Source organism: Sphaerodactylus townsendi, linkage group LG14 (genome assembly GCF_021028975.2).
Source record: "Sphaerodactylus townsendi isolate TG3544 linkage group LG14, MPM_Stown_v2.3, whole genome shotgun sequence".
In the NCBI taxonomy this organism is placed as follows: Eukaryota; Metazoa; Chordata; class Lepidosauria; order Squamata; family Sphaerodactylidae; genus Sphaerodactylus; species Sphaerodactylus townsendi.
The window spans coordinates 80,465-296,114 of NC_059438.1; the positions used below are offsets into that span (position 1 = coordinate 80,465).

The 215,650-nt window shown below is 43.6% G+C and overlaps 10 protein-coding genes, 1 long non-coding RNA gene and 1 other non-coding gene across 14 annotated transcripts; 6 read left to right on the top strand and 6 right to left on the bottom strand.

Moving 5' to 3' along the window:
* Nucleotides 1-12,744: 12,744 nt before the first annotated feature.
* On the top strand, nt 12,745-21,649 carry CKLF (chemokine like factor). The gene is made up of 4 exons (XM_048515880.1): nt 12,745-13,203; nt 16,767-16,942; nt 18,594-18,689; nt 21,053-21,649. The coding sequence occupies exons 1-4, from the start codon at nt 12,771-12,773 to the stop codon at nt 21,155-21,157; spliced, it is 810 nt and encodes a 269-aa protein (XP_048371837.1). The 5' UTR covers nt 12,745-12,770; the 3' UTR covers nt 21,158-21,649.
* LOC125443917 lies at nt 13,502-13,605 on the bottom strand. Its single transcript, XR_007246203.1, has one exon. It is a non-coding gene; the product is annotated as a U6 spliceosomal RNA (small nuclear RNA).
* A 1,876-nt stretch (nt 21,650-23,525) lies between the features above and the next one.
* Nucleotides 23,526-38,738, top strand: CMTM3 (CKLF like MARVEL transmembrane domain containing 3). The gene is made up of 5 exons (XM_048515566.1): nt 23,526-23,826; nt 29,833-29,988; nt 33,426-33,521; nt 34,643-34,763; nt 36,162-38,738. The coding sequence occupies exons 1-5, from the start codon at nt 23,539-23,541 to the stop codon at nt 36,188-36,190; spliced, it is 690 nt and encodes a 229-aa protein (XP_048371523.1). The 5' UTR covers nt 23,526-23,538; the 3' UTR covers nt 36,191-38,738.
* Nucleotides 38,739-48,300: 9,562 nt separating this feature from the next.
* On the bottom strand, nt 48,301-84,159 carry CMTM4 (CKLF like MARVEL transmembrane domain containing 4). 2 transcript variants are annotated; one of them, XM_048515197.1, is made up of 4 exons: nt 83,673-84,159; nt 65,508-65,684; nt 52,448-52,546; nt 48,301-50,593 (listed from the first exon to the last, which is right to left on the bottom strand). In XM_048515197.1, exons 1-4 carry the CDS (start codon nt 83,853-83,855, stop codon nt 50,420-50,422), a joined length of 633 nt encoding a protein of 210 aa, XP_048371154.1. In that variant the 5' UTR covers nt 83,856-84,159; the 3' UTR covers nt 48,301-50,419. The 2 variants fall into 2 exon arrangements, with proteins under 2 accessions (XP_048371154.1, XP_048371153.1); XM_048515196.1 differs by having other exon boundaries at nt 83,670-84,159.
* Nucleotides 84,160-89,195: 5,036 nt separating this feature from the next.
* Nucleotides 89,196-117,731, bottom strand: DYNC1LI2 (dynein cytoplasmic 1 light intermediate chain 2). Its single transcript, XM_048515679.1, has 13 exons — nt 117,593-117,731; nt 112,641-112,714; nt 111,824-111,940; nt 110,210-110,440; nt 102,200-102,363; nt 100,461-100,554; nt 99,408-99,543; nt 98,271-98,382; nt 97,277-97,336; nt 95,278-95,319; nt 94,417-94,534; nt 94,067-94,183; nt 89,196-92,583 (listed from the first exon to the last, which is right to left on the bottom strand). The coding sequence occupies exons 1-13, from the start codon at nt 117,721-117,723 to the stop codon at nt 92,477-92,479; spliced, it is 1,503 nt and encodes a 500-aa protein (XP_048371636.1). The 5' UTR covers nt 117,724-117,731; the 3' UTR covers nt 89,196-92,476.
* A 2,004-nt stretch (nt 117,732-119,735) lies between these two features.
* On the bottom strand, nt 119,736-136,281 carry TERB1 (telomere repeat binding bouquet formation protein 1). Its single transcript, XM_048516034.1, has 18 exons — nt 136,272-136,281; nt 133,810-133,920; nt 133,566-133,694; nt 132,563-132,694; nt 131,989-132,049; nt 131,785-131,900; nt 131,561-131,683; nt 130,357-130,509; nt 129,965-130,096; nt 129,400-129,525; nt 127,723-127,886; nt 126,854-127,230; nt 125,898-125,962; nt 125,353-125,448; nt 123,667-123,837; nt 122,920-123,032; nt 121,645-121,854; nt 119,736-119,791 (listed from the first exon to the last, which is right to left on the bottom strand). The coding sequence occupies exons 1-18, from the start codon at nt 136,279-136,281 to the stop codon at nt 119,765-119,767; spliced, it is 2,316 nt and encodes a 771-aa protein (XP_048371991.1). The 3' UTR covers nt 119,736-119,764.
* A 1,741-nt stretch (nt 136,282-138,022) lies between these two features.
* Nucleotides 138,023-151,481, bottom strand: NAE1 (NEDD8 activating enzyme E1 subunit 1). The gene is made up of 20 exons (XM_048516046.1): nt 151,381-151,481; nt 150,207-150,310; nt 150,058-150,118; nt 149,653-149,683; nt 149,059-149,130; nt 148,548-148,627; nt 146,957-147,066; nt 146,076-146,185; nt 145,494-145,556; nt 144,899-144,962; nt 144,564-144,655; nt 144,392-144,451; nt 144,162-144,295; nt 143,087-143,162; nt 142,212-142,251; nt 141,357-141,443; nt 140,609-140,701; nt 139,969-140,083; nt 139,693-139,742; nt 138,023-138,264 (listed from the first exon to the last, which is right to left on the bottom strand). The coding sequence occupies exons 1-20, from the start codon at nt 151,455-151,457 to the stop codon at nt 138,155-138,157; spliced, it is 1,629 nt and encodes a 542-aa protein (XP_048372003.1). The 5' UTR covers nt 151,458-151,481; the 3' UTR covers nt 138,023-138,154.
* Nucleotides 151,482-154,340: 2,859 nt separating this feature from the next.
* On the top strand, nt 154,341-166,075 carry CA7 (carbonic anhydrase 7). 2 transcript variants are annotated; one of them, XM_048515788.1, is made up of 7 exons: nt 154,341-154,401; nt 156,074-156,271; nt 158,668-158,786; nt 159,897-159,992; nt 161,294-161,356; nt 163,154-163,309; nt 164,198-166,075. In XM_048515788.1, exons 1-7 carry the CDS (start codon nt 154,362-154,364, stop codon nt 164,318-164,320), a joined length of 795 nt encoding a protein of 264 aa, XP_048371745.1. In that variant the 5' UTR covers nt 154,341-154,361; the 3' UTR covers nt 164,321-166,075. The 2 variants fall into 2 exon arrangements, with proteins under 2 accessions (XP_048371745.1, XP_048371746.1); XM_048515789.1 differs by lacking the exon at nt 161,294-161,356.
* A 9,834-nt stretch (nt 166,076-175,909) lies between these two features.
* PDP2 (pyruvate dehydrogenase phosphatase catalytic subunit 2) lies at nt 175,910-188,197 on the top strand. Its single transcript, XM_048516140.1, has 4 exons — nt 175,910-176,064; nt 178,946-179,004; nt 184,665-184,731; nt 185,702-188,197. Exon 4 carries the CDS (start codon nt 185,723-185,725, stop codon nt 187,328-187,330), a length of 1,608 nt encoding a protein of 535 aa, XP_048372097.1. The 5' UTR covers nt 175,910-176,064; nt 178,946-179,004; nt 184,665-184,731; nt 185,702-185,722; the 3' UTR covers nt 187,331-188,197.
* A 3,439-nt stretch (nt 188,198-191,636) lies between these two features.
* TK2 (thymidine kinase 2) lies at nt 191,637-205,282 on the top strand. The gene is made up of 10 exons (XM_048515817.1): nt 191,637-192,120; nt 194,406-194,443; nt 196,292-196,366; nt 197,662-197,715; nt 197,950-198,039; nt 198,813-198,886; nt 200,208-200,296; nt 200,905-200,984; nt 201,695-201,775; nt 202,987-205,282. The coding sequence occupies exons 1-10, from the start codon at nt 191,949-191,951 to the stop codon at nt 203,083-203,085; spliced, it is 852 nt and encodes a 283-aa protein (XP_048371774.1). The 5' UTR covers nt 191,637-191,948; the 3' UTR covers nt 203,086-205,282.
* LOC125443593 lies at nt 195,269-196,255 on the top strand. Its single transcript, XR_007246146.1, has 3 exons — nt 195,269-195,444; nt 195,479-196,024; nt 196,169-196,255. It is a non-coding gene; the product is annotated as an uncharacterized LOC125443593 (long non-coding RNA).
* Nucleotides 205,283-207,031: 1,749 nt separating the features above from the next.
* Nucleotides 207,032-212,089, bottom strand: LOC125443910. Its single transcript, XM_048516306.1, has 2 exons — nt 211,671-212,089; nt 207,032-209,812 (listed from the first exon to the last, which is right to left on the bottom strand). Exons 1-2 carry the CDS (start codon nt 211,989-211,991, stop codon nt 208,298-208,300), a joined length of 1,836 nt encoding a protein of 611 aa, XP_048372263.1. The 5' UTR covers nt 211,992-212,089; the 3' UTR covers nt 207,032-208,297.
* Between the last annotated feature and the right edge of the window lie 3,561 nt (nt 212,090-215,650).

Sequence of the window (215,650 nt, forward strand, 5' to 3'; positions counted from 1 at the left end):
AAACCAAATGCTGTTACAAAGCTGATTACCAGGAAATGTAGTCCTGGAAATATGTTGCTTCAAAGTGAACTCTAGCCCAGAAGCAAAACTTTTTTTGCCTTCAAGATGTCATAAGTCTCTTGTCTGTTTATGGTTCATTTAAAAACACTTTATGGTTATCAGATTTTCACCTCAATCTGGGAAGTGGGTCAGCCCACTGGGAAAGAGGACATTTTCCTGACCATTGACCAAGATGAGGTTGATCATTGTCACTGGTACCAAGAAAATGAGAGAAAATAATGTAGAAAAGGAGTTTGGATTTATACCCCACCTTTCTCTCCTGTAAGAAGACTCGAAGAGGGGCAGATCTGTGCCAAAAGGATTGAGAAGTAAAGATGTAGTTAGCTGTTTACAGAATGAGTAAGACCTGAATGCAATACTGTTGCCAAGGCAATTGATGGCAAATGTCTTTGGCTTTTCTGGAAGTGACTTTACTGTTGAATGAGATCAGCACAATCTTGTCCAGACAAACGGGCAGCACTTGGCATTTGAAGGCGGGGCTCAAAAGTAGCCACTGATTGGCATATGGAGGGCTTAACCAGTGGGGACAATGATGTATCAAACTGTTCTTGCTGCTGACGTGCTTGGGAGATGCGCAAAAAAAGGGGGATGGAATTGGAGATGGGTTTCTGTGCCCTAGAATGTGAATTTTAGTAGCACATTTGATGAGCACACTGTTTGTTCCCTGGACTTATTCCTCTGTTTATTCTTATTCCAAACAGTTCATCCATTTCAAAAGAAAACGTGGTTGGCTTTTCTACTCTGCTTTTGACTGTAACCTATTTAAAGTTTGAAAACCAGTTTGCATTCTTCTTGTTCTGATTGTAAAGCTTTCTGTGCATGGGACTAAATTGTTGCTTGAACACATTTATACTGCGTAGCAGGGATTGAAGGGTTCTAGTTATTGCCTATACTGTGCCATAACATACTGTGTCTCAGAACTTCTCAAGCTGTGGACATTTGCTGTAAAAAGAAAAGAAATACTTTAAATGCTTGCAAGGAACATTGGCAGATTGCTTTTTTTGTGGAAAATAACCATCTTGCTGGATTTGTTTTATTTTGCCCTGAATGTCCCAGACTAGCCCTGTGTCATCAGAACTTGGAAGTTAAATAGGGTTGGCCCTGGTTAGTACTTGGGACGCCATCAGGGTTGCTGTCCATGGTCGCTGTTCAGACTATAGCAAACTATCTCTGTTCATCTCTTACCTTGAAATCCATACAGAGTGACCATAAACTGGCTATGACTTAACTGCATTTTTCATCCCCGTGCTTGTTTGTCCTTGCCTTGATGGCTCAAGACCTCATGAGTAAAGCAGGATCAGCCTTCATTTCATTTCATTGGTTAGATTTATACCCCGCCCTCCCCCAAAGGGCTCAGGGCAGCTTAACAACAAGCAAGTCAAACATCAAACATCATCAATCATAACATATCAAGAGTAAACAATTCATGACATAAATCAGTGGCAGCTTAACAACAGAAACAACAAATTATAATATCACAGCGTAATATAACAATGATACACCAGGAAAGTCCAGGGTTGCTCAGAAAGGCAGATCATGGCAAACTACTTCTGTATCCTGAAAACCCTGTAGGGTTGCCATAAGTCGGCCATGACTTGATAGCACTTTACGTCATCAGTGAATTTGGGTATATATATTTGGGCCCATGTCAGTACTATTCACTGTTGGGGTTTTTAAAAATGGAAACATCATCCAATGGCAATTATCTATTCTGGCTCGTTGATTATTTTTTTTGTGATACTTTTTCCTGGGTTGGGAGATTGGTGTGATTTTTTGGATGACTGGAGGTTTGCTCGTGAACTGTTTGGAAATACAGCCTTGGATACACAGGTAGAGCTGTCGGCTAACCGGTAACGGCCCCTGCATTAATAGTGCTTTGTCATAACGGTTGCTAATAGTTTGGTTCCTTTGTTGAGTACTTAATAGCGCACTTTTGAGTGACTGTTTTGTCTAGATAAAAGTTGCAGCCCTATTTCAAAGCCATCGCTGACAACAGAAAGGCCCTTGTGACAACATTCCGCCCTGTTACAGGCAAAGTTCAGTTGCCTTGTAATGGAATATGTCCAGTAAAGCAACGGGAATTTTCCATTCACTCAAAGTTTGGGTCAGGTTTGAAGGCTGAATCTGATAATGTAGTTGCAAGAATAAAGCCTGGTGGGGTCAAAAACATTCCTGTAGTGGTCTAGAGAGATTGACCAAGGCATGAAGTGGTCTAGAGAGATCAGCCAAGGCATGAAGTTTTACTGAATGATTAGATTGAGGCCAATATGCAGTCTGTTTTGTCAACATCCATTCCTCCAGAGTGTTATATAGGCCTGACTGTGTTAGGGGAAGAAAGTGGATAGGAAAGTTGAGACAGGGAGGAAAACAAAAGGCCAGTGGGAGGTCAGGCAGGCAGGCAGGCAGTGAGTGACCTGAGAAGTTCAGAGGAACACCAGGTACATGGAGCTTACCAGAAAAGACATTTGCTGCACCCAGGCAGAGCCCAGCCCAGGCAGGGCTTAAGTAGGATGCCCCTGTTAACGTAGCCAGGCTCCTTCAGAAATGTAGTCCTCTTCAAAGGCCAATATGCCTAGCTTGCAGAGCCTTCTGCCATACCAAGCAGCAATATGGGCACTTCCCCTTTTAGGCTGAAGCAGCAACCTTTGCCTTTGTCTCCTTTGTGCAGGCAGCTCATCTAAAGTTCCTGGTGATTCTTCCAGCTGCACGGTATCAGGCTCTGCCTCAGCTGTCAAGGAAGAGCTCAGACCTGGGTCTGTTGCCTGCGTCTCCTCGCAAGGTGCCAGTTCTGGCCTCACGGTGTCTTCAGGCTCTTCTGAGTTCTCATCGCCCAGAGACTGGCTCATGACATAGCATGAATGGAGCATTTATTTAGTATTCATTATTAGATTTAACATCCTGCCCTCCCTGGCTCAAGGTGGCAACGCACAATTCAACGACAGTCATAGAAACAATTTACATACATAGTTAAGACGTTAAAACATTGAATATTGAAACATGAGAACTTTACAGACAGTGGCTAAAATCTAGCCTCCCCCTATGTCCCTACTCGACCTTTGCGTTAGGCGGAGGCAAACCTTCTGGTGGCCCCCGGCCCCTCAACGATGCAGAAAGCCTCCATTCGAGCCAGGGCTTGGCTCCTGCTGGTGGAACACTCTTCCTTCAGCCATCAGGGCCCTGCGGGACCTTGGACAGTTCCGCAGGGCCTGCAAAATGGAGTTGTTCCACTGAGCTTTTGGGGAAGCTAGCTGCTGATTTGCCTTCCCCCTTATACCATCTTAATTGGTTGCCATTATTGGTTTACCTACTCCCCTCCCAGGGGGGCAGGAGGCCTTTTCTCTGAGTTGGCATCTGCAGTTAGGTTTTTTGTTGTTATGACGTTACATTTAAATATTTTGGTTTTAATTATTGATTGCAATTATATGTCTTTTAATGGTATTTTACCTTTGTACACCGCCCAGAGCCCTTACGAGGTGGGTGGTATATTCAACAAATAAATAAATAAATAAAATCTCACAGGAATCTCAATGGCCTGTGGTAGGAATACCGCCCTGCCCCATTATCTTCCTTACTATCAGAACAGAGGAAAGGATGGGGAAGCAAGACTTGGGGAAGGCAGCACAATTTTTTTGTCTCTGCAGCATAGATGACATTCAGCATCTCGGAGACACTGCATCGCAGCATCTCAAAGCGTTGCACCGTTAGCGTTCATTATTGTTATGCTGTCCTTGTTAATTTGGTAATCACAGTTTTACAGATTTGTGCTTGGGTTTTTTCTCTTTAAAGCCAGCACTTAATTGTCCAGCACTCCGCCCCTGATTGAGTAGCAAGTCTGATAATTATTAGTGTTCTCTCAAAGGAGGGAACTTTGAAAGCAAGTGCTGAGTGCTTAACGAATATGTAAATGTTGGCTGTGTGTTCCACCCATTCTAAGCTAGTTCAAGTGTAAGACAGAAAGCAGACTGCTTCTGGGGCAGCGTCTGGACATCTCTTGTTCGCTGCTTGCAGAGACGTGTCAGGGGAAAATGGCACCTGGGGGCAACATTGTTCTGGGCGCCCCTCCGTGCCAACATTGTTCTGGGCGCCCCTCCGTGCCCCCCCTGCCCAATGGAGAGGGGACGGCCCAGCAGCTTCTGCCACAGGCCCGCTGGGTGCTCCTCAACTTGAGGGGCGCCTGGCAGGCCTGCAGCAGGCTTCAGTGTATGTGGGGCAATTTTGCGGGGGGGGGGGGATGTGACCACCATCCCCGTCCCTCTAGCACCGTGGTGGCGAACCTTTGGCACTCCAGATATTGTGGACTACAATTCCCATCAGCCCCTTCCAGCATGGCCAATTGGCCATGCTGGAAGGGGCTGGTGGGAATTGTAGTCCACAACATCTGGAGTGCCAAAGGTTCGCCACTACAGCTCTAGCATGTACACCCCTGGCTGCTTCTCTGGTGAACTTTGGATGAAGCAGGACACTGGTACATTTTGATGTAGTGTAAGAATTAGCTTTGAGAACCAGGACAAAAGACTGCATCATGAAATTTAGCCACAAGATGTCAGTGCTTCATTCTTTTCTGCAAGAAAGGTTTACAGCTAGATGAACCAGATGCCAAATGGTGCTGATTCACACTTTGCTTATTATTAGACATGGACATTATTTATTGATGTATAGACTTTAGATGCCTCTGTTCCAGATAGGGTTGCCAACTCCAGGTTGGGGGATTCCTGGAGATTCGGGAGTGGAGCCTGGGATGGGTATGGATTGGGGAGAGGAGAGGAGGGACTTCAGCAGCGTATGGATACTGTGGAGTCCACCTTCTAAGTCCATGGTGGCGAACCTTTGGCACTCCAGATATTATGGACTACAATTCCCATCAGCCCCTGCCAATTGGCCATGCTGGCAGGGGCTGATGGGAATTGTAGTTCATAACATCTGGAGTGCCAAAGGTTCGCCACCACGGCTCTAAGTCAACCGTTTTCTCCAGGGAAACTTAATCTCTGCAGTCTGGAGATAAGTTGTGGTTCTAGATTTCCTGGAGGCTGACAACAATAAGTCCAGAACCTGCCTTGAAGAGGCCCATAGTAAAAATGACACAATAAAGTTATTTTAAAAGGAATTATTCCAATTAAAAAGAGCTAGGCTTGCCAGCTTTGCGGTCGTAGCTGGAGATCCCCTGCAATTTCATCTGTTCTCCATGCTGCAGAGATCAGTTCGGCTGAAGAAAATGGTCAACTCTACAGCATTGAAGTTCCTCCTCTCACCAAACCTGTCCTCCTCAGGCTCAACCCTCTAAATCTCCAGGTATTTCTCAATCCGAAGCTGGCAACCCTAAAACAAGTCATATAAACAAGCCGGGGGCATAAAAATTGCATCAAACAACATCCAGCAGTCTATAGTAATGGTGCAGTGGTTAAGAGCAGGTGGACTCTAATCTGGAGAACTGGGTTTGATTCCCCACTCCTCCATATGAATGGCGGACTGTGAACTGGAGTTGTTTTCCCACTCCTCCACGTGAAGCCTGCCGGGTGACCTTGGGCTAGTCACAGTTCTTTGGAACTTTCTCAGCCCCACCTACCTCACAAAGTGTCTGTTGTGGGGAGAGGAAGGTGTTTGTAAGCCGCCTTAAGTCTCCTTCCATGAGAGAAAGGCAGGGTATAAATCCAAACTCTTCTTCTTCAATATGACATTTATAAAACAATACTTTGGCTAGAAGTAGCTCATTGAAACAGCTTTAAAAGATGGAACCCCTAGGTCAAAACTGGCTAGAAATAAATGTTTTACCCTGGCATCTAAAGGACAGTAAGGTAGACTTCTGGCGAACCTCAGGGAAGAGACCATTTCAAAGCTCCCTAAAGACTGGTAGCTAGGTGTCACCCAGTAATGCCCGATATGGGCTTTTAGGCCTTTCCCAGGGCTGAATTAGCCATTAGGCAAATTATTCTCCAGCAGACAGGCATAGGGCCCCGTCTAAGGAACGCAACAGTCTCTGCTGCCTGCTTAAAAATATTTTGCTTTATTTTAAGCTCACAGTCTTCATTACAGATTTTGTTTTAGGATTTTATATATGTGTCTTAACCCAGTGCAAAAAGCAGCTTTGTACTGTTTATTTCTGAACTGCAGCCTCCCACGTACCACGTTCCAAGAGGAAGCTTAAACTCAAGGGAGTCGGGAAAAATAGACAGCAAAACTGGGCGGAGCAGACTCTGCAGTTTGGGAATGAGATCAGTGGAAAGCTGCCCCCCCCCCCCCTCTGTACAGAGGTCCTTTCTGCACAGCGCAAAAAATCTGTGGGATGTCTAAAAAGAGGAGACTGCCTTTTTTCACTCCGCACACCCAAAATAAGACATCCAGGGGACATCTTAAAAAGAGACGGCTTCTTGTGTGTTTTCCAGGGGGGAAAGAGGTTATTTCCCACTGTCTGGTCAGTTTCACCCTTAGCTTGCAGCAACGTTTTGATGTCTGGTCAGTTTCACCCTCAGCTTGCGGCCAACATTTTGTGTGTAGCTGAAGGGATTCTACCTGCTGCCATTTGTTGAAGGTCGCTCCAGAACATTTGCTCTGCAGGCTCCGATCCAGGATGCTTTTTCAGCCCCAAAGTATCTAGTTGTACTCAGCTGGTCCTGCCAATTCGGGCAATATATAGTTTTCCTATTAAAAAAAATATTACACTGAACTATCTCTGTAGCTATGCAGACACAAATACAAGAATCTTAGCTGCTCAGAAGACCCGTCTACCTCCCACTGAGAAGCTTTGGTTCACCAAATAAGAGTCTGCTGCTCAAATGAAGGAGTGGGGAATCTAACCGGGTTTTCCAGATTAGAGTTCACATGCTCTTAACCATTACCCCATGCTGGCTCTCATGTGTTAGCAGTCACTGTGGCCCACGCGGCAACCATGTTGGGGACCCTTGTGATGAATGAATGAATGAATGAATGAGTGGTGCTTTCCGCACTACAGAAGGAAGCTAAGGTTGACTCGGTTCCCTTCAGTGGAGGGCGATTCCAGGCTGTCCGCACAGCTACATACTTGGCCCCATGGAACCGAGCTAAGTGGGCGGGATCATCTTGGTGCCTGTTTTGCTCCTCGATCGTGATTGGAGCTTGTGTTACCACGGGAAACGGGAGCGTTCTTTTTTTTTTTACAGTTTACAGTTACATGTACTTTTTGCCCGCCACGACTCTCCCGTTCTGCGCATGCCACAAAAGCGGCTCCTGATTGGTTGAACGGATGAGGTGTCGTTTCGATGCGTCAGCACTTCGAAGCTTTGAAGCGGTATCGACCTTGTTCTGGCAGAAAAGTGGAGTTCATAACTGCGACAAGGATGTTGCAGTTCCGAGGGAGGGGCGGGAACTGAGACAAAACAATGTTGAGCTTGGTTGCAGTGCAGATTCACTGAGGCGAACCTAGGTAGAAACCAGTACAATTCTGTCAGTGCGGAAAGCTTGAATGAGGGGGGATTGGTAGAAAGAAATCTTCATTCTTCTCTGCTGATTTGCTACTTCCAAACCATTCTTCAGATGTTTTGTCCTCATGGGGTGCAGAACAGCTTCTTTTCCCACATGGGGCCAAAAACAACTGTGAGGGGGCCAATCTGGAGGAAGCAAACCAGCAGAGAAAGTAAAAATACTTGTAGTTCCCATGGTGGTCTTTCCTTGGAGACTGCAGCCTGAGCGGCTGCATTAGGTTAAAAGAAGATGATATGTGAGGGAAAGTTAATTGTTACTAAAGTCACATGCAGACTGAGCCTAAAGCCACCATCTTATGCAGCCCCACCAAACAGAGTAGGACATACTTCCGAGTAGATGGGATTAGGACAGGGCTCAAAAACCTCTTGTTCTTTCCACATATGTCGGGTTGCAGAAATGGAGGGGGAAGGGCTTGTTAAGGCAGTTTCCTGCCTGCCACGCACAGTGGGTAGATCACAAGCTGTGTGTGGGCCACGCCTCAACAGGTGGACGCTTTGTTCTCCTGCCTCCACATATGACAGGAAGGTCCTGTCTTAAAATGACCTTAATGTTGCTTAAGGGTCGTATTCCAGGACAGGCCGGAAGGATGGCTTGCCTTCATTTCCTTTTTTTAGACCAGTTAGTGAACATAATAAAATTTTAAGTGGTTTCTCCACCAGAGACTTTTATACACATTCCCTTGCCATTTTCATCACCTGCCAGTAATAAATACTTCAGGCGTCTACAGACAGCTTTCTCATATTTTATTCATCCCGCCGATAGGAGGAGGGATTAAAAAAAACACTCAGAAGGAAAATCATGTCCGAAAGAGAGATCAGAAATAACATACCTTCAAAATTAGCAGCTTTCATTTCCATTCTGTCTAACCATTCCCCAGGGCATGTTGTGCAGTGATGAAGACAGGCAGGCAAGAGGCCTCTTCCCAGTGGTGGGATGCAAATAATTTAAAAACTGGTTGTTGACAAGCACCGTTTTAACAACTGGTTCTGCCGAAGTGGTGCGAACCTGCTGAACCCCATCGCTGCCTCTTCCCCTCGTTTGAGGAATGCCCTCCCCGCATTTAAAGCCAAAGTCAATATTGGGTTGTTGCATCACTGATTTGCTTATTAAGCTTCTACACCGCCCTCCCCCGGATGTTTGATGTGTGACTTCATGAATTAAACCTCTTGCATGTTCTGCTGCACTTGGCCTCTGCCCTCTCTACCGCCACGGTCTTGATGCCACAGAGTGCTCTGCAAACAGCAGGCGGTGAACGGGAGGGGAGGGGAAGAGCAGCTGGGTCCCAGGGCTTGCCAAGGCTAGAACTGAAGGCGAGAGAAAGAAGGCCTTTCTTTTGGACTCCCTCCTCAATACACTGGAGGGGCCCAGACCTTAGAGAGACCCAGCCTGGAGGAATCCATCCAGCACTGCCATTCAGTTACAACGGTCAGGGCCCAGGGCGGACCTGGACTTCTGCTGGAATTACGGCAACAGTCCTCCAAATGATGACCATCTGTTACCCCGGAGAACAGTAGGGCACCACATGCTTGATGAGGTCCCCCTCCCCGCCCCCTTGCTCCAAAAAAACCACCTACCCCCACCCCCAGAAAACTTTTTGTGTTCCCATCAGTATTATAGGCTTCCAGAGCTCGGTCCTCTGTGTCACCCCAATTTTGGCTCTGACTTGCAAACCTTATTTTTACCAAGTGGATAGCAGCAACGCCATCAGCACAGACATGGGCCAGGAGCTCCGTTTCCCTGAGCGTCCGTCTGTGGAACAGAGCTTTGTTTTCATGGTCTGTGCTTTTATACTGGGCTGGAGTTTTTTGTTTGGCTTTGGACATTCTGGATTTTAATTCATGTATTTAATTTTTTGACATGGTCAGCTGCCTTAGGCAGAGAGGCACCCTAACATTTTTCTAAATAAAAGAGACAACGCTCCCAAAGCAGTGCTTGTGTTAAAACGTGACGACACGCTTGTCCGGGGATGCCACGTCTGCAGAGCAAGGGCCCGGCTCATTAAGGTTCTCTCCACCAGCAGCTGCTTCAAAGATTCTGGCCAGTCCAACAACATCTGTGTTCTAATGAAAAAAGAAAGGGTGGTTAACATTGTACGGATGCACAGAATCCCACCAATGTAGCTGTAGGAAAACTGTCACTTTGGCAAGAAAGTGCAGAAAAACCCTTTTAACTCCTCTGAGTAAAGGCACGATGGTCCTTTTTGGACACCTTAAGGGGCGGCTTGTGGAAAATGTGGCAGATGCCTCCAGTTGTGTTGGATGGGACAATTCGGGCTAATGGGTATAAACTACTACTGCAAAGGAGGTTTTGGCTACACTTGAGGAAGAACTTCCTAACAGAGAGGTGTGCTCAACCCTGGGGAGGCGGTGGATTTTTCACGTATGGACAGGGATACTCAGGGGTGTAATGCCCATTGGGCAAGGTGGGCAGCTGCCCAGGGCATCACCTTGTGGGGGGCACAAAAATGGCAGGGTTCATTTTAGGGTATTTTTAGTGGTTTTCCGTTTTTGGCCTGCAGGGGGCGCAGTTTTTAGACTAGCAGCACTAAAAAGTCAGCATATCATCAGGAGACTGTCCTTATGCTATCTACCAAGTTTGGTGCAGTTTGGTTCAGGGAGTCCAAAGTTATGGACTCCTAAAGGGGGTGCCCCATCCCCCATTGTTTCCAATGGGAGCTAATAGGAGATGGGGGCTACACTTTGAGGGTCCATAACTTTGGCCTCCCTGAACCAAACTGGTTCGTGGTGGGGTGGCCGTGGTGGGGGTGGTCACCCACGGGGGCGGGGGGAATCCAACTCAGGAGCCCAGGGCTCCAGTTTGCCTCGTTACGCCCCTACTAAAGGATCAAGATGTCTCACAGATGCTCCAAAAAAGCTCTCACTGCAGTTTGAGATCCAGGAAATGGATCTAGCAAATGCTGCATGCAGAAGCAACCTAGGAGCCCTTCTATAACACATCCATTAACTTTTCTACCCATACGTCTCCCTTTCCCCAAAATAGAACCCACCTCTTCGCCGGCCATGTCAGTCTTCACCCATCCTGGATGGTTTCTAGGACTCTTTTCCCCTGTCACTTGTGACCAAATGAACAGAGGTCAGAGATGTTCTGCCATTCAGCTGGCCACAGCTGCTCTTTGCACAGATGCACTGTAGTCTGTACCTGTTCTGATCTCCTGTGTCCAACACAGTCATACCTGATTCACTAACAGCGGCCCAATCACATTGGTTAACTTGTAATGTGATTGATTCTCATGTCTTCAGCTTCATCCACCAAGATCCAACGTCACCACTTTATAAAATGCCAGCATTGTTGATTTAGCCGACTCAGCCCTGAGGAGCCTTTTCAGGTGGTTCTCCCCACATGCTGCGGCAGCCCTAATGCTTGCGGAACTCGTAGTATCTGCAAAGGCAGAGGTGGAAGAAATGGGAAGTATTTTGGAGCAAGAGGAGCAAAGGGCAGTTCTGGCTGGAGAGAAATTTTGGCTGGCTCGCTCAGTGACTGTGAGAATGACAGTCCCCAGGTGCCTTGGTCCATCTCCCCAACTTCCTTCTTTATGCTCACGCTATCAAACACCGCATGCTTGGGGAGGTTGACTTTGCCCTCAGTGCCCTCTGGGTTTGTAATGCCCAGGTGTTGATGATGCTCCCGAGAGATAACCAACAGGTCGTGGATGTTCGCTTTTAGGAAAGAATCCCACTGCAAAATGGCAAAGGCCCTGTCCTAACTGGGGCAGAAAAGGCTGAAGGCACAAGCGGGACAAATACTTGGGAAGCCAAAATAATCTAGTCAGCTTTCAGTCCAGTGTCTGGGGAGTGACAGACCGCAGCAGGAGGATTTCTGGTCAAAGGGGTAGAAGCAAAGGAGTCCTGGAATCCGTAGCATAAAGAATAAAGAGCTTAAGCAAGGATGCACTTAGCTTCACCATCACCAGGTTTGGGTATTTGGAAGCAACCAGGGTTCCCGAAAGAGCCTGAAAAGACGAGAGGCAACAGAAAAGTAGAACAGAATGATAAAGGAAGAAGGTAAAACTACACCTTCGCTTGGAACTTCTCTTGGCTTTGGCACTTCTAGGAATATGCAAGCTTTCATAAGTCACACAGAACTCTTCAACTGGAAGCATCTTGGTTCCCCAGCCCTATAAGATCAGTGAAACCAATACCATGCATACTTAGCATTTTATTTATTTAAATTTATATTCTGATGATTGGCCATCAGGGCCTAAAAGTGGTTTTGCAGCATTTCCAACTTTCAGGTGGAAAATGAGATACAAACATACTTTTTTAAAAGAAGCTTCTTATGAACTGTCAACTGAAGAGATTTTTTTAATGGATATTCATGTGGCAGACTGTTTAAGAACAACTAGCTCTTTGAATAATTGTGATTTCATAAATCTGTCTTTCATTATTTTGTCTTTAAGGTATTTACAACCTGCCACAGAATTGTCGTTCTCGTGCATATCTGCTTTGGTGCCAGGGTAGCTTTGATTTGTTATAACCCATGCTCAAAACAGAGATCAAGACCTGTGTGCTAGCGATCGTTATAACGGCAAAGGCCGGTAATGGACGTTCTAATGATGGCAGGCTCAGGGTGGCGTGGTCCGGGGGGGGGGGGGGGGGGGGGGGTCGAGGCACAAGGCCGCGCGTCCAGGTTGTGGAGTGTCCGCTCCTCTTCGGCCAGGGGAGCCGTTCCGGAAGCTGCTGCTGCCCTCCGGTGGCCAAAGGCATGAACTACAAGCGCGTCTCAGACGGGAAGAATGTTCATTTCAATCCGAAAGATTTTCCAGGCGACCAAAAATATAACAGTCCACTGATCGTTATAACGGCAATGGCCACCCATGGCAGGGGCCAGTATAACGATCGTTATAGCGATCGTTATAACGGCAATGTCTGCTAATGGCAGTGGCCCGTATAACGATCGTTATAGCGATCGCTATAACAGCAATGTCTGCTAATGGCAGTGGCCCGTATAACGATCGTTATAGCGATCGCTATAACGGCGATGTCTGCTAACGGCAGTGGCCCGTATAGCGATCGTTATAGCGATCGTTATAACGGCAGTGGCTGCTCATGGCAGTGGCCCGTGTAGCGATCGTTATAGCGATCGTTATAACGGCAATGGCTGCTCATGGCAGTGGCCAGTATAACGATCGTTATAGCGATCGTTATACGGGCCACTGCCATGAGCAGACATTGCCTTTATGAGGTAGTAGCCCAAGCAGGGACTGCACGAGATATGTCACGCCCATCTGACGAAAAATGCAGTTAGCCCTCAGGGAGCTATTGGACTGTTCCGTTTTGCTAAACAAACCAGGTGGCTTCCCCTTTTGCAACAGAACAGCCCAAGTAAGATCAGTCAGAGTGAAGGGGTCGAGTGAAAAAGTAACCGAGTGGATCACCCTGCAGCAGCCCGGCGGGAGCCAACGCCTGTCGTCCTGCGGCGGGTGGGACCCCCGGGGCTCCCCAAACCAGGCGTCGTCGTGTGCCCTCCGTGCCCAAAGACGTGCGCCCTCGGGGCACCGGAGCCGCGGGACGAAGCGGGATCCTTGCGGGCAGCTGAGGGCACCAACGGGCACCCTTTCCGGCGCCGCCCACTCGGCCTCCTTCCCCGCAGGAGCCCACCATGGCGAAGATGGAGGTGGACGCCAAGTTCGTGAGCTCCGTCCGGGGAGGCCTCAAGATCGGCCGCATGGTAGGGGCCCACGGAGGGACCCGGGGCTGGAGGCCGGAGGGAGGCGGCTGGCGAGGGCGGGGGGGGGGGGGGGGGAGATTCAGGACCAGCGTGGCCCCATCCTGCCCTTCTTCTTTCCCTATAAATCCCATTCGGATGCAGGATCGAAGTGCCTCTGAGCTGGTGCAGAGTGCAGTGCCTCTCATGCCGCAGAGGGTGATGTTTCTGGAGGGGTATCTCTTTAGATATTATTACAATGATATTACTGTAAAATTACTATTACAGTAATAGTAAAATATTTTACATAAAGGAATTTTTTAAAGATCTGGACCACTTGGTCAATTTGCACCTCATTCTTCTGCAGGGACAATGCTAAACTTCTCTGTATTTTCGTTTTAGTATGGGTGTTGTCAAAAGAAGCACATAAAATCAATGTTTTTTAAATGAATATTTACGATTTTGAGGTCTTAAATCCCCGATCTGGTGCAAAGTGTGTTTCTCCACACAGGATGTGAAGACAAGATTCATACACTGTACATGCAGAGAAGAGAGGCCAGTGTTTCTGGGCTGGTGTTTTATTTCTAGAAATTATTTATTTTTAAAAATAGGATATAAATGTTTTCAATTAATACAAAAGATGTCAAGAGTTTGCACCTCTGACTGGGCCTCGCACCAGCTGTACCGGTACATCAGAACATGTATATGCTCCTTTTTCAGAGAACTGCTCTTGCTCAGTAAGACTGCTCTTCTGCTACTCACAACTGTGAATGGTATGAAGTAAGTGCATTCTGCACATGCTCAGAGACTCTGTTGGCCCTTGTTTATTTTGATTGGAATGAGCCATCTTTCTAGTGCCTTTAAAGTTGCTTATTGTGGTATATTGTGTGTCTACCTTATCCTTTCTGGATGGAATAAGGAACAGGTAGCAACCCCAGTCTTAAGGCCTAATTTTAAATGTGATTCTGGTGCCCGGTTTAAATGAAAAGCTGTGCAAATGCAGAGTCCCACAGGTGAGCTTTTTGGCCTTGCCTGCAGCAGCAGCATCATGTTTAAATCATCTGCCAGATGAACACACTTCCTAACAGCATAAAGACTGTAGATGCTGCCACACACTTTACTAAATGTTTTGAACATTCCCCTTTGAGAGATAAAAGCCTGAGTCTCTGGTTTTCCCTGAGGGAGCCGCAGCTTACGGTAGCTGTTAATCGGCCCTGAAGCAACCCAGCAAAGTGCTAGAGAAAAATCAGGGCAAGCGTGTGGTTTTTTTAAACTCATGTGTCCCATGCCAGAAAGAATATTCCCTCTAGTCACCACCTAAATTCCTGCTGTTGTGTGACCCCTTTTTTCTTCTCATGTTTGTTAAATTATCCCTTTACTGGCTGTCATGAGTTTTCCTGTTTGTGTGGCCATGATCTGGTAGGTTTTGTTCCTAAAGTTTGCCTGCATCTCTTCAGAGTTATGTCACAACGTGAGGTGTTTCTCTGTATTTCCTCTTCCCAGTGTTGCAATATGTGCCACAGTCTTCATTACTTGAAAATTTCCCAATTCCATCAGACAGAAAGGAGAAGGACACACTTTGCACGCTTTACTTCTACATTAATGCTCAAAACTTGGTGGCTGCTTCTTCCACTTAGTTCTTTGCGTGACACTTTCCCCGTTGGAGTGTGCCCCCCCAAAAACCTTCCTTTGATCTCCCCTCACTTGGTAGGAAGGGGCTCCTCAGGTCAGGGCAATAAAATCCAAACACAACTGGAGGACAGGCCCACTGAAGTCCATTGTTTAGAAACTAAAGTTTTGATTCACTTACAGTAATTCAGAATAAGATATTGAGTGAACAAATATAAAGTTTTGAATTTAGACAGTTCTTGTAAGATTTTTTTTGTTTTTTATTTAGAAGGGGTTTTTTTATTTTTTCAAATTGTTATCCCACCATACCTCCAAGGAATAAAGAGCATACACTGGGTAAGAATTCCATTGCAGTCTCACACATTGAGGAGTGTATTAGGAAGTGTAAACAGCCTTGGAACAAGCTAAACTGAGTGTTTTCTGAGGAGTTACCCTGACCAATGTTGGGCCTGAGCCAGGTGGCCCATAAGACACTGATGGAGTTGCTGTGGCTTGGCTCTGTGTGCTTTTGGTCCCCAGCACCCACTGCGGCAATAACCCACTGGGAAATTTCCCTGTAAGTTAAGTGGCCAGTCTGCCCCTGTACACAGCCTTAATTTAAATAAAAAGAGTGGTATTTAACTAGCATATATTCTACTCGGAATGCCAACAAAGACTAGCGAGGGTACATCAATGCATAAAGGTTTAACTTCTAAGAAACAAAATCTAAAGAGAATAACTAGCTAATGGACCCCCTCCCTACTTTTCACCCATTTTTTTGGTGCCTTTCTTTGTCGCTGTGTCCTTTTTCCAAGCAAACTGACTTTTTAGCTCCTTTCCTTCCAAAGTGCATAGATCTCTATAGTGCCAATCCTAGTTTCGTGGGCTGTCTGTCTCTTCAAAGCCCACCAAAGCTCTATTGCCCAATCCTACAACGTTGTGCGTCGCTGATCTTTACATCATGCAACTGAGAATGTTAAAACTATCCACCTTCCCCTCCTGACAGTAGACCTCACGTATTCTTGTTTTCATTGACATTTGTCATAATGGAAATGTACGCTTCCTTCCTGAGTGCAACTTCAAGAGTTTATGACTATCGTTATATATTTGTTCATGTTTCCATTGGGCTGGGTACATCTAGTTTGCCACAGCAATTACTCAGTGAAGTAGGCTAAGATGAGAGACCAAGCGCACAGCGTCACCCAGGAAACACCAAGGTGAGTGAGAATTTGAACCCAGATCTCCCCACAGGTAGTCCAACACTCTCATTGTTGCGTCATGGTGGTGTTGAATGGCAGTACTAAATTTTCCCTGGCCGTTTCCGGCGCGGTTCCTCCCTGCGCTCTCAACATGCCCGGCAAGAATTCTGCCCGGGCGTGGAGGCGATTCGCATGCGAAGCATGTGGGCGGCCTTCCAGAGGAGCGCCGGCAGACGGCGAGGCTGGCGAAATCCATATGGAGCCACCTCTTCCCCTTCCACTCATTGCCGTGTCCCCGTCGTTGGCCTGCTTTGGCCCGTCGCCAGCCGCCCATGCCGCGCCCTCCGACCTCCGGGAGGGTGGGGGGAAGCGTCAGAGCAGGACTGCGACCCGATACCAGCAGGCCGAGAACAGTTCGGGACACGGTGAGTGGAACGAGAGAAACAGGAAACGGCATCTCCGAAGCGCGTGCTGTTAAGCGCAGCAGCTGTCGCCGGAACAACTGCGCTGTTGAAGGAAAACAAACCCTTTAAAGGGTTGTTTTCAGAAGCCAGGCACAAGCGCCTTAGATCGCCGCCCTGGGAAGAGGCCGAGCGAGTCGAGGTGCGGCGCTGCTGCTTCAGGGGCGTATCGGCTCCCACAAGGGGACGGCAAGCATCCCGGCCCCTGTGGCTATCGATAATGGGCCGAAACATCAGGAAAGCGGCCCTGTGATTTACTAATGATGATACGCGCCTTCATAGCCGGCCACCTGTTGTGTTTTATTCTGCCCTGGTGGTGGTTTTAGCCCTCCATGGCCGTTCATCCACTTTGCATGGCTTTGTAGCCGCATTGAGGAGGGTCATGAAGCATTTGTCACCCTTGTGATAATGGAATTTGTCATTACTGGATTGTTCTTTTGTCTGTATCTGCTGGGACTGCAAAAAAAGCTGCAGTTCTTCTTTTGGCCCTTAGCTGTAAGTATTGCGTTGCAAAAGTTGCTAATCTTTACACCCATTTTGTTACCGGTGCAGATTAGATGCTTTAGGCTAAATCCTAAATAATGTGTTTTCAGAAATATCCATTACAAGGAGAAGTAACCCCCATGGATGTGTGTCAGATTGAGTAATTGTCAAATTTTGACTACTTTGGCTTTCATTTTGCCTCTCCCAATAAGTGGAAATTTCATTATTTTCGACTTCTTGAGTCTACCAAAGTACATTTAGCTGCAATTATGAGATTCTGTTATCATTCTGGAAGGTAATGTATTCCTTTTTCCCCCTGAAAGTCTCTAAGGCAAAAATCAGATCCTTTACTTTATGGAGCTCCAATTTGCTCTTTCCTCTAAATCTGTACAATCAAAATTTCTATGCGCCATTTTTCAAGTGCCTAATTGATTTTCAAATTCCAACTCTCATTTAGAGGCTGGTCTTGGTTTCCTCTCCTTGTTAGCATGGAAAGCTATGGTGAAAATCAGATTTTTCAAATAGACCAGGATTTTCTTCCTGGTCTTTTAAAATGGTCTGAGCTTGACCCTGTTGTGTCTTCTTGGACAAAGACAGTAGATGAAATACTGTGAAGCTTATAGATTCCCTATCTAAGTTTTCCCTCCGACTTCTGTTTAGTTAGGATTAAGATTCTTATGGATTTAAAACAAATAAACCATCTTGAATTATGTAGAGATGCCAAAAGGCAATGTGCACCCTCATTTTGGGGACTGAGCACCCCATCTTTTCCAGTACTTCCAAATGATTTAATTTTTTTAAGTATTCTAGTGTTTCAAATACTTTTCTTTTTGGCCAGACATTGGCCTTACCCTTCAATGAATTATCTGGCAGATTCTCAAATGGTCCAGTTGAACAGAGAGTCTGCTCGTGTAGAAAGGCAAAGATGGAGTCACTTACCTTCTTTTATTCCACCATAGATCTCACACTTTCCAGTATGTTCACACAATTATGATTTAATAGACTTGCTGTCTGGTAAAGATAAAGTTGTTACTCTCTTTGCAGTTTATTATTTAAGTGCTGCCTTGAAGATACACCCAAAGCTAGAACAAATTATGCCTAAATGCTTATTTGCATACAGGTGCTCATTTTGCAGTGAAACTAGAAATAGTTTTTAATGATTGATCTGGACTTACAGGGGCCATTTGTTTAGTCTTAGCTTAGGCTAAGATGTTTTACGGATACATCTAAAACTAACAAGCGAATGGCTCAAGTTCGTGTTTGCCAATTCAGAGTGTTTCAGAGGACATCATGCGATAAAGAAATCAGTTTAAAATGTGATCTTTATTTTAAAATATATAACCAGTATTGTAGATTGGGTGAATGAGCGCAGGTGAGATCGCAATCTAAGCTTGAGCTATTTGCAAAGTAGGCCAGTCCTGTGATACTCAAGATCAATAGCTTGCCCTCTGTTCCTGACTGATGATGCCACAGACTCGCAAACATTACAGGATTGATTCTAGTAAACCCCTATATTTAAGTTTAGATGTTGGTCGGAATAAAGTCCATCAAAATACAAGCATGTTAATAAGGTGTACTTAATTTGGATCTGCATATAAATATTTTAGCACCTTGGCAGTTGCGGAGCGTGATATTAAAGAATGTTATTTGCTGTGTCTTCCAGGATGCTTTCAACAGCCTTGTGGCAGCACTGTTCTTCATCATTGTGGGTCTGTGCGCAACAGTAATCAAGACAAACACTGGGACTTTAGTCGGAGGAGTAAGTTAGAGACACTCCATTGGAAGAAACACCTATAAGTGAATTTTTCTTGGTGGTCTCAGGAGGATGGGAACAGACCATGCAGATTTTTACTTATCTGCAACTGCTGTGTTTCAGTTCTCCCCTACCAGAAGGGGAACCACAATTTCCTCCCTAAAATAGAGCTACACTCGTCTAAATCCATTGATTTAGTGGGTTCAAAAGGTGATGAGTCTGGTTAGAATTGGAGTGTTAGGAACAGGAGGGTAAGCATGTGCTCTGCCCTGGTTGATGCCAATAGCTGGGCCAAGGCATAGGTTGAAGCCCCTTTCAGTAGGGACACAGATCATCCATCTACTTTGCCCCATGTAAAGAAGCCGAAGTTGGTTCCTGATCTGCCTATTTTATTAGTGCCATTTATACCCTGTCTTTCTCCCCAGTGGGGACCCAAAGCAGCTTCCATCCTTTACTCCTCCATTTTGTTCTCACAACAACCTTGTGCATGACTGGCACAAGTCAGAGTGCATGACTGGCATAAGAACATAAGAACAAGCCAGCTGGATCAGACCAAAGTCCATCTAGTCCAGCTCTCTGCTACTCACAGTGGCCCACCAGGTGCCTTTGGGAGCTCACATGCAGGATGTGAACACAATGGCCTTCTGCGGCTGTTGCTCCCGATCACCTGGTCTGTTGAGGCATTTTGCAATCTCAGATCAAGGAGGTGATCAAGATTGGTGTTTGGCATAAATCGACTTCTCCTCCATAAATCTGTCCAAGCCCCTTTTAAAGCTATCCAGGTTAGTGGCCATCACCACCTCCTGTGGCAGCATATTCCAAACACCAATCACACGTTGCGTGAAGAAGTGTTTCCTTTTATTAGTCCTAAGATCACCCTGTGAGCTTCCATGCCTGATTAGGGATTTGAACCTGTGATTCTCAGATGCTAGTTCACCGCTGTACTGACTACCTGAGATGAGCAGCTTTTGTATCGTCTTGACTTCCAAGTAAGGATGGCATACAGCTTTGAAGGAATTTGAGAATCACATCCTAACACCCCCACACTTAAAATGTATACCCCTCCTTGAACAAATGCTAAGCACTTTCACAGATACATGAGTGGTGGATGCTTTCTTCTGGTGACAACACTTCACGCCTTCATGGTATGGAAGGCCACCTTGTAGACAGCACAGCAGGGGAGGTGGTGATAAAAGGGGAAAATGTGTACAAGCATTACATTGTAAATGGTGGATTGGACACCAGCTGTTAGGTGGACATAAGGAACAGAGACATCAATAGGATACTGTAAAAGTAAACGCTGTTCCATTTGTAGTTAATTAATGAATCCTATGTTATTGCAGCCAGAAATCACCTATTCAGCATCCAAACAGAGTAACAACTTACTAGTTCAAAACATTTTTAAAAATCTGTTTACATATGGGAGCATGTTTAGGCCACCTTTCTTCCCAGAGAGGCCCCAAGAGGTTTACAAAAAGAGAACAGTTCTAAAGCACAAAAAGTAGATAAATCTGGGTGGTATGAATCTGGACAGATGATCTGCACAGGGCCCAGGCTGCTGAGGGCCAGGAGCTCTTTCGAAAGAGAAGAATATTATTTACTTCCGGTATTGCTTAGTGAGCCAAGTGATGGAGTAGGCTCCTGGGAGACCCTGGCTCAAATGGAGGCCGGCTGGGTGACCCTGAGCCCATCACAAACTCTCGGCTTAGCCTACCTCACAGGGTTGTTGTAAAAAAATGGAGCAGGGGAGAACAATGTTCTAAGCTGCTTTAAGGCCCAACCGGAGAGAAAACCAGTATAAAATTAAATACATACATGTACTTCCAGGCTAACAATCTTTAAGTGTTCCATGTTTTGTCTAGGAAACAAAGAAGGTCAGTCTCAGAGACTATTGAGATATATTTCAGTCTATCATATTCTGATCCAACCCTCCTTCCAACGTGCTTAGAGAAGTATACAGGGTTTTCCCAGCCAGTGGTTAGGCTGAGACAAGAGACCTTTGGGCCAAGGTCACCCAATAAGCTTTATTGTGGAGTTCGGATTTGAACCCAGGTCTCCAGATCCTGGTTGAACACTTTAACCACTACATTATACTTGGTTTTGGAGACTGCAGATTATAGCTTATAACTGAGACAAGGCCCAAGTGTAAATGATAGCTAGGCTAAACCAGGAAAAATGACTTTATGGAAGGTGATACGGAAACAATTTGTTTTCTCATTTATATTTAAAAAAAAATTGAAATGGAAGATTCACACACTAGAACCGAATTGTCACGTGGCAACAGTAGCTAAAAAAATAACGAGATCAAAATCTAATGGTTAGGTGCGTCCCCCCCTATGGAGTCTAAACCACTTCCTTTTCATTTGCAGGTGTTTTGTCTGCTGCTGTTTGTTCTTTCGATAGCAGATGCCATTGTCCTCTTGAAAATGATTACCTTTAACAAGGATGCAAGAAGGAATCCTACTCGCACGTAGAATGACCAGCTAAAAACCGAGAAAGCCTGTGGAGCAGCAGACTTTTTGGGTTACAATCTGCTACGTATTTTTCTTTAAAAAAAATTAAAATCAGGGCAGGATCCGGCACGTCAAGTACTTTTTAAGTCCCACCAATTTGAACTGGAGGAATCTAAGTATGTTCTTATCTCTCTGACTGAAACCGAGGGGACATAAAGAGGCTCTTTGCTTTGCTTTGGCTGGATTGTGTCTTCACGTTTTGAATTTATTTCTCTGGGAATTTTTTTTGTGCACTTTTCAGATTTGTTCACTTTGTTGAGCCAGTATGGTCAATGTTTAAAGTAGAAAAGGGCCTGTAAATTTTATAAAGTATCTGTTCTTTGTAGATACCATTTAATATCTGTAAGTGTTTGTTAGCTGCAGTTCTAACCAATGTTAAATGTCAGATGACTGTAAGTTTCCGCAGTGGTTTAAATGCTAAACATTTTAATTAAAAGCCTTCAGCTAGAAAAATATGCAGAGTGTCATATGCGTATGCAGCCTGCTGTTTTGAATCCTGAAAAACACAATACAACCCCTGAAGGTTTCCAGCGCCATACTAAGCATCCTTAGAAACTTTTGAACCCTCAAAGTTCAATTGTGCTGCTCATTTCCTTTTCGGATGCTTTCATGAAAACTTGTTTTGAACACCTGTGTACAAACTAGCTACCTTTTAAAACAGGCATCTCGCATCAAATTCCCAGAAAGAAATAATGAGAGGCCCATGCAATACAGATTCATTGCTGTCCGAGCGGATGGGATCCTAATAGCTTTCACACTCGAGCTCCCGACCACCACCTAGAAGAGAAGAGTTTGGATTTATATCCCACCTTTCTCTCCTGTAAGGAGACTCAAGGTGGCCTACAAGCTCCTTTCCCTTCCTCTCCCCATAACAGACACCTTGTGAGGTAGGTGGGTCTGAGAGAGTTCAGAGAGAACTGTGACTAGCCCAAGGTCACCCACCAGATAAGCCTCTGCCACTCAGGAGGAGTGGGGAATCAAACCTGGTTCTCCAGATTAGAATCCACCTACTCTTAACCACTACACCACGCTAGCTCCCTGTGTAACATACCCTGCATAGCTTTTGTGGAAGCTCTGAGCCTTGGCACACAGCCTTTCCAGTGATCTAAAGGAGGCACTCGTATCCGTCCTTGTGGAAAAAACTTGTCCGACTTTACCCAGAACTGCCAACTGCTTGCTTTTTGTCACAAGCCTGGGGAACCAGTGTGGTTTAGTGGTGGTGAAGGCAGACTCTAATCTGGAGAACGGGGTTTGTTTCACCACTCCTCCTCATGAAACCTGCTGGGTGACCTTGAGCTAGCTACTCACAGCTCTCTCCAAACTCTCTCAGCTCTGCTTACCTCACAAGGTATTTGATATGGGAAGAGGAAGGGAATACGATTTTAAGCCGCTTTGAGACTCCTTACAGTAGGAAAAAAGCAGGGTATGAAAACTCACTTGTTGTCGTCTTCTAATCTCAGCCTGCCTTACAGATTAATTCTGGAGAAGGAAAAGTCTCCAAATCGTGTGCTTCTACCGAGTGTACTGCCGAATGAAGGTGTTCAAATGGTCTGCAAACCTGTCTGTCTACACACCATTGTAGAGCACAATCCAGAAGCCATGAAGACTTCAACTGGACTACCAGGAAATTCTTCACAGGGACGTCTCTGTTTTTTTTTAACCAAGCTTTTCATCCGTGGAAATAGAAAACACTGTTATTTTTGTCTGTGGTTATGGAGGGCTGCATGTAGGACAGCAGGGTGAACACCTAGGCCCCTTCCGCACATGCAGAATAATGCACTTCCAATCCACTTTCACAATTGTTTGCAAGCGGATTCTGCTATTCCACACAGTAAAATCCAGCCGCAAAGTGGATTGAAAGTGCATTATTCTGCATGTGTGGAAGGGGATACACGGTTTAAGGGCAGGGAAGGAGCAGCCGCTTATCCATCATGGCTAAATGGAGTCTCCATGTATTGAAGCCCTAATATGCCTTTTGACTATAGAAGATGAGGGGGGGGGGGGTGCCAGTTTCATGCCAACCTTGTTTGTAACCTCTCTCTGGACGGAGGCTGGTTTAAAGGGAATTGGAATGCTGGTGGATGGCCCACAGTGGGGCTCTCCTTAAGGGGAACAAAAACCTGTGCATCATGTCTGCTTTTCCAAACGCAACTGCACCTGCCCTAGATGGCTGTGCAGTTCTGGGGAGGGGGGGGGGGGTTCTCAAAACTTGCCTCCGTTTTTGCATTGCGTTCCGGGGTCCGACGTGGCCCGGCGGTTCCGCGCTCGGGAGGAGCAGCGAAAAGCCGCCCCCGTCCAGCTGCCCACTCGGGACTGCCTCCTAACCATCCCCAGATCTGCAGATGCAAAGCTGGCTCGTCCGTCCGCGCACACCCCCTTCCTCCCCGCTTCCGCAGGCTCGGGATTTCCGTTTCCCTCCTTTTGCAAGACCGTCGCTCTTCTTGCAAGCTCAGCAGGGCGCTCCCGGATCCAAGGCCGCCCTCCCCGCTTGCAAAGCTTGCAAACTAAGCATGCACCCGTCCGAAGCGGAGGAGCCGGACCAGCGGGCGCCGGAGCCGGGGATCCGCCAGCTGCTGCCCTCCAGGGAGTTCCTGCTATCCCGCCAAGGGCTGCCCCTGGTGGTCGAGGCGGTAAGGGGAGGGGGGCGTTGCTGGGCGAGGAAATGCGGGAGAGGGGCTGGGGAGGGGGGTGCTTAGGCACGAGCTCGTCCCTCTCGGCCGGCCCCCCACCGGATGGCGGAGATCTGCCGGGAACACGAAAGACCCTCCCATGGGACCCTCCATGGGCTCCAGACAGGTCGGGTAGCCAAAGCCCTGCAGCCGCCTGTACAGCATGGAACGACAGTCGGAGGCGAAGCCAGGAGGGGCTGGGAGAGAATTGCGGGTGGGGGGAGATCAGGCTGTGTTGGCACCCCTGGATGCCTGGAAGCAGCTCTTGGAAGCAGCGCCGGATTTCGGTGGTCATAGGGTGTGTCACTTGTAGGGTCCCTCCCGATCCCCCACCCTCACAACTAGAGGAAGAGGGGGTCTGCAAAATGGGGTCCCTTTAGATGAAGAGAGATCCTGTGCCATTCGTGGGGTCGCGCCTGATCCCCCATCCTCACGACTAGAGGTAAAGGGGGTCCACAAAATGGGGTCCGTTAGAGGTCCTAGGCTGTGCCCCTTGTGGGGTCCCTCCCGATACCCCACCCTCAAGAGTCGACTAGAGGAAGAGGGGGTCCGCAAAATGGGGTCCACTTAAGTGCTCCAGGTGGGGCATCTCAGACTTTACTGAAGTGGACTCCATTTTGTGGCCCCCCTCTAGGTTAGGGGATCTGGTGTCTAGTTCTGGTGCTCCAAGCAAGAGAGACAAGCTGTTGCCCTGCCCTTACATTAAGAGCAGAGACTTCTTTGATATGCTTTCGCAGTGGCATGTGTCAACTTGGAATAACCCTGCCTTTCTCCCAACCTGAAATCACCCACCAGAGTGACCCAGGCTGGCAGCACTGCCCCAAGCTCAGCCAGCTTGCAGGATCTAGATCAGTAGCAATCGACCTACAAGTGAGAATCCTCAGACGAGTTGCGAATCTGCACAGAGCAGCTGATCTTTGTTGCCTTTTGGAAGGACTTGCTGGTAGTGCGCATGCGCAAGAGCAAAACCACCACTTTTGCATTCATGCAGAGTAGAACATCAGAATGGCAAAACAAGGGCATTAAGTGATGGAGGGGATTCTCCCTATGGTGGATTGTCAGCTTCTGCTTCCTGTCATTCTCAGTCTATCTCACCATCTTCCTGTCATCTGACTTCCTGTCATGTGCTTGAAGCTCAGGGGGTCCTGGGTCTAGACCAGGGGTCTGCAACCTGCGGCTCTCCAGATGTTCATGAACTACAATTCCCATCAGCCTCTGCCAGCATGGCCAATTGTTCATGCTGGCAGGGGCTGATGGGAATTGTAGTTCATGAACATCTGGAGAGCCGCAGGTTGCAGACCCCTGGTCTAGACAGATTGAAGTCCACTTGTTGAGATGATCAGCTTCATCCAAGATTGTCACCTTACTCCAAAGAGTAAACTTGATGCTGATCTGTAATCATCTCAGATCAACTGGATTCAAAGGTGGTTTTTCCCAAGAGGGATTTGATTCTCGCTACTTTAAAAAGTGTAAAATATCTCCCAGATGCCCACACCAAAACAAGAATCAAGAGGTGCAGAATCACCTTGCTGGGAAAATGTGTTGATAAGAAATTGGAAGGAATGCTTAGATCTAGGAGACTCTTGCTTGGGCTGAGAAGTTGGCCTGCAAGAACGGTTGCCACTTGACTGGCTGGAAAAACCATGAATGATGTCACTGTCAAGAAATATCTATATTTTAAAATTCAGCTCAGTAGAGTAAGTTTTATGGGTGGCCCACAAACTCAGCCTATGTTGTTTTCAGATGACATGTTCTCTGCCAACAGTGAATATATTCTGAAGGCATTAGAACCAAGAATATCTATACTGGCCCCAGGAAATACAAGAAAATCCCATCTAAGTTTGATGCAAGTTGGAGTTACACACAATTCCTCACCAGTGTGCGAGAACTGGCATCGTTGCACAGACAAAGGAGTGGAAGATTTTAAATCATTTTGCATGCTCACAGTACTGTCGAGAGGAGAACTGGAATGAAGGCCATCTTTTGTATTCTGTCATTCCAATGATCTAGTTTGGATATCATGTGACAACGTGGCTGGACTTTAACTAGGGCCAGCATGTGAAACCGGGAGTCCGCTCACAGAGTCATTCAGCCCTGTGTTGCTTTGATGAAAGCTGATCTCCCCCTGCAGACACAGTTGATATCCTGAGATAGAATATCCACATTCATACCTCATGTGAAACAGTAGTTAAGGATTATTGTGGTGGCTTAAACCAACTTAAAACGAGCCCCATTTGACATCTTCTCAACTGAACATAATTATCGGAATGGCCTGTGTTAATGGTGACGGCAGTGCTCAAGGCTCTTGGGTAGGGGTCTTTACCACCTACTACCTTCTCCTCTGAAGTGGAGGCACCAGAGATTGAGCCTGGGACTTTTGGCATGCAAAGCAGACACTCTGCCCCTGAGCCAGAGCCCTTCCTCAGTTTTGCATGATTTCTGAACAAAACCAGAGGGATAATCCCGCTGCTACAGAATAGCAGTAACTTGGCATTTCAGTGTAGCGGACTTGGAAAGCAGGAAAGTTTCGCATTCTGCTCTTTCCTCTGCTGGTCCTTTCACTTCACCTGATTATTCCAATTAACCTTCCTCTCTTCCTTTGTTTGTTCTCTTGTCTGTCCTCTTTTCTTTTCAAATCATGACAGAAGATAACAAGCAATTCTAGAAATCCCCTCCCTTTCCCCCCAAATAAATAAAACTTCATATTTTTCTTCTGATCTCAAAAGTTTTTTCCTATGTTTCACATGGGATACCTTTGAAGGTAACCCAGAAGCTTCATAATATCTGAACCCACGAGTCTCAGTTTCCATTTGTCCTGCAAGCCCAAATTCCCAGTAGTTGTGTAGAATCCTGATTTGCAAGGCAAACACAAACCCTAGTTTGTAACAACAAATTAGGGCTTGTCATAAGCAGCCAGTTGTCTCTCTGTGAGACAGAACTAAATGTAATATATATTTACAACCATGGTAAATCACGGTTTGCAATTATATCTAAAGTAAGCATGACTATTTACCCTGACTGGAAGCAGTGCTCGAAGACTATGGCAGAGAACAGGGTTTTTTTCACGCAATACTGATAATCCTGAGATCCTTTAATAGGAAATATCAGGAACTGATCTCTTAGTGCTTCCAAAACAAAGGGGGAAATCACCATTCTGCTGCTATTTCCTTTCCAAAAATTCCAAACTCCTATTCAAAGTTACAGTAATAAAAGGGTTTTTTGGGGACGGGGGAATACTGCTACCTGCAGGAAACATGACTTTGCCTCTCTCTCTCTCTCTCTCTCTCTCTCTCTCTCTCTCTCTCTCTCTCTCTCCCTCCTTTCCGTATCAGAAGCTTCCGCCTGGGGGGGGAAATTGCATGAAGTCAGAAGACTGCTTGCCATGACGCACTGAAGGCTGACCAATCCCTTGAAAAGGAGAGCTCTTGAGTGTATTGATTGAGGAGGTCCAATTTTGTCCAAGGAGGGCAGTTATAGTTGATGCATGTGTGTATTTTGCTTTTTAAAGTTTATTTATTTATTTATTTTATTTATTTTCTTAAACTTTTATACCGCCCCATCCCCGAAGGGCTCTGGGCGGTGTACAACACAAGAAAAAACAATGTGAAATAGCTAAAACATTTAAAAGCAGCGATAATCGTAAAAAAACCCTTTCTAATAAATATATAAGAAATCTTCATTTGGTTTTGGTGAATCACTGCATAGAAAATAAAATAAAAAAGTAACAATGAATTAGTGCTAAATTAGTTATCTGCTTCTTCAAGCATCTCAAAAAGGGAACTGATTTTCCCCTCGCCCTTTTTAACCTATTTTACTTAAAATCAGAGAATTACTCAGCGTGGCTGGCAGCCCTCTGTAAAAGCAGTAACGGTTATGAAGTTACAGGAACTCATCGCTGGTACAAGACTGGCAACTTTGCATGTCTCCTGTACAGAATCCAACTTATAAATCCGTGTCTGCCACGACAGCCAGTGTGGTGTAGTGGTTAAAATTTCAGACTAGGATCTGGAAGACCCAGATTCAAATCTCCACTTGGCCACAGAAGCTTGCTGGATGACCTTGGGCCGGTGACACACTTTCATCCCAACCTACCTCGTAGGGTTGTTGTGAGGGTAAAACGGAGGAGAGGAAAATGATGTTGGCCATTTTGGGTTCCCACTGGTGGGCTGTAAATGAAGTAAATAGCACAAGTAAGCTCTGGCAAGGGTTTTTGACCTGTGGTCAGTCACAGGCCCTTTCCCCACTTACCTTAAGCCCCGCGCTACTCTCCTCAAGTAGCGCGGGGTCCAGCTGCCCTCCCCACTTCAGGGGCGGCGAGAATGCAGCCGCCCCGACGCTGCCTCTCTCCCGCCCCATTGACGCACGGAATTCCTGGCGCCTTTTGAAATGGCGCCTTTTGACGACCCTGCGCAGAGCGCGGGGTCGTGGGGAAGCCAGGGCGCGCGCCAGGAATAGCGCGCGCCAGGAATAGCGCGCGCCGGGAATTGCCCGCAGCAACCCTCGGGCAAAGGTGAGTGGGGAAAGGGCCACAATCTGTAAAAACCCAGTCACTCCCTTTTCTTTTCCAGACCATCGGTGTGGGCCTGTGAGCAAATAAGTTTGTTCTGTGAGCCAGTAAACTTCTGGTGTTGTTTTTAATTTGCTTTCAAAGCACTGACAACAGCAGAGGCCGTCCTGCTGCTGTTAGCAAAAGCTAGCAGGAAGTTGAAAAGCGAATGCCCTCTCCTGACTCCAGTCAACAGGGAGACGGAGATGTGCCATCTCTGCCAAGTCCATAATCATGGCTCTTGTTGGCAAGTCTGGCTTAGAGGCCGGTTTGATCTTGCTGCCTCCTCTTCTTCTCCAAATGTTGCTTCTAAGAGCCACTTGGACACGTTTGGGGTTTGTAAGCAGCAGATCAGCTGCAACATAAGCTCCCTTGATCTGTAAATACAAACCCTTCTCTTTCTTAACGTACGTGTTCACAGTCTTTTAGGGTGTCTTTTAGGAGCTGCGTGGGTTGTATTCATAGTTGGAAGCCATTGATGAAGCTTCAGGCATCATAGCTCAAATGCAAGAATGTCTTTTCATATAAATTTCCTGTCTGAGGAAGGACATCGTCAAATTTTTCGTTTGTGCGCGTGCATGAATAGAAATCAATTAACCTCCATCAAACTCTGTGCTGAGGATTTTAGAAGGGAGGGAATCAAAGCCATTGGGAGCTCTCCACATATCTGGGCTGTAAGGTCAGATGCACTGACTCAGCTGTTCCCGAGGACTCTGGCAACGAGCCTGCAGAAAAAAAAAACAATGAGGAAATAATCTTGTGATAACCAAAGTTATGGTAAAGGGTGTGACCAACACAATCACTGCCAAGTAGTGTTTCACCCTCTGCTACATGACTTTCTTTGGAAAATACTAACTGGGATCCAAAGAATCATGCTAGCACCATGGGCCCATGGAGGCTCTGGACATATTTCTCCAGCACTATCTCCAGCAGCTAACCAGTGGTCTTTTAGTGTATGTTTATTTAGTTAATTTACTTAGTTTATACGTTGCCTTTCTCTCTTCAGTAGCGACCCATACCATTCTCCATTTCATCCTCACAACGCCCCTGTGGGGTGAGTGAGACAGAGAGAGAAAGGCTGGGCCACGTTCACCTAGCAAGCTTCCGTAGCAGAACAGGGATTTGAATTTGGGTCTCCCGGGTTCTAATCTAACTCTTCAACCGCTGCACCAGGTTTGCCTTCTTGGAATAACAACTGGCGATCCACATTGAACCAGACTGTTCTGAAGTGGTCCTGGATGTATTAAAAAGATCAAAATCCTCCCCGCTTCCTTTTTCGCCAAAGATCTTAATGGGCTTGTTCTTAGTTTGGAAGGGGGTGTCATGCGGCCCCCAAAAGTCTTGTGACCTCTTGTTCCGGGAAATGGAGGGACAGCCCCTCAGCTTGTGCGCAAACAGCCATATTCTCCTTTCTGTTGCAGGTGCTATCGTTTATCATTTTCATCTGCTTTATCGCTTCCAAAGCCTCAGCTTTCTTCATTGTGCCCCTGCTCACGTTCCTGCTGGCCCTGTTTTTTTTCTTTGCGTATTCCCTAAAGCTGTACAAGAAGTTCAAAGAAACCTACTGGCTGTTGGTGGTAAGAGAGTACATGCAATTCATCCAAGCAGGGGGGATGGCTCCTTCTGCCAGTGGGATCCAACCCACTCTGCGGTAGATCCTACAAGGGCCTGAGATGAGCCTGTTTCCTGGGGTGCGCGCTCCTTTCCTTTTAAACTGCATTTTTTCCCTGGGAAAGTGAGTTTTTGAAGAGTCATGAATTGCTACCTAAACACCTTTGGACATATTTCGCTGTCAGTCAAGCGTGATTGGCAGCAGTGACTCAAACAGTGTTAGAAAACTTCCTGACGTCCAGACCCTGAAGGTCAAATAAGACACCGAGGGATATACATGGCTTATATTGAGTCCATACTGGGCTGGTCCCTTCAGGGAGCATCTGCATTTAAAGGAATGTGCACCTGATGTCACACTGATTCTGAGCATGGCTTAGGACCGTGGTGGCGAACCTTTGGCACTCCAGATGTTATGGACTACATTTCCCATCAGCCCCTGCCAATTGGCCATGCTGGCAGGGGCTGATGGGAATTGTAGTCCACAACATCTGGAGTGCCAAAGGTTCGTCACCACTGGCTTAGGATGTTCCAGGATGTTTCCACTTTAAAAGCAAAGCCCATTTTTGTCTAGCCTAAAGGGGGTACTAAAGAGTGGAGGTTCACCCACAGAGACCATGAAGACAGGGATGGTGGAAGGGCTGCTAAACTGTACTTTCAGAATAGTGCAGGGCAGTGAGCCATCTGGTGCCATTCCCAGCTTCTTGGTGGTGCAGTGTTGTCAAGTCACAGCTGAATTACGGTGACCCTTTAGGGCAGGGATGTCAAACTCTGGTCCTCCAGAGGTTAATGGACTACAATTCCCATCAGCCCCTGCCAGAATGGACAACTGCCTATGTTGGCAGGGGCTGATGGGAATCGTAGTCTATGAACACCTGGAGGGCCAAAGTTTTCAAGACAAGAGATTGCCAGAGATGGCTTGCCATGAACTGCCTCTGCATACCAACCTTGGTATTCTTTGGTGGTCTCCTTTTATGCTGTTTGGTGTGATTACAAAGTATAATGATATATAGATGGATAGTGCTGGAATACGGGAGAGAGATCTGCATTCTTGTTTTGTTGTAGATATTTTGGAGATTTGTAATATATCTGGTCATTGACTGTAAATAAAGTCTTCTTCTTCTTGGTGGTCTCCCATCTAAGAACTAACCAGTGTCAACCCTGCTTAGCTTCCAAGATCCGGCTATCTTGGGCCACTCCCTATAAGCCTTTGAAGGGCTTCTCCCCTCTCCCAGTGTGCCTGCTGAGCTGCACTGCCGTGTTACAACTCAGGAAAGGGGTGTTTGGGGTCACGGGCCTGATATGTATGGGTGCAATGGGGATAAGTGGAGGGACTGGAGGTGGCATCAGCACCAAATGGGGCAGGAACAGCAAGGGAGAGGTGCTGTTCCTGCCTGCTCCTGCATCACTTTCTACTGCTCCTGTGCACCCCTACTGTGGGAATAGTCTGAGATATCTTGCATTAAAAATAACCTAATTAGCAGGCTCTGGTGGCTGAAAACTCTGGAAGAATCACCAGGATAAGGGGGCAGAGTTTGATTCTTCTATCCCATGCCTTGTTCTGGATTTAAATTCTCCCTCCCATTTCCCCCTTCCTTTGGCAATCCTTCCTCAGGCTTCAAAGCAATCATGTGCAATTTGTAATTACATTTTTTCTATTTAAAAAAGTCACACATCTCCCCCGTCTACATTAACCTTTCTAGCTTGCATTCTTCAAACTGGCCACTAGGTGATGCTGTTCTTTCAAACAAATGCACCACTGTAGCAAAGGGGGGAGATGCAAACCCAAACTCAAGTTCCTCTAGGATTGGTTGGTGTTTGTGGTTTCCCATCAGCCACTGGACCTGTTTAACTGTCAGAGGCTGCAGAGGGGTACAATATCTCACAATAACTCTGCAAAGCTAGCAATCTCTACAGGAACCCTGAGGAATCTCTCATTTGTACGTTATATTTTTAAAAAGTTAACTAGCCAGACTGCCTATTCCAACATCATAGCATATGTCACAGACCCTCCAAGATGATTTCATAAGAAAGAGAAATCTCTGAACATGAGGTCCTATTAAAAGCATATGTGGAAAGTTCCAGAATAACACACATTGCTGACCTCTTGCTGACCTCCGAAGGATTTAGGTTCCCTCAAGGGTTCACATAGGACAATAACTTCCCATCTGTTCAGGACCGACAGAAACCTAACCGTGTGCCGCAGCCAAGATCACACAAGATCTCGATTCAGATTGCTGCTTTAAAAACAAGCAAACCAATCCCAGTTGAGTGGCTCGTCCAAAATACCCGTTACCCCAGTACAACAAGGGAAATCTGCTCGCATGGTTCCTATGTGCAGCTGAGATGGGATCACAGCTGCACTGTGACGTTCATCTCTGCTCCTGTGAACCCCCTGGCTGTACCTTTTGATATCTTTGGATAACAAGGCCCTGGTGTCTCTATCCACTCCGCATTCTCGGGCCTCTTCGGAGCAAAGCTATTTTCTTCCCACGATTCTTCTTGCCTTCACGGGTAATAAGTAATAAGAAATGTATAGCTAATAAGAAATATATGTGCAGACCAGCGTAATCTCATAGATCTCTCAAGGTAAGTTGGTTCAGCTCTGCTTAGTACTTGGATACTCCTGTCTTACAAAGACAAAAGTAATATATTAGACACTGGACATTGGCCAGTGATTAAGAATTGGCACTTAACTGTCTACTTATGAATACAGAGATGATGTACTGGCAGAAAGTCCTGACCTGGTTGGCCCAGATTAGCCAGAGCTCATCAGATTTCAGAAGCTAAGCAGGGTCGGCTCTGATCTTTGTTCAGCTGGGCCACTCCCGGCAAGGAAGTCCAGAGTTGCTATGCAGAGGAGGGAAATGGCAAACCACCTAAAATCTTATGGGGTCACTGTAAGTCAGCAGCAACCTGACAGCACTTTTCACTCCTGTTGTCTACATGGGCAAGACAAAATGGATTGATGGTGGCTGCCTGTTATCTCTCCAGCGTGGTGTAATGGTTAAGAGCAGGTGCACTCTAATCTGGAGAACTGGGTTTGATTACCTGCTCTGCCACTTGAGCTGTGGAGGCTTATCTGGGGAACCAGATTAGTTTGTGCACTCCAACACACGCCAGCTGGATGACCTTGGGCTAGTCACCGTTCTTGGAGTGCTCAGTTCTTTGGAGCTCTCAGCCTCACCCACCTCACAGGGTGTTTGTTGTGCGGGGGGGGGGGGAGGAAAGGAGATTGTAAGCCCCTTTGAGTCTCCTTACAGGAGAGAAAGGGGGGATATAAATCCAAACTCCTCTTCTTCCATTCTTGAGCTGAGAAATCTGTAAAAGAAACAAATAGTTTGCACGATGCAAATTTGGATAGCCCCTCATTCACTAGATTTTGGACCTCTTGCTTCTTTTCCAGCATTTCTTGTGCTGCCTCGTTTCTGCCATTATCTACTTCGCCATCTCGATTGCTACAGTCTCCAAATACTTTGACGGGGGAGCGAAAGCAGCCGGAGTAAGTTGATGGGTTTGTTCCCTGGCCTCCATTTAGAAATCGCAAGAACAGTCACGGAACCAATTCTCCCAGGATCAGTAAATGCTTGGCTGCCATTCCTTTAGATGTGGAATAATGGAACATTAGATGCTCCATAAAATCAACAAGGCGCTGAAAGATATGTAAATGGATCTCCCAAGAATTTTTTTTCCAGATTGGTAAATAGCAGTCAGAGAGGCACAAAATTTGGACTGGGCAAGCTGGGAGAATTAACTCTTTCCTCCCACATCCCTATCCCACGATGCTTTTGATGCATTGGAAGCATCTATGAACACATCAAAGCTCTTTATACAGAATCAGATAATTAGCCTTATCAAGGTCAGTACTGTCTCTAAATGGCAGCAGCTCTTCAGGGTCCCGGGCGAAGGTATTCCATATCCCCTGACCCTTTTAACTGGAGATCCCTGTCAGGGATTAAAACTAGAATCTTCTGCATACAATACAGATGTTCCACCATTGGGCCATGGCCTCTTCTGGAAACCTGGTTTCTCTCCCCCAATGATCCAGGCATGTCAAATAGCTGCCAAATGGGAAGGTCAGAGGCTGGAAAAAATATGCAAGGGAGGGAAGAGTTAACTGCCCCATGCAACAGCCTGAATTGGCTGCTACCCTCCCGTTGTGCTGTTTCAATGATAACTGCTACTTGCAGGGTCCACTGATGGGTCTCCCAGCGCCATGAATAGTGTGATGTCATGCTTAGACTCAAAAAGGGAGGGAGGATCTTTTGGCAGAGGCCAAAGTGCTGCTTCCGAAGATGGCTAGGGCAAGCTTTAAGAGCAGGTGGAGTCTAATCTGGAGAACCTGGTTTGATTCCCTGCTCTTCCACCTGAGCGGAGGACTTTTATCTGGTGAACCGGATTTGTTTCTCCACTCCTACATTCCTGCTGGGTGATCTTGGGCTGGTCACAGCTTTTTCAGAACTCTCTCAGCCCCACGGACCTCACAAGGTCTCTGTTGTGGGGAGAGAAAAGAGAAAATGAGTTTGTAAGTCTCTTTGAGACTCCTTACAAAAGAGAAAGGGGGGCGGGGTATAAATCCAAAAAAAACACCCCTTCTTCAGAAGCTCCATCTTTTGTCTCCAGGTCTTGGGCTTTGTTGCGACCCTCGTGTACGCTCTCGATTTCTACAGGATCTTTAACAATCTGGTGGCGTCACTCAAGCAAAGCGATCCTTCAGAAGCTGCTGAGCAGCGTAGATCAGAAGGTAGGTAGTAGCCAGCCTTCCGAGGAAGATCCCATCGGCACTGGAAGTGCACCAAATGGATGTGCGTGTGTGTGCGCGTGCGCGTCATCTAACCATCAGGGCAGGATTGGGTGTATTCTCCATTTCTAGCGCCTTAAATTTAGAAAGAACGATGCACGTGCAGTTTGCATCAGGAGTTCCAGATTGTTTTATGAGTGTTTAACTGAAGTGCTAATGTGTAGGGAAAGAGGCACGGGCGTACCGCCCAGGGGGACATATGGAGTCAAATGTCCCCGGGCTGTGACCATTTAGTACCGTGGGGGGCAGAAAATGTTGTCAAAAAAAATTATTTCCTCTGTGTGGCATGGACCATTGCTGTGTTCAGATTTGTGAATTGGGGCATGTTGTATAATGTGATGGTGACTTTGAGATGACCTGGTGTAAAAAAGCGTTTGGTCTGGGGGGGGGGTGGCCCCCCATACGAGGGGTGGGGCAGAAAACTTAAATTTTGCACCAGGCTACATTTTCCCTGGATACGCCTCTGGAAAGAGGGAAGGCTTGCCAGTGGGACACACTGGATGATACCCTGGGAGATCTGTGAATGGAATTCCAGAATGTTTTTATCAATAAGTTGCAGTGGACTCAGAGTGTGGCTTAGACATGGCTGGAAAGGAGGTTTCCTCCCCCTCCCCTTTTCTCAAATTCTGATGACTTCCTTGAGCTGTTTGTTATATTGGCAGAAACCTACATTCAGTGGTGGGATTCAGCAGGTTCGCACCACTTCGGCAGAACCGGTTGTTAAAATGGTGCATGTAAACAATCAGTTGTTAAATTATTTGAATTCTCACCACTGGAACCGGTTGTTACATTATTTGAATCCCACCACTGCCTACATTGCTTATATGTTTTCTCCTAATGGGGTAGATAGCAGCAATAGAGGGTGTTACAAAAGGAAATACACAGGAAAGGGTAAACCTGTACGGCCCAATTCAAATCTAGTATATAGCAAAGGACTGCCCCAGTTTGCAAGATGATGCTTCTTTAGGCCCTTCGCAAGGCCAAATTCTGCCCTGTCTCCTTCAATGCACACAAATAAAACAAGTCTGCATGTAACTTTTAAAAGGTAAAGGTAGTTCCCTGTGCAAGCACTGTGTTATTACTGACCCATGGGGTGACGTCATGCAACAACGTTTACTAGGCAGACTGTGTGTATGGGGTGGTTTGCCATTGCCTTCCCCAGTCCAGGTAGTCGTTATATGGTTCTTGGAACGGTGAAAAGCTTAGTCAACTGTGAGTTGTGTACCTGAAACCAATTTCTGTTGGGATCGAACTCAGTTTGAGAGCAGAATTTTGCATTTTGCACATTGTGGTCTGGGGCTCGTACCCTAGAATTACCCTTTCCATAATTTCTCTTTTCAGAGGAGGCTTCCGACTCGGATTCAGACTGAAGAGCATCAGGGAGCAGGAGCCAGTGATGCTCTCTCTTATAACCTGTGTATGTGTGTGTGGGTATGTGTGAATTTTCTTCCCATCTGTGCAGGGAGCATCGCCAAAGCCAAGGTCAGGGATAAAGGGGAAGAGGAACATCCCCATCTCGTAGGAACTTCCTTGGGAAAGCAAATTCTGCTGGTGTTTTGAGCCTAACCAGGACTTCCTTCTACCTTCCCTCCTTCAGCACTACAGCGTACAATGCGGGTGAACTTCGGAAGTTAGAATCTAGTAATCTTTTACAGTCAGACTCATTATAGGGCGAGGTGTGTACACATTTGCCCCCTGCAAGCAAGGCGCAAGGCAAAGCACGCAACGCCGAGTCTCTTTTAAACGTTTGCTCTCGCTTTTTAAAAAGTTCTAGTTTTGTTCTGCTTTTTAATCTTAAAAGGTAAACAAAAATAGAATTACTGGAATGGGATCTGCATTTGCAACAGCTGTTGATGCAACAAATGGGTAGATAAAATCAGTGGTTAAATAGGCATGGCACAACTGTGAAATAGCAGGTTTGGTGCAGGGTTTTTGCTTTTCTGAACAGCTTGGGGAAGATAAGCAGAGAATTAACTTAACCCTTCTGCTTCTCCATTCCAAATTCTTCAAATGTGTGTTCCAAATGTGTGTTTAATAAATCCAAGCTTGTTTGGAACCAAATTGGGGGAGGGGAAGCAGCAGGGGGCATTTGGAGTAGAGATACGGTGGACTGGGGACAGAGGCAGAGCGCTCACGGGGACATGTGGGGTCACATGTCCCTGGGTGCACCCCAGCTGGTCCCCTCAGCCTGGCCCCACCAGTCAGCAGAGCCTCCGCCTGCCAAAGGAGCAGCATGGCTGGGCCACCTTGGCCCTACCCGTGGCAGGCTCCTCCCAGCTAAGGTAAGTGGGGTGTGTGTGTGTGTGTGTGCAGGGGAGGGTGCCCGGAGCAAGTGTTGCCCCCGGCACCTTCCCCCCTCCCATGCCTCTGACTGGGGAGTACCAACCCCAGCTGCTTCTCTGCTTGACTCCCTCAGAGCTGTTTAAAACAGCATCATAGTCCTTACACCCACTCTCACGTTAATTTTAGCCGTCTGCCTGCTGGGCTTACGTATATTTGATGCTGTACCGTATTGCAACCAAAGCTTAGTAACAGAGTATGATTTGGGTTATAGGAAATTTGATTTCTCTATGCTTTGGTCCAGTTTTCAAAAGGGAGGAGGGGTGTTGGGCAATTGTTGCGGGGAGGCAAAGCCATGATGTCGCCCGCTCCTAACAGCCCTGGTCAAATCTGCCTATCGGGAAGGTAGTGATGCAGACCAGCTTTAGACAAGGAGTAGAAACTCCAACCAGTAGAGCAATATTACTTTGCACATAATAAAGACCTCCCGCTCAACCCATGGCAGCCAGTCATTGATGCCCATGCGTCCTGTAAAGTGCTGTCAGGCTGCAGCTGGCGTGGCAATTACCATACCGTTTTCAAGGCAAGCGATGACCAGAGGTGGTTTGCTGTTGCCTTCATCTTGGACTTCCTTGGTGGACTCCCATCCAAGTACTAAGTGGGGGTGACCCTGCTTAGCTTCGAAGATCAAGGAAACCTGGGCCATCCAGGTTTGGGCACCCTACTGGATGGCCATTCCAGCCAGGAGAAGGATGGGAAGTTGGCCAGATTAAGCCTTCAGCAACTTAACAATATTCTTCAGGAGGCGGCAGCTTGAATTGGGAAAAACTTCCTAACAGTTTGTGTCCCCAACCATCTCTCACAGTCGTCCAGCTAACTAGCCATAATAGCTAAATGGAAGCCAAGCAATGGAGAGTTTGCCAAAGCAAGGGAGGGCTGTTGCCTGCTTGTAAGCTTCCCCATAAGTGTCTGGTTGTGGGGAAACTGATCCACATCGACTTCTGCTCTGATCCAACAGGACAGAGATGATTGTTTTTTAATACGATTGCTAGAATAATTTCATATAAGCGGTAAAACAGCTGTGACAGTTGGCTGCAGGCATTCAAAGAGACCAACAAATTATGTCCCAATTACCCCCTAGTCTCAAACGCTTTCTTATAGATATGAACGGGAGAATTTTGTCTTCCTTCTACATAAGGTTATTGTTAAGGGGAGCTCTTAAACAGTTTATTGGTTATGCATAGCATTTAGCATGTATGCTAAATAACAGTGTGAAATACTACATTTTTATAGGTACAAACCACGGCAAAAAAAAATTATTCCTGGCATTTTAGTGAGCTGCTAGTAGCTGGCTCCTAGCAGTGCACAGAGGTGCTTTGCAGGAATAGCTGGGCTTAATAACACAGTTCAGGGGTGAGTAAAAGTGCTTCCTTAATGTGATCATGAAAAGTCCTGACGCCTTCTCAGGAGCAAGCCTTTGGAACGCTCCAAATGAATGTATTATATTTATACCTCTTTTTTTACTGGCATTTAAATATGATATTATAATTTTTTAATCTGTCTCTTACGTCAAACTTTTTATATATTGCATGTGAAGTGCCACATTGTTCATGCTGGAATAAACATCACTGACAAGCGGTTGAATCTGAGTTTGAAATGGCTTTCGTACAGGAGGCTGATAATGCGCAACAGTGCACAGTTCGCTCAGCTTCTAAGAGGAAGAACGGGGTGGAGGCAGAATTGTTTCCTGAAACGGAGGTCTGTCATACGGAAGATTAGCAACCAGTTGTGGGTGAGATTATGAGGGCATTTTTTGAGTCTTTAATGTTAAGTTTTAAAACTCATTTAGATAAACTTCCCCCCAAAAGAAGCTAATCATGGAAACAGTTCAGCATTTCCTTTCCGGTTTTGAACTGAAAATATATTGCGATTCAGGGGAGAGAGTGGTTGAGCCAAGGTCATCCAATGAGCTTCAGGGATGGACCATGGCTCAGTGGTAGAGCACATGTTTGGCATACAGGAGGTCCCTGGTTCAATTCCTGGCATCTCTGGTTTTTAAAAAAAGGATCAGGTAACAGGTGAGACTTTAAGCAGGATTGTTCAGCTCTGGCCCTCCAGATGTTCATGGACTACAATTCCCATCAGCCCCTGCAAGCATGACCAATTGGACATCTGGAGGGCCAGAGCTGGACACCCTTGCCCTGAAGAGTTGCTGCCAGTCTGAATAGACTTATACTGATTTTGGTGCACCAGTATTCTGGTTTTAGTGTACCAGTTATACTGGTACACCAGACTTATACTGGTTTTGGTGTACCAGTTTCCAACCCAGAGCTGGCAACCCTCTCTGCCCTTCAAAGTAGCCATTTTCTCCACTACTGATCTCTGTAATTTGGAGATCAGATGTCATTTCTGGAGTTCTCCAGGCCTCACCTGGAGTTTGGCAAGCATAATAGCACTGCTTGCTGCAACTTTTGGCAGAGCTGGGTCGAGGGGCACCCAATTATACGTTTCTCCTCCTGGGTGTATATTGTGCAGAGGAATATTTGGGACAGAAAGTCATTCATCCTACTGTGTGGGGTCCAGCATGTGAGAGGAAGAATTTTACAAGCAGGTAGCATGCCCACCTTGGTTAAACAGCACCCTGCCTGTAAGGCAGCTTTGTATGTGTTTCTAGCTGTATGACAATTCCATCCTAGCTCTCCCTCGTTCAGCACTCTAACCACTAATACTCTGACCCTCAACAAGATATTCAACCCAAGGATGAACTAAAACAATTTGTCATCATAAGTCATGCGAGGCATATGCAATGACAGTGACAGTTTTTTTAAAATCTTATCCATTTATTAAACAAATCCTTTACAATGATTCCAGACTATATTGATTAGTGTTCAGAAAACCTACAATTTCCTTACATACAAAAATACAGATTTTTTTTAAAACACTATGAAAACAGACATGTACCATGTGAACATTTGTAAAGTTCAGTATCTCAATATATCAAAAAAGAACAGAGGAAAATTAGCACGACAGACATTTTAAGTAGTAAGTTATGAAAAAAGTTTGTGCCAATATACAAAGTGAAACATAAAGTACACCACTTAAGATAATTTTTTAAAAAAAAGAAAATCAAGCAGCGATTTAGTGATGGCCTTCAGTATCACCAGAAGTAAAAAAAAATCATTACAATCCTTCATCTGGAAGTATATAAATGTTTAATAATGATGCAAATAAAAAGGAACGGCAGGGAAGAGAAAAATGACGTGTCTCTATAGGAAGTGGTGGAATTAGTTTGAAAAGTTGTTCACAGCACCCATAGGATCTCTTGTGTAAGGAGCTGGAGGGTGCCTTTGTATAGGAAGGCATTTCCCATTTGTCTGGGTGAGTGACAGAAGGGCAGGAGAAGCTCTCTGAAGACACAGGCACAAGACAGAACAAAAAGGCCTCGTGTAGTGGACTGTGAAGGGTGTTGCGAGTGGTGCTGCCAAAAATGCTCCCCATCTATGACACTGCTGGGAGACCAGTTGGGGGAGGGAGGGTAGAAATACCACTGCTGTCTTGCCAACTTTGGTCAAGTACACTGATCTATGAGAGCTGGGCCCTTTTGGTCACAAAGGTCCCACTTATATTTATTTATTTTAAAATTTTTACCCCGCCCATCCCCGGAGGGCTCTGGGCAGCAATACAGAAACGTAAAACCCCAATTGAAACAGCAATAAAATCCCAATAGTATAAAAACACCAATACAATGACAGAAGTAGCTTAAAATAAACAAGATGACGACTTAAAAACCCTTTTAATCCCTGGGAGGCCAATAAAAAGGATGTTAACCCGGCTGGCCTGCAGAAAAAGTCCAGTGGAATCGCTCCGTCTTTTCCGCCCTGCGAAAAGCACTCAAATCCCGCAGGGCCCTGATCTCAGGCGGGAGCATATTCCACCAGATAGGGGCCAGAACGGAGTAAGCCCTTGCCCTAGTCGAGGCCAGCTGGATGGTTTTCGGGCCAGGGATTGCCAATAGGTTCTCCTCTGAGGAGCGGAGGGACCTAATTGGGCAATATGGGGAAAGGCGGTCCCTAAGGTATGTGGGTCCAAGGCTGCTCACAGCCTAAAAGGTAAAAACCAAGACCCGGTACTGGAGGAGCAACTTCCTGGGTGGATTCCCCACACCACCACTCCAGTGATATCTGACCCAGTCTATCCATACAGCAGAACAAGGTTGCAGAATCTTGGAGGGGGGGATGTTCTGCACCATAGTTGGTTGCATGTAGAGGATGGTATTTCTGTTCTTCCACGTTTGAAAATGTTTTTTTTCATAGGATGCTAGAAGTTAAAGGTTTTAACTTGGTTGTTCCTTGGTATGTTAGCTTTATAACCTGCAGAGAGGTTTTCATGTGAAGAGGCATACAAATATGTCTCACGTGCAAACACAGTGGTGCCACCCATTCTGCCATTTCAGCATGTGTAGAGTATGCCTGCTAACATCTCTGCTGGCCGCTGACACAGAAAAATTAAGTGGCAAAATCAATCAGAGGTGGTACAGTGGACTGGGCCAGTGTAGACTGCTGGGGGTGGGGGGGTTGCCATTCTTATTATTTCCCCAAGAAAAGCTTTTTGCAAATAAATAACTAGCATACCACAGAAAAAAGTTGTAGCTCAGTCCAGCCCTTGTACTAATTTTCTACTTGGCAGTGGTTTGGGGTTGTTCTTTTAACGTAAGGGAAGATTAAAAATGTAGTCCTCCGCTTACAATTCATTATACCATCTCAGGTGTGAGCCAGCTCAACCTTCTGAATAGGTAGACCAGGCCTCTGTCAGGAAGAATCAAGTATGCCGGGCAAACATAGGTCGATCCTCCTCATACTATTCCAGTGAAGCCTGAACCAATCTTATGTCTATCGCAGGGGTCCTCAATGCACCACAGCACTTGCCAATATCTATTCCTGGTACCTAGCAAGTGATTTTAAAAAGTGGGTGGGGCCACATGGTGCTCCTGCCCAGTAGGGCTTCTAATTGGTCACTGGAGATTGATTGGCTGTGGAGATTTTAAAAACATAGCTGCTACCAGTGTTGCTTCTATTCTCTTGTTCCTCTTTCCAAGTGCATTTTTAAGCTACTTCTTTTGTCTCCTACGCTTGAGCTTTCTGTTGTGTGTGTGTGTGTGTGTCTCCACCACCCACGGCAGCCATTTGTGATTGCACCCACCACCCTGTGTCACAATTCTAAAAGAAAGATTGGAAACCTTTCCTGTTCGGAGAGTGGTGGAGTCTCCTTCTTTGGAGGTTTTTAAACAGAGGCTGGATGAACATATGTCGGGAATGCTTTGATTGTGTATTCCTGTATGGCAGAGGGTTGGATTTGATGGCCCTGGTGGTCTCTTCCAACTCTATGATTCTACTATTCCAACCGTTGGTCTATTGTATTAGATAAGGTTGCAAACTCTTGGAGGGCTAGGAAAAAGTGACCCCTATCTAGAATGGGGTTTTTTTAATTACCATGGAAATCTCTATAGTAATTACACCACATTGATTGATGGTAGAGTTTGTTAGCCTAAAGCTACTGTGAAAACTAGCTGTAGGAGACAACACTTTTCCTGTTAACAGGATGATCTATTTTGCGAAATGTTGTAGTCAAGATTTTGCTGTGTCAAAGGTATACTGAAAGCTCCACCATCAAAATCAGCAGTGAACCCTGTACTGACTGAAACAAGGGTCAGCAACTTCCTTCTCTGTTCTCAATAACAAGTTCCAAGCATTGCAATAGGGGACCTTTCCCCCCTCAAACCAAGTGTGCATGGTATGGCAGTCTTAGGCACATGATTGTAACCACTGATATTTGGAAGTACATACATAGAAGTCCACAAGACATACTTAAAAGTCCACAGGAGCTGGACTGCAGATTCTCCGGCCCTTTTCTAGACTTATTTCGCCGCACACAATAAATTTAAAAAGAATAATTAAGGGCAGCTGCAGGCTGACAAAATGAAAACTGGATTTATTCTACCTAATCCACAAACTGGCCAATTCAAAGGGAGTTTTTGAAAAACCAAAAAAGGGTTTTGGTTTGCATTTCTAAGCCTCCGGTCCTTAGCTGTAACCTCAACAAGGAGGTCTAAGCAAGAAGTTAACAGTTACTTTCTAGTTTTCATACAGAGCTTTTTAAAATATAGAAATATACTCTATGACTTTATATTAAAAATCCAGCTTTGGATTTCCAATACACGAAACAACAGGCTTTCAGAAGACATAGGTATCATCCTGAAGAAGAAATATCAGAAATACAAGACAGCCAGTGTGGCATGCATTCAATTGAAATTTTTGAATGGCAGAATGGAATATCAACAATCCTTGCTGCTCCTTGGGGACAGGGGAGCCCGAGAAATGGCACGAGGACAGTCTGCAACAGAGGGGCCTGCAGCACGAAGGGGGAATTAACAAAAATTACCAATTTACTCCAGATGCAACCTGATATTTCTTGTTGTAATAGTATGGTTGTGCGAAATTGTCTTTCGGAGCACAGTGAGATCAATGGAAGGGAAAGTGGGCAATGAACGACCATCACATGAAACTGTCCTGGAAAACTAGCCTTGGCTTCACTAGTTTTAAAAAGCTGGCTATTTAAAAGCTGGACATGCAGAAATGGCAAATATCTGCACAGCTTCTAGTGGAAGAATGATGTGTTCACCCATCTGCAAAGCAGTAAAACAGCAAAGCACTCTCATAGATCAGCAGTAAAACGGTTACTGGATGTTCCTCCTTAACTGCCATAGCTAAAATGTCCCACTCAAGACCCAACACATTATACTCTGTAAAAATGCACTAGGATCTTTCACCAAAAAACTCATACTTGCTGCTGAAAACTGGGTTTTGGTCACAGGGGCACAACAAGAGCATTTTAGCGCACAGGCCAATGAGAGGGCCAGGGTCTCTGTTAAGGCTGATGTTTTAACAGAAATGAAGACGTGGCATGCTCGCCATCCATGGATTCAAAAACAGCGATGGCATGAAGGAGCTATATGCAACCAAGAAGTACTTGCACCAAATACACAGACACACACACGCAAAGGCACCCTGGGTGAAACTGGGTTTGTTAACAACTTAAGCCTTTTCATATAAATGTCCACTTCTCAAATACAAAGTGAGACAGTACAGTGAGTAATAAATACATAGGTTACCATTTCATAATCGGTATTATATCAGTAACATAAACTTCAATATATACAAATCGGTTCCATCCACAAATAATGCAGAAGAGAAGAAACTTTGTCTGGAAAAGACAAATATCCAACAAATAAGTACCAAGACACATTCAATTCCTAAATACAAACACTGGACATTTTAAAAAAAAAAAACAAAGAACAGAACATTATATAGTCTGACCTTTCCTGGCTGTGGAAATGCCAGGCTCTGTATACTTTTACAAAAATGTTTGAAGTAAGGAGATTCTCACATTCTGTAACAGAAAGTGTCCCTAAGCCAGGATCCCAGTAGGATTCCCATTCCCAGGATAGAAAACTAAACAACTGAAAGAGAACATGTTGGCAGAGCTCATAACTCCTGTCTTGCATGTGAGGCTAGGCGGATGATTGTAAGAGCTGGGCTTTACCAAGGGAAGAGAAAACAGGAAGTTGGGCTTTACCGAAGGAAGTGAAAACAGGAAGTTTTTGTCATTTGCATGCACAAACACCCAGCATCAACACAGTAATGAGGCAGAGAACGCAGTGGTCCGTGTTACATTGATAAACCTGGTCTCCTGGTCCAGCCAAATCATACACAAGAAACAAACTTTGGACGGGAGCTAAAAGAGAAACTAGCATCTCTCCCAACAACTGCTAGCACCATTACCAAGAGAAGCTCTTCGCTGGTTAAGTATCCAGAGATTTCGCTGTTACGTTGTTGAGACTGAACAATATTTTTAAAGTCTGCAATTCAAGCCACTTGCTTCAGAACAGTCATATAAGAATGTACAACAAGAGAGTGTTCCAGAGTAAGAATTTCATGAAATACAGATTAAAAAGTTACCACATAAGTTAGTTATAAGGAGCATTTCTTCCAAGCCATCTGTAGCTGAGAACTGAGTGTATGAGTTAAGCAACTACAGAAATACATACATTGGATTCTACAAAATCATCTGCAGTTGTCAAAAAAATCACAGCTCCCATTGCCATCTTGTTTTTCATCCAGAGGTTATTACTACAGTGGTAGGGACCTGCCCTAGCCACAGAAACCACAATGCCTAAGACCTGGATGTAGCCTTCGGTCATTGTGTCTTCATAATTAATTGCAAAAAAAAAATCACAACAGAGCCTTCAAAATACATTATTTTTTCCACAAAAAACTATAGGGAAGAAATAAACTGAACACTAAAAATGCAACGTTCTGCCGTATAAATACAAGAATCAAGACTACTGTACAAGACTATGTATAAAATACATCACTTTGCCAAGTCAAAATGATATGCTCTACAAATTAATTTAGTAGAATGTTGTTAGCTGCAAAAGTGGAGGGAAGAGAGACCGATTGTTTAGGTGCAATCTGGCACTGAAAGTAATTCAATCAGCCTTGTGAGATAACTAAAAGCACATCACCATCACCCTATCACAGAGGCATAGCTCTAAGGCAGGGGTGTTCAAACTATGGCCCTCCAGATTTTCATAGACTACAATTCCCATGAGCCCTACCACTTGACCATGCTGGCAGGGGCTGATGGGAATTGTAGTCCATGAACATCTGGAGGGCCACAGTTTGAAGACCCCTGCTCTAAGGGGACAGGGGAGTGCACTGGGCACGCGCCCCTGTGGGGGTGTGGCAAGAGTGTGATGGGGCGGAGCACGCACCAGTGCACTGGATGCTTTCCCCCCTTGCAGGGATAGGGAACCTTTAACACTCAAAGACCCATTTGGACCCGTTTTCCATGGGAAAAGAAAACACTTGGAGCCGCAAATAATTTTTGACATTTAAAATAAAGATAACACTATATATATAGGGGTTTTTTTACCTTTTACTCCGCTCATTCTGAGAAGCGCATGGATGCGCCTGCCCTGCTGCCTGCAGGGCGGGCAAGGATGAAGCCGGCAGCTTGGTCTTACCGGCCGCCGGGAAAGCGCCCGCCCCGCTCCAACAGGGTGGGCGAGAGGGGAAGCCCGCGGCGCAGCCCAGCCGACCACGGGCAGTTGGTGCGCCCGCCCTGTTGCCTGCAGGGCGGGCAAGGATGGGGCTGGCGGCTCGGCTCGTGGAGCCACAGTGCAAGGGCAGAAGAGCCGCATGCGGCTCTCGAGCCGCAGGTTCCCTACCCCTGCCCCCTTGCTATGCCTCCCCCCTATCGCCAGTTCCACCATATTACACATGCAATCAAGGGTATCATTGGCTTACAGATACAAATTCCATTAACTTTTTCCAAACCAATCACAGCTGCTCAACACCACAGAGACAGAGTTGAGCCATTCCCCCTGGGCAATCAGATTATTTATCTGGACCATCATCAAGAGAGGTAAAGACGATCAAGGGAGTTACATGTCTCCTTCCCTTAGGAATGTTAAAGCACAGGGGTAGCACAACACTGTTCTAACCACTATGTAGATATCAGCATTATCAGTTGGACGAGAGCTCACAGCGGATCTCGTATTTATAATGGAATGAAAAAAGTTGTTACAGTAAAATACACACATCTACCAGTCACCAGGTTGAGTACTTTAAGAGGAAGATGCTGGATTATTAAGCAAAGTAGCAAGCGTATCACTTCTGTATCAAGTTCTGGGCACTCTGAACCCAGGTGTCACATATCCACCGAGCACTTTCATACATTGAAATGCGAAACCTAAGTCACGTGGCATTAGGAAAAGGGCGGGTTAGCTGTAATTTGACTTTTCTTTGTGAAAGAAAAGAAGGCGACTGATAAACTGCGTGGACAACATCAGCTTACACTGGAGCAAGCAGTGTGGCACTGGGCAACAAGATGAATTGTTAAACCGTTTCAAAAATACTCTCTCTGTACATGCAGGCTGAGGAGTTGCAGTTCATGAAAGTTCACAAAGTCAACATGCTTTAGACATACAGAACTATCTGAATGGTTCTTTGGATCCTGACCTGTGTGTCTAATCCTCCCTCCCGAACACAAGTACACAATTAAAGCGAAAGAAGAGGCAGTGGTTTGGTGGAAGAGTACTTGCTTTGAGTATGGATGGTCCCAAGTTCCTGGCCTGGTCTGAGGGCTTTGGGACCAGCCAATCAGAGTGCAGTCGTAAAGGACACATGACGCTGCCTTTTTATTGAATCAGACCATTGGTCCATCAAGCCCAGTCCTGCCGACTCAAACCAGCAGCAGATCTCCAGGGTTTCAGGCAGAGTCTTTCACATCCCCTACTGGAGACGTGGGGGTTGAACCAGGGACCTTCTGCTTGCAAAGCAGAAGTTCTTCCACTGAGCCACAGACTCCCCCCTAAAGGAAAGCCTGGCTCTTTGCACTGGATGATGTTTCAGTGAAAATAATAAAATTCCAAGCAGAAAATTCTTGAAATCAGTCCAACCACCACAGGCTTCACAGATTTCACGGCATTATATTACCAAAAAATGCACTAGATACCAGAAGTCTATTTTTACATTGAAGTTCATCCTCATGCCAAACAATTCCGTCCCTTTTCAGATTGTTAACGTGTCTCCAGTCCAAAACCCGAGACTTCGTCTTTGGTTCCAAACTTTTTTTTAAATCTCAGAAGCTAAAAGTTCTAGAGGTGTTTTTTCCCCCCAGATAACTATGTTGACAGGGTGGGCTGCCATTGTAAGCTGGGTACTCATTTTACCAACCTCAGAAAGATGGAAGAAGAAGAGTTGGATTTATATCCCCCCTTTCTCTCCTGTAAGGAGACTCAAGGGCAGGGGTCTTCAAACTATGGCCCTCCAGATGTTCATGGACTACAATTCCCATCAACCCCTGCCAGCATGGCCAAGTGGTAGGGCTCATGGGAATTGTAGTCTATGAACATCTGGAGGGCCATAGTTTGAAGACCCCTGCTCAAGGGGGTTTACAAACTCCTTTCCCGTCCCCCTCACAACAAACACCCTGTGAAGTAGGTGGGGCTGAGAGAGCTCCAAAGAACTGTGACTAGCCAAAGATCACCCAGCTGGCATGTGTTGGAGTGCACAAGCTAATCTGGTTCACCAGATAAACTTCCACAGCTCAAGTGGCAGAGCGAGGAATCAAACCCAGTTCTCCAGATTAGAGTGCACCTGCTCTTAACCACTACACCACACTGGAAGGCTGAGTCAACTTTGAGCCAGCTACCTGAAACAGACTCCTGTCACATTAAAATTCAGGTTGTGAGCAGAGCTTTGATTACAGTACTGCTGTTTACAGTAATGCAGTCAGAAGGCTCAGTTTTTTCTGAGAATTACCAGGGCTATAAACAATCCATGATTTTAAAACAAAACACAATTAATGATTTCACTGTTGTGAACAAATTCTCCAGCCTGTTATGCAAATCAGGCATATTTACATATTTTCACTTATTTGGTTTACCTGGTGCTGTTCATAGGTGCTATAAGCAAAGCTCTGAAATTCCTTCCAACCACTAGCAACTTCACTTCTAGTGTGTCCGCCAGCTTATCTCCACAGCCAAATGCCCAGAAACATTTTTAAAAATTAAATAAAAACAGACATTCTTAGGGTGGTAAACTGAATTTGCTACTGATGTTTAAATCATGGATACTTTTTGGAAGACAGACTTGATGAGACAGGAAAACCAAAGGAAATCGGTTGGAGCGAATCTCACAGGCTCAAATGCACTTTTTAGACCCAAGCTATCAGGGAAGTAAGACGCAAGCATGGAGTTCAGAGGTGCCTATAACAACCACTGACACTATCAACAAACATAAGAATGAGATTCTTTCCATCTCACAACTGAGAAGCCTTAAAATCTAACTGCTGATTTTGTCAAGAGAACACAAAAACTGATCTCTGAGAGAAAAAGCATCTTCCCACGCACACTTAAGTTGGGGATACATTCTTTACATTTTGAGAAGAATGGACATTGTCTCCTATAGACAGCGATTTCCAAAAGATACCCTTCCATTCATGGGAGGACAACATTGCATCAAACCTTTTTACACAACCCACAAAGCCAACGAGCTTCAAATTGCTGGCTATAAACTCCAGTTGCCTGCCTGAGGAGTACAATATTTTTCCACAAAGATAGAGAGAAGGCCGAATCCACGTAAACTAGGTGGACTGCATTATCCAGTCTGCGCCACTAATAAAAAAATAGCTTTCACCCATAAAAATTTGCCCAAATATTCTACAAATTTCTCTGGGTATCTAAAGTTAATTTACGCATCTTCAACTAAATTATTCAAAATATTTCAATTCAGAAAAAGACTGGCCTAATTCAAACAACTGAAATTTGCAGCCATGCAAATCAAACTCGCAGAATAATTACATAATTTCAACCACACAGCAGTGCATGCATCACAACGGGATTTTTCCAGGATGGAACATTAAAAGGATGAAGAAAAAAATTAACTTTCACTGGGATAAGATTCTGGCAAAAGGAAAGGATTCAGCATCAACTTTGTATTACTTGTTTTTGCTCCACAAACAGAAATGTACGTGGACCTCTACAGTCTCCTTCTAAAGGGGAAAAGAAAAGAAAATGCAGCATGTGGTATTATTAGACTTAGTTCATACCAAGCTGTGGTCACAAACCGAGCAACCATTGTGCTTTATGGGCAATCCAAAGCTTATTTAATTGCTATCCCTCTAATCCCCGAACCATAAACTTGACATGGTTGTCTATTACAAGTATACAATCAAAGGTAAGAAAGAAAGAGTGACTGTCAAATCTTGCGAAGGGAAACAGACTTGGCGTTTCATGATATTGCTATTGCTCCATTGGACCCCCCCCCCCCGCCCCCAGGCAACACACACACTGTAAAAACATCTGTGTATTGGAAATCCTTACTTTCGAAAGAACAATCCAGAACCAGTGTTGTTTCTAACATTTCTATTGGATGATGGAAACCAAGTCTCTCCATGGATTCTTTAACTCAAGAAAGAAAGGTGCACCAAACAGTTGGTTGCGTTAAAATATCATCACCGTTCCTCATGATTATGGACAAAAACCTTCATTCACACAGGTCAGTTTTTAAAGCCTGCATGCTGGCTGCTTCGAACTGTCAAGTCTTCTTCCCTCTCTTTGTACACACAGCTGCTCTCTGCCACCACCTGCTTCTCCTTCATTTCCTATAAAAGTGGGGGGAAATGGTAAAAGGTCTGCAGACTTCTAATAATTTTTTTTCCTTTGGGATTCCTGCCCTGCATGCAGGGTTTTTTTTTCATCCATCCAGGCGCTGAATCTCTGGGCGATGATCTACTTCTCTCGATTCTGTCCGCGCCCGCATGTAATCACTGGTCTGCCTTGTGTTTTGCTGCCGGCTGTTATTTCTCCAGTTTTTTACTGCTAAAAATGAATTCACAGCATAGACTGCAGTTGCCAGGAAACCAAATATCTACAAGGAAAAAAAAATGAGACTGGGTCACCTTTAACCAAGAAATAATTTGGCACTTTTATAACCCCCACCCAACGTAATGCAGTGACTGTCCTGCTGCCTTTAATTCAGTTAACCTTGTAGCTCCAACTGTAACGGTAGTTGCCCGCAGTGCATTCACATTTCAGGGCACTTGAAGGTCCTTTGTGGACAAGCCACAAATAATATACCCATTCCTGCTGCAGATTGGGCATGGCAGTGCTTGCCTCTACGGAGTATCTGGCCTTCTGTCCACAGGTGTGGCTACAGGCTTCACAAATTCACTATGTGCTTAGAAATTCACTATATGCTTAGTGATTCAGTTCTCCTGGCTTCCCTAGATTCAGGAATAAGAGAATCTATATCAGTGGTGGCGAACCTTTGGCACTCCAGATGTTATGGACTGCAATTCCCATCAGCCCCTGCCAGCATGGCCCATTGGCCATGCTGGAAGGGGCTGATGGGAATTGTAGTCCATAACATCTGGAGTGCCAAAGGTTCGCCACCACGGCTCTATATAAAACAAGAAGCTTTGACACTAATTATATCAGAGGAAAACTTTATTCACTTAGATTGTGGTAAGTGAACTAAAGCCATACTTAACTCAAGAACGACAAAACTTTCCCCAGACTTCTATTAGCCAGAGTGGCTCCATTATTACCTAGTTTCCTTCTCACATGTTACTTCTTGTGTGCTAATAAGTCACCTGTAAATATGCCTCCAAAAATCTAGGGGAAAAGTCAGTAATCATTCTGTGATTATAGATGATGTTCAAACAGCATACCTATATTTAAACAGAAATACCGATGGTGCAGCAAAAGTCTCCAATTCATAATGAGTGCATTTGCATTTTTCTCCCCAGTTGGGACTCAAAGGATATCATTTTCTTCTTCTGTTTTCTCAGAACAGCCCTATGAGGGAGGCCAGGCTGAGAGTTTAGGACGAGCCCAAGGTTACCATGTGGGCTTCCATGATAGAACCCTGGTCTCCCTGACACTCTACACTGGCTTACAATTGGCCACTTGAAACAAAAGGCCTCGTTTTTATATTGTCCCTATTCTTTCTAGTGACTATGAGCAATTGCGGTGTGATGGTGAGCACGTTGGGTCTGGAAGAACTAAATTAGAACCCCCACTCATATATGAAAGTCCCTGGGTAACCCTGGGCCAGTAATTCATTGTCAGCTTCACCTATATCACAGCTGCTGAAAGGGTAAAATGAGGAGGACCATGGATGCCATTCTGAGCTCAATGAAGGAAGGGTAGGCTTTTTTTAAAAAGGCACTGAACCTTTCAGGGTTTTCCCCCCTGATTTTTCCAGACCCCTTCCGCACATGCAGAATAATGCACATTCAATCCACTTTCACAATTGTTTGCAACTGGATTCTGCTTTTCTGCACAGTAAAATCCAGTTTCAAAGTGCACTGAAAGTGGATTGAAAGTGAATTATTCTGCATGTGCGGAAGGGGCTTCAGATTCACTACCACCTTTCTTTCTTTTTTTTAATGTAACCAGTATAAAGGTCAGAACTACTTGAAGCCAAAACATAAGTGACATCCAGCAGAAATAACATTGAGAACCATTTTTTAAAATGGCTGCCATTCAACCAAAGCGCATTTTCCCCATTCTTCATCACATCAGAATTTCCCCACCACAACATAGCTCAAAACTGGAAGTGGGCAGGGGTATATCAAAATGGAAATTGTCACAAAACTCTTGCAAACTATCGCAGCAAAGTTCACCAGTGTTGCATAATGTGCAGTACACTTTTGCATGGACACATTCATTCCTTATCTTTCCTGCAAAAGAATGAAAAGAAATTCAAATATAGTCTTACCACAGCCGCAATTTCTGCTCCTTTTCTGTGGTTTAGAGCAGCAAGTACTACAGATGCAATGAAAAAGAAGAAAGTGCAGAGTCCAGTATTGACCAAATCCTATTAAAGTAGAAAAAGAGAAATTACTGCATAGTGACTGACTGCATGAAACAAAACAGGATTTTCCCAGTTTAGACATATTTGTTAATGTAGAAGCAACTACACAAAAGCTACATAGAAAGCATGCTATACTCTGTCTTAGACAAAGATATTTGTTTGGTCAGTTGAGGTGCAACGGTTGAGAAAAGTGTACGCTTCTGCATTTGAATATTGTCCAGAATGGATATGAGGATTATCATTCATTTTTGCACACTGCCTATGTCAAAACCAGTATTTTGTGCATTAATGAACATGGTACTTTGATACAAGAGCATTTACAGTTCGTTAAATGACTATCATCAAACTTTCAAACAGATTTGGGGGGGGGGGGTGAGGGGAGAACAGGGCTAGGTAGGCACTAGGACCCAGGCAGAGCATTTTACAACAAAGGAGGACTGGTATGTTCATTTCTGTGGAGGAATATACAATCTACTAACATCTTTTTGTGAGACAGAGTGTAGCAGGCAATGGCAGCATTACTGTTCTGAGCCTGGGGTGGCATTGGCAGGAGAGAAAAAAAAACAGCTCCTAGTTAAAAGAGAAAAGCTACTCTATAACTTTAAAAGAAAAAAAAAACACTGAAAACCATGCTTCTTCCATTCCAAGTGATGAACCTTAGTACAACGAGTCTACTCAACCAAAACCACTGTTCTTTCTTCCAGCCACAAAAATGTTATGTGAACCAACTGTATAGTGAATATATAGATTTTTTTTTTGGTCTGCTGGCTCTGTAGGAGCCAGAAAGTTACTCATATGCTTACCACATGTATCTATTGCATTATATAATATAGGACATCTGTTCTATATAGACTGCCTGTATTTGCATAAATAAGATGATCTCTGTATTTGTGCACATTAACACACAATATCCCCACACTGCAGGATCAACTTCAAATGGGTGGGCTTTTTTCTCCTCAAATAGCAAAAAACAAAAAACCCCAAAACGTTCCTACAGTTCAGTTTCACAGACTTTCCCGTTGCCTAGTGATGGAGTTGACAGGCTTCCAACCTTTCAGCATTCCAAGCTATGTCATTAACATATTGCTATGGGCATAATTACCATTCTGACTATTCTGGGAGGTTACGGATGTAAAGGAAGCTTGTCCTGTACTTTATTGGTTTGCCAATAAGCAGATTATGGAGAACCAACACAGAACAGTCAACATCATAATGAACGTGAAGAGCCAATACAGACGTTAAGAGATAGAAAGATAACCATTTTACCAGTTTTCTCTCTCTCCTTTTGTTGTTGTTGTCTTTTTCCACCATCGTCTTGCCTCTAAGCTTCACCACTATGCCTGGTACTCAGGTTTGGGGCACTGGCTGTGCTTTTGTGGAAGCCTGTCCGGGGAGATTTTAAAGACTGTCTTTGGCCGTCCTGCCTTTACTTCCACCCTCATTTCTCTAATGCTAGAGTCGTGTCTGGGTTCTTGGGACTCATCAGCATAGAGCAGTGGGGGCGAACCTATGGCACGGGTGCCAGAGGTGGCACTCAGAGCCCTTTTGGTGGGCACACACAAACAGAGTGCCCCCCCCCCCCCACACACACACATCTAGGCTGGCCTGGGCCGCTGGGCTCGATTATTAGCATTAAACCTAAGACCAAGTTTTGGGGAAGCAGTATAGGTAACCCTGTTAAGGGGGGATATAAATCCAAACTACTACTACTACTCCTTCTTCTTCCTCTTCTTCTTCTTCAGCGCTGTTAGACCCCACTGATTTTCATGCGAAGAACTAAAGCGCAATCCTTTACCTGGGAGTAAGCTCAGTTGCTGGCAATGGGGCTTGCTTCTGAGTAAACCCTCCTAGGGTCGTGATTCACCCGTTGGAAGAGATGCACGGTTGCTTCAAAGCAAAGCCACTGACTATCACCAATCTTACTCCCGAGTAACACACGCCTCGGAGCCAACCATTTTTTCTAAACGAAAACCTCAGTGTTCAGGTTAAATTGCCGTATTGGCACTTTGCAATAAATAAGTGGGTTTTGGGTCGCAGTTTGGGCACTCGGTCTCAAAAAGGTTCGCCATCACTGGCATAGAGCATTCTAACTTAGCAGGCTTCCCTATTAAGAAAGCAGCCAACTAGGAGCCAAAATTACAACCAATGAGGGAGGAGTGTATTCACAGGGTGAGTTTTTCTAGCTGGACGTGGCCTGCATGAGAGCTCAAGTTCATAGAAAGCTGACTATGTTGTATGGAATTTTTTTCCCTTTGCCCAGAGTGCCAATAGTTCCTCTTGATACAATATTCTAGGACCTAGAAGTAGACAGCACACAGTATTGTGACTGCCAGCTCTGGCTTGGGAAATACCTGGAGATTTTGGGGGTGGAGACTAAGGAGGGGAGGGATCTCAGCAGGGTGCAATGCCATTGGGTCCATGCTCCAAAGCAGCCATTTTCTCCAGGAGATCAGTTGTAATAGCAGGAGATCACTACCTGGAGGCTGGCAAGGGAAAAGGGAGGAGATAGCACAGCCCTAGCCAAGATGCAATCAGCAGTTCTCTGCAGCCTTAGAGAATGGAGCATGGCTGGCAGAGCCCCAACCAGGCTGCAATCAAGGAGGGGGGCCAGGACAGCTGAAAAGCCAGTCCCAGGCAGGCAAGACATGACAGACAGCTCGCCAGCCACTATGAGGCTGGAGCAGGGAGGTCCCAGGAGGGAGCGATAAAAGGGAGGCAGGGAAGGAGGGAGGAGGTTGGTGTGGTGCAGGGGCTCAAGCTTGCAGAAGTTCTGTTAACCACCTGGCAAAAGGAAAGAGCCAAAGTCGTGCCTTGTCTGATCCAAAAGGATAGCCAAGCTCATACAAGGCCAAGGTGGCTTACCCTGCAGGGATGGCCAGCACAGAAGGCTCTCACATTTTGGTTCAGACCCAGGGGAAGTTATTCATCATCTATTTGCCTCCTCCATTAGAAAAAAACCTACCTTTAACTAGTAAAACCTGTAACATCAGCAACAGACTTTGTAAGCAAATTTACCTGAGAACACTGCTAGTAAAGATGGGCATCTAATCTGATAGAACTTTTCATGTAGGGTATCAACAAATGCACTATTACTTTATCACCCAAGTAACTGTAGTTTAATGTCATTATTTTAATTATATTTGGAACTGCCAAGTATACTGGCAATATCTGGTTGCGTCTGGCAGTTTGTGTTCTAATTATTTGTGTATTGTGATAGTTAATTGGCTAAGAAACAAACCTGAACTTGAACACCGCCAACAAGTCCCACAAAAAATCCAAAACATTATGTGGCTCCATTATGCTAGTTATGAACAACGTGCAGTCTGGGAAGCCATATTTTTCAGCCACTTGGCATGAGTGCCATACTTCTATCCAATGTGGCACCAATACAAGTGCACTCACCAGATCATGCTGTGCCTCATTCCACCTAGTGACTTCTGCACATGTTGTAAAATGCAATGCTTTTGTGTCACTTAAGACTATCATACTAAATTAGTAGGAATGATACCCGGAGAGCAGATCTCTGCCACATCTGCAGTACACTCTGGGCAAACAGATTCAGCTGAGCAGCAGCCACCAATGCAGTGATTAAAAGATGCGATGGACCAACATATGGATTTTAGCAATGTGGAGTGCCTGGGATGGTGACATAAACTGATGGAAATACCATTGTTCTCATAAAGCTCAGAGACACACAAACAATATGGGTACTCTGCTCAGCAATCCTACAGAATCATGAAGCAACTTCTTTTATAAACAGAATAAGGAATCATATATGGGAAATATATGACGGCTAAAATGCATACTGGCTATAGTGTCAAAGACCTGACTTGAGGACAGTTTGAGTCAATTTGACCAGCAAGAAAGCAAGAAAGATATTAAAAAAATATTGTTATCATCAGTATTCTTGAACTCTTCTGTGCTCCTGGATAAGCGAGTCGCAAGACTGGCAGGGAGTGCTTTTACAATTGGTATTTCTGCTGCAGTCATTCTTGAAGAAAGGTGGCCTGGTCACAGTCACATATTGTCTTGGTAACATCCAGATTGGACTACTGAAAATACATTCAGCCTTTGAAGACAGCCAAAGGTAGAGTCATAAATACCAACAGAACTCACTTCAGTGAACACACGAGAACCCATTTTGTGCCATTAGCTTCTAGCATGTTTCTAGGATCAATACTAAGTGCTGTTTTTTACCTTTAAAGCCCTAAATAGGTCGTGCTCAAAGCAGGGCCACTTTACTCAATACATAACAGGGGCAGTTGCCAGCAGTCATCCCTGCTGGGGTCTACCACCAGGCCAACAGAGATACCTCTTCCATGAGCAGCACTGACTTCCCCGATTACCTGCCCTTTCCCCTCCTCTCACAAGAATTGGAGGGAGGGGCAACACTGTAACCAGTCACAGGGAAGAAGTAGACAAGGGCTGTCAATTACACATGTGCCAGTCAGTGGGACACGGGGGATGAATTTGCCACACACACCTCCTTGTGGGGGAGAGGCAGCCTTGCATCTCGACAGAGCTGAGGAACTGAGAGCTCAGGTTGAGATATGGAGCAGCTGCTAGAAGAGCCAAGACAATGAGTATAATCCTTTAGAACTTTACAGGTACCATGCCTCCCCATTGTGGGCATGCTGGCAAATGACTCATCAAAGACACAGCATGGCAAGCTCTGCACCTGCTGTGACCACACTGCACTCAGCAGGTCTCATGAAGACTATGCCAAGTAAAGAATTCTGATGTACACCTGTCCATTTTGAGCAGGAAGTCCTACTTGGGTTGCACACAGCTTAAGCGGGGCAACATTCATGTCAAAGGGCAACCACATACAGGAAGCTCTTCAAATCCCCAACCACTGCCCTGATTCTTCCCACTACTAGTTAACAATGTGGTAGTTTAGGGGGCTCCTCCAACATTTACATCCTATGGGAAATAGAGCAACGCTTCTTACAAAATTCTTTAAAGCCAATGAAGAAGAACAAAAATACCCTGTAAAAAAGATCAACTAATTTGAAAAAGATGAGCTATTCTGAGTTAAGCCTCAGTGAAGACTTCACTTTGATATTTTTAGACACAGTAAAACCACATCACATGGAGGAAAGAATTTCATCTGAATCAGAGCGGCTTCAAGCCAGCAATTTCTTACAGAAAACAGTTCACAGGATAGAACAGTTCACAGGGCTATCAAGGAGGAGAATCAAAGCCTGGTCTAAACTGTGATCATCCATCATCCCGTTCATAAGTAATTTAATGAAAAACTGTTATCACTGTAAGCTTCTTGCCCTGCATCATCTTGTCTGGGCATTCAAATGTTTATTTATTTATTTATTTATTATATTTGTATACCGCCCTCCCCGAAGGTTGTATTAGCCAGCCCGATCAAAAGGAAAGGGGTGTCTAAATTATGACAGAAAGGAATTCTTTTAAGGGCAATCTTTGGCTTTGCAAATTAAGGAGCAATGATGCCGCCCAGAACACAATAGGAAATAATGATTTATGCCATGTGCTATTGTGGTGCAAGTCACCAGCCTGCACCAAGGGTGTTCCTGAGCCAAAAGCCCCTGACAACGGTCAGCTCCACCCCTGGGAACACTAGCCTGCCCCCAGCATCCACCTTGAGGCTGGTGCAGTTCTGCAGGTTTTTCCATGTTGGATGCCACAGAGCTGAGCACTCACCCACCTCCATGTTTGTCCTCCCTGCTGGTGGGATGGGCAAATGTGCTGGCGTGACCCCATGCTGGTTTCAGGAGCGGCTCTCCCCACTCTGGATGGGCTGCCCGTGCCTTAAATCGGGTTCAGCAAGAAAGCTGGTTGGGAACTGGTTTTATATCCTAACTTCATCAGTACCCATTAACATTCTAGGTACTGCAGTTTGTGACGGACTGTCTTCGAAAGGCAGCCCCACGTGCAGCGAGTCATTTTAGTCACACCTCAATATCGCCACACCGTCTCTTTAAAAAGACCAAAAAGCAAGGGAGAAGTGAACTGCAGCAATTCTGAGTATAGCAGCAAGAATTCACTCCTCGACTCAATTCAAAATGTGCCCGTGTCATAGTCTGCTTGCAGGCAGGCCTCCCTGCCAGCTCCTCCCTGCTCCACTGTTTCATTTCCCTTTGCCCCTCCTTAAAGCATTTGCTGAACTCCTGCCAAAGTAGGAAATTCTACACATCTCATGATGGGTGGGAGGACATGAGGAGAAAGAAGATGGAAAGGCAACAGGTATTACTTCAAGTCAGTTGGCTAAAACAATGCATTACAGAGGGCTGCCAAGGTGAAATGTACTGGTTTAATTAATCCTGTTTGCCTGTCGAGTATTGTAATGTTTTGCTTAAAATGGTTTTATTGAGGGAGTTTGTCTTAATGACACTGTTTTTGTTAAAAGCTCTGAAAATCGTCTTGATTGCTACTATGCTAAGAATGTAGGATATATAAATATCTCAAATTAAATAAACAAAGATGTAAGATGTAAGCCCTGAGACAACAGCGAGTGTAACTTCGGGTCTGGATTGCTCTAGCCATGGACAGAAAGAGATGAATCAGGCAAGTTACAGGCAGGCCATAGCTGCCCAGAGAATCTTTAGGCTCTGGAAGCCACAATGTTCCTTCTGAAGAGAAACTTGGGAATGAGCTAGGAAAGACAGCCTTCTCCAAATACCCCAAGCTGGAACCACTGCCAAGAGCCAGCTCAGTCCTCTCTCGTCTAAACCACCTAATGCCAGAGCCTCCACATTCTTCTCAAAGACCTGCCCGTCACGCCAAAGCCACATGAAATTCCACAGATAAAGAGAGGAAAGGAAAACAGCAGCTTGGAAAGGCCACCCATAAGAACACAGTACGTCTTAAAAATTCAGTTGCTGGGACAACCTTTGTAACCGTACCTCTCATCATGTGTGTGTGAGAGAAATGTCATGTGGCTTTTTGCCATCTAACACACAGATTTAGCAACCAAGCTTGTATTTAACTTTGAAAATATAAGGCAGCTGGTCGTGTCAGCGCACGATTGGTTAAGTGGACATCCGTTCAAGGATCTTCCTGGGGAGGCTCCCTTTTCGGCGTTGTAGTACAAGAGGGACAGAACCCTTCCCAAAGTTACGTCCAGCCCCTCTTCTCTTCCCTCCCTCCCATGAGGAATTCACTCATTCCCCCCAAGCTGCTCTCTCACCTTCCTGATGAAAACACAGATTTTAAGTGATCCTGATGAAAACAAAGATTTAAGAGATCTCAAGAAACAGATCCTTCCCACCCAACAGCCTCTTGTTTCCTCTGCTCAGTGATGGAATTCCCAACTTGCCAGTGTCTTCAAAGCTCAAATATTTATCCGTCCCAGTGCCAATATCCCCGTCTATTCTGTTCTCATTTCAGCTGCTCTCCCAAAGCACTCTGTATGTTCATCAACTTTCAGGAAACAGGACAAACTCTTACTCCTCAGTGCATGTTTCCAATGCTATTCTCATTTTTAAAATATGCCTCACGCACAGGAGAAATTAATTCACGTGAATGCGATCCATTACCTTAGAAACTCTAGTGCGAGTCTGAAATTGCTACATGAGAGATAGTGGAAGCTGACAGCAAGTGTGGTATAGTGGTTAAGAGCAGGTGGATTTGAATCTGGAGAACTGGGTTAGATTCCCCATTCCTTCACCTGAGTGGCAGAGGCTTATCTGGTGAACCAGATGTATTTTCACACTCCTACATTCCTGAGAGGAAGGGAAAAGAGCTTGTCAGACACCCTGAGTCTCCTTTCAGGAGAGTGGGATATACATCCAAACTCCTCTTCTTTCCCACTGCCTCATTATGTAGGAGGCAAAGCAGCCAAAGTCAGAAAGAGTAAGCTCAGAACACCTTCCTGACAGGCAGACGGTACAAGGCACAGGTTAATCTAAACCTGTTCTAATCAATTGTTGCTCCCAAAGGATTTTTTTAAACGCTTATGACCTACAAGATGGTCATAAAGACTATTCCTGAAAGCAGAGAGCTCTGTCCCTCATCAGTGACTAGCCAGAGCCTGCCTCCAGACATCGGGAGGAGAGCTGCCAAGAACACACAGGCCTCTGAGCCTCTTAGCATAGTAATTCACCACTGGTCAAGCAGCATATTAGGCCCCCTGGCTCTGTACCAGTTTTTACATCATGAATGTGCAACTTTGTGCTTAATTTCCCTGATGATGGTTATATAGTAGCCCTGTTTTGGGCAACTCTCCTTTTCCATATAAACCTCCCTTCTTCCCTCCCTCCCTATTTTTGCCTTCAGTTTCCAACATTAACTTTGCTGTTTATCATTTCCTCATGCAGGCTTGCTACAAAGCATTTCCTGTTTTAGATCCAAGCAGCTAACTTAACATTTAAAGGCAGATCTCAAATCCCTGAACACCTGACATTTCCAGACAAAATAGGAACAAACAGAAATGGGCTTTGCTGATTTGAAATGGGTAAAACACTCTTTCTCAGTTTCTATTCCACATACAAGTTGAAGGAGTCTAAACATGCACACACGAGAATCTATTTAACGATTAGAGGTAATCCTGACACCTACAGTAAGAAAAGTAAACCTTCGACAACCCCAGAACAAAATATGTCTGTGCACTGGTGTTAGCAACTATAGCATTTATATAATACAATCCACTTGTAATTCAGCACATGGCTGAAGTTATTTTTTAGGCATCACGGAGGTCAAATGCCAACACTTTCCATTACAATATTGGGGTTGGGGGGTTGGGGGAAAGAGAAGCTGACCTTGCAGTTCATGGAATATCATTTAAAAACTCAAAATAGACATAATGGTTTTCTTATACACTTGGCAATTATGGGTCTTGTGTTTATATTAAATGGAAGCCAAGAGGCAAGTCAGTTTAACCAAAACCAGTATATAATGGCACAGCATCTCTAGCTTTCTGCTTGGAACTGTCCTTTCTGTTCTAGTGTACAAAAGTGGTCACAAGTGTAGAAGTATGGGAGGCAGGAAAAGGACTAAATGCAACGGCTGCAACAAAGGAATTGGTTAAATTGACTTGCCTCTTGCATTTTATTGATCAGTGCTAAAAGGATACCTTCATGCATTTCAACAATTCCTTCTAACCGAGTACAAAACCCTCTCATCCCATACACCTTTGTTACCCTACTGTTCTGGGCTTCAAAATCACTGCTTGCTGGGTCACATTCTGAATTCTCTCAGACAGAAAAGGTAAATAATACAAGTGACATCATGGCAGAGCAGCACAGTTCTTTCTCTCCATAAACATGTCAAACTGCCTTATTCTGACTCAGGCCCTTGGTCCATCAAGGAAACTACTGTCAAGTCAGACTGATAGCTGCTCTCCAGAGTCTCAAGCTGAAGCCAGCTATCTAACCATTTTAGCTGGAGATTCCTGTGATTGAACCTGGGATCTTCTGCATGACAGGAAGATGTTCTGCCACTGAACCATAGCCCCTCCCTCCATTCCAGTGTGGTGTAGCAGTTAACAGCATGTGTGCTCTGATCTGGAGAACCAGGTTCGATTCTCCGCTCTGCCACTTGAGCTGTGGAGGCTTATCTGTGAACTAAATTAGCTTGTGCACTCCAACACATGCCAGCTGGGTAACCCTGGGCTAGTCACAGTTCTTTGGAGCTCTCTCAGCCCCACCCACCTCACAGGTTGTTTGTTGTGAGGAGGGAAGGGAAAGGAGTTAGTAAGTCCCTGAGTCTCCTTACAGGAGAGAAAGGGGGGATATAAATTCAACTCTTCATCTTCTGTATCACACTTGTTGCACCACAAGCCAGGGCAAGATTCCGAAGTCTCTCCCTTCCAAACCAACAGTTCCTTTTAACCTCTCCCCCTCAAAACCATCTCTGGACAATACTTTCCTGGACGGAAGAGGCTCATCTTTTGTATGCTACCTGGTATCAGTTAGCCCTCTCCAATCACCTTGCTAGCTATTTCTCTGTGAGCCTCTGTGCTCTCCCTTTCATCCTTGCCTTGCTTATACAAGAGCCTCCTGGACAGGAAAGAACAATGCCACTTCTGTATTGTGTCTTGGCACTAAGACAGCCCCCACCACTGGTAAGCATTAAAACACTGGGGAAGGGTTAAGAGCTGTGTATTTTCCACCCAAACCCTGCAGGCCTTCCCTCTGAGCTAAAGTGTGTTTCCTTAAGTTCTAGTTGAATCGCTTGTCGGCAAAAGCTTAGCAGCTACAAGTTTCCCAATGTCCTGTTCCTGATTTAAAACAGGGTCTACTCAAACACAAAGTGGGGGATAAACTATAAGTGCCATAAGAGCATTCAATATCTAGAGTATACTTAATTCAAGTCTAAGCTCATCTGAAATCTATGTGCAGATGTTTCTCACATTCCTTGATGCTACTTGCATACATCCTTGCAGAGCTTGGATGCATTTTTTATGCATCAGAAAAGGAGAACGGGAACTTCCACTATCATCTCCCCTTTCTACCAATTCTTATAGCAAAACTGTAAATCTTATTTATTTATTTATTTATTTTTTTAAACTTTTATACCGCCCCATCCCCTGGGGGCTCTGGGCGGTGTACAACATAAAACATAATAAATAAGTTGTTAAAATCTTTAAAACAGCGGTTACACAATACTAATAATAATAATAATGGGAAGGCGTCCGACCAACCCCATTTTTCGTTAAAATTCTCCCAGAAGAATGTCTTTTTCCACTTTTGCTCCTTGACACAAAACGTTCAGCTTTCCCTCCAACATACCACATGGCAGGGTATTCCTGACTGTACCTTCTATATGGTACATTTCAGAAGACTATTTCAAACAGCACACAGTTTAGGATGAAAACTGGAGAGCCATTCCCCAAAAGGGTATTGAATGCCCTTTCTTTATGCTGCTGCTTTCAGAACTGTATGAATATCTACCACATACAGTAAGCAAAGAGAAGGCGCAGAGTCCATGGCAAAGGCAAGCAGAGATGAAGGATCGCTGCCACAAAATGGTTGTCCTATTGTACAACTGGACTGAAGCAATTTTCAATATTTTAGCATTTTTAAAACGTGCACAAGACCACATACTAGTCTTTGAAAGTGGACACTGTGGAAAGAAAGGTATACACTAGTGGCTTTCCTGCAGCTTAGAGATTTAGTAATGACCATTTCTCTTGTGCCCATCCTTAGGATGGGTAAAGGCCCCCAGAAATGATGCAGAAACTCTTGGAAACTACAAATCCTAAGGGTACAATTCCTAGGTATCTTCAGCAGTCTCCTATGCACCAGGAGCTGCAGAAGCCTGAGGAAACTATAGTTCCCAGCAATCCTGCATTGCCATACTATTGCCATACTGTGGCCCCTCAATGCTCACAAATGCATTTCCAAGAAACCAGTTGTGGCAAGGGGTGGTGGTAGGAAAGAGTCACAATGGAGTTGGGAAGGAATCTAGGACTTATGAAGTTCCCTAGCTGAGGAAGGGGTCATCCCTAGGCCTTGTTGCATCCCCAGTTATATCACTGGGGCTAGATAAGATGTAATGATGATTTGGATGAGCAACTAAACTGGGATCTGATCTGATCTGAATCAAAACCAGATTTAGACACCCCACCCCAAACTAAGCCAAGGGAGCTCTGCTCAAACTCGCAAGAGAGGCTTAAAATTAACCCGAAACAGCAAAATCAGTTGCTTAACACTGTGTTGTCACTCTTCCTTACTAACCCTTCTCCTGTGGCGTAGTGGTTAAGAGCAGGTGCATTCTAATCTGGAGGAACCGGGTTTGATTCCCTGCTCTGCCGCCTGAGCTGTGGAGGCTTATCTGGGGAATTCAGATTAGCCTGTACACTCACACACACACCAGCTGGGTGACCTTGGGCTCGTCACAGCTTTTCGGAGCTCTCTCAGCCCCGCCCACCTCACAGGGTGTTTGTTGTGAGGGGGGAAGGGCAAGGAGATTATAAGCCCCTTTGAGTCTCCTACAGTCTCATGGCCTGCTGATTTACAGAGCTGCTCCCTTGATTCATACTCAATTTGAAAAACCGTTAGTTGATGCTGAACAGTTAGGAGGCGGCAGACTGCATTTTCCTCAATAGTGAACAATAACGACTTACACTGAAGGAAAAGTCAGCCAGGCGGTATATGTGTGGGGTGGAGGGTGGGAAATAGCTTCTAGACACAATTGCCCATTAACAACTGAGATCCGCTGTTCCCCTCTCAGAGGAGTTGAGGAGTTAATGGTCGAACGCCATCTGTTTTTAATTGATTATGAATTTAGAACGCTGCATTTTAACTGATGAATTTTAATATTTTATTTTGTTTATCCGTTTGTTTATATTATGTTGTAAACCGCCCTGAGCCCCTTGGGGGAGGGCGGTATAAAAGTGGAACGAATAAATAAATAAATAAAATAAATAAATAAATCCAAACTCTTCTTTTTCTTCTCCTGTGCAGGATACAAACATGTAGAAATGTAAGAATTCCCTTCCACATATTCTTCTGCTCAGCTTTTGAGTTTCAGTCGAGGGGCAGGACCAGTCAGAGACCTCCCACTTGGCCAACCTGTGGGTCATTCTGCTTCTATGCCCAGACCATCCAGTTCTAAAACACTGCACTGTTCTCAGAATGGTGCCTATTGATGGCCTGCTGATTTACAGAGCTGCTCCCTTGATTCATACTCAATTTGAAAAACCGTTAGTTGATGCTGAACAGTTAGGAAGCGGCAGACTGCATTTTCCTCAATAGTGAACAATAACGACTTACACTGAAGGAAAAGTCAGCCAGGCGGTATATGTGTGGGGTGGAGGGTGGGAAATAGCTTCTAGACACAATTTCAGCTTTATATACTTTAACATCCAATATTTCATAAAGCTTATTGCACCGGTGGGCTTCCTGCTGTGGTGCATGTACGCCACACAGTACAAATAGCATTTATTAAGGGTCTCAAATTTCTGCATGAGGCAGGCAGAGCTTAACGTCTAAACTTCAAATGTTTATTCAGCTATTTTTATAAAGTAAAGGCTGGGATGAGAACTTACTGTAATTTTCCAGTTGATCTGGGGTATTCTTGTGTGGAGATTTAGACTGAACATAAGCAACAGAACTCCCGTAACTACAGATGCACTACAGCTGACGAATTCAAAGAAATAAAGGCCTTCGCATGGGGAGCATTCCATGATGGTCTCTATGCAAATGAAGGACATCAATGCCAAAACCTGAAAGGAAAGATAAATGAGAAGAAAATAAAAACAGAATTGCAAAGATTTGAAAGTGGCCAGAAATAATCCTGAAATGTTCCTGGGCGATTCGATATGCAAGTATTCAAGAATATATATAGCAACTTCAATTTACAATACAGTACATAAGTGATAAAAAAATAAATTAACACCAGTTGTTTGCAAGTCTTGTGAACCAAAGCACATCAGGGCGGGGGGAGGACAGACCCCCAATATTGAATGTGTAAAATCAGTGTTATTAGTCCTTATTTCTACATCTGAAGTCTGAACAACAAATTTTATATCTCCACTTTGTGATTTTTTTAGTACTTGAAATCAATGAACGTGACCTAGCAGTGCTATGAGTGATTCTGCTTCCGTCCAGTATCACCTTAATGACCAACAGCTTGCAAGGGTTAAACCTCCTTTCATCAGGTTATCTTGCAAAAAGAGATTTCACTTTTGTAGAAAAGCCATTGGTTACAGAAGCCTGCCTCACCTAGCTGATTAGAGATGCAAGATTCCACATCATTTTGCACACTAGAAAACAAATATAAACTAATTCTAAGAGGCACAACCAACACTATAGATGGTTACATTTTTCTCTCTCCAAGGTGCTAAGATGAGAAACCACTCTCTCTCTCTCTCTCTCTCTCTCGCTCTCTCTCTCCTCTCTCTCTCTCTAACTCGCATTTGGTGTTAAGCCAAGTTAAAAATGTATTGAACCCCAACGATGAAAACAGCAGACAGTTGCCATTGGCAACACCACCAGTTATTTACTGGTATTCCTGGCAGGAAAATCTGTCAGACACTAATTAATATAGATGTCAATCATTTTCTTCCTCCAAATTAGCACCAAATCATCTCTCTCAGTAGCTGTTTCAAAAGCATGAAAGGCCTCTGTATATCAATAGTAGCTCCAGCTGTCCAAAATTCACCTGGTAGGTTCTTCTTGCACAAGTCAATTTTTTCACTGTCAAGAAGCAGCCAACTTATGGCAACCTCTTAGGGTTTTCAAGGCAAGAGACATTTGGAGGAGATTTGCCATGTCCTGCCCCTGCATAGCGACCACAGTGTTCCGTGGTAGTCTCCCATCCAAATTCTAACCAGGTTTGATCCTGCTTCATTTCGAAGATCTGACGAGATCAAGCCTGGGCTATCCAGTTCAAGGCCATAAGCCATAAACTAAATACAAAACTATCCCAGCTTAATAGTTGTCACAAAATTCAATTCTCCTCAAAGTAGGATCAAGAATGAAGCCACACCTTCAATCTTAAGACAAGGAAGAGTCTGTAGAAGCTTTTTGTTCCAAACGGAGGCCTTGGGTGAAGGTCCAGAGCAAAATACACAAAACTGGAGAGTGAATCCTCACTGCCCAGGATAATGAACCCAGAGGCATACTGGGGGAAAATGACGTCTGGAGCAACATCTGCTTCGAGGCAGGGGCCAGCCTGCAGGAAGACGGGGGGGGGGGGGTGTTGGTGGCAGGTGCCGCGGCGAACAACTCACACCCCAGCACAAGGGAGCTGCTGGCCAGCACCCAGCGCCCCCATGGCATGCGCCCAGGGACATGGGTTACCCCATGTTCCCATTAGCAGTATGCCACTGCACCAGCCCCTCTAAACTAAACAGTTGAGAGACTGAGGGATGAAGTCTCCCTCTACAATCATTATAGGTCAAACTGAATCAACAGTATTTTGTGCAACTGCAGAAAGTCCTGAAGCATTTTTGAATGGATCTAGACCTCTTTAAAAAGCACAAACGCCATCAGCCTCAATGGATTGTAGCTGTACCAGATTAAGTTTGGCAAGCAGTCTGAATTAACTGCTACTGTCAGCATTTCAGAAAAATGAACAGAATGTGTTTCAAGACGTATTAAACCTCAACAGAAGGTTTTATAGCAAGACAACTGCTACCACATTTTTTTTTCTTATCAAAGATAAATTTTGCTGTGTTTTAGTTTTTGATCAATCAGGGAACATAATAACTACAAAATGGTTCCGTAAGAAATGTTTTTTTAAAAAAAAAACAGTTTTCCTGTTTATCTGAAAAGGCCCACAAAAAGACGCATTGTGTGGTTCGATCATATAATTACACATGATTTTGGAAAAACCACAGAATACTCAACATTTTTCCTCTTTAAAAATGCCCACAATATTTTAGTAAGACTGTCACACTACCAGGATTTATTTCCTGATGGCTTAAACTACCAGACAGCATAAACAATGCTCATGGACTGTGCAGAGATGGAAAAAATTGCCTTTATACCTTGCCTGTATACATAGAGAGGGAGAAGGGGAAGAGAGGGAGAGAAAGAAAGAGAGAGAGATTTTTAAAAACCTCTTTCTTGCATTCAGTTAGTGTTTTTTCTTGGCCATCTTAGAGTCTGAACCTCAGTAGGTCTCATTCCTTCTAAAGCGGATGTATTTCCCACATCTGAAACAGCTGGCATGAATCTGAATATTTTCAATAATATGTCTACAGTGCAGCCCTGCTTTTCTAAGAAGAAACTATGTTTTTGTCAAAGCAAAAGGAGGATTAATTTCCCATCTGGTCTTGTATCTCTAAGACTGGATTTACACATTCACTTTAGGCACCAAAGATGCTTTTCAAGGGAACCTTCGGAGCTCCTGTCACATACTCACGAGGCCAAGAAAAGGAGTTAAATGAGGTTAATACCTGTAAAACCATTAGAAGTGCTACCCTGCTGCCAAAAAGCATCTGCATGTGTGATGGAGAACTCCCCGTTACAACAAAACCATTGATCCAAATATTCCCTTTTACTTCCTGCAAAGGACTTGATCCAAATATTCCCTTTTACTTCCTGCAAAGGAAAACTTTTTTAAAATCCAAGAATGACTTCTAACTTAGCAGAAGAAAGTCACTGGGTCCAACCTATGGACTTTAGCAACAGATACAGAATGGAAATCACACATTCTGGCTGTGTCCTTGGGCATGACTCCACCCATGTTTTGTGATGCAATCACATCCCACCCCAACATGGATTCCAGTGGATCACAATGTGATCCCACAACCAGACTAGGAAGGCTAGTTCTGTGTCCTCAGAAATATATCCAACGTAATTACTGTAGTTCACAGCAAAAATTTATTGAGTGATCAAAATGACTGGAGACAACACATCATACTGAACCTGAAAAAAACTCTTATGATACAACATAAGAGGGAATATTCATTAAGCCAGAAATAAAATCCTGCTTGAAGATGGATGAAAACATCAGGTCCTACATTAAGGTTAGGTGAGACAGAAAAAGAAAGAGACTGGTCTGTCAGACATAACCATAGAAGTGGGCAGATTTCCAGAGACAACATTTAAAATTGTACCAGCCAACACACTAGGCATTTGAAGCAAGACAAGTCAAATGAAAGCCAGATATAATAGCTAAGAGCCAATGAGTTACTTCAGGCTGACAGAGCCTGTGTACACCCAGCAAATTATATGACCTTCGAAAGCTGGCCTCCATGCTGTATCCCTGGATCTTAACCTGCAAGTCAGTGCAAGGACATCTACAGCTATTCTAATAGCCCAAGGATTACAGAAAAATCTTCTTATAACAAAGCAACCTCAAACAAAAAAATCCTAATTTCAGTGTAAGTAACCCAACCAAATGTACAAATAACCTCCAAAAAATGTTAACAGCAACATTTCAATAGGCACAGAACTTATAAAAATGCCAGATTCCAGCAAAGGTTTAGGTTTAGAAAATGCCAGATTCCAGCAAGATTTATGTTTTTGCAGCAGTTCAAACAGCCTAGCCTGATCTCATTCAGAAGGATAAGTAGGGCCAGCCATGGTAAATATTTGTATGGGAGACCTACCAAGGAAGACTGGGGTTGCTATGCAGAGGCAGGCAATGGCAAACCACCACTATTAACTCTTGCCTCGAAAGCCCCCTGAGGTGGAACTACGTGGTGTCACCATGAGTCGGTTGCAACTCAAAAAAACAGGTTACCTTTAGTAGCTCAAAAGAGCACACAAAAAAGGCAGTGGCAAGTAGAAAACAACAGTCACAGCAACCAGGAAAAGGAGACAGGTTGGGGAGAAAGCTGCAATGAGAAGGCAGGTAAACCAGGGCCAAAGGTTAGAATGGGTCGGAAGCAAGCCAAAGCAGGCAGTATTGCAAGTCCTCCCAGAAGCCCTGATTTCAAACTTTTAAAAGACATCTAACTTCAAAAGTGCCATGCCCGGCTTGAGAAAAACAAGATACTGGTTTATTTAAAAATGTATACCCTGCCTCTTAATTATGAAAGCCTCAACCCTTTAAAATACATAAAGAAAAATAAGATTAAAAAGAGCTGGCATCAGAAGTACAGTATTGCAAAAAAGAAAAACAAGAAACTCCCAGCAGCAGTAAAACCCGCTAAAATGGTTGTCATTAAAAGCTGTCATGAACAGGAGAAGTTTGGCCGGGTGGTTTAAAGATAGCAACACCAGCACCAGGCAAATTACTCAAGGACTGGAATTCCAAAATCAGAGCACCCCTTCAGAAAACACCCTCTCTCTAATAGCCACCCATCTGCCCAGAGCAAGGGAAATGCACTCAAAGAAGAGTTGGGGGTGGGGACAGATCTTAATTCTAAGGAAGATTTCTAATGGCAGAGGACAGTCCTGAGAAACCTGATCTTCAACTATTTATGGTCTGACAGGTCCAAAACAGCAGCTTGAATTGTGCTTAGAAACAGGATTTCTTGTTTTGTTCCTTCTCATCCTTTAAAGATCTGAGCAACATTCCATTTTAAGGCTGCCAAACTTGTACATTTGCTAAGGGCAGCTGCAACATACATTACATGAACATGTCAGCTTCATACAGCTATTAACTGTTACCCGCTGGTTATGATGAATTTTAATTTCGCTCCATAGCACAAAGCTGGTTAACCTCATGGCTTTGTTTTCAACGACATTGAAATTAGCAAATCTTTTTCTTTTTGAAAGCAAAAGCATTTACATGATCGAGAAGTCTAACAGACTAGATATCTATTTATAAAGTATATCCTTTAAAAATATATTTTTAAACTCATTAGCTATTTGATAGTGCTATTTATGCTCATTTTACATGCTTTCCCCCACAACTGGAGTTAGGGCAGAGGCGTAGCTCCAGGGGGACGATGCGCCAGGTGTGCGCCCCTGTGGAGGCGTGGCAGGATGGGGGTATTCTGGGGTTGGATGGGGGTGGAGGACTCACCCGTGCACCGGGCACTTTTCCCCCTTGCTACACCTCTGAGTTAGGGGTATAAGTGTGCAAAGAGAAGAATGTCTTATGCATTTGACTGTAATGTTTGCATGTGCCAGCACAGCATCTGTTTGACCTACATGTTTTTCTACTACCGTTTTTAATTGTTAAAATAAATTTTGTTTTTTATTCTAGAACTTGTTCCTGGCACCAGATATACTGAGGATTGCCCGTGACTACATATAAAATATGACCCGATGAGGGGAGAAGAAGGTACTTTAGTAAGTTGCAAACTACTTTATCTGAAGCAACTCCTGCAGTGGATGTGTATTATTGTAACGTAAGTCATGCTGGAAGGAAACAGAATTAGTGAGAAAGATTATCCGGAAGCAGAACTGATGCCATGCCTCCAGCACTTACCAAAGAACAAACTACTAGCTGTAGGAATCCAGTTTTCTTTCTTTCAGCCAGCTGCAACAATGAAAGGCAGTTCAGACAGAACATAGCAATCACAGAGACTGCCATTCTGTTATGGCTGCTACAGTTTTGGCCTCACAAATGGGAAACTTAGGTTTAAACCTCAGCTTTGACTCAAAGCTCATTGGCAGCTGACTCCATGACAAGCACAGGTCTAAAATGAGAAGTGTGCAAAAGCCATCCTGGCTGTCTTGGAGGAAGACATAAATCAGGGCGTTCTACTGCAGAACCAAAAACCAACGGCTAAATATTGTGTATGCTGCACAGGACATAGAGAAAGTAAAGACGCTGATGGACTGAAACTGGACAGAATTGAATGGAAATTCACTTCAACTCATGTCATAAAGTATAGTCACAATGCCGCCACAGTGGTCACAATACAAGACTAATGCCAAGCAACATGCCAATTGTGTGTTAGGCATACCGTGTTGCTCAAGAGTGTTGCATACTCTTTGTAGCGTGCAGTCACTGGTCCCATTAGCATGACAGAGGCTTCCTCAATCAAGATGCAATGTTTTTATTTGGTCATTCTGCAGCTATAATTCTTTGTTTAAAATGCATAATGCATGTTGCCATTTTTTTTTAATTTGAACTACAACAGACACTTTCTGCACTAGAAGATCAGACACTTGGCCATGTGACTACGGCCTATGGAACACGGCCATTTTCAATGAGAAAAAGACATAGGATGCCTCTTTCCACAGCAGACTATTTACATATGAAAAACTCTCTTGTGAAGCCACCACTATCATAGGAGTGAAGTACCTCAATCCTCCATTGGTATATTCCTTAGCTGAAAAGCGTTGGTAAGAATCCAACAGTTTGCACAGAAAAGCAACTGAAAAGTAGCGCAAGTTAACCTGATTTCCAGTTTCACAAAAATAGATGCATTTGCTGATTAATCTGGGATAAGAGGCTTTTTGAATTTCTGTATAGCCGAAGAGGTTCATGCTCACGCTCCATTTTAAAGTAAAAGCTGTCATTTCATACTTAAGATTCCTGTTTAAGATTAGTCATATGTAAATAACAAGTATCCGCTACCAATGCCAGAATGGGAGAAGAATTTTAATGAGGGAAATAATCGGAAGCATGGAAGGAACCTACCAGAACAAGAATTTTAACAGCTTAGAAGTATTTGCGATCCCAAGAATCCACAATTTGCAATGTGATGGCCCCCTTTAGATGCCAGGCCTTAAAAGGAAAACTAGTCTAGACACACTAGAAAAATGGAACTTTTAAAAAGTATATGTGTAAGCTGCAACACTAAGAATACTGTCAACTGTGCGAACATGCACACACCAAACCCACTTAATAGCTTCAGGCTTTCCCTTCCATTTTCAGTGTTAACTTTAAAGTTACTTGGAGGAGGAGGAGGAGGAGGAGGAGGAGGAGGAGGAGGAGGAGCCCAAGGATGAAGACAACAAAGAGGACAAACTTTTTATGCCCCGCTGTTCTCTACCTTTAAGGAGACTCAAAGCAACTTGCAATCACCTGCCCTTCTGCCCTCCTCCCCACAACACTTTGTGAGATTGGTGGGATTGAGAGAGTTCTAAAAGAACTGTGACCAGCCCAAGGTGACCCAGCAGGCATCATGTGGAGGAGTGGGGGGGAAAGCCTGTTTCACCAAACTGGTATCTGCTAGTCATGTACATGAGTGGGGATTCAAACCCAGTGGTCCAGATTAGAGTCTATCGCTACTTACCACTTCACCTCACTGGTCAGTGATGAACCAGAAGTGGTAACCATACTGCCTAGACATATTGTTTGTTTTTAATTCCATAGGAAGACACAATAAAAGTTGCTTTCCTGTCTTAATGGATGCTTCTAAAAATTTTTTTTTAAATACAAACCCTACTTTCCAATGATAAGTGAAAAGAATGAATCAAGACCATTCATTAGAAGATAAACTGTTGACAGAATTCAAAACTATCCTGAATCTTAAATGAGCACACGAATGATACGTTCAGCAAACAGGCATAGCTTCGTTTATGTAATACCTGAAATAGGTAAAGTCTAAAAACACCATTTTAAAAAAATGGCTCCAAAATTTGCAAGACTGTGAAGTTCAAATGAAACCACAAAAGCTGCCAGCCTACCAAAAAAAACACAAACCTGTACTAGCCACGTGGGGTTGTTCAGAAAACCTCCCTCTTTTGTGTGCAATCCAAAATCTGCTTTAATCTCATGCCCTGATAAGTAACGGCACCAAAACAGCTGTTCTGGGCTTAGAAATGCCAAATAACGTTCTTCTCCCTTCTTGGCTCTTTCTTTCTCTCTTAATCGTCTGCCTGAGATAACTTCATAGAAGCGGTTCTCCAGGTCTAGGGCAGATGGAAAAATATGTATATTTCTATCAGCAATATGGTACTTCACTCCCACACTGCAACCCTAATTCTTTTTTAAAAATTCAGTCGGGACTACCAATCACTGATCTCCCACATAATGCGAAGCCTGCTCCGCAATTAATTATGTGTAACAGATTCCAGTTCTATAAAAAGGCCAAACGTTTACTGAAGATGAGCTACACAAAAGGAAGACTTTGAATCATTTCCAAGTGCCCAGAAACGAGGAAAGTGGTAATTAGCAAACTGAGATACTCAAACTTTCACTGGCTCTAATTTGTTACCTAACAATCCATAATACGTTATATAATGAAACTGAAACAGGTTTGCAAACAGCCAATTATCTAGACACCTACGACACATATAAACCATTTTCAAATAACTAGGCAAGCAAAACTCATAAACTGGTTCTGGTGGGTTTTCTGGGCTGTGTGGCCGTGGTCTGGTGGATCTTGTTCCTAACGTTGAATCCGGCCATGAAAGCCTTCGACAAGACACAAAACTCATAAAGGCTGGATGTGGGATGCTTTCTGTTTCGGGCTAGAAAGGCCACCAGCCGGCATGGGCAGGCTTGCTGGGAAAAAGTTTCCTATGCTCAGAACTTCAAGGAGCGTCTTTTCAAGGCTGAACAGTATACAACAAGAGATTACATTTCTGAGGTTTGACACCAGCTGCTGGAACTGACTCCAGTGAACTCGGGATGATACTGAAGATTTGGGCGGCATCCATACATTGTTGGAAAGGATGCTATCATTGTATTCTGGCAGTCACTGACAACTGGACTGCCTCATCCATTAAGGGAAATCTATTGTAGGTCTACTGCAATGTTCATGGTATATATCAACTGGCTTTCTGCTAAGTAATCCACTGCTGAGTTGTTTATAGCAGGTCTTGCCTTAGACGGTCTGCAGTTTACATTGTCCCTAATTTCTGTAAACCGAGCCCTATCACATTGTTAGAGTATGTCTTATGCTGTCTGAATGGGGCCTTGGACGTTTCCCCACAGCTGTGAAAAAAATGACCTGGACTTTTATTTCTTTCCCTCAGTAGTGGAGAATAACCTGAATAAGTACAACCGGTACAAGAAGAAGAAGAAGAAGAAGAAGAAGAAGAAGAAGAAGAAGAAGAAGAAGGAGGAAGAGAAGGAGGAAGAGAAGGAGGAGGAGGAGGAGGAGGAGGAGGAGGAGGAGAGGGAGAGGGAGGAGTATAGTAGTAGTAGTTTTGGATTTATATCCCCCCTTTCTCTCCTGTAAGGAGACTCAAAGGGGCTTGCAATCTCCTTTCCCTACCCCACTACAAAAACACCATGTGAGGTGGGTGGGGTTGACAGAGCTCCGAAGCACTATGACAAGCCCAAGGTCACCCAGCTGACATGTGTTGGAGTGCACAAGCTAATCTGGTTCACCAGATAAGCCTCCACAGTTCAATTGGCAGAGCGGGGAATCAAACCCGGTTCTCCAGATTAGAGTGCACCTGCTCTTAACCACTATACCACACTGGCTCTCATATAGGATAGAGGCATCTTCCAACATAACTAGGTTATTATTTCATGTCAGCTGACTCAGAGAATCTGTAGATCAAACAGTGAGACAGAATTACTGTAGTAGAAGCTAGTAGTCAATTACGGAGCCCTTCGGGGACGGGGCGGTATAGAAGCCTAAAGTATAAATAAAAAATAAATAAATAAATTAAATAAACTGTTCTGAGACAGTGCTCCTAATTTGTTTTTTAAGCATAAATGCACACTGCCATCCTTCTCTCAAGGGTGCAGCGGCACTGAAATCAAGAGAGGCGCCATTTTTCTTCCAGTGGGCAAATTAGGTTCTCCAAACAATTAACTCTGTTAGGTGGTAAACATGGCCAGGGGGCATCACAGGGTAATGGCGCATCACTTGAAGCTTCAGGTCTTTAATTACATAGTTACCACTCCAGAGAAGCATCAAGTTTCAAAAGACAAAGGCAATAAATAAGTCTGTCTTTCACAGAGCTCAGGGACAATTAAACCAGCTTGAAAAATAACTGACTGGAGAGAACCGCAGCAAAAAGATTGAGCATGACTGTCACAAAGAGACAAGCCAAAGAACTGTGACTAGCCCAAGGTCACTCAGCAGGAATGTAGGAGTGTCGAAACACTTCTGCTTCACCAGATAAGCCTCTGCCTCTCAGGTGGAGGAGTGAGGAATCAAACCTGTTTCTCCAGATTAGAATCCACCTGCTCTTAATCACTACCCCACGGTGGCTCTCATGCCCACAAAAAAATCAGAGGATCTTTAAAGTGCCAGAAGGCTTCTTGATTTTTTAACAGTATGAGATACCCAATAGACAACTAAATTTCAAATAGACAGACAACTAGACGTCTTAAGTGTTGTCTAACTGAACAGCAGAGAATTAGAAATGGAGCCGTGGGGAACTGGGGAAGTATATGGCAGCAATTAGGTGCTTGGGAGAAGGGAAAGATGCGGCTATGAGCACTACAAGCAGGTTCCTGGGAAGAGAGAAACAACAGCAGACACCAGCCCTGGGGTGCTGTCTTTGTAAGATCTTAACTGAGCATTACTCCCCTTCCAATCACCACCTCTCTTCTGCACCACTTTCCCTCCACCCCCTGCAATTTTTCATCAGCCACAGAGCATTTTGGCAATAGGACTGTTTCAGCAGAATAAACATATATGATACAGCAGAATATTCTGCCCGAAACGGACCTGACGAACAGAAAGAGGTAAACTCACAAATAGCTGCACTTGCCTCGGATAAAAAGAACCCAGTTAGTATATGCCTAAAGAAGCCACAATGTTCAGACAGGGGCAAAATGGCCCACCATGGTAAGCAAGGGGCTAGTTAACGCCCTGGAGCACTCTCCTGGAGTCCAGTAACATTTGTTGATTCAAACATAACCTCAAATAACCAACCTCCGAAAGAACTTCAGAGATGCCCAACAATTTATACCTGCCTTTCATGCTGGATACCAAGAACACGATCACTTCAAACTGATTGTAAAGCAAATTGCTTCTAGTACAACAAACTGGGATCCAGTACAGAAAAGGAAGGCCCAGTTCAACCTAGTAACTCCTTTTAATCCAATGGCTCAAAAGCCACAGACATAAACCCTGGCAAACAAACCCAACCTAACCCTGGCACTATTGGCATGTTCTCTTACCCTTGCCTTCTGCAATCCCAAACTTGGCTTATCAACCACACAGAAAGCATTTTCTCAGTTCCACTTGAACTCCCTCCCGGGGGGGGGGGAGGGTTCTGTGCCCTTCTATAGCTGCCTAGTTTCCAGAGGGTGAAGACTTTTTTGTTCTGTTTGGCATACTCCCAACAACTGTTATTAGCCTCCTCCCTGGTTTGTGGGGGTATGGAGGTTTATATGTTTGTACTGAATAATTGTACATGAGCTTTATTTTAAATGTTTTCGATGCTGAAATGTTTTGATGTTCACCGCCTTGGAGTCCTGTTTGGGATGAAAGGTGGCATAGAAGTGTTTTAAATAAATACATATTGGGCGTGTGGAACTTTTTTGTTCTGTCGCCCCCACCCCACAGGAAATGAAATGCAATGAAGTATTTGCTGAGCAGATAAGAAACCTCCCACGATCAACGTGCGCACAGTACGTCCCTTCTCCTAGACGACTCCCAGTTGCGAATTTTCCCTTTAAAAAGGGGGAATTGAAGCTTGTGGAATGTGAACTTCCAAATCAAATCAAGACCACCACAGGGGGACTCCACCTGTCTGAGGTTTAAAGATTGTCATTAAAATTCTGCACAACATGCCTTTGCCAGCCAAGATGGCTTACTGCATGGTCTGGAAATAAAAAAAGGAGAAAAAAGAAAATAGTAGGATAGAGAAACAGAAAGCTCTCCGGCAAATTACTTCAACATGTTCAATATCTGGTAGAAAGTTCTGCGACAACCTGCAGTTAAAAATTCAAAACAGGCAGTCGCTGCCGTCACCCACAAATGCTTCAAGGAAATCACACACCATGGAGAGGTATATTGATAAGCGTATAAAACTGCTAGACAACTCAAATATTAGCTGTGGATTGCAAAGGGGACAAACGTTTTAGAATTCCAAGTCTTACAGGGTTCCTCCTACCCCCAAAGTAATCAGAAAAATTACCTTCTACCCTGGGTTGAAACAAAGGCACAACAATGTGTTTTAAATTATGCCCCCAAAAGTACAAGTTTTCCATAGCCAATTTTTTAAGAAACACATTTCAGATTCCCTACTTCAGTGAGGAGGCTTACCGCCACAGTGTTCGAACTGCCTGCCAATTATATGTCAGCGGACACCCCAAATTACAATATTGCCAGCCATCTCATATTCTTTCAGAGTGGGAAGGCCTGAAATAGATCTCTTCCACAGTGTACGGAAAACCGCAAGTTCCTACCAAGCTGAAAGAATGAGAGGGGCACATTTCTGTTTGGAACTATCAGTCGGATACCTGCTGAAACAAGACCACTTGAACAAACCAAGAAAAGTTGGTAAAAGCTAATTCTGATGTGCACAAACAGCTTACAACCCACTGTAAATAGTCTTTTATGACATTATCTACCTATGCTTCCTGTATTGGCATATTGTGTTTTGCCATAAACTGAGAGTGTGGTAAAGGGTGGGTAATAAACGTGAATAGAAATGTAATTAGAAAAGCATAAACTACAAACGTTCATTTTGCACTTGATATTCCTTAAGCCATGTTAATAAAGTCCAGCAGCCAGACTGTGATTTACTAAAAGAAGCAATATGAACATAAGCCCAAAATGGCAGGCTTCATACAGTTTTAGACAGCCAACCATTTGTTCTGACACACGGGATGATGATTGGCAGGGTGTCTAGATGTTGGAAGGACATGTATGTATATTGTGACGGCTTGGGGAAAGCATAAACTTGTGTTACAGAAAAATATGGAAGGGAAATGGAGCATATGTGCAATTAAGGAAACGTGGACAGATAGCCACGAGGAACGGTCCACCACTGTGCCACATAAAGGAATCCCACCTCCAGTCATCAGAATTCTCATAAAGCCATCACTACCAATAAGGACTACATGGACATAACCAGTGATGGGGCTCTTTCCCACACTGCTCCCCTAATTTGCTAGATAAATCTTCATAACCACCCATGCAGTGGTGGGATTCAAATAATTTAACTCCTCGTTCCAGTGGTGGGATTCAAATAATTTAACAACTGGTTGTTTACAAGGACCATTTTAACAACCGGTTCTGCCGAAGTGGTGCGAACCGGCTGAATCCCACCACTGCACCCATAGTTCTTTTCACACCATGTGATTCTTGCCAAGTCTAAATAATGAATTGTCTCTAAACTAATTTTCTCATTTAATGAACGACACATGCAAAACTTTGTACTCCTCAGTGCCTTCGATCTTGAAGCACCCTTCTTAAAAGTAACAAGAGTGCAAGCAAAGCAGTATTTAAACAAGCAGATAAGAACAATGGTGCCTAAGTGACAAGTACAAAGGAAGTCAAACAAGCCGGTGTACAGCCAATAAAACATCAGTACCACTATACACCCATTTTCCTCTGTTATAAAAGTTACAACTGCCAAGAGAATTGCGGCAGGTACAATATGATCAGTGCAGACAAAAGACTCAAGTATGTGGGGCCATAACAAAAGCCAGAAATGAAGGTTGTATGATGCCTCTTAATAAATGATATTACAGGGATTTTGTTTGAATATAGTAATGTAAATCTCAGTTGACACCGGAAGATTAGAACTCTCAAGGCATTAAAGCAACCGAAAGAAGAGTCTGGAAAAGAGAATCCAGCAATCGCAAGGAGAAACAATAACACAATGTACTCAACACACATTAGTCAAATGAGGAATTTTTCACAGAATAGCCACTGAGCGTGATTATACATACAGATTTCTAAGATGTCTGTCCGCATTGTGAACTTTTTAGGCTGGAAAAAAAATTAGGGCAGTCCCAGCTATTGTTTCATCAGAAGTCACACTGCAATTGAAAACCTGTGTTTCTCATAATCCTGTCGATGGATTGACAATTGTCCAACCGCAGGCCAGCAGAAGTTGAGCAGGCTTTTTTTTTTTCAAGCCTCACTAACTCAGCTGATCTGACATTGGAATTCCCTGCTGATAAGAACAGAGATCACGTGGCTCTCCATCATGTGGCTGTCCTACTGCAAGTCACCTTGCTGTTAAAACAAAATAGTTTGCATGTCAAGTATAAAGCAAGCAGTATAGCTTTTACAGGGCAGCCTTTTATTCTTTTACAGGGCAGCCTAAGGAGAGTTGTTCCAGTCTAAGCCTATTCATTTCAATTAGCTTAGACTGGAGTAATTCTGCACCTGATTGAATTGTTAGTCACCTATATTCAAATCACCCAAATAATGCAGAAACAAGAGACCTTCTAAACATACACAGAAGTTTTTGTTAGTGATTGGAAACTGTCTGTAGAACATGTTCCCATCAATATATTCACTTCTTAACAGCAGAAATCCATGGCTCAGTGAGGATACAAACACTTGGCATACTGACAGTTCATTCCCTGGAATCTCCAATTAGAACACTATAAGGACGAGATACTGGGAAAGACCTCTCTCTGCTCAAGACCACGACAAGCCACTGCCAATGGGAATACATGGTGCTAAGCTAAGCAGACCAACAGTTTGACACTGGATAAAGAAGTTTCATATGGATATATCAATCATAAACATGATTGCCAAAGTGCTTCCCATTCCAATCATGCAAAATCAAAGTGAAGAGACCTCCCCCCAAAAGGAAGCAATTTAAGAGACAAACTAATCTAATGGGCAATGTCTGCGAGTGCCCAACAGAGTCATTACTACAGCAAATATGTTAAATAGACTGAAGGGTGGTATAAATATATGCACTTTGATTAAATCAAGATGAGAAACAGACAATGCAAAACAGATACCAGGAGAGGTGACCTCATACCTACCATTTTTCACTCAATCAAAACGGTGACCTTCCTAGGCTTAAATGAATGCTAGTAATCATGAAGAATGTCAACTGTTATCTTAAAATGTCCTTCCCCTACCTCCTTATCTAATCCTTCCCGAAAAGAATTAGGAAACTGTGTGTATGAACAACAGTATGGGAGGGCATTTGAACAAGAGGAAAGATACCTTACAGATACCCATGAAGCAAAAGATTCTAAGTGACGGCACAAGAGGTAGGTCTCCTACCTGGGTAGGATTGTGGGGAAGGGTTAGGAGGGATCAACAATACAGAAACTGCAAAGCCACTTCATATTTAAGTCAAAGGCCCTCTAGTGAAGAAAGATGTGATCCAGCTTAGTGCAGCACTGGCCTGCATATCATGAAGGGCCTGCTCAAGCCTTGCTTCTGCCAGAAACTCAGCAGACAGTTTTGTCCACTTCTCTCCCCCCCCCCCTTCCATCTGCAATACAGCGATAATAATACTAACTTGCTTTACAAGGTTGCTGGAAGACTTACAAAAAGATAATGTACAAAGCACTCTGACCACTCTAGCACATTAAATCAATGCGAAGTATTCCACCATTCTTCCCCAGAGATCCTCTCTTCCAAATCCAAGAAAAAGCTTAGGCTGAGAGGCAGAATAATATTTGGAGCCTTTGATTAAAAAAAAACCTACTAGGTTAGTCAAAAGTACTGTGAACAGCCAGTGTGGTGTAGTGGCTAAGAGCAGTGGACTCTAATCTGGAAAACTGGGTTTGCTTCCCCACTCGTCCACATGAGCAGTGCCCTCTAAACTGGTGAATCAGGTTTGTTTCCCCACTCCTACACACAAAGTTTGCTGGGTGACCTTGGGCTAGTCTCAGTTCTCTCAAAACTCTCTCAGCCCCACCTACCTCGCAAGGTGTCTGTTGGGGGAGGAGGAAGGGAAAAGGAATTTGTAAGTTGCCTTGAAACTTGAAACTCCTCACAATTTGTAAACTGCCTTGAAACTCCTCACAATTGAGAAAAGCGGGGTAAAGATCCATACTCTTCTACTGCTGTTTCCCATCCACGCATACTACATATGCCCCATTAGCCCATCTCCCCTGCAAGGCGCTCCAGGAAACCCACATGGTTCTCCTTTCAATATTTGATCCTGACAACAACCCTGTGAGGTAGGTTAGGCTGAGAAAACTGGTTCAGGGTCATCTAGTGAACATCATGGGAGAGCAGGAATATTTCCCTCAATCTCTCAATCTTCCTCCAAACGCTATCCAATACATTTTCATCACCCCATCCAGGCCTTCAGGGCGATCAAAACAAACCACACAGTTCTCCCTTCCTCCAGCTTTACAACAGCCCTACAAAGGGTTGGCTGAGAGTGTGACTAGTCCTAATTTACTCAGCAAGCTTCATGGCAGACTGGGGATTTAAACCCACACTCCCCCAGTCCTGGCCAGATATTCTAACAGCAACACCACAAGAGAAATTCAAGAAGGCTTCCTGCCCATGAAATCTGCTGCTTCTACTGAGCAATTCCCAGCCAAACCAATTCACAGAGAAAAAGTGATCCAACCTAATTTTAAAGCCACCAGAACAAGGGGCCCAGCCACCAGATTCCATAGATTCCCTAAACAGGAATCTGGGGTGGGGTGATGCTTTAAAACAAAAAAAGGCGGATTGACTCCTGGAGGACAAAAGACCACAACATGATAGTGAAGATGGATCCCTGGAGTAGAATCAGAAGATCCTCCAACACAACACTGAAGGTGGACTCCTGGAGAAGGACCAGAAGACTGAAACATAACAATCAAGGTAGATCTCCGGGAAAGAACCAGAAGACTCCAATTTAATATAAAGGTGGATTCCTGTAGAAAAACTGAAAAATTCTGATATAATAATTGACAAAGGTGGATTCCTGGAGTAGAATCAGAAGACACACCCCAACAGGACACTACAGGTGGGTTCCTGGAGAAGAACCAGAAGACCCAAAACGCAATAATGAAGGTGGGTCTCTGGGGAAGAACCAGAAAACCCCCAATAATCAAAGTGGATCCCTGCAGAAAAACTGAAAAATCCTGACATAATAGATGACAAGGTGGATCCCTGGAGTAGAATCAGAAGATCCTCCAACACAACACTGAAGGTGGACTCCTGGAGAAGGACCAGAAGACTGAAACATAACAATCAAGGTAGATCTCCGGGAAAGAACCAGAAGACTCCAATATAATATGAAGGTGGATTCCTGTAGAAAAACTGAAAAATTCTGATATAATAATTGACAAGGGTGGATCCCTGGAGTAGAATCAGAAGACGCCCCCCAACAGGACACTAAAGGTGGGTTCCTGGAGAAGAACCAGAAGACCCAAAACGCAATAATGAAGGTGGGTCTCTGGGGAAGAACCAGAAAACCCCCAATAATCAAAGTGGATCCCTGCAGAAAAACTGAAAAATCCTGACATAATAGATGACAAGGTGGATCCCTGGAGTAGAATCAGAAGATCCTCCAACACAACACTGAAGGTGGACTCCTGGAGAAGGACCAGAAGACTGAAACATAACAATCAAGGTAGATCTCCGGGAAAGAACCAGAAGACTCCAATTTAATATGAAGGTGGATTCCTGTAGAAAAACTGAAAAATTCTGATATAATAATTGACAAGGGTGGATCCCTGGAGTAGAATCAGAAGATGCCCCCCAACAGGACACTAAAGGTGGGTTCCTGGAGAAGAACCAGAAGACCCAAAACGCAATAATGAAGGTGGGTCTCTGGGGAAGAACCAGAAAACCCCCAATAATCAAAGTGGATCCCTGCAGAAAAACTGAAAAATCCTGACATAATAGATGACAAGGTGGATCCCTGGAGTAGAATCAGAAGACGCCCCCCAACAGAACACTAAAGGTGGGTTCCTGGAGACGACACCAATAGGGTAATTAAAGCTGGATCCTTGGAAAAGAACGGAAAGATCCCAGCGTAACCAATGACAAGCCAGGGCGGGCCCCCAGAGCCGCCCGGTCCCAGCCTCCCCCCCGCCCTGGCCCCGGCCGCTGGGTACCCACCACCTGGGCGATCTTGAGCCTGCCCAGGGTGCCCTTCAGGTAGTCGGGGTGGCAGCGGAGGCCGCGGAGGCCGTGGCGCTGGCTGACGGGCTCGGTGGTGGGCTGGTAAGGGCTGCTGGCGCCCGAGATCATGGAGGTGCTCGACGCCTCCCCGTCGAAGCCCTCCAGGTCCTCGCCGCTCCTCATGGTGGCTCCTCCGGCCGGGGACTCGGGGCTGCCGGGGAGGGTCCCCCCGCTTCAGCCCCGCGAGGGAGGCGGAGGCGGCGAAGAAGGCATCGCGGGTCCGAAGCGAAGCGGGAGGGAGGGAGGGAGGGAAGCGCCGCGGGCCCCTTCCCGCCTCAGGCGCCTCACAGCGGCGGCGGCGGCGGCGGCGGCGATGAGGGAATGGCTCTCCCGTCCGCCCGCCTCCCGCTCTTCTCCCCTCACCGGGTTGCTCTACAGCGCCGGCCCCCGGAGACGCCGCCTCTCCTTCCTCCCCTCGCCCGGCCGCTCCTCCTTCTCGCGCGCGGCGGAAAGGGAGGGAGAAGCGGCCGAGGAAACCCGCCCTGAAGCGGCGGGAAGGAGAAGGAGGAGAAGGCGGCGGCTGCGGCGTCCGCGTTTGGCGCGTCCCTCAGGGAAAGAGTCCTCAGAAAGGGCCGCAGCTGTTCGAGGCCGGGGCCGCCCGTACCGACTCCGGGGTTTGCCCGTGTCGGGCTTCAAACTATCAGCAGGCAGAATGTATTGGGGTGGGGGAGCTCTACCTGTTGAATTGTGCACGATGAAGCGCTTGTAAGCCACGGGAGTATGTGAGAAGCAGGATACAAAACTAGAGACCATTGTTCTCTGTAGGCGGGTGTTATACAGCAGCCAACAAACAGGGCATAGACTCCCGTTGTCAACTCCAGTTTAGTAAATTCCTGGAGGTTTAGGGGGCAATTTCGAGAGATGTCACTCTAGGACAGTGATGGCGAACCTTTTCGAGACCGAGTGCCCAAACTGCAACCCAAAACCCACTTATTTATCGCAGAGTGCCAACACAGCAATTTAACCTGAATACTGAGGTTTTAGTATAGAAAAAATGGTTGGCTCCGAGGCGTGCGTTACTCAGGAGTAAGCTTGGTGGTAGTCAGTGGCTTACCTTTGAAGCAACTGTGCAACGCTTCGAACGGGTGAATCACCACCCTAGGAGGGTTTATTCAAAAGCAAACCCCATTGCCAGCAGCCAAGCTTACTCCCAGATAAAGGATCACGTTTTCATTTTTCCCATGAAAATCAGTGCGGTTTAACAGCGCTTAACAGGGTTACCTACACTGCTTCCCCAAAACTAGGTCTTAGGTTTAATGCTAATAATCTCCCTGAAATAATTACACTATTATCACATGACGAACTCTGTGCACGCGTGCCCACAGAGAGGGCTCTGAGTGCCACCTCTGGCACCCGTGCCGTAGGTTCGCCACCACTGCTCTAGGACTTCAGTTTCTCCTAACTTTATGGTATACTATAGAGTTTGCCCTCTGAAGCGGCAATTGTAAGGGGCCCCGGAGATAGGGGAACTGATCTCTAGTTTGTAGAGCAGATGTAATTCCAGGAGAACTTGCTTGGAGTTAACATTTATCGTTGCCTTCTATACCTTTTCCAGGATAAAGCTGACAGTGCGGTTGTGCATTCTCCAGTGGAAATGCACCCACATTGTTGAGTCCGATTCTCTGGCAGCAGTTAAAACTCTTGTTAAAGCACCACTTCCATCAAAACCATTATTATCTGCCCTGAGAGACTTTGTTAAAATAGCATTTCTATTGCTCTGGATGCATATTAGTGAGACTTGCCTTTTTGTAAAGTTGCACCCGCTTGAAAGAAAATGGGATAACCGTAATTAAAAATTAATCAGCTAACAAGGTGACAGGAGACCTGCTATTTATTATTTAAAGTGTTTTCCCAAAGATATATCATCCAAGCCTACTTGTATCAATTAGATCAATGAAATAAGTTAATAAAAATTAGGCAGCAATTAACATGATCACCTGGGGGAGAATTGTAAAGTCAGGCAAATAATGGGATTTGTTTTCAATCTGATTATTGGGGGCTGATATAAGGAGGGTCCAGAGGATACCTCTGTCTATACAATCAATGGCAAATTCAGACTGGCAAAAATAATTTAAAAATTCAAAGGTTTTGCTTGGCATCTAAATGGCAACAAGGAAATAATTTGCCAGGCAAATCTGGAAAGAGTCCTATAGAAGATGCAGCTGATGTAGAAAGCCCTGTCCCTGGTTACTGCTCACTTCATTTTTGTTAGAAGGATACCCAGAGAAGGATTTCTGAAGGGACCTTCGAGAACAGGCACACAGGGCACACTCCTTCCAGTAATTTGGAGCCAGCCCTATAAGATCAGAAATGGAATTCTGGATTGTGCCTGAAGACAAAGATTATGTATTTACAGGGATAATGTTTACTTTAGGTGACTTGCTCGCTGTAGTCTCAAAAAAATGCTTGAAATAAACAAAAATCAACATAAGTGACTAAAATCAAAATCATGAAAAGCAAAGAAAAAACAACAGGATTAGAGAAGTAATAAAAATAGTATAGTAAAAAAGTATGTTTTAGGACACCCATTGCAACTCACAGGTTAATAATATGGTTAAAAAAAACAGCACAAGGAAGTCAATAACACCTTCTAGCATTAAAACCAGATTCCGACATTGCAAAACAATTTACAATGCTTGGGCAAGTACAACGGTTTTCACCTTAAAACATCAAAAGGTGAGCCACTATATAAATGGCATTCAACTGCCAAGATACCATTCCTTGTAAAGTCTCTTGTTACCCCTCACCTTGCTTTAGAAAGTGAGAACAACAGTTGAAAAGAGTTTCAAATAGCATGTGAGTCCAGTCTGTGACTTTCGACAGATGGGATTGTAAGATCTGACCTAGGTTAGGTTGCTCTGCTAAGACTTTGTCCATCTGTAAAGCTTACTCTGTGACCTTGACTGTGTCACTCTCTCAAGCTATCGTATCTGATGAATGGAGCTTTGACTCTCAAAAGCTTACACCTGGAACTTCTTGTCTCCAAGACGCTACTAGACCCGAATCTAGCTGCTTGCTAAACCTGAGCTACTTTGCAAGATATAAAGATAAAAACGAAGGAGGAAAGAATTAGAGATATAAAGATAAAAATTCAAGATATAAAGATAGAAATGGAGGAAAGAATTATGAACCATCTGAAACTCCTTGGAGGAAAGAGGGTGAAATTGCAATTGATAAAAGATCAGAAGCAAAGTAGCAAAAGCCCCTCTTAATTTGTTAGGTTTCACCCCATTTAAGTATATATTTGCTTTCATCAAGAGGTCTCTCAAATTCTGCCAAGTCAAGTTTATTTTTAGGCTGTGTGTGTTCATTAGCTGTATTTTACCGGCAAGGCTAAGTATTTGTTATTCTCTGCCAAATGAATGAAACTGTCTCAAGTTTACATGACATTAAATTATATTCAACCTCCTTCCTGCTTATTATATATGGTCCCAAGAGCTGAACACACTGCCCAGCAGTGACAATTAAGAACAAATTATTTGTGATGAGCTCAAAGCTACCTTTCCTCTTTTACTGTGGAATTATATATATTACATATACAGAGAGAGAGAGAGAGAGAAAGAGAGAGAGCGCATCAGGCAAGAATAAAAGCAGCCTTGAGCTGCTGGCACAACATCTTATTTATTTCCTGATATTTTTTCTTGAAAGTGAAATATTTTGGCAAGCTATATTCTCTAGCTCTCAATTGGAAACAAATGAGCATACAGTAGACACCACTAGGAGGGAGGGAGCACATTTAAAAACCTCCAGAGCACATTCTCTTTCATCCAGCTGCCCAAGTCAAAGCACAAATCTAACTATTGTCTACTTTAAAATCTGGGTGTGAAAATCTGTAGACAATACGTTTATAAATAAGGAATAAGGTACAAAAACATTTTTTCCAAAAGTGTCAAAAGATGGATATGGAAAGAGATGAAAGAACCAAAGGAATGAAACAGTTGAGAGGAGTACTGTCAGGTTGAGGCCGATCAAAGGCTGCTTGAACCGTCCTTTTCTATTTCTAGGCACCATGCATTTGCATGAAGGGCCGTTATACAAGGTGCAGGAAATCTCATCCTGCAGTCTTCTTGTCGCCCAAATATTTAAAACTGCTTGAAAATCTTAAATTGGTTACACTTTCAACAAAACCCACAAACAATAAAGCCTTTACTTCTGTCGGTCCAAAGTAGCCAGGTCATCGCTACAGTGAATTTAGGCTGGGATGAGCAGTAAATCCCAGTATAATCAAGCCTTGTGAAATTGTGGCACTGCTGCTAATCTTTTTTGAGAAGGAGTAAGACAGCCTCACAGGGCCAGCAACAGCAGCCACTGCATTGCACTATTTGACAAAGCAGGGTGGAAAGGACATAGGACCGTGGTGGCGAACCTATGGCACTCCAGATGTTCATGGACTACGATTCCCATCAGCCCCTACCAGCATGGCCATAGGATAATCAAAGGCATGTAAGATGTGGCATTCTGGCCATCCAAGATGCAGCTACATCAGAAATTTTTCACACTATTTCTAATATGGAAGTAGGATTACCAGATTGAGAAAGTCAGCATTTGGTACCACGGTGACCGCACAAAGAAAGGGGTGTCAACTATAACACAGGATCTCTCAGCAAGGGAAAAAGGTGTTGCACAGCCTTTTGCCTAATAAGGGTAAGGTCAAATGAGCTGTCAATTTGCAGCCCACTTATGGCAACCCCATCCTGGGCAGATGTGATCTGCAATTGCTTTCAACTGTAGAGCACCTCCAGGATTTCCTTCTATCTCCCATCCAAGTACTAAATGGCCAGCCCTGCTGTAGCAGTCGTGTTGAGAACAGCTAGCAAAAAAGTATTTTCAAAAAATGATGCATAGATGATATGTGGTAGATAACAAACGAGTACCAGTTCAGGGACCCTGTAACTTAGAGCAAACATTTGCAGCACAAATATTGTTACTTCCAGAGTAGCTCAATAAAATACAAATTCTGTTCAGTTTAAAGAACTTTTAGCACTGCAATAAAAAGTTGGCTCTAAAGCAGTGGTGGCGAACCTTTGGCACTCCAGATGTTATGGACTACAATTCCCATCAGCCCCTGCCAGCATGCCCAATTGGCCATGCTGGAAGGGGCTGATGGGAATAGTAGTCCATAACATCTGGAGTGCCAAAGGTTTGCCACAACGGGTCTAAAGGCTCTTCCACTGGAAGAGTCCTTAACAGCTAGGAATGACTGAGCTTGTCCTTTATACCTCTGAATGTCTGACATAAAGGAGCGTCGCATCAGGATGAGTATGTCCGAAAATCTCTGGGACATTCTGCCTTTCACTATTGACGGCTCCACCAACGGCCTGACCAACCTAGTAGAAGATCAGTACAATAAATCAAAGTGCCCCAATTTGTATATTTTCAAGGACAAAAATATTCTTTTCAAAGCCAAACCACGGTTCTAGAACTGCCTCATTTAGTAAAAAGTGACAGAAGACACCAGCAAAGCAGTCTTGGTTTGTGTTTATTGAAGCCATTAATTAAAGACATGTCCTCATTTTTTGCCAGCACTAGAAAGCAATATTCCACATGGACTGCACCTGGTTAAAGCCATACAACTGGACTAAGGGCTGTGGTGGATATATCTGCAGTCTTTGTTGGAAGTTAAAAACATCAATAAACTTAGTAAGAGTGGAGTGAACTTTTTTTTTTCATTTACAGCATAGATATGGTTAAGTTCAGTCACTTTCAATGTCATTAAATTAAATAAAATACAACAAGTTCTGTTCAGTTTAAACAAATTTTTAAAATGCCAATAAAAAAGTGCAAACTTTAAAAAAAAGAAAAAAATAAGCAGCATAACCATAGCATTTTGACAGAGGGCCAATCCGTAATTCTTTATATTTGCCTTCAAGTTGAATAGATTATTACTTTAGTTTAAACATGAACAGTAGATGCAACCACTATACTGCAAGTATAAATATACCCATTTAATGATTTTAACAGTCTACCATACAAATGTAATCCTGAAAATAAAGTTAATTGGATTAAAAAAACCCATAAAGGCTGTTTTGCAGTTTGGCCTTTGGTTCCAATGCTTGAGAACACCAGGAACAAAATTAACTGTGCAGCTTTCCAAAGTTGCTAGACTTTGGCAACCAACACACACATTACTTGCAGTTTCCTCCCTCTGAAAAACTAGGAGCATTCACTTGCAACAAGGAAATAGGATTCTTTTCTATCAAACCTCTTGTTGGGTCCAAGTACTCTTTTGAACAACTGGCAAGTGGTAAAATTGCTGGCTTTCGCTCATTTGTAGATCTAACGTTCATTTTATTTTTTTAAAAAAACCCTTCAGTAGCCACTTGTATACAAAGTGCGTATCTGCTTTAATGACAAAAATAATATAAGAAAACACGCAGTTGTGGAGTGAGGCTCGCATCTCAACTGCATACCGTCAAGAAACAACCTGCTCTTATCGCTTCTCAGATTTCGTTTCCCAAACTGAAAGGTACCTCCCACAAAGCCAAAGTCAGCCCTCAGTCGCCATATGCATTCGGCAGTCATGACAAGGTAGTATACATATATGGTACATATGTAGGTTTGAAGCTGCCACTGGTCCGTCTAGTTCACAATAGTCTACTCTGAGTGGCAATAGCTCTCCCGGGTCTCAGGCAGAGAAGGGCCTTCCCCAACACTAGCTATGTGAGATGCAGAGGTTGAAACTTTTGCAAGCAAAGTAGCTGTTTTGGCATCTGGTTGCAGCAGTAGAGTGGCCGTGCTCCCCCCGCTCAAATCTCACATGAATCAAACCATCCCAGCATGAGACACCTTGCTACGTGGCTTCCACGTGGCACGGACAGAGTCTCTGTGCCAGACTAACTGCAACTGCAACAACAGCGCACCACAGCTTAGCATCATGAAGACGGGATGTAAATTTCATTGGCTGAGGAGGTAACAAGGCTACAGTTTTAACCTGAATCCAACACTTTGTATGTCGTATCCAAAGAGGCAGCAGAACCGTAAACCAGACCGTCCGGCCACAACTTTTCAGTTTAAAAATCTAGGCAACTGTGGATATAAGTGAGACTCCAAAACATATAAAAATGTAAAAAAAATAAAATAACTGGCACATGTAAACATGCTTTTGCGTTAATGCAAGTAAATACCCTTAGCTTTCTCGATAGTGTTAGACAGACTCAAACACAAGGTGACACGACCTCTTTAAGGAACACAGGGTTGCAATTACATCCAGTACTGTGTTAGTGGTCAATCTGTTCGGCAATGTTTAACTATATATATATATATATATTTATATTTATATAAATATTAGGGGTGTTCTAGCCAGAAATAAGATCTTGCATTACACACAAATCCGTTATCAATAAAAGTAAACTCTGCATAATTCATACAGTGGGGTATTTTTCCCTTCAGTATGTTGAATACAAACACGTTTGATAATATAATATAAGGTAGTGTTTCTCTGTCAATTACTCCATATAGAAACTCAGTGCCATTTCAGTAACCGTGGGAATCCTCCATAGAACCACTGTTCCCAGTGGCACCGATCCAAATAGCAACGGGGAATAATCATGAATCTTTCTTCTAGACTGAAAAGCCTACATTGAAAGGGAAAGACAGATGTCATGAACCCATTAAGCACTCTGTTTTATTGATGGAAACCTACACATTTCTATTGTTTACTGGAACGAGAGACTTGGAAATCTACCAGAAACCACCACCGGTTTTAAAAACCTTAAGGTAGAATTCTGGTTTGGTTTTTTTTACCGTTCTGAAGTTTAACTACGAAGAAAATCGTTGCAATTGATAGATCACTCGTTAGTCCTAGCAAAGGTGGTTGGTATTTAGAGAAAAAAAATACATACATACACAAGGCAGAAGCTATCAGGGGAAAAAAAATAGGGTTTTAAAATTAAACACAACTGTCCAAAATTACCATGTTTTTAAACAAAGTCACCCGGAGGCTCTTTGTACTACAGTGCACAAGTGATTCAGGCACCTCCTAAAGACACGTCTCACCCTGTGCCAGGCACTTGGTCTAAGGAAGATTCTCCCTGTGTCAACTAAGACAAAAAAGGGGCACCCACCTATTTCTTTAAACGCAGCTCCTTGTTAAAACTAAAAAAAAAATGCCATTTATATCACGATAAATTCCCATGATGTTTAAGCCTCAAGCACTCTCCAAATGTGAAGGCTTTTTTGTTTTTAAACAGTGATTATATGATCTATTTATTAAAACACAGGATTTGTTGACACTGGTTTCGTTGCCTCCGGCCTGTCCAACTTGCTGGTTGCATCTTGCTGTTTGCATCTGCCATCGCATTTCTCCTTTTCAATGCAGCATTTTAGACACTCTTCATCTAATCAACAGTCCTCCATACCACGTTCTCTCCAAGTACGTCGCCAGTGGCCAACTCCAGCAAATTCGGGGAAAGGGGACTTCATTTCTTCCTTCGTGCCATTTCAGCTGGGGTTCCACAACTCATGTCTCTGTGCTCTTCCTGTAAGAACTGCTGCTGTCCCTGGTTCGCCACCCCCAAAATCAAGAGAATTGCCCTACTGAAACTCTAAAATGGTTATCTTAAAACGGAGGAAATTTATATGCAAATCTTCCTGAATGTGCACTTGATACTGGGACAATGAAGGTTAAATTTCCTTTCTCTCTGCCCCAAGAAAACTTTAGCATCTGCCACAGCAGAGAGCTCCTGGTCTTATCAGATCAACGTATATAGTTATTTGGTCATTTACATATGCAGGTTTAAGCAATATCAAGCTTCGTTCTCTGTCGGAGAGGAGTTGGTCGTTACCATCGAGTCTGGCTTGCGAGTCATTCTATCCAGCTCTTCTTGAACATTCGTCAAAACCGTTTTCTGCCCTAAAAAGTGATAAGAGAGAAGTTGTCCATATGTAAAAATCACTCCTCCTAATTGGGCACCTGATCTTGCATAACAATAAGCTAAAGTGCACCATCAAGTTGCAATCAGTTTGCTCAGCCTACTTTATGCAGTTTTCAAAGCAAAATATGAGCAGAAGTGTTTTGCCATTACCTTCCTTCCTTTATTTTCTTCATTTGTACCTTCCCTTTCTCCTCAACAGAGCCCCAAGCCGCTTATGCCATTCTCCTCTCCTCCATTTCATCCTCAAAACCACTCTGTGAAGTTAGATTGGGCTGAGGGCATGACTAGCCCAAGGTCACCCAGTGAGCTTCTATAGCACGAGTAGAAACTGGAATCAGGGACTCCCAGCTACTAGTTCAACATTATATTGTCGAAGGCTTTCACAGCTGGAATCACTAGGGTGTTGTGGGTTTTCCGGGTTGTATGGTCATGTTCCAGTGGCATTTTCTCCTGACGTTTTGCCTGCATCTGTGGCTGGCATCTTCAGGAAGGTGAAACGTCAGGAGAAAGTGCCACTGTGCCACAGCCATACAACCCGGAAAACCCACAACACCCTAGTTCAACATTTTTAGCCACTGCACCATGCTGGCCTCTCACTCCACACAGCAGCCCCCATCTTCTCTGTTGGCTTCCCATTCCAAGAACAGACCCTACCTTGCTGCCAAGCACTGATAAGGTCAGGCTAGGCAGGTCTAGTAGTAACAACAGAACAATGGAAAAGGACCAGTTGAAGACAAACTACAGGTTTCTGCATACTCAAAAGATTCCCCAGTACGGACAACAATTTGGAAGAAAAAATCTCAGCAGTCAATGTGAGTGTGCTGTAGAACTAGAGGTTTATTTATACTCCCTTTTCTCCCCACCGGAGCTCCAAAACTGGCTTACAACATTATTTTCCTCCCTTCCATTTTATCCTCCCAACCACTACCTTGTGAGGCATGTTAGGATAAGACAGTGACAAGCCAAAGGTCACCCAGCTAGCTTCCATGGCAGAGTGGAGAGTTGAACCTGGGTCTCCCCGTCAGTTGTTGGATGCTCTAACCACTGTACCATACCAGCTCTCAGGTTGAGGGCTTAAGTGCGTAGAAAAATACTCATCGAGCCCTGGAAGTCAGCAGTGTCATGTTATTATTTATTATTGTTTACATCTATATCCCGCCATGTCTCTGAAGACTCAAAGACAGTTTACAACAAGCATGACACAGCTTAAGGGGGGAACCATTTACCCTTCTGCGCTTCCTCCAAACCTGCACGTATATAAACAGTCAGTTCATAGTGTTCCCACTACCAGATTTCAGAGTGACCCCAAAGTTCCTTCACACTTCCAGCATCCCGTCCCAGAAAAGAAGAAGGGGTGGCTCAAAAACACAACACTGATATTGACCAAACACCTATTAATTTCAAAAAACAATTCAAGAAGACAGGCATATGAAGAAATAGCATTTGACATTTTGATGGTACCTGATTTTTTGGCTGTATTTTGCACGCCTCCTGCTCCAGGACTCCCAGGAGAGCCAGTTTTTTTACTCAATAGACTGTTGAAGAAGCTGGCCAGGACTCCTTCACTGGCAGCATTATCTAAGCAAAAAGGAGAGGGGGGATGAGACATAATCATGTTTGAACACAAACAGGACACATCAGAAGCAGTGAAGCTTCCCCAAACCCCAACAGCTCCCTGCCAAGGATCCAAAATAAGCAGCTGGTATTATTAACTATGCTGTACCTGCCCTGTCACCTGACAGAGTCAGGAGTTCAAGGGACAGGCACGGCTAAACAACGCAAAGTTAAGAGTATTGCAGTGTGAAGCATACTTTTAATAGTTGGATCTGGTTTCTTCACTGATGCTATTGGTGAGGCACTGGGTACGGTAGCAGGACAAGGTCTGCCCTGGGGTCTCGGTGATCCAGAAGGCCCTCTTGCAGGAGATTCCTGAATAATGACACAATGCAATTTACAGCCCAAGAACAAACAAAAAAAAAGATGCAGTCATACATGAAGTATTTGCTTGGGGATTCTCAAATGGCACATCAGTGGCATTCCCTAGATTAAAGAAAAACGAAGAGGGAAAGTTAAGTGTTTTATTTACTTCTCTGCCAAGAAGAAGTCTTCCATTTGGAAATAAAACAAAGTACAAATCAACTTGCAATGTGCTGCTAATGCTGGGTCTGATGTATTACAGGGAAAATGTTTAGGTTCAAATGTCAGGATTTTTAACCAACAATCTGGAGCTTTGATCTGTATTCTCAGAATGGGTTCCTCCTCTTTCTGGGTGACTTGTTTTGTTCACCATCTTTCCCTTCTGAAGTTTCAAATTCTCTTTACTCACACCACAGTTCATGCTCTTATGCCTGCAACCAGCTCTGTTTTAACCGTTATGGCACTTATTTTTCCAGTGGGCAAAGACAGTCAGTTTCAAGCATTCATTTCCAGGAGAATCCCAAACATTCAGATTGGAGAATTACATTCAGATGGTAACATTACCTATGCACCTCCTGCCCAAGGCCTGGATTTTGCCAAATACCACTAGAAATGACTTTCACAAACTCTATGTCACATACCAAGCAGATTCTAAAAAAGATACACTTGAAAAGTGTTCAATTTTCATTCAGACTCTCAGGAGGAAGTTTTTTTATTTTAATCTGGGAGTGGCTTCCCCGTCTTTGTATACTCACAGAAGCCCTTGTAGGTGTAGCTGGCTGCTTGGAAAGGTAAGACTGAAACAGAAAAAAAAATGTTTTTCAGAACCTGAAAGTATAACCGCACAAAAGTGCATCTTTTGGTTAAGAGAAGAATTTGGATTTGTACCCCACCTTTCTCTCCTATAAGGTCCAGGAGAGCCAGCGTGGTGTAGTGGTTAAGAGAAGGTGCACTCTAATCTGGAGAACCGAGTTTGATTCCCTACTCTGCCACTTGAGATGTGGAGGCTTATCTGGTGAACCAGATTAGCTTGTGGACTCCAACACACACCAGCTGGGTGACCTTGGGCCAGTCATAGTTCTTCGGAGCTCTCTCAGCCGCACCCACCTCACAGGGTGTTCGTTGCGAGGGGGGAAGGGAAAGGAGATTGTAAGCCCCTTTGAGTTGTCTTACAGGAGAGAAAGGGGGGGGGGGGATATAAATCCAAACTCTTCTTCTCTTCTTCCAAAAGGAGTCTCAAAGTGGCTTACAAAATTCTTCCCCTCCTCTCCCCACAACAATTACCTTGTGAGGTGAGGGGAATCAAATTCAGTTCTCCAGATTAGAGTCCACCACTCTTAACCACCACACAACGCTAGTTCTTTCTGATTGAGTTTAACCTCACTACTGAATTCCTCGCTTGGTTTAGAGAGTTGTTACCAAATGATATCACTAGAGGGCAATGAACTAGGGGGAAAAGGGATTACTTCCCTTGATGGATTAGAAACACTCTATAATCTATAGAAGAGACCCCACAGACCCACATGGGTTCTAAGTACCAGGTTCTGGTGATCATCACCATCTCAGCGCTGGTCTAACTGGAACTGGCTCCCCATGCCGAAACGAAGGGAGCCCCCTTCCTGCAGTGGGCAATGATCTCTCATCAATACATGATTTACAGATTCTTTGGGCAGGTATAAGTTCCAGATTCTTTTCAAAAAGAATGAGTAATTTAACCTGGTATTAAACTAGTTTCAATGTCCATGATCACCAGTGCTACACCAAAATCCTGTTGTGGTTATAGATCAGCACACAAGGATGGTCTCTTCAGTCAAGGAATGAATTAGAACAATACAAATGCTACGTGGGGAGGGAATGCTAAGCTGGAGAGGGATCTGGGGATGGGAGGAGGGGTGTCTGTTTCCTCCCTTTCTGAGTATCTTGTCAGTCGCAGCAGGCTGGTTTGCTGCTCCTCCTCACTAGCTCTAGCGCTAGTTGGCTAGCTAGCTAGCTCCTAGCGAGCTCGCTGGCTCGTTCCAGCTCTTTACTGGCCTGAACCTCTCTTGTGTCTGGTTGGTTGTGAGTCATGATATCGTCCTTCACTTGGATTCAAATGCTGACCATCTGAATCCATGCCTTCTCCAAGAACTTCTCAGCTGAACCTAGGTAACGTATAAGACCCTCCTAATCTTTCATCCAAACCTATTTTTCCACCCTTTTTATATCTCTTAGGAACTGTAAGCTTCTCCACGTTTTTATCTCTCTTAGGAACTGTAAGTTTCTCCACGTCTCACTGTATAAATGCGTTGCACCAAAAACTTATAAAAATATTTAAATTCAATTTGGTCTCTTTTGTATTCTCTGTGGAACGTTTCAAGCCATTTTCTGGTATAGTTGTTCTAAAGATCCCATTGCTAGCCTACCTCTCGCTGCTAAGCCGAGTTATTCCCCATCACAATTTTTAAAACGTTTTAAATGTTAAACTAGCATAACAGAATTGGAGACTACAGTCAAGGGGTCCTCAGCTCAGTTGGGTTCAGGCACTGTGGAAGACAGGCCCAAATGCTTTCCTCCCTTTGTGACAGTTCCACCTTGTCCTTCTGCCAATGAATGTGTTAGTTAATGATTGGGGACTGTATTGCACTTTTTCCATATATTTTACTTCTGATTGTTTTTTAAAAAAAGATCTAACACCAGATCTCTGAAATAGTCCAAGGTTTGGAAAAATTCTGAAGCATGAAAAACTTATGTAATGAATGCTGATTTTTTTCTTACCTGCTGCTTCATAAGAAAGACTTGTTCATCTTCTGCTGCAAGCTCTTTATCATGCACCAACTGAGGAGTGCAAAAAGAAAAAATCCTTTTTCACGAACAGGAAACAGCTAAGCAAACTATAAGGCCAAGAGAGAGGGTGTGTTCATGGCTACATACTCATCAAACACAATTCATTCCTCTATAACAGGGGTCTGCAACCTGCGGCTCTCCAAATATTCATGGACTACAAATCCCTTCAGCCCCTTCCAGCATGGCCAATTGGCCAAATACGCTCCCTTCCCCCTGGGATCCCATAATGCTCCTATTCTACTCTTGCCCAAATATCAATACTGCAACAGTGCACTAATCCAACAAGTCTTACATTCCGTGTGTTTGCCTACGACAGAGGACTGCTAGGATGTAGGGTAGAGTACCCTTTGAACCAGTCAATCAGGCAAACTGGAAAAAAGCTGAGAAACACTGTGATTAAAAAGAACAGAATCAGTGTCACAAGAGCTCTTAACCAACAATCTCAACAGAAATCTTACTCAACAGGAATTTTTAAGAGTTGTATTTGTTCTCCCCCTCCCCCCCAAAATGCTGAATGCTGTATGACCTCTTAGAAATGTTTCTGGAGAAGCCGTGTTATGTGACATGGAGCTGGACTGCACACTTTTCCAGTGCCTTCCTGTTCTACAATTCCACAAAATATGTCTATCAGAAATCAAGAGACATAACATAAAGTCTGATTTCAGGGAGCCCGCCTCATGGCACCCCCACAGCAACTATGGATGATAGACTATTAGGCCACTTTAGAGAGATAGCTGAATGACTTGAGTACCTGATGTTCACAGCATGGAAGAACTTGGAACAAAACACCTCCCAGCTGCAGGGCCAGTTCCAAGCTGTGGGCAGAGAAAAGCCCCAGCAGCTGCCCCTCCCCAAAGGATGTCGAGGCCAGCCCGGCCTTGAAATTGGGGATGGGGGAAAGAAGTATTTTTGACACCTACTGTACCTTTCTTACTGGCGGTTTTACAATGAAGTCTTCGTACGCATCTTCGGGTTTCACTGTGGTAAAGTTTTCGTGCAGAATGGCAATTTTCTTTTCATTGTCCCAGCCGGCAGGTCTGAAGAGAGGATAAAATTCAGGAAGGTGAGTCACTGAAGAGAAGCACAGCATCAGGATGTGCAATATAGAATTTGTAAGTACCTATTTTGCTTTCCTTTGTCATTATATCAAGGAAGAATACAGAAAAAAAGGTTTATTGTGCTTTGACTTCATGAAGACCCCTATGCTTCATAGAATCAGAGTTGGATGAGACCGCAAGGGCCATCAAGTCCAACCCCTTGCCATGCATAAGCTGTTTTTCCACAATCCAAAAGCATAAGGCTGACTTGCATTACTGTGAAACGCAAGAAAACAGGAGAGACCAAGAGCCCTCTCTCAAGAATCTCTGTGATGATATGGCTCACCAGGACTCATCAGGTATACCACAGGTGTCAAATTCGCGGCCCTCCAGATGTTATGGACTACAGCTTCCATCATCCCCTGCCAGAATGATGCTGGCAAGGGATGATGCGAACGGTAGTCCATAACATCTGGAGGGCTGCGAGTTTGACACCCATGAGGTATACAGTCAAATGGTAGAGCCAATCCTGGTTCTCTGATAAATGTATCTGGCATGTTAACTGCAGCATTCACAGTAGTCATCCTCGTGACTGCAGAAATTCTAGGATTCAGAGTCAAGTTGCAGCAGTCTACTTCAAAGCCTTAGCCCCTAAGGACAAAAGCCACAAAAGATGACATACAAACCATCCCAAATTCTGATAAATGGGGAACACGACTAAGGTGCGCAGGTATTCCGGGAAGGAGAAGCACCAGTGAATTATCTGTTGGGGGTCCTGGCAAGAAGCGACAACCATCTTTCTATAAAGAGAGATCTTGGGGTTGAAGCAGAAAGATCAGACTGCAAAGATGTAATCTGGAGTGCTGAACTGAAGATGAATCCAGGCAAAAATGGAGGTACTGCGATGCCAGTCATATCCACTCCCAAATCTTAATTTTTCCCAAATGAAGTGGCTTTCATAAGCCTTCATGCAAATAAAAATAACATCAACTTTTCAGCACACCTTACCAAGACCTTTCACTTACATGAAAACTGCGTCCTTTTCGACCACTAAGGCAGGTGTGGTAAAGTGAAAGCTGTATGTTTTATGTACAATGTACTTATACAACAAGTCAAGGTTCTTTTCCTCCTTAACTGAAGTATAAATCAAGGCTGCACCATCTGTTTATTTGTTTTAAGGAAAGCTTCAAGAGCACAGGTTGAAAACAAACTGGAGTTCCCCTGTTAATGCTACTCGATTTTTAAGAAAAAGGAGTTTTCACAAATGCAACACGATGAAAGCATGGTGATGAGATGAGTCTAGTGTACCTCACTTTCACAATTAAATGCAGTATATCAATAACTAGAGAAAGGCAATTTAGAACAGGCATGGGGGTTGCAATAAAGACATAGATTGTGGTTCAAAAGCGAGATAGGAAACTTAAGATCAAAGAGGTTATGGTTTAAAAGCAATGTAGGAAGATTAAATAGCAGACTAATTCTCACACTAACACCAGTGGGGGGGGGAAGGATGTGAGTTCAAATTCCGCATTTATAATGAAGTTCACTGGGTGACTTAGGGCCAATCAATACTTCTCAGCCCAAGCTCTCTCACAGAATTGTGACAGTCATCAGAAAGCCACAGAAAGAATTGTTTGAGAGAGAAAAAATAACAGAAGCAGCAATTCCCTAAGCCATTTACAAAACTCGCTATGTAACATGCAGCCAGATCCTACAGACTTACTCTGATGCAAGTCTTACAACTTTCAGTGGGACTTCTTTTATGCACACCTGCACAGAAGTGCAGCCTCTGTTCCAAAATATGCACACCTGCACAGAAGTGCAGCCTCTGTTCCAAAATATGCAGTATGTGTGTGTATGTCCAGCCCAGGGAAATGTTGGACCTTGCTTTCTTCTTACATACACATTAAGCTACCAGCCAATGGAGAGTTGAACATACAGAAAGAAAGAAACAGCCAAGAGTTGCCAAAGACCAGTGAATGGACTGAAACCTGGGACGACATGCGGAGCTGAACAGAGAAGGTCATTCGGCTTCCTCACTTTTCAGCTCTGTCATCTTTCAAACAAGTGAAGGATACACTGTAAGCAGAATCTGCGAATGTGGGACTGAATAAAGTCAAACTGTTCTTCTCTGTAGTCATGTTCCTTTTCTAGTATGCTCATTGCATCACACTGCAAAAGAAGCACAAAAGAAACTTTTAGATTTCCCAGAAGCCTGATGCAAAGAGAGTGTGTAGAACACATAAAGGGGAGAGGAGTGCATAAAACCAATGTTCAAAGCCAGTCTTGTCTGAGGCCATTAATGAAAATATATATTCCATAAGCCACTCAGAGATGCCACAAAGCCACAGCCAGACAAGCAAGGGTATCTATTCCTAGAATGTCACACATTCACTTGAATTTCATGGACATCATATATACCTACACACGTCTGCTTTAATCGACACATCTGCACTTCAGAGCACAACAGTCTCACTTTCAGTTTTCGACTTTTTTAAAGAACATACAGTAGGAATCAAGATATATTACGATCTGAATTTTTTAGGAAATGCTTTTGTGAAAGTCAGATCAGGAATTGGCCAAAGGATTGTTTTTCAAACTCTTCCTGGACCTGCTTGTTAAAATCCAAAGGACTCCACACAAGCCTGAAGCATTAATATGTACTTTTTCCAATGGAGGATAGCAAAAAGTCTGAGTAGGCACGTTACAATCACAAGAAATCCATACAGACATTTGATTTGTCATTAAAAGTCAGGTAAGGTAAAACAAGAAATTAAGCAACCCATCTTTGGAAGTCAGAAAAAGAACAAAATAAACTCCTTCTGTTTTAAAAATTGAAACATTTACAGCTTTTATATACATTTATAATCAAAAAGTAGAGTGGAGGAAATAACTTTTTACAAGTTGCTTCTATGCCCACAACAATAACAATGTGCCATCAATTCAATTCAATTCAATTTAACCTTTAATGGCATATAAAATTGCATCAATTCATAAGACTCTCTGCAGATAGATTAATCCTGGGTTTAACCGAAGCAGAAATATTGGCACTGGATTATGCCACTTTGTACTGCAAGTAGAGGATTCCAGTTCTAAGCATCCCTTTGCATCTTAAAACTTAAAATTCTAACTGAGCAGGAAGAAATATTCTAGCCCCTCTCTTGCTTGCTGTACAGGTTTTCTACTTACAAGGAGTCTTTTATCACAGTGGGAGCATTCCAAAATGTGACCCTCCACTGTGCTATGATGTCATACCATTCATCCAGCCATCTTTGACCTCTGCCACTTCAATACAACCTCGTCTCCCTGGCACTTGTGGAGTGGGCTCTGGAATTTGTTTGGTCCAACAGCATCTAATACAGTGGTGGTGAACCTTTGGCACTCTAGATGTTATGGACTACAATTCCCATCAGCCCCTGCCAGCATGGCCAATTGGCAGGGGCTGATGGGAATTGTAGTCCATAACATCTGGAGTGCCAAAGGTTCGCCACCACGGATCTAATATATTCTTTGCAAAATTGGTAGAAAATACACCCTGCCCCTAACAGCTTACAATCTAAAATTCAACACAAGTGAGATCAATAGAAGGTTGGGAGAGAAAGCAGAGATCAGTAAGGGGAGAATGAAAGTTAATCTATGATCATACATTCTTAGACTTAGATGCAGGAGAGAACAGAAGCTTAAGGACTGCCAGTGATGGTACCCAGTATAGTAGTATCAAGACCTCCACATAAATCTGGAGTCCTGCCCCCTCCCAAGTAAAAAAAAAAGTACACTCCAGTGCACTAAACACACACAAACCGGTGATCAAGCTCACCTTTGTGCACACAACTATCACTGGAATTCCAAGGTTGTAGGTCAGGACATTGGCCCCAAGTGGTAAAGTAACATCTTCTTCATCTTGGCCAGACGGGCCTCTTCTCTGCGGCGATCCCTGATAGCCGTCCTCAGGCTCCACATACTCCTGAAACGCCTTCAAAACTAAGGAAGCAAAACAATGCAACAAAATTGCTTAGATTCACGAGCAAACCTTTCAGATCAGAGGACGAAAGATTGACGTCTAGAACTTAAAAGTTATGAGGGACAGGTTGCCGTAACAACCATTCACTTGGTTGCAAGGAGGGTTTTCTGAACACTTCCGCTGGACATCTCGTCTCTGCTAGACTTTACAAGCACTTTCATCTCACAAAAATAGCAATTCCCATTTCAAAGCAAGAGCCAAACAGAAGTGGCTTGCCATTGCCTGCCTCTGCATAGCAACTCCTGAAATGCTCTGGTGGTTTCCAATGCAAGGAACTAACCAAGGTCGGCCTCGCTTAGCTTCTGAGCTCTGGAAAACTGAGGCTATCCGGGTCAGGGCAAACTAAACACAGCTTCCCTTAAATATTCCATCCCCATGTCAAGCTTGGAGCCTTCAGGCAGAGGATCCAAAGGCAGAAGCAATAACCATGGGGAGACCACATGCTGGGAACTGCCCCATGTTGCTGTTTTCACCTTTCCGTGAGCCTTAAGACAGCCGAGTCTAACACAGAACAGAACAGGGTGAGCCGAATGGATATCTCATGACCATGCTCCTTGGAGCTATATTTACCCTCTTCTACAGGTGGTAACGTGTAGACTGCTGGGGAAGGCAATGGCAAATCACGCTGTCACCATAGATCTGCCTAGTAAACATCGTGATATGACGTCACCCCATCAGTCGGTACTGATCAAGTGCTTGATCTTTACCTTTTTTACCTTATAGCAGAAACTTACAGAACGCAGCTGAAAGCTTGCAGCAGACTACCTGAGGGCCAGGTCTCTACAAAATGTCCAGGGGCAGAGGACACATGTCCTGTAACAGGGCAGCAGACTGAGCCAAGGTTTGGTACACACCCCTGGCCTCCAGCTGGAAGACACACTAGAGCTCAGCAAGGGACAGAATGCAGACCAGAAGGCAAACTTTCCCTTCCACTTCTCCCAAGTGCCGGTTCAACCCTCTAGGGCAGAGGATGATGGGAACTGTAGTCCATAACATCTGGAGGGGCACGAGTTTGACACCTATGCTCTAGGCTTTTAACGAAGATGCCACATGACCCAACCTGAGAGAAGCTCGCAGAAATACTTCTGCCTCCCCTCTGATAGCCTCCCCTCCCTGACAAGAATCAGCAAAGAATACAGGCCTGGGCTTTATTCAGAGAATTTATTTGCTTCATTTCTAAGGCCTGCATTTATCCCAAAGACTCAAGGAAGATTACTAAACGTAAAACAAAGCAATCAGACAATACAAAGGACTTAATAAACAATGAAAGACTAAGATTACCAAATTGGAAACAATGCAAACAAACAAACAAAAACCAGCACAGGATGTGGCTGGTTTAAAGCAACCCAGAGCCCACCTAGATGTTGCCACCAAAGTTGTCTGCCTCTTACTACTGCAGACTGGTCTATTTAGCCAGGAAGAGTCCATAGTATACAGTCATCAAGCTTTCTGCTGAGTACCAAAGAGGTTCCTGTAAAAGGAACTAGAGCCTCAAGGGTGTTCTGAATATGCACCCAGATTACAAGGAACAGAATTTTACACCAAATCTTAAATAGGGCAGCTAGTGTCTGAACAAAGCACCCACTAGTATTTTCTGCACTGGAAACAGTATTGGAAACTAGTATTTAGCAGTAATCCTACAGCTTTCTCATCACCCCTCCCCAAACATCTGCTGCGGATTAATCAACGGTTTCTTGAGTTATCTCCCCATACTAACAGTGGCTGCAGCCTGAAGCTAAGGTTAATGAAACAAGGTTTGTTGTGAAGTCAGGAGTCTCCGAAGGGCTGTTCCCCCCCCCCCCCCCGTGAATAATTTCCCTGCTATATCAGCAGGTAGGGAAACGCAGAAGCCGTAAATTGCTGCATCCCTAAATTGCAGAAACTCTGTTCACGTTTACAAGGATGTTGCTGAAAGAAGTATCCTACAGACAACAAGATGCAGCCCCCTCCCCCCACCTCAAAGGGCTTCCTTCTCTTGCAGTAAACTTTTCTCCTGTTCGTCTAAGAAGCGGCTGGGGCTCATCCATCCAACAGCACCTTCTGTGGGGAAAAGCACAGCCTTTAGCGGGGCCTGCAACACTCTGCTCTCCTGGCATTTTTCATCCATTTACGCCACAGATCCCATTCTAGTACACGTACACGCGCACGCACGCACACGCACACACGCACCCTGAACACTGCAAGAAACGTTTCAACTCTGCAGATGCAAAAACAGGAACCTTATTTTCACCAAGCCCAGAGGCAGGCATTTAGCTTTCATTGCAGTAGACACCAGCTCATGGTTTCTCTCACGAGGCAAGTATGGAATGACGCAATTCCCCCCAACAGAAACAAGAAGAAAGGAAGCCTTCTTACCCACTGAATGGGACATTCTTTTTGTGGGTATGATAAAGCCACATGATATAACTCTGGAAGCCATCGAGTATTTAGCACTAGCTTTAAAATGAGCCCAGGGGTGCAGAGTTGATGCCCCAAGGTGTTCAAAGAAACAGGCAACCCTCGCCAGACTGGATTTCTTGACTGAGAGGGAAATGTCACAAGTCAAGGAGAGAAAGAAGGGATTTTTCCACTGCCCAAAAGCATTGCTTTTTCAGGGTGGCTGCAGCAGACAGCCAGTCAGCTTCCAGAGACAAGCACAGTCTTGCACAACAGAAGGGCGTGAAGATACGAGGAGTCTGAACAGGGGAAATGTGACTAGGTACTGCTGCCTCCTCAGCTGAATTACCATTGATTAATATGAACACATGAAGCTGCCTTATACTGAGTCAGGCCACTGGTCCATCAAAGCCAGCGCTGTCTCCTCAGAGTGGCAGCAGCTCTCGGGGATCTCACACAGAGATGTGTCACATCACCTGCTACCTGCTCCTTTCAAGTGGAGGTGCTGCTGAACCTGGGGCCTTCTGCATGCAAAGATGGCTCTTTTGCTAAGACACGATCTCGCCCCACGGATTTCCACCCCACACAAAGCCTGGAGAGGCAGTTTTATGCCAACGTGGATCAGCTTGTTGCATCAGTGCAGAAATATCTGTGGATTTTTCCCTCTTTCATTATTTAATGCGACAACTGACCGTGCCACTTTCTGAGAGACGGTATGTTGGAAGAACACCTACCGGCAAATGGCTTATGACTTTTAAGTTCTTCTGACGAACCCTTGCGTTTTGTCCTTGAAATTTATACTAGCTGTTGCAAAAGCGTTTCGTATTTAAATATATTACATCATCTGCCCTTGATTTCATCGCCTGCAGCCTTAGGTACCAAGACTGCCTATTTCCACTGACTATTCTTAAAGCAAGTAGTATGCCCATCATTCTGCAAGCCAGGATGCAGACTCACTGCTCACAAAGGAGATATCAGTTACTCAAAAATGCTGTCACTAATATCAGGTGCCTCTGAAAACCTGGCCCCACCTTCCTTCAGTTTCTCTGCAATGCCTGCCATTGTAGAAGGAGGAGTTGGATCTATATCCCCCCTTTCTCTCCTGTAAGGAGACTCAAAGGGGATTACAATCTCCTTTCCCTTCCCCCCCCACAACAAACACCCTGTGAGGTGGGTGCGGCTGAGAGAGCTCCAAAGAACTGTGACTAGCCCAAGGTCAAAAAATATATATAGTGAGTCAAAGACAGTACCTTGTTTAACCATTGACCATCAGCCAAGGATTTTATCAACAGTTTTTAAAAGCATCAGACATGGACATCCAACACCATTAGTGGATCTCTTACTCCATTACAGAGACTTGATATTATTTTATTTGGGATCCTCTGTGTATGTATTGTTCATTGTTTTATTGTTGTTGTTTATAATATGTTGTTGATTAAGAGTTGTGGTTCTGGTATATAAATGTTTAAATTATTTTCATTAAAATAGATTTGTATAGTTCGCACTAGAGTCAGACAGGTTCTTTTCCTTTCTTTAAATTAGCCCAAGGTCATCCAGCTGGCATGTGATGGACAGTGCACAAGCTAACCTGGTTTACCAGATAAGCCTCCACAGCTCAAGTGGCAGAGCAGGGAATCAAACCTGGTTCTCCAGATTAGAATGCACCTGCTCTTAACCACTAACCATGCTGGCTCTTGACAGAATACCTACGCTGCCTTCATCTGCCCCAAGTACACAACCGGATAAGGTGTTTCCCATGTTTGCTCAATTCAAACAACACTGTTATTTGTTTTCAGTGTAGCCTGAACTGTAACTCAAATGTATGTTACCTTGTGAATGAATGAATAAATATTTGTTGACAGTCAGTAACCAGATTGATATCAAAGGGATTTACATTCATAAATATTAATTTTAAAAACTACAAAACTATACTTTAAATTTAAAATTAGGATAAAAACCTTACTAATCAAATATCATACTGTTATCTAAGTATAGTCCTAATTATACATACAGATCAATTTAGTACCCATTTTTGCCGATTACAAACCATATTTATCAGTGTAAATTTTTAAAACAGAATTAAGTAGTTGAAAACTATTTTAAAAGTTTATTGCCTTGATTTGTATTGTATCATGGTTTGTATTCTGGTGATGGCTTTATTCTCTGCTCTTTTTATGCAGGAAAGACTAGCACACAAACATTTACCGTGTTTCCCCGAATATAAGATAGTGTCTTATATTAATTTTTGCTCCCAAAGATGTGCTATGTCTTATTTTCAGGGGATGTCTTATTTTTCCTGTGTTCTGTTCGTCGGGCATGCTTCCAAACAAAAACTTTGCTATGTCTTACTTTCAGGGGATGCCATATATTTCGCACTTCAGCAAAACCTCTACTATGTCTTATTTTTCGGGGATGTCTTATATTAGGGGAAACAGGGTAAGCAGCAAAGACTAGCACACAAACATATAAAGTCAAACATAACAAAGGGCTCACTCCAGCGAAGCATAAGGAGCACTGGGAAGCAAGTCATCATGTGCTCTAAAAGCATTTAGCACAGGGCACTGACAAACCATTTAAATGTTACATTATTAGAACAGAATAAATTAGCGCACTGCGTAATGTTAAAATCATCTCTCCCCCAGTTCAAAATGAGTGCTACATTCCAAAACCATGCAAAAGTAAGTACCTTCTGCCTGCACAAGGGGGACCTCCAAATTTTTCCCAATTCCCCAGTCCCCCCAACTTTCCGCTTCCCCGGCTGTAATGGACTTTGTTCCCCAATCTTCTGGAAAAAAAGCATTTTAGGGTCACTGGACCCTACAACAAAATAGCAGCAACCAAAAAAAAGCCTTCTTTTCATTGTGCTTTAACCAGGTTTCACATTTTTCCAGCCATGTAGGGCTAACAAATATTTTAACAAGCAAGCAAATAAATAAATATCATAATAAAGTTTTGCAGAGGTTCGAGAAATTGCAAGCACAATCATGGCATGTTACAGAACACAGACACTTTCTTCCCTGTGTGCAGAAGGGCAGCCTGCTTTAAAGCATGACAGCTGCTAGGGCAGTGATGGCGAACCTATGGCACGAGTGCCAGAGGTGGCACTCACAGCCCTCTTTGTGGGCACACACGCACAGAGTTCATCATGTGCGGGGGGCAGAAAATCACCCCCCACACACACACATCTAGGCTGGCCTGGGCCACTGGGCACTGTGCCCCACAGCGAGCAGGGAGGACTCGGCTGGCAGGCCTGGTGCCTGTGTTCCGGGTGGCTGATGCTCGAGGGGGAGCAGAGGAAGCGGAGTTGCTAGAGAGGCGCAGAGTGGTGCATGTGGGATTTGCTGGAGGCTAGAGCAGGCTGGCTCCTGCTTGAGTGGGTGGGGCAGAGGGGTGGGGTGGGGTGGAGGCACTGGAGCAGCACAGGGCAGAGCGGCAGGTGCACACAGGACTATAACCTCAGTATTCAGGTTAAATTGCTGTGTTGGCACTTTGCGATAAATAAGTGGGTTTTGGGTGCAATTTGGGCACTCGGTCTCAAAAAGGTTCGCCATCACTGTGCTAGGGTGTAGTGGTTAGTGTGTCAAACTAGGAACAGGGAGACTCCATGTTTGAATCTGCACTCTGCTATGGAAACTTGTGGGGTGACCTTGGGCCACTCACAAACTCTCTTCTAACCCATCTCACAGGGATGTAGAGAGAACAAAATGGGGACAGGGAGATCCATGTAAACCCCTCCAGGCCCCTACTGGAGAGAAAGGTGGGATGTAAACGAAGTAAATTAAATACACCAGGGCCAGGTGGTATTCTATCATGCATCAAAGGGAGACAGAACCTAAGCAAATGTCACCTCTCCCTCGTGTACATTGATACTATTTTGGTAATCCAATTTTCTGTTCAGAAATCTGGCAAAATAAGATTGGGATGGGGGGAAGAACATTGTAATATAAAGCTTACAAAATGTCCTAAATAGTGTTTTCTTAAGGATAAAGCTAAAGGAACAGCTTCTTAGATGCAATCAAGATATCCCAGAAATACATTTCATTTTCAAGGGCGTTTACAACTTGCCCAGCCTTGGTCTCAGGGTGGTTACCGAGAATGCCCTCAGAGAACCTAGTCTTGTGATACCAGCTGCACTGAAATGACTCATGTGGTCACAGTAGCAGGTCAGACAGCAAGGGACTGAGCGTGCACACATGGGTGAGCAGAATGAAGAGGATAATGTCTTCCATGTATAGACCACATTAAGACAGCTCTATCAGCAAACAATACGCAAATGAGCCTTTGGCAAAAAAGGACTGTCATGCACAAACTCTGTGATGGCTGGTCTTTTGCCCAGGATTTCCAAGATTCACTTAGCAAGGTCCGCTTCTGAAGACTTTTGCAAGCCAAGTAGCCATTAGACCAAGTCCTCAGACAGTTTTTAGGTGCTGCAATCAGGGGCTATTATTTTTAGTTCGAGAACAAATCTCTGATGACCTCCCGTGACCCACTGTTTCCTGATAAACGCAGCTTGGCTTAATCCTGGTTGGTAGACCAAAAACAAATGGAAGGTACGTAACAATTAACAACAGCTGGTGTCAAACCAAAACATTTTCAATTCCTTGAGACACCAAGAACTTCCAAAACTTCTTCTCACAGCAACCAAATTTAATCTCTCGTCAAATCTAAAAGAAGCCAGAGTGTCTTGCTCCCCGTATAAAGTTTCCTTGCCTTAGCCTAAACATGACTCTATGTACTTAAATTCTCAAGCCTCTTGCTGTAAAGGAGTAGATTCTGATTTTTTAAACACAGCTAAGATTCTCAGATTGCCAAATGCTGCATAAAGTGTCAGATTCCTCAAATCCCTTGCCCACAGAAGCACTTATTTCCTTAACTCATACACTACCTGTCTCCGCAATGGGGACCCAGAAGCCTACATTTTCCTCCTTGCCTCCATTTTATTCTCAAACAACCCTGTGAGATAGGTTAGGCTGAGAGGGTGTAACTGGTACGAAGTCACTGAACAAACTTCCATGTCAAAGTGGGGATTTGAAGTTGGGCGTTCCAAATCTAGTCCAACATTCCAACCACTACAACGTACCAACTCTATACCCCCAGCCATAACGTTAGTCTTAATAGGAACATTAATTCTGTTAACAGTGCAGACATGCTTGAGTTTGAAACGAAGATATCCTAGCCATGAGAGGCTATATAGCTGATCTGTTCATAGACAGAATATATGGAAATTTGTTGTCGTAATCATGTATTAAGGGAGCATATTATATTTTATTGTATTTCCTGAACAAACTGGTCTGCTTTATCAAGACTTACTTTTCCAATCTTCTCCATCCCTCCCAGGCACAATCACCTGCAGATTGCAAAGAGGGCTTCTGCTAGCAGCTGTCACAGAAAGCTGCACTCACACAACAATTTCAGCACCGCCTCACTTACATTTCTGTTCCATATCTCTCATCTCCTCAGGGGCAATTTTCAGCTTATCGATATGTTCCCGCATGACGCTGGCCCATTTTTGTAAAGACTCCATAATAGTCCACGGTCTCGACATGTCTGCCACGAAGATAACCACGGTCTCTTGCAACGATTCCGACGAAACGGCAAACTTTAAGAGTCCTTTGTGGTACAAGTCCCCGTCAAGAATCCAGACGTTACAGCGGGTCTGATCTGAAAAATCAAAGAGGAATATCTTCATGTTAGCGGGTTCCTTCCTACCTGCTTGCTACCTTCTTCCTTATATTCAGTGTTCAGCAAAACAAACATAATAATTTCTTTTGTTCCACACGGACTACAATTAATACTCATGGCTTTTAAACTCAGAACAATGTGAACACAATGCAAAGCAATAAAACATTCCAGCGGACATTACATCTGCAGGTAACATTTCAGCCTGATTTGATCCACAGAGATTAACAGAGATTTGAGAGCAAGAACGGAGCTCTCTTTCAACTGGGTGGGCCATGCATTCATCTTTTATTCAGACATAAGGGACAAGAAGTCTTCTTTATCAGAACAAACCATTATAATCCAGTGTGCTCCATGCTTTGGGGATGGGGGAAGAATCTCAGAGGGAAAAAACACGCCATGCTGGAAACTTATATGAATAAGTTATCTTACCACAAAAAAGAAGAAGAAGAAGAGTTGGATTTATATCCCCCCTTTCTCTCCTATAGGAGACTCAAAAGGGCTCACAAACTCCTTTCCTTCCCCACAACTGTGAGGAGGGTGCGGCTGAGAGCTCAGAAGAACTGTGACTAGCCCAAGGTCACCCAGCTGGCGTGTATTGGAGTGTACAGGCTAACCTGGATTCCCCAGATAAGCCTCCGCAGTTCAGGCGGCAGAGTGGGGAATCAAACCCGGTTCCTCCAGATTAGAATGCACCTGCTCTTAACCACTACGCCACTGCTGCAAAGAAGCATCAGCAAAAGCCATAAGAGAAACATTAAACTACTCTATTGTCACTAACACCCCTGTTTAAATCCCAGTCACTATTCCATCTCACCAGAATGCAGTGAGAAGATGACAGGGCATGGGAACCCTACAAATCTCACCTGAACACAAGGGGAGACAACTACAGGAGAACAATAGATGGGATATTTAGTGACATGAAGTTATCAAGGGAAACAAGAACAAGGGAAAGATGTCAGTCTACACTCTCTTGCAAACTGCATTCATGTGTTTGTACAAAGGAAACGGCCTGATCCAACTTTGTCTGGAATCCATACCAGGGTGCAAACCCCACTGAATGCAACTGGACCTACTTCCAGTTAAACCATGCACAGGTTCAGAAAGCAGAACATATACATAAGAGCCGGTGCAATCAAAATTCAACCCCCTATTGGTCCATACATTTCATTAACTTGGGTCAGCCAGGTGCTTAGCATGACCCTCCTTTAACGGGAACTAAACAGAAAGATGCAATCCTCATATGAGTTGCTTGAAGAAAAGGCAGCATAAAAACCAGACAGACTTCAGCAGCATCAAAGAAACTGGCCAGGAAGGCCTCCTGAATTGCGACAAACGTCATGCAGAAAAAGGGAAATTCTTTACCATCTCGGTCCTCATCGTGAACATTCAGGTACAGGTATTCCAGGCCTCGTCCTTTCTTGCCGTGTTCTGCTCCTTGTATTTTAGTCATTAGTGTTGTTTTGCCCGAACCATCATCACCTGCCAATAAGTTTGCAAGGCAAAATAATAATAACAACAACAACAACAACAACAACAACAACAACAACAACAACAAGTGTCCGACGTGTGATGTAATACAAAATCCAGCATATTGATCTTGTTTGCTGTGTATAACTGTTTTTGTATAATAATAATAATAATAATAATAATAATAATAATAATAATAATAATAATAATAATAATAATAATAATAATAATAATAATAATGCTGACCTCTGACCTGAAATTGCCCCAACTATGAACTGAGAATTTAAGGGACCTTCTGCAGATGCTAGAGAAGCATCTCATTTGTTCTGTCATTTTTAAAGGGCAGCAAAAACAAAGCAGAAGCCTCATTATAAATATCTCTGAGTCACAGTTTTCAACGTCACAACTGACATTACTCAGCTACAAAATAAAACTAATCTTTCATGTCACTCCACAAAAAGACATTCATGTCAGCTTTAAATAAGACACTATTTCAACCTACTTTTTCAAACATCTTCAGAGCAAATTACTTTATGGAAATAAACTAGGTTTAAGGTACAGGTTATCAAAACACAAGTCTGGCTAGCAGGATATTATGCTTCTAGCAACTAAACTGGGTTTTTCTCCTTTTATCTCTTAAAAGCTTTCCTTTTTAAAAACAACCCCCAAATCTTAGCATTCCTACAAAACCAAACAGCTCACTAACACTTACCAAAAACAAGAATATTTTTCCCAGAGGGTAATTTAGATCTCGACCGAGTAGAAACTTCACTTAGTATTGAATGCCTGCATGAAAACAAAATTTCTTATTAACTCAACTAAGACATTAAGTGCAATGAAGGCGAAACAAAGCGAGATTAAAATGTTCCTCTGTGCCAAAGGAATTTACATACAGCTGTTTGAGCAAAACTTGACTTTAAGCGGAGTTTAGCTTTTTGACATTTCAGTGAAATAGCCTGCTAAAAATAATCTGGCTTGCATCCAAATATGACGGTGTTAATGCCGACACTCGAGTTGAAATCAGATGGAACACAGCATTTTAATGTACAAGGACAGACTATTAACAGTGCAATCGTGACTGACAACCAATTAGGAGGCAGAATGGCCCCGCACTGGGGTAAATGCCACTAACTGAAGTATAAGGGGCATTTACACTGGTGCTGGTGAGCCACATGGCAGCATGACACCTGGGAGCCAGCACAGGAGCAGTTCTCCTCTTGCGCAGGATTTCATGCTGGTGCCAAAGGGGGTGTTCCCAGGAGCAGGGCTGGCTTTAGTCACCTTCCTGAGGAGTTTAGCCTGGGAACGCCAACATGAATTTATGCCCATGGAGCTACAGACATCACTTTCATGGGGGAAGGGGCAAAGTTGCTGTCGAATTGCTGCCTTTTAGGAGGTGGCACAGTGTTGCTATGGCTGTGCCATCCCTGGAACAACTGCTCCCCTCCCCACCCCTAAATTACACTACCTGACTATTAAGATCATAGGTCCCATTATAATAACTTGACTGACAAGTCATCACAGGTGCAAGGAGAGCTGAGGACACACCCATTCATACACCGTAGCAGGATCTACCACTGACCCCACCCTCTTATACTTCAATTTTATGCCCTGTAACCATCTGTGACTCAGCTGTCAAGCTCTGAATATATATGACTCTCCTAACCAAACAAGAATAATATTTACTTATAACTTCGTGAAGTTACACCATTTTGCCCAACACCTACAGCTCCTTCTGCAGTCTTAGGCATTCAAGTCTTCAAGGCAAGTCATGTTGCCCAGCGTCTCTGAATTCCCACAGAGAGCTATGTAGACATCTATTGATTTCACTGCCCTCCCTACCTTCTGCTTTTCTAAAGTAGAAGCAATTCCATGGTGCAAAAGGCAGGAGAGCTATATAGAATCATAGAGCTGGAAAAGACCCCAAGGGCCATCAAGTACAATCCCCTGCAATGCAGGAACACATAATCAAAGAACTCCTGACAGATGGCCATCCAGCCTCTCTTTAAAAACCTCCAAAGACGAAAACTCCACCACACTCCGAGTTAGTGCATTCCACTGTCGAACAGCCCTTACTGTCAGGAAGTTTTTCCTGAAGTTTAGGTGGAATCTCTTTTCCTTCACCTTGAACCCATTACTCCTGGTCCTAGTCTCTGGAGCCGCAGAAAACAAGCTTGCTCCCTCACCAACATGACATCCCTTCAAATATCTAAGCATAGTTATCATGTCCCTCCTTAACCTTCGTTTCTACTGACTAAATATCCCCAGCTCCCGAAATCTCTCCTCGTAGGGCATGGACTCCAGATCTTTCACCATTTTGGCTGCCCTCCTCTGGACTCGTTCCAGCTTGTCAATGATATTCATGATATGAAGGTCCCAACTGAGATAACAAAAGTTAACTGCAATCAAATCTGTTTTTACAGCAAATGCTCACTGTGCAAATGGTTAAAAATTGCATGAACTACAATACTGGAAACTTAAATCAGTGCACCTTCCTCTCGCATTCCTATGGTTAGGAGTGTCATCATGGCTGGAACAGTGCCAGAGTGTTGGAGTGTTGCAATTTAAAAAAAAAACCTGTCAGAAGCTTTAATTAGGTGTATTTTAAAAGTTTATGCAGCACTGCAATGACATTGTATCATAAGGAAGGTTTTTTTGGAAACCTGATCCTCCATGAAATTCTGCTGCTGTGAGGAAAGATGAGATTCTTCTGCCTTATTTTGCTGAAATGGCACTAGCACGCTTTTAAAGCTATTAGCCTGTTGTCCCGACAGGCATTTAGCCTAATGCTGAAAAGTAAGTTACTGGAAACCAAGAAATAAATTCTTTAAAATCCAGAATTTGATTTGCAACTTCCCATTGTACCACCTTGGTAAATGGGGGAAACCTATATGTTTGAACATGTTTTTTTTAAGTCTTCAAGAAAAACAACAATATCCACCCATTTTGAGGATTTTCAGTTTGTTCACATGTTTTTAGGCATATTGCACAGGAGCAACCAAATTTTAGCTAGAATACCAACACAGGCATTTCTGTGTAACAGATGCTTCAATCCCTAACGATTTAAAGACCATGCTTCCTCCTCATTTAATTCCTGGATGCTTTTGACTCAAATGCTGGGCATTCTAGAACACAGAAATTGCACTGAAAGATCCAATATCAGGTCACATGGCCAAATTCTGACACAATGCATCTACGGTAACCACACCAGCATCAAGCCAGAAGCAGGGAAGTTATGATTTGCTACAATGATTTAGGATCCACAGGCACACAAAAACAAAAAAACACCAGTTAGAATGAATATCCAAAGAATATGTGCTTTTATTGGTCAGATATATCCTTTCCCAGAAGGCCATCAGGGGAATCATAATGCCACCAGGCCCATAACAGTAAAAACTGTCCCAGAGATAACCAAGACAGAGGCAGTGTCTTCAGGTCCCACCCACCCCCCACTCCCCGAGGAGGCAATGCCAAATAGGAAAAAGCACCGGTATTGGCTTTCTGTACATACAAGCTTCCCCCCCGCCCCCAACACACAACACAGATGGATGTGAGCGTGTTTGATCCTGGAAGCACCCTTCTGTACCTCACTCTATAATTATTGCAAAAAACAATTATGCAGTCTTACGGCTCACAACAGAAGTTTAACCTCTGGCACAAACATTATTTATGTGACAAGAACTGCAAAGAAGAGCACCAAAGCGGTATCACAAGCAGGGGAGAAATTGTTGTGGTGCAAGGTTAAGGTCAGTTCCCTGCACCCTGCAACTTCATCCCATCTCATGATGCAAGGAATAGGAACCCAGAACAGGTCAGGTGCAAGGAATGCTCCACCAAAGAAAACCCTGAACCTTCATCAGTTTAAAGCACATTTCAACTTAACATGCTAATCTCGCTTTTACAATGGGATGAAGCTTCTCAGATGTATTCACACCAGAACTCCATTTCTGACGATGGCAGACTTCTCACAGTCAAGAGAGAGGATAAGGGCAGATGCCTCAGATTTCAAACAGGCATACAATTGCTGGGCAGGATAGAAACAACAAAGAATGTGCCTGCAGCTGAACATTTGCTTGAATAGAGAAGCATGACCAGAGGAAATGCTATTGAACATTTTGACAGTCAAAACAACCACAAACATCTTATTCTACCTTCCTACACCCCCATCCAATGAAACCCTGAGGCACTCACAATTTCCTGCTGGGAACCCTATTTTTTGCTCCCAGCATCTACCGTAGAAATCACATACAATCTCGTAGGAAGCTGCCTTCTACCAGGTCAAGACTACCGTAGTTGATGTTAACTACTCTGACTGGCAGCAGCTTCCCTGGGTTTCAATAACGGCCTTAGTAAGGGTCTTCCCCATGGCCCATGGTGGGTTTTCCAGGCTATCTTGCTCAGCATTGCTACCTCATCATTTTAACTGGAGACTGAATGAGGAGATCCTGCATGCAAAGTGGATGCTCTACTACTCGGCCTTTCATATACACAGAAAGCTGTCTTCTATGAGACCAACCACATGCATATCAAGACCAGTACTGCCTGACTCACTGGCAGTGCCTCTCAAGCGAGGGTCTTTCACAACATGTACACGGATCCTTATAAATGAAGATGTCAGGGATTGTTCCTGGGACCTTCTCCAAACAAAGCAAATGCTTTATTCTGCATCCATGGGACTATCATATGCTGAGTCAGCCCATCAGCCTATTAAGGTCCTACTGCCTACATAAACTGCCAGTGGCTGTTCAAGATCTCATGCACAGTTCTTTCACACATCACCTGCTATCAACTCTAGGACCTCCAGCATGCAAAGCAGGCATTCTACCACCGAACGACACACCCCTTCTTGCAGTTCATTTAAAAACCTGCAGCTGCTGCAGAGATCAAGGTTATGTATTTAGTATTTATTCTGCATTCTTCATTACCACTCAAACAGGCCCAGAGTAGTGTATATTGTTCTCCCTTCATTTTATCCTAACAATCCGGTGCAGGAGTTTGATAGGGAAAGCGGAAACGGCTGCCAGTTTCACAATGTGGGGATTTAAACCGGGGTCGTCCAGATCCCACTCCAACATTACAGGAGCAATCCTAAGTAGAGCGACTCAGACGAAAGTTCCTTTTGTTCTCCTCCCCACCACCCATGAAACTCCCAGGAACGTGTCCTCTGGACTGCAGCCTCCAGCATCACCGGCTGTCAAATCAGACCACCGCATCTTGAGGATAAAGAGCCCTGGAGAAGAGAGGAGACTGGAATGTGACACCCAGGGACCCAATTAGGGGGGACCCCACTAATGTCTCAATGAAAGGGGAGGAGAGAAAAGGGATGCTCATTCTTGGGCAGGCCGGATCGCTTCCCTATGCGGCTCCCTGCCTTCGGTACCCGCAGGATGCGCCTCTCGCACATGCAACGCGGGCATCCCTGCAAGAAGGGGAGCAAAGGGGAGGCCATCTCTCTCAGGTTCCATCACTATACCAGAAGCTCTTCCTAAGGCTGCCGAGCCTGAATCCCCATCCCCGGCAAGGGTTGTGCAGGAGGCCACGGGATCGTCTCTTCTTCTGTTCTCCTCCCTCCACTTTCCAACAATGGCTGGTCCCACCGCCCCTCTCCGGAGACAGCGAAGCCAAGGCTCCGTCTCCGCACCAGGGCCCAGCGCCCTTCCTCACCAGAGGCTCTGGCCTTCCTCCTCCTCGCTGGGGAACTCGCCCGGGACGGGCGCGTCCGGCCCCATCAGCTTCTTCTCCGCCAGCACCGGCGCCATCTTGCCAACAGCAGCCGCCACAAAGAGTGACCTCATCCGCCCAGGCCCCGCCAAAAGGACCCCGCCTTTCCCCACCGGCTCGGCCGAGGACCTCGCGCGCCGTCGGCGCTGCCGGGTCGCAGCTCCACCCGGGAACTCTTCTGCTCCCTCCAAGACCCAGCCGCCTCCTCTTGCCCAACCCAGAGGCCCTTTTGGTCGCAATCCTGTAGCACTTCACAGAGGAAATTCAGCCCTACAGGAAGATGAATCGTTCTTTGCAATCAGGCGGTGTCGCGGGCACCTAAAGGCAGCCGGCTCCCTGGTGTAGGCGATGAGTTCAAGGTTTTCAGGGCCGCCGCCCAGGATTTGTGCTGAACGGGACCTCTAGTGGCGAGAGCGAGCATTGCAGGTCCTTATGGGCGATTCAGGTATTGGGAAGCGAGAGGCGGCGCGATTGAAGTAGAGCCGCAGGACCAGTTTGTTGCTTTACTCACAAATGGAGAAGCGACGCGAACAAAAGGGCCTGCACAAGCGATATCGTGGGAAAAGCAGCGCTCAGCAGGGTTGAGAAACACAATAGGCAAAGCTACTTTTTTTCTCCACGGGCGCCACTGCATTGAGAGAAGGGCCTGAGAGTGCTTTGGCAGCAACGCATGCAATCCCGCGCAGAAACCTGAGACTGAAGGGACTCTGCATAGGGTTGCACTTGCATAGGGCCCAGGGAATTCTGCCTGACAGCCACGTGGTTGTAGGATGACAGCGCAATATGCAGAGAGGGCACATTTCCGCCTCCTAGATGAGATCTTAGCACCTCCCTAGTATCCCCTCGGTACCGCCCACTTTGAGAACCACTGATATAGATGGTCTTTGCACCACAAAGACCTGTCCACCCAACCCACTCTGACCAAGTAATAATTGTCAGTCATATGTTAACTTTCTGTCCAGCTGCGTCAGCCCATAGGGAGCTGAGTGTACAGTAAATGCTAATGCCCTGTGTAGGAATTAGCCCACTTTGGCACACCCCTAAACTATGGCAGTCCTAAAGGATGATCAAGCAGCCAGGAGGCATCCAATTATCTCCATATGGCTAGAGGCGAATCGGCCAGTAACAATCTGAGAAGACTGCATATATTCTCTCTAATTTATGGATAAATGTTCTAGAACTAGTATGTGAGGACTGTGGTTTAGCTTTGGTGACTTCCATTAGTATACATAAAATGAAATCATTTCAGAGGGTAGTAGAAGAGCAAGATTCATATCTTGTCAAAGACTGACAAGACTTTCTGGGTAACTGCTCTTGAGAGTCAAAGCCATCTGATGAAATCCAGCTCCCATAAATTGGAATGGAACGAATGCCCTACAGCCCAATCTGGGAGGGGGGCTGAATCTGCCTATGGAGGCAGTGGAGGGGGGGGCAGGGCGCCAGATTTGCCCTCCGTGGGGCATTTACCCCAGCAGAGAGGCAAATCTGCCAGACAGTGGCCACGGCAGCTTTCCACAGTTGACGATTTTCCACACTTGGTGCTTCTGCACCTCCACCAGTGTGGCGGGGGCTTGGCCAGGGGTGGCTTCCACCCAGCCTTTGGCCACTGAAACGTCGGTGCGGGGGGTGGGGGTGGGGGTTGTGCTTTGGGGATGGCATAAGGGGAACTGGATTTTGGGCAGCAGGGAGCTTTTTTTGCTTTTAGCCTTCCTGCGGTGCCAAGAAGTTCTCCTGGAGGCAGCGAGGCAGCACCAAAGCAGATCTGCTCCCCCAAAACCAGGGGCTCTGGATCAGACTGCCCAATCCAACTCACCCACTAGGCGTTCACAACCCTATCTGGAACCCTGTTTGAGTTTTAAATAAACAAACAAGTTGGGTTTGGGGGTTTAAAATAAATGTTGGCTTTGCTACAGTAGGAGATAGAAGACGGAATTAGTCCTGTCGCAGGGATAGAATCTTTTTGAGACGATGAAGTGAAACAATTCATCAAGCAGTACAACAGTAAAATCCACCCAATCCCCGAGGAAAGCTTTTTCCAAAGAATGACTGACATCATACTTCTGTAACAAAACTTTAATCAGTTTGTCTGGCAGAAATCAACGTGGTGCAAAAGTGTCACATGTTTGTATTCTTTTTACTCCTCTGTAAAAGAGAGAGAGGAGAAAGGCAATGTCAAGAAAGCTTCAGCAGATGAAAACACAGAACTACCATAATGTTGTGACTCATGATCTCAGGTACTCTGCAAGTTTGTCATTCAAAGCAGTCACAGCTGAATGGGGGGTGGGGGGTGGGGAAGGTCTCATATCTGGAGACCAGAAGGTGGTCTTAGGGGACTGTTGCTCTGTCTTGTGAGAGAGCAGGATGCCAGAGGGCTCAACTGTATCCCTGGTGTTTTTTAATATCTACATTATACCTCTGAGAGAATTTGCTCAGGAATATAAGATTTGGTGTCATTACGCTGATGAAACTAGCATCCTTTTTCATCAAATCAGGTGAAGTGGGAGCATCCTTGAATGCATTCCTGAAGGCACTAATGGCCTAGATGAAGGGAAATAAACTCAATCCAGATAAGACACAGTTGACAGTTGTGAGTGGCCGCTTCCGCACAGCCACGCTGGGGGTTGGGTTGGTGTACATGACGCCGACCCAACCCCCCCGGGACCGTTCACACGAACGGTCCCGGTAACGACAGGGCAGACGCCGCCATGCTGCACCATCGCCCAATTGACGTATCTTCCCTGCGACTGTCTGGCGCGGCGCCGAGGCCAGGGGACACGCCCCCCTGCCCTGCGCGACTGCTCCGGAGTCACCAGAGACGCGCCGGAAGGTCGCAGGGAAGGTAAGTCAATAGGGAAAGGGGGGGAGGGTTGGCGCCTTCCAGCTGCTGCCGTTCGCACAGCAGCTGCTGGAAGCCACCATTTCCCAAAAACCTTGCTCAGGGAACGAGGTGGGAAAATGGCGGTTTCGCGCCGCTGGGGAGGAGCAAGGGCGGCGCGGCTGCAAAGCAGCTGCGCCCCCCATGCGAACAGCTCCCTAGGGACGGCGTTTTTGCTGTCCCTAGGGCGCTGTAATTGGCCCGTGCGGAACTGGCCTCACAACGCAAGCAAGGCTACACTAGGATGACCCTGTAAGAGGATCAGTTCTGGGTAAGCTTGTGCTCTCCCCCTCTCCAAAAATCAGCTTGGCTATACTCCTGGATCCCCAGGTGACTGAGTATCATCTTGGGATGATTTGTCAGTTGAACTCATTTCTGGAAGATAAACAGACTCAGTCAGTGTTGTCTGGGCTTTCATTACTTTGGTGCAATACTCTTTACCTCAGACTAACTTTCCCAAAGGCCCCAAAATGCCAGCCAATGCAGAATGGAAGTCCCTGCCTGGGAAAATTTGTTTCAGCCCCTCCCTGTTCTTTTTTTAAAGGCCAGTAAAAGCAGTTGTGTTGCAGCATGTCTTTAGGAACTAAGGAGACTTATTCTTCTGCACTTTTATTACTTTTTAAAATAGTTGGTTTTTAACTTCAGTAAATATTTTATGAACCCTTTATCTTAAAGAGGTGTACCTGTTGTTGTTTTTAAATAAAGAGATCAGTTTTTAAATTTCTGTACATTCATACCATATTAAAGTTTCCTATGCGAGCCAGTATGGTGTAGCAGTTAAGAGCAGGGGGACTGGAGAACTAAGTGTGATTCCTCACTCCTCTACATGAGTAGGGATTCTTATCTGGTGAGCTGAGTTTGTTTCCCTGTTCCTACACAGGAAGCCTGCTGGATGACCCTGGGCTAGTCACAGTTCTCTCAGAACTCTCTCAGCCTACTTTCCAAAGTGCCTGTTGTGGGGAAAGGAAGGGAAAGGAGTTCGTAAGCCGCTTTAAGATCCCTTTACAGGAGAGAAAGGTGGAACATAAATCCAAACTCTTTTTTTCTTCTATTCCTACCACATGCGAACATGGACTATTACACAGAAGACTGTCAGAAAGTTAACTTACAGTAGCAGTACCTGTAACTTGCTGTATTTCTTAGCAAGATCAACGTTTGTCCGTCCCTCCTGAAATGGGTAGGCCCACAGAATTGAATTCCAGTGATGCCCCTTCTTTTTGACACCATCTAAAAGATAGTTTATTTCTTCTGATGTAAAATCTTTCCTAATTCTTCGTTTGCTTTTTTTAAAAGCTGTGGCAAGCACATCCACTGAACGTATCTCACTACCCTGCATATTAAATCAAAACAAGCCATGTGTTTTGTGTGCAATCTTCACACACATAAGGTATAGTCAAGAGTGTAACTAGGATTGGGCAAGCCAAAGGCCGTACCCCAGGCACAGCCTGAGGGGGTGCCACGTAGCCCAGAGTCCCCCCCACAAGCTCTACCCCCATTCTCAAACTGCAACCTTCCCCAGAACTACACATGGAGTTCAGGGGCAGTGCCCCAGTTCAAGGCTGGGTACCAGATCTAGCTTTAAATTGCAGGTTCCGCCTCCCAAGCCTGTTATTTAAAGCTGGACCCAGCCAGGCCGAGCCCAGTCTTGAATTGCAGGCTCTGCCCTGTCTGGGCCCATCTTTATACTGTTGGCTCTACCTCCAAAGCACTGACTCCAAAGTCACATGGAGTTTGAGGGGAGGGTGTGCAGTTGAACACTTGCCCAGCCTTGAAGTGCAACCCTACTGTCAAACTCCATGTGAAGCTGGGGAGAGGTGCAGAGCTCAACACTTATCCCGGGTGCCATCTTTAGAAGATACACCCCTGGGTGCAGTGGCTAGAATATTAGACCAGGAATTCAGAGATCCATGTTTAGATTCCCAGTCTTCCATGGAAGTGTCTTTAGGCCATTCACTCCCTCTCAGCCTAACCTACCACACAGGGGTTTTGTTGGAAAGATAAAATAGAGACAGGGAGAACCATGTGGCTTTAGGATCCTATTGCAGAGAAAAGTAGGATATTTATAAGGTGCTGCATTCAATCTTTGTGAAGGGTTAGTTGGTATTATAGAAGCTTTCAGAATAACAAAAAAGACTGAATCATCCAGCTATCTGCACGGCTGAGTGAGGATATGAAACGCCACATCATTGGAGCACTTAAAATTGACAATTCTTGTAAACCCACTTTTTAAGTAGTAATTTCACAAGCAGGTCAGCTGAAGTAAACAGAGAAGGTATCATCTTATACCAGTTGCGAATTACTACTGCTGAATGTGTCCAGTGATTATGACGATTTAACAATATAAAAATGTTATTAGTATTTGTACTAAAATATTAGAATGTAAAATTAAACATACCTCATCATCAAATGAATAGGTATGTTTTTCACCCAGACTTGCATTTTCAGGATTGTATTTTTGCTTGCTTGCTTGTTTCTCCATGAATGTATCATGTTTTGCTTGAAGATCTGCTATTTTGATCAATATATTATTTGTTACCTAATGAAAACTAATGGCAGAACTATCTATTTTGAAAAAAATATGAGGCCAGAATGGTTGGATTGGTTAGCTGGAGGGAAATCTTCATCTTTCCTCCACCTACTTTCACCTATAAATATACCCACAGCCATTTCCTAAACTGTTTTCACTCTCCAAGGCTCCAAGACCAGAAGAATCCAGCTAAAGAAAAGGTGACCTGGATAGCATTTGCAGGTAGTGAAAGTAATTGGTTTTTTCCTGTAGATGCAAAGCTTTCACCAATATCTTATTAATGCAAAAAAACCAAAAACCATCAGGCCCTAGGAAGCAAGCCCCCAACTCTACTAAACTGAACAAAGTTGATGATTTATTTTAGAATTATATATATTTAGAATTAGTATTTTGTGAATTCTTATGCATGGTATTTTGTGCAGAATTGAACAGCTGAAAATCTATTACCTGGACATTGCTTTTAGCCCTTTAATTGGGGAAAGATGCTTGCAAGGCAGGGTCTGTAAAGGCTCTAATATTCAGACAAAATTATGCACTTTCAAGGCCCACTGAAGTATTGAAAACACTTAAAAATAGCTTAGCTGCCAATATTCTTATGCATGTTATCATAATTACCGTTATAGCCTGTAGAACAATCCTTGTTAGAGATAATAGATCTTTTTAGATTCCTTTTATATTTCATTTCAGTTTGTAGAATAACTTTGTGCTGGGTACACAGATGTTGACAAGACTGTAAAATCTTGCAAAAATTGCGACTGTTTAACAAGTGTTCTGTTGTTATACAACCTGAAAAAATAGCATATTGTAAAATATCAAGTAAATATAACAATGGCATTCAACAATAAAAAAAATACCTTCTCCTGTTTCCACTGTTTACCACATTCTTTTCTTTTCCCAAGGCAAGGTAACTATGTATATAATCGTGTCTATGCTTTATAATGGGACAAGAATTTCTGATTTCTTCTTTGCGGTATTATGGTAACAAATGTCTCAAAAGAGTACAGCTACTGTGGTGTAGTGGACAGAGTGTTCAACTAGGATCTGAGAGACCCAGGGGCGTTCCTAGGCAAACTGGAGCCCTGGGCAAAACCTGAGTTTGATGCCCCCCCAATGGGCGGCCAACCTCTCCCATGGTAACCAAACAATGATTTTTTCCACCATGTTGTTTCAAAGTCACCATCACATTATAGAACATGCCCCAACTCACAAATCTGAACACAGCAGAAATATTTTTTGAAAACATTTTCAAAATGCTTTCAAAATGTTTTATTACTGCTATGAAAACATTTTATGGTGTTGTATCCAGTCCCCCCAATTGGGGGAAACAGCATCACTTGTTTAAACTAGGGAGCCCAGATTCTCCTTTTAAATCCACCTTAAAGGGAGAATCTGGGGTCCCCAGTTTAAATAACATTGAAAGTGATGCTGTTTTGGGGTGGATTCTCCCCCACCCTGAAACAGCTTCACTTTCAATGTTTAAACCGGGGACCTCAGATTCTCCCTTTAAATCCATGCCGAAGGGGATGGATTTAATAATAATAATAATAATAACCTTTATTAGGGATTGGGAGAATAAAAGAAAGAAAGAAAACAAGCATTGGCAGGAAGGTGGATTTAAAAGGAGAATCTGGGGGAATTTAGGGGCTGCCTGCTGTCAGGGGTGCAATTATTAAGATAGCAGCACCAAAATTTCAGAGTCTCTTCGTGAGACCCTACTGATGATACCACCCAAGTTTGGTGAAGTTTGGTTCAGGGGGTCCAAAGTTATGGACCCTCAAAGGTGTAGCCCCCATCTCCTATTAGCTCCCTTTGGAAACAATGGGGGATGGGGGCACTCCCTTTGGGAATTCATAACGTGGGACTCCCTAAACCAAACCTCACCAAACCTGGGTGATATCATCAGGAGAGTCTTCCAAAGAATCCCTGAAATTTTGGTGCTGCTAGCCTAAAAACTGTGCCCCCTGCAGGCCAAAAATGGAAAAGACACTGAAAATACAAAAAAATCCCACAAACGAACCTACGCCCCCCCACAAGGCTGCGCCCTGGGCAACTGCCCACTTTGCCCAATGGGAGGAACGCCTCTGGGGAGACCTAGGTTCAAATTCCTACTCTGCCATGGAAGCTCACGGGGTAACCTTAGGCCAGTCGCACACTCTCAGCTTAACCTACCCCACAGAGTTGTTGTGAGGATAAAATGGAAGAGGGAACACTGATGTAAATTGTGTTGAGTCCCCGTTAAGGAGAAAGGTAGAATATAAAGGAAGTAAATACATGAAAACAAGAGCAAAAATGTCCCAGTACCTGAGCATCTTAATTCCGATATTTTAGGATCCATAGAAGTAGTTGGAATATGGTTTGTCGCTGAATTTGTTATGTTCGAACCCAATTTAAATGGCTCTGAAAGAAGAGGTTATTTTAATAACATAAAATACATGAAATAAGTATTCAGCTTTGCTTCATATCTTTTATATACTGCAAATTTACTTTACTACATATAAATACCATAATTATATATAAAGACAATTAAAAAACTAGTTGTGTGCATTATGTTCTAAAATAAGTTTAAGCAGAAAGCATTTTTTTAGTTACAGGGAAATAGAATGCCGATCTTCTTGCCCACCCTTGTGCTGTACCAATTCCTTTAGAAGCAGTTTATGGGGGTTACAAAGGAGTGGAGAAGAAAAAGAAAAGGTAGAAAGGCCTTGTTGCACATACAGACAATTTAATTTTGGCCACGAAAGCAAGCATAAGATGTAATACATGCAAGCTACTTGTTCTACATTCTGAAATAATTTTATTTCTAATAACAATCAAAGTAGTAAGAACGATATTTAGGTTCTCTGTACCTGTATTTGGTATTTGCTGTGTCACATTTTTAACAACAAGATCTGGTTGCGTGAACAAACATTCACTGAAACTAACATAAAAAGCACATAGTTGAATCCTGTTCTTTAATACATCACAAAATCCATCAGATCCCTTACTGCATAGTGGGGAAAAGCACTAGCTGTTATGTCTGCTATTTTTATACATTTTAAAATAAATAAATGTGTAAATTATGCACTCTGATCTTTAAACAAATCTTTAAACAAACCCATCGGGGAATTATTAGACCAGGGTTCTCTGATGCCTGTAAACTGGTGTTTAAAGACACAGACTTTACTTGCCCACTGTAGGAATCAAAAAAGTACCAGCAGCAATTGTGTGAGCTGTATGCATTATAAAGCAGTCTAACAAAACATGAGATTTTATGTCCCTCACTCATTTACATCTACAGCTTTGAAAACATTTGCCATTCTTCCTAGAAATTGCCAAGCTAGTTAACTAAATACAATTTAGGTATGCACCCAGCAATTTAAAACCCTCCACAGATTTCTATAAAAGATGATAATTCTGACACTTGAGGTGCAGCAGTTAAGGAAGTTGTATGCTTCTGGATTAGAATATAGTCCTGAACGAATATGAGAATTATCATTCATTTTTTACGCACTGCCTTTGTCAAAACCATTATTGAACATGATATTTTGATATAACAGCATTCATGCCAAGTTTTATTTTTGCTTTCAGAGAGATGGGGGAAGCAGGGCTAGGTAGGCACTAGGGCTCAGGCAGAGCATTCAACAAAAAGAAGGTCCTGCATGCTTTGTTCTGTGGCCGAGGAATATACTATCTATTATGATCTTTATGTGGAACAGAATATAGTTAATAATACTGTATTAACATTTCATGTGATAATCTGAGCTACATTTTACAATTTAAAAGTAACAATGTAGCCTTGTATTTAAAATTGAAGGTACAGTACCTTAACTGAATATCAGATTTATCAGATTGAAAAACTGTGGTTTTATTTGCAATAGAGACTTCTTTTATGCTGGCCGTTTCCTTTTTACCAATTGAATGAAGATTATGGTGGTCATTTTGAATGAGTGTGGTGTTGACTGGATTCCTTTTGATAGCCTTTAACTGTTCATTCTTGGATGATTCATTTACACGTTTAGTAGCAGTCAGTTCACCCAATACCGAATTTAGCACTGGTTGGTTCTTTTTTGTACATTTTGTGTCTCTACTAGAGCTTTGACCACTAGTGATTATTCTAAGGTGCTTCGATGTAGTCTGTGTAACATCTTCAGGAGAAATGTCATTATAACCATCAGTAAATATCTGTCTCCTCACTTTTTCCTACATTTAAAAAAGAAATCAGTTTGAGGATATACAGCATGCACACAAATAAAACATACTTTCCCCCAAAGGATTAGAAAGGCTAGGCCAAGATAAACAGGCGACTAAAGGACTAACAATTCACTCAGACAGCACTTTCATACAACCCTGTCTTTTTCCTCAGATTTTGACAGAGGCCCTTTCCCCACTTACCTTAAACCCCGCGCTACTCTCCTAAAGTAGCGCGGGGTCCAGCTGCACTCCCCACTTCAAGGGCAGCAAGAACGCAGCAGCCCTGACGCTGCCTCTCTCGCGCCCCCTCAGCGCGCGGCATCCCAGGCGCTCTTCTTAAGGGCGCCTTTTGATGACCCCGCGGAGAGTGCGGGGTCGTGGGGACGCCCGGGCGCACGCCTGGGATGCCGCACGCTGAGAGCAGCTTGCGGCATAGGGGAGATGGAAGAGAGTGGGGAAAGGCCCAGAATTCCCTAGTTACTACACTTTAAAAAGCCCAACCTCTTGATGTTCATTTTCAAGCTGTTGAATGCGATGTAGAATCTGTTTTGCTTTCACCCTGTAGTCTTCAATAGTCTCTTCTCTGTGCTGCAGGTCTGCCTTCAAATGTCCTGCATCCTCCCTGCTTGAGGAATTCTCACTTAGTTTCACTGACAATTTCTCAGCTTTTTGGAAAAGAATAAAAATTCATTATTTGGATCAATAAAAACAGAGAAATATATATTTAGTACTATAAAGGCTCAGGGCCATTTCATGGCAATTTTGGCCTTGTTTCTTTGCAGTATCAAGAGAAGATACTTTAGAAAAGTGGTTCATGTGTGTTCTCTCTTCTGTTTCAGTGCCAGGAAAGCTGCAAGCAAAGTTGGCCATCAACAATTAGATCTTTTCCACATGGAAAACTCTCCCCAGTTCGATACAGTTGGGAAACAGGGCCCCCCACCCCCATCCCCACTGCTTCCACATAGCATCATGGTACATTCCCCAGCCTTTTCTCACTCTTCCAAACTAGCTTTATTATGAAATTTTGGAAAATATTGCTTCAAGGCTAGATTGCTGCCATGTGGATGGGAAATTTCAGATTTTCCCATTTCCACCCACAGGACAGCCATTTTCCTTGCAGAGGACTCTGAGACACAGAGGACTCTGAGGCAGAACCTGAGGACACAGTGCAGCAAGAGTTGGCTGCTCCTGAGGAAGACCAGGCAGTAGAGCCAACACCCAGCGTTTCCCTGCCTGATGACATTCAGATCCTCTTAGGGAACCCAGTGATGAGCCAGCTGTGCATAGGAGGCAGAAGCAGAGGCTGCTACTGCAGAAGCAAAGGAGGAGTGCTCGTTTGGCAGTAAGATATGGGAGATTAGAAGTCTCTGCATCTGATGAGGATTAACTTCTTGCAGAATCCCAGCCCCTTGAACAAGGCTCTCTATTATATAAGTGTTGCTGTGAGCTTGCTTCTGCCTGGGGGCAACAAGCATGTTACCTATTGCCACCATGTGCCTGGTTCTTCGTTGATTCCCAGCCTGCTTCTCAGTTCTCCCGTATCATGACCCTTGGACTGTGATTTGACAATGCCTTGCCTGCTGCCTGCCTTGACCTATTGGACTGTGACCTGACTACTCCTTGCCTGCCACCTGCCCTGACTCATTGGACTATGATCTGACGATGCTTGTGCTTGCCGCCCATTTGGCCCTGCGGGGTCAGACTTAGCCATGCCCCTGCCTGCTGGCAGCACATCTCATTTTTTACAAAAGTAGAAGAGGATAAGTACAGTGTAATCTGCGAGTAATAAATTTGTTAATTGGTGTATTTTCAGTAAATGGAGAAGGGGAAATACCTAGGCCCTGGGTATTCCACTGCCCCAAGCACAGTGGTATTGGTTCAGGTCTGGAGATGATAATGCCATGCCTGTTCCTTCCTCTCATGCTGCCATCCAGGTGCAAGACAAGCCCCTTCAAAGTCGCTGGAGCTCAATTTGAACTTCAGCAGCAAAGAATCTCACTGGATGGGAGAAGGCAAGGCCAAGCCTCAGACAGAGAAAGAACCAACCATCTTCCAATCTATAAAGCCTAGTCAATTGAAAGCAGTTCTTACTCATCACAGGTAGACAGGCAAGAAAAGTATACAAGTCTGCCCTAAAAATATCTTTTAAAACAGAAATGAAAGAAACAGCAGTCTTACTGATACGTTTGCAGTTCTGAAGCACAAAGGTTGCAGCCTTGTTTAGTTCTTCGTCCTGTGATTCAGTTAGAGCCTGAATCATGAGTGGAAGGCCGTTGTTCTGAACCAGAACATACTGATTCTCCTCTAAAAAAAACAACACCGTTACAGCCAGTAAAATATCTACTCTGTTCAATCAATAGCATGCTATTGTATGAGCTCATTTACTGAGAAAATTGTTCAATGCATCAAAATATTGACTTTTTATTAGCAAGTGTATGTCAAGGAAATATTATTTATCAGAAGCCAAATCTGATTCTCAAAAGCCTCAAATTGCCTTTTTTGAGCCTCATATTGTGTAATGTTGTTATGATTGTTGCAACAGCAACTAATTTTAGATCACTTACTACAACAATTTGTAAGATACAGATCTTTTAAAATTTACAGAATATGCTGTTATGGATCATGGCAAACCAGAAATAAAATTGAATTAACTGAATGTTACAATTGGAAGGGCAAAATGATGTTTTTCCTTGGTAGGAAACTCCCTTAGATAAAACATTCATAAAATAAATATGAATCCTACCGCAACCATCTGTACAGTGTCCAAGGGTAAGTATAATGCTGAATTTTTCTCTTGAATTGATCATGCTGTAAGAAAGCAATGTCAGTAGATTCGGCACTATGTTATATCTTGCCAAGGCGGCTCCAATTGCATCTATGGGTACAAAATAATTTAGAGAGAAAAATCCATTATGCATGGAACACAGTGAGACCACCTTAGAAGCTTTATCTTAATATTTGCAGTGATAAGAGTGGGTGCAGACGGGAAGACCCAGCCTCAGCTCAGGGGCAGCAGATATGGAGGGCAGTAATGGGGGGCAGATGTGGATGGCGCACTTTGGGTACTTGCCCCAGGTGCCATTTTCAGCTGGTACATCACTGGGTATTTAATGATATTGGGCTCTGTTCACTCACAATTATCAGCAATACAGGCATCCAGGGTCTTTGTCACCGCTACTGCTAGTTTTGTGCTTGACAAATTTCCTGATGAATTGTATATCAGTTTGGCAAGAAGTTCATCCAGCACAGCTAATCCACCAATGGAAGCAAAAAACTGTTGTAATCTTGCTTGAAGAAGAAAAAATAAATATGACAGTTACTAAACATGCTTTACTCAGAGTTCCCGAAAAGTCACTAATGTCCAGGTATCACCTCAGTCAAATGCTTTTTTTGTGTGCAAAATTCTTAGGAGAATTACTGCTATCATTCTCTTAACATTGTATTTTTCTTAAAAATAAAAACTAGTCAACAACCAAAAATAAAAGCACCTTCCCTCACAAATAATCACAATACTAGCAAGTTTATAAAGCAAAACCTCAACATGCTTTCAAGAGCCCCTTCTGCACACGCAAAATAATGCGTTTTCAAACCACTTTCACAATTGTTTGAAAGTGGATTTTGCCATTCCGCACAGCTTCAAAGAGCACTGAAAGCAGTTTGAAAGTGTATTATTCTGCATGTGCGGAATGAGCCAAGGTGTCTTAAGAATATAAGAAGAGTCCTGCTGGATCAGACCTGTGACTTATCTAGCCCAGCACCTTGTTTCATGCAGCGGCCAACTAGTTTCTCTAAAGGGACAAGCAAAGGGCATAGGTCTTCCCCTGATGTTAGCACTGCTAGTGAAATGTTTTTGCTTGTTACCATAGTATAATTTTTGTAGAAGCATCATAAATAAAGCCAGAAGAGGGATGATGTGCCAGCTCACTTGGGTAGTTGCGCTAATTCAAACTGAGCACTAATTCGGTTCTGACCACCAAGTTCAGTACTGGATAGCTAAATTAGAGGATCTTTGGTGAGCAACTGCCAATCAGTCTAAACAACAGTAAGTTAAATGGATCAGTGTTCCAGGTTGGTGCAAGAGAGCAATACATGTTCATACATTCTCTGGCACTGAGAACACTTCCCTTCCTCTCCTGATTGTAGTACTCAATTCCATTATGACTTCGAAAATCACAAAGGTAGGGTACCACTTTTCTGTGCTCCGGTTCCAGGAGATGAAGAACACCTGAGACAGCAAAAGTTATCCTATCTCCAACTAAAGGACTTGCGCTCTTCACTATTACTCAGTGAAACTTGGTTCCATAAAATATAATGCGATCATACAGTATTAGATACTTACAATTATTGGCAACGGTGAGCCCAATGAATGAACAAATTGGGCGAACGATCTCAGGTTTTATACAACGTTGCAGGCAGTCTTTTGCATATGGAAAAACCAAACTGCAGCTTTTTTGATTGTCCTCTGTAGGTGATGAAGCAATATGACTTAAAATTTAAATTGAAAACAGCAGTTTCCTTTTTATTTTATGTAATTACACAAACAATGAAAGCAACAGTGATTACCATTCTGGGGGTTATTGACACATGCACAGAGAGCACTGCAAACTGAAGTCCACAGCTGATAGCACTGGTTAATATTATGATCTGACACGTTCACCTCAGTCACTGAAAGAGTTGTTCTATTAAGAAAGAAGACAAACTGTGAAAATGGCATGTTAAAACATCATTGTTCATACTTAACTGCAATAGCTTAGCTTGCTTGCTTACCTGAATAATTCTAGTAAAATGTCAAGGCAACCACATTCTCTCACATACGTTTGCCCACTCTCTGTGAAAGAACGAAATATTGGTGTGTAATAAAATATTTCAATTATTAGGTAGCAAATAAACTCTGCAGTTTTTGGAACATTTCACACATTCTGTATGATACTGAATGTAAATTCTAAGTGGAGTAGCAGCTAAATGTACAGCATCTTCAGTGTATGTCTAAAAGGCGTAGAACATGAAACAGACCATGTTTTCTAGACTTAATCAGTGACACAAAGCCTAAAGATACAAAACCAACATGGTATAAACTATCAATTGTTTAATCCCTTGTGGTTTCTAGTTCTGATTCTTTCGCTTGGTGAATATTTGACGCTACATTTCATATCTCCAAAATTCAATGGAGCTGGAATTATGCAAATTATAGTACCAGAGTCCAACTGACCTAAGACTGTTTAAGGTTGCAATCCTAAATACAGAGATTAGAAAATAAATCCCACTGTACTGTAAGTCTTTTCTAAGTAGCAACCATTGTGATTTAAATTGTGCATACGCACAAGTGTAAGGAAAGACTTACTGTTATTTGACACAAGTACTAACAAGACATAAACAGACACTCTTTTCAAATTCACACTGGAATTCCTCTGCGTTAGAAATGTACGGAGGTCTTCAAATAATCCAGAAGTACACAGAATCTCCTGACAAAACACTGAAACAACACAAATATTCCTTTGAACACTATACAATGAATTTTCTTACATTAATACAACAGAGCCTTTTAACTGCTGATTTTTAAAAAGAAGTCTAAAGTAGAGACTTGGTACGAACAGTAAAAAGGAGATACAAAGTAAATCATAAGTTAAATTCCCAGACCTCTCTTTATACACACAATAGGTTGTTATGAAGCTGAAAAAAAATCATATATCTCTGAATGAAGTCTTCAGAATAATGTGTATATGTTTTTATTTGAGGTATAAAAGGTTTCAAAACCCCCCAACAAACTTAGAAAGTGGTTCAAGAACGCCAAAAATCTAAAGGTAACCTATAGGACAGGTAGAGGTACAGCATACCCCTTTTATGTATTTTGGGTCAAACTTAAAATATTGTGGAGTTGCTATCACTGTACATTCCTGGACAATTATTCTACACAAATTGATGTTCTGCACACTACTGATAATGAATCAACTATCTTTCACCAAGATTGCCCCAATTACAGATAATTCTCAGGTAATAAGAGCTTTAATTGAACCAAGATTCTTGAATCAGATATTTTGTAAATTATTAAATACATTAAACATGACATATCTTTTTCAGGCGGATTCTGCGTGGGCCAAAAACAGCGGTGTGAAAACGGTGTAAACTCTTTCATGCTGTTTTAAACCATTTTACACCATTTTCACATCAGTTTTTGGCCCATGCGGAATCCACCTCAGAAAGGCGCAAAGAAGCAAAATAAAAAAAATTAAGGTACATATACCCAGAAGTACATTCAACTGAATTCTTTAGTAAATGTCCTTAGGACTGTAGCCACATCAACTTAAAGATATTACGATACATATGGGAATAAGGTTATATCTTACCACTGGTCTCAGCTAAACCTCCTAAAGTAAATAAGGCAGCTTCTTTTACTATGCTGTACACACTCGACTTTACCAGGTTATTTACAAACATCAGACCACCTATTTCACGAAAATAATCACTAGCATCATCTGTTGAAAAAAACAGAAACAATAAACGATACTCTGCATAAAGAAATAAATCACTTCCACCTGGGAACCAATCAAGAAGCAACTTCTAAAATTGTAAAGCAAAATTTTATCCTACTGTTTTGGTGGCAAACTGAATAGACAGTAACCAAGGCTTCCTTTTGAGAAATAGGCTGGTCCATCTGATACTTAAGACATTCAAGGAGTAAATTCAGGTCAGTTTTCATCTCTGTAAGGATAAAGCAAGTAGATTTCAGAATTATAATACAACATTTTATTTTTTTTATTAGGGCAGCAGAGTGGTTAGGGTGATGAATCAGATCTGGGGGATATTCAAATTGAAATCGCCACTCTGCATGAATCTTGCTGTCTGACCTTGGGCCAGTCACTTTTTCTCAGAAGAACATAAGAGCCCTGCTGGTTCAGACCAGTGGTCCATCAGCATCTCATCTCACACAGTGGCCAACCAGTTTCTGTGGAGAATTAACAGCAGGGCACAGAGGTCATGGCCATCCACAGATATTGCTTAATCTACCTCAAAGGGTTGTTGTTGGGAAGATAAAATGGAGAGAATTATCTACATTCTAAGTACCCTGGAAGAAGGTGAAATAAAAATGTACAATAAATATCTTTAAATAGCTAGTTAATGAATACCCAGTTGAGAACTCCACCCCTTTGAGAATACAGGGCCTTGGATTCCCCCCCACCCTTTCCATTGTCAAAAGGTATCTCCACCAGCAGAGCTGACCTTTCTTGCCTCTCCTTTCCTTACTGAAGCCCAAAATCACTCCTGAAATTTTGCTCCTGGGGCGGGGGACCCCACCCCTCATGAACAAGCCTTGGGGAAACAAGAGGTTTCAGCTGCAAAGCTCCAATCTCTCTCTCTCTCTCTCTTTCTCTCTCTCTCTCTCACACACACACACACAGAGAGTTAAATATATAACAATTACACTATATTATAGTTAGTTAAATATATAACAATTCAATATATATTGTTGAAGATTTTCACAGCCGGAATCACTGGGGTGTTGTGTGGTTTCCGGGCTGTATGGCCGTGTTCTAGCAGCATGATGTTTCGCCTGCATCTGTGGCTGGCATCTTCAGAGGATCTCTGAAGATGCCAGCCACAGATGAAGGCGAAACATCATGCTGCTAGAACATGGCCATACAGCCCGGAAACTACACAACACCCCAATTCAATATATAATTAAACATATAACAATTATACCATATTACCAATAAAAACTAAAATACAATATGCGTTTAAATAAAACTATTTTATTAAACATTACTAGTAGCTATGTTTATTTATTTATTCTGTTTCCCACTGTTCAGCATCTTTGGCTCCCAAAGTAGTTTACAGTGACAATATGCCACTAAAATAGAGGTTCTTTCCATTCATAGACCACTAGAGCTTTGTTCCCCATCAGAAGATCCACAAAATTGTGATTAGGCAAAACCATGACATTAATACTAGGAATGTAATCACTATCATTTCATACAACAAAAATTGGACATATCTCATCTTAAAGAGATACCTGTCCTAGCTCTTGTTAGAAAATCCAACTGAAGCAACAAAAAGTAAACTGATAGGCATTAAAAATAATTTTATCAGCCTTACCACATTGTCTGTTTTTGGTATTTTCCATTTTGCAACTTGACAGCGCAATTTATCTTAACCTTTGTAAAAAGGGGGGGAGGGGTTCATCATTTCCATTATGAAAGCAGAAATTTAAAAAAAACCTTTAAAATATTACATTTAATAAAAGCTGACTTTCATAGTAATTTCCTTTCTTGGAACTCACGATACAAAGCCATGTAGGGGTGAAACATAACCCTCAACAACCTTAAAGGGTTGTTGTGAAGATAAAAATTGAGAACACAGGTTAAGTTCAGCAACACTTTCAGTTCTGCACTTCTCCACAAAACACCATGCCCCCCCTCCCACCAGATTTCACAGTGTAAACCTTTGGGAGCGTTAACTCGCAGATGCTTGTACCTCTGCAAAATTTTTGCTGGTTTGCAAGGTGCTCCTGGACTTGAATTTTATTCTTAACCTGCCTGAAACTCTTAATGGAGGTCACATAAGGTTGCCAACTTGGGAAATACTTGGGAGACCTGGGGAGGGAGCTTGGGAAAAGTAGGGTTCAGAGGGGGGACCTCAGCAGGATGTAAAGCCATGGAAACCACCCTCCAAAGCAGCCATTTTTTCCCTGGGGAAGTGATCTTTGTGACCTGGAGGCGTTGCAACAGCAGATCTCCAGCTCCCACCTGGAGGCTGGCAACCCTTATTGCCACCTGAGCTCCTTGGAGGAAAAGAAAAATAAATATCCACTAGATCACAATAATATCTAAGCTCCCCATACAAACTAATCCCTCCTTCTATGAACAGCTCCATGAAAAGATGGGAAAAGATGGGATTTAATTTTGGAGCATCCCAAACAGGCTGTACAGTCACAGCTGGTCAGGGAAGGAGACCTTACTTTGCATGGAAACTTCCTTTGGGGCTGAAAGAAAAGGCTGCATCCAACCCAGATCTGTTTTACCACATTGCTGAAGTGATTGAGACTGAGAACTCACCGGCGGCCATCTTCCCATTCAAATAAAGGAGTCTCAGAGAAAAGAGGAAACCGTTTTAGCTCAGCAGAGAAGGAAAGGCCAACAGGGCCTCTGACTTTTGTTCCCTCATCTGAGAGGATGACTTCGCTCGACTTCCATCACTCTCCTCTCCTCTCCTCCCGCCCCATCGCCCCACTAAAGCCTTGTCCTAATTACATATTATTCTTTAAAATTCATTTTAAATAGGTTTTCCTTGACTCCTGCTGGGCTTGGGCTGGGGGACCCCTCATGGAACTACAATCCGCGAATCCTTTCAAGAAGGACAAAATCAATATAAATTGTGCAAAGGGATGTGTCTAGGAATTTCCCTCAGTTCTCCAACACCCTGGGCCTATGAAGGACTTAAGAGGCTAATACCTTTAAAAAACATGTTTACATTTTGCGCGTGTAACCCATGCCATGTCACTATTTGTATGTGCAGCTGGTAAGCTTGCTTACATGTTATCAACTGCAAGGGCCCCACCCTCCACAGTTGATCTGGCCTGCAACAGAAGGAAGGCCTACAGCTCAATTGAGGGAATTGCTAATTTTTTTTTTACAGGTATGTGGTGGGCCCAATAAGAGAGAAAAGTATATTAGAATTTTCCCAATGTAACGGAAGGGTGCATTAGTTTGCTACTTCTGTTATCCACCTCAGTTGATCTGGCCTGCAATAGGAGAAGGCAGGCCCACAGTTCAATTGAGGGAATTGCTTATTTTTTAATAGGCCCAAGTTGAAGAAAGACCTGCACCAGCTACACTCTATGCAGACAAACAGATGGGCTAAAGAAGCCCTGCATTACTAATTGTTTGGACTTTCTTGCTTTTCTTTATTTACTGTGCACTGTTTGTAGTTGCAACTGTTTTAAAGGCACTGAAGATTTTGTATAAATGAGTTGTGCTACATATATCTTCACTATTATTTATCCCTAAATGATAGAAAGTTGTTGTATTTAAATTAAAGGTTTGTTAATTTGTTGAAGCAATTTCATATTTGTTTGACAAGCCACAGGGTGCTGTCGTTATATTAACTTTTAAATTTTCCTAGATCTCCGATGGAGATTGATGTGCATTGACTTATAAAAATGGTAGACAAAGAATCAGGTTTGTGGTGAAGCTTATGTGGTGATTTTAAGCCAGTCCTTCCACACAGGGTTGAGAGAATAACAAAAGGCAGTGGGCCGGTGTATGCCCCCTAAGGGAGGGCAGAGTCCACTGAATGTGGCTGTGAGTATGTGGTGGTCCACTGTTTAAGTTTGGGTTGCATTGCTTTTTAAAGATCCCCAGTTTTTAAGGTCGAAAGTGCAAATGGGGACCTGGAAACCAGCCTCATCTGGAAGGGTAGGCCAGAAAGGAATTAGGTCTGTCCCACCATCAGGCATTTAAATAATAATTTAAGAGCATGTTTATTAATAATATTCCAAACTATATGGTGAATTAATGTATCTATCTGTGGACTCTGATACTTTTCACAATTTACCATCGAGATGGAAGAGAATGTCACATATTACTTGCTATACATGCTTCAAAATAGGTGTTTATTTGTCAAAGGAGCTTAGAAATTATTTCCTGAGTGATAACAGGCCAGCTACACATTAAAGTACTAGATCCTAAAAGAACAGAAGTGCTTACATTTAAAACAATATGAAGTTGACAGTGATTAACCTCTCTTATTGTTGACATTATTTTCCATGTTCCAGCCCATTTTAATAAAATTCGACATTAGATCCTTATTGCAATTGTAAAATATTTTAATGAATGACAAAAAAAATACAAAGATGGGTAAGTTGGCAGAAAATATCCAAGGAGCAATACTTGACAGAACAAAATGCAACTGTGCCTTCATGCAATGTATCGTATTATGCCTACAGCTTGAACGTTGCAGAGGTCTGTGACATGCCATTGTAAATATAGGTGTTATTAAAAATTACAAATTGTTTTGTAATGATTTTCACAATCTCCTGAGCAGCAGATCCTGTAAAAAACAAGAAACAACTTTTTTTAACAGTTGGAACTTCATGATTTAACTAATACAGCACCTGCCTGCTTATATTGCAGTCTCACACTATCAGTGGAACATGATCGCTCACAGCCAGCGTGGAGTAGTAGTTAAGACTGGCAGACTAGGATATTTGAGATCCAGGTCTGCATTATCACTCTGCCATGGGAACATGCTGGGTGACTTTCGGCCAGTCACTCTCCAACAGCGTGGCCTACCTCACAGGGGTTTTGCGCAGACAAAATGGAGGATTGGAAAGTGATACAGGTCATACTGGATCCCACTGGGGAGAAAGGTGGGATACAAATAAAGATTTGGTTTTGATATCACGCTTTTCTCTACCATAAGAAGACTCAAAGTGGCTTACGACTGCCATCCCCCCTCCCCTACACCAATGAAGTAGGTGGGGCTGAGAAAGTTCTAGGAGAACCATGACTAGCCCAAGGTCACCCCAGCAGGCTTCATGTGTAGGAGGGGGAAAACAAATCCAGTTCACCTGATAAGATTTTGCTATTCTTAACCCCTATACCACACTGGTGGTTTCTGGTAGATACGGGGTTATATACTATAGATACTTCCTTATTGACTGAGAATGTCCTCCAACCACCAGCGCATTTCTGGAAGTTGCCAAACTTCCATTTCTGGAAGTTGCAAGGGAAAGGAGAGGAAAGAGCAGCTCCAACCACAAACAGTTGTTCTGCACAAGCTGATCTATAAAAATGCAATAATAAATAAATAAATAAAATAAATCTTTCCACCAACATGAATCAAAAAGCCTTCATTAAACATTTCATCCTGCTGTGGTAAAGTATATTATTTCTTATTTGAATAATGTGTATACACTGGAAAGAACTTTGGAAAAGATTTTGATTTTGTCCTTACAGAAGCATGCGTAAATGTTAGTTTCAGGTATGTTTCACGTAGCTCTAATACTAAAAGGGTAAAGGTCATCCCCTGTGCAAGAACTGGATCATTACATCCCAGGGGATGATGTCACATCATGACATTTGATTGGCAGACTATATGGGGTGGTTTGCCACTGCCATCACCCATTGTCTGCGCTTTTCCCCCAGCAAGCCGACTACTCATTTTACCAACCTTGGAAGGATGAAAGGCTGAGTTGACCTTGAACCAGCTACCTGAAACTTTCATCAAGGTCAAACTCAGGTCATGAGCAGCTTGACTGCAGTCCTGCCGCTGACCACTCTGTGCCATGGGGCTCCCTATCCTCTAATTCTACAAGTCAAATATTCCAGTTGTATAGTTATGCAAAAGAAGAATGCGTTAATATGTGATCAAATCATACTAGCACAAAAGACAGAATCCAAAAGCATATTAATCTTCTTACTTATGACAGTAAAAATAATAGTCCATAGAGTAGATCAGTAGTAGTAGGATTTTTACCTCCCAAAAATGCAGCAACGGTATGTGGCTCAGCAGCTCCATAGCGACAACTATACCAAAGAAAAGAAGAAGTCATCACACTAAGGACAGCATGACAGGGCAAAACTGTGTGCCATTTCAGGACCTGAAATGTTACGTAAAAAGTAAAAATGGTTTTACGTTTTTGTGCTAAACCATTTGGAGCCTCCATGCATGGTAAGAAAAGTGATATTAAAATGTTGCAATAAATAAATAACACCTAGAAAAGTGGTACTTTTTCTTTTATATGATACTCACAACTCGTGGATATAATCATCCTTTACTGTTACAGGTAACCCATATTCTTGAAGAAAGCTGTTGAGGCAAATTTTCAGTTTTCCAATATCATCCTCCACTTGGTAGTTATACACCCCTGCAGAGAAAAAATTAATTATACTTAAGGCTAAAATTTCAGGGGAAAAAACAGGATATATTTTTGTGGGATAAAAGGTGAAAGGAACTTTACTACCAAAATCAATAACTTTGCAATTTCATACATCAAATGTACAGAATGTTAATAATGGTATGACTCTCTAGCTTAAAATGGAAAACAAGACATGCCATCAGTCTATATATTCAAGAACCTGTAACACTGAATATTATTAACCAAATACAATGTTGGCTCCTTCAGCAGTTGTTCAATAAACCTATTACACTAAAAAAAACCTGCTGGTATTTTCTTTTTTATACCATGGAACAGAAAAACAAAAAGCAATCTTGCAGTACCTTAAAAACAAATTTAGTGTAGCTTCTGCTTACGTGGGCCTCAAATCATAATCAGAAGTGAATCTAAGAGTTACTAAAGCACAAGGGTACTTGTTGTTTGTGCTACAAAGACTACACAGCTACTACACTGGAACATGGCACAGCAAATTGGGTAGTATTAAAATAAGCTTACCTGGGTATCTTCCATGATGTTTAAAAAATCTATCCACAGCACGTAACATTAAGTACAGAACCATTTCACTATCTGGATTGTCCATATGGGAAACTTAAGGAGGGAAAAGGGCAATCTGTAATTAAGTTAATGGTCTGAGCAAGAGCAATGAAAAAAAAGACTGCTAAAATTAATACATTTTTGCCATTTTGCAATGTATAGGCAACCAAAATTTTGAATATTGCATCTAAGTTATACAACTTCAAGTTTGTCAATTTCCCATCAAGTGGAATTCAAGGTAATATTGTTACCTCGTTGCAATGATGTAATCATGTTCTGTAATAATTACTTAGAGAGCCAGCGTAGTGTAGTGTTTAAGGTGCTGGATTAGAACTTGGGAAGCCCAGGTTTGAATCCCCCCTCATACCATGAAAGCTAGTTTGGATGCTACACAAAAGTGAAGTGCAAAAAAAGGGGAAAAAAGAAAAAGTTTAGTCTGGCCTTCACTGCTGTAATGCCAAAAACAGTGACTCAATACACCTCACCTGTAAAGAGAGATACCTAAGCAACAAGGGTGCATTTGGCAGCTCACTGATTACCCTGCAGTTAAAGTAGTTGTACTACTTCATGTAATAGAAGAAAAGAGGAAAGCAACAATAAGGCTTGCTGCACTTCTACATTTTCTTCTTCCTGACCAAATAGATGTTTATTTTCAAATCAACATTTGCAAATAATGTTTGCAAAGAAACCTACAGTGAACTCATCTTACTTATCTCATCTTTGTTTGAAGTATGCAAACCATACTCTTCAGAAAGGGATCGGCATCGCACCACTCGAAGAAATGCTGAATTACTGCCTAAATCAAGGGGGAGGTGGGATTAACACAGACAAACACATATAGCATTCTTAGCATGGATATCAATTTTCAAAACAGACTTCGATTAGTTACGTAAAGATTAATTATTGTAAGATTGTAATACTGGTAAATCTGCCATTCCTTCAGTTTTGTAGAGAAATCCCCCCTTCTGTCCCTACTCTATAGTTCAATAAAGAATTCGATCCATGATATATTCAGCTTAAATACTTATGACAGATTCTGTTACTATTATCTCATAAATGAGCTGCTCAGACTTGTGGTATCTTCAATTCCTTTACTCTTATCATCATGCCTCATTCAAAGAGCTGTTACGGGCAGCCTTCCCTTGACTTTTGTCTAGTCAACACTTCTCAACTCTCTCTGAAGTCTAGAGAATTCATCCATCAAAAAGAAGCACCCATCAGAAAGAAGAGACAAACTTCACATGACTTTAATGCATGGCATTCTAAGTGAGCAGAAGTTTCCGCCATGCACTACAATGATGCCAGCAGCTTTGATCTCCAGTTGGAAAGACAGCAAAACTGATGTCAACAAGGAAATAGAGCTAGTGAAGACTTCATGCATACAACTGAGCCCATGAGCAATGAACCTCCCATTCAAGAAAGAAGCTCCAGTATCAGGGTATGTGTCCACTGCACAAAGCAAGCTGGAATACCTACTAATATTTACTAAAGACATGGACTCACGAACTTTTAAGATACTGACAGTTACTTTTTGTGTTTTTTTAAAGAAAATCAAGATACTTACAAAGTAGTTTTAACTCTCTCTGAGAAATTGATTCTGGTGCCTATGAAATAAAAATATCATTAAATGCAGTTGTTAAATGGTAACTCTAATACTAAAAATAAAACTTCCTTGTTTTCCAAACACCGGTCTCTCATTTTGCATTAGTTCAAGCAAATATAAACAGTAAGCAATAAATTACTGAGAAAGAGCTAGTGTCGTCCAGTGGTTAGAGGTATCCACAAGGCCTGGGGAAATTGAGGTTCCAAGCCTCACTTGCCAAGAAACATACGACATTGTGTCTCAGTCTAACCTAGTTTCACAGGTTTGTTGCAAGGATAAGATGGAGGAAACGGGCAAACCATGAAATCTACCCCAAACCCCTTGAAGGGCAGAATAAAAATGTAATAAATAAACAAGCAAACTTCAGTGGATTCTGAAGTATTTTATCACATCAGGTATTTAAAAACAATCTTTTAGTGTGCATTAACTCCCTACTTCATTGTATTTTCTACATACTGTTTATTATGTTGTGTTAACGGATTCTGTAATAATGAGGGGCACAGTAAAAAGGGCCAACAGAAAAGAGCTGCTATGTGAACAAAATGAAAAATATGATAGCTTGACTGTATTTATATATTGTCAATTTTATTTCTTGAAGGAATTCAAGATAGCTTGGATACAATTCTCCACCCTCACCCACCTGCTCCCTTTAAGACAGCAGTAGCCTCCCAAGTGTTAAAAGCTAGTTGTAATGTTAAAAGGCCTGTTGATTAAATACAAATTCCCAGGTCTAATAAATAGAATGGGTACTCTGGATTGGTCTGTTACATAGGAATCGTTATTGTGTACAAATGAAGGTCAGGGAGATTCAGCTTATAAGGTGCCACTAAGCTCACCTTGCCTATCGACTGTAACATTTTTGCAGCGTAGTTACCCACAGCTTCAGCATCTTTTCTTGCTTTCTCACGATACCTTAAAGGGAAGGTGAAAAGCTTCTTTGAAAATCTTCACTACTTTCTAAGAATCAGCGGCTCATTCTCTCTTTGTACACGGAGAGTCATATTAGCGTTACGCTTTAACAGTAGCAAATGAAACAGACAATAGTGAACTGACCTACAACCTCAGACCAAATTATACATTTGAACCGCTATTCTTATTTATCTGTGCTTTTTTAAACACACAAATCAGAATCACTCCTTATAAAAAAAGAAATGTCATAAGCTGCTGTGAGAACTGCCCAGTACAGCTTGCTTGAATAAATGCTACCAGTAACATGAACATCAGAGAAGCAAAAACATTTCAAGCTAATGTATTGTTGAAGGCTTTCATGGCTGGATTCAACTGGTTGTGGTGTGTTTTCTGGGCTGTGTGGCCGTGGTCTGGTAGATCTGGTTATATATATCCCACTAAACTTTCCCTTCTCACTAGACACAGACTTTTCTCTGTGATACACCTCTGAAGATGCCAGCCACAGATGCAGGCGAAACGTTAGGAACAAGATCTACCAGACCACGGCCACACAGCCCAGGAAACCCACCACAACCATTTCAAGCTAAATTCCAGGTGGACAGTCAGCTTCAAACAAAAAGAGAGAGTCTTACAGAACATGAAAGACGCTCAGATTTAACAAAGTCGCTTTCTGCCCACCTCCAACTGTTGTGCCAATTATGCTGATTTTGCTATTCTAACTAGCTTGTTGTGAGGGGTGGAGGGAAATGAGATTGTAAGCCCCTTTGAGTCTCCTTACAGGAGAGAAAAGGGGGATATAAATCCAAACTCTTCTTCTTATTATGTTTTAAAAAAATAGGTTCTGGCATTCTGGCACCTCCGCTATAGAACCGATTTGTGAATCCTGTCATAGAAAGGAGATAAGCCTTGAAGCAGGCATTTGAATGAACCTACGGACAATGCAGATACTTGTAAATATTTGGCCTTGCAGCATTTACCAACATTAACATAAAGAGCACTTACACATTTTGCAATTTGATAAATTTACCAGAATCAGCTATCATATCAGGAACTGTACCCCTGACAGGTAAGTTCCCTTGACCTTCTTTTCCCACAAATTCTTTTAAAGCTCGAGCCAAAATCCAAAAAGATGGTGTCTGAAATAAATTTAAAAGGTGCATGAACAAATTACAGTTCATTGACATTTTTTCCGCAAAAAAGTAAAATGCCAGATAGCAACTGAACAAACTTACCTGCTGTGAGAGATTTGTGCAGCGATCATCATTAAATATGTCTTCAATACTGACTGGAATCTATAATGAAAAAAGCAAGAAGTACTCACATCAGCAAGAAGTACTCACATCTGCAACCAATAATAGTTTCAGTCAGCTTCTACAATATCAGAGGGAAAGGGTTCTTCTTCACCTTTGTAGGAACCACAGCTGTATTCACATTCTTAATCGCTTCTTCAAAGTTTTCTTCATCTTCTTGGACTCCATTTTCGTTCTTTAAGATACCTAACAGGGAGCAGATTATATATGAAGCAATCAGATTTTAATATGACAAACTGTCAGATTTGCTAAACTGAGTTCCAGACAGGCCATTTTCAGAAGCAGTTTTATGTTAAAGCAAAATATTGAAGCATATATTGTAGACACATACTTAAAACTGTGTGTAACCTTTACGGAAACCCAATACTAGCAAAATACACATACCAACAGCCTTTGATATACTGTCAAAAGCAATTGCTTGACACTTACCTTGCCTAATCATTTCCCGGAAGGATTCCTTTTCTTTGTAGTTCTTGGGTATCTGACCACCGCTCTAAATTGAAAAACAGTCATATATTTGAACCCTGTAAAAACTACATGCAGTCAATCATTAGAAGTTAACTGAAGAGAAGAATAAGCAGGGAGATAGTACTGAGTGAGCATCTGTGTTTGAGCATGTAACAGAAATTTTGAACTGGGACAATAGTTTCCACATGTTTAATTCTTTGTCAGACAATATGGAAACAACAAGGATAAGACACTTAAACAGTTTTTTAACCACTAGAGTAAACAGCGATGAAAAAGCAAGCGAGACAAAACAGCATCGTGGTGCGGAATCAGTGCAATTTTTTTTAAGTTCATAAGGGAATAATGTTCTAACTAGTTTTGCCATTTATTGAGAATTAATATGAGAGGTTTGAGGCAACATTGTAGTTCCTCCCCCATCTCCTAAACACTCTGCCACCTCATTACCATCTGCAACTTTTGTCCTGCAAGCATGCTCCTCTTCAGAGGGACACATCATTTCAGAGTTCTGCAGCACGAGCAGTAAAATACATTAAAACAATGCTACAATTCTACATACCTTGTTATACCATTCTTCCAGATATTTAGCTACAATTATGACCCATGGCGTGTGGCTGTGGTCCTGCGAATACAAGACAATATTGGGAGATGCAGTCACAGATGTCTCACACAACTCACTGTTTGGCTCTAAATTCATATGCAATTCTCCTGTTAATGTTGACGATTGGTAATTCTGCTCTGCATTTGGAAATTCCAGCAAGTATTTAAGTGAGAGCTTAATGCTCAGATTCTTTTAGGTATTTTTTCAGCTATTCAGTCCTTCTTGGGCTGTCTGCCACAGTTAAACGGGAAGTCTGTTGATAAGGCAAGGCTTTCACAAAGAATCCGCCCCAAATTTTTTTTATATGAACAGTTCACACATTATTTACAGGGAACAATCACGTGAGGTCTTCTAGCAGCCATATGAAATCCTTAAATATAATAAATCTGGATCTATCGTTGTGAAGCCTACTGAAAGTCTCTATGCTTAAACTATTTTTAAAAATGATCTTTTGGAGGCATGGGTTGTCATTCGCTTCTTCTGGAATAAATTCAAAGTTCACAAGCATATTGCTGAATAGAAGTCAGAACTCACGCCAACCTTTTTTTCCATATGATCCAAATCATAGGACTGAATATGCTCCCGCAGCTCTGGAAATGGGTTATCCAGTCTCAGATCATCCAATGCATTATCCGGGTGAGACTCTATAACTATTAAAACATTAAGAGAGCTTTTTTCCCCCATTTTAATAAAGGGCATCACCCCCACCCAGATATTAACGGCTACAGCAGAACTCATCAGAGGCAAGGAAGGGAACAGTCAAGCAGCACCTCCCTGGTACCTGGATCCAAATCCAGCCAAGAACTGTTCCTTCATAAACTCTTTTGTATTGTGTGTCAATTATTGTGAACTGCTCTGTATGCCATTTTTTAGTTCAGGGGTGAGAAAAACAACACACTACAGATAAATTTGGGTCTGGTAAATTACATACATCAAATTTGTACACAGCTTTGAATGGTTACGCAACACCATTTCCTGAAGTAATAACAACATATGTTACAAAATATTTAAGAAAAACATACACTAAAGGGCAGTTTGAAACTAGAGGATTTCTTGTATCTTTCAACCTATCTCAACTTGGGCCCCTTCTGCATATGCAGAATCATGCACTTTCAATCCACTTTCAAATAACTGTGAAAGTGTATTGAAAGTGTATTATTCTGTATTATTCTGCATATGTGGAAAGTGTATTATTCTGCATATGTGGAAGGGGCCTTGGATGTTGTATTTAACCCTTACTATGTCATACCTGTTTCGATAACATTTTTTCTGTTATGTAAAATCACTGATAAACACAGACGTACAGGCACATGTGCATCTCATAAAACCAAGCATATGGGATACAAAACTATATAAAGTAGGTTCAATCTTTTAAGAGTTTCTTGACAGAAGAACCTTCGATTGCTAGATAAAGCTCTCACCTTGATGTTCTTTGATAACTATTCGCATGTATCCTACTAATCCATAAGTCCTACAAACTAGCAATGGGATGTCGTAACTCCACAGAACTTCTGCAAGTCTTAGCAGCGTACTGCAAAAACAGAAAATACAGGGTTAGAGCCAGAACATATGGCAAATTGTTGCTAATACTTGAGTTGCATCATAACCAAACAGCTGTACACCTGTTCTCGTGCTTTCACTTGCACAATCTCTAGGAATATTTTTTTTTAAATTTCACTTTTTAGTACAACACTGCAGCACAAGCTATAAAACACTTCATATGCAGATGGTATTTTTGAATTTAAGCCTTCATTTTCTAAAACAACTGAATCGAAAAAGTGCAAAATTGGACTTTTCCTCTTAGTAGCAGGACGCGGTGTATGTTTCAGTTGAATATATGATAGTTTAGATATATGTTAAATAGCCAGAAATAATATTTAAGTATCACCTTCTCATCTGTCAAAGAAGAAGAAGAACAACAACAACAAGAAGAAGAGAAGTTTGGATTTATACCCCCCTTTCTCTCTTGTAGGAGATTCAAAGGGGCTTACAATCTCCTTGCCCTTTCCCCCTCACAACAAACACTCTGTGAGGTGGGTGGGGCTGAGAGAGCTCAGAAGAACTGTAACTAACCCAAGGTTGCCCAGCTGGCATGTGTTGGGAGTGCGCAGGCTAATCTGAATTTCCCAGATAAGCTCAAGCGGCAGAGTGGGGAATCAAACCCGGTTCCTCCAGATTAGAATGCACCTGCTCTTAACCACTACGCCACTGCTGCTCCCTAAGTACTTTGGTCTTATTTTTAAGTATTTTGGCAAAATAAATGCTACTGTTATACAGGTTTTGTGAACCTATACCAGTTGCTAAAGAAAATCCAAATTGTTCATTACCTAAAGATAAACCAAGCAGGAGATGCTTATTGCAAAGAACAGCAACTTAATATGTTTATTAACATCTTACAATGAAAGGATGTGGAGCATCAGACCCTCAATAATACATCGGCCATAGCAGCTAAACTAAGTATTCAGTGGAAAACAACTCACATCACCTGTACTGTGCTGCAAAGCTGTGTGCGGGAGAGAATGTACAGAAGAAAAGCAATGTGTGGACATGTAATGTTTAACCCCCCACGATTACTACTTTTTCAGCATAGCAAGCAAGCAAGAATAGCTGGACAGGAACGAGTTGCAAATTCTACCACCATTAGCCCGCCCCCCCCTCCCCATGGAAGGCTCATTCCGCACATGCAGAATAATGCACTTTCAAACTGTTTTCAGTGCTCTTTGAAGCTGTGCGGAATGGCAAAATCCACTTGCAAACAGTTGTGAAAGTGGTTTGAAAACGCATTATTTTGCGTGTGCGGAAGGGGCCGAAGAGATGAGGCAGTCTTGCTTTCCACCCCCGTTTCCTGCCTCCCACTTCAGCCCTTATCTAATCAAATTTCAAAGCAGATATTATGTTTTCCATCAATGAACACACATAGAACTATATACGAGTTGAAAGCACTAAGAATTAACACACAATAACAAACTAGAGTTTTGGACAATGAAAAGTTTCAGATTGACTTTTGTTTACCTTTCTGGGAGTTGAGTTGCAATCACAATGTTGAACCGACAGAAAAATGAAGGATCGTTGTCTAGAAGTGTATCTGGATTCTTAAGAAATTCAAAAGACATGCTTATTTGATAGTACACACTATCTGACAAAGGGAGTTTGGACTCTAGAACAGTCATAACCCAAAAATTCTGTTGATCTCTACTATTGAATTCAAATCTAGATGTTCTACTGAAGTTCGTCTTTGCAGAGCCCAAACTGCCCAATCCAGACTGCCCAGCAATTCCATTTAACGCACAACAGAAAGGGTTGGCTATTTAAAATTCAGAAGAATTATGTCTTTCAGGACAGGACTATCCTGCAGCATAAGGTATTTGCAACCCAGGGAAACTGAGCTGGCTTAGCCTATTAACATTTTCCCACATTCGCAATCCTCCAGTTCCATGTCAACATTATAGGGGGATAGATCAATCACCCATTGTTTTATACTTCTTCAATATGGCTCACACTCTGCATCACAACTGGCACAAACCTCTTCCACAAAGTTTCCTGAGACATCACTGTTCAATTCTTGCAATAGTTCTGTGGCACACTGAGCTCGATTCTGTCAAACACAAAAAAATCAGATTTGTTAGACATCTAAAGCAGCAATCGTGTAGCAATTACTTCCAAGTAAGTATGCACAGAACTGAGCAGCACATTTAAATTCCAACCTAGGCCCCTTCTGCACATGCAAAATAATGCGTTTTCAAACCACTTTCACAACTGTTTGCAAGTGGATTTTGCCATTCTGCACAGCTTCAAAGAGCACTGAAAGCAGTTTGAAAGTGCATTATTCTGCATGTGCGGAATGAGCCCTAAGGGCTTTTGTGTGGACACTATTTTGGACCCTTTTAATGTGGTCAGAGATATGAAGTCACAGGAACTTAAAAAATGGCTGCTGGACAGTTTAAAAACCCATGGGCTGATCTGCAAGCAGGTTACCTGCATTAAAGACTGAAGCCTACAATAAAGTACAAAGTAACCTCAAATACAACCCTTTATTACAAAAAGGAAGGAAAGCATATTGCAGCAAGATGATACTGCATAATCAGTTTGTCAATAGTTGTATTTAAAATGCCTTTACCTGGCCAATATTGCTTCTTTGTAGGAAAAAACTGAAAAGCAGAAACATAATCCATTAATTGGAAATTTCAGTTAAGATGAAAAAAATTCCAGTAATCAAACATGTCACATTATGAAATATATATTTTCAAGAAACCCCACTCTTACCGCTCATTCAATAAAAATATTACAGCAATACGACAGATTCGGACACAGGGCCACTTTTCTCATTTCAATTAGTTTCAGGTTCTTTATATGTTAAGATTTTATTTCCTTGCTAAAAACTAAACACTAAATTCCTATGAGTCCAGTAAGTTAAATCCAAAGGACTCCTCCTGTCGAGTCCAATCCCAGAGTTTTGAATTAACCACCTATTAAACATTTTCACAGTAATGAAAATACTACAAACTTATTCAGAAACACACACCTATTTCCGACATCTTCACCAGCCACTTGATTCCCATCGACAACTGTAAACGATCCAACTCCTTGAAGATGAAAGCAAATGTGGTACTTATATCAAATTACAATTCCTATACTACATATATTTTCTTAAACATTTGCTCTAATTTATACCTGGCAGCACTAGGTTTTTGAGAATCTCTTGTCCTGTGGCGGTCGCACCTATCAAACAAACATGAGCAAGTTCTAAAGCTTCTTGTCCATGGTCACCCCATAACCTGCAAGATAAACACAGAGTTCCAGTTCCCTGATTAATGCAAAAGTACTGTTTAATTCTGGTTTGCTTGTGGAACTAGGAGACAGCTAACAGATCTTCCAGTATTTACCTCAACAATTGCTGGTGTTCTCAACCTGGCTGGCACTGGGAATCAAATCTATGTAGCTTCAACTACATTAAACCATAACTATTTAATCAGGTTGGGAGAATGAGCTGTAAACAGTAATGTTAGCTGCAATTCTCTTTAATGTAAACTCCCACTTTGACATCTGCCTTCCTTTAATATATCAAGGCTGCTGCATTTATGAACTATTATTCTGCTTTCCTGGTTCTTCTAACCTATCACATTTATTATTTTACGTTGGACTACTTTATTTTAACCAATCCTATACCTATGTAACATTCTAATAACATTAAGATGATGTAGCAACATACGCAAACCCCAGGTCAAAAAAGTAAGTAAATAAAAAGTTTTATCCTTGATCTTCTTGAGTCCAATAAAACAATGTTTCATTCTTGATATTTTGTGCGAATGCACACAGAAGCTTATATCAAGAATAAAACACTGCTGATCTTAAAGATGCCCCTGAACTCCAACCTCTTTTCTACTGCTTCAGACCATTTAGGCTACCCTTTTGAACACACCCCAGGTCAGTAGAGGAAAAAACGTCCAAAGGTGGGGACTAAGCATGTCCTAGAAGGGATGGAAAGGTCTAACTGACAGTGAAGTGCTTAGAATAAATATCACATTGTTATGGTTGTTAGTTGCTTGTAATGCTGAAGATTAAGACTTTGCATCTCCAAAAAGGCCCAAAATGCAGACTTGCATTATTTACAGAATCGCGCCTACATAGGGCAGCACCCCATGTCTGGACGAAGCCCCAGGCTGAGGAAGGTCCCAGGAGCAAACGAAGTCTGCAGGGCGTCACTAGGCAACAGTCAAGCCCCCTTCCTGGCCCTGCACAGCCTTTGCACCCCAGTCGCTCCCCTGTTTTAAGCCCTCCTCTCGGAAATCATGCACTTTGCTCCTTGCCACCGCCCGGTCTCTTTCCCCTCGCCCTTCAGGCCGACCTGAGTTGCCGGTCATAGCGCTGCTCCTTCATGCTGACTCTGCCCCGCTGCTGCTGAAGCTGCACGGCCGCCGCCATGATGCTCGCTGTGCCTTCCCCACCCCCCACCGCCGGCCTCGCGCGGAGCCTCTCCTGCACTTCCTCCAGCGAGCCTGAAGGGGGAGCACGAGGGCAGAGCCGGCACCTAATGCGCCTGCGCAACCACCCTCGCTCTGTTTGGAAATCCCTGGTTGTTTTTCTTATGGTCGTGTAGCATCTTAACGCACGTGCGGTGGGTGAGCTTGCTGTTGTGGCTGTTTTTCCTGTTGGGCAGTGTCTCTCCAGGACATTGGGTGTCATGCCCACTTTGAACACCAGTTTCTGTTTTTATCCTGGCATGTAAAGTAAGATGGACTTGCAATCTGAAAAAAAAAGGTGCACCTCTAGGTGGAAGTTGATGCATTTGTTCCCCAGGCAGTGACCATCTTAAGAGTCAGAGCAGACAATTCCACGAAGCCAGTTGCTCCTGCCCTTTTATGGGTAGGGCTGCCAACATCCAGGTGGTGTTACCACTGCTGCTTGGGTAACATTAAGTGATCTTATTTCAGGCAATGTAGTGAGGCGCAGGAAGCTGGTGTTCTTCGAAAGTAGAATATTTTTATTCAAAAGTCATTGATACAGCTTGGGCAGGGGAATCGCACCTCCGTAGCCAAGCGCAGGAACTTTTATACACACAGATCAAAAGAGGGCAAGGGGGCAGGTAAGGGGGCAGGTCCCTTACCTTGCAACAATAAAGAAACATCAACACATAAATGAGAGGTACAATTACAACTTTGTGAATGGGACCATGAGATCTCGCTGTCAGGCGTCTTTCCGCGAGACTTTACAATAGTGCAGGAACAGGGAGCAAAGAGTGTCCATTCATAAAACTGGGTGAGGTTGTTAATGCACCCAGGTATCTGGTTATCAGATGGGCTGTTTCCTTAAATTATGTCCTGAGGCTCCCGCACCTCAGTCCTGCAACAAAAGAAAGTTCAAATGGTCCAATGGTGGTCTTGGCGTATTCTTCAACGGCTGGGACCTCTGAGGTGTCGTCATCAGATTCAATTTGTAATTCCAAGAGGGTCTTTGTTTTGCTAAAAGAGATCTCCCGGGTGTTGGTCCAGAATTCCAGGACAAACTTCCTTGGGTCTTAATATCAGCTGTTACAAGCCATTGCTTTTTCTAACAGATACAAATATCTAAAGTAACATTTCTAAGTTAAACATTAGATGTAATCCTAAAGAACTTACAATATACCTTATATATGTGAACAAGAATATCCTAAACTAACATTAATCGACTGGAAAACCTAGCTAAGACATAAGCATAAGCGTTAGGCAATCAATAAATCCAACACTGAAGGGCTTATGCTAAGTCTTAAAAGAAATAAAATCAGGAAGAGAACTATATGAAACATTAGCACAACCATATATACATGTCTTTTTCAGGCCCTATGGAGACTTTTGGATCACACTGGTCTCTTTGCTCTGGGGCTTGTGTCCAGTGCAGTCTGGTGATAGGCTCAGGAAAATATTTTTATATTTTTCCTGCCGGTAACAGTGGTGGCTGGAGATCTCCCACTATTACAGCTGATCTCCAGGCAACAGAGATCAGTTCACCTGGAGAAAATGACCGCTTTGGTAGGTGGACTTGATGGCCTTGTATCCCATTTATGCTCCTCCCCTCCTTATGTCCCCACCCCCAAATCTGCAGGTATTTCCTAACCCATAGCTAACAACTCTACTAATCTCATTATAGGCTGCTGCTTGAACTATTTTATGGTACCAAACAACTTTTTCCTGTCTTTTTTTTTATATCTTGAACTTCACATACGCATTGCAGATTTGACAATTTCACACTATTTTTGTCAGGAAACTGTTATTTTAAGTTGTCAGTGATCTATTTTTATGGCCAATGATTTTATGCTGGGCTGGGAATTTAATGCTAGATCTTAATTAGCATCTTTTCATACTTTATTTTTATTGTTTTCATTTTGTCAGATGCCACAGGCAAGTTCCCAAGAGAGTCAGCTTATACATTTTCTAAATAAAGAAATATATAAATATTGTCTGTAGAAAGTCATCACTGGCTGCATGTGATCCAAAAAAGTGATGTTATTGTTCTGCTACTAGTAGACTGTATGCTTATGCCCTTAAGAATAGATTTTGTGTCTGTGCAGTTGTATAGTGATTTGATTCCCAGATGGGAGGGATTGTTTTGTTAGTAGATACCAATTGTACAGTGTTAAAGGCAGTGGAACTATGGGGGTAATTTCAGGGACAGTTTAGCAGCCCAATAATTGGATACTGAACAAAACCAAATGCCCCTTTGTGTGACCTCGTAATAAAGTTTATGAGTTACTTTACAGCAATTGATGACAGATTTTGCTTGCTATCTTCCAGGTAGAGTAATATGAAATCACCACAGATTTTGCTTGCTATCTTCCAGGTAGAGTAATATGAAATCACCCTATATTATGTGATTTTAAAATTGTGTCCTTAGGAGAGCATCTTTGTCTCCCCAAACGCCTTCTCAAAATCAAGACTTCCTTTTATAGCCTAAGGGCATTCCTGCACGAGATTCCCTTCAAAGCTCTGGGGTGACAATCACATGCATGGAATCATTACAAGTTAAACCCCATCTGTGCCTCTCAAGGACTCTAATGGTTTGTAAGGTTGGGTATAAATATCTGAGTGGACAAATGTAATAAAATGATTCTTGCTGTGATCCTATAGAGGATCAAAGGACTTTTATTCAACGCAGCAAGGAATTGCACATGACTCAATCTACTGTGGGATTCTGTCAACATTTCTAACAATGCAAACCAGGGTAGGAAGAGGAATTGCTTCTGCCCCTTTAAGAGACTGACACTGTCCCAGAAGTGAGCTATTATAAAGGCAGGTAAGCTGCAGTTCTTGGATTAAAGAGCTGGCAGCAAAGGAGAAAGAAGGAGGCTGCATCATGACCAGTCATAAGTGCTGGGGATACGGGCAGAAGGACGGTAGGTTGTCTGCACTCTTTCCACCTCTGTTTCTTCCCTTTCTCGTCTATTCTGCTTAATATATTTAGATACAAACTGCTTGCTACTGAAGTGTGACAGGCAGGTAACTGGTTAACTGATAAGCAAGTCTTGAATTATTGCTTGGAACTGGCACAAATTTCAGTGCCTAATGAATGCTCCCCAAAGCACGGCCCAGCAACAACCATAGATGCTTTTTCCATTTCCTTTGAGCACAAGAAGCAATACATTTTCTTGGTGACCTGGATGACCTTTGCCCTTTCAAGAGTCCTTTCCAAATAATAAAACCATGCACTTTTCACTTAATGCACTCCCACAAATGCTGAAGGGGACAGAGTTTTTGTAGGACTTGAGCCAAGAGGGAAGAGCCGTGCTCCAGAACCGAACCAGAAGGGCTGCGGAAGCGTACAGGTAAAACAAATGCCATCGAAAGGGACTCCAAATAATTGAAGCACATATGTGAGAATGGGATGGAGAGCCCTGCTATGTTCACCAGTTATTTTTATATGAGCATTCCTGCAGCTGAGCAGAGCAAAGAAAGAATGCACAAAAGCAGGAGAAAATTATTAAAACATTTCTAAAATTGTCAGAATGCTTCAGATGTGTTACTTTTCACTGGTGACGCAACAAGCACTGTAGAGGCACATCACACTTTGTGGCAGCAAGCTACACAGCTCTTAGTTCCAATGACTGACGGGAAGAATGGAAGGGGGATAATATCAGTGACATAACATTGAACCCTGGGAAAATGTGTACGGGAAGGAGCATCTCTCAGCAGGGCAGCGCCTAATGCTGCTTACATAGAATCTCTGTCTCTCTGTCTCTCTGTCTCTGCCTCTCTCTCTCAGAAAGTCTATATATTTCCTGAGACTCCCATAGAGCTTCTGCCAGTTACAATATGGGCTACCATTTTAATGCAATGTAAGGGGGGAAATATGCACCTGAAAGTAAAAAGTCTGGCTAGTTTCTAAGTATCATCTTGTATGTTTTGTAGCTGATCAAAATTAGAACTCAGAATTGGTGCCATGTTGTGTATCTTGTTCCACAGGACCTGGAGCTTCTGATGTTGCCAGAGTAGGGGGGAATACCCACTACCATAATTTCCATACTACTGTGATGTTGGCAGATGTTTTATAGTACAGAGGTTCACTGTTCCCAAAATTAGTTCTTTGGTAGCCTGGAGGGATCACTGATTATTCTAGACAAGCTCATTGGTGACTTTGACCAAAGGAAATATTTCCTTATGCAACAAGTGATTAAAACGTGGAATTTGTTGCCAGAGGATATAGTGATGGTCACAAGCATAGATAGTTTTAAAAGGGTGTTAGACAAATCCATGCAAGGCAGGTCCTTCAGTGTCTACTAGCCATGGGGACTAAAGGGAGCCTTTACATTGAAAGGCAGTCAGCCTCTGAATCCCAGTACCAGGAGGCAAGGCCTCAGCCTCAGTGTTCTTTTGTTGACCCTCCAGACTGGTCGGCTACTGCGTGAGACAGGCTTCTAGACTAGATGGAGCACTGATCTGATCCAGCAGGGCTCTTCTTATGTTCTTATGATTGTCCCCCTCACAGTAAGGCAACAGTCAAACAACTTACAAGAACAAAAAGGGACTGTCTATGGTCTTGAAGTAACAGTGGCTTTCATTGTTTTTCAGGACCCGCTCAGTGGCACACGGTCTACCCCATTGCCCAAGGAAACCGTCAATCCCCAATTGACATAGATTCAAAGCAAGCCATTTTCGACCCCTGTTTGAAGCCTTTCCGGGTTTCGTATGAATTGTGTGCATCTCTTGAGCTCTCCAACAATGGACACTCGGTCACGGTGGACTTTAAGGATGTTGATGACAAGGCAGGTAAGCATTGCTGGTTACTGTCACACTCCCGTAAAGGACGGGAATGGCAAAGGCCTGTTTGAGCCTGGCTGAGGTCAGACTCAAATGGGCCCTTGCTGCCCCTGAGCTCCACTTGGGGATTGGGGGGTGGGGCAATCTGGCTGGTGAGTCTGGCCAGCTCTGCTCCCGATCTCCATCTGGAGATTGAGGATGGGGCTAGCCCTGCTCACTGGCGGTCTACTGCTTCCCACCCCACACTCCCTGGCTGGAGAATTTGGGGCCAGGGAGCAGCTGCGGGGGGCACAGCACCTGGGGTAAGCCCCAGGCAGCCTTTTATTAAGCTACGCCCCTGGGTGGAGCCTGTGGAGGGTGGGGAGGAGCAGGGCCTCGCTGGGGTATAATGCCACAGAGTCCACCCTCCAAAGCAGCCATTTTTTTCAGCGGAACTCATTTTTGTTGTCTGGAGATCAGTTCTAATTCGGGGAGATCTTCAGGCCCCACCTGGAGGTTGGCAGCCCTACCCCAAGGCCAATGAGAAACCAGTTCTCTTCTTCCTTTACTGGACGGTCAGAGCAGCTGAGCTGCACATCTCTTCAGACCCTCCCTATCCCAGTGTCTTACAACCAGCAGCCCCAAGGCTTAGATCTACACACTTTGGCTCTTGCCCTTCAGTTCACACCAAAGGCTGGTGCCTCAGGATCAGATCAAGCTTTAAAACGTTTTCAAAATTGTCCATACAATGACATTATATTTATTTTAATACCTCCCCTTTCTCCCAAAGCAGCTTGTGTGACTCCGCCTTGATGAGCTTGTATGACTCTCCGTTCTCCATTTCATCCTCACAACAACCTTGTGAGGCAAATTAGGCTGAAAGGAATAAGCACCCCCCAGGTCACCCAGCAAACTTCCATGTCAGAGCAGGGATTTGAACCTGGACCTCCCAGAGCTTAGTCTGACACGAAGTCTAACAGTAGTGGTACAGAATATGAATGAATTGTGTTGCCTGCTTGTTTAATGTGTACAAGATAATGCGTAGAGAGCCAGCATGGTGTAGTGGTTAAGAGCAAGTGCACCTGGAGAACCAGGTTTGATTCCCCGCTCTGCCACTTGAGCTGTGGAGGCTTATCTGGTGAACCAGATTAGCCTGTGCACTGCAGCACATGCTATCTGGGTGACCTTGGGCTAGTCACAGTTCTTCAGAGCTCTCTCAGCCCCACCCACTTCACAGGGTGTTTGTTGTGGGGTGGGGGAGGGAAAGGAGATTGTAAGACCCTTTGAGTCTCCTTCAGAAGAGAAAGGGGGGTATAAATCCAAACTCTTCTTCTTCTACAAAATATTGCTCCATCTCTTCCACCAACTTACCCTCCCTATACAGTTATCCCTGTACAGTTGAAGCAACACTAGAATTAGAAAGAGGCAGACTTCCGAGTGAGTAGGAGGCACAAGAGAGAAGAACTTGGAAAGCTTTGCCTGTACATCTATCCCATTCATTGAGGGAGAAGGGATGTTTACCTTACGTTGGTTCATGCCCAAATTCTGGTATTATGGTGCCAAAGGTTTCCCCTGGATAGAGTGTGATGCAAAAAAAAAAAAGGCCTTCAATGCTATGGTTACAGTCTCCCGTGACAGATCAAGAAACACTGGTGAGGCCATTCCTGATATCACTACAGCATTATCAGGTGCTGTATTAAGTTGCAGCCACTCAGTCACTTAAGACGAACCTAACTTGCAAAGACCTCGGAGTAGGAACAGTTCAGTATATGTGTAGCATCTAATGGGATTTCAAGGACATTGAGGCAAAGAGAATGAATCGCTTCTCCATAAAGTTGAACAGAAGTGTTGCAGGACCGAGCTAGCTCAAAGTTGTTTGTTTTTTTAAATTTAAATTAATTATTTGTTTGTTTGTTTTGGCCAGTCTCAATATGGTAAGGGTAAGGATGTCCCCCTATGAATTAAAAGTGCGTGCATTAGAACCACAACATCAGGATTCTGCGGCACATTGCCCACACAGCAAACCTGCCGTGCCAGAAACTAAGGGATACCCCAAGTTCGTGTCCTGCTTCCTGCTTTACAGATGCCCTTTGAGTTGCCTTTGACATGTACCAACTCAGTCTGTATGAGAGAGCTGGCTCTGCGTCCAGATGGAAGCTTTTGTGTCAGATATGCTGCAGCAGTGTCCTGAACATCCACAGTCTTTACAGGGACTGCATTCTTCCAGTAAAATGTTGTTTTATTTATGGAAATAGGGGTCAGCTACATGTTATGACATACCAGACTCAGGGATGATGTGAGGAAAATATACCATGTCATTAGGCCCTGTCATTCATGGGGATTTGAACCCAGATATTCTGCACATCCTTAAAAAAAATGAAAATCACTACACCATAGTAATCCTTTGCTTTACTTCCTGCTCACAGTGGTAAGCGGAGGGCCACTGGAAGATCCTTACAGACTAAAACAGTTCCATTTTCACTGGGGGAAAAACCGTGGTTGCGGATCAGAGCACACCATTGATGGCAAGCCTTTTCCTTGTGAGGTGAGTCACAACCTGTCTGCTGTGGTTGCAAAGGAAACCATAGCCTGCGGAAGTGAAGCAATCTTTCTTGGAAAATATCATTTGTAGTGTAAGAGAAGGCTTATGTTTCTCTAGAGTTGCAGAAATGTGATGCAGAGCACAGATTTGTTTGTATGTATCAGCACCCTCCAGATGGTTGATTGCTGTGCAACAGTAAAATCACAAAAATAGGCCCTGTCTGAATTGCTTACTCTGGCCGTTTCCGCATGGGCATTTAATGGCGGCCTGGAGACGGCAAAAACGCCGTCTCCAGGCCGCCATTCACACAGGGGGCGCAGCTGCATCGCAGCCACGCCGCGAAGCCGGCGTTTCCCCAGAGTGCTCGGAAGCGCTCTTGTTGGGGAAATGCCCCCTCAAAGCCGCTGCCGAGCGAACAGCAGCGGCTTCGAGACGCCTCCCCCACCCGGCACTTACCTTGTCCCCGGGCCTCTGGCGCGTCGCCGAGGCCTGGGGACACGCCCCCCTGCCCTGGCCCGGGGACATGCCGGGTCGGCTGGGTGCCGGCGCTGCATGGCGCCGGCTGCCCGGCTCTTTCCAGGACCGTCCATGCGGACGGTCCCAGCGTCGTCAGGTCGGCGTCGGAAACGCCAACCCGGCCTTTTCCACATTCGTGCGGAAACGGCCTATGATGGAAAGGTGTAAAAGACCAAATTCAGGTATTGGCTGTGACATGGACATTGATGCTCCCCGTGATAGTGTGGATATGTTCTGACTGAAGCAGCATTCGATAGAGAGCTCTCTATTGATATCGCTTCATAGGAAGTGGTGTCATACTGTATGCTGTTCCAAAATGGATCCAAGATTTTTGTTCTAAAGCCCTGGCGAGTTCCGGCATGACAGATTCATGAACCTTGATCTGAAACAAGAGTTTTCTTTTGTGTTTACAGTCACTGTTGATTGATTCAATAAAGCAATGGTTATTTGCAAGTTTCCTGAGCTTCGTCGACTTTCCAGAAATTCTGGCAGCTTTTCTGTTCTGAGCAAAGCTAAGCATTTGTTGTTCTCAAACATAATCAGCCTTGACCTTGTCAGTTAACATTGACAATAACGATGCATAACTCCCTTCACCAGCTCCACTTAGTTCACTGGAACGCCAGGAAATATGGAACCTTTGGAGAGGCAGCGGAGGCTCCAGATGGCCTAGCCGTGGTTGGCATCTTCTTAGAGGTAAGAGCCACAGAAATAATTGCTTCTGCTCAGAGAGATGTTACCTTTTCCACAGTTTAAGATCCAAAGTGCATGTTTAAGAAGCTGGATTTGTGTTGGAGAAAGATGCTTAATGAAACTAAGCATATAAATAGCACTTTTAAGTGCTCAAACTGTTTCATGTTCATCATCACTGTAATCATGTGATATGCTATGGATAGGACCGTCTTGACTTGGATCTGTCTCAGCTACGCTGGTCCCATCAGATCTTATTGATTGATTGATTGATTGATTGATTGATTGATTGATTGATTGATTGATTGATTGATTGATTGATTGATTGATTGTTGCATTTTTATACCGCCCTCCCCCGGAGGGCTCAGGGCGGTGTACAACACTAACCAACAAACAATAAAACAAGATAAAAATAAATTAAGATTTAAAATGCAGCATTCCATATCAAACCTTATTTAAATTTTTAAAATAGATGGCATCCGACTATTAAAACCTCCTCTTAAGAGAGGGACAGTGGGTCTAGGATGTTTCTCAGCATGTTTGTTTCGGGCACCCACATCAGCGGCTGGTCTCCCCAAAGGCCCGGTGGAAAAGCTCAGTCTTACAGGCCCTGTGGAACTCATTGAGGTCCCGCAGGGCCCGGACAGCTGGAGGGAGAGCATTCCACCAGGCAGGGGCCAGGGCCGTAAAAGCCCTGGCCCTGGTGGAGGCCAGCCGCATCATAGAGGGGGCTTAGAAGCTAAGCAGTGTTATCCCTGGTTACTATTTGGATGAGAGACTATTGAGGATGTTCTAGATCAGGGGTAGGGAACCTGCGGCTCTCCAGATGTTCAGGAACTACAATTCCCATCAGCCCCTACCATCAGCCCCAATTGGCCATGCTGACAGAGGCTGATGGGAATTGTAGTTCCTGAACATCTGGAGAGCCGCAGGTTCCCTACCCCTGTTCTAGATGCTAGGCAGAGGCAGGCAATGGCAAACCACCTCTATTCGTCTCTTGTGGGGTGGCTTGTTGAAAGCCACCTAGTGAGTTGGGATCAAAACTGGCTGGGATGACATTTGAACTAGCAACTTTTGGAACTTAGCTCTGGCTCTTTGCACCTGTGCTACAAAAGCCAGTAAGGAAACTGCAATCATTAAGCTATATACCTGATTATGTAGCTATAATATCTTTACTTTAAGAAGTAAACTGCATTTTCATTTGACCTCATCTGGGCAGCACAAGCCGACCAGCTATCTACTGCTACAGTCATTGTTATGCAAGTCCACATTCTTATACAGCTTTTTTGTCTTTTTTAAAATTTTAGATTGGGAAAGAACATGCTGGTATAAACAGAATAACAGATGCCTTGTACATGGTCAAATACAAAGTAAGTCTTACATCAAAATTTAGTGTCATCTGTGCGTGATCTGGAACTTTTTGTTCAGACATTGCTGGAGTGGTAGGTAGCCCCCATTATGGTCATGAAAGCAACAAAACCGGGCCATCTCTAAACAAACTGGGGTGGGGCTGGTTCTACATGTGTGGGACCTCCCTGGCATGCAAGAACAAAAAAAGTCATCAGAGTAAAAAATGGGCATAGGACTCAAAGGCAATTTGGTATATTCCAGGAGACATAGATAGTACAGAACAGGGGTCGGGAACCTTTTCCCCTCAAAGAGCCATTTGGCTCACCACCAAATTTGGCTCACCACCAAAGAGCCATTTGGCTCACCCCCCCACCCACTCGCTCACCCCCCGTCCGCTCCCCCGCCGACTTGCTCGCTCGCTCGCTAGCCCTCCCTCACCCACCCACCCCCGCGGGCTAGAGATGTGCCCGCCCTGCTTCCTGCAGGGTGGGCGAAGAGGGGCCCGGCGGCTCGGCCTGCCCAGCCGCCGGGAGAGCGCCCGCCCCGCAATCAGCGGGGCCGGCAGGAGCCAGAGCCCGCGGCGCGGCCTCGCCGGCCACGGGCTAGAGATGTGCCCGCCCTGCTTCCTGCAGGGCGGGCGAAGAGGGGGCCGGCGGCTCCGTTCATGGAGCCGCAGAACAGCGGCGGAAGAGCCGCATGCGGCTCGCGAGCCGCGGGTTCCCGACCCCTGGTACAGAACATTTGAATCCATTATGGAGCAAGTGTTAGAGAAGAGGGTATAGTGCAGTGGTGGCGAACCTTTGGCACTCCAGATGTTATGGACTACAATTCCCATCAGCCCCTGCCAGCACAGCCAATTGGCCATGCTGGCAGGGGCTGATGGGAATTGTAGTTCATAACATCTGGAGTGCCAAAGGTTCGCCACCACGGGTATAGTGCAATCCTAAGGAGAAGTTACCCCAGTATACGCTCATTTATTGCAATAGACTTAAACAGGAGTAACTCTTCTTAAGATTGCGCTGTTATCTTACTGGTGTGCTTGTGAATTTATAGAATCCCAAGGGAAGAGATTTTGGGGGTAGGATTTCCAAATTGTCCCCCCTCCCCACCACACACACAAATAATTCTTCACAGACCTCCAGTTTGTCAAGTATTGACTTTTGTGTCTTGGGGTCAATGGATGAACAGTTTTCTCTCCAGTCGCAGCACTATAAATATGCCATTGTGACAGTAATAAAAACTTCACCTTCCATAACCTTATCTCGGTCCCCTTTCGTTTGGATTTCTTCCATCCCCCTTTGGACCCAATGCCTTGAGGACTGTAGTTCAGTTCATGCGCTTGAGCCATGTACGGGGTCATTTCTGATACTGTTTCTGCCGCATGTCCATAATGCTAGAGGAGAAGTTCACACTGAGAAGCCAAACCTGTACTTGGGTTCAGACCACATCCGACTGTAGTGGGGTCCCACAGAATGCTTCATCATACAAAAGAGCAGGAAAAAGTACTCCACCCAAATACTAATTGTGGAGAAGGACTGAAGCTTAGTGTCTTCTGGACGAAGGTCTGTTTTTCTTCTAAATCAGCTGTCGCCACAAATCCTTTTCTTCTACGTATTTTGACTCTGAGCTTGTCAATTTCAGTCTGAAATCCTGATCAACCACTGTGGTTTGGATACCTTTGACACAGATTCATAGTGCTAGGCAAGAACAATCCTTGAGTAGCTTCCAGAAATTTTTGAACATATAGGTTGCACCTTTGGTTCCTGCTCTTTTTATTACCCCCCAACCATCCTAATCCTGGTTCCTCCTTTCTTTAGGGAACAAAGGCTAAGTTTAAGTGCTTCAACCCGAGAAGTCTCCTGCCCTCTTGTCTAGATTACTGGACATATCCTGGATCTTTGACAACCCCTCCCCTTAATGAGAGTGTGACTTGGATAGTCCTGAAGGATGCCATTAGGATATCTGAAAAACAGGTACTTGTATCCTTTCGTTTGTTTTTGCAATAAGAGCCATGATCTCTGCTCTTAAAAACTTGTATGCTGACATAGTATATTGGTTTATTTGTATAGCAACAACGCAAGGTCTGCAATACTTGGAGAGGCAGCATGCGTAGTGGTTAGAGTGTCAGCCAAGGTTCTGGAAGAGCCAGGTTCAAATCCCAGCTCTGTGATGGAAGCTCTTGGGTGACCCTGAGCCAGTCACAAATTCTCAGCCTAGCCTACCTCATAGATTTGTTGTGAAGATAAAACTGACCAATGATCTCTGTCATTTCTGTCAAGCATCCCTGTGGAGATGTTCAATGTATGTCCAAGGCTTTCACAGCCAGAATCTACTACTAGAGCCGAGCTGCACAACCCGGAAAACCCACAACAATCACCCCATTCTTAAGTCCCATAAAAATATTTGTCTGCCATTCCCTTTGTATTAATTATTTAAACACCCACCTATTTTTCAAATAGACTGTAACTTAAATATTTCCTTTTCCTTTTTAAAGAGCTTTATTTGGTTCCATACTGAGCCACATTCAGCTCAGGAGCCACAGTTTGTAGATCCTTGTAAATAGACTTTACAGACTGAAAACAAAGTCATTTTTAATCTGTAAAATTACACAGTAATCCAAAGCTGAGTAGTTCCTTTCTAAGTTCAATGAACTTAGAAAGTCAATGGGCATTTGGACATCTGACTCTGTTCAGGGTGGGATTGTTGGTCTGCTAAAACTCCTTTGAGCCCATTTGTTCACTGCAAAGATCTGCTGGCTCTTATGATGAAAGATATCTGTGCCTTTCCTGCTGGCTCTTGCTTTTGGCCTCATTCTCTGATGACCTTCCTAAGCAGTAATGCTATTGTGCCTGAATTTACAGATGGGGAAATTCCGAACCCTCCTCTTTACCACTGAGGAAGATGAAAGGATCCACATGGTGAATAACTTTCGCCCCCCGCAGCCTCTCAAGGGAAGAGTCGTACGTGCATCTTTCAAGGTTTAAATTATCGCAAGTGAACTTCAAACAATCCAAAGTGCTTCAGTATCTGCAAGAACTGGATAATTGGGCCTCAGATTAGATCTCCAGATCAAAAGGGACCATGGGGCATTAAAAGCATTTGATCCAAGCACAGATTAAATTAGGATAGCGGTTAAAACCCTTATGGCAGATACGTGCTCATTCTAACCCACGTTTCCTCTCAGGAAGTCATTTGGCTTCCAGAGAACTTCAGCTTTTATTTCCTAAAGGAACATTTCTAGCCTTCCTGGTGACAGAAGGAAGCTTTTTTTAAAAAAATATAGGTACTGTTGAGGTCTCAGAAACTCAACAAAAGCTTCAACAGGGTCTCTAGAAGCCACAACAAGAGGTTTGGGTCAACGACCACCTCCGCCAATGCTTTCCATTCTCTTGACAGAAGTTCTTAATCTGAACTCTGAGATAAACCAGATATGGTTGTTGAAACAAATGGTGCAAGCCCAGCATGTCAAACTGCAGCTGGCAAGATTCCTATTGCCTGAAAACAAGCACATTTACTTGGAAATCTTGTCCCAGTCTGTTCAGTGGGGTGTATTCCTAGAGAAATGTGCATAGAACTGTGACCAGTTGGTTTGCAGTTCAGGCCTACACCCGGTTACTTATGGATTTAGAAGGGCGTAACTCTGTTTAGGATTGTCCTGCTGGATAACTGGGTGTTGCCAATGGTAGCAGTTTTATTGGTCTCACAGTATAAGGGCCGGCAGATTCAGACATGGAAAGGGGAGATCGACCCACATGCTATTGCAAAGGCATAGCATAAGAAGAGCCATTCTGGATGAGAGCAAAGGCCAGTCTAGACCAGCACTGTGTTCACACACCGGCTGATCAGCTGCTTCCAGGAGTCCCACAAGTGAATCAACTGCAACAGCATTCTCCTGCCTGGCTCCCCAGCAACTGATATAAGGAGGTATACTACCTCTGGAGGCATTAGATATCCATTAGTAGTAGTAGTCATTGATAACCCCATTCTCCAATTCTTTGTCCACTCTTTTTTAAGTTGGCGTCCGTAACTATATACTGTGCAGTGAGTTCCTCAGTTTATCTATATGCTATGTGAAGAAATACTTCCTTTTGTCTGTCCTAAATCTGTCCCATCAGTTTCAGTGGATGACTCCAAGTTCTACTGTTAACAGCATCAGCCTCCAGGACCCATTTACACTGGTGTAATCCTCTGGCAAGAACACTATGAACTGCAATAAAGAATCATCTAGAATAAAGACCAGTGAATAGTAGAAAGTAATTTGGGAAGCCAGAATGAAAAGCCCTGCAGTTTTCCTAATGAAAGTGAATGGTTCAAGGTATATTTTTACAATCTTGTGCATTTAATACCTATACCTTGGTCATTGCTGTAGCTATAAAAGGAAAGAATGTTTTACTTGATCCAAGTTACTGTGTGGTTTGCTGCCCTTGACTGAGCTCCATTGCTCTAAGAAATGCATATCCTTGTTTGAGCTGACACTCTTAAAAATTGCTTCTTGGTGATTTAAACTTATTATAAAATTGACTTTGAATCTTTTGAGGAGAGCACCCTACAACTTGTATCTACACTGGCTGAGCTTCCTCTAAGTCTACACAATTGATGGGATAATACCATTCCATCCTTGCCTTCCTTTTCGCAGAAGAAATGAGAAATGGCATTGGAACAGTATTGGATGGTGTATTGGTTAAGAGCAAGTGGGTTCTAAACTGGAGAACTGGATTTGATTCCCCACTCCTCTACCTGAGTGGTGGAGGCTTATCTGGTGAACCAGATGTGTTTCCGCACTCCTACATTCCTGTTGGGTGACCTTGGGCTAGTCACAGTTCTTTGGAACTCTCTTAGCCCCTCCTATCTCACAAGGTATCTATTGTGGGAAAAGGAAGGGAAAGGAGCTTGTAAGCCACCTTGAGTCTCCTTACAGGAGAGAAAGATGGGATATAAATCCAATCTCCTCCTCCTCCTCCTCCTCCTCCTCCTCCTTCTTCTTCTTCTTCTTCCACTACTATTACTACTACTACTACTTTGTCTGTGTGCTAGAGAAGCTTTTCATTAATAACAATGCACCACCCAACAGAGAGTCAAATTCAGGAACCAAACAGCACAGCAAACCAAGAGGCCATTTTGTACTTGCATGCATTCATGCAGTGCTATTACAAGACCTAATAATTTCAGCTATACTATCTCTGACTTGTTTACATGCTCAGCCCTTGGTGTGTTATGTGCCATCATGTCTCAGCAATTACCTTTTTCTCTCTACATCAGACAAATAGGTCAGTTGCTATATATATGTATACAGGGATGCAAACCAGATATTAAAAATCACAGTGTTCAGAAACCCTTGGATGAACATTTTAATCTTCCAAGGCATTCTGTTGCTGATGTACAAGTGACTGTTCTCCAACAAAAGAACTTCAGGAGGAGACTCCAATGTGAAACTGCTGTGTTAGAATTCATTCAGAAGTTCAATGATGTAAACTGCCCTGAGTCTATTGGGGGAGGGCGATATATAAATTTAAGCAATAAAATAAATACCAACTCACCACTCCCATCCCCAAAAGACAAAGAGTTGAAATTTTTAACTCCCTATAATTTTTAAATATATTGGCCAGACCTGGGACTCTCTACCTTTGTTCAGCTTTTAACCAAAATGTGAGATTTCTAACTTCCTAGAGCTACAGAATATCTTGGTTAAATGTGTAACTCCGTTTTATATCAGCTAGGTACGTTGAACCAATGTGTGGCCTCTTTCATTTCCTTGATTAGAATTGAATTTTACTTAATACATTTCACCCACCACTTTTATTGAATAGATCTAAATAGTTATTTGTATTTCTGGGCGAGTTCATCCTCATCTACTCTTGAGCAGATTTACTACTGTTCTGGTTGGATCTATCTGTAACCCATCTGGATCCCCTCACTGTATACAGCAACAACAATATTCATTCCAGTCCCTTTGACAGGAAGTCATGCCTGAATAATTTACAGCAGGATTTACAACAGTTCTCTTTCTTTTTCTCCTACAATTTTGCCATTTTCGTTGACCAATTTATGCCCTTATAGAACACTATTTGTACCGCTCTGTTGGCTCTCTCTTTGTATTTAGAATTGTAATTAAGTTAAGCCTTGTTCTCTGTTTCTGTTCCTTTGTTGGTTTAACTGCTTTTATGTTGCTGGTATTATAATGAGAAATGTTAAAAAGCTCTGCCTCTTTTCTTCTCCCTGTTTGTACCTTTGATTATAAAGGTATCTGCATAAGGATTGTACACTCCCTTACATCTAATGAAGTCATGTCTGACCAATGCAACCTTATGCGGAAATAAAATCCAGTTACTATTTAAGTTACCACAAGACTCCTGTTTTTAAGGGTTGCTCAATTTGCACGTATACAAATAGGGGGTACAGATGGAGGCAAGAGGTACCCCTCCAGGGCTGCTGAACCCCTACCCCACATCATATCCAAAGAACGAGTGGGAGACGATCCTGCATGCCAAGATGCTTCAGCCAACACATAGCTCTCTGTCTGCCTCCTTGTCCCCCAATTCAGATCTGCTAGTTCTTCCTAAATACACTACTGATCTTCCCTGCCCACAGCTCTGAGGGTGGAGTTCTCTAAGACCTCATGGCCCCCTGAGCAGAAATATCTGCTTAACAATTGGCACCCATTGTAGAACATTAACTACAGCCCTGTCCAGTTATGATTTTGGTAAGAGGAAATTATACTCTGCAGGATTCTCTTGTTATAAACAGTCACCATTTTATGTGAATAGGGCAACATGTAGCTTTTTCCACGTATGGAGTTCGAGCCCCCTGGGAGTCAGATATCCTGGCAGCTGGCTCAAGGTCAACTCAGCCATCTATCCATATCTTGGTCGGTAAATGAGTACCTAGCTCATAGCTAGGGGGTAAAGAATAGCTGGGGAAAGCAATGGCAAACTACCTCACAAAAATGGCTTGCCTATAACATCACGGCTTGCAGTGGTACCCCAGGGTCGGACACGACTGAAGGGGAAACTTTACCTTTACGCATGGTCAAGCTTTCTGCAGTTACACTTCATGGGTACTGACGCATGTTGCCCCTTTCATGCAAAATGGTGGCCACAAGTATTGAGAGGTTTGTGGGTGGCATGTTCTGCCATGACTCAATGTTGGACAAGCTAGTCCACTGCTGTTATATAGCAGGAATCTTCTGGCATTACATACGTTATGACCCATTCAAAAGAAAGCCATTTCAATACTCCACAGAAACAATGCTACTTAAAAACAATTAGTCTGCAAATGCCACCTAGTGGCCTTTATTCACTTGGTTTCTTGTTGGCTCTGCTGTTATTCCCAACTTGAGAAAGTAGAAAGTCTTCCTGCCTGGAAAGATCTTGCCACTCACCTTGGACATTATCAGAATGGAAGTCATTTCAAATTGCCATTCCTATTTACTGTGATCTGACAAAGCAATAGTGGCTGTAACAATTTCAGGCAGGTAGCCATGTTGGTCTGCAGTAGAACAGCCAAGATGCAAGTGCAGTAGCACCTTAAAGGCCCTTTCCCCACTTACCTTAAGCCCCGCGCTACTCTCCTCAAGTAGCGCGGGGTCCCGGGGCACTCCCTACTACAGGGGCGGCGACAGCGCAGCCGCCCCGATGCTGCCGCTCTCGCGCTCCCTCAGCGTGCATAATTCCTGGCGCTCCTCAAAACGGTGCCTTTTGATGACCCCGTGCAGAGCGCGGGGTCGTGGGGACGCCCAGGCACTCACCAGAGATGCCGCGCGCTGAGAGCAGCACACAGCAAAGCGTGGTCAAAGGTAAGTGGGGAAAGGGCCAAAGACAAAAGGAGTTTTGCCTCTCAGAAGTTTATACCCTGGATATTTTCTTGGTCTTTAAGATGCTATTGGGCTTAAATACAGCTATAACAGATATCATACAGGACTTATCTCCTGATATCCTACAGGACTTATCTCCTGGCTTTATCGTGGAACCGCTGCGACTTGTCTTGCCACATTCCCCCAGATCATTCACACCTCGCATGGATCTCACATGATATTGGTGGTGCGACAGGAAGGTCATCCACGTATAGTGCCTTTTTGAAACTACTGGTGCTTCCAAGCTTTCTGGGCTTCCAAGACTGAAATATCCCAAATCAACTTTTGAAGAGCAAAAAAAAACCATCTTGAGATGGCTCTTCAAAAGTTGATTTGGGATATTTCAGTCTTGGAAGCCCAGAAAGCTTGGAAGCACCAGTAGTTTCAAAAAGGCACTATACGTGGATGACCTTCCTGTAGCGCCACCAATATCATGTGAGATCCATGCGAGGTGTGAATGATCTGGGGGAATGTGGCAAGACAAGCCGCAGCGGTTCCACGATAAAGCCAGGAGATAAGTCCTGTATGATATCACACAGCCCTTGTGAGAGTTTTCAGCAACACCCATATTTCATTTCTGAAGGCATTCCAGGTCATCCTGGACAGGAACCAAAGTTGTTGCAGCCGTCTTTCACTTCCCAACTGACCTCATCTCACACTGTAAGAAATGTCCTATGAATCTTAAGCTGCAATTCAAGCATGCTACCTCGGAACTAAGTTCTGTCTACTCTAGATCAATGGGAATTTATTTTTGGGTAGTTGCCGTTTAATTTAAGAATACGAGGCATAGTGTTGCAGGATCATTAGATTTCCCTGATCGAGTTTCCCTGCATATCTCTACAACAAACAGGACCAGTGACTTACTTTTTTAAAAGTTTGAATTTGAGAATGCAGAGGAACTAGTAGGTCATGGCTTTATTCCAGCAGTAGATATTTGCTCAGTCGCTCTGTGCATTGCATCACTCATCTGTCAGGCATACAGGCTTTTAGCTAATTGGGATTAGCCATGGACTGAGCATGGGCTGATCTACAGTTGGAACAAAGAGACACTGGTAACTGAATGGCTGGTGTTGTGAAATTGGTGTTTACTCACTTAAAGTAGGCATAAACTGGATTTCATAACTAGGCACAGATGACAGTCGTAGTGTCTTCATAGCTGCAAGCTTTCTTCATGGCGTCTGGATGAGACATGATTCACCATCTTCACACCAAGCCACAGAGGAAAGTGCTGGAGATTCATCCTTGCTGAAGTCCTAATCCCTACTTTCAGCTCGTTTGCAGCAAGGGAAAAAAATTGACTGTGCTCAAAGGTGATCTTTCTATTAAACACACATATTTTTCCCCCCTGCGAAGTTGCAGCTAACTTATGGCAACGCTGTATAGTTTTCAAAGCAAGGATGAAACGCAGGTGTGGTTTGCCATTGCTTGCCTCTGCTTAGCAGCCTCTGGGTCACTTTCTTGGTGGTCTCCCAACCCAGTACTAAGCAGGGGCGACCCTGCTTAGCGTCCAAGATCTGATGAGATCGGGCTAGTCCAGGTTCTCCAAGTCAGGGCAAAAATCCTATAGAGGCAGAAGGGTTTGGAGTCATACTTTGGTTTTCTCAACTGTTAAGAGTCGCTAAGCAGCTTACAAATGTATTGTCGAAGGCTGTGTGGTTTCTGGGCTGTATGGCCGTGTTCTAGCAGCATTCTCTCCTGACATTTCGCCTGCGTCTGGCATCTTCAGAGGATCTGATTGCACCCTTTACTTGTTAACAGACAATGGTTCTTCCCCCCACCCTGGACACTCCAACAGGTATATATACTCCACTTGCTTTCCTACTATCAGATCCTCTGAAGATGCCAGCCACAGATGCAGGCGAAACGTCAGGAGAGAATGCTGCTAGAACACGGCCATATAGCCTGGAAACCACACAGCACCCCAGCCTACAAATGACTTCCCTTCTTTTCCCTACAATAGACACTTCGTGAGGGGCTGAGTGAGTCCTGAGAGAGCTGTAATGACAATGTAAACAAGGTGGTCTTTAGAGGGAGGTTAGTCAGAGGAAGAAGTTTCAGATTAGCGCTGTAGTGGCAGGGACGCTGGGAGCAAACACATTAGTGAGTTCTTTGTTTCAGCAGGCAGCATAGTCTAGGGCTGGAGGTGGGAAGCAGGGCTTTCAAAGAAGCAGCAACTTATTTTGCAAGGCAGATGTGGACGAGGGCAAGACCAGAAAAGATTTGCTGTCCTTGTGGATACCTTAGCCAATGCAGAGAATGGGCTCCCCATTTTGGCGAGGCACTGTTGGGCACCCCAAGGGCTGGCAAGAAGGAGCAGAACAAAGTAGCATCCCTTTTCAAACATCAGCATATTTCTGTGTACCATGAAGCATGTCAGCATGAGTTAAGCAAGGTTATTTCAGATTTGTATGTGTTTCTGATGACCAGGAAGCAGGGGAAATATTGATTCTGATACTTTAGTATACTGATGTTAGCCACGCTGAGCCCTGCTCCCTGGTCAGGAAAGGGAAGGATAGGAATAAAATAAATAATAAATAAAATAAATTCTAAAAAATGCTAGGGACAGTTCAGAGGTCATTCAGGTGTCCAGGAGGGGCATCTGACCAGTTGTTTTATTTATTTCTGGTCCTTTGTTAAATTATAGAGTGAATCCCCTTAGAAACCAAATGGATAAGACATTAAATTTAAAAAAAATTGCAAGGTGAGTTAGTGTAAAATATTTTCTTTTAAAAATATTTTTATTGGAGATTTAAAAGGAGTGTTATACAGAGTTGTAGCAAACAACTTAGAATGCCATCCACACAATATATTCTATATTGATCCAAAGGTCTTAAGGCTCTGTTGTTTGGGAAAAGGAAGCTAAGGAAAGGGGAAGAAAGGGATAAGAGTGAGAGAATTTACATAAAATCGTAGCATCTCACAAAAGCTTAAATAAAGAAGAGAGATAGGGAAGACAAGGAAGGAATAAGAGAAAGAAGAAAAAGAGAGTTTAATACAAATTGATATTAATAACTAAAATCCAAGAAAAAGAAAAAAAGTTAAGCTAAGCTTGACTGTTAAAAACATAAAATTCACACATTGAGTTTTAACCAGATAATTAATTCCAACTTGGCTTCCTGGTCTTTATGAGATTTACATTTTTTCTTGTGTTCACCATGTTCATATTAAGTCTTTGGACTTAACAGTCTGTATACATTTGTGTCACCTTTTAAATCAGGATGACAATTGGTGTAATACCCAGTAAGTTTGGATAAGGGTTGCTGCAGAACTTAGGCCCTTTCCGCACATGCAAAATAATGCATTTTCAAACCACTTTCACAACTGTTCACAAGTGGATTTTGCTATTCCGCACAGCTTCAAAGAGCACTGAAAGCAGTTTGAAAGTGCATTATTCTGCATGTGCGGAATGAGCCTTAGTTTGATGTTTCACATCAAACAGCTCTTCCTGCAGTAGAAACAATAAAATTAGTGCAGGTATTGGCTTTTTCATTCCGACAAGACCTTTCTATTTGTAGTATCAAGACTCTACTTTGACTCACTCACATAAATAATCCTGTTTGATTCTCTCAGAATAGCTCTTCTGCAGTTCTCTACCCACTACAAGGTTTCTGTGCTGGAATCACATGTGCTTTTTATAGCTTGCTGTGCTGTCACTTGAGGCTAATCACAAGGATAAATTACCTTCTAACAATTTGTTCCCAGGACACCATGGCTTAATCTGGATGAATTATGGGACAAGAATATTTTTTGTGGAAGTCTCCTGGATACAAGGGGTAATATGTCATGGTTATGTAATTTGGGTACAAAGCCAGTGTGGTAAAGTGGTTAACTGGCCATGCTGGCAGGGGCTGATGGGAATTGTAGTCCATGAACATCTGGAGAGCCGCAGGTTGCAGACCCCTGGGTTAAGGTATCAGGCTAGGACATGGGAAACCCAGGTTTAAATTCCTACTTGTGTTAAGGAAATTTTCTGGGTGAATTTGGGCCAGCCATACATTCTCAGTCCTAACCTGGTTAATATTTGGATGGTAGACCTCCAAGATTTTGCCATCAAGTCACACACACACACACAATTTGTAACACTTTTGGTTCAAATTGTAATTGACCAACATGAACTTGCTCTGACCTGGATGGCCTGGAGTAGTCCGATCTTGTCAAATCCCATAAACTAAGCAGGATCAGCCTTGGTTTAGCACACAGATGGGAGACCACTAAGGAAATCCAGGGTTATTATACAGGGGCAGGTTAACGGCAAGCCAACCTCTTTTTATCTCTTGCTTTGAAAGCTGTATGGGATCACTGTAAACCAGCTGTGACTAGACTTACCACCTACGTGAACATCCTTCATAACCTCTGGAAAGGCATTTTATGTCAGCTTCAGGTTCCCCTCCCAACATTCAGTATTGGGATAATCATTCTGTCCTGTCTTGCAGAATTGCTCTCAGGATTACTGCATGGACAATATGTTGCAGATCCAAGACCAGATTGGATCTAAGACTTGGCAGAAAACCCTTATTTATCCAGGCTTGCGCAGAACTGGTGGTACAGGAGGACTAACAGTTTCAGGTTTAAAAAGCTTGGTGGAGGATGACAGAGGTTTATAAAGCCAGTGTGGTATAGTGGTTAGATTAGAGTATCAGACTATTGGAGATTGGATTGGCTGTACATATTTTTTGGTGTTGCTTTGGCAACAGGTGCCACCATAGTACAAGGATCTACACTACGTTGCTGATGTTATGTTGTGGCTATCATTTTGTGGCTGGCTTCGCCTCCTGCGGCAGCCATTTTGTTGCTGTGCCCACCATGCCATTCCAGATTGTCAATGTGCCCTCTGGCTCAAAAAAGTTGGGGACACCTGCTCTACCTGTTCTAAAACTTTCAAAAATTCCCTCAGGCTCAACAAGGTTAAGGACTCTTGATCTATCCAGTCCAACATCCTGTTGCACAAAGTGGCCAACCAGATGCCCCAATAAGTCTACAAGGAGGCATGAGATGCAATCCTTCCCATTCTTGCTCCTTCCCTAAACCCAAATATTATAGCACACTTTATTTAGTCAATTTAGTCACCATAGCAATTGATGGGCCTGCCCTCCTTAAATCTATGCAATCTCCTTGGAAAGCCACATTCCATGGCAGTAAATTTCACACGCCAATCTCTCTCTGAGTGAAGGAATATTTTCTTAAATGATGCTGCACAGATCAGCATGACCAAGGTTATCTTAGTGATACTGGTATCATAAGTAATTAGAAGCAAACACATAAAACATTACTCAGTTAATAAGTAACAAGGTGTCAATGAACAAATATTTTTATTGGGGAGGGTGACTGAGTATTTATCTCCTTCCTCCAGGAGCTTTTCCTTATCTGTTTACATTTTATAACAGAAGTTACTTGAGTGATTATAACACTATATGAAGGTTAATTGGCAAAATAGGCTTGATCCTGTGCAATGGCCTTGTGTGATACTGCTTCCACAATCTAATGGAGGGTCACTAACCAAATAGCTAAAAGATACCAGTATACAAAAATGGAAAAATAATGAACATCTTATGACAGGTTTTTGCAAATGAAACAGCTTTGCATATTAGGTGTTTACTCCCATTTAAGGGAAGGTGTATTTTAAAAAAAAACTGTGTTTCAAGTCAGCGCTTAATAACTTCGATTTGGAAAATGGATTTAAAATAATGCATATTTTTAAAACACACGCAAATCAGTACATTGCAAGATAAAAAGTATTTTGCATTTACTGACAAAGCCTTTAGACTACAACTCCAGTTAACCTTGTTATCATCTGCCTTTGACATTTTGACAGCTGAAGAAGAACAACACCAGGTAACAATTCCAGAGAGGGTAGCAGCAACATAAAATTGGGATCTAGCAATACTGTCAAGAATAATACCATTTTATTCTGGCATTAGGATTACTGTAAGGTTGAAAAATGGATGGAAGAAGCCGGATTTAACAAAGAACTATGGAATAAGAGAATAAGAAGAATGAATCTCCTGCTGCTTGCATGAAATAACCAATAGAAAAGGGGGGGAGGGGGGAGAAAATGGAAAAATGTATAGATGAAATGAAGATATTGATTGTAACAAATGTATGAATATTCTATACAATAAAAAATTATTTTAAAAAAAGGATTACTGTAAGGTTACGCATTGTATGACAATCATTTGCAGTTGGATTTTCTTGTGTGGACAAATGATCACCAGCATGGTTTAGTTGTCCTGGTGTCAGAATAGAATCCTGGAGATTGTAAGCTGCCTATAGAGCGGGGGAAAGCTGGGTGCAAATACCGTCCTAAATAATCAAACTCGCTTATGGTACAAAGCACTGTTTATTGGAGTGGACCTTTATGCTTTATGTTTTTAGGATTGTATGTTTTAAGGGGGCTTTTAACCCCATTATGTAAGCGGCACTTGGACTTCGGTGTAGGGCAGGGAACAAACGGAATAAAATAAATGCTGGAAAATTCCCTTGAGACTCAGCAGGCTGGCTATAAAGGAAATCAAATGCCAGCACGCTATCTGGCCACGCGGGGATGCAGCCAGAGAAAAGGCAGCTCTTGAGTCACCTCAGTTCCTATTAAGCCCGTAAGCCCCCCGAAAGGCAGAAAAGTGGGCTTTTCTTGCAGTCTGCCTGCCCGAAGGCATTTTAGGCGACGGGGAAAGGCCGGAGCCCGGCCCATTCCGCCGCCTCGGGAAAGCGCCAGCCCCTGAGGCGGAGCCGCGGGCAGGGCGAGGTGAACCGAGGACAGCGAAGGCGGGCGGGGCGGGCTGATGAGGGACGACCGTGGGAGCGGCCAGGCTCTGTCAAAGAGGACTTCGAAGCGGGCAGGAAGACATGGGCGGGAGGACTGCTGCCTCACGGACCGAGCCGGTAAAGGGCGCCTCAGGCGTGGATGTGAGGAAGGCGGACAAACCGCCGCCTCAGGCCCAGGGGGAATGGAAAGAGGCCGTGATGAATGTGTGAGGGGAGGCGGGTGGAGCGCCCTAAACGTGCTGGGGCTGAGCAGGCAGGGCCGGTATGTCGGTGTGGGTGTTGCGGTTTTGCACGTGCTTGAAACGGAACATGCTCGCTTACTCGGGAATAAATCCAAGAGGAGGGGTTGGGGTTTGTTCGACGACCAAGCGGGCGGGCGGGCGGGCGGGCGGGCAGAAGAGGTGCCCGGACCGAAGCGCGGATTCGACCGAGCTCGGAGTTATTTATTTATTTATTTATTTAGCGCGCCCACCCTCTTCTCCCGCGGCCGCTCCGCCGGCGCGCTCGGGAGTTGGTGTGGCTCCGCCCACCGTGCCCTGCACCGTTTTCCTCACGCCCCTCTCAGCAGCCAATGGCATCGCGTTCCAGGGGCGGAGCTGACGTGTTCTTTAACACCCGACCGTCGCTTTGACAGGGCTCTAGTCTGACCCTTCAGTACCTTTTGTATTTCGTTGCTTTGGTTTGCTTTTTTAAAACCACCTTGCCGTTTTTTAATTTGAAATCAGGTACAGCAAAGCAAACCACTGGCAACTATTTGCAACCCTTGCAGTAACGCGTTAATTCAAATGCCAGGGTGGATCTCAACCAGCCAGAGCCATCTTACAGCTGTTATAGGTCCCACTGGGAACCCTGCCTACTCAACCACTCATGTTATGTAGTGCATGAAATATGTAATGGACATGCACGTGTGGTTGCAGAGGTGACCATGATATTAAACCAAAGGCAATTGCCAATGTCTGCTTTTTATCATAAAAGTTAACAGTAATATTATTTATTCTTTTTAGTAATATTGTTTATTCTCTTTAGTAATATTGTTCATTATCTTTAGTAAAGCACATTGTAAATATGCATTTTCCAATAACAAACAAAAAGTCACTAAGCTCGGGGCCCCCATGGCAGCTGCCCAGTGTGCCCATGCATTAAGATGGTCCTGCAGCCAGCCGATCTCAATGGGCATTAGTCAAAGACAGAAGTCCTTCTCAGGTCTATTGAGTCAGTGGGTCTTACTCGCAGTGTTTTTAGGATTACCTTGAAGGTTTACAGGCTTACAGTAAGGGAATAAAATCTCAACATCAGCAAAAAGGCTTTAATATTTAAACATGTAAAGGAAAGACATATAACTTTAAAAGAGCTTGGAAGCAAAGCACAAGAATGAAAGAGCAGTTGATTTTAGGACAGGGATTGCAACAATAAATGAGAATATACTTTTCATTTGTTATCTGACTAGTTAGGACAACTGTAGTCTGTCAACCATTTTCAACTACATGGCTTTTTTTTTTGTGATTATCGTTTCGCAGTTTAAAGCTTCAGATATATTTCATTCCAGTTTTGATATTATCATTTGACAACTGGGGGGGGGGGGGTCCTATAATTTCAGTTGAAAATACATCTGGCAGCTATAGTTCGCAGAAGTTTATTCCCATGTCAGTCTTTGAGGCTGTCAAGAGAGTTCATTTGGAAAGCTGAAAGCCTAGAAAAAACTTTTGTCTCCTCTCATGAATTACTAAAGTTCAAATTTGCATGTGCCATTCATAAGTGAGCACTCATCTATTTGAGGTTACTGTGTGCCTTGTCAGAATCACGGTGCCATTCTTGCTAATTGGAAACCAGCTGAAACTGGTTGCTTCGAGAACATGAAGAAAACTTTATTTTTGTATAGGGGGGATTTGCGCCTTGTTAATGAGGCCAAGAAAGTTATGAAAGTTATGAAAAGATCTGCTCTAGGCTCCCCCCTCCCCAAATCTCTTATTGCATAGAATTTTTTCTCTCTGCTATTTAGCCAAGTGGGGGTGGGGGTAATTAAAAACCCCTTCCTGGATTCAGTGGATTGTGGTCCTAAGGTATTTATAAGTGCCACATTTTATCGTACTTAAAAAAACCTATTTTGATTTGCATTAGGTTTCCAGAGATCTGCTCAAGATGGCTAACAAAGTAAAGCATTTTTGCAACTTGAGAGAAAAGCAAGCTAAACGTATTTAAATTAATATTGCTTTTACTGTATTGTCGAAGGCTTTCACAGCCGGAATCACTGGGGTGTGGTTTCTGGGCTGTATGGCCATGTTCTAGAAGCATTTTCTCCTAACATTTTGCCTGCTCCACTTGCTTCACTACCATCAGATCCTCTGAAGATGCCAGCCACAGATGCAGGCGAAATGTCACGAGAAAATGCTACTAGAACACGGCCATACAGCCCGGAAACCACACAACACCCCATTGCTCTAATTACTTGGTTCTGTTGGTTTCAGCAAACAGGAGAAAGCCATTTTGTCTGTAGGTGGAAAGAAGGGAGGGTAGGGGGGATCGGGAAGCAGGGGAGTGAACAGTGTGGGGGAAGGGAAGAATAAATAAGCCCAATTGTTCATCTAACATATAAAATGCAGTGGCCTTTCTTAACACCAATAGAAGAGACAGCTGGATGAAGCACAAAAGGAAAACAGGGGAAGGTTACCATATGCCTGTTGTGACAAGCATTGTGAGTAATACCTGCCTTCATGCAAAGTAGCAGGTTTTGCTGCTTTGCATAAAGGGCCATAATACAGGGCCATAATTCTGGACTAATGGTGCAGTCCTAAACTGAGTTATATACCTTTCTAAATCCACTGAAATCAATGGGCTTATCGGGATGTACCTCTTCTTAGGACTGCACTGTAAATCTTTAAAGCATTTCAAGGCTCATGAAGTCCTTGTCCCTGACTCAGCAACACGGTTTATTGATTCAGTTCCACCCTCTCTTAAGCTGGTGCTGCAGCATTTCATTCTTCTCTGTACTGTACCGCAGGACACATAAAGGACCAATTCAGACTGTGATCCTGCACTTCTGGAGAAAGCAGCATTAGGGTAAGTCATGAGCTGAAAATCCTTCCTTCTACACAGTTATCACTTTGCTTCCAGTTACCTCAAGGCTTGGAAAAAAGAACTTGAATTGTGCATTCGAAGGAGGCTATATTATATGCCACAATGCATCAGTGAAGTATTTATTTTGTTCATGAAACTACATGATGTATTCATGAGTGGTGCTATATAACTATAATTATATTGATACTGAATTTTTAATGCATTGATGCCACATGAGTTACTTTGAACTGGTGGGATACAGATTCTCATGCATAGAAGAAATAAAACAAATAGTTCCATTGTACAATTTGATGTGCTTTGGCTAGTGACTTACTTAGGAAAGCATTAGCAAATGGCATATGAGAAATACTGAAGAAATTGACGAGATCTATAGAATCAACTCAAAGATAGCGAGGGAGAAAAATCTCCCAAGAGATATACTTGTTTCTTTCCTGAGAAAATCTTTCAGAAATGAAATTCTCCACAAGCATTATGAGGGAAGACTGGAGGAGGGTGGAATAGAAATCATCATCCTTAAAGAAATACCTAGTAAAATGTTGGACTCTAGAAAAGAATATACAGACTTAACCTCTATGCTACAGAAAAAAGGCATCTACTACAAATGGGAGTTTCCGGAAGGCCTGTCTTTTCAGTTTAAAGGGGCCAGAAGACTTGTGTAGTCGACCCACGTGGTCAGCGTAAGAACGAGACGAGACGCGGAGATAACATCTGGTGGAGATCGCCAGCGGCGGGAGACCGGAGGTCCGTGTTCCTAGCGAGTCTCCCGTCTGCCGGTTCCTGGCACCTTTTATTGTTCTTCTATCGGGGGCGTGTAGGAGGGAGGACCGGGGGGAGTTCCGGGAGAACGGGAGGCGGGAGGTCGGGAGATCATCATGTGATGCATGATCTCACCTGGCTACGTGCGGAGAGGAGCGTAAGCGTCTGAGCCTAATCCTCACCTGGGGGCAAGACCATTGTCCCTGCGCCCGGTGATTGAGCCGGGCAGTTCATGACCTGTGACTCATGGGGGGATGAGGAGTGGGGGTGCGGTGCGACCGGCAAGGCCGTAGGTCCGTTGGCGTCCCAACGTTCTACCACGGCGCTGCTGGGTCGGCAGTGCATTACTACAGACTTGTAACTAACAAATCTGAGGCGCTAGAATTTTTGAAGAAATCCAAAAAAGAACTGAAATAAGTACACTCTACAGTAGAAACCAGCTCTCTCCCCCTTCCTTTATTTTATTTGCTTTTTTCTTCTTTTCTAATAAATGATGAATATTATTACGTGGAATGTTAATGGATTTAATAATCCTGTTAAAAGAAAAAACATTTTTAATTACCTGTTACAGAGGGAAACACAGATTGCGTGTTTACAAGAGACGCATGTTTTGTTTAAAGACATTCATTTACTTAAAAATTCAAAACTTGGTAAAGAATTTGTAGCGGCTAGAGTAAAGGGCAAAGGGAGCTGGAGTGGCAATTTTTGTTAAAGATAAATTTCAACCCTATTTGGTTTATGAAGATCCGGAAGGACGATTTCTGTTAGTTAAGGTGCTTGAGATCAATGGGCAAAAAATTTTGTTGGTTGGTATTTATGCTCCTAATTCAAAACTAAAAATAGAATTTTTTTTATGGAACATGTTGTTTTGATAAAAAGTTATTCTGGAATATTGGTCTGAATATGAAGGTTTTTTTCTGATCATGGGCGATATGAAAGATGGGGGGTAATCAATGTGAATTTAGATAAGCATTATGGAGGGAAGATAGCATTTCTTTACCGGATCAAGGAAAATTACCTAAAAAAAGTTCTTTGAAGGTATGGAACTATTGGAACTGATAGATACCTGGCGCTTTAAGTTCACATCCTAATGAAAAGGATTTCCACGTGACTTTTCATCACAATTCAACTCACGGAGTACCGAATAGATATGATGCTAGCTTCAAAGTCACTCATTAAAAATGGGATTAAAAAGTGGAAATTCTAGGAAATACTCACTACAGACCACAAAGCCTGTGTTGTTAAATATTAACTTGAATGTTAAAAAGTATGAATTTCTAGATGGTCTCTCAGATAATAAATTATTGCTTGACGAGAATATTATTCAGGACTGTAAAAGACACATATAAAAGAGTTTTTTATGGTAAGGAATACTGAACAGATGTTTTCAAAAGAACCTAATTTGGGACCTTCGATTCCAAGAAGCATTCATAAGGGGAATTTTCATAGGCCATAGAATTAGGTTAAAAAAAGAAAAAAATGCAGAAGTTATATTAAATCTAGAAAGCAACAGATAAAAAAGAAAGAACAAGACCTGATTAAAGGTAAAAGACAGAACAAAAAACTGAACAATCAATTAAACTTCCTGAACCACCAGCTAGAAGTGTGCTAGCTCCTGAAAGATACATATAAACAAGAATACTTAATAAGGGCAAAAGACAAGCTTTTCTCCCATGCTGACAAACCTAGCAAGTGGTTTTGCTTGGAAACTAAAAGAAGAGGAAGAGGGCAGACAAGAACGATCCTTAAAAAAAATCCAGAAGGTTAAAGACCAGTTTGTTACTGATAATGAACAAAATTAAAGAAACATTCTTTGAATTCTACTTCTAGAATTGTATCAAAAGAAAAGAATCAACCGACGAGATCGAAGATCTATATCAAAAGATCTTTACAATCATTTAAGAATGGAACCTATAGACACCAAATTCCAAAGAGCCAAGTTAAACCAAAATATCACCAAGGAAAAAGGAGGTCTATAGAAACGATCAAAAAACCTTAAACTGAATAAAAACTCCAGGACCCGATGGGTTAATCGAATCTATTTTTATAAGAAATTCTATGAAGAACTAACTGACTTTTTAGTAAAACTATTTAATGGAAATCCCTGAGCATGGCATTCCAGAATCATGGAAACAGGGAAACATCTCTCTTATACCAAAAGGAGATAAAAGATAAAACAGAGATGGAAGGTAACTATAGACCCTATCTCCTTGATCAATGTTAATTATAAAATCTTTGCCAAAATCCTAGCCGATAGAATTAAAAAAAAAGTCCTGAGCAACGAAATTTATCCCTCCAGGAACAATCAGGCTTTTTTGCCAAAAAAGACATATATGAAAAGACAACACTAGAATAATTATTAATATAATAGATTACTTTGCAAAACCACCCTGAAAAGCAATTAGCCCTTTTCTTTCTAGATATGCAGAAGACTGCCTTTGATAGCCCTAAAACTGGGACCTAATTAAAGAAGTTCTGCCAGAAAAAAGAAGCGAATTTGGATCCAAGTTTACCAGATGGATAGAAAAAATTTACTCAGACCAGTACGCTTAAAGAATCAAGTAATCAGCGGAGAAAGAACTAAGAAGTGTCAAATCCAGCATTGTTGGCACTTTCGGCAAGGCTGTCCGTTGTCCCCCCCCTGCCTATTCATTTTAGTTTTTTGAATTACTTTATAGAAAAAATTATGAGAGGAGACAAGCGAATACAGGAGTTTAATTAAGAAGGAAAACTATAAAAATTAGAGCCTTCGGCGAGACGATCTAGTTTTTAATTCTAGAGAGTCCCAAGTTACAAAGAGTATAAAAATACATAAAAGAACATCTGGAGCTTTACAACACCCATCTCAGGCTTGGAAGTTAACAAAGGAAAAACCCAGATCCTGGTGAGGAATATGAAAAGAAGAGAAGAGAGGATAATTTGGAAGAAGAACAATGGGGAGGAAAAATCTCCCCAAAAGCTAAATATTTAGGAATAAATTTAACACCAACTAATTTGAACCTTTATGAAAAATAATTATGATGTGGTCTGGAAAACTATTAGAAAAGATCTTGATAGATTGAATGAGAAACTTCAGCTATCCTTTATAGGCAAAATAAGCGGCCCTTAAAAAATGAATATATAATTCCGAAATTACTATTCTTATTTCAGCACTTGCCCATTATAAAGACAAACAAACCATTCAAACTATGGCAAAAAAAGATCTGCTAAAAATTCTTATGGGGAGGGAAGAAACCAAGGGTCTGGATTACAAGGGCACTTGCTGACTCTAAAAATAGAGGGGGAATGAAGCTGCTCCAAACATAAAAAAATGTATTATGAGGACACTGCTAGTCCTAATGTGTTTAAAAAAGGTGGTTCACATTAGAGAATAAAAATCTTCACTTACAATAGAAAAGGAGCCCCTGATTTAAGATTTGGTTTCCATGCATACTTATGGTATGGAAAAGAAATAAATAGACAGTTCCTTCCATCATCCTTTCAGATTTGCCCTTTCCTGAAAGTATGGCAGAAATACCGTGAGACTTTTATACAGGGAACACTCCATTTTGGCTTTCACCCCATGAAGTTTCCTCTACTAAATAGAAATGATCTGGACAAAGGCTGGCTCAAATATTCAGATATACTGGGAAAGAGCATTCTCCAAGGTGAAAATGATAGAATGGAAGATGAAACCTATCGAGAAAACTAAACAATGAAGGATGGAAAATAAGCTTGGTGGATTGTACTTACCAACTTTATAATATATATATTAAAGAAATACAAAACCTCCTTGGAAACATGGAGAAAGAGGATAGATTAGAACAAGACTTATTAAAAAAGATGATTTCTTAATTAAAAGAATTGTATAGTATATGTTCTTCAGTTAGAACAAGAAGATCGAAACAGTAAAAAGGACTATATGAGGTGAAATGGGCGCAAGATTTGGGCCACCCAATAATGTATGAAGATTGGGAACATATATGGAATGTGGGCTTAAAATTCACAAGCAGCCCAGTTATATAAAAGGAAAAAATGTATATAAAGATCAGATTTAGATGGTATCTTCACGCTGACCCAAGTAGCAAAGATTACAAAAGAAACCCGGTAACATGCTGGAAGTGTGGATCCTTAAATGCGGTACATATTCTTTCCATCAATGGTGGGCTTGTCCAAGAATAAAATGTTTTGGACACAGAGATTCATAAGGAAGTTCAAAGAATGCTTAACATACCAATAAAATGTAAACCCTGAACTGTGTACTTGTTGGGTATGTGTGAAGTAAAAAAATATTGAAGACAAGGAAAAAAGGGTTTTATTTCAGTAGCTTGGCTACAGCAGCCACAGATTAGTTTTGGCTTAAAGAAATTGGAAAACTTCTAATATTCCAAATTATATTTGAGTGGCATATAGAAAATGTTAGAACTAGTAAAAATTCCGCCCAACCATACAGGGTAATGATGAACTGGAAAATACTTATAACACAAAGAAACAATGGGACCAATGGACTACATATATAGAACAAAAATATATTGTCCAAAACTTTCATGCTGTTTAATAATTTTATTTGAAAACAAAGTATGTACAGACGGAAGCCTCTGAATTTGAGAAATAATGATGTTTAAGAGTATAATAGATAATTTTGAAAGATGAAAGATGTTAAACTATTCTTGTTTTTTTTCCTTTCTCCCTTTCTTCTTTTCTATGATGGCGATCTTCTTTCTTCGCTGACTTTCTTCCCTTTCTCTCCCTTTTTTCCTTTTTCTTTCTTAGTTAAGGCATGAATGAAAAATACTGTAATGTTATATTTACTATATGTCTGTAAAACTTAAATAAAGCATTCAAAAAAAAAAGAACTACTGATCAGGCATACATTTATTGGGACACTTTTTTTTGTGATCTTACAGATTTAAGAACCAGTCGTCTTTTGGAAAATGTACAGCCATTCCCAAGAAGTTTCCAGTAACTAGATTTGTAAGTATGCATTTGGAAAAAAAAATCATTCTTTATCATTTCTGGATAACTCAGGCTAGCCTGATCTCATCATATCTCAGAATCTAAGGCCGTTTCCGCACGGCCTCCCTGTCGCCTCCACGCCGGCGAGAATTCCACCGGCGTGGAGGCGAAGGCCGTTCGCATGCATGCATTTTTTTTACCGCCCCCAGGCCGTCGTTTTTGGCCCATGCGGAAAGGGCCTAAACAAAGTTGGTCCTGGTTAGTATTCAGATGGGAGATCACCAAAGACATAGACAGGCAGTAATAAAAGTGCCTTCTAGTCTCATGCCTTGAAAACCCTTCTGACTTGACAGCACTTTACACACACACAACGCAGAGGTGTATCTAGCAAAAATGTAGCCTGGTGCAAAATCTGAGTTTTCCGGCTCCTGTATGTGCGGCCACCCTCCCCCACCTCAACCAAACAAACTTTTTTTGCACCAGGTCTTGAGGTCAGTGTGTGGACCCGGGAGGGAGGGGTGTGGAGGCAATTTTCCGCCCTCCACATGACTAAATGGCTGCAGCCCGGGAACATTTGACCCTATATGTCCCTCTGGGCACAACATTAAACAGGAGAGAAGGCAGTCCAGTCACATCAGTTCTTGGAGGCCAAGTATGGTCAGTACTTGTGGAGATCACCAAGGAAGACTTTGTAGAGGAAGATGATAGCAAACCATCTTTGCTTCTCACTTGCCCTGAAAGTTCCTTGCTTGAGTCACCATAAGTTGGTTGCAACTTGATGGCATTTATGTAAGTAATGTTAAATATGTAAGTAATGTTATGTAAGTAATGTTAAATAAGTCACAGAAAATTAATGCTAAAATGCCTCTTTTCTCAAGAGCACACCTGTCCAAATTGATGTTTAATATCTATCCTGTATTGTACGATCGCAAGAAGCATTGCTTACCTTCTAATTCACCAACTGCTTTTTCCCCCCTTTTACCTGTAGATTTTTCAAAACATCCTTAAGATGTCTAGCACTGTGTCCTCTTGGATTATAAACTCTACAAGAAGCAGCATCTGCGCTTTGCATGGAAAAGGACATTTGAATTTCAGGTACATTTCAAGCCACAAGAAAGTTACACGGAAGAGCTTGCTTTCCAAAAGTCCTTTTCCCTCTGCACAGGCAAGCATCAGAGGCAGCACAGCTGATGTTTTCACCTCAAGCAAGGCTTTCAGACATACGTCAACAGAAGAAGAAGATTTCTCCTTCCATCTGACACCAACACAGATAGATAACGTATTAAGGGCAAGCGAATTGTCCGTTGCAGTACCCGAATTCGAAGGGAAAAACCCCAGTTCAGTTCTGAAATTTGAGAGTAACCAGTTGGCTGCCAACACCCCAAGTGAAGACCGTCGAAGTGCAGCTGCATCCTTGCAGACCCGGGGGATGATGTTCGGGGTCTTTGATGGCCATGCAGGTTATGCCTGCGCCCAGGCGGTCAGCGAGAGGTTGTTTTTTTATATAGCCATTTCTCTGTTGCCTCGGCAACGGCTGGAGGAAATCGAATTTGCCATGGAGTCCCTGAAGCCTATTCTGCCGATCCTGCAGTGGTACAAGCATCCGAATGACAGGTTCTATCAAGAGTTAGCCTCTTTATATTTGGAACAACTCAGGGTTCATTGGCAGACCTTGCTGGACATGGAATCTGGCTTTACGATGGAAGAAGCCTTGGTGTACGCCTTTAAGAGGCTGGACTCAGACCTGTCGTTGGAAGTCCAGGCTCCCTTAGAAAATGAACTGATAAGGAACGTAGTCCTTCAAGGCGCTTTTTCAGGTTCGACAGCATGCGTGGCTCACATTGATAATGTTCATTTGCACATAGCCAACACTGGAGACTGTAGGGCCGTCCTTGGCGTTCAGAGCAAAGATGGATCGTGGTCCGCCCTCCCTCTTACTCGAGACCACAACGCCTTCAATGAGCTAGAAATCTTAAGGTTAAAAAGGGAGCACCCAAGGTCTGAGGAGGACACCCTCTTCGTGAGCAACAGGCTGCTGGGAGTCCTTATGCCTTCTCGGGCGTTTGGAGATGTCCAGTTCAAGTGGAGTCAGGAGCTGCAGCAAAGCGTGCTGGGAAACAGGAGCAAGGCTGAAGCATCAAGCGTTTATGGATACATACCTCCAAACTACCACACCCCTCCCTATTTAACTGCAGAGCCGGAAGTCACCTACCACAAAATAAGGCGTCAGGACAAATTTTTAGTCATCGCCTCGGACGGTCTGTGGGACATGCTGGGCAACGAAGAGGTGGTCAAGCTCGTTGCGGAACATCTGCTTGAAACGGATAGGCAGCAAATGCAGCTGACTTTTAAAAAGCCAGCCAAGCTGGGTTACCTGCAAAACCTGCTGCTCGAGAGGAAAGCTAAACACGCCCGCTCCTGTGACGAAAACGTGGCCACCCACCTCATCCGGCATGCCATTGGGAGCAATGAGTATGGAGAGATAGATCCAGAGAGGCTTGGAGCCATGTTGACACTTCCCGATGACCTGGCACGCATGTACAGAGATGACATCACGGTTACTGTGGTCTATTTTAATTCCGATACGGTTGGCGGCTACTACCAAGAGAATAAATAAGGGACCTGCCTGGCTACTAGATCTTACTTGTGCTAATTCTGCATACGAAGGGGTTTCTTTTTGCCTCTAGTGAAATGTGACAGTGTAGAAGTCCCCTAGCTTTCTCCAGTGGCCTAACTTCCCCCTTCTAAGCAAGAAGTTTGCTTAGAGTTTAAATTTTATAAAGTTTGTATCGATGTATTAGAACAAAATGTTGTAAGATGCCCTGGGGGTGGGAACAAGGGAGGGGCAGATCTGTGCCAAAAGGATTGAGAAATAAAGATGTAGTTAGCTGTTTACAGAATGAGTAAGACCTGAATGCAATACTGTTGCCAAGGCAATTGATGGCAAATGTCTTTGGCTTTCCTGGAAGTGACTTTACTGTTGAATGTGATCAGCACAATCTTGTCCAGACAAACGGGCACACTTGGCATTTGAAGGCGGGGCTCAAAAGTAGCCACTGATTGGAAGACTGCATATGGAGGGCTTAGCCAGTGGGGACGATGATGTATCAAACTGTTCTTGCTCCTGACGTGCTTGGGAGATGGCCAAAAAAAAGGGGATGGAATTGGAGATGGGTTTCTGTGCCCTAGAATGTGAATTTTAGAAGCCCATTTGATGAGCACACTGTTTGTTCCCTGGACTTATTCCTCTGTTTATTCTTATTCCAAACAGTTCATCCATTTCAAAAGAGGTTGGCTTTTCTACTCTGCTTTCGACTGTAACCTATTTAAAGTTTGAAAACCAGTTTGCATTCTTCTTGTTCTGATTGTAAAGCTCTCCGTGCACGGGACTAAATTGTTGCTTGAACACATTTATACTGCGTAGCAGGGATTGAAGGGTTTTAGTTATTGCCTATACTGTGCCATAACATACTGTGCCTCAGAACTTCTCAAGCTGTGGAAATTTGCTTTAAAAAGAAAAGAAATGGCTTAAAATGCTTGCAAGGAACATTGGCAGATCGCTTCTTTTTTTGAGGAAAATAACCATCTTGCTGGATTTATTTTATTTTGTCCTGAATGTCCCAGACTAGCCCTGTGTCATCAGAACTTGGAAGTTAAGTAGGGTTGGCCCTGCTTAGTACTTGGGACACCATCAGGGTTGCTGTCCATGGTTGCTTTGCAGACCATAGCTTACCATCTCTGTTCATCTCTTACCTTGAAATCCATACAGAGTTATCATAAGTTGGCTATGACTTAATTGCATTTTTCATCCCCGTGCTTGTTTGTCCTTGCCTTGATGGCTCAAGACCTCACGAGCAAAGCAGGATCAGCCTTCATTTCATTTCATTGGTTAGATTTATACCCCGCCCTCCCCCGAAGGGCTCAGGGCAGCTTAACGACAAGCAAGTCAAACATCAAACATCATCCATCATAACATATCAAGAGTAAACAATTCATGACATAATAAACAATTCATGACATAAATCAGTGGCAGCTTAACAACAGAAACAACAAATTATAATATCACAGCGTAATATAACAATGATACACCGGGAAAGTCCAGGGTTGCTCAGAAAGGCAGATAATGGCAAACTATTTCTGTATCCTGAAAACCCTGTAGGGTTGCCATAAGTCGGCTATGACTTGACAGCACTTTACGTCATCAGTGAATTTGGGTATATATATTTGGCCCATGTCAGTACTATTCACGGTTGGGGGTTTTTAAAATGGAAACATCCAATGGCAATTGTCCATCTCTGGCTTGTTGAATTTTTTTTTAAGTGATGCTTTTTCCTGGGTTGGGAGATCGGTGTGATTTTTTGGATGACTGAAGGTTTGCTTATGGACTGTTTAGAAATACAGCCTTGGATACACAGGCAGAGCTATCAGCTAAGTGGTAACGGCCCCTGCATTAATAGTGCTTTGTCATAACGGTTGCTAATAGTTTGGTTCCTTTGTTGAGTACTTAATAGCGCACTTTGTTTTGAGTGACTGTTTTGTCTAGATAAAAGTTGCAGCCCTACTTCAAAGCCATCGCTGACAACAGAAAGGCCCTTGTGACAACATTCCGCCCTGTTACAGGCAAAGTTCAGCTGCCTTGTAATGGAAAATGTCCAGTAAAGCAACGGGAATTTTCCATTCACTCAAAGTTTGGGTCAGGTTTGAAGGCTGAATCTGATAACGTAGTTGCCTGGCGGGGTTAAAAACATTCCTGTAGTGGTCTGCAGAGAGATTGGCCAAGGCATGAAGTTTTACTGAATGATTAGATTGAGGCCAATGTGCAGTCTGTTTTGTCAACATCCATTCCCCCAGAGTGTTATATAGGCCTGACTGTGTTAGGGGAAGAAAGTGGACAGGAAGGTTGAGACAGAGGAAAACAAAAAGGCCAGCGGGAGGGCAGGCAGGCAGGCAGTGAGTGACCTGAGAGAGTTCAGAGGAATACCAGGTATGTGGAGCTTACCAGAAAAGACATTTGCTGCACCCAGGCAGAGCCCAGCCCCAGGCAGGGCTTAAGAAATGTAGTCCTCTTCAAAGGCCAATATGCCTAGCTTGCAGAGCCTTCTGCCATACCAAGCAGCAATATGGGCACTTCCCCTTTTAGGCTGAAGCAGCAACCTTTGTCTCCTTTGTGCAGGCAGCTCATCTAAAGTTCCTGGTGATTCTTCCAGCTGCACGGTATCAGGCTCTGCCTCAGCTGTCAAGGAAGAGCTCAGACCTGGGTCTGTTGCCTGCGTCTCCTCGCAAGGTCTGGCCTCACGGTGTCTTCAGGCTCTTCTGAGTTCTCACCACCCAGGGACTGGTTCATGACATAGCATGAATGGAGTATTTATTTAGTATTCATTATTAGATTTAACATCCTGCCCTCCCTGGCTCAGGGTGGCAATGCACAATTCAATGACAGTCATAGAAACAATTTACATGCATAGTTGTTTTAGTAAATTAGTAACCACTTCTAGTGAAGTGGTGAGAACTGGTTGGATCCCACCTCTGCAGTTAACCCTTTAGTAGCTGGATTGTCTGGCATACACTCGTAAATCCCAGCAGTTTCTCACTCCCTCATCTATTTTTCCCCCCTGAGAGCCCCGCAAGGAGCCGTTCTGCTGCTGGGACTTAAGCCAGAGAGGAACAACCCAAAATGTCAGCAGCACTGCTGGGAGGAAGCCAGCAGGCGACAGAAGCCGGCGGGGGGGGGGGGGGGGGACTGGCCGGCTGCCCCGCACGGTCGCTTGTGAACCAGAAATATCGGGGTGCCGGCAATCACGGTCTGTCCCCAACCGCCGGAATTTAGAACCTCTGCCCCCATGTCTTTCTCCACTATCAAAGCTCGCAAGTGACGCAACCTGTGAAGTCTCCCAGCCCCAGGGACAAGATATGTCACATGGAACTCTTGCCTCTCTTCTGTAGTCCCGCCGCTAAACACCAGAAGTGGAGATTGTGGGAGCGTCTCTATAAACGGCTCCGCTTCCGCCATCGGGCTCGCCTCAATTGAACATTATTGATTTGTCGGCTAGAAGGCAGCATTCCCTCGCCCTGTTTTGAAGTGTCACAGCGAATACTACATGAGCCGGAAGCATTCCCCTGAATCATTGCCCCCGTTTTGTAGTCTTTCCGCCACCACATGGTACTTGAAAGTGTTACCTCTAATGGGGTCCTGCATGCCTCCTGTACCAGGAGCGCACCCAGAATTATTCCCCCGTTCTGTAGTCTTCCCTCCACCACACGGTGCCCAGAAATGAAACGCCTAATATAGTTCCCTGTGCCACATAGACCAGAAGTGTTTCACGAATCACCCCCGTTCTGTAGTCTTTCCTCCACCGCTCCCAACTGCTGCAAACTGCCCCAGCCAAAGACCGGCAGCGGGACACAGAATCCCCCCCCCCGCCCCGTTCTTTAGTTCCATTAGAAATTTAAAATCAATAAAATAACAATCCAAACATTCAGCAAAATAATAAAATGCAAATATTAAAATGGCCTGGGTTAAAGGTGGTTCTTCTACCCTCCCGACCCCCACAAACCCTGACAGGAAAGAAATATGGGACTGGAGGGGCTCTGAAATAAGACAGCAAAGCCCCCGGGTGAATGAGCAGGAGTTCCTGCTGCTGCAAAGGTCCTAACAAAGACCTCTTTTCAGCTCCCCGCCCTACCCTGCCATCGTTATAACGGCAATGGCCGTCAATGGACGTTGTAATGATGGCAGGCTCAGGGTGGTGTGGTGGTGGTGGTGGTGGTGGTGATGGGGGGGGGGGCGGGGGCGGGAAAAGGGTCGGCTCTCCCGACTACTGTGGCGCCTTCGCACGAGGCCAGACGTCGAGGTTGTGGAGCGTCCGAGCCTCTTTGAGCAGGGGAGCCGCTGGGGAAGCTGTTGCTGCCAATTCGCTGCTGAGGCGCACGCCTTGCCCATTGTGGCATTGCCAATCTGGGAATCCGCCTTCCCTTTAAAATCCCCTAAAAAGCAACGACTCTAAACCGAAACTTCAACATCCGTGGGAACGTTTTGCAGGGAGGAAACCCAGTGCCGAGGAGACCTCTTTCCGGCACAGCTTTGGCTGGCCGGGGTGGGGCGCAAGGCTCGCATTGCACACAGGAAGCAAAACATTTGCAGCGACAGGAAGCGAGCAAAAGAGCGAGCAAGCCCGGGCAACGTTGCTTGGTTTTGCACGCAAAACCTTTGCAGCCGCCGAGTCCGGAGATGGGCCATGTGGCCGTGGCAGCCGCTCTGTCTCCGGCTCCTGCGGGCCTCCCGGCGCGTCCCAGGGACTCAGCCGGCTTTGGGGTACAGCAGCTGGAAGGCCAGGCAGAGCTCGCCTGCGCAGATGGACGAGCGTGACCGGTGCACGACTGTCTGCCACGAGGACGCCGCCGCCGCCAGTATGTCCGGTAGTATCTTCTGCATGGAGACGCGCGTTAAAGCATCCCGGATCTGATCCCAGTTGTTAGTCCGCCTCAAGACTCCAACCAGTCACACCTCCGATGTGTGCATAAAGAGCCCTCTAGTCGCAGCTGACATAGGAAGATGCTCAGAGGTGGTTTGCCATGGCCTGCCTCTGCACAGCGACTCCGGTGTTGCTTGGTGGTCTCCCATCCAAGCCTGACCCTGCCTAGCTTCTGAAATCTGCCCAGATCACACTCAGGGGGGGCATCCAAGTCAAGCCACGCGTGTGATGCGTCATACTTGTTGATGCTCTGCATTGGTGGCTCCCAACTTTTTTCACTGGCCTGCAAACTGTACCCCTATATTAGCAAACCCATTTCATATTTTTGCATACCCCCAAATACTCAGCGTGTCCCCCTGGGGGTACACATACCCCAGGTTGGGAACAGCTGCTCTACATCTTGAATTGTTTTGACACGTGCGTTTCAACTGATGTTTCAAACTGTGCTGTAGTAATATTTGCCCCTTGGTTCTTGCAATTATAAGTGCAAATGAGTGTGTTGTGTTGAACGTGTGACTTTATTTTCACAGTCCTTAATTCTGTTAACTTCCTCATGGACAGATAATGGCAGTCAGAAAAGGAATACAATACGTGGACTTAAATCCCTGGGTGGCTCAAGTTTTTCTCCTGGGGCTTGTATGTAGAAGGCCTGGGCAAGGTCATGACTGCGTAAGCACTTGGACTTCCTCGGTAGACAGATTTGGGAATTCTGGTTGTGAGAGGCGGCCCTGGCCCCCGCCTGGTGAAACGCTCTGTCCAGTGAGACCAGGGCCCTGTGGGGTGTAATTCAGTTCTGCAGGGCCTGCAAGACAGAGCTGTTCCACCAGGCATGTGGTTAAGGTGACATTCCATGCCATGAAGAGCTTTGACGGCCCATTTCCACACATTAAGCAGTGGTGACCATCTCTGGCCTCCCCCACCACCCACACTAGATATACGTTTATTTTGTCTGCCCCTCTTTTAAGATCTAGTGAGGCTCAATGGAAGTGGATATGTTCGCCATCTTGTTTTTAATAGATGCATGTATAGCTTTAAAAATTAATTTATAGTAGTTCAATATAATTGTTGTATTTATTCTGCATATATCATGTTGGAAACAGCCCTGAGCCCGACAGGGAAAGGGCAGTATAGAAATTTAGTAAAATAGAAAAGAGTCCTGATCATCCTTGAGTGGAGATGCTTTAGGTCTTCATAGAATGAAAGTATCCAGGGGTCATATTAGGTTGTCAACTCCGAGTAGGAAAATTCCTGGAGATTTGGAGGTGGATCCCAACGAGGGGAGGGACCTCAGCAGGTTATAGCCATAATGTCCACCCTCCAAAGGAACTGTTTTCTCCTGGGGAAACAGTCTCCGTCATCTGGAGATCCCTTGTAATTCCAGAAGATCTCCAGGCCCCACCAGGAAATTAGCAACTCCTTTGTTGGGAGCCATGGCAATTGAATCAGTGTGAGGCTGCTTTAAACTGGTGGTTTATAAATGCCCAGGGCCTTCTATAGGCATGAGCCATTTCAAAATGTATATGGAAATCACTTGCTGGAAAGGCACCCCCCCGCCCTGCAAAAATAAAAATGTCTGTACCTGTACAGTGTTTACAAGCAAGTACTGAGGATGCAGCACCATTAGAGGATTATTACACCATGTCCCTCCCTTCCTGTTCGATTCTTAGTTGGCATCATGTGATCTTCTCCTGTTAGCAGCATTAACACTGCTGCTTCAGCCTCTTCCTCACCTTCTGTCTGCCCACATCCAATGTGTAGGGCTTTGTGAGCTGCGGGACATCGGTTCTGTGATTGGTTGCCAGCAACCTGGCGGAAAAAAGTCTTGCCCTTTTAATAGAGAGTTAAGAGGATGCTATTTACTGGGTGACATTCCATGCCATGAAGAGCTTTGACGGCCCATTTCCACACATTAAACCTCTATTAGGCAGGTTCGTTCAGGTTGTGTCTTGCAATATTGGGCTGGTACAAGGGTACTTGTATGTGATTTGCTTTTTTGGCTTTGCATGATAGATCTTAATGCCCAAGCCTCTGAGTTGAAAAATCCTTCAAAGTGACCTATGAAAACAAATATATAATATGCAATTTGTCTTTGCAAAACAAAATATTAAGATTTTGCAGCTGGAGAGATAAGTTAAATGTAAACTTATTGCCTAACACAAATTAATAACTGTCATAGCTCAGATTTACAGTGATTCAAGCTTTCTCTTTATTATTTTTAAGATAAACACCTGGCAAACAGAGGAGAGAAAAAGACTGTTGTAAGTAAGAGATTTTTTCCCCACACTTGTAAAGACAAAAATTTATGGGATACGAAGTTCTTATTAGGTGTAATGGAGATTCTGTGCATGAGGTGATTAGGGTCGCCGTGTGTTCTTGAATGCTTAAGAGACATGATGACATAATTTTGACTGTAAAATATTTAAATTTAATATAAATTTAAATATAATATAATATAAATTTAAATATAATATAATATATATAATATATAAATATTTAATATAAATTTAATTAATAATAATAATAATAATAATTTACAAAATAGAATGTAATTTCAGGGAAGGAAGAGGGGAAAGAACAACTAAATGTTTCATTTTAAACTTTGTAACTCATGTTATATATTATGCACATTTAGCATAGGCTTTTAATATTTACCAAATAGGTTGTTCTAGAAAAACTGAATGATGCTTACTGATATTTCAGGATTATTAACTCAGTACATTTGAATAACTTTGTAATTTAACATAGCAGTATCAGTAACAAATCTGTTCTTAATAAACCAAACAAACTGTAATTGTTACTGGCGTTAACCAAGACTAAAGGAAGTGTATGTTTATTTCTTTGTGCAACTTACATATCCTAAGTCTGGTTGTAAGTGATAGTTTCACACTGAAGTATATAGGAGAGGGGTCGCTTCATTTACAGTTTTCTTATCCAATAAGCCCGTGGTGGCGAATCTTTGGCACTCCAGATGTTATGGACTACAATTCCCATCAGCCCCTGCCACCATGGCCAACTGGCAGGGGCTGATGGGAATTGTAGTCCATAACATCTGGAGTGCCAAAGGTTCGCCACCACTGCAATAAGCTGTTCAAACGGTTAATAAAATGCAGATGCTACTGATTTCGACTTTTTAAACATTCTTTAAATTTTAAAATCCATGAAGAATCCAATGCCAACACGTATTCAACAGTCCTCCGTCCGTAACAATTCCCTTTCCTCAGGACCACGTAGCATCTCTCATTCCAAACACTCCACCAGAGTTTGGGGTTTTGTTAGAAGCCATGAGGTAACAGAGTGGGAATTATATACCGCGACCTCTGTTACCTCATGGCTTCTAACAAAACCCCAAACTCTTTAATTTTACACGCTTATAAATTCCTGAGGGGTGGAAAATCTTTGCTTTGGTACTGTTGGTCATATGTGGAGGGGGACTACATCTACTACTTCCTCCCTTTTTTCCTAAATAATTTGTATTTTATCAACAGGTACTTACAAGAAAACATTAGGATGTTGAAAAAATAAAAAAAATAAGTATAACAGCAGTAATAACAATAATAACAATAATTATAAAAGAAATTTAAAAAGGAAATGATAAGAAATAAAAAGACAAATGAGGAGAAAAGCAGAAAGAAGGGGAAATGGAGACTTTCCAAGAGCTCAACATCTCACTTACATTGCTGATTCTGGATTTTTTCAGAACTGATGGGTCTAAAATCCAGACCTTTTCAGTCCATCTGTCAAATTTTAGGCCCCCAATATCTGGGGAGGCGAGAGCTAAGAAAAACTTGCTTTACAGCCAGCAAAATAGCCCCTATTGCAGTGTATAGTCTAGGACAGGGGTAGGGAACCTGCGGCTCTCCAGATGTTCAGGAACTACAATTCCCATCAGCCCCTACCAGCATGGCCAATTGGCCATGCTGGCAGACTGATAGAGATTATGAGCCGAACATGAACTATCTAGGACAATCTAGAAACACCAGAAGGTTCTACCAGAACGAAACATCATTCCACCTGGCATCTACTACTTTATCTGCACAGAGTTTGTCACCTGTCATTTTAACTTAATTCTTTGTTTAGTTCTGAAACCTTATTGTTTCTTCCACCAGATCTGCATTGAGGGGAACATTGCAAGCGGAAAAACAACATGCCTGGAGCATTTTGCCAAAAACTCTAGCATTGAGGTGACTGGATTTGACACTTTTTTGTAAGCCACCAGATTTGTAAGCTTTACTTTTCAACCTTGATCTTGGGCTTGTTTCCCCCAAGGAAGTGGAACAGCTCAGATATGGGCTTAATGCCTCCGTAAGAATTCAGGCTCACACTGGCTTAAGTCATAAGCACGCTGGACCTGGAGCTCCCATTATCAGAATTTGTTTTCTTACAATTAATTTGCTATCCTTCCATGTTTATATCATGAACCCTAGAAGCTGTTGAGGGATATGCAACATAGAGGGTAGCTAACACAGTAATTCCTTCCTAATCGTGTCTCTTCCCCTAATATTAGGGGAAAGGTCTGAAGGGTCCTATTCTAAGCCAGTACTGAGCTAGTGGTCCAATATATAGGTTCTTATATAGATCCAGTATATAGCCAGTACTGGGCTAGTGGTCCAATATATAGGTTCTTAGGTTCTTATATAGGTTGAAACACTGGTGGGATGCATACATTCGGGATATGTGAGAATTCTATGCATTCTTGAGATGAGACAGCTGCTCTGGAAGCACAACAGATCCCAAGTTCAAAATGTTTAAGACATGCTGAGTTATGGTGTAATTTGCATTGTGATCCTGAGTAGTTCCTCGTGCCTGAGAATGTAAGAAGCACTTGTTGGGTCAGACCCACCAAATCTGCATACTCTGCAAGAACAACCAAAGGCAATTGCACAAATATTGGCTGGCAATCAGAATACTGTTTACCTTAGTAAACTTTAAATACGTTTAATGCTATTTACAGTCAGAGAATTTCTCACTTTCAGTTCCAAATAAAGCACATGGAACTTCCCTCAGTCTCCAATAGACATAGCAATTAGAATTCCTGTCACCAGATCACTTGACACAAGACTAACACTGAAACGGTAAGTTATAAATTCTCTTGTAAATAGCATTAAATGTATTTACAGTTTGCTAAGGTAAACAGTCTTTTGCCAGCCAATGTTTGTACAATTGCATTTGGTTGTATAGTTGTTGCATTAACCCCCAAGTATTGTAAATATGGAGGATACTCTGCAAGAAACCCAGCAGCCACTAGGGGAGATTGACCAGTAATCTCCCAGTGGATCTCAGCCTATCTTATGCCAATACAGGCAGGGCTGTGTGCTTCATTTAGCGTGTGGGTTGTCTCTCCAAGGATATGGTTTAATTTCCTGGATAGTTTATCTCCATTCAGCGAAATTAGGCTTTACTGTACCTGCTGAGGGCCATCTGTGTGGGATGTGCGGTGAAGTGGATGTGTTGAATTATTTTTTCGTTTTGAACTCAGGTGTTGACTGAGCCGGTGTTTAAGTGGAGGAATGTTCGTGGTCATAACCCTCTGGTGAGTTACAAGGATAAATTTCCCTTCTGTCATGTATGACTGTGCCTTTTTGACCTAAAGAGGGTTATGATTATTTAAAAAGCACAAAATCCACTCCCTCATGCTGCCTGAACTCTGTTACTTTGGCTGCTGTGTTGGAAATAGCTTTCATTACATACAGTTCTACATCCCATTTTAATGGGTTGCGTTAGCTAAGCAAAACAGTCACAATAATTACATTTCTCTTAACTCCAGGGCTTAATGTACCAAGATGCATCACGATGGGGCATGACATTACAGACTTATGTGCAGCTTACCATGTTGGACCAGCACACGAGGCCGATGGTACGTTGGAAGGTTTTGTTGCTTATGAGACAGAAGCTGACATCCCAAACAAAAGTGAGCCCAAAGTTTGTAGAATTGCCTGTATTGCTGTTCACATTGCCCTGGTTGAAATTCTTATTGTAAGTTCCATAGGAATCATGTCTGTCTCCTTATGATAAAGCCCTAAACGGCTTTGGGTTTGGGTACTTGAGAGAGCGTATCTGCTTGTATATTGTGCCCGGGCACTGAGATTGGAGGGGGACACCTGCCTGTCTGTCCCACCTCCTTTGAAAATGGGGGAGTGGCACCTGGGTCTCCCAGGTGTAAACATTATACCATGCTGGCACGCTGGTGAGTGGCACATTGCCTCCCCCCTGTGATTGACACCAAGGGATTAAGGCTATTTCAAAATGGGAGGACCAAGTTTCCAATGGCGGACTCAACACTCACATCAATGGCTCTTCCCAGTGAGGAGGCCAGGTCAGAGTTCTGAAGGACAGGTATTTTGTACTTCATGGTACAGAACTGGTCGGTCTTTCAGATTTATTTCAGGACAACATTTTTTTTTGTTGGACTTACTGATATAGTGATTTTTTGTTTGTTTGCATGCAACTATAATCTATACAAATATTGCTACTTGCTTAAAGTAGTTCTTTCCTTTTACTATCCAACTTTAAAGATTAAAAATTAACTTTTTCAGTCTTTACAAGAAGGCATACAAGATTCCTCAAAATGCCTTTTTCCCTCCAAAGAAAAGTAAGATTGCTGAACATCTCTTGTCTGTTAATTTGTAGACGTTGCCAGTGAGAATGATGGAGAGATCAATTCACAGCGCAAAGCACATCTTTGTAGAAAACCTTTATCGAAGGTGAAGTACCCAGAGTCTTCTCTGTTTCAACTGTGTTCATTTTCACAGGCTTTCATTTAAAAAACTTGCAGTCTCCAAACTCACTTTCCGTACAGCTCTCTGAAAAACACTACTGTACATATTTATCCAGCTCAGCCCAACTGTGTCTGATTATAAGAATCAGCAGGAAAGCAGGACCAGTAAACATGTTGATATAAATCAAGTGTGTCTTGTCGAAGGCTTTCACGGCCGGAATCACTAGGATGCTGTGTGGTTTCCGGGCTGTAGGGCCGTGTTCTAGCAGCATTCTCTCCTGACGTTTCGCCTGCATCTGTGGCTGGCATCTTCAGAGGATCTGATCCTTTGATTTTCTTCAGATCCTCTGAAGATGCCAGCCACAAATGCAGGCAAAATGTCAGGAGAGAATGCTGCTAGAACACGGCCATACAGCCCGGAAACCACACAGCACCCAAATGTGTCTTGTTTGTGAGCCGCTCTGAGCAACTGTTTGAAGAGTGAATAACCACAGCATTCAAATATCATGAAGCCCAGTCCCACTGGATAATGTTTAGGTTGGGCCTCAGCTTTGTCTCGTTGCTGCCTGATATCTGCCACGTTCATGGACATGGCATGCAAACTGTGTCAGCGGCATTTCATCAAGCTGCTTTCAGTGACAAGGCATCACAGCCCACTCTGGTGCTCACTTTTTCCTCCCCATCCTCAGAAGTGGAGCATTTATTTATCTTCCGAAGACAGGAACCGCCTCACCAATTATTTGTTAAGCCACAAGGTGGCAGGTGTGGGCAATACTACATTTAGATTATTGAAAAGTGCAGACTTGAGCATGCAAGAATTGATCTGAAAAGCTTCCCTGTGTGTTCCAGTCTATATGGAAAAGAAGCTATATTACACAGCTTTGAAATCGCTGTCTCTTTTGGATTTTAAGACACTAATATGTCTATGCTGTTGAGGAAGTTTTAAATGCTGCTACTTAACAGCTCCTTCAAGCCAGCAGACCTTCCAAACAAAAGTATTTTAAGGTTGAGGTAGAAAAAGCTGTAACCAGCCAGGTTGGCCTATGAAAAATCTAAAACCGAATCCATGTAATGCCTTTTGATTTGGGCAACCAAAACGACACAAAACATTTGAAGTGTCAGCATGCTTTTGTAGAATTAGTTTTGGCTTCGATGGGGTACTGGGTTTGGGTGCAAGTCACAGGGTGGGATTTGGAAGTATGGGAGTAAACACATAGGTACAGCGAAGGGCTACCTAAAAGTATTTTTTTAACTGAAATTACTCCAACTATGTCTATTCTATTATTTCTTTTTCTTATTTGTTATAGTGGGAAAATGCCAGAAGTGGATTATGCAGTACTGACAGAATGGTTTGAGTGGATCCTCAAGAATTTGGATGTTTCAGTGGATTTGATAGGTAAAATGTGTAGACAGTCTTTTTTTAATACGTGGCTTTCCTGATTGTCAGATCTTTAGCAGTTACTTGTGCTGGTGAGCCTTGGCCATGTATTGTTTTGTTTTGTATTCTAGGGACCAGTTGCACGCATGAGTTTGTCAGAGCTTGGAAGCTAAGCAGGGTCAGCTAAGGCCATACTTGGATGGGAGACCACCAAGGAAGTCTAGGGTTGCTATGCAGAAGCAGGCAATAGCAACTGCCTCTGCTTGCCTTTCCTGGAATGACCCTTAGATGGGGCTGCCATGAGTTGTGTCTCAGTAGCATGGTTTTCTTCTTCTACATATTGCATGAAGATGTGGGCCATGGGATATCAATTCAAACTCTTCTTTTCTTCTACTTCTCCACTGGACCTCCACTTTTCAGCGGAAGCTGCTTTTATTCCTTCAAAAGGCACCAGTGTTCCATAAGTCGAGCTTGCATGCAATAAAACTCCAAAAAGGGATGTCCTCTTTGATAAGTGTGGGCTGGGCTGGGTGTATCTAAACAGCCATAAGTATACTTTCTTTTTGAGCCTTCCCAGGACCATGTGGAATAAAAATCATGCTAAGTACATTTTATTTTTACGGCAGTTTATCTGCAGACGTCTCCTGAGACTTGTTACGACAGGCTGAAAAGGAGGTGCAGAGAAGAGGAAAAGGTCATTCCTATGGTAAGTCGGAAGTTTTGGGACATAGTTTGGAATGAGGAGTTCTTGCCTTTGGCTTTGAAAGCTGATGGTGGAAGAAGGTGGCCAGGATGGAACAATAGAGCATGTAGAGCTGGGTGAAGCGCTACCAATCATGATAATTCCTTGGGCAGCAGAGAAACTCAATTAGCCATCGTCTCTTTCAACATTAACATTGTGCCTTTGTGCCTGAAGATGTGGGAAATCCACAGAGGTGGATGGAGGAAAGGGAGATTCTTGTTGTGAGGCATTTACCCTTTCAACGTGGAGAGATCAAGACATGCTGCTTACTCATGAAATTAGAGATTTACTTTCTGAACATTTAGTGGGGCAGTAAACAGACAATAAGGACAGTTACTGCATGAATACTTTAATATACACAGTTGCCCTTCGGAGTGGCTTGAGTGCTTGCTGCATGCTGAGTACTGGCTGGCACCAGCAGAACCTCATCCCATTAGATTGCCCTATTTCACGAAAAGGAGCATTTGCACACCTTTAAGTCTCTTGTTTGGCTGCGTTATGAATAGGAGCTTCTCTCTAGGATGTGAATATTAGCATGCGTTTATTCTATAAGGTTCATTGGTTAAATCACCATCTAAATTAAACTGTTGTGTGTCTACTGCAAAAACAACCTTGAAAACAACAACAACAACAAACCTTTTCCCTCCCCCACCCCGTTCTTTTCCGGGATTCAGCAATATTTGGAAGCTATTCATCAACTCTACGAAGAGTGGCTCATAAAACAAACCCTGTTTAAAGTTGCTGCTCCTGTGCTTGTAAGTATATATTCTTGATATGTTTAATCCCTTCCAGCAATGGCAGGGAAAAATGTTGCGCATAGCAGGATGCTTGTAGCAATACTTCTAGAAGGCAAATCTCCTTCTCTTTTGGTAAGTCTAATTCCAAACTTTCCTAATCAGCCTAAACAGAATGACTGTTCCCTGGCACATTTGGTGACTGCTTCCCTGGCACAAATGGGTTACTTGGCAGAGGGTAGGAAGAAGTCTTGATGATGTCACAGCCACGGTGCAACTTGGGTTTAAACCTTCCAAACTTTGGGAGGCTTGTATTCCAGTATATTACATACTAGCATCATGCCCAGCTGAGTTAGACTTTAAGGCTGCTCTTGAAGGAGCTTCTTGATATATCCTCCATGGTATTAATATATGCGTGTGCAAAGTGCCGTCGAGTCACAGCTGACTTCTGGTGACCTGGTAGAGTTTTCAAGATAAGAGATGCTCAGAGATGGTGTGTCATTTGGTCTTCCAGCGAGGTGTAGTGGTTAAGAGCAGGTGGATTCTAATCTGGAGAACTGGGTTAGATTCTCCATTCCTCCACCTGAGTGGCAGAGGCTTATCTGGTGAACCAGATGTGTTTCCACACTCCTACGTTCCTGCTGGGCGACAGTTCTTAAGAACTCTCGCAGTCCCACCTACCTCACAAGATGTCTGTTGTGGGGAGAGGAAGGGAAAGGACCTACTACTCACCTTGAGTCTCCTTACAGGAGAGAAAGGTGGGATATAAATCCAAACTCTTCTTCTTCTTCTGCCTCTGTGTAGTGACCCTGGTGTTCCTTTGTGGTCTCCTATCCAAACACCACCCAGGGCTGACCTTGTTTCGCTTCCAAGATTTGACAAGATTGGGCTAGCCTTGGCCATCCAGATCAGGATGTGCGATTAATACAAGTACATTTATTTACTACATTTTTGTCCTGGAAGCTCACGGAACGATGCATCTTTCTGCCCTTCTCTTTCTTACCCTCACAACCCTGTGAGGTAGGCCAGGCTGAGAGTGTGTGGCTGGCCCAAGGTCAGTCAGTAAGCTTCCATGGTACAGTGGGGATTTAAACTTGGGCTTTTCCAGATCCTAATCCAAAACTCTACCGATGACACCATGTTGGCTGTTATGTGTTTCTAAACCCAGCTACTCAGCTTTTGAGGTAAACTTGCAGAAACTTGATTCTCATGTTTGGTATCTTGCTTCGAAGGTACTTCCGGCTGACCAAGACACACGAACTATGATTGAGAAATATGAAGAAAACCGGGACCGAATCTTAACTTCCTGCAACGGGCAGCAGTGCTTGTAGAAACGCTTTCACCTCGTTGTGTCTTTTGTTTGTAGAACTGAGCATTAAGGTCGTAACTTAGAGCTCTGCGGCAAACTGCATATATGACGGGTCTTCTGTCATCTCCTTTCTGCGTACCTTTTCTTTGGTGGGCTTTTGCAACTTGAAGGAGCTTCAGAAGTGGTTTGCAAGGAGGTGGTGTTGAATTGAGATGCACCACTGATTGAATGCAAGGCCTTGAGTGTATCTCTAGAGTGCAGCCTAAAATCAGAATCTGTATCTTTTTGCCTGGATCCCTGAATTTCCTTTCCCTGCCAGATGAACTCCATACCTCGTGTCCCCATGTTGCCTTGGTAACTTTTCCAAGCAATGTTAGATTTTAAGTGTGAAGAGTTTCCACAGAAAAAAATGAAACCTGCTATCTCTGAAATATGTCTGACCCTTCCTGTCTGAGGTGTATTGCAGAGAGTTCTTTCAGTTCCTCAACTGGTTTGTGGACTTGGGTCAGTTAAAAGCACAGCTCTGAGGGTCACTCACTTGGGTGACTTCTATGAATGGACATGAAGAGAATATGTTGGCAGGCTGTTGTACACTTTTCCGAATAACGATTGTGTAGGCTGCAATATTTAACAGATATTTTTCATGTATAAAGTATAGTTTATCTTGAACGAGAGACTAGAGACTTAAAAAAGCAGATTTCATTCTGATGCTATATTTATCCCAATATGCTGTTATTTTACTTCACTGTTTCATGGACAACTTTCTAAAAGGTTCATGTGAAATATAGCATGTTCAGATCCTGTTTGTATATAATCCCGAAGAAGATGAAGTAGTTATTTTTTTAAAAGGTTGAAAACTAATGGTTGTGTGAACAAAGGATTTTGTATTTTTTATTCAAAATGGCCTGCAGTTCTCTTACCATTCAAATATCTAGATATTACACAAAACCTGAAGGAGAACAAATGCACCCTTTCAACAGCTCTCCTACTTACCTGAATGAAAGACTGCTCTCCGCCTCCACCACAGTAATAGGAAATTGTCTACTTTGTTTGCAAATTACAGGTGTGAACAGTTTATTTAATTAATTTATTAAAAACCTTTATGTGCCATTTTTCCACCCACTTATAGTCCTTTTTCAAGCAAAATAGGGCACTTTTATGACCAGATTCACACTCAGATGTTGCAGAGTATGTGCTAAGAACATGTCTGTACTTCCTTCTTGCTGCCAGATTGGTGTTGCTGTGGCAACCATCCCATCCTGCCATTTACCATTGAGTACAACTCTTTGGCTGCAATTCAGAGGCGAGGCTGAAGCCACACTGTAATGGGAGAATTGTGCCAGTGCCAGTGCCACCAACTCCGCACAAAGTGGTATGGACGCTTGCTCAGAGGGGCATACCTTGGCAGCGGAGTTCTGTGTGACTCCATGATGCTGGAACCTGGAAGTTTCCCTCCACACCATTGCTTCTGTGCCACAGGAGGCTGCAGTGGCATGGAAGGTGGGGGGGGGGAGGGTTTCCCAGGGTCGAACCAACTTTGTAGTCGGCTCCCAAAGGAGTTTCGGACCGGGAATGCCCCCCTTCAGCAGTGTAGACTTCAGCCACCAAAAAGGGTGGAGTAAATCATAAGCCTGCATGGGCTTTGCCAGGAGAGAAAAAGAATTTGTCCTTTCCTGGCGCCCATGTTGCCAATTGTCTCTTGTCATGCCCAGCTGCCAGTCTCCTGTCCCGTCCCCCTCCCCCACCTTTGGATTGGGCTGTCCTCTCTGATTTGGCCCCTCTGGTATAATGTGAATCTGTAGCAAAAACATTGCTGAAAATGTTCTTTTAGAATTTAGCCTTTTATTGACATTCCAGACTTTGCCACCAGTATGTGCTCGAATTTAAATAATCTCAGCGTAAATAATTCCAGGCCCAAACATGTATATGTGAGGCAAACGATAGATGTTGCTCGACTTCTTGCAATGTGTTCGTTCTGGAACAGATGATCTTATGTAATGTGTGAACCTTAACTTTTTAGAGAATTCATTAAAAGTGTCCTGTACTTAATGAGACAGCAGACTGTCAGGGTGAAGAAGAAAAGAGAATATATTATCGCAAAAGCATTTTTACACTCCTTTTCTCTCACTGCTTCATTAAATTTCTGCTGCTGTGTAAAGACATCTAGTTGCTCACTCTCTTGAGTACTGATACTCAGATTAAATTGAGCTGTTTTTAAATGGTTAGTGCTTAATTTATTCTCTTTGGAGAACTGTATGATTTCCAAGTTACCGCACTTCATTACTCTCCTTTTAGTTGCCTGGGCTAAGTTTACGAGAGACTGCCAAAAAGTAATCCTCAGAAGGGACTGTTCTTGAGATCTGATTTGAATGCACTCTAGCCCACGCTGAGCTGAAATACAAGAAAGATAAAAACCCAGATACATATTGGAGGATGTCTATAATGAGTTTAATAGTGTGTTGCTAAATGTCTTGATTTTTGAGAGCTGCAGTCTTGGCCTGATTTTTCTTTTGTGTAAAGGACTTGCTGCAATTTTTGACCTTATGCAATCATAGCAAAATGAGCACTTGTGCAGATTTCAGACAATATGCTTCCCCCAACGGTTATGTCGGGAAACTCATCCAGGACTTGGAAGGTTTTTTTTTTTTTTTTGGCAGGGGAAAAAATGATACAAACATTGACAGTTACAATGGCTGTAAAAGTGCATTCAACACATTCGTCCATAAAATATTGCTGCTTTTCTAATCGAAAGATCACTGCTCAATTTAGGCCCCTTCCGCACATGCAGAATGACGCACTTCCAATCCACTTTGCAGCTGGATTTTCCAGTGAAGAATAGCAAAATCCACTTGCAAACAATTGTGAACGTATTGTCGAAGGCTTTCACAGCCGGATTCAACCCACAACAACCAATTGTGAAAGTTAATAAAAGTTCATTCTGCACGTGCGGGAGGGGTCCTAGTCATAACAACAGCAATTCCACGTAGGCCATTGCATGGCTCATGTTGTATCTTGTGTGTTTTCCTTAATGCGTAACTAGGTTCTAAGAGCTAGTTCACACATGCGAGGCACCAACTGCAATTTCCCATTGGGAACCACTAGCGGTGGGGCATGCTTTCAGGCCTGTATATGTCAAGTCTGCATCAAAAGATGCATTTATCTGGTTCAGTGTCACTTTCAGAGAGCCAGTGTGGTGAAGTGGTTAAGAGCAGGTGGATCCTAATCTGGAGAACTGGGTTTGATTCCCTGCTCCTCCATCTGAGTGGCAGAAGCTTATCTGGTGCACCAGATGTGTTTCCGCACTCCTACATTCACAGTTCTTCGGAACTCTCTCAGCCCCACCACCTCACAAGGGAAGGAGTTTGCAAGCTAGCTGTTTTGAGACTCCTTACAGTTGGGAAAAGCGTAGTATAAATCCAAACTCTTCTTCAATGAGCATCTGTCATCAGCTACCGCCCTCCAAAACAAACAAAAAACTCCCCCTGCTTCTGTACTCTTTCCCTCCGCACTTGAGAGTAGCCGGCAATAAATGTCCAGAAGCATGGTAGCTGACCACAGAACATGCAAGGGAGAAAAGTCATTAGATATAAAGGCACTGAAGCAGGTATATTCTTAAATAGTTAAGTTTAACTGTGTAGTAGAGTTTAGCCATATCTTGACCTTATCAGTTGCTAGCAACTTTGCCACCTTCAGTGTTGTGCATTACACAACCCTGTGCATGTCCTCCCTCCTGTATTGCGGCCTCCTGAGATTTGCATGCCTTTTTGTCATCCTCTGCCAATAATTCATGCATTTGGTATGCCCTAGCAGCTCCCAGCCTCTAATCCAGATACTTTCAGTTTTCCAAACCCATCATTGTTTGCTGCCGCTCCAATTTTTTACTTATTGCCTTTAAAATGTGTGGGGGCGGGTGGGTGAGGAGAACGGTTGGCAACCAAATCCATACAAAATAAACGCAAGAAAGGCTATTTTGCAAACTTTATTCTGACTTTATTTTCCGCAAGTGCGTACAGAGATATTTCAGAAATAAAACTGATCCTTTCATAAGTGTTCTCGCTTCCACTATACACAAAATCTGGCAACCTGTTGAGCTTTTAAGTGGGCCGTGTTTTAACTGAATTTTCATTCCATTTGCTTGAGAGCAACAGGGGAAGGAGCTTTAAACTAATTTTAAGGGATTCTACCATGGAAGTAAGCACACAAAGCCATTTTGGGTTAATGTTGCATTGGAGAAATAACCGGTAAAATGGTATGTAAATGCATTACAATACAAGTGGTATATCTAAAAAAGAAGTTAACAAAAAAGATACTTAAGTTTTCTTAAGAGGTGGTAGTGAGTTTTCCCAATTCCCCTGTTTAGTGCAGCCACCCAGGGAAAAAATTCTGGGTAGCTCTCTCAAAATCACCTCACAAGACCACTCAAATAACTTTAAGTTAACCATTTGGTTGGTTACAAGCCACTGTCTGATGATTTTTCTAGAACTAAATTTCCAAGAATACCCTTTTATATTTCACCCGTAGAACAAATAAAGTTACTATCGGACAGAGGCACAGAATGGAAGAAACTTTTCGGTCCCGACTCCCAGTTCAGAATCACCACCATTAATTTTTAAAGAATCTAAGAAAACCTCTAGGTAGTCAAGGACACTGCAGCTATTCAATTACATTCCACACAATACATTTTTCCCTTTTTAAGGTACAATATGTTGGTGTGAAGTGACTCAACATTAAAAGGGAGCAAGCAAAAACAAGTTGCCGTTCTTTCCATAACCTCAGAGCCAAAAAATGAAAATAGTCTTTGCTTAACTTAGGCCAGGGATGGAGGAAAAATAATTAAGGTAGAATAAGGTTTTCCTTGTTCACACACTATCTGTTCAGGTCTGTCTTAATGCAGGATATATTTTGGGTTCTCTGATACTTTGTAGACCCCCAAATTGAAAGAAAGGGGCTGTTCCTACCCCTTCCAGTTTGATCCTCTCCCCCTGGTGGCTCTTCTATTAGGCATCCCATCCTGTAACAAACAGGGTGTTAAATATGGGGTCAAAGTAGAAGAGATTGCAGAGTGGACAGGAGATCAGAGCTGAATGAATCGCTGTACGCCACTTCCTAATTGCTACTGAGGTTTTGGCATGACATGGCTGCAGAGAGAAATAATAGCTGGGTCCAACAGTTTGCCACATCTCCATCACATCCATTTCTAGAAAACCTGCTTGTTATTTGGATATGGAAGTTTCTCAAGTACGAAATTGAGATGCTTGTGAACCTATTGCCTGGTCTTTGCTTATGAGGACAAAGCCTTCTGGGTTGGTTTCATTTATCTTTACAACGCAAGTTGGAAAGCTGACTTCATCTGTGAAAGAAGGCTGCAGAGAATGTCCTTCAAGGCCCCCCCTGTCCTGCAGATCTGGAATGTTAGCAGGAAAGAAGTGACCCTCACTACTGCTGGGAAGGATGGTACAAGTTGAGCCAGGACGATCTCCTGTATATCTGTGGCGCTCTGGAGCTTGATGTGGGCTTGAAACACCCATTGAAAGTCTGTCGGACTTCCAACCAGGGGGATATGCATATTCAGTGGTGTTAGGGAACTGATCTGCTGAATAGAGGTCTATGCTGAAATCTTCTTTATCCTCCCCAGGTATATTGGCAGGTTTCACCCTAGAGGAATTACATTCCTGAGGTCTGTTGTAGGTTACGGATTCTGCTTGGGTGGTTTCTTCTATAGGATAAATGAGTCCGCGTTCACTGCCTTCTTTGACTTTTAGTTGATTACAGGTATAAGGGTCTTCTCTTGACAAACTCATCACAATGTGCAATTTATTGCTGGGCTGTACAGAACTCTCCCCTTTCAGTTCTTTGGGCTGGTCCACTATACGTGATCCACAGATGGACGTGCAATTCATGGCATCTCTGATTTTTGATTCAGTTGTCTCTTGTGAGGATTCTTGGGTCCTGTAGCAACGAGAGACTTCCCTGCCTTCTAGAGCAACGTCATTCAGAATGGCTAAGGCTTGCGGGCCGCTGGCATTGGGGGACAGCACAGTTTGCAAGGGTGATGCGCTTGGCGGTATCCCCAGGGTGGTCCTAATGAGTCCAGTGGACTGGCTTTGATCCTCTGACGCTTTCAGGGGGAGACTGGTAAGGTGGAGAGGCTTTTGGCCAATTACAATGTCACTATATTTTGTCAAGAAGTCCTCATTGTCTGAGCTTTTGACACTGGAGAACACTGAGGCGTCTCCTTGACTTTGGTTTGAGTTTTGCTCGCTGTTGAAATCAGAAAGAACCTCTTGAGGGTCAGTTGAAGTCCCCATTAGACTAGGTTTCCCTCCAAGCTCAGTATTTTCAACTTCCTCAGAAGCCAGATGGTCATTCGTCCAGCATATCTGCGGAGAACAGAAGTTTTCTGAACTCTTATTTCCTCCTCTGTTCAACACATACTCCTTCCCATGGGAGGGTTGATACTTTCCATCCACCTCTCCTTCCGGACCCAAATACTTTTGGGCTCTCTTCTGTAAGACATCCCCCAAGTCACTGTCTCGTACATCTTTGGTGATTTCCAGGAGGTCTTCACATTCAATTCTTGCAAGGAATATTTCAAATGCGGCCTGCTCAGCATCTTCCTCATTCAGCTTCCCAACAAGGGAAAATTCTGTTGCTGTTGTCGCGACGTAGCCTATTTTCTCTAGCAGTTCTTCCACAACGCATTTTGGTAGAACGGACTGCATACAGTAGACAAAGTTTCCTGTAAAAGTCTGGGAGAAGGGGCGGGTGGGGTGGGGAACACCGTTAAGAAATGGAAGGATGGGGAAAGCCTAGAACATTCTTTCTCATCCAAATCCCTTTTATTGGCATTATAAAAACTCTTTCTCATTCTCACAGAGGGAAATTGGATCCCATGAATCTGAAGCTCCCAGCTATTGGAATCCTAGCTCTGACACTTAAGCTTTGGGATGGGTGTAGTGTCTAGGACAGGGGTAGGGAACCTGCGGCTCGAGAGCCGCATGCGGCTCTTCTGCCCTTGCACTGCGGGTCCACGAGCCAAGCCGCTGGTCCCATCCTTGCCCGCCTTGACTGCCCGTGGCTGGCTGGGCTGCACCGCGGGCTTCCCCTCTCGCTTGCCCCGTTGGAGCGGGGCGGGCGCTTTCCCGGCGGCCGGCGAGGCTGAGTCGCTGGCCCCATCCTTGCCCGCCCTGCAGGCAGCAGACGCATCCATGCGCTTCTCAGAATGAGTGGAGTAAAAGGTAAAAAAACCCAATATGTACAGTGTTATCTTTATTTTAAATGTCAAAAATTATTTGCGGCTCCAAGTGTTTTCTTTTCCCATGGAAAACAGGTCCAAATGGCTCTTTGAGTGTTAAAGGTTCCCTACCCCTGGTCTAGGAGATCCAGTTTCAAATCCCCACTCTGCCATGAAAGCTGGCTGGGTGAACTTAGAGCCCAGGCACATATTCTTAGCCTATCTTACCTCACAGCATTGTCAGGACAAAATGGAGGAGAATGTTATAAACTATACTGGATTTCCACTGGGCAGAAAAGTGTTATTATAAATGAAGAAAAGAAATTCAAGGGGGACAGGCTGTTTACAGTAATTAGCCATAACAACTGTAGAACTACATTTAAATATCAAATGTTTGGGATATATGATGCTCTCCCACAGGCTGCCTGGATTTCACTGGCTACTGTTGACAGGGTTTGTATTATTATTCTCAATGGGGACCCAAAACAGGTTATTGCAACACTGTTCTCCCTTCTTCCACTTCATTCTCAACAGCCCGGTGAGGTAGGCAAGTGTGTAATGACTTGCTAATGTCTAGCAGAATCATAGACTTGGAAGAGATCACAGGGCCATCAAGTCCAAGTCCTGCCATGTAGGAATATACAATCAAAGCACCCTTGACAGATGGCCACCCAGCCTCTTTTCAGAAACTCCAGGAAAGGAGATTCCACCACACTTTGAGGCAGCATATTCCACTGTGGAACAGCCCTTACTGTCAGGATGTTCTTCCTAATTAAGTGGAATCTCTTTTCCTGTACCTTGAATCCACTACTCCTTGTCCTAGTCTCTGAGAAGCAGAAAACAAGCTTGCTCCATCTTCAACATGACATCCCTTCAAATACTTCATATCATGTCGCCACCTCACCTTCTCTTCTCCAGACTAAACATACCTAGCTCCTTAAGCTGCTCCTCATAGTAGGGAATGGAATCCAGACCTTTTACCATTTTGGTTGCCCTCCTGTGGAACTGTTCCAGCTTGGTCCGGGAAATCTCCATCGTCTCTGCTGTATTCCTCTTGGCAAGAGTTTGCCACTGGAAGGCTCACATATCCCAAGTATCACCTCTATGTTGGCTTACACCCCTCCCCCCATGGGTTTAATTGTTAATTAGATTGAATTCTGGAAGGACTTTTTTTGGCCCCTATCTTAAACTTATAGCGAGTTGCAATCGTTATAAATGAATTCCTGTTCCATTGATTAAAAAAGGGGGAAAGGAGTTCATTTAAGACGACTGCAACTCGTTACAAAAATGCTGTGCGGACACCCAGGCCAGCCTAAACAGAGCCTTTGCAAAAGGAAGCTCTTCCTCTTGCCTCTCTCCTCCTCCTGCCTTACCTTCAGAGACTTGATCTCTTTCCTCCAAGGGGAGAGGAAAAGGTTCACGCAGAGAAGCTCCAGGAACTCGAAAGCTTTGAGGAGCTTTCGGAAGACCAGCCTTCCCTGCTCCTTCTTTAGGCACTGCTCCGCGATGCGGGGCACGTTGAATTGGCTAGAGCCCCCCGCAGGGCAGGACCGGGAAGCCAGGAAGCGCCGGGCGGGAGCCTTGACAGCCGCTTCGTTGCAAATGCAAAGTTTCCCTTCCGACCAGCGGGTGCGGTAAAAGGCCAGGTAGTCCAGGAAAACCACTCGCAGAGCAGCCCGGGGGGGTCTCCTCATCTCGCCCCCTCTTTTTTCTCCCCCCCCCCCCTTCAGATGATGATGATGATGATAATGATAGTTCTCCCTGCACTTTACACACTCATCTGCACGAGGAAGTCGTTGCATATCAGGCTTTGCCTATTGGCTGCGTGAACCCGCCCCCCTCTCTAATGTAGGCTCTTATTGGTCTACTAATTGCTCTGCCCGCATCGCCAATGGGCATCCTGGCTGTCACTCAAAGCGACAAGTTTTCAAAGGGCTTGGTTCCTCTCTCGAGTCAGGAAGTGGGCATCGAATACAGCGCAAGGGAAGAGAAAGCCCGTGGAGTGTGGGTCAGGTTGCCAACCCCTGGGCGGGCCTGGAGATTTCTTGGCATTACAACTCATCTGCTTTGGAGGGTGGGCTGCAGTGGTGAGATTCAAATAATTTAACAACTGGTTGCTTACAAGCACCATTTTAACAACCGTTTGGTTCTGCCATAGTGGTGCGAACCTGCTGAATCCCACCACTGGTGGGCTGTATGGCTTTATATACCCTGTTGAAGTCCCTTTCCTCAACAAATCTTCCCCAGGTTCCACCCCCAAATCTCCAGAAATTTCCCAACCTGGAGTTGGCAACCTTAGTGGCTGTTTTATAATGTGACATGTAAATAGAAGAGAAGCTGCTCCTTGGTTCTGCCAAGGTTACCAGCCTGCAGGTGTGTCCTGGAAATCTCCCAACATTAGAACTGACCTCCAGGAGTCAGTGATCAGTTTCCTTACAGAAAATGACTGCTTTCAAAGTCAGACAGTATGACATTATACCCTGCCAAGGTCCCGGCAAATCTGTAGGAATTTCCCAACCTGGAGCTGGTTGTTCTGTTCTGTTGCCTTTAAATGGGAGAGAAGACACTTGCTGACCTAAAGTTTAGCAGAAGGGGAAGGAACTCAGTACTAATGGACACACAATGCATGCATTCACTGTAAGGATGTGCTCTGTTGATTCTGTCTGGAATCTGCTGTTTTCTGTAGGGGAACTGTTTGTAATCTGGAAATCTGTCCTCATTCCCAGAGAACTCCATGCCCCACCTGGAGGTTGGCAGTCCAAAACAAGAACTACTGTCCTATATCTTGTAATTCCTTTTTAAAAATATATCTATCAAAAGGAACATGTTTTTCATTTAGCAATCTGACACCAGGGAGCTTTGGGCTAGTTTGAACCTAATTAAAGTCCCCAAGCTCTCTTCTACTGAAATGTTTTTTCTTTGCCGACGAAGAAGCTTCGTTCTCTTGGAGGTTTGCCAGAGGTTGAGCTTGGCCATGTTATCAGAAGTGATCAAATGTTGGGATGACATTTGCTGACTGTCTCGTTGGTGATAGCACCAGTCAGAAGCTAAGCTTCATTGCTGGAAGTGTGCTAGGTTTCAATGCAGAATTGACTGCCCTCCCTGAAAATTTACAAATGATATTATATAAAGTTGAAGCAAACGTCAACACATATTACTTCAAAATTATCAATATTTTTGTATGGGTTTAAGGAGTGCTTTCCCTTGGGATAAAACTTGATGAATTAAAAAGTGATACTGTTATATATCCTTGCAAAACCCATCTCTTCTGTACTTCCATTGAAGTAACTTCTGAGAAACTCACAAAACTGTACAGAGCCTGTTGTTCGCCAAATATTGTTTCATGGGTTTTAATAATCTGGATTTCTCTCTCTTACTCAACAGCTCAGCCACTAAATTACACTGCCTCCAAAGGAATTCAAGATCTGTCGTCACTTACTTTAATGCTTTTTCCCCACATTCATCTAAGCTGAATATTGGAGAGCCATTCCAGTGTAGTGTTGAAATTGTTGGACTGTACCAGGACTGTGCTTGCCATGAAACCTGAGTGAATTTGGGTATCCCACTCTCTCATCAACCTCACAGGCCTGATGTGAAATTTTTGTTTATAATAGAAGCGGAAGAGACAGGGAAGTTGCTTCCCCACCAAAGAGCCACACCATTAGCAATTACAAAAGAGGATCTGTCAGTGAATGTTTAACCACGGAAATCTTTTACGTCTGTCCACGTATGACAGTGATGGCGAACCTTTTTGAGACCGAGTGCCCAAATTGCAACCCAAACCCCTCTTATTTATCGCAAAGTGCCACCCCGGCAAATTAACCTGAATGCTGAGGTTTTCGTTTAGAAAAAACCGGTTGGCTCCCTCTTCCTCCACCCCACCTGCTCAAGCAGGGGCCAGCCTGCTGTAGCCTCCAGCAAGTCCCCTGCACCGCTCTGTGCCTTTCTAGAATCTCTGCCTCCTCTGCGCTTCCCCCCTGCCCCTCCGGGCAGCAGCCACCTGGAGCACAGGCACCTGGCCCGCCAGCCGAGTCCTCCCTGCTCACTGCGGTGCTCATGTTGTGCTCAGTGGCCCAGGTCAGCCTAGATGTGTGTGTATGGGGGGGGGGTGATTTTCCACTCCCCACATGACAAACTCTGTGTGCGCGTGCCCCGGGACCAATTACCCGTGCCATAGGTTCGCCATCACTGACGTATGACATGCCTCTGTTCTGGTTATCACTCTAGTTTCCCATCTTTCCACCTGTATGAGTCACCCATGTGACCTATTTTGCTTTTGAGTGTGAGCTGATTTGCGCAATTCTTTCATGGTGTCATAGTTTTAATCCCTGCACCCGCAACGTGCTATTAAGCACTAAGTTTGCTCATCTTGTGTCCAGATTTCAGGAAACATCCTGTGCAAAGTACGCTTCAGAAGTCTGCACCCCAAGTTTTAGTTAGCTCCAGCTAGAAACTCCAAGCACTTCCTCTGAATGGAAACATTACCCCTCATAAACCACACCCACACATTTCCAAAATATATACCAGTTGTTGCTCAGAGGAAACTGAACTGTAAATCACAATAGATGAGGACAATCATAGTAGTCCAATTTTTGTTCACACCATAGCAATTGTGATTCAATTCCATAACAATGGGGAAAAATTGCAACAAGGTGGACCCTGGAACAATCAGACGTTTAATGGAGAAAGGACAGGAGGATCCCCAGTCTTTTTAAAATTTTGAGACAGGGTAGTAGGCACCACCAAAAAATGGCTGCCACGAGAAGTGGGACCAATCACAAAATGACTGCCATGGAGGTTGATCACAAACTGTCAGGAGATTTTAAGCCAAGTGTCCTCCTAGGATGGAGTCATCTATTTTCAAATGGGTACTCCCAGACACCAAGGGTCATAGAATCATAGAGTTTGAAGAGACCACAAGGGCTATCAAGTCCAACCCCCTGCCATGCAGGAACATACAATCAAAGCACTCCTGATATATGTTAATCCAGTCTAAAAACCTCCAAAGGAGAATCCACCATTCTCTGAGGCAGTGAATCCCACTATCGAACAGCCCTAACAGTCAAAAAGTGCCTCCTAATGTTTAGGTTTTCCTGCACCTTGAATCCATTACTCCATGTCCTAGTCTCTGAGGGAGCAGAAAACAAGCTCGTTCCCTCTTCGACATGGCATCCCTTCAAATATTTAAACATAGTTATCATGTCCCCTTTAACCTTCGCTTCTCCAGACTAAACATCCCCAGCTCCCTAAGTCTGTCTTCGTAGGGCATGGATTCCAGGCCTTTTACCATTTTGGTTGCCCTCCGTAAATTGTGGTGCCCGGAACTGAACACAGCACTCTAGGTGAGGTCTGA

Coding starts and splice junctions, on each gene's coding strand:
- CKLF (XM_048515880.1), top strand. CDS start 12,771: ATGCAGTTAGCCCTCAGGGAGCTATTGGACTGTTCCGTTTTGCTAAAC. Junction 13,204..16,766: donor GCCTCAAGATCGGCCGCATG/GTAGGGGCCCAC, acceptor GCCCTGGTGGTG/GTTTTAGCCCTCCATGGCCG. Junction 16,943..18,593: donor TCTTCTTTTGGCCCTTAGCT/GTAAGTATTGCG, acceptor TGTGTCTTCCAG/GATGCTTTCAACAGCCTTGT.
- CMTM3 (XM_048515566.1), top strand. CDS start 23,539: ATGCAAAGCTGGCTCGTCCGTCCGCGCACACCCCCTTCCTCCCCGCTT. Junction 23,827..29,832: donor TGCCCCTGGTGGTCGAGGCG/GTAAGGGGAGGG, acceptor TTTCTGTTGCAG/GTGCTATCGTTTATCATTTT. Junction 33,522..34,642: donor GGGGAGCGAAAGCAGCCGGA/GTAAGTTGATGG, acceptor TTTTGTCTCCAG/GTCTTGGGCTTTGTTGCGAC.
- CMTM4 (XM_048515196.1), bottom strand. CDS start 83,855: ATGAGGAGCGGCGAGGACCTGGAGGGCTTCGACGGGGAGGCGTCGAGC. Junction 65,685..83,669: donor GGCTCAAGATCGCCCAGGTG/GTGGGTACCCAG, acceptor CTTTCCTTTCAG/GTTTTGGCATTGATGTCCTT. Junction 50,594..52,447: donor GAGCAGAAATTGCGGCTGTG/GTAAGACTATAT, acceptor TTTTCCTTGTAG/ATATTTGGTTTCCTGGCAAC.
- DYNC1LI2 (XM_048515679.1), bottom strand. CDS start 117,723: ATGAGGTCACTCTTTGTGGCGGCTGCTGTTGGCAAGATGGCGCCGGTG. Junction 97,337..98,270: donor TAAAACCGCCAGTAAGAAAG/GTACAGTAGGTG, acceptor TGCACTCCTCAG/TTGGTGCATGATAAAGAGCT. Junction 94,184..94,416: donor ACCAGATCCAACTATTAAAA/GTATGCTTCACA, acceptor CTTTTTGCTTAG/ATAATGCTGCCAGTGAAGGA.
- TERB1 (XM_048516034.1), bottom strand. Junction 125,449..125,897: donor ACAGCAAATACCAAATACAG/GTACAGAGAACC, acceptor CTCTTCTTTCAG/AGCCATTTAAATTGGGTTCG. Junction 119,792..121,644: donor AGAAATACAGCAAGTTACAG/GTACTGCTACTG, acceptor TCTCTTTTACAG/AGGAGTAAAAAGAATACAAA.
- NAE1 (XM_048516046.1), bottom strand. CDS start 151,457: ATGGCGGCGGCCGTGCAGCTTCAGCAGCAGCGGGGCAGAGTCAGCATG. Junction 149,131..149,652: donor AAAGAAGCAATATTGGCCAG/GTAAAGGCATTT, acceptor TGTGTTTGACAG/AATCGAGCTCAGTGTGCCAC. Junction 142,252..143,086: donor TGTTACAGTCGATAGGCAAG/GTGAGCTTAGTG, acceptor TTTATTTCATAG/GCACCAGAATCAATTTCTCA.
- CA7 (XM_048515788.1), top strand. CDS start 154,362: ATGACCAGTCATAAGTGCTGGGGATACGGGCAGAAGGACG. Junction 156,272..158,667: donor GGATGTTGATGACAAGGCAG/GTAAGCATTGCT, acceptor TCCTGCTCACAG/TGGTAAGCGGAGGGCCACTG. Junction 159,993..161,293: donor TGGTTGGCATCTTCTTAGAG/GTAAGAGCCACA, acceptor TTAAAATTTTAG/ATTGGGAAAGAACATGCTGG.
- PDP2 (XM_048516140.1), top strand. CDS start 185,723: ATGTCTAGCACTGTGTCCTCTTGGATTATAAACTCTACAAGAAGCAGC.
- TK2 (XM_048515817.1), top strand. CDS start 191,949: ATGTGGCCGTGGCAGCCGCTCTGTCTCCGGCTCCTGCGGGCCTCCCGG. Junction 192,121..194,405: donor CGAGGACGCCGCCGCCGCCA/GTATGTCCGGTA, acceptor ATTATTTTTAAG/ATAAACACCTGGCAAACAGA. Junction 194,444..196,291: donor GAGGAGAGAAAAAGACTGTT/GTAAGTAAGAGA, acceptor TTCTTCCACCAG/ATCTGCATTGAGGGGAACAT.
- LOC125443910 (XM_048516306.1), bottom strand. CDS start 211,991: ATGAGGAGACCCCCCCGGGCTGCTCTGCGAGTGGTTTTCCTGGACTAC. Junction 209,813..211,670: donor AAGAGATCAAGTCTCTGAAG/GTAAGGCAGGAG, acceptor CCCTTCTCCCAG/ACTTTTACAGGAAACTTTGT.